This window comes from Gambusia affinis, linkage group LG01, assembly GCF_019740435.1.
Source record: "Gambusia affinis linkage group LG01, SWU_Gaff_1.0, whole genome shotgun sequence".
In the NCBI taxonomy this organism is placed as follows: Eukaryota; Metazoa; Chordata; class Actinopteri; order Cyprinodontiformes; family Poeciliidae; genus Gambusia; species Gambusia affinis.
In genome coordinates this window covers 9,343,336-9,563,293 of record NC_057868.1, presented here as the reverse complement: position 1 = coordinate 9,563,293, position 219,958 = coordinate 9,343,336, and the positions used below count along the sequence as shown (strand labels likewise).

Sequence of the window (219,958 nt, the reverse complement as noted above, 5' to 3'; positions counted from 1 at the left end):
ATATTCGAAAACCGCTTGAAGCATATGAGAGGGCTATTTGTCGTCTCACATAGTCCCGCCATTCATATCTCTACCTCACTCACAGTATTAACAGCGATGAGATAAAAAAAGTGTGTGCCAAGGTCTGAATTTTTCAGAAATACATGGAAGTGAATCAGTGAGATCTGTCTGCTACCCTGGCGCATGACTTGCTCTGAAGCACCTGGAGAGAAAACTGTAAGCCGCTTAGATAATTTTGAAAACATTTGACCGGAGCACGCCATCAATGTCATGACCAAGTTTGATACCAATCATGCAATATTTGTGAGCGTGAGGGCGAAGTTAAAAATGATTTGGGGTCAAAATGTCGCTTCTGACTCTCACTCTAGAGGAGCAGCACACTCTGATTTTTCCAAAAATCAAAAACTTTGGGTCGCTTAGAAAGAAGTTGTGGACAAACCATAATTCATATCGATGTGCTGTCTTCACTTTAAAAGAGATCACGGACGTATCTACAAAATGAAGTTTGAATGATGCTTTCTACATGAAGTTATGATTTACAGAAAATCCTCAAAAATAGGGTATTTTCAGGATTTACTGGTTGCCTCGCCCCTTGACGACGATTTCACCTGGTGAGCTCGTTAGTGATTTTGGGGTCGTTTTTTGCTTATTACGTCGCAATGGTAACACCAAAGCCCACCAAAAGTAATAGCACACCTCCCGTGATCGAGCCGCACGGTTTGATACCACTTTTGGGGGTGGGCTCGCAGCGGTCCGAGCCGCATTCCGGGTGACGGAAGAATAATAAATAATACTTAAAGAGACATTCTATTGGGTGTAGAACAATAGGTGCCTGCCATGCAATGCATAAGGAGAGCAGTGACTGACTTGCTTCGCAAGTCAGTCACTGCTCTCCTTATGCATTGCTATGGGCAGGCCCCAATAAAGAGACATTCTATTGGGTGTAGAACAATAGGTGCCTGCCATGCAATGCATGGAGGCACTGCTCTCCTTATGCATTGCTATGGGCAGGCCCCAAAAAGAATCAGAAATAAACACCTGAAAAGATATCAGTGGTGCAATGAATGGATTTTCTATAGCACATTTGATTAAGCAATGTTCCCAGACTCTGAATTTAGAATTAAAAAAAATAAATGCATTGCTTATGCATTGCTATGGGCAGGCCCCAACTAGAAAATTCCTGAAGAAATTTAACTGGGGCCTGCCAAAGTGTGCCCGTCGGTTTGGACCCAGCGTTCTGATGCTAAGAATTAGCATCGATGCTAAAGAAAGCTGCAATGTAATCAATAGCATGTGGAGAATCACAAGAATGTTAAGTAAGCTAAGTAATGTTAAGGGCTTTTATTTTGAAATTTTCAGTAAGCTTCATTTCAAAGGGCCAAACTCATCCCATGTGTAACAGTGACAGGGTTAAATAAGTTATATACAGCCCATAGCAGCAAGTTGTTCTAAAGGCCAGCTCAGTCCTCCTCTGTTTTAACTCGTTTTTTGCTTTTTACGTCGCCATGGTAACTCCAAATCCCACCAAAAGTAATAGCTCCAATGCCGGGTTCGAGCCGCACGTTTTGATACCACTTTTGTGGGTGGGCTCGCAGCGGTACGAGCCGCATTAACGGTCACGGAAGAAAAATAAATAATTATAATACTTAAAGAGACGTTCTATTGGGTGTAGAACAATAGGTGCCTGCCATGCAATGCATGGAGGCAGTGCCATGCAATGCATGCAATGCAATGCATGGATGGATTGCATGCCATGCAATGCATGGATGGATTGCATGCCATGCAATGCATGGATGGATTGCATGCCATGCAATGCATGGATGGATTGCATGCCATGCAATGCATGGATGGATTGCATGCCATGCAATGCATGGATGGATTGCATGCCATGCAATGCATGGATGGATTGCATGCCATGCAATGCATGGATGGATTGCATGCCATGCAATGCATGGATGGATTGCATGCCATGCAATGCATGGATGGATTGCATGCCATGCAATGCATGGATGGATTGCATGCAATGCATGGATGGATTGCATGCCATGCAATGCATGGATGGATTGCATGCCATGCAATGCATGGATGGATTGCATGCCATGCAATGCATGGATGGATTGCATGCCATGCAATGCATGGATGGAGTGACTGACTTGCTTCGCAAGTCAGTCACTGCTCTCCTTATGCATTGCTATGGGGCAGGCCCCAATACTTAAAGAGACATTCTATTGGGTGTAGAACAATAGGTGCCTGCCATGCAATGCATGGAGGCAGTGACTGACTTGCTTCGCAAGTCAGCCACTGCTCTCCTTATGCATTGCTATGGGCAGGCCCCAATAAAGAGACATTCTATTGGGTGTAGAACAATAGGTGCCTGCCATGCAATGCATGGAGGCAGTGACAGACTTGCGAAGCAAGTCTGTCACTGCTCTCCTTATGCATTGCTATGGGGCAGGCCCCAATAAAGAGGCATTCTATTGGGTGTAGAACAATAGGTGCCTGCCATGCAATGCATGGAGGCAGTGACTGACTTGCTTCGCAAGTCAGTCACTGCTCTCCTTATGCATTGCTATGGGCAGGCCCCAATAAATAAAGAGACATTCTATTGGGTGTAGAACAATAGGTGCCTGCCATGCAATGCATGGAGGCAGTGACTGACTTGCTTCGCAAGTCAGCCACTGCTCTCCTTATGCATTGCTATGGGCAGGCCCCAATAATACGTATTAAAGAAACATTCTATTGGGTGTAGAACAATAGGTGCCTGCCATGCAATGCATGGAGGCACTGCTCTCCTTATGCATTGCTATGGGCAGGCCCCAAAAAGAATCAGAAATAAACACCTGAAAAGATATCAGTGGTGCAATGAATGGATTTTCTATAGCACATTTGATTAAGCAATGTTCCCAGACTCTGAATTTAGAATTAAAAAAAATAAATAAATTAGCATTTAAAAAAAATAAAAATAATAATAATAATAATAATAATAATAATAATAATAATAATAACCAAGATTTTGATGAAAAGAATTCTTGGACTAAAGAAATTCATTCAAGAGCGAGAACAAAGCATCACAGGTGCAGACAGCCCTGCGCCACACCGACAGTCGTCTTGGCTAAGGTGACCTCGGCAGCAGACAAAGCAATACGTTTACATGACACCGCGTCTGGTGGAAGAATGATCAACATGGTAATTCATGCCTGCACGGTACTATGTCTCGTCTGTGTGTGTTTTTTTTTGCTCACAGTCTGAAGAATATGTCTTCAGCTTGTTCTAATTGGCTTTGCATCAGTGAGTGTAGGGCTTACAGGTGGACTTCTTCTTCTCTGAACATGCACACACACATCCATGTAATTTAGTCAAACAATACTACAGTAAAAGGTGTAATTCATTTTGGTTCAACCTACCTGTAAGCTTTTTAACTGAGGACTCCTTATCAAGTTTTCAACAGCCACAAGTATGTTAGATGCTCAAAAAGATGAATTTATATGTGTATATTAAATGTAATCTTTTATTTAATGGATCAATTAAAACCCTGAATTTACATGAAAACCAATTTGAAACAATTCAGATGCTTTAGTTACAAGTCCTCTGTCTGACCCAAAGCACACTATTTATGATTCTTCAGTATCATTTCTGTTTGTGTTCCTTCACTAGTGCGCCACAAGTCTTGCCATGCTAAGCTTATTTTATTGTTAATGAGATATTGTTGCATATTTGTATTTAGTTTCTTCAGTTATTCTTATGTTCTTTGCACAATTGATTTTGATCTTTTACTTTTGATTCATAACTTCCATGAGCCTATCTATGTTTTCCTATGGACCCTCAACCTGCCAGTTTGTTTCCTCTCAGCTGGTCCCAATCACCTGACTTCTACACCTGCATCCAATCTCATTCTCCACTCCCTTCTCTGTATATAAATAGTTTTCTGGTCTTGTTAGTTGTGTTTCCATCAAGTTTTTCTATGCACATTTTAAAGTGTCTCATTAGAAAAAGTTGAGGGATACTACAAATTAAACAAAAAAAGAAAAAAAATAACTTCCTGAGTTTGTCAAGAACTTTAATAATTGATTGAGGTGGTTTGTGGCTTTTCCAGCAAAAGAGTTAATCTACGAGAGTCAAGGTCTCTGCATGGTCGAGTCAAAGTGCTGAAATCAGTTTCTAGTTCTGCGTGATAAAAATCTTACAAATTACTTTGACCTCCAAGTTAGTATTGTTTAATTTAATTAATTTAAAGACACTAATCCATAAGAAATGTCATCCCAAATCATGTTACTAGGCAAAATTATTTTGTCTCATATTCAACCTTAACTTGTGCATAAATCTACAAGCAGGTGAAATTACATAAATCATGATTAAGATGCCAGCAGGTAAAAAGTTATCAAGACAGTTGGTTCCATCAACGTCTGGGACGAGGTAATATGGATTTAACTATGTGGACACACTGAGAGAACAATGTACAGCTAGTAAAGCGCTGTAGAAACATGTAAGATATTAGCTGCTTATAACCTTTGAACAGATGCTCAATTTGAACTTTTCCTTTAATGACTGGCCACCGAGATAGCAGCCATTTTTTTTTTTTTTTTTTTTACTATTTGGTAATGTGGAGGTGGGCATAAGTAACCTTTAAAGTGTTGGATACTTGCATGCAAATTTATTTATTAATTTCTTGTTAATCCTGTAACAAGAGGGATTGTATGGCATCAAAGCAGCTGTTATGATAACTATTTTATATTTGCATGTTTTTAGATGCTTTTCATTGGGATTAGAACAATGGGTTGGCAACCTTTCCCTGTTTGTCACCAAAGAAAAAGACCAAGTGAGAGACGGACAGACGGCCTCACAGTTGGCTGTTGCATCATCTTGCCAGGGTTAGGAAAGGTCAAAGAGACCACATGCTTCGTATGCAGAGTCATCTCACTGATCTGTCTCCAAAAATCTCCCAATGAGCCCTAAACTATAATAAGAAGGGCACTGCTTGTTGTTTTACTCTTGTGATAAAGGTTTTATTGCCACGTTACCTATGCTGTCAAATGTTGTGAAGAGAACTGAATACACAATAAAGGCAGGTTTCACAAGTTATAGCTAAAAAAAATCCAACCAAATCCAAAAAGTGTTTGTCTGAGATGTGCTGCATTAGAGCTTAATAGCAATTATTGAAATTTATGTCATACAAATTGAATCATATTAGCAAAAAAAAAAGCAAAAAAAAAAAAAAACTTTGATTATTATTTTTTTAAGAAATTGTTTCCAAGAACTGCTGAAAAATTCATGGAAAATTCTGTCCCTCTGAGACTTCTGTTTTATAAGATAACAATGAACTTTTAGAAAAACAAAAACTGGAGACTGTGTCAAAGAGTCAGTCTTAGTTGAATCCACTTTAAATTCGTAATATCACTTGATACAAGTACTTCTCATTCTGAGCTCTATTGTCACCCAATTTGTAATATAGAGACTAGAAACATCCCCTCATCATTCTCTTTGTATAAACATTTTTTTTATTTATGCTCCTCAGTCTCAATAATGCTGACAAGTACAATAAATTATTTTCCATCCAGTTGTTGTTATTGATACCTAGTGTCCCCACAATGTCACTCTTTGTTGCAGTGAAATTTGGTAATTTTATTTTTACCACCGCTACCATCCTGATCACCATAGGTGAGAGAAATTAGTTCTTTTCTACCTTTGTGGTCAGTGACTACAACAAATTGTTCTGTGTCACATTAAATGTATACTCGTGTACTCCAGGGAGCATAAAGTAATGGATTTCTAATAAATCACAAGCAACAAATGTATACATACACACACATGCACACGCACCCCCACCCACGCACACACACACACACATATATATATATATTAAGTTTTACACATTTATTTTACAGGACTTTTGAGACCACTGATTTTAATAATAAAAGAAATTGCGTTGTCCAAATTTGTCTATGCATTAACTGGCAAAATATATTCTACGAAAACTCTTCATAAAACCTTTACAGGAAAGTCTATATGTGTAGCACCATACATTTAATTTGAACATGAGGGAGTGGATGCTAAAAGGCAAAGCTCACAGACATGGGTAAACACTTATATCCCAGTTACCAGAAGAGCCCCCCTCCTGCCGTGGGCTAGAGAATCCAACTAAAGGTAGAGCACTCATTGAGGGGCGTTATAATAATATGTGTCAAAGCCAATGATTCTGCATGAGTTGATGACAAGAGTGGAATGAGTGTATTTGTATCCAACAGAGCAGAATAATGGCTGTTGGAGATGATGGTGTTGTTGGGTAGGGTGAGGGAAATGGGGGCGAGAGAGACAGAAATGTCTGGATAGGTTGCTGCCAGGAAGTTAGGCATATATAAAAGCTATGCACTGGGTATGGTCATTGCCCAAAATCTTGTTACTGTATGTTAACATCTGAGACTGACTTTTACGGTAGGTAATTACAGTGTCCCAGTCTACAACCTGTCCTGGGTGGGCCCCCTAGCTCTTGCCTGGTGATAGCTTGGATAGGTTCCAGCTTCCATCTACTGTTTATTGTCTTCTCCCTAAACAGAAAAAGGGAGGTTCCAGAAAAGGAATAAATGAGTAATTAAGCAGCTGTTGTTTAGAATCCTATAAAACACTAAAAACAAGGGAGATTAAGCTGTGTCTATAACTGGAGGTTGCTGATTTACTACTTGCTTTAAGAAATGCCTCATCGCTGCAGAAACTACATGGCGATGGATCAAGCTGCATTTTAAAGGAGCAAGTATTATTTTTCCCCCCAGTGCCGTCTCTGTTTGACCCTGTTCAGTCGAAACACAGATTTGTTGCGTTGGGCGATGGGTGGCCCTGAAGCACTGTTATGAGATAAAAGCGTTGACCTCTTTTAGACCACTAAAATCGTCTGAATTAAAGCATTTTTTTCTATTATGATATCTTGCTTTATGCGGTAGAAAGAGACTAAAGTGAAATTCAAGTGGCAAGGTGTAGTTTTGTATAGGCGTGACTATAGGCATCAGTTACTTTTCCTGCAGTAAATAACTTTTTTGTTTCATAAATCCAGACTTGATGGCTTCAGACACAGAAACTAAGGGCAAGTCAGAAAGCGACACAACTACTTTCTGACTCAAATGCCATCGCAGTTTATGACAAATTTACAGCCCTTTGATTAAGGAACCTTTAAAGCTTTGACACATTTCCATTGGGCAAATATTCACACAGAAGCTGATTAATATTTGCACAACAAGTGGAGGTAATTGGTAGTGTGTCGCCAATTATCTACCTGCGCTTCCTGCAAACTCTTTCCCTTAACAGCAATCTTTTAAGTGAATAATTAAACCAAAATTTATTAGCAAATAAAATGGGCGTATTATGTATTTTGCAGGCACACAGTGACATTTTATAGCACTAAGTGTTGCCTTCAGTTGTCGTAAAAATGCTCTATAGATCAGAAATAACTTCAAAGAAATTTGCACCACAGCCGTATCTGAGGCCTTGAAATTGGTCTGCAACCAACTTCAGAAACTAACTCTTTCAGACACTCCTTCTTCCGCACGTCGTCACAACAGTGCTTCTCCACCATGCCATTTACAACTCAGGAGTTCTTAGGAGTGTTGAACTGAGAAGGAGTTTGTATAATAAGCTGAGCTTGCACTCAGTCCCACCAGGTGAGGTGTTTGCTAATTGCTGCTGCTGCCAGTCTGGTGGAGCTGTGTGTGAGAGGTGGACACTGTGGGGCAGGAGCCTGGCCGAGCTGATAACCTAGAACTTTTAATCTTTAGTTTGTGATGACTGTAGCAGGCTGCAGCTAAATTTAACTGCAGACCTGCCCAGGTACACCAATACATCTGAAAGAGAGTGTAAAGGTTTAGGTGGAAGGTACAAAATTGACCCCTGCTCTTTACATCATGTGCCCTCATCAAACACACACCCTGAGAATCCTTGAATTTCCTTTTTACAACCATTTTGGGGGTTCAAAGCCTTCATTGTCACCATACAGACTAAAAGTATCTGGGTTTTTAGTAAATATTTAGAGACCAGGCAGAGTAGCAGATCACTGTATTTAACCCCTGCAGCAAGCTTGAAAATTTCACAGAAGAACTTGGCAGCTGATTTCATTTAAAAAATTTTTTTTTTTTTGTAATGGAGTACAACAAAACATACAATTGGGTGCTTGGTGGGCAGTTCTGGTGTGAAGAGGCAGCACCTGGCCACTTGAAATGGTCTGCTCAAAGGTAGTTGTGTTGAAAACTGAAGCGAGATCAAACAGCGAATGATTAAAAACATCAGAGAAGGTCACAGAGCCGTTCCTTCCCGGGGACAGAGGGCCGCATGAGGACCTGGCAAACGGCTGACGTGTGTGTCGGTCCTAGTGAGAGTGCACGTGTGTCTCAGCTCTTACTGTTGAGGAAGTTTATTATCACACTTCAGCAAGTCTGGAGATATAAGTGAGGTTCAGCTTAATTAGAGTCTACATATTTTTTGCTGTTACCAGTTTGGCCAGCGTTTCTTATGTAAAGCGCTCTTCATATGCAGCTGCACAATTCAGCTTAGCAACCAGTTAATTACCGTAGTTGTTTTTCTGCCTATAATACAAGCGAGATGATTCTAGGAATTCATATTGCTCTTTACCCAACATTTGTGTTTTTACTGTTAACCACAATTACACAAGGTGAAACGCTCTTGCTTAGGGTTGAGAATCTGGATGCAAATCAGAAAAATCAGAAGTACTTTAAATTGGGACTGAGTTGGATACAATACATTGAACTTTGCAATTTAATGACTGTTGTTTTGAAGAGTTCCAGGAAGTTTTCTCCTTATTTTACTCTGTAATAAAAATATGAAGTCAAATTAAAATATTTATAGCATTGTCAAAATGTTTTACCTTTTTTGATTCAAAGAATTTTGAGTTCAGCTCTGGCTCTCCTGCTTTGAGATTTTCAGGTTTTGCTATTTAACTCTCTCCCGTCTATTTCCCTGAGATTCCTTTGTATTCATGTACGCCCTCCGTACCTCAGGTCATGCTCCCATTCAACTGCAGCGCTTTCAGTTAATTAGACTAACCTGTTCATTGTTTCATCATCACTTCTCTCTGAATATAAGCTCTTGTTCATTCGCTCATTGATGAACCTCCTTGTCTTGTCTTGTGCTCTCAGCCCCTTTTGTGTTCTCTTTGTCTTTGTTCTCAGTTTAATACACTGTATTTCTGTTTATGTCCTACACCACTTAATTATATGTTTGCATGATAAAAAAGTAATGTAAAGGGACTAGAAATTAGCAATTTTCTGAATAAATGATTTATTTTTATTTGACCATCTGTATGTAGTGATACCTTCAGTAAATCTATGTGCAAGGCCTTAATAAAGTACAATTTTATTGCAGAAGCTTTGCAGAAACTTTTAATTAATTTTGTGGCCGCTTGCCCAAGCAGTTCACTGAGTGACGAGCCTTCTTTTATTATTTTGAACAGGATTGTCTTAATGTGATTTTATAGTGTGTTCATTGTTGTCTCTGTTTCACAAAGCATATAACTGAAAATAAGTCATTAATGCCAGTGTCTACAAGACAACGTATTATGTAGGTATAACACATAGCAAATTAAAAGAAAAAAAAAATCAACCAGATGTAAGTTTTATTCTATAATTTATTTCCCAAATCTGAAATTTTATAGTCTGTATCACACTATATAATAGTGGCATCAAGCATTTTAAAACAACACACATCATTCAAAGATATTTCAACAACACTACCTGGAGAAATGAACAGTTTCCATTAACCGTCTTGTAAAGATGAACAAACAAGTAAAGCTGCATATTGGCATGATCAGCTTTTCAGTCCGAAACTTATTCTTTGTTTCACTGTCTGAGCCCATCAAGGAGGACTCTCAGGGCGGCAAAAACACAATTAATTTGTAAAGTGATAATTGACAGCCTCAGAGTAGCCAAGACTGCCAATAAGAACCATTTGGAAATACTTAATTCATTTGAATGACGACTACTGCCAAGAATGTTAAACTTACTCAGCATTTTTATTTAAAAGGTCATAAAAATGATGAATGATATTTCACCTGATTTATTATTGAGGCAGTCATTTGGGGGAAAAAAGACTTATAGATATTAAATTTTATTTGTGTGATGGATTCCTCTTTACCAGCTAATGAGTCTTGATAAAGTAATAAAGAACTGCTAAAAAACCTAACTCGATTGAAAAAAAAGCATCATCAGGGGAGTCGGAAGCATTCTCACTGTATTCTGCAATTGTATGTCCATAACACTAAACTCATGTCATTTATAAAAAACATATGAACAACTAATTCAATTTAGTGGAAACAACAACAAAAAAACCCACTTGGTAATGTCAAGAATGTTAGCTTCTTACAGAAAGTTCTAAGAAAGCAGAATCTCTGTTAAAAGTCACTACAATTTATATGCCAATATCACCTCATCTCTGTGCTTTTGACCTGCTGCTTACCATCACTCACACAAATATATGTGTCAGAGGGGAAACTTCACATGGCCTTTACTGACTGAAGTAAAAGAATGCCAAGACTAACAAAAACATCAGTTTGAAATGACAGACTTTGCTTTTAGTTAATTTAAGCTACTTAGCTTGTGACAGTAAAAAAAAAAGATGTGTATCTTTAAATGAGTGCAAATTTCAACTCAGGAGTCAGGATGTATTACCGCTGCAATTTTATCCATAACCTTTTAAGTCCAGAGCTGTTTAGGACATTTAAGAATTCCTGCAAAACAGTAAAATAAAATGAGGGCAGGAAATAGTATTTATAGAGCTGGCAAGACAGTTTGGCTGCTTTCATCAACTTTGAGAGTGGTAATAACTATTGCTAGTCCAGTGGACGTGATAAGACAAAAACAAAGAAGAAGACTGCACCAAGCTATGCATTATACAAGCCCAGCTTTTATCTAGTGTTCTCAGATATTACTCTCAAACTGATAGAGAGACCCTTGTGATTATATGGGCAAGAGAAATATTTAATTTTTTGCTTTATGGAAAATGCTTTTTTTAGCAGTCACTGACTTTAAGTCCCTGGACTCTTAAAACACCAACCTCCACAGGGAGCTTGGAGGTTGCTGCCCTGCTGTTTTTAATATACTGAATAACTTGGATAACAGAATGCAAATTTCTATTCCTCTGTCACAGCTAGCCTACTACTCCGTAATACCGCATCTCGATTTTTACTCAGAAATGGAGTTAATGTGTTAACTTAAGTTCGGGTGCAGGGCCACGCCCAAACCACACCCTAATTTTCTAGGCGGACTATTTGCTCTCCACTCACCCACTCATCTAAGTCTGTTAGTCAACAGCCAGACCCTTTACTCTTGCTATGATTACAAGCCTACAAATTCAACTCACCACGGAATGTGACGGCGCTGACGTCACATTCGCACGAGCTAAATGCGGCTCTTGCTTCCGCTTTGAGTTACCATGACAGCTAGAAAAGACAAAGTAGTACTTTAGAAGCAAATAAAGCAATACTACGAACATTGTTGTCTTCCAAACATAACGGACTTTTAAGTTTTTATGGATTTCCAAGCGATCGTGAATTAAGAAGACAGTGGCTTGTAAATATTTATTGCTACAAGTTAAAGCTAACGCCGCACAGCAAAGTTTGGATCAGCTTCTTCAGCCTAAAACTATAGAGGGGAGATGAATGGTAAATAAAGGAGCCATCCCTGTGTTATTTTATGGAATCACTTCTGTATTCAGCCTGAAACAGCAAGTGTATGGTAACGAATGAGCAGACCAGAGCCAAATCGCCAAGCAACTGATCCGTCTGTACACACTGCTGTAAACACCATCTTATTTGAGCTCTTCACAAGAAGCATGCAAAAGTAATAAAACAAAATAACACGGAGACCTTAAGAAACATGGCCATATTTAAGTTTTAGGTCTCTTGTCATCCCAGGTGTACCGTTCATGCATCCGCAACAAGCTCAACGATTTATTACAAGCTCACTCTCTTCTCTGCTCAGTTTAAATCAGACTCTTTTGGGGATCCTATGCTGGCTCGGAAAAATAAGAGGAACCGTTTCCTGAAGACCAAATTCCCACGCAGAGTCTTCGCCTCCCAAGCCCTCCATTCATTTTTCCCAGATAACCAAATCAAGATCATTCATCCCTTCATCTCATCATCCCCTCATTCCTTCATCCCTCCATCCCTAATCTCTTCATCCATTCATCTATAAATTTTTAAACATATATTTCTGTGGCATGGTCCTTGCTAGTGAATGTTCAAATAAGTAAACAAATGTTTGTGGTCATCTTGTGACCACAAACATTTGTGCATTTTAATGTCAAAACAATCCCTAACTCATTTACATTCTTCTTATTATTTTATTTTAAATTAACAAAAAGACAAAAATGTGGCAAGACCATAAGTCAATTATTTTGTAAGATCAGTTTTAAATTTACTAACAGGACCTAGTATTTTACGCTACGTCTGTCACAGTGACACATTCGTCTTTACAAAATATCTTCACCATGGCTGAAGAGCATCAATGAACAACAAGCTCGAGGCCTATTTCATGTAGCATAAAAGGCTGTGGGGAGTGTAGTGGTGTGTGAGTTATTTTGTAGTTATTTTTGTTCAGAAGAAGAACAACCATCCATGCAAGGACAACAAGTTAATATAAGCAGAAATCTCCCGATCGCAGTGACCCTTGGAAAGAATTACCCCAGTTTCAATGAAACAATCTACTCAAGTCCTAAACACACATTCTAGGTTTTCCATTTCATGTCTTCACTTCTATTAGTAAAACATCAGACATGCAAATACAAAAAAAGCATCATTGTAAACTATTGTCCACTCACTAACTTCAGCAAGTTGCATGTATCCAACTTGCTGTAGCGTTTCCTCAGAGCTACTGCCATTAAAACCTTAAACCGAGTTCACACGAGACCACTTGGGTTAGATTGAGACAGTAATGGCAGTTTTGATTTCAAAGGGAGAACACTTTGACTTCTTGTAGGGCAAATTGCAGTCAGTGTGGGTGGGGAGGGGAGGAAAAAGTAGAAGAGTCTCCTGATGCATTCTTGAGTGGCAGTGAGTGGACCCGCATCTATTATTTATCTCCCCTACCCACCATTATGTTTGTAATGAGCTGGTTTAATTCACTGGGCAAACAGGCTTACAGCAGTCATGTATCAATAAATGCTAATTATCCTGGCTCCTGGTTGTGTCTCACAGTGCCTCAGCACTGCAGCACTGGCCCTGATTGCTCCAGCGTGCAATCCAATATGTTAGACGTCAATGCTGCCTCAACCCAGGAACGTGTCGTGTGTTGTTAAGACAATTAGGGCTGCCCTTTCTAGGTTTGGGTTTCACATTATGGAGTGCACCCTCTGCTGCTAGAACAATGCTGGGTCATCTGTACTGTCTGTAAATAAGAGAAATGGATCAGGATCAAACCGTTGATGCTGATCATTAGTAATTAATGCTCACATTACTAATGCAGGAAAAAATTACTGACTATAAATTGAGTTCTTAAGATTGGTTCTGTAATTAGTCATATATTTGAATGGACGTGTCCCTTTTCTACTTACTGTCCTTCATGATATTCTGCATGGTAAAATAAGATTTTCCTGTCCATCCATTATCTAATCCTGCTTATCCTAGCAGGGCCGCGAGGGGGCTGGCGCCTATCTCTGCAGTCATTGGAAAAGACACGACCTGGCTCCTGTGTGTGTAGGCGGAGTGTGTGCATGACATGCACACACTCCGATTTAGAGAGACTAGTTGGCTGAACAGTCATGCATTTGGACTGTTGGAGGAAGCCGGTGTGCTCAGAGAGAACATGCAAACTCCATGCAGAAACATCCCAGGCCGGGATTTGAATCCACCACCTTCTTGACATTGTTCTGTCAAAATATTGTTGAGATGCCTTTGCCCGCTTGGCTGCTTGTCTGATTAATGCTCACTTTTAGACCATGCAGGATTAAATTCAGGGTTACTGAAGTAAAAGGAGCTGATTACAAAACCCGTGCCACACTTTTCAGTTGTCCCTCCACTTTTATATACCATAAAATTAAAGGATGTGGTTGCAATAAAATAAAATGAAAAAAAAAAAAAAAAAATCTAAGGGCGTGAATAATTATTCAATGTTCTGCATATCTCAGTTGACAAAACTGTTAACTGTGATATGCCGTTTTTTAGTAGGAAACATTTCAGTATTTCCTACTAAAACATGAAAAACATCAGAATAATGTTATTTTGACTGACTTTTTCTGCTCAAGGATTTTTGTTTGTAAGATTCGTTTTCTTAAGCACTTTTGTAGAAGTGCAATGTAAAGAAAAGCACAGTAGTTAAGGCAAAACAACCAAAAACACTCAGCTTAAAGCAACAGAGACATAGTGATTATTTGAGCAAGAATTGGTGCTCTGCAAGGGGATGATGGCATAAATTCAGGATTACAATCAGAGAAAATTCCTTACTGTGAAAAGAGTCACAGTTGTATTCAGGAAAAATAGAAATTGAGTCCTATTGTTATTTTCCAGGCGACACCAAGCTGCGCAAAACATATACTTTTCTAGCACTGACACAGTATTTTGGGAAATAAAACATCTAAGGAGAAGAGCTGATGGAACAATAATTCCACCAAACAGTGTCTGTGTCTTACAGCCTTATGTTGTTGCTGCATTCTGATATTCTGTAAAAACATTATATTTTCCCCCTTATGGATCTGTGTACGGCTTCAGTTAGCAAACTTTGAGTCCACTATAAGAAATAAATTAGCATAATATTGTAAGCTAAGACTTTCTTCCACGCTGACAGATTTTATTTTCATCAGATTAACATTACTTAGCATTCATTTTAGATCAATCAATTCATCCATCCATCTCATTAATGTGACAAGATAGTTTTTCTTTAAAAAGAAATGGTCCCTGGAAGGATACTGGAAAAGATTTAGAAGACAAAACGTGAGTAGGTCTCATAAAGAGATTTTCTAGCAGTGCTTCTTAAGGCTCACTTCAGCATCAACATTAGCATAATCCTTTTAGGAATTTTTTTACCAAATTTGTTCCAAGAAAGGATACTTAAAAAAAAACAACATTCAGGTCCAAACATAATCTCAGCACTGGAGGAAAACCGAAAACAACCTTAAGAGGGTAGAAATTCTGCAAAAACAAACGTCTTATTCATTTTATTAACTTCTGCTTCTCCTCTGGTTAAGAGAATGATCTCTGCTGAAAACAACAAGAACTTTGATATGTCTTGTCTGTTTGTGTGAAACATGGTTACATTGCACAACAGTAAATAAGACTTTGAAATAAACAGTGGAAAATGTTTCTTCCTCTGACCCAAAAACCGAAGAGTGTGGCACTTCTGAAAACCTACAAGGACCTGCATGTCTCTAATCTGACAGTCTACAGCCAAGAGGCCCATAAATTCATTTATTGGCAAGAAGAGCTTTTAAAAAAAATAAAAATATATATAAAATTTTACCTCACGATAGTCTATCATGCAGAATCTCCATAACATACACTGAAGTTCATTGTAATGTAACTATATACAACAATGCTTCAGGGTACGGACAAATTTGCAAGGCACCATCTATTAGCTTTGGAGCATGTTTCTCCAAAATGGCAGATTTAATGAGAGCTTTCTCAATATCAAGCCACCCCAAACAACCGTTGGCATAGTGGCAGAAATGGGCTTGCAGGTAATTTAGCGCCTTCCTGTGTATGCTGCTTACTCTGCACACTTCAAATGGCACTGCTTTATCGTCCGTGCACTCATGTACGTGTGTGTTGTATTATAGAGAGAAAGACACAAGGGTGGACTAAATTTGCCCCTCTAGCCTTTGTAATTATCTGCCAATTTTCTGCCCGTCAGTTGCCTTTATCTTTCCTCTCAGATCTCACCTGGGGGTCGGGGACTGTCACACCGTGGCACATCCGTCTCTCAAAGCGTGCCGGATGAAATGTAGGAGTCCTCCCACTGACCTCTGCCTGCCAGCTCCCTCTTTCCTCTCCCTTTATTTGTTGCCTTGTAACCGGAGACATTTGGAGGTACAGATAATTATCAATCAGCGAACTTTGCAGCTATTTATGCAGCCTGTGTGGAGGAGGAAGTAGATGGGTGTTACTTTCTGGAGCTGACTCAAGGTGGTATGAAATGCAGCTTTTCTTTCTCTACAAATGTTCTCTCCCTCGCATTTTGTTTTGGTACACGATTGCGAAAATAGTGCCAAAAAGAAATAGGCAGAGACGGTTACTGTACTATAAGATTGTGTGTTGAAAATTTGCTGGTGTAATGTGCATGTCTTTGATGAGGCTTCTTCACACAGGTGGAAGTGCATTCCCTTTTCTGCCAAGTAGCTTGACATTTACAGGCTGACTGTTAAACTGTTGCAGTTGACCTTGACGTTCAGTGTGGAACATTCAAACAAACAAAAGTGGGATAAAACGCCATGCTTTAAGGAGACTTTCACAGCTTTCAATCTAAGTCAGGGTCACATATGAAATGATGAACCTTACGGTAAGCCTTAACGGCCTGGCATCACTCAATTTAAAATGTCACAACTTTATTGCTGTCAAAGTATCTCTGTCAGCCAAAGGGGACAGGCAATAATTAGAAAATATGTTCTGGCCAAAGAAAGCACGATAAACCTCTCATGGTATTTAGAAAGACGCTCGTGGGTAAGTGGTTGAAATAGCCTTTAGTCCATTTTCTTTGTTTGGTCTTTCTGTTGAACTCAAGGGGAACACAAGAGAAATATCTCAGCCTTTTAAGAGCTGTTTCGTACGTAGTGGCCAATAACGCACCAGTCCTGGGCCTCCTTCAGTTGTAGGTTAAGATTCTGGTGTCACAGTTGACCACCAACCCGGGCCATACTGCTTAATTCAAACTAAGCAAAAGGGACTTTGGATTGGATTTGAGTCAGTGGGTGGGCAAATGGACGGACAAGAGACAAGTCACGTGCAAACTAGGAATGGTGCAGACTGATTGGAGTAATAGCACACGTTCTGGATCTAGGGAGCATTTATCTACTACCTGAAGAAAGGGAATTCAGTTATTTTGGAAGGATTGGCTCAGCGCTGGAAAAATCATGACAGATTTACAGTGAGACCTTTTCTTTTTCTCATAGATTTATGTCAAAGAATGTTGCTTAACTCCCTCTACAACCTGTTATTGTACAGTGTCATTGGTGACCTTGTATGCTTTGTACCCCGAGTTTCATATCCTCAGTTGATAGGAGAGGTGCCTGGTGTGGTCTTCTATTGCTGCTTGGACATGTTGCATCTTCAGAGATTCTCTCCTAGAACTGTGAGGCATCATTACATGTATATTAAACAGAGCTAAAGTCAGCCAGTGTTGACATTCATTTTCATCACGACACTCTTATCAGAACCTTGTAACCTCTAGATTAATTGCTGCTGCAAGACATGCATCTGAATTTCAAAAGAATCTATTAAACATCAAAATTCATAAATTTGGAGCTCTCATACCTGGAAAGGATTTCAAAACTTATTTTATTTTAAAAATGTGAGCACATAGTGATGCTTGAAATTCTACGAATTATTTCGTAATGAGTTTATACTTGTACAAATAAAACATAAGGCAGAAAAAAAAAAAGTTGGAGCTTTTTAGCTTGTGTTCTGTAGGTTAATTTTCACAGCACAATTTAATTATTTGTGCGAACATAAAGTTCTGAAAGTTGCCCTGAAACATTTTTTTTTTTTTTTTTTTTTTTTTAAGAATTATAATTTTTTTTTTAATTATTTGATCAGAGTGGTAAGATTATTTGTCAGTAATCAATGGCATCCTGTTTTTCTGAGAGATACATGGCTGATGCAGAGGCCCATGTCATTTCTATGACATATGTAAAGAAGAAACACAAGAGAACGTATGATGATTCAAACATATGACTCCATCACCTGCAAAAAGGGATCAACTTAATTCAGACTTCCAAAATTTCTTGCCTCTTTTGTCTTTATGTTCAAAAGGATGTGTGACAGTTATTGAATTTCTTTTCTCCTGAAGCGTTTATGTTTTATTTTTGCTTTATTGCTTACCTCACTGTGATTTGTAGTGCTTGTGCAGTGCTTTCAAAAGCAGTTTGACAAAATACAAAGGAATGTCTTGAAAATAAAGTCTTCATCATTTATAAATATTGGTTCTCTCTTTTAGAGGGGTGTTTTGACATTCCAAATGGCCCTGTGTGAAAGTAAAAATTGTGAGACAAAATTGAATCAGAACTCAGTGGGGAAAGTTTGGGGGAAATAAAATGGGTACAATGATCCAAACTAAGTGCAAAAAGCAAATAAACTCAAATAAACTCAAATAAACTCTCAGTTCCCAAGTCATGTTGATTGTTACGGTCACTAAGCTCAAGCTTTTTGGAAGAGGATGAGAAATGGAGCTGGTAGACTTTGAAAAGCAAAAAACAATAATTTATACCAGCACTGGTTTCATGGTAGAATTTATGATTCCTTTAACCTGTCTTAGAAAAAAAGCACAGCTGTCTGAAGGTCAGACATTATAAAAACACTTTATAGTCTGCAAGACTCCACGGAGTCAGAATGGAGGTTTGGAGAAAACAGTTTCCAATTTCTGCTGCACCAGTTCTCACCTACTGCAAAAGCCAAAAATGCAATTTTGTAGCATTGTTTGTTATTGTGTATGATTATTGTATACCTTTTGTCTATTTAGCAGTAATTATATAAAAAGTGCATCCTGACAGTAGATAAGAACGAAAATGCATTCGAAGTAATTAGCTTGGTCCATACAGTGTTTTGATCGTTTTATGTGGAATGCCATGCAAGGCTGAAGAGTTTTGAGGTCTGCTTAAAGAGAAAGTAAAAATCACCATTTATCAGATTTTGTGAGGATTATTGTAAGTACCTTTTCAGTTCATCAACAGATACACTTTTGTGGACCAGAAAAGTATCAACTAAAAACCAAGTTAACAAACGTAAATAAGAAGAAACTGAAATTATTTGAACAACACAGTTGCTTTAACTTCAACATCTAAGCAGCCATTACACCTCTTGTCCACAGTGTAGTTAACAAAAACTTTGTCAATAATCCATAAATACAAGGAACGTCGGTACATCTTAAACGTGGAGTTTCTAACTATATCTATTAAAATCCTCCAACACCCAGACTGGACTGAGAATGTATATATGTGGGAAATGATAACTACGAAAGCAAAATAAGGCTAAAATTGAAACACTGATGCACAAAGAAAAGATTTTATCAGACGATATTAAAAAAAAAAACATAATCAAATAATCAATGTGACGAATGCATCGTTTTCATGCTACATTGAAAAGTTGCAAAACAAAATACTATTCCAGCCATCTTCAGTGTGTACAATTTATTTTTTTATTATTGGGGCACAACACACACTATAGGGCATAATAAGAATACATGAAAAATTAAATATGCCTACATAACACATAATAAGTGCGTATAGACATGATGTTAATGCATGACTCCTTTTTTGGAAGTTTTTATCATCTGTTAATCCATTCATATACCCACATATAAATGCAGGATGTTCTGAGAGAATGATGTCTTTCCTGAATACTCATTGGTGGAAATGTGAGATGCACACATTTCAGGTCGCCAGTCCATCTCAGAACTTCTAACACGTCAATGTAAACACACGCAACATGATACTTTCACATCCTCCTGATGGCATATTTGTTTTCACGGTTTTCCTCGTTACATTTCCTCAAGTTCACTATAATGTAATTCTGATTTGTTACCAAAGCCAACCGATCCATTCATTATCCAACACGGTTCTCAGCAGGGGGGCTGGTGCCTCTGTCTGCTGAGAGTCAACACCTTTCCATGGCAGCCAGAGCCACTGTATTGGATTTACGAAATCCAGTTCGTGTGTAGAGTTTCAGCATAACCCCTGTTGCAAGAGTATGACTTTCGACACCCTGATGCAGCACTTTATGAGTACTGTCATACAACCATAATCAATACAGCCACTTAGCCTCTGGAGTAGTTTGGAGGATCTTTGTCACTCAACACGATTTTGATCTACAGCAATGTACGTAACCCGAGACTGCATTATGCGAAGAGCAAGCCAAATCAACTCTGAGCAGTGATATCTGTTGGCTCTTCTTAGGTAAACAGAAATAGAGCAGAATTGTCTATGACCAGAAGGGTCAGATTTTCTGTTTACATTTGAAAAAAGTAGGCGCATTTAAATGTGCAGAGAAGAGGAATAAAACTGTCGACAATTTGGTTTTATCCTTCATACATGCAGTTTTCAAACTAAATTTTAAAGGGTAGTAGTTATATTATACAGTGTTTTCCAAAATGACTAATACCTCTTAAACCTATTCACATTTTATTACATTGCAACCAGAAACTGTATTGGATTTTGTAAGAATTTTACAAAATAGAATAACACAAAGTATAATTCATTGTAAAGTGGAGGAGAAAGATTGCATTGTTTTCCACATTTCACAAAATGAGGCCTCATAAAGATAGAAATTCAAAAGCTTCTGGTATTACTCTTCTTCTAAAGTGTGTGGGGAAGGCTGACAATCTCATAATAAGTAAGTACTTGAAGTATTGAGGAAAATTATTTAAAACTGATTAAAAGGTTTTTGCTGATAGCCCTTTTGAAGCAAGGTCGGTTTATTGGTCACGTTGGTCAGTTTATAGAGTTGGCGTTTCAGTGCTTTAAGTGTTGTTGGAGGGTAAACATCATCGTGCCAGATCTCTTGCTAGCTGTATGTAACTTAATGTCACTGTATGCTTCTCTGTTCCTTGAAGGCCGTAGAGGTTTGCTAGAGAACCTTAGCAGACAAGCAGCATCATGAATACCAAATACCACATCAGTATTCAAGCTTTGATCATTGCACTGAGCACTGCTCAATCCATCACATGAAAATGGAAAGAGTATGACACAAGTACAAACCTATAACAGAAGTAGGCAAGAGGCCAGCGAAACTCTGGAAGAGCTCCAGAGAGCCACAGCTAAGAGGCAAGACTCTACTAACAGCTATTTGTCATGCACTTGACAAATCTGGGCTTCATGGAAGAGCTGCAAGAAGAAAGTCTTCTCTGGGAGACACCCGTTAGACATTTTGTTTGCATTGTGAAACAGCAAACATGAAGGAAAAGAATATGCTGAGAAAAGATGATTTTTGGTATACATGTGGATGAAAACCAACACTGCTCATTCCCCTACCAGGAAATTTTGCGGTGGAGCGTCGTGCTTTGTGTTAGACTGTGAGGATTCTCTGCTTTAGCGGGAACAAGATGCTGGTTGGAGTTAACTGGAAGATAGATAGAGGTTTATACAACTAGACCCTCGAAGAAAACCGGATTCCACCAGAGGTTCGCCTGCCAGCAGGACGTTGGTCCTAAACCCATAGCTATGATTCTCCAAAATAACATGTTGAGCTCACTCTAAATCCAATCTGAGCTTGAGGTACTTTGCAAAGAAGAATGGAAGGAAATTTCAGTCTCCAGATGTTCAAAACTGTTCACTTCCTTGTCAAAAGACTTGCAAGTGTAACTGGAGTGATAAGTGGTTTTACAAAGCATTAAATGCCTCGGGGAAGGGGGCCAGGGGTTGTTATGGGTGCTGCACTTTTCAATTTGTTTTTGCTTTCAATAATATTTTCAACCTTGCATCCTTTTCTCCTTCAACTGCATGGTTATGTTCGACTTTGTGTTAGACTGATGCACACAATCTCAATAAAACACCTTGGAGTTGGAGGTTGCAGTGCGCAAAAATGTTAAACAGTTCAAAGTACATGAATAGGTTTAAAAGCCACTGGATCTTTTATGCTGCTAGGTGAGTCATTTTGATTATTTATGGCTTTTTAAATTAATTCCTCAATAATTCATTTTAAGTTGTTAATTTAAATTCCCTCTGTTTTGAAAGACTTCAACAAATTCACTTGCCCTGCCTTGCTGATAGCCTATCGCATAGATGAAAGTAAAACAGAAACAGCTGAAAGCAGTGGTGGGAGCAGCAGACAGTAGGAGGTGCCTCAAATTCCTCCATGGAAAAAACAATAATACTCATATTTCTAACTAACCGGTTACAGAAAACAATGCTGCTTCCATTCCTCAGGCATAAACTGTGCAGATCAATTGGCATAAGGGCATGAAATGCATGAAATTCAATTCATACAAAACTGTGGGTTCTTGTAGGGAAAAAAAATCAATATGCTTGTGGTGGATAGCTAAAAGGTTCCCATTGGTTTGTGAACCTATAGACTATAACTGACGTGTGTTGTTGGAGTGTTTTCCTCCACTGTCTTTACTAACTAACTGGTTACAGAAAACAATGCTGCTTCCATTCCTCAGGCATAAACTGTGCAGATCAATTGGCATAAGGGCATGAAATGCATGAAATTCAATTCATACAAAACTGTGGGTTCTTGTAGGAAAAAATCAATATGCTTGTGGTGGATAGCTAAAAGGTTCCCATTGGTTTGTGAACCTATAGACTATAACTGACGTGTGTTGTTGGAGTGTTTTTTCCACTGTCTTTTGTTGTTCTTTGTCTAAACAGCCACTCACCTCATGCTGCTTTTAATAAATTGGGTCTACAATACATTGCACTGAGAATATCCATCCATCCATCCATCCATTTTCTTTACACCCTTCTTCCCTAAATGGGGGGAGGGTTGCGGGTACACCCTGGACAGGTCGCCAGTCTGTCGTAGGGCAACACAGAGACAGACAAGACAAACAACACACTCACACCTAGGGAGAATTTAAAGAAACCAATTAACCTGACAGTCATGTTTTTGGACTGTGGGAGGAAGCCGGAGAACCCGGAGAGAACCCACCATGCACAGGGAGAACATGCAAACTCCATGCAGAAAGACCCCGGGCCGGGAATCGAACCCAGGACCTTCTTGCTGCAAGGCAACAGCTCTACCAACTGCTCCACTGTGCAGCCCGCACTGAGAATATTTTAGTTAAAAAAAGAAAAAAAAAAAGAAGGAACATCTCATATAGCAAAATGCTCACTGTTGTTAATGTGAATTCATCAGTTTGTAAAAACATTTAGTTATATGATTTTTTTTTCACACAGTTCTCTCACTACATTCCATATTTAGATGTAAACTAAGTTCTCAACTCATCTATTAATGTTTCATGATGAAGGATTTACAAGTAGCAAATTTCGCAGCTCTCTGTTGCAAAGATTGTGTTTCCAATAGAAGCTGGGTGGAAACACAATAGCCTCAGGGGAGAACAGCTCTTCTCTAGGGTGAACTGAAGTTAATTATTATTTGCAGTGTCTTAATTTTCAAAAGCTTTTTATTTTTTTGTTTGTCTTATGGTAAGTTTTCATTTTACACAATAATAAAGAAAAGAAAGAGAGAATTATATTTTTCCTCTACAAGGAAATTTGCGTTGAAAAAAATATCATACTTTTATTCACAGGAAATTTTATACAGTGCACAGAGTTACTATCTCCCCTAATAAAGACAAGAAAAAACCTTAAAACAATGAACAGCTGGCTAGAACAAAATAATAATTCTGGTGATTAAGATAACAGTTGATTTGGGATTTTTTGCTCTACTAATAAAATAACACATCAACTTTTGTTAGTTTTTCTTACTGACTCACCAGAGCCATATACTTGTCTGTACCACTTACAAGGTTTATACATTTTAGAAGTATTTCTTAAATTCATGAATTATGTTAAAGTAAATTGCTCACAATTTCTGGGGTCTCCTGACTAGTAAAGTCTACGTTTCTGTTTCTCTTGTGTTTAAATATGAAATTTTCACTAAGGAAAAGTTTTTTTAATTATCTCTGTAAAATGGAAAATACAACTGAAATGTGCCATAAAAATAAAAACATTTCTAAAAAAAAAATAAAAATAAAATAATGGAAATATAAATCAAAAGGCTTGATGAGGAACAAAGTTCAATTTACTGACGAGCATGAAATGCTACACATCGGAGTAACATTTAGCAAATGTTACTGATTTACGAAATTTTACTGAGTTAGAGACGTTTAGAAAAATAGCAAACCTGACAAACACAGAGACAAACAACGACACATGCACACACCAATACTCAAAGGACATTTGAAGAGGTCAATTGACCTAACAGCCATGTATCTGGACTGTGGGAGAAGTAGCCAGAGTACCCAGAGACAACCCAGGCACACAGAGGGAGAACATGCAGACTCCACACAGAAAAACCTCAGGCTGGTATTTAAATCAACTGTATTTTTTGTAAAGCTGAGTTCAGTTCAACTGGTCACGTTCAGATGATATAACTAGCTAACTTGTAAAATCGCCTTAACATAACTTGCCTGACAATGTGGTTGGATGATCTCAAGGATCTAGAAACGCAGCACTGCATGCCCCATAGAACAGATATGAAAAAAACAAAAAAAACAATGACATCTATCAATTTGGGAAATGATACACAGCCATTCTTAACTGTTTGAGACTCCAGTTAACAAAAGTGAGAGCTACAAGATTCAAATGAAAAAACCACGGAACATGAGCGTATCAACAACTCAGATGTTGCAAAAGAACTCAGAACGACATCTAAAGCAGTACAGGCGTCACGTTCCTCAGTTAAGGTCAGAGTACATGATTCAACCACAAGAAACAGACTGAATAAAACGGACATCCAAGAGTAAGTTCAAAGGCAAAAAGCACTGTTGATATAAAAAAAAAAAGGCTGGACTCACATTTTCCAAAAATAATTTGTGAACACAAATGAGACAGAACTGGAACTTTTTGAATGAAGTCTGTTCCATTTTTTTTTTTTAGGTGGACTAGAAAAACATCATTCCTGGGGGCGACAGTATGGGGCTGCGTTGTTACATGCCTTGATGAGTTCCCATAATTAAAGTAAATTTTTTAATTGTTAAAGGGAAGAACCTAAAGGAGAATATTAGACCATCAGCGTTTAGCCCAACTCCTTCGGGTTATGAAACAGGATAACGATCCAAAGAACACCAGAAAGTCTAAGTCTGAAGTGGTAAAAAAAAGGACATTTTGGAGTGGTCTAGTCAAAGTCTGAACTTGATGGCAGAGCCCTAATGTTACCAACAAAAATATCAACACAGTTATATAAAAAAGGTAAGTAAACACATAAATCTTAGCCTAAAGTCTCACAAAACTGCCCTGCATAGAAATCTAATCAGCAGGACCAGTAAATTAACAGAGAACAAAATTATTGAAACATGCTGTATGCGTGTACATGTGTGTTTCAAGAAAACCTTTTAAGGTAAAAACAGATTTTATTAGTACTGTTCAGTTTACATGATGATTTAATAAGGAGAAGAAAGGAAAGACTGCCTGACTTTGACACATTGATGTTGGATTTGTGAAATTAAAATAAAAACAGGCTGTGCAGAGTGGCACTTCTTCTCAAAGCTACCATTTCACTTCATGAATGTCAATGTGTTGGGAGGTTATTTATAGTCAAAGACTGAATGCGGGAGTCTTTCCCTCCATCTGATAATGCCCCTCTGTTTGCCTTGATGTGCCGATGGAGAGACGTTGACACGTCAGCCACAGAACTCCACCATTACGGCCAAAACCCCAGACAATGAAAGTATGAAGGGAAGGGAAGGAAGAGGAGAGAAAGCTACACACAACAGATGTGTTTACAGGGAACGCCTTTAGGATGGATTCACAAATCTATGAGGGAAACACTGTGTGTAGTAATTTGGAGAGTAGGCCCTGCCCCTTCAATGATGCCAGCTCAGTGGACACACAGCAGGCAGGAGTCATCACTGGCTGCCATGGGTAATTACCATAATGAATGTAAAACTCCCAATATGCAGACCCCAGTGTAAAAAAAATAAAATAGAGCCTGCTCCAATGTGCCACTTCGCATGACGGCTGACATCTGAAAATAAACATAAGGCAAGGCAATATCTGACATTGGGTGATCGCTTGGCTAGAACCCTGCCACATATTTTGTCATCTGATTTGAGCTGGCTCAAATTCGCTGATTTGTTTTTCTCAAGTGTTGAAATATTGCTCTCTTGCCACTATATGACATGCACAGCAGCTGCCCTCCGATTGCTTCAAAGTTTAAATAATCACCCTCGATGCTGTGAATAATGCATGCTTGAAGATGCAGTTGCTGTGTGATGGGCTGGCCGTGTTGATGTCGATGAGCGTTGTCTCTCCTCTGTGGGTCACAACCCAGAGGACCTTCTGTAAAAAAAATACTGGGTATCAAAGTGAAGACTTGAATAGGTTGCTCTGCTTGGTCAGCCTAAAAAAAAAAAAAAAAAAGTGAAAAAAACCCCAGCTTGTTATTGCACTGCAAGTAAAAGCTGCACACTCCAATAGCCCCACAGCTTCATAAGCAATCGTAAAACAATCTGGCCTACATGGACAATACTTTGCTCACTTATTTCCTGTTGCTGATCTTCTATGCAAATCCAGAAACCGCCACTATCCGTAAAAATGATCTGTCAGCTATGAATGATAGAAGATCATGCTTTTGTGAACTGGAACAAGAAAGACTGAAGTTTAAGTTGACCTTCAGGAAATTAAAAGAAAAAATAAAACAAGATAGGAAAATAAGGAGAACTAAGAGAGTACTAAGGTATTCATTGTTCCATCTACCACGACTGTGCAAGCAAGAGATATTGTAATTGATTTAGTGTCAGAGTTATTTATGGTCTGCACTGGCTGCAACCCTTATTTTTGCTTAAATAAACTGCTTTCTGGATTTATTAAATAAGTGACACTATGACAAGCACATTTTTCTTCAAGCCATATGTCTTGATTAGTAAATGTGTTCCCACCCCCAAAACTTTCTGCAAAAGAAAGGGTGACTGCGGACTAACTGTTAGTTTAACCAATCAAAGCTTTATCCAATAAGTAATTTAGTGCTTCGAATGTGTAACAATGGCTCTTTGTTTCAACCATTAAGGGGATTTTTTAAATATATATTAATATACTTCTACAGTTTTGGTCTCCTTTTCTACAGTTTTGGTCTCCTTTAACATCAACGTTTATGGGTGATGAACCATCCTTTTCTGGATATTTCATACCAGCAGTGTAACGTTTTGCAACATCCTTGCTGATATGCACCGGCTTTTAGAACAAATAATTTAAGGTGATTTAACAATTAACTGAAATTGAGTGGGTCAGCAGCAGGAGGTCACTTACTCCTCTTTTGTTGTGATCAAGTGCAGGTTAAGGCTGATAGAATAAAACATGCTGAGCGGATAGTATAATACATTTTTCATGACATTTGAGCATTTTTGGGGGTATTAACTAATTCATTCATTAACATAATATGCTAATCAGCATACGGATTATGTCATTGCCTGACATCTGTTTTATTCTTTCCTGTTGTCTGGCTTCACATTAATTTTGATTTATAATAGATGAAATCACAAAACGAAAACGCAACTAAAATTCATTTATCCTGCACATAATTTTGATCAACTCACATTGAGATTCTTCTTTTTTTTTTTTATCTTGCAAATTTTTCATCTCATTCACTTTGCAGAAGCATGTAAAGTAAATACACCTCTGTTGTTTTCTCAGTTATTTACAACATGAGTTCAAAATCAACAAAAGCTCAAAATTGCAGCTTCTCTGTGGGTCTTTTGCTTCATAAACAACAAAAAAACAAACAAAAAAAAAAAAAAAAGAGAGAGAGAAAATATCAGGCAACAAATAAACCAAAACCAAATAAAACTGTGCAAAACTGTGTAGCCCAACAGTTCTAAGGGTTGGAGTTTGAGCGATCCATTCATATTCTTATGCGTAAAGTGAAGTGGGAGGAGAGTGAGTCAAAGTTAAAGTGAGCGGAGACACGAAAGCCTAAATGAACAATATAGCACCTAAAAAAGCTGAACTGCTTCTCTACTGTCCACAAACACCCTGAGACACTCTGCATACACTCAGTGCACACTTTTGAAAGAAATGCTGCAGCTCTTCTTTGCGAAATATCCAAAGTTTTCTCAGAATTATCCAGTCCTGTAAGGAGAAGTTAAATTAACTAAATTCTCTGCACAAAAAATAGCGTTGCTCTGTTAAAGTACAATGTGAAGTCCTTTAATGAACATACAGTACAGACCAAAGGTTTGGACACACCTTCTCATTGAATTCAATTAGAAAGTGTGTCCAAACTTTTGGTCTGTACTGTATGCGCGCAAAATACTAGTTCTACGGCATGCTTTGAGGAAACTGCATTGTAATGAAGCCCACCATTTGTTGTTGAATTTCAATGAGAGGGATACCGAAGCAGAATGTATGACTGTTAACGGCTTTGAAAGAACAAAACCATTTTTCCCCTGACGCTGAAATGAACCATATACCATTTTTGACAAATTATACACAATAAATCAATATGAAACACCAAAAACTCAAAAAAGGTTCTGTGCAAATGCATATATTTTGGGGGGAAGCATTTGCTTAAATACCCATGAGGGGAAAAGACAAGGAAAAAATCATAACATATAACATCACTTTTTTTTTTCCCCATGTGATGGTGTTAAAAATAACTGAACTTTGCTCATAAGTTTAAACCTGTGGACCTTGTTTGCAATTTGCGATACTTTTCCCTCCACAAACAACTGCCAGTTAGCTTAATATGGAGCAGTTATGTTGAGCCGTGAACACAAGGCTACATGCTAATGATAAAATTGTCAATAAAAATGCGATAAAGAATTAAGATGTCTTGTGTGAAAACGGTTATTATTGATGTGCAAATCCACGCCTAAAATAAATGTGCTTTTTGTATTGATTTTACTAAAGTGCAAAGATGATCTTAAAGTGCTGTGCCAGTTCATAAAATATGCATTTCACCACCTCTTCTTCTTTTGCCTAACACCACGGGATTCAGTCCCACTTAATGAGCTAAATCCATTTTTGCTTTAATTTTTTAACGTGATCGTACCAACTTATTAAAAGTGAGACGTCGAGTGGAGCTCTATCAAAGTGTGTGAAAGACATCCCCCCACCTTATGAAGCAGATGGAAGAACAACATCACAAGATACACATGTATGTCGTTTTATGGTTTGCCTGTGTTATTTTCTGTGCACCGTGGATGCTTTCCAAAAACTACAGCTGAGCTACCTGCTGTGTTGGGGTGGGGGAAGGAGAAGGCGAGGTTGACATTGAGATTTACCATCTTCATTCATCTGCTTCATTACTGTCTTCAGCATACTGGGGGAAAGGCCGATCCACAATCCTCCAGATTCTACTTATGTAAGCAAGCTGGTAATTTATTACAATTAATAAGATGCTTCGCAGCAGTTGGGCTTCGTGGTTACTGCTGTTTGTGTTTTTAAGGAGTTATAAACTACTTCCTGTGAAGAAAAATCACAAAGAAAACCCAACGAAGAAGCTCCCTGAGAGGATGCTTTACAATAAAACCATATATATCTCATATATACATCTCACAGCATACTGTTCCTAAAAAAGCTGAAAATGTATATTAAAGGCTCTATGATGGGAAAGGACATTGAAAGGCTTTCTTGTAATCACGTTATTAAAGGCTCTAAGCAATATATTGCTGCTTCTTTAGTTACTTTTTAATATAAGAATAGAAACAGCATTACAGAAGTGTAAGCAGTGAAGAATGTGTTCATTGTCTGTGTGCAACACCACACTGATGTGTGAGCAGCATTAAACGAAGTAAGTGCTACTTCGGTTAATGGTTAAAACCTGCTGCCTCTATCAAGGAACCATCAGAAATTTATGATTAACCCGCCTCCTTTAATTGGAGTGAGACAGCTCTCAGCTTGGTGCCACTGATTTGCCATCTTTCCCCAAACACGATGACTGAGTCATTGACCATCTGAATGACTGACTGGAAAAAAAAAAAAAAAAAAAAAAAAAAGTAGGGTTCTCAAGCAAATATCCCACTACACACAAGTGAAAAAGACACATAGATTATAACAAATTTCACACTCTTTCTTCCATTGAGCTAAATTAGGCTCCATCACAGCTGAGTAAGTATGATGGGAAAGGACATTGAAAGGCTTTCTTGTAATCACGCGTGTCAGAAGAGATTTCTCTCGGGCAGAAAATATGGAATTAAGGCGAGGAGTGAAGAGCAGACAAGCGGGGTAGGCAGAACTTGATGGATTCCAGCAGGGGGATGCCTGACTGCTAATTGAGGGAAGGTACCTGCATTGAGGCTGATGGCATGTCTCTGAATAAAATAGAGGACAATTCAGGTTTCTTAAACCTGTGCAGAAGATCTTGTGATAGAGTGTAATGTAGGCAAACGGGATGAGGTGATTTAGGCTCAAAGATTCAGAGGACTCAGCTCCTTTGGGGAGCTTGTAGTCGCTGGAGTGTGAAAAGTTATATGAACTTGGGTATTATGAGCTCAGACAAGTCAAACTAAATGTATCTAATGTTCCATCATGGAAAGTAGAGACATCAAAGCCAACACTGGAGGTAAAGTTTGACAAGGAGTCCAGTTTCATCCTGTCAACATAAGGGGTAGTGCGCAATGAATATATCACTGGGTCCTTTTATGTGTGTGCCGTGGTTTGGTGTTATTGTGTGAAGGGTATAGATGATGCATGGATATTCATGATTTGACTGCATTCAAATTTTTTATGGTCCATATATATTTAGATCAGGGTTTCAGAATCTATACTTCTTTGGGATTTTTTGTCTCTTTCCTCACTATCAATAAAACACCTGCATTCGTAGGAATAACGTGGTAAAAATATGACTTTGAAAAATGAATGTGTAACTTTACACACAGCATCGAATAAGAAATAGAGAAATTCAGGTCTAATGGCAGCATCAGATTATAGGTTCACACATAAAGTTCTTAAAGTGCTAGAACAAAATTATTATTATTATTATTATTGGAACTAGGAATATCAAACTCACAATCCAAGGGAAGTGCAACTGAGTCTTATTAGTTTTTCAAGATCATACATAAAAACAGACTATTTACAATACAGTATATCTGTGCAGAAAAACAGATGTGCAATACAATTTTTACTCATGTTTAAAAATTAATAAGAACATAGCGCAACTGTACAGATGGCAGCAGATATTGAAACCTTTTCCTTTTTTTTAATTTTTACAATCTATCTGCTATTGGGACGATGCATCTATGTTAACGCTCCTTTGTGCGTTTGGGATGCAGCAGGCTGTCACAGAAAGAACTCTCCAGGTCAGCGACAGTTTTATGCTTGAGGTGGGAGACATTGTCAAAAAGTGATGTTATTTTAGCCGGAGTCCGTCTGTCTCCAACCACCTGCACTGGATCTGGAGGGGGGCATCTACGTAGAGCGCTGCTTCCATTAGCCTTCTGAGCTAATTGAACTGATTCCTCTCAGCTGTAGATGTGCTGCAGCTCCAACAAATTCTCACATGTCCATTAGATGCTTATATTGGTTCCTTTCCTATTATGCACATATTATTTTCATCATTTCTCTTGGAAAAGCAGCATTCAGCCTGCAATATTTGCTACTTTTACCCTTTAATGCGGCCTCATCACCCCTATTGAGGCCGCCAAAGTGAATAAAATATAAAGGATTCTGAGCCGTGTGGGTGTGATTAAATTGGTTTGCAACAGCGACAATTACAAGATGCATCTGAGCAGCTGAGCAAACCCTAGTTACTTCCATCAAATAAAACGTCTTGTAATGTCTTCACAAATCACAAATCCTTCGTCATATTTTATCAGTTTGTGGCACCAAAGGGAATGAAATTGACCCACTTACCACATTGCATGTAAATTTCACAGTTTTAAACCAAAGCTGACTAAGGTTTATAATCATTTTTTAAAAATTTCGAGCTTCCTATGTTCCACAGCTCCCCGGTGGTCCATATCTGTGTTAAATTATTTGACATGTACACCAGGATCAAAAGCCCTAATGTTTCCTATGCGGCCCTGTGTGTTATGCAAATTGAGGTGTTTTAATGAAGGTTGCATGAATAATTCAGGAACGATGTTTCACAGCAGACACACCGCAGGAAGACACTCAAAGAAAAAAGAAAAAAAAAAAACGAATTACTTTAGAAAAATAGGAACTGATGTTAAGAGTGTCTTTCTTTTCTCTTTGATATACAGAACTGCTCATCACTTGCTAATTAACAAACACCAGTAAAGAGAAAAAGTGTTTTTAATTAGCATGTGAAGCACAGGAAGTGCACTAGTTCTGTCCGCTCAGCTTGTCCTCTGCTGCTACCTATTATTTTAACTTTAAAAGGAAAGAAATATCAGAATATGTTTCTACCTGGGCTGCATGGTGTGTGCGTGTGTGGGTGCGTGTGCGCGTGTGTGCGTGTGCGTGTGCGTGTGTGTGCGTGTGTGTGTGTGTGTTGGGGGTGGCAATAATTAGCAATGCTGGCCTCCGGCAAAAAGTTACTGGTTTAAATCCCCTGCATGTTAGTTTAATTATCCACTCTCAATCAAACTTCCAACCCTTGAAAGACTCTGACCTTTCCTATCAATTGACCATAAAAACAATTTCACTACTGCTTTTTTTTTTTTTATCTCAATGACACGATTAACTACCCAGTATAATGTCTTTTTAAATAAATAAGCAACAATAGAAACAGTGAGATTTCTATTTGCACTAGTAGTTAATGTAAGCACTGCAAAATTACATAATAGCAGTAAAATGCCACTAAGATGAAGGGCATTTTCTGTTTTTCCCTCCCTGGTTTGAAATTTAAAAAAATCTTATATGTGTGAAGAAAGGAGCAATTTGTTGCTTTTTTTTGCCAACAGGATTATCTTAGATTAAGTGCACAATAAATAAACTTCCAAGTGTCAACCACTAATACAGGCCCCGGTTAGGAAGAAAACAGTTTTAAGCCTGTCGATTCTGGTTGAGATACTAATAAAATCAAATTTTGTGTGAACACAACCTAGTGAAATGTATACTTAAAAAAAAAACATGTTTGTAGAGCAAAGGAAAAGCAAAACAATCCTGATCAACTCAATAAGTAAAAAGAAAAAGTCCAAAGTTCTGCCAGGGTGCAGGTGGAGTATTTAAACAGTTTCTGCTTTAACTGTTCAAGTTAGGCGTGCCATTTGCTGCGCGGTGACGCGTTTGATCAAACACTTGTGTACAGATTGGGTTTGGTGCCACGAAGTTGCTTTGACAGCTCTGAGCTAAGTAACGAAGGTGAGAATAATTTTCCACCCACGCAGCACTTACAAGTCCCTTATCTCATTCTGCAGCAGTAGTCTCGATTAAATCTTTCGTTGGATCAAACCCAGAACGTGTTGACCTCAAACTAACACAAAAGCAGCACTCTTTAATGAAATGCACACACCAAATAGTCTCATATCATAATTTTTCAAGCTCTTTAGGGTTGCTCTAAGTATTATCATTAGCTTAACCAAAGCAACCCGCGATTCTTCTTTATCTGCACCTGCTGTCCACTCACCTACCGGCAGAGCATGCAGACTTGGACAGATATCTCGGCCAAAGGAGACCTCTGTTCAGTGGCACAGCCATGCTGACTTGGTAATCATATTACAGATGCACGTCTCATTAGTTTCTGTCACAGCTGAATGTCCCTGCTTCCTCCTGCCCTCGCACACACACACAAACGCACCCACCCGCACGCACACCCCCACAGAAAGCAGCACACATGCACACAAACATTTCACTCAGTCTCTGGCTGGCATTCGAGAGTGTCTGGGCTTGCATCTAAAACAGTTTACTGGGGGAAATAATAGCCCTCTAAAAGGATTCTCTGTATGCAGAATCATTCTATTCTATTTGAACTCTGGTGAGACAAATTAAATTTCAGCAGAGGGGTTGTGTTGCACCATGTCGAGATGAAAAGAGAATGAGCAGAAACGGGAAATGAGCACAAACTAAATGGGATGTTTTTTTCTTTTATTTCCAGGGGTGAGGACAACTTTTACTGGAGAAATTTTTCATTTTGCTTTTTATTTTTTATTTTAAAGATGGAATCAACATGTGTTGGGAAATTTTAATCTGACTATGTATTTGTGACAGTTTCAGGAAAAGGGCTTCGTTTTGGGTAAGGGACTGCAAAGCAGTACAATTATCTCCATTTTTAAAGCACAACATCCTGCCAGTGAAAGAAAGTTTTGTTTTCTCTCCCACCAGTGAAAAAAGAAAAGTTTTCTATCAATATTTCAATTAGCAGATAACGTGAAGATCCCACCTGCAGACGAGCTCCTTAAATATATTGAAACAAAATCTCATAGGACGAATCTTATGATATTTCTACCTTGAGGTGATCTATGTACCATATACTCCATACAAATATTGTCTGTAAACATTGTTGCGCACAATGTAGACAACAGACAGGCCAAAACCTTTAAGGATAAACATGTCACACAATATATTTGGTTAGAGTTCGTTTGTTTTTGCCTCAACAAATCGGTGTAGCATTATGTTAGACTTTATCATGTCATGTAATTAAGTTTCTTCCATTTTGCCTTTCAGCTGTAGTTTCCTGTCTATTTTATTATTTGTTTGGTCTTTCCTGGTTTGTGTTATCGCTACTTCCTGTTTTCTTTCCACCCTGTTTCTGACGTCCCCTGTTGAGCCTTTGTTTGAATTGAATCATGCTTTGTTTGTGTGCCGTTCTCTGGTTTCTGGTATCGGTGTGTTTCTGTTCTTTGATTTATTTTGTGAGTTTTTCCTCTGTCTCTGTTCCCTGGTCTCTTCACCCAGACGCTCCCACTTCAGTGGGAGGCAAATTAACCAGATTGGTTCTTCTCCTGTCCATGTATTTTTGGAATTTTCTCATGATTTGGACTTTCTTTTTCTGTTTTTCTTTCTATTTCTAGTGTTTGACATTGCACAGAGATTTGTTCTTCCTTAACCTAGGAAAATATGAATAAATAAGTGTGGACTCCTCCCTCAATGAAAGAGTAATACTTTATGTAACTGTGGGGAAATTGTATCAGGTAGAGAGTGTAGAAAATTATGTTAATAGTTAAAATTAGGTTGTTTGGTGGGTTCGCATTAAGGTATGTTTTTATCTAAAACATTTTTACTGTGTCCAATGGACTGGGTCAGTCTGACCTAGAAGTCAGGAAGGAATTCAGATTTGGAGAGATGAAGAATACCAATCACTAAAGAGAGGAAAAATGTTATTTTTAAGCTCTTGTGCAAGGAAGATCTGGCTAATTGTTTTTCTGATGGAGCAGATTTGATTCCAGGATGTCAACCCCTAATTCTGTGAACTTCCAAATACACATCCAGTGTAACACATCCCAATACGCAAAGTCGAGCTGAGACTCCATAAAAAACTGGTGTCTGAAGCAAAAGTCAAGAGATTTTGAATTTCTGTAACGATGCAAATGTGTGTTTTGGGTTTCTGCATTAAATCTCTTCCCGTTTCTGTCTATGAGCAGAAGCAATCTGAGTCCTGTGTATAATTTCTTTATTTATATATTCCATAAGTTTAGCCACCTTTAAATTCCTCCATAAGAGATGCTATTTGATTGGTGAAGAGATTTTTGTGGGAGTGTTTTAACCTTTTGCAACTACCCTTGGCATCAAAAGCACATTCTTTTTTGACAAGTTTGGACATATTTGACACCTGAAAATACTTTTCTGAAAATATATTTTGGTGTTTTGCAACAATAGCAACTTAAGTATAACTCACCGCCAATTTTTTTCTAAACCAAATTGCCCCAGAGAATAAGATAAATGCATATTCATTTCTACAGTATAAAATGGATTTTAAGAAAAGTAACTACTTGGATGTTAGCATCTTAAGATGCTTTTTACAGCTGCTGGAACATATTTTAACTTAAAACTTGCTTACGCACAGTTTAATTCTCAGCCCTCCCTTTTTCACCTGCTCCTCACCCCTTTTTACCAGCGAGACATTTGCAGACTGGTCAAACGCTGAAATATTTAAAGGGCTAAATAAGACAATGTTTGTTTATCTCGGGTTTGTCAGCAGAAAGCTGCTCAAAAGCAAGACTTTGAAACGGCGAAGGAGGAGAGGGATTTCCTGAAGAGCATACCTCCAGACACACCTGTCACAATTCCCCTCTCTGTGAACCCAAGGATGTTTAATATTGATGAGATCTTCATGGCCAGAGTTGTTACCATCCACCTCTCTGGGGTGTAAACGCAGTGTGTGGCACCCTGAGAAAACTCCAGACCTCCCCCGGTGTGCCTGCACAGCGTCCAGCCCTTGTAGCCTCAGTTTCTTTAAAAATTTATCCAGAGCTGACGCGAGCTCCCAGCGTGTGTGGGCATGTTATCGATTTCCTCCCACCAGGCAATTTCCAGGGCACTTGGCCTAAATATCAGCTCCAATCGCATCGAATGGAAGGGATTGATTGCGCTCAGATTTAAGCTGTGTTTTTGTTGCGCTGTCTGGCATGATGACATGAGCGGAGGAAACGCAGCAAGCAGGGCCGTTCTGCTGGATACGGCTAATGGCCTGGTGATTGTTCTGAGAGCTGACCTCCAAAATAGTCAACTTTATATGTCCTCCAAATAGATGTAATTGAGAGAAATAGAAGGAGAGCATGGGGAGGGACAGAAGGAAATTAATTATGTTGCTTAGAGGATTTAACACTGTGCAGAGAAAGCAACTTTAAACCGGATGAGGGCATAATCCCTGACAATACAGGGATCATCTCTTTAAATGACCATTATGTTGCCTCAAGGCCCTACGAGCTTTTAACGTCTCTATACCATGCTGAGGTTCAGGTGATGGTTGAGCTGAGCAGCTGTTTTAGAGGAAACTAGAGGAGGCTTTGAGGTGTTTTTAGAATACAAAACAGATTCAGGGGAAAGAAAAGCTGCAAAACTTCATTCAGACAACAAATAGCTGGAAACTAAGGAGCAAAATCTATCATTCTAGTTGTGCTTCTGTTTGTAAAGCCAATGAGAGTTTAGCCGCACATATGACCCCAAAAAAAAATGAATGCATTGTTTTGTACAAATATGGGCTTTTTTATCATAAACTGCACAACAAGCTTCTTAAAACGTAGTGTGAAAAGGTGTGTTCTGCATTCTGATGAGTTATTGTTTCTGTTACTGATACTGTGATGAATATAAAAATAATTTTGTCATACTAAAAGTAGTGTCGTAATAGATATGTAAATATCTTAGGCAGAAGTGGAAACAATTGTCAGTTTTTTATTTTAACCTCTGGTGTAAGAACCAAAAAACTATTGCATTTGTACTAAAGATTACTAAACAGAAAAACATTACATACTGCTCCCTTCTGAATGAATATGTTGTTGGTGATAAAAGAAAATATACTACCAAGATGTGCAACAACAAAGTACATAAACTCACTCATCTGCCATCACATATGTACTGGAGTGACATACCATGTTTAATCCACTGTAATAAATATTATGTAGGCAAACCCTGAAGCTACAACAGCTTTAATTCATTTGGACAGGATGTCTACAAGGTCTGGGAGTGTGTTGATAAGAATTTGTGGCCATTCTTTTACAAGTAGCTGTAGTTTGTAGTCTCTAATTGATCCTTCTCCCACACCAACCTCATCCATTCAGGATGGACTGTCAGACAGGCAGCACACAAACTTTCCTTCTCTAAGCAAAGGAAAGAAAAACATGTTCAGTTGGGTTTTAAATAAGCGGAGCCATGCATTGGATCTGGCGTGAAAAAAATAAAAGGACAGACTGACTGTAGTTCCAGAGTGAAAAACTTCTCTACCTAACTATCCTTGTTATTTTAGGTTTGAACTAAAGAGTTTCCCCATTTTGTCCTTTCTTGTATTAATCAGGGATTGCAAGGCTTCTGTCCAGTATTTAAATCCACTGCTTTCTGCTCTTTGAACTTTTATCTATCTTATCATGCTACAACCATAATCTTCTATCAGCTCTGCCCATCATACCACCGAGTCTGGACATATTCCCCTCTCAGCTGAAGAAAAGCCTTCCTTAAGCATGATGGTGCCACCACTGAGTTTCACACTGGGAGTTTGTCCAGTGTGATAATACACTCTTAGTTTTTTCCTCACATTCCTCACATTTTGCATGTTGGCCAAAGAGTTCAATTTTGATCTCATTTGCGTGATTTTTGCCTCACTGAATAAATGTACTGTTATTTCAGGATGGACTGTCAGACAGGCAGCACACAAACTGTCCTTCTCTTCGCAAAGGAAATAAAAACATGTTATCTTGTTAGATTAAGAAATGATCTGAATAATGAAATTATTCCAAGGCTTCTCAAACATCACTTCTTAGGGCGCTGATAAACCTGGAGGACACTGCAAATGCAATTTGCTTTTTAAGTATGTCTGGCATGTGCTTCTAAAAGCCAAGTAGCCTCTTTCTGAAATAACAAAATAATTTGGTGTGATTTACTTAAAAGCAGTCTTGTACTTCTAAATAGTCCTTGAAATTCAAAGAGTTATCTGGTGAATCCAGACGACACATAAATGAGCCTCTCACCAGTGAAGTGTTGCAGCTGGAACCCACTGGTGTCCTCTCATTGATTTCCTGTTTTGTGTGTTTAATTCAGTCTCACGAATGGCCTCAATATGGTTTGAATAAAACGCCACACCGTACCATCAAACATTAAACATCACCTCCATACAAGGCAGAGATGCGAGAAAAAATTTGTAACTGGATCATTATATTGTATAAGAGCAAATTGTTTTTGTCCATAATCTTACTTTATTTGTTTGACACAGATTGGTAGAGAAGGATATTTTTGTTCACAATATGTGAAAAGAGCTTTGAACATGAACCTGAGCGCTTTGAATATGCGAACAAGAGGCTATTTGAAAAGAAATCCGTTAAATAGCGAAGAGATAAAACACAGTATCTGATTCATCCTGCCACGCTCTGTACAATAAAGTCAGAAAAACAGAATCCTTCCCATCCAGACGGATTCTAAGTAGGATTCAGAAAAAGTGCTGCAAAATCATAGTTGGTATGGTAAAAAAAAAAGTCAAAGTCTTGTTCATCATTTAACCTTGACAAATTCCCTGAACATTTCCTTTAACCGCACTTGAATTCAGCCAGTTTTGGGAAGTACAACTTGAAGTATAGAGTAGATCAAAATCTGGAGGGAATGGCATTGAATTGACTTTGAAGGCAGTTGGTTCCAGACAGACCGGTCCGAGTGTTAAAATTTTTATGCGCAACCATGACTCTTCAGTGAGTGGCAGCTGTTTTGACAGAAATAGCTCCTATATGCCAGCCTAGTCGAACCAAAAAAAGTTATTTGAGCAAAAAGAAGTTGCTCAAATAGCCACTTATTGCAACCACCTAAGCTGTACAGTGTGTGAATGGTCAAGTGGAATTTCAAAGCAGGTGGTCAATGGCAGTAGAAAGCTACACAAACTAAAGTAAGTTCAATTTTACCAAACCTGGACAATAAGAGATTTATGAAACAATTTAATCTGTCAGTATGATCACCAAAGTTTTGAGGAACATTTCTGAAACTTTGTTGAATATAATTAAGTTCATCTTGAAGACAGATTTGGTACAAGCCGCAGCAAGAAATGTGTAGTCAGTAAAGTGGCTGCTATATCTATGTACATCCTCTTTTTCACAAGCTGGTATAATGAAATTCAAAAAATAGGCTTTGGCTTGGAGAAATAACTTTATTTTCTTCATATTTCTGTGTCCCCTTTGTTAAAAATGCAATATTTGGACTGTGGAAAATTGCACATCGTGCATATAAAAATTACATTTCAAATGTGCTGAAAAGGGATGAAAATGAAGGGAAAGAGGAGCATTTATGGCAATACAAGAACACATTCTGTGTAAAAATACAAAAATGTTAACATTTTTATTTATTTATTTTTTACTTTACTGAAAACCTTTTATGACCCTTTTTTTTCCAAGACTGTATAAAGTTGTAAAAAAAAAACAAACAAAAAAAACAGCGTAATATAGGCCGGTTGGTATAAAAGCAATATTGTCGATGTCAAACTTAAATCACTCTAATAAAATATAGCTCATTTTTTTCTATTACAGTATGTACATAGTCATATGTGACATCACACCTATGTTTACGCCAGAAATATCCATCCATCCATCCATCCATTTTCTGTTCACCCTTCTCCCTAATGGGGTCTGGAGGGTTGCTGGTGCCAATCTCCAGCTACGTTCCGGGCGAGAGGCGGTTCACCCTGGACAGGTCACCAGTCTGTCGCAGGGCAACACAGACATACAGGACACACAACCATGCACACACACACTCACACCTAGGGAGAATTTAGAGAGACCAATTAACCTGACAGTCATGTTTTTGTACTGTGGGAGGAAGCCGGAGAACCCAGAGAGAACCCAGAAATATCCACTTTCTTTAAAACAAAACATGGGCAAAAACTCTCCCAGCAGTAAAACAGTTAATACCTGAGAATAATTTATTCTACCATGTTTTGTCAATCAGACTAGGTTTAAAGTAGTACAATCAGAAATGAAAATGTTTTCGTCACAGGAACTGACGGAGACTGTTTGATGGTGGATACTGGCTTTACACAGTGGCAGTGCTGGGTCCACTGGCTCCGCTGGGCTCACTGATGGAATCCCGGTACCTGGGTCCGGCATATTCTCCAATGAATGAGCCGTCCTCGCTGAATTCTCCTTCTCCATCGGAGTAATCGACCAAGCTATCTCTGCTGATTTTGTCCTCACCCGTGTCGTCTGTGGAACCCAAGATGGGTTTCTTCAGTCGTTTTGTGTCACTGCCACTGTCATCGGTGACAAAAGAAGGCGGGTCGGGGTCAGTGTCGCATTGAAAAAGCCAGAACATCTCAAATCAAGCATACAATGACAAAAAAAATAAAATTAAATCTCATGTTTATGACATAATCTTAGACACTATTCTTATTTATTGGCACCTTTGCTAAAAACTTGAAAAACCAAAGTTATTAGAATAAATTAATCTTTTATGACAATAGTGTAATCTCTAATTGTACAATGTATTTAAATTTAAATGCATTTAAATAAAAATTGCACATTGGGAAAGAAATTTGCAAAGAATCCTGTTTAATAAGTGGCATAACTAACAACTCCAACAAAAGGAAAAAAGTAAACAAAAGGCTAACAAAGCACTGTCAGCAGTTGTGTCAATTTGTGTATCAATGATGATTTTGGTTAAAAACTTTTAAAGCGCTGAATAAATGTGCTCAAATTAAAGGTTGAATAAGAAAATGATTCAATGTGAGACTATGGCACAGCAAACTTATGTTAAGCCTTTTCACACATCTCTACCAGGGGTTTCATTAAATATGGAAACTAGACGGAGAAACCCAAGAAAACATTTTGCATTAGCAGCACCGAATGCGAAGCCACACCAGCCCACTAACGAACAACAAAATACAGTATATAACTACATGCAGAAGGCGGAGGAAGACGCACAGCAGGAAGGAAAGCATGTGGGGGGATGGGAGGGGCAGGGAGAGCTGTCTACAATCACTTCACTAATTGCTAATTGCCAAAGCTCCAAGACCAAAGGCAATTTCAAATCTCTTTAGAGTCAGCGATGGAAATTGCCAGACTGCAGTGAGAAAGATGCCAAGTGGAAGGTTTGTGTCTGTGGTGGAGGAGAAGACGACTGAGTTGGTGGAAGGCAGAAGGGGTGAGCTGGGGGGGGAGAAGTGGTGCGTATGCAATCCCAGACAAACAGCCTGTCATTCCTGGTATTCCCGGGGGCTCGTGCGCGACCCAAGGAGATTAGATGCCAATTTAACGCAGGGCGAGTGGCCAACTCACAGGTGTTTGTCTTTAAATCACAGGGTCACCTCAAAGCACTGACATTCTTCCTTCTTTGCCTAAACTATCAATTTTAGTAACACCTCTCTTCCACTTTGATTTTGTATTCACAACACAAAGCCCTGACGCTCACAAAATCTCCGGTGTTTCATACATGATAGTGCTTACTGAAGCATATTGTGGTTGACACCTGAGTCGAAGAGAAGCACAAAATTGCGAGCGGGGTTTCTAGCACAAGAGCCGAGCCGAAGACAAAGATTATATTTTGAGTCTCCTTCACAGTGACTTTTAATAACCAATCTTATCTCGGCCACTTTGCGAAGCCGTTTATGATGCAAGCCACATAAGGTCCACATTACAACCTTCTTTTTCCCAGGCTTTTCCTTATCAAACCTTCTTTCTCCGACGTCTCCAGAGCGCTGAAGATAAGTGGCTGTTATCTAAGAGCGGAGAAATGCCACTGCCGCAGCCGCCCGCCCACAGTGACTTTGAATACTGCGATAAAATGGGGCTGAGAGCAGTTGAGCCCCAGCTTACTCAAGAGCCTCTATTTGGTGTATCCTGCTCCTGTTTCAGTACAAAAGTTGTTTCACAAACAGCAAAAAAGGGAGGCTCCAGATTAACATCGCCAGACATAAAGTGATCCTTTATGTCTTGCCTGTGATAAATATCGATCCAATTTGGATTCATGGAGACACTCAGATGCATTTTCTTTGTCTTGCGTTTACATTTTTTTTTTATATTAAAGTTGTACATAGAAAGCATCAAGAAAAACATTTCCGCACATGTACTACTTTTTTTTTTCTCCCCCTAATTGCACATTAAGTAGAAAAATATTTATTCAAGGGTGAGGGTAAAAAAAACCAAAAACAATTATATGAGTCAAATAACCGGGCGCAACCATAACACCTGCTGTTCTTGCAGAGGACGGAGGGGCAAAAGGCATAGATGGCGGTCTCAAAAGAGAAAGCATCAGAAGCATAATTACCACTTGTCAGCTAGCCAGACACATGGGATACCAGTGGGTGGTCTATTGCCTTCAGAGATTCAAAGGGCATACGAGAGCCCTGAAACCAGCTCTGAAGGCAGCCAAACAACATCACAGAAAAGCTAAGGGCACTCTGGGGGGACGGGACAGCAAACAGCCTCATGAAACCAACCATGAGGAGCATTCTAAGCAGTTTGTTGGAGACAAAAATCTGCACACAGTCACTAACAAATGATGTGGCTTCTTTTGTGTGTTGAGCGTGTAGAGGCTTGTTTTCGTCCGGTATCACACTTCGAGAGACGCGTCTTCAAACCCAAAGTATTGACATGAAACCTTTTCACATTTTGTCACGTTGCCACCACAAATTTTGATTGATTTGGATTTCGTGTCAGAGGCCAACATAACATGAGATGAACAGTTTTAAAGATCAAATAAGACTCTGCACAGTGTGATGGACAGTTGCATTGAGTGATATTCACTGGAACAAATTGGAATCAAAAGTTATCTACTTGGTAAAAATGGTTCATGTGTGTGTAAGTAAAAAAAAAATTGCCCCTTGACTAAATCAAATGTACAAGCTCCTGCAATTGCTATTATTGTTTACATATTTAAAATAGCTTACTAATGCTAGTTTATTTACAGCATGAAAGTGTTCATCTTATTTCAATATATATTCATTTAGTAAGGCACTAAGCATTTTATGTATTTTATTGATTTTGAATCAGGTAAATTTTGTCATATTTATTCTCATGCAATTCTAAACAACTTCTCATGAATGTTATTGTGAACAACAAGAGTATGAGCTAAAAAAAAAAAAAAAAAACATCAGTCAAAATCATATTAGCGTCTCCTAACATCTGGGTTTTGAGCACAATGGAAAAGTGATTAAGAAGCCTGACTCATTTCAAATGATTCTCCATAAGTTCCTGGTATTAATTTGCTCTGGTTCCAATCAGGATTTGCAGGTGCATGCTAATTTGCACTCAGGGGTTCTGAGAGTTGAAAACTCGCTGTTATTAGAAACACATTTGCAGACCACAGAACTGAGAATGTATTGCTTCTAACCGAGAGCCAAAACTCATCTGCAGAATAAAAAAGTAGGCAGATTTTACCCATTAAATCAATAATTCTTGTCACATGATGGCGGATTAAATGTGGTACACAAAGAGTTTTGACCAACTGTGTTTTTTTCTTTCTGGAAGTGAGACAATTATTGCTCTGGGTAGTCAAGCTAAACTAACTCAGTGTCAGTTTGCCAGATACTGAGTTAGTATCAGACCAAATATTTAATAAGATTTATTTTAAAATATTTTCTCCTTATGCATGTACTGAACTCAGACAGACAGACTTTTCCATTTTTTTTGTCCTCTTTTGAGAAATGCATTTCTCATTTCAGAAGCAAACATTTAGGTAAAATAAAAATTTCACATCTATACACGCTAGTGGTATGAATGCCTTTGAGCTTGACTGCATCTTTACTTAATATATTATTATTATATAGTTATATATATTATATATTTATTCTGTGATTAGAAGTTAATACCATCCTGTGCAATAAACTATATTGAAATAGTATGAATAATAAAAAAAATAAAGACAGTTTTCATATTCTCTAATAGATATGTGGAGCTATTACCTTTTTGTGCATCTTTTCAAGATTATCGCAGTAATCTTTTCAACTACTAAAAAAATAAAATGTGTATTAAATGAGCTTCATCTATGTAAAAAAAATCAGTTTCTGTCAAATTACATAAATTTTTCAAATACCAGCAGCAGAATCAATTTGACTAATTGTTTAAGGACAGCTGCACATCTGTAAGCTCATTAAATTTTTTTTAAATATATCATCACATTGAGTCACTGGTACAAGGAGCTTTTAAGAATTAACTAATTGGAAAAACTAACTTACACTGAACAGGATGACAACAAGGGATTTATCAAGATATGGAAACCGATAGTGGACAGAATCGACCCCACATGCCCGAACTTTATGAACATTTGTTTTACGTCTGATCAATTTTGCTGTGTTTACCTGTTTGGTTGAAATTGTTCATGTTATGAGGGGAAAAAAGAAAAAAAGAAAAGTCTGTGTTTCTATATATATGCTGTACCTAAGAACCTCGAAAAAATGCCAAATACACACACACACACACAAACATTAAAATAGCCTACAAGCATAACACGGGTCACAAGGTCTGAAACGCATGAACACGCACACAACCCAAATCTAACTACTGAGTGAAAACACATAATTCCAGCTAAAAGGAAACAAAGCTTAAGCCGAGGGTCATCCACTACTCTTAAGCACACTTTGTGGTTACCTAGCCCATTAAATGATGAGTGCACTGGCTTTCAGGTTGATCCTGGTAAACGTCATGAGTGCGAGGTTTGCTTTTAGGACGGGAAGGGGAAAAGAGCATATCTGTAATTTGCGAGTACTTATTTATCATATTCACATTTGAGGTTATTTACAGCTGCCAACTGTTGCCAGAACATAAAGCAATGTCAATGAGGTTAATTAACTTCATGCAGCTCACCTGTATTCATAGGGCTCGTCGTTCATTGCGTGTGACTCAGCATCGGGAAAGAGATCTTCCTTCTCTTTTACTGAAAGAGGGAAGGAAAACAGACAGTTGCCGTTTCACTTTTATAATCAGAGTGAATGATGTTCATAATTAGTGCAACACACATACAAGATACTCTACAATGTATGCAGAGCATTGTGCATTTTTAACATTTTGCTAAGAGAAACAAAATAAATGTAGAACTTGGGTTACACTTGGAGTCAGACCAGACATGTTTTTAACTGTTCAAAGATCTATTGACACGTGTCCACATTACGTCAAGTCAACATGTAGAGCATCTCTTTAGCATGTGTGCACCAAGTGCTGTCTGCCCCTTGTGTAAACACCCTCTGAAAATAAAAGTTGCTTTTGAGGCAGACAAAAGAAGGGAGTTTTGTGAAAAGAGCTAGATGTACAAAGGGGCAATCAAACTAAGATGATGAAAAATTCAGTGATTCTTGTCAAACACCACTTCAGGCAAAGAAGCATAGTAGCCATAGTGGGGAAGAAGTAGGGAACGAAGGTTGGAATGTGAAAGAGACAGTTTACAGGGACAAAATGCTGGGAGATGGAAACTGGCTTTGATACAGAGCAGGACAAGGAAAGAGCCACAGAAGATTGCATAGGTGAGGGTTAGGAAACAGGGGAACAAAAACTGCTCATTCTCACTTCCCATGCCGGACAAAAAGTGCAATCATTTTTGTCAAGCAGAACTAACAAGTGTCGTGAAAACTTCCAGTGTTCAATTTACAAGTAAACTACAGCAGATGCATGTAGATGATCCTGGGCTTGGAACTGCTGGGACAAAGGGTGATGCACTAACAGTGCCTTGTAAAAGTATTAAAACCTTTTTCTTTTTTTTTCACCTAACAACTACAAACGTCTGTATATTTGTGTTATTTACTACTTCTCAATTATTGTTGAGTGGAGGAAAATGGCATGTGTTTTAAATGTTTTAATATAAAAATCAGAAAAATTTAATTTTTCTAACTCTTGCCACATGCGCTGAACTAGAGTAAGGCTATTATTTATTTTCTAACACCAATTTAAACTTCTTAATGACTTTACAGAACATATTGAGATTAAATTACAAACAGACTGACAAAAATCACTTCTTAAGGCAACTGGTTGCATTATGAACAAATAAAAGGAACTGAATACCGACCAATGTCACACCTTTGAAATGTTTTTTGAAAAGTATTTTGAAAACAATTTAATATATTTTTTTCTATTTCATAATTTTGGAAGTTTGTGGTAGTAAAGTGACAAAAGGTAAAATAAAAAATAAAACAACAACAACAAAAAAAACACCTTCAATGGAGTATTAAGACTTTTCCAAGGCACTGAATAGCAAGTATTTCCAAACAGAGCTGGAGAAGGACTGAACAACTCCCTAAAGCAGACTGAAATTTCTTTCTGCAGAATTTTTGATTTACTTTCCTGAACAAAATGATGAGGGGATCCTTTTCTGATCAAGGATAACGGACCTTGATCAGTTATTCTTGGCTGCATACCTGCATATTTGCCACCCTTGGTTTTCATCACAAAGCACACGATCACTGCCAGAAGGGTGAGTAATGCCGCCGCACACAGAGTCCCGATGAACCAGCGCTGAGTTGAAGTGCTGGCTTCCGTTCCGATTTTTTCTGCTAGCAAAAAAGAGCAAAGAGATACAGAGATCAACAATCTTTCGATCACATTAATTTGTTTGAATAATTCTATAAAACCTTCGTCTTTAAGCATAAGCGTGGCTCACTTGGGTTTGCGAGGATCCTTTCACACTGCATTAAACTCACATTCCCTTCATCTATATTAGGCTGTCACTTCTGATAGAGTATTAAACAGTAAAAAGGCAAAACAAAGACAAAATCAACCATTGCATTACATTCAAAGGAGTCAATGAGCCGCAGAGCTCATTGATTCCAGGCTTACGTCTGGCTTTATGTCTGGCGATGTTGTCATTTAAGTGCAGAAAGCATGAGAACAACTTTTTTTTAACTAAACAGTTCAGACAGCTGCAAAATACTCCTCTTTAATCTGCCTGTGATTATTTATGAATCTCCCACCAATCCACCGATACCCTATGGACATGTGAGCTGATGATAAATGAAGCAGCGATCACAGAACCACAGGAAATGTGGAGTGAAATGCAACTAGGGAAATGGTGACCACGAGGCATGAAATATACTAAATGTCAGATATCTTCCTTTCTATAGAAGAAAGAAAACTGAAGCATGTGACATGTAAAATTATGCCTCTACTATTATTTCTTTATAATTCTGTAGACCAAGCAGCCATCTGGAAGCTGAGCACCACTAACTATAACAGCCTAGTGACTTCTTATATGCAAATAACAAGAATTGATAAGTTTCAGATTACAGACTATTTCCTAGTGTGTTTTCACATTAAATGGAGAGTTTAGCTATTTTTTAAAATATATTTTGTTGAAACATGACAAGTGAATAATATCTAAGCTCTCTTAGAAGAAATACAGATGAATTGATCAGAGGATTAGGCTAACTGTTAGCAGTTCAAAGACCAAAGCAGACTTCCAGCAGCTTAAAACGATCAGTATTTCAGGATGATAATTTTATAAACGTTCGTCATGTTTGGAAGCAGGTGATCACCTCATTATTTGTGTCTCTAGTAGTCAAATCTCTTTCTGTTTTAACTTGTAGAAAGTATTTTGTGTAACGTAGACATGCTGAGAAAGAAACATGTACTCCTTTGATTTGCAGCTGAGTCTCGATTTGAAATGTTTTGTGAAAGAGGCTAATAATGCTTCTTTGTATTCCTCCCCTCACCTTTGTCACTTGTTTTTTTAATGCCTTCCTGGGAGGAAATCTTTGTCAACAATGACTCCGCCTTAATTTGAATATATCTAGAACACATTTGGAAATAGCTATGGAAAGGAGTAAAGTCAAAACATATACATATATTTAGTTGCTAAGTATACCTACATATGATATGCCATGAGCCTCCTATCAATGTTTACCAAAGGCTGGGACAGGAAAAGTAGCTTACAGTTATTCACATAAGCCAAATAAAGCCGAGAGTCATCCTGCTTTTCTCCAGCAGACCAGCTGATTTTGGCAAAGGTGTCACTCACATAAGAGCTTATGTTGAACAGCGGCAAAACTGATAAAGCAGAGAAGAAACAGGAGGAGGAATGGAAACGAGAGAGGCGCAGAGAAAAGGAGAGAGATGGCAGGAAAAGAGGATTAGTGGAGGAAAACAGGATCCCCCATAGCTTGAGACCAGCGCATCTCGCAGGATCCCTTCAAGAAGACAGTTCAAAAGCTAAGTCTAGCCCTCAAACGTAATTGAGAAAAGATGGATTTACACTCATGAAGAGCAGATTTACAGATCAGAAGAGAGCATCGCATCTGGTCTTCGCCCTGCATTAAGCAAAACAGACATTTCCTGACTCCGCTCACCAAGCACAGATATGAGGTCACGTTGAAATTACTCTGTGTCTAAGAAAAATGTGATCATATGAATATCGGTGGGAGATTGGAAGTTTTCTGACTTTCAGAAAACGAGTAAAATTGTTCACAGTAGATCACTGCAATGAAAATGAAGCCTCAAATTTCTACTGCAATACTCCAAGGCAGCACACTCAACAAGGGAGCACTATAAGCTGTATTAAGTCAGAGTTGTTAGAACAAGTGGGACACCTGTGTTAAGTCAAGCTTTTAGGCAGCAACTACAGCAAAGTCTGATCAGTAAATCAGGATCTCTTATATTAAGTCACAACAATTGCTGTTGGTCCCTAACCTTTTTGTTGCTTTTTTCTGAACAGTTAGAAACAGGAGTTCATCTTGGAGATTTTATTAGTACAGCCTTAAAGGACAAGCTGTTGCTCAGGCTATGACCGGCTCTACACTACAAGAACAGCACGCCTACAACCTGGTCTATCTCTATACCAGCATATGTCTATGTGGACTAGCTACATCAGCTGCAGGCGGTGGTACATACTGTTCAGAACAGGAACCACAGCTGGAGCAAAGGAAAAATCTTGAGGGGAAAGAAACGGAAAAAAAATTAAATACAGCAGAATACAGCAGAAAGCTGGCTTCAAGGTTTCCAGAGCAGGCTGGCTCAGCCACACAGTCTGACACAGATGTGGGAACAAAGCATTCTTACAAACACCAGCAGGAGCAATCTGTGTTTTAGTGACTTGTGGGAAGACAGACTTAAAGTAGAAATTAATAGACAACAGCAACTCAAATCATAAATAATATGGTAATGCTAATTATTAAAAATAGTTTCTTGAAAATTTCACCAGGCTTTCATTTTAACCTCTTAATAAAACTTTATTAAATTTATCTTTTCAATGATTCATGATATCTTTGATTCTTTTCAAGATTCTAGCTTTTATCCAAAAGTGCATCAACTGTGGAGGACCTTTCTTGTTTGGTTGACAAAATACTTTATCTTTCATAGAACATAATGGTTATTACAAGATCAAAGTCATCAGATAATTACAGATAGTTTCCCTAATAAAACATAAGCCTTAACATGCAAAGTTTGGCTTTAACTCTGCCATTTTTTATAAAGCCCTGTAACATCATGGTGCAACTTAAATTACTTTGCACTAGTATCTGTGTTTTATTTAGGTTTTTGTGTGTGTATGTGTGCAGCATTGCTTTCTGCCCATGGTTGCACAAACCATTTTGCAAAGAAGCAAAAGCACAAGTTTATTGATATTACTATTTACAGTTAGCCCAAAAAGCTATTAAAAATATTTTTCTTTGATCATGAAGTTTGTTCCTGAGCGAAAAAGAGCCTGGAATCTCTCAAAAGACTAAAAATATTTAAAGATCTTAAAGCAGTTGAACCGTTCTTACAATTGCTGGTCAGCCTTTTCATATTTCCCATGGTATTTTTGCTTAAGCATAAGATCTGCCTTATGTTTGGAGATGAGGTAGGCAGTTGGAAGGCTTCAAAGCCACTGGACCAGTCAAAGTTTTATCGTTTCCAGTCAAAGAAAACACTTTAATAACATATAATAAAAGTTTATTTTAAAACTTGATTTTAGGGAATATTTTTTTCTCTGTAGAAACAGGTATTATTTTCCAAACATCTTGGAGAGTTCAACAGGAAAAAAAGCTGACTCTGCTGCTAAGAAACCAAAACAAAACTATTATTTCAAATTGAATAAACAACAAGCCATATCTTTAAGATTCAGTATTTGCAGATTATTTCACTTTGAATATTTAAAATTTGTAACCAGAGGGTCAAATGTGACTTAAAGTACCATTTCATTTATTTCAGCGAATCATAAGCCGTGAATGAGAAACTTTAGAGTCATCAGCCACCTGCTGTGTACATTGCCAATTTCATACAACGTGTACACCACATGAGGCCTCCCATTTAAATGGTTCAACATGCAAGTAAGAGCTCATCCACGATGCCATTCAAGCCACAAACATTTTATATTACAGATATTGGTCAGGAAAAATAACTGGGACATCTGCGTCTTTAATGTAAATTTTTTTTAATTAACATTTTTTATGTCATTACTTGTCTTATGAATTGGACTGTCAAGCGTAAATATCTACTCAAGCTGATCTTCCATTTTAATAAAACACACTGCTGTTTTTCACACCGACGCATGAATCATGTGCTGATTAATGTGAAGGGGAAATCAGGCCCTGACTAACGAAGTTACAGCTTAACTTTTAGATTTAATGTCCTATATTTTTATTTGTGAAAACTGCTGTTTGAATACTCCACCAGGAAGCAAGTTATTTTATCTGTTGAGAAGTGGGTTATTTTTCTGTGACTTTCTAGGCATATGCTTCTCTGTGCTTTCTGTCTTCTGTATATTTTTTTTTATTTTGCAGCCTGCTGAATTTTTCTTGCTTTCTTATCTCGTGAGATTTTTGTCTTTGTTCCACGCCGGCTGTTAGAAATTCTCTCTCAGTTTTTTTTTTTTTTCTGGGTTTTTGTTTCCTAGGTGTTTGCAAATGTTTCTATACTTTCATCTCATATTTGTGACATTCCTTTTGTATCATAAGACCTCTGCTTGTAAAGAAAGATTTTTATATCCAGATTATTTTTCTGATAAGGCCAGAAACGCCCATTCAGGAGCTCCTCTCACTTAAAGAACACAGACGCAATTTTAAAAAGAAGATCCCTCATTCATATGCATTCATTTTGTAACTGTGTCACATGTTCCTCCCATTTATGTGCCCAGCCCCATCCTACTGGCATCCATAAATCTCTCCTCTGCATTGTGACTAACATACCCTGAGGACAACTCTTTCAAACAGAAGTATTTCATCTTCCCATCAAGCCTCTGCTCAACCACATTTACAAACAATGCATGTAATGGCTCTCAGCTGGACATCCACTAATGCAGGAAGGCGTCTCATCTACAGATATTTACAAAAATATAAAATACTTTTTTTCCTCTCCCTTATTTTTGTTTTACAGCTTACTAAGATTTTCTCATGCTCTCTTTTCCTCCTTATCCTTCCGCTCGCTCTGCAAGGTAATGGCTGGAAGACTCTGCACTGCTTTATTTATCAGCGACAATTACTCATTTCACAATTCAGTGAAAATCCATACAAATTACACCTCCTCTCGCCCACCACAGTCATTGGCTTGAGAGAATCCTTTCACCTGCAGGTCATGTGACTCACAATATTCAAGATAACTTCCTGTGGATTTATCTGTGCACAGTGAAGCAACATTTCATAGTTACCAAAAACATGGAAGCATGTCACAGTGGCATTCATTTAACCTGCCTTCATGCATTTGAATAAACTACAATGTCCTCAAAAAGTTAATTTATTTCAATAATTACATTTTACAATTTTACATGTAAACATATATATATGCTTCTTTTAATTTTGATTACTAGTGTCAGGAAATAAAAAGAAACACTAATTCAATAAAATGGTTTAATTATGGGAATGTTGCTGTATAGAAATGTTCGGTACTATGCTGTAATGACACAAATATTATTGGAAAATTGAGTGGAAGGAAAAATGTAGTGGACAATTTTGCCCAAACCAAGATAGTTAACTGCAACCTCGAGGATTGTGAAACAGAGTCTATTCAGAAGTTTGAAAGAGATTCACAAGACATGAACTCAGTGTAGAAAGAGGCACTGAGTGAAACAAATTGCCTTGTTGATGACAATCGTACATAGTTCTTATTAGTAAAATTGTTTCATCCATCTATGTGAACAATTCTTCTCTCCTTACATAAATAAATGAAGTACCCTTCACTTTGTGTGCAGATTATGTTTGCATCTAGCTGTAAAGCTCCAAATTCAACCAGTGTGATGACTGCAGCTACTTTCAAAGTCAGAAGCCTCTCTTTCTGTTTAGACCACCAAAGCACTCGCCTCCAGCCGGCAAAAACCCGATGCAACAGTGAAACCTTGCTTTTAGCTGCTGCAGGGAAAAAGCACCACTTACATCATTGCATGGAGGTTATGGTATATTAAATAAACCAAAGATTTGTGTTTGCCACATTAAAAAAAATAAAAGATTTATGTCAAGTTTGTGGATTCAAGAGGGGAAAAATGCTAATGTGGAGCTACAGATAAAGCTGCAGATAAAACAATTTCTTTTTCTCCCTCATTTTCCTGAAAGTCTTATCAAAGGGAAATTAAAGCCTTAGTTATTTGATGTGGGTAAAAAAAAAAAAAAGCACATTCTTTAACTTATTTTTCTGGTTTACTCAATGGCTGGTAGTGGAGTGTGTAGGTTGAGACAAAGAGAATGGTACAATCATTTTACACAACGATTGCTAAATTTCCTGAAACTTTCCTTGACCTCAAGGCCAAATCTCAATTTCTAGTTCTAAGGACTGAACTGTTTTGATACTGTGGGTGGAAAGGGAAGAAACAGTACCTGGAGAAAACCCAAGCGTGCATATGGAGAGGAAATCTGATAAACTGCAGACCTTTTTTCTAGGGGTCAGTAATACTAATCACCACATCACTTCACGCAGCATTTAACATGTTTGCTTCCACTATTGCCCTGTGCCTAGCCTCATCTCAATCCCCATAAACACTGACGAGTTTCACTGTCACTATTGGAGAAAAGCATCACTACATCACAAAAATGGTGATACCAATGTTAGTTTTCCACCACATTTTTGCACGTAGAACAAAAACGTCAGACTTTTCTCTTATCTGAGTAAAGCATCTTCTTCAACATGGTTGTTTTATTCCTTAAATGATTTGCAGTGGGACACACTGCAAATCATATGTTTTCCTTTCAAATGTTTGTTAGAGCAAGGTCTAGGGAGAGTCAGACTAAAAGTTATTCTCTTTTGCAAAATATCTAAAGTTGAGTGATTGTAAACAATATTTTCACATCTTGCCACAAATTTCCAACTGGTCTGAGCTTGGATTTGTCTCCGTTGAAGAAAAGTAGCAAAATGCTGCCATCACCAAGTTTAACATTGGGAAGAGTGTGTTCAGTGTTGTTTAGTGTTCCTTCTCTGATCAGATCATTAAGTCTTAGGAAAATATATATAATTACTACAAGTGAATAGTGTTTAGAAATCCATAAGCATGCCATACCTTTCAAATTTTTATTTCTCAAAGATTTTGACAAGATTTTCATTTCAAAAATTTATCTTTCTCCTCCCACTTTGTTCAAGGACGATGGATATGTTTGTGCACCTCTACTCCAAACCCCAAAAGGCAGAGTTTCCTTCCACCCAAACAAATGCAAACATTAATTCCAGTACATGCAGGGATTTCATCTACTCACCTGGAGGACTGTGATTTTCAGCCAGTTCTGCAGGCCCACAACCTGCTCGAGTGCACGCGCTGAGATAGAAGCGGAAGAGGTTGCCCCTATCCGATCTCGCAATCTGGTGTTGAGTGACGTCAGGCAAAGTGATGTTCAGCTCAAAGGAATCAATCACCTCCAGCGAAGTCTTATTTACTGAAGAGGAGGCAAGAAGGACGTCAGGTCAGTTTAGATCACACGGTACCCGAGATGGACCACTGCCAAAAAAACTATCATTGGTGAGTCATGTTGTAATGGAACATAGCTATAATGGGGGTCAATGTTTGAGGGAGAGGGAAGATGAAGAGATGTCACACTGGATCATACATAAAGCGAATAGGGGAGATACAAGTGGTGACAGGTAAGCCGAGGAGGAATACATTAAGACGAAAGGCAAGGAGATGAAAGGTGGAACTGGAGAGCTCAAGAGGACGGGGTTGTAAACAAGTGGCAATGAATAAAAAGATGAAGATGCAATGAAAAGGACGGAATGAAAGAAATGCAAAATATATATATATTTTTAAACATTTAAAGGTAAGGCAAAATATTTGAAAATGGTTTAAAAATGGAAAACGAGAACAGATAAAAGGCAACGAAACAAAGAGACAAGGGAAAGTGCGGAAAAGAAATTAGAAAGCCTGGCAATTACAAGTACAGTAGTGCAGCTCATCACTAAACATACATTATACATCAAAGTAAAGCGTGTGTGCAGACTGGTGAAAGCAGCACTCTAATATCCTCCTGAAAGCCCCCCCCAGTGATGTCACTACTGCGCAAATGTTGGAACGGCAGGTAAGAGCTTGGCATGCCAGATCTTTTTGCGACTCTTCAGTGGTGCACAACGCTGAATTATTATTATTTTTTTGTTTCTGGTGACAACAGATTACTCATTTATTGATCAAACAACTGCTTTTGTGAACCAGCTGGACACGCAGACAGCGCGTACACTGTTGCGCCACAAATCCTATTTTATTTAGCTCATTAGCAGCAAACTGGATTTTAAGCGTTCTTCAGTTAAAAGTTGAATCAATTCAGCTGAAAAGAAACATTCAGACGCCCACAGATTGCACAGTGTGGGTATATGTGTGTAAAGTCGGACATCTGATACTGAAAAAATAAGCAAAGAGGAGGGGAATTGGGGGGCAGAGTGTATTGAAGAGCTAGCCAGACTCTGTGGGTGCAGATGGAGGCGGCGGAGGGCTGTCTGTGCATTCACATTTTACACAAAAGACTTCAGAAATGTCAGCAAACGAGGGTGTAGGCTTTGAAAATAGAGATCATAATAAAAGCTCCCGACTCTCTCATTCGCCCTAGCTGTACTACAGCAGAAAGGCACTTTCTCACATGAAGAAGCGCTTGGATGAGGAGTGATAAATGTCAGTGGAATTTACACAAGAGGCACCACCAGCATTGGCTTAAACATTTCTACCAGGAAATGAAAAAAATGTAAAAAATAAATAATAAAAAAAAAAAGACTGGCGTCCAAGCAGAAATGTGATCAGGAACAACGAGGGAGCTGTTAAAACTGAGTCTTAGGGAGAATGTGGTGGAAGGTATGGAGTTAAACAGCGCCCCCAACTGTCTGACAAAATAATACACATGAAAAGAGGAAGGCTGGGAACCGGTGGAAATCAGGTTCTCAGACGGAAATTGTGGAAAATGTTTTCAGTGTAAGGGAAAACTGTAGGGTTAAAAACCAAAAGCCCACACATCTGTCCTTTCAAATTTCAAACTTTTATACACTTACATTTCAAAATAGTACTGATATATGCTAGAAATGTTATCACACAATCTTTTACACAGTTGGAATTTATCATCTCTGTTCCCTAAAAACCTAAACCATAAAAATTAAATTCTGAAATTAGGATTCAGGTTTATTTCACTGCTTTTTTGGCATCAGAGAACTATTTCACATGACTTGATTCTCCTCCTTTGAATTCAAATTCTTATATCAGCTATACATGAGTTTATTTTCTTTGCCAATATTCAACAAATAATTTTCGGCGCTTAACTTGTTTGACATCTAAACAGGACTCCACAGGCCTAGTTTAAAATCCAGATCCATAAAGGCAAATGTTTTTATTATAACTGCTTTAAGAGAGTGCATAGATTTAGTTGTTCTGACAAGGACCCTCAAACAAAACAATCCACTAGTTGGACTAACATGTACTAAAATGGCAAATGAAAGACAAAGGGCATCATCTAAATAAAATTGAATGAATAAAGGTCTTTATATTGTGGATTTTTAAACTTAGTTAATCAAATAAGGGGTGATCTCCAGAAACTTAAACACAGGTAACCTGTTGCCACATTTTGGAGTTAACTTTAACTTTTTTTGTATGCAGAGATAACATTTCTTCACATCATTGTTAATATTTAAATTAAACCCAAGTCAAAAAGTTGAAAGCTTGTACATCAATTATCAGGAAGTGTGTTTTATGTGTTTACATACAGAGGTGATACTTTAGAAAATAACCAGTGAGGATGCCATTAGTCACTGGCGGTGGTCTCCATTCCAGCAGAACAGTGTCATCATCCTGAATCCTGGGAATCAGCACAGGCACTTTCTCTGGAACTGTTATACAGAAAGCATGTAAATATGTAAATAAAATACATAAACTGAAGTTACCATTCAGGCCATTTAGGCAAATGACGATTCAGAATGATGTAAAAAAAATGAAGGGATTAAAAATAAATCAAAACTAATGCTTAACTTTTCTGGATTTCTCTGATAAATCCCTCAATTCTTGTTCATTTTAGTTTAACCCTAAACATGAGTCAGAGCAGAAGAACATGCGAAATTTTAAAACTGCAACCATATGGATCTTACTGTCAACAAGAGTGAATTCATGGACATACTTGCCTAGATTTGGTCTGGGCAGCCAGTAGCACTGACTGGGAACTTGTTTACGACTGGTGTTCTGTGTTTGAACTACTTCCCTTGTGTCGCATTGTTTGCACACATTCATATTCATGATACATTATTTATAAAGGTGTTGATTTATTCTCTTGCTGTGAGACTTCTGTGAAAGTTTGTTTTTCTTGTAAGATGTTATTTCAAGCATTATTTCTTTTTCTTGTGGCAGATATTTAAATTGTGAAAAAATAGCAAATGGGAAGAGTTTTGTACAACAAACCAAAAATGTTATTATTATTATTTTTTGGTTTGTTTCTCTTCAATTTAGTTCAGACCTGTTGTATCACTAATAACCACACAGATGCTGACAGAGGATGGCTGGTCTAACAACTAAATATTTGATTCTTCACCTACAAACTGTGACTGGAGATATTGGGGCTCTCTATCTTAGAAGACACAAGCACAACATGATGCTGCCATCACCGTACGTCGCTGTTCAGATGGTGTTTGCAAGCTTTATCCCTTACTCTTCTAAATCTAACAATGGTCTTTAAGGCCATACATATCACTGTTAGTTTTACTATAGCAGATCTCTCCAGAAATTAAGGTCTTTATCTCTGAGCAAATAAGCGTGCTGTAGCCTATAATATTGCTTTTGGAGTAGTGGCTTCTTCCTAACTGAGTGGCCTTTTGTTTCACTGACAGTTTCATCTTCGGGTAATTCAGCGTTGACTTTAATTTTGGGATTGATTTTAGGCCAAAGCATGTTCATCTCTGAAACACATAAACCGACTTCTTTCTCCACAGCATTATGGCTCAACATTTCCAAGGCGTACATACTTGAATTGTTCGAATAAATAAACAGAGTACCTCCAAAATGCTGGAAAATGTACCTAAGAATGAATCAGACTTGTTCAATTTTCTCCCCTTGATTTTGATTAATAGTTTCATCATGCCACTCAAGAATGCACCTGTGTCTTAAAATGCATCCACGGCAAAATCAAATTCCCCAAAATTTTTTAAATGATTGGAAATTGTAGCGTATATAAACTTTTTGGTTTGAGCAAGGTAGTAAAAAGAATCTAAAGGAAAATATCAGTCAAATATTATCTATGTGAATGCAAAAGGAGCTTGAATGACTTGTTGCATGGCTGTGCTAACTTACCGCCCTCTGGAGTATAAAAGTTGACTGGATCACTCTTTGGTCCTTTTCCCTTCTTGTTAAAAACGTTCACTGTGAGTCTGTACTCAGAGAACGGTTCAAATCCTGGCACAATGACATGGGTCCTGTTTCCAGGGAAAGACTTGGAGTTATACTCCTCTAAAATCTTGTCAGGATTTAGGAAGCTTTTCATTCTCTTCCAGTTGACCTGAGAGATGAAAGATGTAAAGAATAAGAAGTGCAGAGAAATAGTTTGGATAATGAAACAGTGTCTTTGAAAACAATCTTTTGTAACCCACCAATCTCTAGTCCTACACTACCAAGAGCATGTTTCTTAAGGGCTTGTGAATACAACGATAAAATAAATTCCTTCACTAAATAAAATGTACATCAACTGTTTATTATATGCTGTATATTTGAAACATTGTAAAGACGTCAGGTGCAAGAACCTCAAAATCTGAGCAAGAAAGAAAGTGTTACAAGAACACAGACTGAGAAAAAGTTGATAACCACAAGAAAAGGCAAATTCAAATCTTTATTTATCTTTAAAGTAAGGTGTAATATTGTCTCTTCCTCATTTGAATATACAATGAGGTGTATATACAATTACTGTTGTAATTGTATATACACCAAGCAGTTATTTACTCTTGTGTTAACATTTATTGTACTATAACCTACATTTAAAGTTTTTCTGAAAAGGTACAAAAAAATAACTTTTGCTACAACAGCCTTTTCTCAATAGTAATCATGACTGAAACTTAATTTCAGTTGCAAACTAAAAATAGGCAGAAGATAAATAAAACCGATAAACTTACATTGTAGCCTCCTAAATGACCTCGCACGGTGGCTGGGAGAACTGGGCTCCAGCTGACTCTGAGAACGGTGGTGTTGATCACCTCCACTGCTACATTGTGTGGTGCTGCAGTCGGAACTTAAAAGGAAGTAAAAAAAAAAAAAAGTTACAAATATATAGTGATTTTGACACTACAAGGTATCTAAAAATTTAATCTAACAAATTCAACATAAAACAAAATGAATTAAGATTAAGTAAATGATTTCAACATCAAATTTAAAATAACATCAAATGTGCATAGATGTCATGTAAGAAAATGTTAAAAGACTTTTGTTCTCACAGAGATGTTAGAAATAAGGATTTAAAAAAAAAATTGGGTTAACAGAAAACCCAATTAATTTGGGTAAATAATCATGCAGTTGGTAAACTAAATTATAATAAAATTAGTATTGTGGAAAAACATTTCAAAGGTCTTTTTTTTGGAGTGTGTAGTGTAGAGCTACTGTAACTCTGGTTAGAGTCACACATAAAAATGTGCATTCAATAAAACAACAATCAAAAAAATATATTCAACTTGATACCAACTAAAGTTGCATTCAAAGCTAAATAATTCTAAATCCTATTACTGCAGTTTCTAAAAAATTTAATAAAAGTAGTGCAGATGTTAGGGAATGGTTGAAAGCCCTCAACAGGCCATCGTGTTTTTTGATCTGTCAATTCTCCCAGAGTTTCTGAGTCAGAGGTGGAAATTTGACTTTCTTCTCTTATACAAAGGTTATCTGCCACCTGCTAGAAATAACAATAGTGTTTCTCTTGTATTTGTCAGAAAGGTCAGAGGGGAGGAGAAGTCACAACTGCACATGGTAAAAACCTTTGAGTAAAGGGGGAAAATAAGAAAAGAACTTAACCTGACACATTTTCCTGGAGACAGTGCCAAAAGACAACTGAGGAAGCAGATAGAAAAGATAGCACAGGAAGTTCAAAATGAAGAATGAGAACAACAATAGGCTGGTGTGAAAACTTAGGCTTCAGGGCTTATTAAGTTATCAAACATTAGAAATCACATCAATTGAGCTGACAAGATCATAGGACTCACTATCTTCTCCGGAGTAACCGGTTATGGGTCTTGGTTCTGGACCCCAGCCGAGGCTGTTCCTGCTCTGGATTTTGATCTCGTACGGTGCAAAGGTGGATGTGTTCCTGACGATAAAGGAGGGTCTTGTGATCAGGTGCTCCTGCCATTTATCTTCCACCTCCAGTTTTCTGTAGGAGATCTTATACTCAAGTCCTGGGCCATTGAACTCAATAGGTAACAGTGGCTACAAAATAAAAGGGGGAAAATGAAATAAAGATAGTTACCATACTCTGTGGTCAAGCCAATTTTCAGGCCAATCAGGAATATTGACACAATGCACCAAGCAGGTATTGTTGTATCCTGGCTCATTAACACTTATTAATAAAATCAAGCCCTAATTTAATGAAAAACTACATTTACTCCCATCTGAAAAGAAGACTTTAGACCACTGAACAAGAAGTCCAGTCCTTTCTCTCCTTTGCCAAGGTAAGACTTTTGATGTAGTCACTTGTTTAAGACTGGCTTAACACAAGGGGTGCGACAGCTGTAGACTTTGTCCTGGATATGAACTAAATGACGTTCTAGCTTTCCGAGAAACTGAATTTTGGCTTTTCATTATCTGCAAACAGCCGGCAACAAAAGAAACAGACAGAAACACTTTTAACAGATCACTGTCCATGTAACAAATCAAAATAAATGAGTTTCACTTTTATTATTTAAATGTTTCAATGACATTCTAATTTATTAAGAAGTGCTTGCATTTCTAGAATCTTAGAAATCTTAGAATCTTATTATTATTAAAATGAGACATTAACATAAAAAAACCCTCTTACGTCCCAGCTGATGTCCATTTCATGGGGAAGGTGGCCATGAATTCTGATGTTTTCCGGGTTTCTGTCAGGTGCTTCAAGGAGAGAAATAGGGTGAATAATCATGCTGTTGCAAAGAAGAGGATCAGTGGTTGACATCCTTATATATGTCTGCTGTAATTTATTGGAATTACACTAACCCGAAAGGCAAGAATTTATATTTAATGATGGAGATATTTTATCTTGCTCTAAATATTGCTTTCAGAGCTACAGTTACATGTGGCTTTTCTCTCCCCTGACTGGTACAAAGTCATATAGCTGCAGGCTGATTTTTAGGCTGATACCTTAGGAAAGAAAGGTTCAAAGTCGGACGCTTCCTGAAACCCACAGATAACCTCACAAAAACATGCTAATAAAATAGAGGAATCATACCAGCAGGGGGTGTTTTGAGTCTCTCTGTGGGCTCACTAGGTGGTCCAGGCCCAATGGCATTAACAGCATAAACTCTGAACTGATAGTTAAGGTCTCCGTGAAGAAAGAGCTCAGCCGTTGCCTGGTTACCGGCGACTTTCTGCAGCTCCTTCCACCTTCCAGGCTCCCAGTGGCTCTCCTCGTACTCCACCACAAATTCTGTACAACAGATGAGTGAGGATCAGACATATTTAATCAGTGCCTTACTACTGAAACAAAACAAATAATGGATGGTCTCAGTTAAAACTATAATTGTTATTAACAGAGAAACAGAGAGTGTTCGTTCCAGTCAGAAGCTCAAAAATAATCACTTAGAGCTGGGTGCCCTTTCTGTGCAGCTTATTAAGAACAGCATGATTAAAGACAGTCTGTCTGGGTCTATTTAATGTGCAACTATTTTTTTATGAACTCTACAGTGTTAATCTAATTTTCCAAACCAAAGAAATAGCACCTGTCATCATCTTCTTATGAGAAGATAATGATCTGGTTAATCCAAAACCACACACATATATACAAGTTCTAATTTTCATTGCTAAACAGGTGGCAGCAATGTGTTTAGAAATAAGTCGACATCAGAGATGGTTCTTGAATGAATGGTAAGCTGAGCAAACTAACAAGGCTTCTGCCCAATTCAAAACACAAAACACACACACACAACTTCAGTGTAGCTCTTTCTTCCAAAAGCCCAAAACATTGACATTGTGTATTGAGAAGACACTAAGCAAAAACATTAGAAAATAAAAGATTTTTGTGTTTTTGCAAAAGTTTTGCAATTTCTTGAAATATGTTAAACTGTCTTTAATGTGAAATTATTAATTTGAGGTCTGAGCAGTCTTAAAATCGTAAGATTTAAAATTAAAATTTGTGAAATAACCCTTTAATTTGGCCTCAAATCAGGACGCCGACAGAAATTTCTAATTGAAATCAAAATAAGGATGGGAAACATGAATCAGACAAGCAGAACACCTTATGCTGCTTGTTGAATATGACATAAATCAGAACCACTTTGGTCTCTCTTTACATTTAACACAAAACAGTCAAATGATATGAAATGCAAGGAAAGAGCTGGGGAAAAAAGGGCTTATATTATGCTATTAAAGAAAACAAAATGTTGAATAAGAAAAAAAATTACCTCAGGAGCAAGTTGAGAATTAGAAGAAAAGAAACAAACAATAAGATTTTATTCCTCTTAAGACAGCTGAGAATACTTTTTATCATCCATTAGGAAACATATCAGACCTACTAATTTTGAAAGTCTGCGAGAAAGATTTGCCCATTTAAATTCTTATTATACCTGTAATTTTCAAAACTAAATTAGCCCTTTCTGAAAGCATTAATGAGAAACAAGCTTTTCTGCTGGGTTTTATTTGTATAGCTGTTTCCAACCTTCACTTGTTAAAGATTTTTATTTAGACTCCATTGACAGTCAAAAGGCTTGAAATGTTCTGTCTTTTGAAAAGAATAAAAAAAGGAAGAAAACAGAAAACATTTAGAAACATTAACAAAAGCATTATTTTCCCACTACATATAAAAACCCCTCCAACAGTGGTTGACACATTTTACATAATAAGTCAGCTTGCTGTTAAACTATATATATTTTTTTTTTATCAAAATATACCACTCCAGTAACAAGCTCCCAATAAAAATCTGAAATTCTGTGAAAAGCTAAAAATAATGATTTCATATTCTGAGTCATTTTATCTGTCGGAGTTCTCTTAAGCTAAGTTGTTGTCAGTGGAGACTCTATTTAGAGTACAACGGTGTGGGAGAAACTTTTATTCTTTTTTTCCTTGCTTTATTTATTTGCTTTTTCAGTCAGTAGAGTGAGTATCACCCAGCGTCATATGGCTAAAAGGGTAAAGGTTGCTGTGTGATTGTCAATAGAGAATAAGGGCAAATTCTCAGTTTTGGTATTTATTTCTTACTGCCCGAGACAATTTTGAATTATAAAACAAATACAGGCATTATTATGTAAATACCATCAGTATTTTATTAAAATCTAAAGCAAAAGTCTGAGGAAAATTTGCATCAACATTCTGCAAGCGGTTAATGTTTTTAATAATTTGTTGGATAAAATGTTTTTTCTTTGCACAACGCACTTTAATCAGAGACCAAATGTGCAGCTGATTGTGTGACAAGCAGCAGAATGACATGTTTGCTTAATGAGACATTCATGCAAAAACTTGTTATGTGCTTGAAAGAAATATGCTGGCACAAAAATATCTTCATATTAACTTTCCATAAAGTGGGGAGCATGAAAACACTTTGTGGATTACTTCTGCCATTTACAGGAGCACTCAGATGACTCTGCAGTTGTCAGGTGTAACAGATGGACAAAAATCTGAGTACAGAGAGCTGGTGGACCGCTTTGTGGCAGGGCGTGGGAACAATTGTCTCCTTTACAATGTCAACAAAACAAAGGAGATGATTGCCAATTTCAGGAGAAACAGGATTAGATCAAACCCTATTTCTGTTTCTGTCATGAGAGAAGAAGTGGAGGTGGTTGAGGAATATAAATATCTCAGTGCTGAACACTGATTGGACTGGAGAAGCAATAGTGAAGCCGTCTATAAGAAGGGACAAAGCAGGAAGTACTTCTTAAGGAAGTTAAGATCTTTCAAGGTTTGCAGCAAGATGCTGCAGATCTTCCATAAATCTGTTGTAGAGAGCTTCAACTCTTCTGCTTCAACTCATCTGTTGGGGCAGCAGCATCAGAGCCAGGGACATTAAAAGGCCCAACAGCCTGATAAAGAAGGTTGGTTCTGTTCTGGGGTCAGACTGTGGAACCTCTGGAGATGAAGATGCAAAGAAGGATTCTTTATAAATTCAAGAATATTATGGACCAGCCTAACCATCCCCTCTAGAACAGAGTGCCTTCAGTCAGAGGCTTCTTCAAATTCACTGCAGCACAGACCCCAACAAGATATCTTTCCTGCCACCAGCCGTTACTCTCTGCAATAACTCTCTGAAGGATTTGAATTAATATAAGTTACAATAACATTTAACTTCCCTTAGGAGTTAGAGTATTTTTTGAATCTGAATTTTACAAGGACAATGTTGATAATATATTCAAAGTGTGGTTTTTAATATTTTACTGTATGCAACAGATGGGTTCCCAGTTAATGCGCTCAAGTGTGAAATATGCACATGTGCTACCATCTTCTGTTCTTCCTTTTGAAAGATCTAAAATGTGTTTTGCTCATTATATGTGTTTAAGAACATGTTTGTAGCAAGGAAAATGCTGATTTTGGATCTGTTCAAAATCATTTTAAGAGGACAGAATATTTATAAAAGCCTAATTGTCTCATAATTATTTATTGATGACATCACCATGTGACCTAAAATGTAATACCAAACAGAATTGGGAAAAGTAAGGCTACATGAGCAGCTGCTGATGATCTCTGGGTAAAATGTTGCTATGTATTAAATTATTCAGCAAAACTCCCACTCCTTCCCCTATACCCGACTTCAGATGCTCTGCTTCATTCCGTTTAAAGATTTACCTCTCACGGAGCTGCTGTGATCACTCCCTGGTATCCAGGACAGAGTTACATTCCTTGATTCCTGATCCGATATCTTTAAACTCATAGGAGCATCAGGAGTATCTGGGAATAAGCCGTAAAATCAGCACAGAAACCTAAAATTTTAATTCAATGTTAGAAATTTAAGGAATTTAAAATATGGTATCATACCCAGTACAGTCAGAAAGGCAGTTGCAGTATCCTCATCAAGACTTGTTCGAGCAATGCAGGTATACCTCCCCTGATCACTGATATTCACGTCCAAAATATGTAACTGGTCACCTGCCATAATGTACCTGGTAAAATAAATACATCTGCGATACCACAGAAGAATAGCTTAAAAGATATCAGAAGCACTGCAGTTACCAAAAAGCTTATTTTGCAGTAATAACCAAAACAGAAGAAAAGTGTAAATGAGTTGTAGTTTAGGCATATTTATTGGCACCCATGATTAAGATGTGTAAATCAGACTTGAGATTGACACATTTTTGTTTCAGGAACATAAACTCACATCTACCCTTTAATTTTAGTACAGTGACTTGTACATTTCTTCAATGAAAAATGTACCATCTTTAGAAATGATAGTTGTCACTGAAGTAATATAATAAAATTTTTTCAAGTTGGTTGGAACACTTACTAACATTAATTAGTAATCTACAACTTTAGGTATGGTGGACAATCTGTAGAGGGGTTCTTTCGATTCCTTGTTTGGCGTCCAGAACCACCTGAAATATCAGGCAATTTCAATAAGTCTGGTCTCCAGTAAACTGAAAATCAATCATCAGTCACAAAGAACAAAGGTCTTTCTCTGACTAAAAACATTTTTGGTGGACTAAACAAGATTTGCCGTGGTAAACACAGTTTACAATCAAAATGAAATATATTTTATTGCACAAATTTTAGGAAATTTTTGGAAAATTTAAGATTACGTATATGTTTGGTTTTCTAAAATGGATCCCTATTGAAAAGGTAAAAAAAAAATGTGGCAAATGACCATTGAAATGGAAATTAGAATTCATCTAGAGGTACTTAACACATTGTTTGGCCATTGTATTAGCACAGTAAAAATTTACATTTAGATCAATCATGTGTGGAGAGATGTGGAAAAATGTTCTCAGTGCATCTGGACAGAACAGATGTGGATTTCATCTTTCTGTTGCTGCACAGCACAAGTCTGCAGCAGAGCATTATTAGAGCTATTGCAGATGAGTTAAAAAAAAATGGCCATGGAGGTGTAAAAAATAAATGTTAAGCTTAATTTCACACATTTTACAAGACAACTTGGATATTCTCGGATGACAATAAGCTATACATTTGCGAGAAAAATTACCATGTTTCATGATTAAAAGCAGAAATTTACAATGTTAAAATTAGGATATTCAATGTAAAGTCAAAAAAAATGTAGATCTGTGTATTTCAGACATTTGCAACAAAAAGTGACAGATCATAACCTGTAATCGACAGTGGTGGAAGGTCCTTCAAAATTAGGTCCTTCAAAGCAGGTGCAGGGTGGTTATTTATTTATCTTGTTTGTCATTATTCTGCATCAGACAAGGGTTTCTGACAGGGCTGCACATCGATGCCCAAATGGCCCTTTGAGCAGTTGGCGCCTTATGCAACCATCTGACTAGCCTATATCAGCTCTTTCTCCCTCTCTTTATATTAACCAACCTCTTGAACTGCCACCTGGGGATAAGTGTGTGACTGGCAACATAATGACTGAAATATTGGTGAATCAATAATTGTGGCACTTGAGATTTTATTAGAAATAAATACTACTTAACATTAGATGTTTTAGAAAGTTAGCATTGCGTAAAAAATTATTTGTTTACTATCCATTTATGTCATTGCACTAAAAGATCAATGTCTTTTAAGGGTTAGTACACATAAAAAAAAAAATAAAAAAAAACAGTAAAAATGTTGCTGATTTTGTGTCCAGACCTCAGCTGAGAAAAGCAATCCCTTCACTAAAAAACAAGAGGATTAAAAGGTTTTGTGTGTGAGATGCCTTTGATGTGATGATTTCTGTTTTTCTATACTGTTGCACTAACATATCTCGAACAGGTCGAACAAAAGTACTCAGAAGCTCAGCAAAAAATGACCAACACAAACACATCCAAAGCAAAGGCAGTTACCTGACCCTATTCTCAGAAGAGCGAAAGACCTGCTTCCCATCCTTCCTCCAGATCACCTCAAAGGTGCCCTGCAGACTTCTGTCATACTCCGACCTGCACATCAATCGGGCCAACTTCCCACTGCTGATCTGCACGTCCTGAGGAGGATCCACAATTTTTGTTGGGTCTGAAGAAAAAGCATAATTTCAGGGAGAGACAAACAGAAAAATGTGATGACTTGAAGACAATGAAATAAACGTTTCTAACTCCAGCCAATAAGCTTCAAATTAATTGCGACAAATAATTTGGCCCGAATTATTTCAGAGCAAAAATGGGTCTGACTGTAACTGTTTCTGTGATTTGGATAATTAAGCTGTCAATGTTAATCATCTTGCATTGTAAAAATTGAGATTATGATTGTCTGATGATTGTGCTAATCTTTTTTTACCAGAACAAGCATTTTTATTTTTATTAAGGCCAGTAGAAGTAAGCTACCCTGTTCAAATATATTTAATAGAAACAAATAAATTTGACTTTTATTTTAAATAATAAACATGCAAGTTTTATACAGATGATCTGACTAACTCTGCATTTTCAGTTAACATAATCTTGAAGTACTTTACTAAATAGCTATGCACAAATACTGTAACTGTCTAAGATATGCACATCAAATATAACTCAAAATAAGAAATGCCTTTTGAAAAACTGTTTTTTGGTTCATTGACAAAAGATGAATGAAAAGATTTTGCTGACATACCTTTCACATCCAGCAGAGCTGTGAGATTTGACATGCCTTCACTGTTACTAGCCATGCAAGCATATGTCCCCGAGTCACCTTTTTCTGCGCGGATGATTTCCAAGAATTGCCCATTTTCTAAAACATGAAATCGTTCTCCTTCAACAACTGTCCCATTCTTGGTCCTAGATGGAAAGATTTTTGGAAATATCCATCAAAGAAACTGTACACGTTTGTTTTAAACTTTCTTTTTTTATTATTTCAAATTGATTTCAAACTCGAAAAATTTTGTGTTGGTATAAGGTTTGTGTCCTGTGCAGAACGTCAACTTTCTCATATAAAGCAATAAAGGCATCAAATAAGAACAGAAGACGTATTGAGATTATGTAATTATTTCTAGAGAAGCTAAATAAATGTTTTTAATTGCAAACAGGTCAATAAAGAAACAAAATTGATATGTAAATTTTATAAATTTTCTGCAACAGAATTCTTAATCTTATTTCATGTTTCGTTGTATTCTCCTGAACCCTTTTTAATTTCTTTCTAGTTATTGGAATGTCTTTCTTGTCTTTTCTTATACCTGCCACTGACTCTGCAGATGACAATTTTCTGGGTAAAAAGCCCAAGCTGATGATTTGTGTATTTGCTCTTTAAGCTCAATCTTTTCTCTATATGGTCCCAGATGAATAAACAAATAAAGGAAAATGAGATGGTAAGTTCATTCTAAAGATGCATTAAATTAAAAGCCTTTTCGCAAGCTAGACCTCTGCAGAAACTGCAAGTATTTCTAAGAAGACATCAACCTGAGTTGTTTGGTCCAAATATAGTTACCAGAATTTACTTAGATCAATTTCAATAGAAGCATTTTTTAAATACCAGACGTTTTTGCATCTGACATGTAAATATACTCAAATCAGAGTAAATTCTTTGCTGCTTGCTGTATTAGCTTAAATATAGTCTGTTTTAGATGTAAATAAAGGGGTTATGATAGAGGTTTTTATTATTTAAACACAAAAAAGATAGAAAACGAGCCTTGTGAGAAGTATGGCAGATTGTTCTCTACTTACCAAAAGATATTGGATGGAGGAGAGCTGAAAACACTGCAGTTCATGACAATGTTCCCTCCTTCTATCACTGCATACTCGTGGAAGTCCTTTGTCAGCATAAGAGGTGCCATAACTAAGAGGATGTTGAGGGAAGAGAGATTATAATGGCTTAAATATGAGGCTATAAATAGCAGAATACATAGACCCCCTCTTTAGAACCCCATCCTGATAACCTGATACTTGACTCTGTTTTGTGGAGCTGAACAATTTGAAACCAGAATTACAGGGAGACAGTTTTTCCCAAGGAGGCAACGTCAAAACTAGAGTTTTATGCAACCTTATATTATATCACAATGCATATTTATATAGAAGAAAACTGTTATCAAAGATCCTTATTTGCTGTCTCACACACTCTAGCAGTAAATCCCTCATTGTCAAAGGAAGAAACTGATTCCAGCCACCAGTAATAGGGGACTTTGAGAAGTACTGCAATCACTACAGTAAATATCTAAAAAAAATAGTTGCTGCATAACAACAAACAATAACCAGGTCATAAACAATCCTTCTACCTTTGAGGTAAAGGTTCTATGCTGTTTCGGAAAACTGCTTTTCTGACTTCCTCCAGCAGCTACCTGTGCAACAATGCTAACAGCTTAAACATACGCAAAAACAAATTGAAGTTCTGTGAACTGATGTGTGCATTGGTCATCTAACCAGTCATGCAAAAATGCCTTGAGTAGTTTATGGCACCACACACCTTTTGAAAAGTACAAAGTATTTTGTAACCTTGTACAATACCTATGGTATATAAACTTGTTCAGTATATTTTCATGAAATGTAAAGTCAAATGGTTTAATTTAATTGTGTGTTGCGTCCATTAACATTTCTGTTATTGGGCCCGTTGACTTTTATAACATGAAAGGTTCAGACTGAAACTCCTGATCAAACCAGAATAATTCTGTCCAGTCATGTCCTGGTATGTAACATTAATTAGAGCTATCTAACCACATTTCCTTTCCACAGAGTATGTTAAAAGGAATAGGCCTCTGTGTTTCTGTGTTTGCAGTTAGAGACCTGGCAGACTGCTCATAGTTGAAATCTTGCGATCTTACTCACTCATGACTAAGACATTAATGTTGGCAAGAACACTGCCATGCGGATTGGAGGCCTCGCACTGGTAGACGCCACTGTCCTCTGGCCCGGCCTTGTGAAGCATCAGAGTTTCATCAAGCACTCGTCTGTTGTTCTCTCTGTCATCTGATAACAACAGAATGTCAAAGCCATCAGGACCAAAGACACAATTAGTTTTTTTCAGTAGAAAATCTGAATGTGTTTTTCCCTTCAAATGGATTCTTTGTGCAAAAGCATTTTTTAATCACAAAAGAACAAATCTTTGATTGGAACATTTTCTGTAATTATCAAGAAAACAATTTTCCATGATTATTTTTGGGGTTTTGAAGTGATTTTCAGACTGACACTCCAACTGTAGTTTTCAACAAAAAGAAACATTTGATGACATATTTTGAGTTGCAGAATATGAAGTAATCAAATAAAGAATGCAGTCTGCAGACAAACTAATAATCTTAAAAATATTTTTGATATGATTTAACCATTTGTTAAGCCATTTGCTTTTCTTCAAAATGTATTCAATAATGATGCTTAACAGGCTTAGTTCATGGTTAGCTTTAGTAAAATAAGCTTACAAAAATCAACTCTTATTCGTTAATTCATAAAGCCCTTTAATCCAAAGGCAACCAAAGTGCTGTACAGGTCAATCATGAAATACAAAGTTGACAAATAAACAATAAAAATTACCAGTAAAAGATATAAAACATAAAGGAGTGACTTGATGCTCTCTGGAATTAAAAGCCAATTTGAAAATATTTTAATTAATTTAAAGCTCCAGTAGATCTCACAGCAGCCTCGGAGCTGTGGCTGAAAAGACTCTGTCTCCCGTGGCAACAAGCCGGGTTCTGGGCCAAGAGCTTGAGATCTTAAAGTTCTACTGGGGATGTGAGGAGGTAAAAGCTCAGAAAGATAAAGAGGTGGCAAACCATTTAGACATTCAAAAACTCAAAGCAACATCTTAAAATCAATTCTAAATGGAACAGGCAGCCAATAGAGGGAATGCCTACACATGTATTCCCCCAGTCATTAATTATACATATACTCTCTGTGGAGAAATTAAAACTGAGTACCCCTTAGCGAGATGCAATGAAGACAGTTCTCCAATTAAATTCAATAGTTTCACTATACATCTAAAATCTGTATGCTTTTGCAACAAAGTCTCTCTAATTAACCCTGTACAACACTTAAAGCAGTGAAATGACACAATGAACTCCAGGTTCTGTGGTTTAAATGTTGCTGGACATGCTTTATGTGTTCTCCTTAATGTAATGAGCAACAAAACTAAAACACCACAGCCACGATTATTGTTTCTGACCTTGGAGTATTTTCCCATTTTTTCTCCACGTTATCACTGGGGTTGGTTTTCCATCCACTGAGCACTTAATGAAAACGTCTGACCCGATCACAGACAGCTGGTTCTGGGGAGGCTTTGTACGCCATGCCGGTGGCTCTGGAAGATGCCAAGAAGAACTATGTTTGTCTCAGCAAAAAACAATGTGTCATTGGTTCTGTCAGTAAAGACTAACCTTCTACAATCACATCAAAGTAATGGTCTGCCTTTCCGGCTGAGTTTTCAGCCATACACATGTATTTCCCCTGATCCTTCTCATCCACAGCACTGATGGTCAACAGCTTCTTAAAGTTATCCAGTTTTATCCGATCAGTTAGAGTTTCTCCCATTTTCATCCATGTTATTTCAGGAGTGGGACTACAACATAAAAGAGCAAAACGTTAGAAAATACAAAACTGAACTAGACGTACTGGTGAATAAGCATGAGCCTGCTAGCAACATCAATGTGTACTAAGGTTTAAAATGTGGTTACTAGTTTAAAACTGCTAAGATGTTATTTCATACCATCTCAAAAAGTTTACTTCATCGTGTTCGTGTTTTTCTTTTTTTAAACTACTGTCGTCAAGCTAAGCAGCAGCTGACTGCAGCCTGTCAACCCAAACAAATTTCATCCATAATAAAGCCACCCTTGCTCCATCTTATTTTCACAAAGTCTCGGTAAAAATATTAGAAACCTTGGTGAAGAAAGTTATTTGCAGTGCATTTCCTCTTAAAGCTGTTGTCTGCAGTGAAGTAATTAGACAATTTTACTTTTTTTTGTTAAGAAAACACTATATGAGATACCATCATAATAAAGTTATGAAAATCAGACAATCTCGTACCACACCAGGCTTGCAAATGATAGTGATACAGTAAGATGAACATACTATCCTGCTGGTATACACTCAAGATGCAGATCCTGTCCTTTCAGCAACAGCTTCTCTGTTTGGACACCAGAGGGCAGCAGTAGGCTGGGTGCTCGAACTGGTAGCGCTATGGATGCATTTGACAAAAACAACAAGCTTCCTCATTTGTGGGCAAAATTAAATCAAGTACCGCAAAAACAAAACACAAACATGTTTATAATCAATTGGCTATCAGTATATTTTAGCAAAACACAAATCAACTTCCTGATTAGATAGTCACACACCAAGTCTTTCACTATCACTTACTGGCACTGACACTCTCAGAAGAGTTGTTCTCTGGTTCCACTGAAACGAAAAATCATGACATTAATACTGCTGGGACAGATGTGCATTGGTTTCCTAATATGCATTTGTCAGACTATAATTTCCGTTGGGCATAAACGTGACATAAAAACCCCTCCTGTTTAGAATTAAAAACATTGAAAATGAACACTTTTGTAATAGTGAATTTAAAGAGTGTCAGGGTTTTGCCTGCTGGTTAAACCTACATCTCTCCACCTTGACGGACAAGGGGGTTTTCTGGACAATAGTACGTATCCTTTTGAAGGCAGCGACGCAGCCATAATCCTTGCGACTGTCTTGTGGTAAGGCATAAGCAAAGTACAGGTTTCCATTGGTTCCCATGGAGACCCTCTCATCCTGCTTTATGTGCTGCAGACCTAGAAAAAAGCACATCTGAATCAATAAAGTCGTCAATATCGAAAATGTCTGTTTCCTGACATTTCTTTTTTGCATTTGAAAATCACTTATGAGGTTTAATAAAGTGGAATACACAGGAGTATAATATGTGATAAACAAAATGGAAACACCCGTAAGCGATTCCTCATCTAATCATGCTCCATAAAAGCAAATTTGTTTCAAATAGATTTACAGTTGAGTGAATTAACAACACAAGAGCTGAGTTTAACAGATATAGCCATCAGCCACTTGCAGCTTTATTAGTGTGAATAAAGAAACCTTATTTAAATTTACAAATGATCCATAAATAAACAAACAAAATTTCACTCAGATGCACATCATCATGGCAATGTTTTGAGATTATCTAAGAAAAAAGAAAAGAAAGTTATTCAACACACAACTGTTTTACCATGTTCAGGGCATACAGTCATTGTTGTCTCTGGACACATAGAACATGTGCTAAGTCAAAGCAACACTGTAGCTGAATTTGTCCCCAAATGTTTTCATTCAGTGCATCAGTAAGCATCTCCTCCTGAGCACTTGAAGAACTCTTGTAGTTTTTTTCTGACATTCGTCTGGTATGATGGCGACAGATGAGAACTTGTAAGAGGTTCAGCAGAAGCAGGATCCCCCTCCCATTGCAGGAGCACTTCAGACAAAGCCTGATGTTACTTTTTACACACTAAATCACTTTGTTCTTGAAGGTGGTGGGAAAAGACTCCTGGTTGGAGGTGAACTTCTGTGTCTCACGTGGGAAGCTTTAATGCCATTCAATTTAAATACATCCACTACTTCACAGCCTTTGGGTTTGTAGGGAGTCTTCCAAGACGGTGCAAGCATTTGAAATACCCTCGATGATGGATTTTGTAGAAAATAAAAACGTCAACAATGGCAGATCTCAGATAATTAAACATCCATTTAATACAGCCCAGTCTGTGTTCTTCGGGAGTAAATCACATCAAGCTTGTGAAATGATTATTCAGGTGTGAACAGAGGTGAAACATGCCCAGATTTGAATTCTAGTGTTCATTCCTTTCGTGCACCTGAATATCTGAGTGCAAGCAGCAAGAGACAGCAAAGACATACCAAGGATATCTCTATAATTGCAGGTGCTTTACGAGTCCTTTAAGTTTCTTGTTTTGCCATTTTGTAAGCTGTAAGTTAAATCATCGTTCCACACAGCATTCCTATGTGGTATCATGGAAAATCAAAACAACTCAGTCAAGATGTCAAGAAGAACATTGAGGTTGTCCATAGTTCTTTTCCATCCTAAAGTACCATTTACTGAATGGTACTTTAGCCAAGCCATTATGCCATTTAAATGTCTTTGTCCACACTAAAAGAAGAACAAGGCTGGAAGAAGCCATTACTCCAAAGGCAAAATTAAAAATCCAGGTTATAATTTACAAAGGCATTACAGGACAAATACCTTCTTTATTTTTGAGACATGTCTTGTTGTCTGATTACAAATAATGCAAAATTGCTTCCTTGTAAGATTGAGAAGGAGTGTGAGGTTACATGTCATTCAATTCAGTATGTATAAACTTGTGGTGTCAACTGTGTTTGTACACTGATGTGCAAAGTAATTCTGTGGAAATTTGCAAACCTTTACATGCTTGCTTGTTTACTTTAAAAAAGAAAAAAAATTCTGACAAAAGTAGCCTTTATTTTATAACAGTAAGACAGGAAAGTGTGTTGTGGCAAAGGTCATCAAGTTGGGATTCAAACTTGTGACGGCAAAAATAAGGCCAGAGGCCTCCATATATAAGTTGTGCGTTTTACCCCCGCACAACCACCACAACCATTTCATTTGATTTTAACATCAGATCTTTGGAGTGATTGGTGTGGGGATTTGTTTTTGTTACATAAAAAACTTATAAAATAAAAAGAGTATTTGTCTTATTGTGAATTTTTAACTAGACAGCTATTAAAGCCTAAAGGATTCATTGCAAAGGTTTATAACACTTGTCTAATGCCTGACCACAACATTTGTTTCTAAAGGACCACAGCTCCAGTAATTTTCATTCACTGCAAATTGCTGTCTCTACAACAATGTTCACAAATACTTTGAATAAAATTATAATATAATAATAATAATTTAATAAAATAAAATTAAATCCCTTCAAGATGTAGACAGGTTCACAGTGCATCAGGATTGAAAGGTAAAAAAACAAACAAACAACAACAAAAAAAAAAACATGTTTTGCATCTGTTTTGAAAGGCATATGCATGCAAATAATGTCTCTAGTCTGGAAGAATTACACACGTGCATCACTAATACAGCAGAGCAGCAAAAATCAATGACGACACAAGAGTCTCTCTCATTGAGTTTGACCCAGAATACAACACACTATAGAATATTTGCAGTTTAAAGTGTGGCACAGAACTGACTGCAGAAACTGAAAAATATGTTTGTCCACATTCATCAACTGATCACATCTGATTCAAAAGATAGAAGGTTTTAATAAGCTCCACATGACTCTCTTGTAAATAAGATGTTAGATTTCAATGATCCAACATCTGTATAAAGTCGAAAAGGCTAATCAGAATTTAAACATTTTTATTACTGCTAATTTTAGCTCCTCAGACTGCCTGACTTTGAATTTTATAATATCCCAAAACTGTGCATGCTCAGCATACTTCCAGCTATTTGCCACTCCAGGTTTAAACACTCCAGATTCGCAAAATTGGCTGAATAGCTTTTAATAAGATGAAGGATAAAGTTGAAAGAGTTAAGGTTTCATCACACAATTGTAACCGAAACAACTAATTTCATACAAACTAACTTCATTTTATTTGTTCTTTCCACACCTATATGCCTTAACCTTTGTTTTCTACAAATATAAAACTCGTGTACATGCACAAACTTGAATTTCTATATGCAGACTTTTTTTCACAGTGTGATTTACAACTCCAAACCTTGGAGTAAGTGGTGAATATGAATATACAAACTAAAACCCTTTTATACACATGGTATCTGAGTAAGCATCTTGTAATGCATGCATTTAGCAACACAGCCAAAAAGGAATTTGATTATGACCAAACACAAAAGAGTCAAATCCAAAGTCATAAACAGGATTAAGCTGAAAAAGCTTGATAAGACTTGAAAATTGCTGTTCATAGAAACTGTCCGTCCTGTCTTATTGGGTTTGAGCTAATTTACAAGTATTAAAAATGTTTGGTCTTTAAATGTGCAGAGCTGGTAGAAACATTTTTTTAAAAAATAAATAAAAATCACAGCTATAATTGCAGCAAAAAGTGGTTGAAAAAGTCTTGGCAAAGGGAACTGAATCCAATTTTATAACACACTGCTCAGATTTTCTTTTCACTTATACAGTATTTGCTCCCGGTCAACCATTTCAAATTGTGAAAAAAACATTGAGGTTTTTTGTCACCAACCTCAATGTTAAGTGAAATTACCTTCACTAAATGAGAAAAATAATTTCAGGGGTATATATGTTTTTGATGTCCAAGGCACACCAATATTGCATCAGAAGCAAAACAGAAATTGAAATAACTTGAATCTTAAAATAAAAATATTATTGTGAGTATTAATTCATTTTCAACATGAGGTAAAACAGGAGCATGAGGCTTACCGTGAGTCATCCAATAGATCTGACGTGGGGCCACACCTTCTGGGGGGTTACAGTGAAGAGTAATTGGATAGCCCTCCTTAACGACAATGGTATCAAATGTTTCCTTTGGGAACTTGGGTGAAGCTAAAAAATACAAACATTGAAAAAAAAAAGATGATTTTATGACGACCGTGTCAACTTGTAATTTTTCTGATGTTCGTATGTAACCTTTACTTACTGGAAAGTACGATTTCAATCTCCTCCGTCATGGCAGTTCCCAGCTTATTGGAAGCAAAACATCTGTATTTACCCCTGAACTGGGCAAAGTGCTTGTTGTGAAACATGAATGTCCCATTTCTGTTGTCTGTTTTGACTGTTGGGATGTTTGGAAGGTTTAGCTCCTGCCCATCTTTTGTCCATGTGTATCTGTTGGAGTAAAATATGTACCCAGATTCTATCAGTCTGTTCTAACCAAGGTTTCTCTGATTAAGCTAATCTGTGCAAACTGCTATTACTTACACTGGTGGTGGGTTACCCCTGGCTTCACATCTTATAGTCAGTGTATTGTCAAAAGGAAGTGCAATAATGGGACCTGCTGTATGGTTGGTTATAGTTGGAGGTTGCTCCACTTTAAAATAAAAACACAAAAGAGAAATGTTAAATCAAAGCAACGAGAATTAAATTGCAACTCACACATTTGTTTAGTCTGGCTGTTTTTGTTTGTTTTCAGCTGTTTCTTTCTGCTTCATGTGACGCTGAGAGAAAAACCCTGTGTAATCTGACCTAAAATAGCACAGCGATGCTTGATTGCCATGTACTTGTCACTTTAAAACAAGCCTTCAACTTTTGCCACATAAACAATTTACCTTAAGCTTTCCATTGCTTGCTAAGAGTTTTTAAAAGCAGTTAACATTCTTTCTCTGGAAAGGTAAACAAATGGGGAATGCCATTTTGTAGAAATCTTCCATTTCAATGAAGCGTTGACATAATAGGACTGCCAGCAAGTACTACGAAATATTATTTCAGTTAGCTTTGTGTCAGTCCTACCTTCGAAAGGAATATTAAGGCTTCTGGCTCTGGATGTAAAGGTCCAAAGCAGAACGAGTAGCAGGTCGCCTGGCCTCATGATTCTTAATGAAGAAACTCAGGAAACGTGTGGATCAGCTCCACATGTGTGGGAATTCGCAAGGCACAGTGGACCTGCAAAGGTAGAAATTTGGAAAGCAGAAATCCTGTGTTCAGCAATGTGATGTATCAGTGTATGTGTGCAAGACTTGTTTTCCTGGGATGTGATGAGATTGTAGGTTTCAACTTTAAAACACAAAACCATTTGTTATCAAAGTGAAATCTGTCACATGGAGCGTCAAGCTGTTGCTCTAAACATGAGGCTTTCTCATCTAAGCTGAAATAATGAACCCTGGATTTCAGGTGAGTGTTTTAAAGTTGAGACGTTACTCAATAGTGATAATAATCTCCATGTTTAAGGCTTACTTGAAGTCAGAGATGAAGTAGTTCTTGCATTACCCTGGTGTGTGAACATAGTCAAGAAATAAAAAATTAAGGACTCTGAATTTCATTAGTTGATTCCTTTTGGGTTTTTTTTCAGGGTTATAATTTTATTCCTTTATTTGTTTTGCCTCAGAGCTATTCTTGTTTTGATGTAGAATCCCCATGTTTCTCAGACCAGTCTATTCTTCATGATTTTGGTTAGATAACTTTTCTCACAAAACCATAAAAATAGAAGACTTTCTTTAACATAAATTTATAAAACCTTTCTTATATTGGTACAAGTCAAAAAGATAACACTTTTAGTGTTATGCATTTATTACAAATACATGTCTTTTTGCTTAACAGATATGCTAAAGTGATGGATCATTCCGCTACAATTTTTAAAATTGGCTGACATAACTTTTAGTCGTTTGCTGTGTACATTTTTCAACTGTGGAAATTAACATGTCTTGAATATTTTTTACACCTACTAGAATAAATATGTGATCAATTTCAATATAAAGTAAAACTGGTGTAATGGTACTTTAATAACCTGACCAAAAACAATGCCTGTTCAATTTTGATGAACATTTTTGTGAAGGTCAATTGATCTGAAACAAAATAACACGGGAGACAACTTGTCATGCGATAACCATTTATTTGGACTGTTAAGCCGACTGGTGGTGGCATCCCCATGACATGCTTACTGTAAACCCAAATGGCACAAAGGCTTAGCTGTCGTCTGCTACAATCACTAGATTCAAGATGGCAGTCTATAAATTGGACTAAGTCAGTCAGTGTTTCACAGCCTAGTTCTCAAAGTGCTGAGACTGTGGAGGCAGGGGTGACTGTGCCAAATGGGTTCACCCTGCTGCTAATCCCACTATCAGGAGAATAAAGGCAGGGACCTCCGGCAGTCATACGGTGTAATGCTGCAGAACGGCTGTGAACTACCCCAAGCTCTACAGACAGCACAATTGTTTTGGACTAGATTTGGGAGTAAGCTTCTTTAATTTAGTATCAATTAAACCAAATTAAGAGATTTGGCATTATTTGCGTTAGGGGGTTTGGGATTATCTATTGTGGTTTAGAATAAAAACTAATCCGGTCCAGTGTTTATTTCACAGCAATGTCATAATCTTCCCTTTTTCTTAACAATTAGGCGACCCAGACAAAATTGGTTAATGCGTGAAATATACAACTGTCTACTGAATTTCATAACAAACACACCTCTCTCTGCTTAGATAGGTATGGATTAGGTGATCACCTGAATCCAACAGAAATGTGAAAGACTTGGGAAAAGCATGAAAGCTGTCATCAAACATTATTGAACTTAGAAAGTGTTATTTGTGTTGGTCTGAAAACCCCACATTATTGTGAGGTTGATAATTTGTCATTTTCTGCAAACAGCTATATTTTATTGGTAGCTTGGTCAAAATCATTAGTCAAAACAAAAACTATATTTTTACTCAAACCCATACCTGTTAATCTGTGATGTCAAAATATTTTTGGACTTGTGCCAAAATCGTCAAGTTGAATGTACTTGCAGGTGAATTTTTTGGGGGGTTTTTTGGGGTGTTTTTGTATTGTAATCTGTTCCACAGCAAACTGAACATAAAAAAAAATTATGATCTGTAAATAATTGTACATTTGAAACAAAAGAATGATCTTGCATGCTTGTCATGTTAAAAATAAAATAACTTTGATTTTCTAAATTTTGGAGGCCCAGTACCTTTTTTAGTCTCAGTTTTCACATTCTCAGCATAAAGAAGATAAGACTCAGTCTTTTTTTGAAATTGCTTGCTCTGTTTAGAAATATATTTAATAAATGTGTTTGTCCAAGTCTGCCACTGATTAAATGTCACTGGATGTTTTTGTCCTATTTACTACAAAACTCAAATAAAGATAAAATACACATGGTAGTGAAAAGCTAATGCTACATAGAATTTTCCAATTTAACAACATTTTAATTTACAACAAATATAATCTGTGTCCTTAAAAAGTCTATATTTTGCATAAATCAGCTGTGATGGCAAGCCAAATGTGTTTCATCCTTGAATGACACATAAGGGTTGCACTTTAGGCACCTCAGCTAATGTAAAATTAGAAAAAAAAAAAATGTTGCTGTAGTATTTAAAAGATTTTGTGGAGTGTATATGCCTGGTGACCAAGAACGTTAAAAAATTGAAACTTTTTTGAGCACACGTAAGTGTGTCCATGTTGCAGTAAAATTTGGATCCTAAGAAGAGAGACATAATTCAAAATGAGCTATTCTTAGCATCGATGAAGTGAGTATATACAGTCAGAAAATGTACAGGAATATTAAAAAAAGTAAGTGTAAAGGAAAACTGCAACTTCTAAAATGTGTTGAAAAATATCTGTGGTTCATTCAGGCTACAAGAGAGCAAGAAAGATCTGAGCCTAGAGCTACCTGATCAGAGTGTAGGCAAGTTACTTTGTTTTATTTACTTTCGATTTTTCAACCTGCATGTTGGCAACATTCTAGAAATCCAGAAAGAGTTAAAGTCTACATTGCAGTGTACACTTGCAGTGCTACCATGCTAGTCTCTAATATTTTATCTTGGTCATAAGTAAAAGATTTTGGTTGGACATTGCCTCTGACAGTCTTTGAAGGTACTGCACAGGCATGAGAGAAATGATAGAAGCAGTGAGTTTCGATTTAGATCAAATCAAGTAGACAAGATCAGACCAGCAAATGTCTGCAAAGCCCTTGTGAGGTAGGAACCCCACAGCCCTTAAATGACATGAAAAGTGTTGTCTTCTGCTGATGTTCACAGCACAACAACAACCCAAGGCAGTTTTATTCACTGGCAGTAAATCTCCTAATTTACTGTTGCACACCCAAAGAACATTGTGAAGAAGGCAAATTACTAGACCTGCAAAGCAGCCTCTTCAAAGTTAAGCCATACAAACCCAACACCATTCATTTAAAAAGAAGAAATCCTTGGAGTGCAGAGCAGCGTGGGGTGCCTATGTAAACACATAAAGCATTTGTTTTTGGAGCTAAGGGATCTATTACCTGAACACATGGCAGATCACAGTCACAAATCCACAGGGATTGTATTACCTAAGCCATTAGTCGGCCAAAGGCATGAAGAGTGTCAGTACTACACGACTAATCCAGGCAAACACATGCTGTACACAGTGAACCCCACACCTCCTTTCTTCCCTCCGATAACAAGTCTCAGTTGAGGACAGACGCAACTTCAGCACACATTCCAAATTCAACCAGTCATAGTCTTACATGTTAATCTGCTCAAGTTCACAGGGAGGAAACATCTTTTCAACAGAAAAATCCAAGTTTTCCTAAAGTAACCAATACTCACAGTTCTTGAGTCATTTTACATCTTCCACCTTTGCCAGGGGCCCAAGGCAAATATGTTCATATAAGAGTAAAAAAACAACGAGTAGTTCACTCAAGCAACTCTTTCACTCTCTCTCTCTCTCTCTCTCTCTCTCTCTGTTTGAACAAACATCTCTGACTTGTCTTTCCTCTTTCACCTCACACTGCTCCTCTCCTGCTGCACAGACACGCCTCACTCCCCACCATTCTACTCAGGCTACTAAAGAAGCGACAGGAGACTCACTGAAGTGACATATGTCGCCAAAGCCTCTCACTTGGCAGAGAAGCTCTCAAATCCCGCGACAATGACCGGGACTAAGACTGCACAGCGGGGGGGATGCTTGGATGGCGTTTAAAAAAACGAGTGTAAAGGAAGTACAGGCATGCCTTATGCTCTCTGTGTCATTCTTTCTCTTGATTTCCTAGATCCCTCCGCAAATCATGAAAGGCCATTTTAACTCGGCTTATTCCCAGTGATTTAAATGCAATGAGTCTTACAGTCCCCTTGACAAGAGGGCAAAGTCATCTGGTTGTACTGAGCCCAACACTTTTTGTGCTTTAATTTCCATGCAACATTTTATGGATAGATGGAACATTGGGAAAAACTTTCAGACAGAGACTGAATGGTATGGGTACAAATCAAGTTTTTTGTTCCTCTTAATATTTTTTCTAAATGTTATTTACAATTACGTCTGGCTTTTTATCTCTATAAAAACAATTTTGTTTTAATCAGCATCTCTTTTCGAGCTTTTCAAACAATTTATATCTGTGGTTTTACGTAAAGGTCCCCCAAGAGACATAATATCAGACAATACAATATGAAGCATTCAAATTGGACAACCAGGTAGATCAGTTACTTTTACAACTGCAACTTGTACAACATAATTTGTTAAATCAAATGAAGACATTAGTAAATTAGGATTTTTTGTTCTTCTGCATTGCTCAAGTCATAAATCAATAGTTGAATCTCAATGGCAAATACAGATCTGTGCATTACATTTTCTATTTCCAAGTATGTTTCATTAATCACATGGCATACAAAAAAACCTTGTATCATCTTGTTGTAAATATTTATCTTGTAGGAAAAACTGCTGTCAAATTATATTTAAAAATTTGTGTATCAAGGCTGTAGCCCCTTGCTGGGCAATCTTAAACTGAACAAACAGGACAAACCAGTGTATAAATTGAGTATCCACCCACACACTGTGTATTTTCTCTAATAATAATAATTTAAGCTGTAATTGGTGATAACAGCTGGGTGTTATCCACTAACAGAGCCACTTTACCTTAAAATTTTGAAATAAAAGCCTAGGTAGGGCTGTCCAGAGTAGGGCTGCACAACATTTGAATTGCTCTTCTACTTTATAATAGCTTACAACTGTGACATGCTGCATTTTTAGTACATTTCATCTGTCCACAATGAGACTCCATCAATAGACTGACGCTGTTATTGGCATGCAAAGTGTTTATTCACGACAACTGGAAATAACTGAACTATTGCCTTCCAAACAATCGATTGCAACATTGGTAATGTGCACACTGCTATAGCAGTGGTACATTCTTTACTTAGAAGTATATACAGTTAAAAGCTCTCCATTCTGACTTAGTTTCTCTTTTGAAGGAGAGTCAACTTTTGTGCACACTCAAGGCTGTTATTGTCCCCTTCAAAATAAAGGCCTGATTTTCAAATTAAAGTGAACTCTTGTCTATACCTCACTGACAATGTGCTGGCAAAATTTCATTAGATGCCTTACACTGCCTAATATGCTGCGTCAGACAAGATAAATATGATTAATGTGTGAACTGTAAGATTAGTGAGGAAATTTAGAACAAAGGCATTTATAAATATAGAAATTCATATCTACACTTTCCCATGTAAGGTCTTACATTTTTCATGGTAAAAATGCAGCATCATTTGAAATGTTATAAATTTAGACCTGCAAATCCAGATGAAAACTATTTCCGGCCTTTTCTGCAACTCAGACTAAACTCCCTGTAACCGCTAAAGGAAAGTCTGGACATAATTACACACTTCATTTAAGACCTTTTTCAGCGCATCACACAGACCTAGTTCATGTCTAATGAAGCGCGGTTTGTATAAACTCTGCAAAAAGAACTTTAAAGCTTAGTTTCCAATCTAGATGCACATTGAAACTCATCAGGACATAAATTCTTATTTACTGAATATGAGTGCATATGAAATAAAACAGCATACCTGAATCGGTACACCACAAGTTTTTTTGTCCTTGAAAATATGTCTCGATTGTCTAAATGTAAATCTTTTGTAAACATCAATATAATGTTTCAGAAATTTAAAACACATCTAAGAGTCATTAAATGACACCACAGGAACTCAGGCCCTCTTAACAGCTGGTAATACCATGGCCTTGCTTATTCAGATGCAATAGGCATCTTTGAGTACAACTCTTCACACAAGGCATCAAAATAAATCTTGAGTCATTTCACCTGGGGTTCCTGCTCTACATGTACATAAAGGGATTTATCTTAACGGGCTGTTTAGCATTATTCACCTTATTTAAAGGGAAATTAAATTAGCTTAATTATATTACCTCAAAAACATTTTGAATGTTTTGATATTTTTGCATTTTCTCACTATGCATCACAAATTATTATGCATCTTGTGAAATGTAAGAAAAATGGTACATGGTTTTCAAAATTACTTTGAAATAGTACTAAAGAGTGTGGTGTGAATTTGTGATCCTCTTTATTCTCCCTCACTGAAAATAATGCAGAGCCTTTGGAAGCAACAACAACAGCATAACAACCCTGAACATGCAGCCAGAGCTATGAATCAAAGTTTAGTCATAGGTGGAATGGTCTAATTAAAGTCCAGATCTAGATACAGTTGAAAATCAAGACTTGAAAGTTGCTGTTCACAGACACTCTCCATCTAAGCTGAATGAACAAGAGCTGTTTCACAAAAATGGTTGGCAAAATTTTTTTGTCAAATGCACACAACCCTTTTTCAAACAGAATTTGCTTTGGAACAAATCGATAACATTTCAAGACACTGAATGTGAAAATGTTAATATATGTTTCAGTACAAATGACTCAGTGAACCGACAACATGGAAACTGTTACATAATGACACACAATAATGTCCAAACCAGTACATAAGGGCATGCTTGTAAAACAAATGAGTGGCATGTGTCTTTTGTGCATCCAAACTATGCAACAGAGCTGCCCCTCCTCCAAACCTTTGTCATGTGGTATTTCTGTCCCAGTTTCCTGGGCCTCAAATATTTCCTACAATAGAAACAAATAACAAAAGGGTATTTTTTTCTCTCTTAAATTAAAGCTTACTAAAGACAAGTAAAGTAATAATGACAAAAATTGGGAGAACAAAAAAAAAGGTGAGAAAAGCTTAACCTAAAACATCAACAAGTAAATGTATCTGAATATGTAAAAAACAGAGAAATTTATGGCTGGGACTTTGCAGGTGGCTAGCAGAATCCATTGTTCTATCAATCGTGGCATGTCATCTAATGCTGAACCAGTAGAGAAGTCCAAATCATCACACTACCTCCACCATGTCTGACTACATGTGATGGATTTTCTTTTTCTCAAATGCAGTGTTAGTTGTACATTAGATACATCTGGAACCACAAGTTCCAGGAAGTTCCAGTCTTGTCTCATTAGTCCATATAATTTATTTTCAAATGTCTTTGGGGTCATCAAAATGTTCTGTATGAAATCTTCTTGTTTCTTTTAGCCAGCATTCATTTTGGCCTTAGCACTCTCCAATGGATGCCAATTTTGTCCAATCTATTTCTCAATTGGTTTTTCTATTTTTTGGTTTTGATGTTTAAAATAAATAAGATTAAAATCTGTTTCTGATTATCTGATATTTTGAAACTTGATCTTAGATAATCAAGATAAAAAATTAGAAATTTCAATGTCTGGTCGATTGGCTGGTTTTCATATCTATGGAAGCTAACAACAAAGTTGGAGAGAAATTTGGTTTCAATGGAAAAATGTCTTGACAAATAAAAGCTGCTACGCAAGCATTAGAGACATGTCAAAAGGACTTTGCTGTTTAAAGCCAGACTTCACTTTAAACAACACTCCTTCCTTAGCCTCTTCCAAAACTGTCAGTGCTCCAACATGCAGCTTATTTGTATTTCAGATCTCTACGTTCTTAGAAAAAATGCTAACCGTGCATGCCTGGAATTTGCCCAAACAGCTCTCTGACAATTCAAACACAAGCTTAGCAAACCTGCGTTTCCAGTATAATAAAAAGAAACAGTGGCATAGCACATCTGCAGTGTTGACAGACCCGACAGGTTTGAAGTAAATGAACATAGTTCATATTCCAAAACATAAACACAGTTCAACAAAAACATATTAAAACTTACATCAGCATGTAAAGCATGACGTATAATTATTTTTAGGGTCTCCTTGTCCTCATTTTACTAAATGTTCATCATTTCTGAACTACTACTCCGATTCGTCCTCCTTAACCCTGATCATTCTCCCCTGGCAATCCAATTTAACAAGCACACAGATTTTTAAATGATTACTGCTTAGTTTTATGCAGAATCACTCCTTCATTGTTTGTAATGAATGGTTTTCTCAGTGTGCTTTAGGTGTGTATCGGTTTGTGTGTGTGGCTCATCAACGTTCACTCAGTCGGGGTTTAAATGCTTCCTGTGCTGGAACACTGTGATTAGTGGAGTGACATGTAGAGAGCTGCCTCCTGAAAAGGAGCTGGCCTTGCACGCACATACATAACACGCTATGACAACAGATTCCTCAGTCAAAGGTTTGGTATTTCACTCACGCACATTTCATTTAACCACTACTTCTTCTGTCTTTTGTAAATATTAAACTCATGTAAGGAAATGTAGAGCTTTTACAGTGACTATAGAGAAAATAGTTGTGGCAAATAATTTAAGACCTCTCATTAACATGGATTACAAAACAACACAGTCAATCACCATGGAAATATGTCCCTTGCAGTTGTGGAGTGACAAAGAGTGTTATTCAGGAGCTAAATCAGTTCCAGCACAGAAAAGATTCAAAGATAGGCTTCCTCCCATCGCACACTGGAGCTATGACAGGATCTCGTCACTCTTTCCAGAACCGACATACTGTTCTTCACTTTTGCAAAGAAGCAAACAAGAGAAACATTACAGTCTGGTCTGAGCTACGCTGGTAATTAGTTTATGGGATCATCTTGAAGACCTGAAGTGATATTTTAATAGAGTTTTTAAAATGGCCAGCATATTCTATCTGTTTTGTCTCAACATTGCAATTTGCATAGAAATAGTTCCTTTTATTAGCAAAGTTTGAAAAAGCCAAAGAAGAGAGGAGATATTTTTAACAAAATGGCATACAAAACTGTCCCTTTAATAAATCCTCCATGTACACTAGTTCAATTTGCTCTCATATAATTTGATCATTTTCCAATCCTGTGGTTTCTGCAGTGCATATTTTCTAAGAAGAAGGCATCCCCTAAGCCGCTTCCTGGATATTGTTACATACCTTCCTTTTTTAATAGTATCAAATACAACACACACCTTTGCAGTCTAAAAAGTAATGAGATAAAAATCCTTCACAAAGTTGAGAGGGAAGGTGAGGCTTTTCTCTGGGTAAAACATATTTTTGCACATTAACTGAAACTTTAAATTGAAAAAATAATTTATCCTCATGTTTTATCCAGTATTTGTAAAACTCTGTTTTCATTAGCCATAAGTTATCACAGGGACCTACTTTTTATGTAGTATTGTTTTCCTCAATACTTGGCACCTTTAAGTCAAATTCCTTGTTTTTGGGATCCAACAGGACTGGACTTGTGTGCACCCATCACTCTGACTTTTCTATTGAATATCTCTCACTATCCCTACCAAATGTTCAAACGCACACTTTCTCGATGTCTAAATGGAAATTTTTGTGTCATTTATCCAAGACAAAAGTTGGGTTTCACCTGCAGGCAGAATAAGCAAAGGATAAAAAGTAATCTTTCTGACTATGTTTGCCTGGATGAAAAGGGGAGAATTTAATTATTTTAAATTGTGTCAAGATAATGTTTTAATCTCCTGCACCAATAACCTTGTCTTTCAGTTTCTTCATCATTAAGTAGCAGTAAGATTTTTTCCAGACAGCAATGACATAAGTCTGATTAAAAAAGGACTATGGACATATTCAGTCCTAAATGATCTACACAGCACAGAAAGGAAACTCCAAGAGAACAATGCATGTAGTCAGAGAAAAAAATGTGTTAACTAACATGGTGGTGACCCCCTACTGCTAATGATTCAGGTTTCATAGAATAGCCATAATAAATCTGAAGTCTGAGTCCACAGCAAACAACCAGTACTTAATGTTGTGGCCATTTTCAAATAGACCCAAATACAAAGTGACTCTTTTATATTAACTGAATTTTAAACCTTTGATCAAGTGACATCATGGTTAAGAGCTCGTGGCCCATATGGAGACGTATTACTTAGGTAAGTACCCAAGTAACTCCTGAGACAACAAGGATAGAAGTTGAACCCTGCATCAGCTTGTGAGTGCAGCAGCATCACTGCTGTCTGACACAGGCTCCTGAAAGGGGGAACCCTGTGAAAGTGTCAGTGCATTTCTGCATTTGCATATTTGGAACACCATGAACTAAAGAGTTTGTTCCTGCCTGTGTGCCAAATTGAAAGGGTCCATTAAAGAGTGTTTTAGTGGCTTTACTGCATTCGGTTGGAAGTTCGGATGTTAGTGTACAAAAAGCAGATAAAATATTACTAGCTCGAATCGGTCCACATGCGAATGACTCACTCAACAACTCCTAACAAGTCAAGAGGTGTGCCTCATAAAAAAGTTACAAGTCCTAATAATTATGTCATCTTGTTTTGGCACAAGTACAAAAAAAGAAAATAGGTAGCAATGTGGTTGGTCTTACATTCAAAGCCAAGTATCAAGCTAAGCCTGTTTACTGTAAACCAGAGATGCAACCTGCCCTGGGGCAATTCCCAAGCAGAGTACCTCAATTTCTCACACTAAGGCACTGCTGGAGTCAGAATAAGTAAAACAGTCGATACTAACCCTGTTGTTATACTGTTCTGGGAGTTGCTTTTATGTTTTCTTTCCATTCCTAAAGATTTTTACCTCTTATCCAACAGTGAAAGGGAATGAAAACTGAAGCATTGTCAAAAAAAACTGAGAGAGGATTATCTTTTTTTTTTCAGTATACTGACAAAATATGCATTGAAACAGATACACACAATTGGCTTGTTATGCCAATTTAAATTTAAGACAGAATAGTGAATTTGATAGGACAAAATGTTTTGCTTGAGAGATCGTGTCCTTTAAGTTGCACATTTTCTAGATCCAAAGGCTGTTACACTATTCAAATCAGGCAACATACCTTCAATATCTGATTTAAGCTCTTTTACTCTTTTTAAAATAGTTTAGTAGAATAACGTTGTCAGGTCAAAATACTCTGGTCTATTTTTTCCCAGTCCAACCCTGGTATGAGGTAGAGTTTGATCAATGAGTAGTTTTACCACTGTCTTTACTTTGCATCCAATCCTGACCAGGCCAAAAATTGCCAATCATATGAGCATTTTTGTGATTATTTGAGTTGGTGGACTCCAACCATTTCTTCAACAGCTGATAAAAAAAATTTAAGATGATAGCTTTAAAAATGCTAAATCTGTATATAAATCAGACTTTCATATTATTTCTTTTATGGTATTCTCACTGTCATAGCCCTCTGATGGCATAGGCACAAAGGCTTCTTGTCCTTGAACCTGTCAAGATTGTTAAGTTCTACAGACAAAGCCTCTCACAAGGTTTCAACTCTCCTGACATTGAATGCAACAAGACAGTCGTTTCAAATAGTTTTAAAACGCTCCGAAGGTATTGCGAGAAATAATTCAAATGGTAGACTCTACTTTGCAGCGCACAACATTAGACGCTAAAAAGTGGAAGAAATCGTTATTCTTTGACATGAGGAAAAAAATGATGTGGATTTAATGGTGCTACTGGTAAGATCAGGAGATTATACTGAAGATGTGTTCTACATGGCCCAGTAGAGGATGTACCATCATGCTTTTCAGAGACTGTGTCCATCTAACATGTGCGAACTGCAAATTGCTCATTAACTGAATCTTCCTCGGTCAGTAACGTAATCCTACATAAGGACACAGACTTTTAACAGTGCTGTTCGGATCTTGTTGTTTCTACGGAACAATGAAGTTTCACTGGAGGAGTCAAATCAGAGTTGAATATGTAAAAGTGTTGTAGAGGGCATTCCTCTCGACTGAGGGCCCTCATCTGTACCGCAATAACTGGATCTTTTAAAAGACCACCACTAAAGTTCACAACAAGGATCTGATAAAGACCTTTTCCAGGTCAATGATGCCCTTCAAATTTTAATCTAAATAATAAAATTGTTTGGGAATGGGGGATTTAAGAAAATGTGGATCAGTTCCAAAACATTTATGGACTTTGGAAAACCATCTTCACCACAGTGAGCAACATTTCCACCAACCTATTAGAAACACTCACATCAAGCACAAGTAAGCTAAATTTGAAAGTGATTAATCTCAAACTATAGGGCAACTCACTATTCCCTTCTAAAATTAATTATCAGCTGATAAATATCCTGTTGAATTTTAAAATGTAATTTTCACTAAATTACCCTATTTGTCTTCCTTCTGGCTTGTTTCACCTCCTTTTGTATGCTGAGGATTAATTTACAACCCAATTATGATTGTGTAGCCTGAAATGCAAATGTATAAACCTTTTTCCACAGTTCTTAGATGTGTGATCAGGAGTGGACTTAAAGGTGGATGATCAGATTTTTAAATGCCATTTTAATCTTTGTTTCAGTGTTTCAAAGCATTTCATATTGAAACAAAACCAAGTAGAATTAATACAAGAATCAACAAAGGAATTTGAGATTGAGGCAATTCTGATGACATTCCACATAGCAATTCATGGATCAATATTCTCCCAAATAAAAGCCTGTTGTTAACAGCACTGCTGGAAATCAAGTTCAAAGAACTTCAAGCGCCAAAATGTTTTTATATTTGATTGCTGTTGCACCACTTTTAACTAAGACAATAACTGTGCCCCATTTCACATGTGCTTTCTAATAACTCCAATGAAACAAAAACATCCGCAACAGAGTAATTTCAAAGAATAGCCAGTGGGGTTAGCTTGTGATGGAAACTTCAGCTAAAATGATCCGAGCTTTTATATCCACGGGCCAAAATATCCAATGAGACTCGGTGTTGCAAGAAAGTTAATTCTGTCATGTTTACTCTGAATTAGCTGTTAACCAGAAGAAAAGATTAAATGCTCAAAGAATAAAACAGATTGGCCAGGACTATTTTGCTCTGCAGGCTTTATTTAGAGATGCACAAAACTTTCTTTCAGGAATAAAACAAAATCTACACACATTGTCCACAGCTCAATTACTTAACATAGTTCATGAGAGTAGTTCACTCTACTGGCACCCACTATCATAAGATCTCATTCCAGTAGAGTACCTTTCAGACGAGGTGGAACTGGAGAACCACAGTGTGAATGAACAGCTGACATACTAATAGGTGTGTCTAGGAAGTGTAGAAATAGGAGTTCAATATTGATTTCTAAATGAATATTGAAGCTTGCTTTCACTGAAATTTTTAAACTCATACACCACTCTTCAGCGCCATTGCTCTCAAAGTTTACGTAAATCTTGGAGAAACTGTTCTGGCAAAAACATGTTTATATTTAATAGTTTGCAACTGTATTCATCTACATATCTGCCTGTTCATATGACAACTATTTAAATCTAGTAATCATATCATTTTTCTTATGCCTACAGACAACGAGGAAGTCTGGTTCTATTAAGGAAATATTTTGCTTAATATTCATGTAGATCCAGGCAAAAAGCGAGATTCACTGCTGTGTTGAGTTAGACTGAGGACGCCACTAAAAAGTATTTCAAGTTGTCAAATTATTGAGTTCTAGCTTTAAAACAATACAAATCTGATACTCTCTGAGAAAAAAAACTATTTTGTATGATTATTACGTGATTAAGGAAAATGTCTTAATATGCAGCAGGCAGCAAAGGAAAGATATTTAACTTTTTTCTTATCTGGATTATGTCAACAACAAGCCAAGGAACAAGTCACCCAGATCATGTTTATCTCAAATAGTTATTGATCTACTCTCTTTATGTTCATTTAAATACATACATCAGATTTTAAAAAGATGCAAATCAACAATTTCTCAGAGGGCAACATTGCTACCTTGCTGTGGCAAACAAGGGCAGAGCTACTATAAAAAGAATAAAGGGTGAGAAAAATTAAAAGAGTCAAAAAGCTGAGGAGCAGACTTTGGGTGGGGGGGTGATATCTGTGGTGCAGGAGAGAGAAATCCATGGGAATGCAACTCATTAGCACATGAATCAAATTCCAGTAGACCTGATTTTAGAGCGCGTAGTCCGGAATACCAGCAGTAGAGGAGCAAAATTATGAGTGCTGGTGTCAACCCTAATCCCCTGAATAGTGTGCCAAAATTGTAATGCCCACAACTTTGTTTGGAAAAACATTACAAACATAAAACAAAAACTATCACAACACCTTCTGGATATATTGTATAACATTTTCATGTTAGACAAGATTTGTAGGGCTTGTTCACACAGTGAAAGCACTCATGATGATCTTCAGCTCCTTCAACAATTTCTTTCTTGTATAGCATTTACGTCCTGTAAAAGAGAAAAATATTGATGTCTGTTGAACCATTTCTGTTTTCATTGCCCACATTTTTTAGATCATATTTGGTTTCATTGGTGAGCCATTTACAGGTAAAATCCATCATGTATTTTTTTAAATCCTGTTTCATAGAAATTATTATTATTATTATGTGATCTAAGAACATCCCCAGGGACTTTTAAAGAGAACTAACACATACTCTCATTTCTAGCAAACCTCAGTGGCCTTCACATGACAGCTGAATACAAATGCAGTCAACAGCTTTCAAATTTTTATTTGAAAACCATATATCATTTTCTTTCCATTTAACAATTGTGCATTACTCTGACTCATCACATAAAGTCCAAATAAAATGCACTAATAGGTAGTTTTAAATTCACCAAGAGTAAATAACTTCTAGAGGTATGAATACTTTTGAAAGGTGCTGTATTTTGGATCATGTCAGGAGGGAAACTTTGGCGAGACAAAGAAGCCAGTTTTATCCCTTTATCAGTTGTGGGAACAGCAAGTGCAGTTATATTCCTAACAAGAAGGAGCGTGTAGGAACAAGACTGTGCATCATAGCAATGTCCTTATCTTCTCTTCGACAGTGAAACCTATCATAATCTTTCATCGAATGTCTAGAACTGCTATGTTCTGTTTTCATTGTTTGACACAGCAAAGTAAATGTTCACTGAGCCATTGACAAATTAACAGGAGGTGCCCACATATAGAGAGGATGTTTACTTCCAAATCTAGCAAAAGGGACATGCTGTCACAGTCAACAAGGGGATAGATCACAGATGTCACAACGTATTTCTGTATTTCTGACTCAGTATGAGTGTTTGTCCTGAGTCTCAACAGTGAGGACACTGTTCATAAGCAAGAGTCGAGATGAATGTTGGGGGAAGAGCGTTTTAGGAGCCAGCAAACTATGCTCCTCACTCACCAGGAGGAATGCAGTCTATTGACCGTCAAACCTGCTGAAACGTTCCAGTAAATTAAGCACATGTGGGGAGTAAAGAGGAGTTTGGACCAGCATAGGTGACCGCAGTTAAACTGGATCACCCAACTCAGACAGGATTCCATTATTTGTGTCTCCTGCGTGAGGCGCTGATTCCTCCAAACATTTGTCGGCTAGAGTGGTCACGACCTTTGCTCTTCGTAGTTAGGACGAACTGGGACGGAAAGAGCAAAAGCCAGGCTCCATGGTAACCAGAATCCTGGTATCTAAGCTGGCAGAGTTTACTGGAAAGTTTTTTCTCAGAGCAGAAGCCTTCATCCCCTCACTGAAGATAGCAAATACATCAAGTGTTTTAAAAGGCAGACGAGATTGAAGGCAATCAGCTTTTTAATTGAAATAGAGGGCATTTTAAAACACGGTGTTGAGTTCCTGTGTGTCAGTGACTGCAGTAAATATTTCCCTGGCATTCCAAATGTGGACTGACTGTCCTCAGAGTGCAGCAATAAATTCTCCAGACAAATACACACATTCGAGCTTTAGTTTCTCTTTCATGGTCATCTTCTCATGGCATCATTAGATGACCGAGTAAGATGCTGGATGTCTTTTTAAGGCAAGAATCCAAGCTGGGAGTTGCATGATAAAGAATTGTTTTACATTTCAGTCAACGTCTCATAAACAAATGAGAGAAGTGCCAGTAAGACTGGTTTCAGGTTTTCTTTGAGGTCTGAGCTGCCAATTTTGTTTTGTTTTGTTTTTCCTGAACAATACTTTACAAAACACAACTAAGTAAATAACTAAATAACTGAACAGAATATCATTAAAGGCCAACATACTCCATAAGATCAATAAATTGTGTTCCCTCTTCCAGAGATTTTGACATTCTTTGGTACAACACTGATTTTGATATCCACTGGTCATTTTGAGATGCGTTGAAAACTTATTTAAAAGTACCTCTGCAGTACATTTAGTTGATTCAACATGGTGGTAACATGATCTAACACAAAGGTGCATATTAGGGCAGAAACTTAGCAATGAAGTAAAATGATTTGTCTTTAGACATTCAAAGTTAGACTGTGCAAAGTGGTCTGTGTTATTTGGAAATGGAAGAAGTTCAGCACTGCTAGGACCCTTTCAGATAACCCCCTGCCCTCCTAAATAATAATCAGATGTTTCAGTGTTTGACCAATATAATTTCATTAGAACCTTATGGATAGAATAAAGCTGCATATGGAATCTAACATATAAAGATTAAACAAAATTAACCTACTAACTTCCATGATGACACCTACGTCCTCATGGTCCCATTGTCGGACCCATTTGGTGCTGACAGTTAAGGGGTTACTACAGGCAAAATTCAGTTGTAATGTTTCTGAAAGTTGTAGCATTCGCTCTCAAGACCAGATTGCAGAGTACAAAGAGTGTTAATTAATTCATGCATGTACTAGATTATCATGCTAAAGAGCATTTAAACAGCTAATCCACATGAAGGCTTTCTCTCCGACTACTCATGTGCAAAAGATGCGATTATTGTGCATCTCGGAGAAAACCAAACACTTACTCCTTCTTCTCTGCAGGGAGCAAGAGATAATTTGGAGCCCTCGCCATCCACTTAAAAGCTCCCCTGCATTCAGCTTAACAAGCACATCATTAATTGTGATTTGTCAGTGATTTTACATTTAAAACAGAGCGTATAATTCAAAATTTGCAAGGATTTAAACCTTTACATGGGATTAATTTAAGAATCTCTCAGCGATACAGTGATGAGCAATGTTCACACGAGGCAGCTAACCGTTTTCTCAGCTAATTTTTTTTTGTCTTTGTCTTTTTCTAATTAACAATGTTTCCAACTGCGTATGCCTCATAAACAAAGTTTTAACACTAAAATCAATTCCACGCAACAAACAACAAATTGCAGCCCATGAGAGCTCTGAAGAGCAAAGGTAATTCGCAATCAGCTTTCTTTGCCCACTAAATATGACTATTAGGTTATGCTCTGCTACTTCATGCAGTGGTTTCACGTTGATACCATAACTTTGTTGACTATAAGTGACTGTCATGGAGTTTTGTTCTTCCCAGCGTAGCACTGATTAAGTGGCTAAGAGACTCACCCCCTCTTACACCGCACGAGCTGATCTCAATGGATAACAATGAGCCGCTCAGATGCTGACAGCATCTAAATATACTTCACCCTGTCACAGCATATCTATTATATTTAACATTTTTGATCTGTCAAATGTGCTAAATAAAGAAAAGAACTTTTGTGTGCCTGTTTCCAAATCATAATGTATGGAATGTTCACTATGTAAAAGACTTGATGAGGTGTATTTGTTAGATCTCCACCCTGCAAATTTAGGGTTTAACAGAGCACTGCAGCAGCATGCACTAATTATACAATTAGAGAATTTGCTGAGGGGCAGTTATCACCAAATGTCTTTGACAGGGAAAGAGAGAAGTGAGCTGGAGACAACACGCCTAGCATGTTGCGACATATGCTGTGTCTCCCTATCCGTGGGTGTAGGATCACTGAAAAACTACGAATGATGATTTACTGAGGCAGCGTTGCATCTTCTGTCTGTGTCCCCCTGGGGATTGAGGGTTGGTGACTTTCCATGTTTTTATTGTTTGTTTTTTTCCTCTGAAATGTTGAAATACGTATAAAATACAGCTGTTGTAAATTATTATTTTAGTAATCGAGTAATCTATTGATTATTCTGACAATTAATTGAGTAATCAAATAAAAATGTGATGAAATAAAGTACTTCTAAATTCTGCCATAACAGCGGCACTAGTATCGGATTTCAACTTGGGCCCAAATTTTCATATCCCTGCATCCCCTATAATTACCTTTCTCTAGTTCAGATAATTAACTTGTAACAGCTTACTTTTAAAGCTAACTTGGAAAAAGATTATACAAAAATCTGAAACTATATTCAATCTAATAATAAACCATCAGGCTCACAAATACTAAAGTCTAGACTCCAGATTTTAGATTATGACTTCATCTTCAGTGAATTTAATTAATAGATAAACTCTCACCTTGCCCAGCCAATTATAGCTCACCGCTTATAGCTGTGTAAGCGGTGGGATTGTTGGTACCTACATCACACACAGAAACACATCTGCTATGTACTGCCACAATGCGCTCCGCCACCCAGTTGTTGTGGCCAGGATGGCGGCACGTTTATTTTCCTGTTTGTCCGTAAAGCTACACTTATGCTAAGCATCTGCAGCTGCCCACAGTGTTCTGTGTATCCCCTCCACCTGTATAAATATCCATCTATCCATCCATTGTCTATACACCCTTTGTCCCTAATGGGGTCGGGAGGGTTGCTGGTGCCTATCCCCAGCTAACATTCCGGGCGAGAGGCGGGGTTCACCCTGGACAGGTCGCCAGTCTGTCGCAGGGCAACACAGAAAACAGACAGGACAAACAACCATTCACACACACACTCACACCTAGGGAGAATTTAGAGAGACCAATTAACCTGACAGTCATGTTTTTGAACTGTGGGAGGAAGCCGGAGAACCCGGAGAGAACCCACGCATGCACAGGGAGAACATGCAAACTCCATGCAGAAAGACCCCGGGCCGGGAATCGAACCCAGGACCTTCTTGCTGGAAGGCAACAGCTCTACCAACTGCACCACTGTGTAGCCCTTCTAATAAAATATTTTCTCCTAAATAATATAATTCCTCAGAAGTATGATCAAAATTGCAATTTTTACACAGCCCTTGTTAATGATTCAACTAATATTGACCTTTTTGTTTCATTTATCGTATGTATTTTTTTTTAAAACAATTACAAAGTCTGCTAATATGACACAGTAGCCTGAAACTTTGACCAAATGGACTGTGTTGTGTCAGACGGAGTCTAGATCTCACTCACTCATTCTTTCGTTTCTAAGCAGATCAATTTCTAGGTACGTTTTTTTAGCAGTATTTTTACGCTTATATTTAGGTACATCAGACCTTTAATCTGTAAAAGAGGCTTACCATTGCAAACAACTTTTGTGTCCTCAAGTGTTTGAGATTTTATTACTACCTTCTATTTTGTCAGTAAATCTGTTTGCAACAACCCCTTGAGATGTGTAGGTTTCCCTGCTGACTCCTCAAGCTGTTGTGTTATTTCCTGCGTGAATTCACTGTCAGTTTGAATTCATTCTCCAACTTCAGAAAGGTGCACTCAGACAATTCACCCTGTGACATTTAAGAGTGTTCTCATCCTTTCTCTGCCTCCAATAAACCAGAAAATGCAGGTTCTAAAGGGTTCAGATCACTTTTTACTTATTATTGTTTACACAGGGAAACCTGGATATCTGGGTTTTTCCAAGAAATAAATGATTACTTCGACAAAACCACTCCAACTTGAGTAAGTCCCATGGATTTATGATCCAAGTAAAGCTGTAATATTTGGGAAACTACAAGCTTCTTCAGTGTGTTATCTGGTAATTGCCACTTTGACATTTTCATGTGGGTTTACATCTGTAATTTATTCAGTAAAAACGAAGCTCTCAAAAATCCTAGCAATATCCTCCTTTAAAGAGCAAATTGCTCATGGCTCCAGAAAGGTAATCTATGGGCAGTACTGGCAAATCAGAAATGTTTTTATTAGCTCAGCAGAATATAATCCAGTCTCTCAAGCTCTAATTAAACAATTTATGTTCCATAACTTTGAACCAAGTTACTGAAATGAAACAGAGCTAATAAATCACACCAGGCTCATTTTCCACAACCAGCTTTTTAGTTAAACATTTTGCAGCCACATAAACATGTAAGCTATAACCTTTGCGGTCTTGTTAATAACAGAGGTGCAGATTATTTGGAAATGTGCTGGTACAATACTATTGTTCACTTCTGTGGTGACGGTATCAACTCTGATTAACCTTCATTTTCCTCAGACTTCTTTTGCTTTTTCATGTCCCTGGAGCTTTAGCCTCTCAATCTAAAGTCAGTGTCAGATGTGGAAGGGCAGAGAGAGTCCATCCAGCCACCAAAAGATATTACAGACAGCTAGAGTACAAATGCATTGCAGGGAAATATAAAAACCTACTAAATACTGCATCTATTCTAAGGCTGTACAGTACATAAGTCACTAAGATATTGTCATCTAAGTATTAGCATGTGTGTTTTCACCCTGACTGCAGCATGCACCATGCACCATAGACTTTCATAAAAACAGTGATGTCATAAGCCTTAAAAGTGGAGCCCTCGCCTAAGCTACCTCTGGCCATTCAAAAATCTAATCTGCACTGAAGAACCATATATGGTGTGGAGATGAGTTTGGTTGATAAGTGTTACAGACAATCTGGGTGTTGGAAATCTACTATTTTAAAGTTTTAAACACTTTGTAGGTGTGTGATGTCTTTTTGGTTTATTTTCATAAATAGAAATTAACTTTGGCCAAGGTCAGATGATCTTTTCTTCTTGGTGCATTTCACAGCAAACTGTCCGATTTGTGTTTATGGCAAGAAATGAAGCACACAACATGACAGTGATCTCTGTTTTCAGCTGACACAAGGCAGTAACTAACTCACTTGGCCAGTTAGGATGTTTAACTTCAATCCTTGACTGGTCTCCTCTTGATAAATAAACTGACCACTACAAAGCAGGAACACACCACAAAAACTGCACATCTGCTCCCACAATTTGATCCTTGTTAGATCTGTTTGGATTTTTTTACATACATATTCTTGCTGCTTTTAATGCATCAACTTTGGAGGACAAAGTGTTCAGTTCCTGCTCTATTAATCCTACCTGCTATTCCTGTGTCTGGTCACAACGGTGTGTCTAATTGGTGAGCACTATGTTTTAATGGTTTAAAATATTATATAAAAATAAAACGTAGACCACTTTCTTTTTTTCATGCAGTGAAGTTAACGTCCATGATATTAAATGAATAATGCATCAGATTTTTAACTGATGGCATTTATTGAGTAAAGGCAGTAAGTTTAAGGTACACCATCCAACAGCTCAATCTTCTTATACTGTTAAAGGAATTATAAGCATAATTTTCTAAGTTATAATTTTTCTGCACATTTCTGTTTATTCTCTAATGTGAAAAAACAAGACCCTGTTTGTTGAATGTGAAGGGGATCTCACAACTATCCCAGCACAGGATGCGTTTCAAGATTTATCCTGATCTCATGTGACAGTCGGCTCTCGTGTCTATTAATCTGCTGAAAGCTCGAACTAAACATCACAGCAGGGAGCAAGATTCCCTGCAATTATCACATTTCAGTCAAGCTGGGTCACTCACAGAAAAACACTGGGCCATATTTTGCCCAAAGCTTCAGACAGCTGAACAGCCAGGCCAAATACTCATGTCACCTAAACCACCAGCACTTCCTTTCACTCACAACAGAAACAGTGGTAAAATGTAAGTTCTGCAAGTACTGCACTGCAAGTGAGGTAGTACGTCCTAAGCAGAATTTATTTTCAGGGCTCACCTTTTCACTTTTCAATATTTACTATCCACCATTTTCTGTACAGTTTTACTGAGCTCAGAACAAACAAAAAAAAAACAGTCCAGTGAAGTATTTGCCTCTTGGCAGATTTGCTCTACTTTTGCTTTTTTTTTTTTTTTTTTTGGTCATAATGAAATATATTTTAGAAGATCTAATGCATTTTAATTACCCGAGTCGTTTAGTGTGATATTAAAATCCTTACAGCAGGATTGTATTGTATTTAATATGAAAAAAGGGGGTTTGTGAAAGCAAACTGGCTTTATGTGAAACAGTAAGGCGTGAATTTTAGACTTATCCACAAAATAACCCAGAATTACATTTAAATCACAGAAGACCTCAGCTGAGGTCAGCATTTAGAATTTAATAAAAAGATAATAATCTTCAACAGAGACATCCAATGTGAAAATCATTGCTTACCTAAAAGATCACAAAAGCTCCTCTAAAATTATTTTCCTATTTGAAAAGAATATTCTGTGGACTAGAAAGAAAAATTAAAAGTTTTTTGTTTTTTTGTTTTTTTAAAGAAAATACACATCCCATCATATCTGAACAGCCATTCAAAAGAACAAAATCATACTGACAACCAAACTTTATGGAGGTAATCTATTTTTTTCGTTAAGGGCCCAGGTGATTTGTCTTTATGAATATAACCATGAATTCAGTTTCCTGACAGAAAGTCCTGAGTGTCCATCAGTTTCCAACCTTAAGCCCAAGCGCACAAAAAAGAAAAAAAAAAAAAAAAAAAAAAAAAAAAAAGGTTTTAGAGTTGCTCAATTCACATCTGGATTTAAACCTGATTCAATTGCTGTGGCATGACCCTATACAGATAATTCATGCTCAAAAATCTTCAAGTCTGGCTTTATAAAAATAATTCTCTGAAAACCAGGGCCACAATAACTCCCTATCAGTGCACATGTCTCAGTAGTTGTTATAAGAAATATTTGATAACAGTTGTTGATGCCAAGAGGAACACAACTGGTCATTAGTTTTAGAGAGAATAACTCGTAATCATACAGGGTCAGGGTTTGTATGTTTGTTTGATTTGAGACGTGAGACAGAAACAGAAAAACTTATAAGCCTTTAAACACTTTATCATGGTGCTGTGGGTGGCTTGACACATATATAAAATTATACTGGGCTTTTCAAATTGTGAATTCAAACAACTTTCAGGTCTTGATTTTTTATCTTTTTCAGCTCTTGGCACATTTTTGAGTAGTTTGGCAGTAGCCTCTAGTTAAATAAAAAAGTTCATACAAAAGTAAGAAGTAATTATAGCACAGACTGTAAAGCTATGGTAAGTAAATAATCAGCAGCAACAGCTGAAAAGAAATGCACTTTGTTATTTTTTATTAAAACAGCTAATTTCTTTGAGCCAGAACATAATCAGCCACAAACTCTGATAGTAACTTGGGCTGGTCCTGGATGCCCGTTTCAACTTTTTTAATATGTGATCAATTCAATAGCTACTCCCCTTTTTTTCATTGCGATGCAAACTTAACTCGGAATAGAGGTATGGAAATTTAAAACTCACCCACAAGCAGAGCAGCTTTAGAGCAGGACCTCTCTTGGCTTCCGATGAAATGTTTAGAGAAGAAAACGTCCACTCCGCAGTGGGAGAACTAACAAACGCCACTGCCGTGTAAACTTTACCGCAAGTTTTATAACCTCCGCTGTTGACCGCCTGAAAGTCTGCTGAGTGACGGGCAACACAGAAAGTTAACAATCGCCGCTCCGACCCACGTCTCCGCAAGGTTGTTCCTCTATTTTAGAAGCTTGTGGGGTCAAAGGACAAGGAGCGACTCTGCGTGCGCCGAGTGTCTCTTGTCATAGATCATGATAGGTACGGATGGGCCTGGAGTGAAAAGTGGGTAAATGTTTTTTGCTGCGCGCTCGTGCGTAACAGCAGCGTCATTCTTGTGCCCTCGAGCACATATATCACCTCTGACGTTACCTGCGTACAGGCTAATATGCAAAACAGCAGCCTACTACCGATCTCTGGAACATTATTAGTGACTTGAATGTGTGGCTGTTTATTCAGACACGTTTGCTGCCGAGATAACTTCCCTCACTCCTGTCTAAAATTCACCAAATCGACATATTATGATGATTATTTCACTGAGAATATTAAGCTGCTTTTACTGTATGTCGCATTAGGTGACTGTAAAGCGCAGGTGCATCTGTTTGCACTCTATTAGTCCACCGCACCCTCTGAGTTTACGCAAACACGTCACCTCCATTATGTAGTGAACCCATTCAAAAAAAAAAATGCTCTGTGTATCTTATCCACCAATAGCTAAAACATCCTGTCGCTGATGCTCTTTTGTCACTTCTTTTAGCAAAACGGAAATGTTTACATTCGTATCGATCATACTTTAAAGTAGACACAAGGAGACTTAAACCTGAAGGAGGGTGTGGTTATTATAGCACTAATGCGGGTTAAACTAACAGAGGCCAAGTGTCACCATTTAATAACCACGCCTTGAATCATAAACATGTCACACTATTTCCAGATGACTTAACCACGCTGTAAAATTGCCTTTGAAATTGCCTGTGATTCAGCAATGAGCCCCTTGACCTTTACCATTGTGTTTAAATCTCCTCAGTCAATATTTTACTGAAATACCTTTTGGCTTTTGGCTTATATCTCTGACATTTGCACATATATAGAGTGAAATGTCTGTCAATTATTCTTTGCAAATTGCTCAAACTTGGGCAGATTGGCTTGTCTCTGTAAACAAGTCCTGCAACATTTATGTTTGGATTCATGTCTGGACATGAACAAAGTCATTTTGACACACACACATGTTTTGATCTAAAAACTGTTCTATGTTTGATCTTAAGTGACATTATTCCTAGACGATTTGGAGTCTTTTACAGCTCCTAACATGTTTCTTTTCTGTTTAGAGAAACACTTACAGTGTGGAAAATAACACAAGATGTGTTTTCTCATTGGTAACAGAAAATGTGTTAAAACCATCACATTTTGTTTTAAAATGCTTTCAACTCCACCCATCTTCTCACCAGCTCTGATCTATCTTGAAATAATTATTGCCACAGCATGATTCTGCCATTACCGTGTTTCACCACAGAGATGATGTGTTCAGTGTGTGCTGGTTTTACATCAAACACAGAGTATACAGGGTACATTTTCTATTTCGCTTTTGTCTAAAAACAGCATCTTCATGCACACGTTTGTTGTGTTATCCACTTGACATGTGGAAAACTGATAACAGCACTTTATGGCTTTCTTCCTGCCAGGACAGACTTGTAAAATACACAGCTAATTGTCCTATGAATGGATTCTCCCACCTGGGCAGTGGATCTCTGCAGCTCCTCAGAAGAGATTGTTTTCCTCTTGTTTGCTTTTCTGAGGAATGCTCTCCTTCCGCAGCCCATCACTGTTGCCTAAAGGTCAAGGCTTGGTAAGCTGCAGTTGTGCCATTCTTTAATATCGTATGATTGTTTGAGCAATGCTCAGGTGTTCTTAGCTTTGGATATTATTTCATAAGCCTGAGCAATCTGCTGTGTTGGTCTTCAGAAGCTGTTTGTTCACTAATATTCTCTAAGTCCTCTTATTCCTCCACAAAATAGCTGGATTTATACTGAAGTTGAGTTGGACGCAGGTGGACTCTGTTTAAAAGCTGAGTGACTTCCAGGGGAAATTAGTTGCACTAGATTTTATGAAGAACGATCAGAGTAAAGAAAGCTGAATAAATGCATGCTTCCTTGAATTGTATTTGTGAAAAAAACAAAAAAGCTTTGAAACTATTCTTGTATTTCCACTTAGCAATTATTACAGTACCACTGTGTTCGTCATAAATTCCCAATCAGCTATGCTTGTGGCTATAATGTGAAATTTAAGCATTATCCTTACTTTTGCAAGGCACTGTGCACTAAATACAGCACATAATGAAAACTTAGCACTAATATATAAGGTATTGGATCATAACTATAATAAGAGAACACAAAAAATTAAAAACAATCTATAGAAAGAGTTTGAATGATTTCCTAATTATATAAAAGTTTGTAGACTGTCCATTTATAGTCTATGCCCACTTATCCTTGTGGGATCACTGGTGGGCTGGTGCCTATTTCCAAGTGATTATTGAGCAGGGGGCCTGTCCATTACAGGCCAACACAGAAATACACAAGACAGACAAATATGCACATATGCCCTCTCTCACCTGAGGACACTTTAGTGAGACCAATTAACCCAACAGCCATGTTATTGGACTGTGGGAGGAAGTCGAAATACACAGTGAACCCAGACGTGCACAGGGAGACAGAACCCAATGCGAAAAATCAAATCAGGATGCTCACCACTGTGCCACTGATGGTACATAATAGCTATTTTATCTATTTTATATTGTCCTCCATTTTTGTTTCTCTTTCCTCATTAGACATTTACCTAACATTTCACTCACTTTCTCCAAAATGAAAACTAAAGCATGTCATTATCTTTTGCATTGTACGTGCTCACATAAATCCAGATGTGACTGCAAGTCACTACAGTGAGGATTCAATCCAATTGTTGCAAACAGCAATGAATGCAGAAATCTGGAGATTGATGTAACCTTCTTATTGTAGGAGGAACAAATGACTGTAGGAGTTCACAGATTCTCAAGATAAGAGGCCCAAAATGAGGCAACCGCCTCATTATGGGCCTCTTATCTTGACCCTGAGTTTTGTTTTCTGTCTGGCTCGAGGCGTCTCACTGATTTTAGGTATGATTTGTCCAATTCTGACCACATATGCTCCTCTGCATAAGACCAATTACAGTAAAAAAACAAACAAACAAAAAAACATTTGGCCTAAAGTGAAACCTCTCAATTTATCTTTAGCAGTTTTACCCCTACTTTATATGAGCCAACTGTACAACAGAAAGAAAAGAAGAGGAGTGAATGCTGTTGCTATGGTAATGTATGTATATTTTATTGGCAGTCCTTCCTCCTGAGGTGTAACAATGCCACCTAGTGATATGTGAGATTATTGTGCACTCTAGGGATGCAGCTTCACAGAACAGATATCATTTCCACTAAATTACTTGAGGAGACACTGAAGACTAAAACACTGATGAGGGTTTATTTTTGATTTACAATCTGTAATGTAGCAACTCTATGTAGACATATTGTTTGTTCTAAGGTAATTCAAGTCTTCTGATTTTGATTCTGATTCTATCTATGTTCTCTAGTCAATGCTAAGCATCTAATGTATTTTTGTGTTTTCTCTGTTTGTTAACCTATTTGTGATTAACATTTTTTTTCCATATTAATAGATCCCAGAGTATATTTTACAGTCATCCACATATAGATATTTCATATAGTATTTACTCATATTGATTATCTAACAAAGTGTGATGCATAAAAAATAAGAACACTTGTTGTGACATTTTGTCACATTATAGCCAGAACCTTATGTGAAAGTTCAACTCAAGCTTCATAATTGTTAGTGTAACTAAAATAACCTATAATTTACATATAGCTAAAAATACATAAAAATCTAAAAAAAAAAAAAAAAAAAAAACTACTGAGATGCATTTGTATTCATTCCCTAAGTTGTCTATATATCGTAGAACCACCTTTCATTGCAATTACTTTCACAGATTAGGTGTGTGTTTGCCAGCTTTACACATCTGAAATCTAAAAATGCTTCTCACTTGGTTTAGGAGTCCACTTTGACAGGGCTATAACATGTGAGGATGAGTCGATCTAAACCTTTCTATCTGAATGCTCAGGAGAGTTGTCCTGCTGAAGGGTGAACCTTTGCCCCAGACTCAAGTTATTTGAAGCCTCTAATGGGTTTTCTTTCAGGATTGTTTTGTATTTACCTCAACCCGTCTTGTCATCATTTCTGATACGTAAGGTGTTGCTTCCCTTTAAGACAAGCAACCTCTCTGCATCATGCTGCCACCACCCTGTGTCACCATGGACTGGGTGTGATCAGGGTCTGATGCAGTGCAAACCTCCCCCTCACACATAGTTTTTTGTTTGAAGGCAGGTCAATTTTATCTTGCCTGACCTTCTGTTTGCACTATCACTCATGTGATTTGTAGCAAAAACAAGTAGAGGTTTCACTGGATTTCCTCTTATTGGACAAATTTGTGGCATGGAGATCCGTGTATTCAGGAGCTCTGTCGCTGCTCCAGATTTACTCTTTGCCTCTTTAGTGCTTCTTTGATTAATGCATACTTTTAGGTGGAATGTCATGTCTCGGCAGGTTTGCAGTTGTGCGACACTCTTTCCATTCTCAGATGATGGATTGAACATTGTTTTGTAACCTAACCCTACTTTAAACTTTTCTGCAAATTTATCACTGACCTATCTCCCATCTGCTACATTTTTTAGTATTGTCGTTTCCTTTGCTCTTTTAAAAAAATTTTTTTGAGGCCTTTGCACAACAGCTACATTCATGCAAAGATAGAATTATTCCCAGATGAATTATTTTCTAATTACAGGAGCTGAAATGTGAAGGTAATTGACTGCACTGACTCTTATTTAATGATATCACATAAAACAGCATTTTCTTTCCACTTCACAATTGCTGTATCTGCTGCTTCATTAGTACATTGAGGGGTTTGCAGCAGGGCTCTGAATGATACTTTGTTGTTTACTTGAATTTCTTTATACTAGCCAAGAGATTTCCAAGGTCTTTTTTTCTTATCAGTCCAATTCGGCTTGGTGAATCTCTCTGCCGTGTTTTCAGGTAAAGCATCTGATTCACTCAACTATTAAACTGTCATGCAGACTGACAAAAGCCAGCCACAGACAAAGTTATGGTGGATAAAAAAAAAAAAAGGAGATGATGCAGTTCAGGGCAACACTCCTTCTGAAGACAAAAGCTTTAGAGAATAAAGAACTTGTTCCAATAATAATAAAAAAAAAAATTACACTGCGTTCAATTACTTTCTTATTGACTGCATTGGGGCCATCAAGCTTCATGCAATATCTTCTTTTTTTTTTTGGTTGAGGGAACGGTTTATCTCGTGAAGTTTCAGCAAGATAATCCCTGTGCAATGTGTGCTAAATGGAGATGGACGGGGATTGAATGTGAACTGATAAGTGCAATCAAAGCCAGCTGCCTTCAGTTATTGACTCAAGACCCAGGGGTGTGTGAGAACGCGTGTAATATCAGTGTTGCAGGAGAATACTGGGAGTTACATCATCAACACTTAACACTACAACAAGCCCCTCACAAGATGATGGCAGCCACATGGGAAAACTGAAAGAGAAGTGCTAAATTACTTTAATATAAATGCACATTGGGAATATGTGATGAAGAGATGCTTTTGAGCTTCAAGTTGTTGATCTCTGCTCATTCTCACTGTGCTATTTTATTGACACCGAGCCACTTCTCTCTCCGTGTAGGCATGTTGGGTTGGTGTTGAGAAAGGTATCGAGATGAAGGAAAGATTTAGGCAAGTGTGATCATGTTAGGAAGGGGAAATAAAAGTAAGTATTGCTTCACCCTGAAACAAAGGAAAATAAATAAGTGCAAGTGTGCGTGTGTATGCTTGCTGTCTGTGGGTGGCTGGGTTTGATGTTGTGACAGACGGATCGATACGAGCAAACAAGGAGGGAAAATGTGTGTACAGTTTCAAATGGAGCTGGCCGACATCACGGCATGCTGCTCGGACAGCAACCTGACTGTCTGACACATATGCAAATCCAGATTTAATTAAAATAATTTACAAATCAGTGGAAGAAAAAAAAATTACTGTTGTCAATTAAGAGCTGCTGTCAACATCATTGCTGTCACTGCACAGAACTCTAAAATTTTTGTGCCGTTTTATATGAATAGTAATAGCACATCTTGGTTAATTATAATTCAAATATGCATTAACAGTATGAAGTAGACTAAATGTCATGTCCCTGTTTCCAGAAGTTTAAGAACAGAGTTCAAGATCAAAGAAAGTCAGCGCCATCTGTCAGTCCAGAAATGGTTACAAAGTCAATTTTTAAGTTTTGGGCCTGCAGCAAACCACAGTAAGAGCTGTTATCCATAAATGAAAAAAAAAAAAAACATTAGGGAAACTTTCCAGGAGTGACTGGTCTTCCTAAATTATTCAAAGAGAACGTTGATGACTCATCCAAAAGGTCACAAAAAAAACCCGGAACAACATCTGAAGCACTGAAGGTCTCTGTTGTGTTCGATGTTTGTAATTCAAAAATATGAGAAATAGAAACCGAGTAAAAATGCCATCCTTGGGAGAATTTGAAGGCCAAAACCACTGTTGACCCAAAAGGACACAAAGATCCATCTCACATTTCCCAAGCATGATGATCCCAAACCCTTTTAGGGAAAATATGACAAGACAGACAGTGGAGGGTTGTAAGAGATGTGCCTCCAGTTACATCAGGCACAAAGCCGACAGCATTTCAGAAACAGAACATCATACCAATCGTTAGACATGGTGATGGTGATTTGATGGAGGGTCCGCTGCTTCTGCTCCTTGTTGTAATTGATAGTATTATGACTTTTGATCTTCTGTAGAAAACTTAAAAGGAAGTATGTGGACATCATTTTTGTTGCTGTTTTGTTTTTAACCTTAACAAATTAAACCATTTATTAAATAAAAAGAAAAACAAAAATTGTATTTGATAAGCTCATCTCTGCTTCATATAAAAATGTGTTCTAGCATGTGGGACAATTAAATGTCGCAAAAACAAAAAATAAACAAAGAAGTCTGTTTTTGAGTAAATACCTTTTCACAGCCATACTGTATTATTTGTTACATATTCAAACCCTCATAGTTACAGTTGCATTTACTGACGTCTCTTCTTAAAACACAAATTTGGTTAATCTATTTGCAGGATACTTGTAAATACTCTGTAAAAAGACTATGTAGGACCTTCTCATTAAGCATTTTGGTTTGGAGCTTAAAATACACCTACCAATGTCTAAATATTCCTTGGCTAATATGCATTTTGACTCACAACTTGCAATAGTACTTTAATTTGATCTCATTAACTGTCAGAAACAAAATTGTAAATATTTGATAGGGGTAAAGGAAATATCTGGCTGATTTCTCTTTAAAATACTATTAGTGCATTCAGTAATTTGTTCATGAGACAAAATTAAAATAATAAACAAATAAGAATGTCAGAATCATAGTAATCAATTTAATATTGTTTTAGCAGTAGTTGGAATATGTATTGACTTTATGTTTTAAAAAAGGGATTTTACCATGATTTTTATTATGTATTTCATAAACATTGTGAAGCCATGCAAAACCAGACCAGATGTTAAAGTGACTCCGATCTCAAACTGTCACATCACTTCATGCAAACCCCTTTGAACATCTGTCATTTTTGGATTAGATTGTCATCTCCATTGAGTACTATGTTTTTTTACACTGGGATTCATGGTTGGCTGCAAACTGTAACAATGACCTTTCTCTGTGTTGCAAGTACAGCAAAACGGGACAGGCAAAGAATGTGCCTGCACAGCAACTATCGTTATGAAATGCTGCGCAAATGACAAAAATATTAAACAATTCAAGTGAACACCATTCTATTAATTTTTACTTTACCTTTCCTTTCCTTCAGATAGTCATTCAGTTTCAAAGTTACTGTTTCATTCAGGCGACTCTGAATAAAATGGACCAACCAAAGCGCTTCAGTGTAAATAAGTTTAGACTTCAACGACTAGAAAATGGTCTCTCTTACATTAAGGTAACTGGACGAACTCTAGACCTTTCTTGAAAAACAAAATGCACAGGAAAGAGATTGTTTGATTACATTTATATCCCAAATCCTTACTGTTATAAGTTTAAATCTGTTTTAAGAACTCTTTTTTTTTCTTCCGGAGATAGTTGGGTGGGTGTTTTATTTTTGTTTATTAAAACAGCTATGATATTTTTATAAAGTTCTGTAATTTCCTGGGATTTATGTTTTTGAATAACAGCTCTTTTCACTCAGATTAGCTATAATCTTAATCCACTGAAGGAAACAAATCTGTATATTAACAAAAGGAAAATAATTTGTTTACTCTGGGTGAAATGCTAACTACGTAAAACCTCTCCAACAAACCATGCTCTAAAAAATGGGCTCTAAAAGGGGACTCAGCAGAATTAATATGAAACTTTAGCAAAAAAAAAAAGAAAAGAGGAATACATATGTCCTATTCCAAAGAACTTGCATTTTTGGAGATGACCATATTTATCCTTATAAGTACATTCAATGGATCAATATGCATTTTTTATGTACATGTCAGCATGTTGACCATTAATTGATCCTGTATGTTAATCTTGTTTTCTGAATAATTCATAAGTCTGACATTGAAGGCATTTAGAAACAGATGTGTCCATCCTTAACCAGCTAATGACTCGCCATAAAAATCTCAGAGCTTAGTAGAAGTGATGTGTTTTTTGCGTTTATAGTGGTGACATTTTCCTTTTTTTTCCTGCATCGTTTGTCACCTAAAATTGCTCAAGTAAACACCCAGGAACTGCAGAGTAGTTGCTTGTTACCAGCTGTTTGAGGTTAATTGCATCCTTCCAATTTACTTGAACTTGCTGAAGAGATTTGTTTTTTAGCTTCGCTTTTATGTTAGAACTTAGAGATTGTGTCTAATTGGAACCAAACTACATCTTAAGAAAATAAAGATAATTTTTGCTTTACACTCCAGCTAGTAGGCTTGTTGCTTTGCAACGCATGTTAAATGCAGTTATTGACGAATGAAAGTGTTCATTATGAAAAGTGTATTGAAAATCTATGAACTGATTTGCACTGTGGACCAATACATACCTGAAACTCAATCACATGAGATGGATCTTTTTATTGAACTGGGAGCAGAGTGTGAAAACAGAAGCATTTGCACAGACATTGGCTCTACAGCCATGAACCTACTGCTAAAAGCCATGCTATTGGTATGCCTGTCAGGACATAACATCCCCCATTGTTTGCTCCATTACACTGCAGGATTCACTTCGTTTAAGCCTGCATTGCTCTCACAGTGAAAGCAAACACAACTTCCAGCTCCCTTTGTTTGTCATGAAGGAGGCAAAATAATCACTGGAGGTGACACAAAGTGAATTTATAAAGTTATTTCATTTTTCTTTCATATAATTAGATTATGATGCCATCCAGTTCATGAAGCATCCAACATCAAGTTCGGACTCGGCTGGCCTCAAGGAACTTAAGGCAAATTGTTGAACAATTACACAACAATAATATTACTTAATTTCACCCTAAACTATGCAGATACTTTACTTACCTCAGGATGCTGAATGCTTGAAGTGAACGTGAGGTGGATCCCAGTGTTTAATTTTTGATTTTATGTTCAGCTGGAAAGAAATTAAGAGACCACTTCACTGAGTTTGATTGAAAACCTTATGGTTATTTCACCAAATATTGAACTATTTCTGAGTTAAAATATTACTATTGTTGTTTCTAAATGAATATGAACTTCTTTTCTTTGTATTGTTTGAGGTCTGAAAGCATTGAATCTGTTTGTTATTTTGACCACTTCTCGATTTCAAATAAATTTCAAATAAATACTACATTTCTGCATTTTACATTTTACATTTTGGAGTTTAAGAGACATGTTGTCAGTAGTTCATAGAATAAATAAACTGATCATTTTAAGCGCTCTGTTAAATTTTTCCAGAGCTGCATATTCAACACCAAAGTGCATTAAAAGCAGTATGGATATAAATACACTTAATTGTTTGATGCTCCAAAAATTGTCTTTCATATCTATATGTTTAGAACCAAATAACACATGATTTTCAATGTAGTAGCATACATGTCAAAATAGGAAACACTGTACTAGCAGCTTTAGATCTGTAAAGTCCAAACAGGGAAGTTTCAGGCATAGTAGGAGATGTGGTCACTGGGGTGCAGTCAGAATCAGTAAGTCCGTTAATTTGAGGATCTCTCTTTTAGCCTTGAAACACCTTTGGATTCCCCCTGAATAAGCTGCAGAGTGTTATTTGATTGGATGAATGAATGTTATTAAACAATGCAGATTCAGTGACATTTTTGCAAAGGAAATAAACTCAAGTTGTATGGGTTTTTTATGAGAAGCAGGCTGACTCTATTGCTCTTTTGACTGATTACTTGAGAGAAGATACAGCTATGCAGATTAGAACGTAGTGTGAATGACATTCTGTTACATTTGGTTTTAGCAATACAGCATTATAAACAAACTTGTCTCAAGATGTTTTGCACTGAGCATGAATTCCCCCCTCTGAGAAGGCACTAAGGCAACACATAAGATGAGTCAATGGGAAAAGGCGAAATGAGAACTAAAATATTTATAGGTAATGAATATTCTGCTGAGAGTACTTTTGTACCCAGAGCCTCCTGCAACAGTTTCACTCTTTTAAATATTCATAACTGCTTAAACAAATGGAACTGCCACACAACATGTATAAAAAAGTATAAACATGCCACATTGTCCCCAAGGGTGTGAAGACTTTTTCCTGCTTAAATTTGTACAACTTATTCATGTGGTCAAACAAAAAGACGTCACCGAATAAGAACTGGACTAACCTCCTGTTGGAAAATGTAGCTTTATTTGATAATCTGCTCTTTCAACCCTTTAGTACACCTAGACTTATAAACTCACATTTCCTCAGAGGACTGAAAGAATTATTGCAATTTTGATTAATTTATCTGTTTATATGATGCCATTGGCAGATTTTATGTCCAAATCAACTGTGCAAGAAATGTCTGCTCCGATTTGGCAAGAGGATGTTGTCAGTAATACTTGTAGCCACATCCTACTTTTCCAATGTTCCCTGCCCTAAAGTGAAAAACTACCAGCTTTGGCTCTAATTCTTTCTGCACTGTGAGTTTAGGATTTAGGGACCTCTTCCCAGCATCATAAAGCCATCATAAGATGATGATGTCAAGAACTCAAGGGATGGCCCAGAGGCAGAAATAGCGACTACTAATAAGCCACTGTGAGGAATTAGAATGAAATAATCTGTTGAGTTGAAGTGTAAGGCATGAACTGCAAAGTGTCTGTTGTTACAGATCACAAAAACTACTAAAGGGCCCTTGAGTAATTCGCATGAAACCCCAAATTACTGCAGGGGCAATGTTCTGCTTAAGAGACCTCCTGTTCACTCTCAGTTACTTTATTTTACTTTGACTTTGTATCTTACTCTAAAATGTATATTTTTCAGAAATATACTGCTATACTTTGGCACAGAATAATGAAAGATCCAATGTTTTGCAAAATATTTCTTTTCCCAGAGGTGAACATATTTTATCTGGATTTTATATAATGGCTAGAGCAAAAAGAGTTGTGTAAGATTGAAAAGCAGATGAAAGAAGATGCATGGTTTTCTTTTTTAAAGAATAGAAACCTAAGCTACAAGTTCTCAGGAATATGTTTCCTCCAGCTTGCAGCGTATGGCATTACAACATGCCATTGCAAGTTGACTAAGCTTAATGAAGCTTACTCAGATTAGAGAGTCTATCAAGATCAATTACATGTAGTTGTGGATTTGACAAGGTCATTATAAGACATGAAGATGTTTTGGTCTAAAACCATTCCATTGCAGTTTTGACTGAAAGTTGTAAGTTTTTTTCCCCAACAGTACTTTAGTCCATTTTTTTCCCAGGATTCTCCTGTATTTATTTTTATTCATCTTCCTATTAATTCTGACTAATTTTTCAGTGCTTGTTAAGGATCTATGGTTATATCTTGGCTGGGTTTGTGAATGTGGAGTGCTCTTTTCATTATAAGTTGACTGATGCCTGAACAGTGCTGCATGAGATTTTCTGAAATTGGCATGTTGTTCCCTGACTTCAACATGCTTTAAAGTTTTCTATAACAACATCAAGATCAAATCTCACATTGATTGATTTTTATTTCTAAATTTTTTTCTAATTTGGTGACTTCTGCAGACAAGTTGTTGCACTAGATTTTTTTATAGGTATCCGAATGAAGGTGTTTGGATGCAAATGCATGTCTTTTTTTCTTTTTAAACCAAACTCTACTTTACTTATATAACAGAGCGGTGTTCGTTACAGGTCGTTTTGGGTTACATCAAGATCACAAATGTCCTCAAAGGATATTAATAAATGAGTTTAAAGAGTTGTGCAAACCTTGTGTGATTTCTGCTTCACAATCACATGTTGTTTTGTGTTAGTCTGTCACATAAGATGTCTATAAAATTAGTTTAGGTTTGTGGAACATAATTGACTGTAAAAAATCTAAAGAACTGCTATTACTGCAAGATACTATGACACCATTTAGTCTAGCAGTTTAAAGGATAATGGTTTGATACTTCTAAAGTGTGCAATTGTGTGAAGAAAACATAATGTTTGTGTACAAGTGAACATGGAACATAAATGTGGAATGAAAGCACCATTTACTGTAAAGTGCACTGTAATAATGCTTATATAAGTCCATTTGCCTTTCAGAAATGACTCACTTGTGTGAAACTACTTTTTTTGGTTTCACCTGTTCTCCTGATTACAATTAAATGTGCATTAATGATGCTGTAAAATTACACAACGCTCCACATGATGCATTTCCACAGATACCATTCACACATTGGAATAACACTAAACAGGTCACAAACAGAGCATCACTAATACTGAAAGAAAAACAACCACATTTTCTCTGAAATGCCACTGAGTTTACACAAACCCGGAGTACAGTTGACCGGTATGAGCTTAACAAAAGACGTCTTTCCATTTTTTATTTTTTATTGTAGGTCATTGGCAAATGCCTCCGAAAGAGGAACAAATACCCAATGCCCCTACACAAAACTTTCAAAAGTAAACTCCCGAATGCTAATAGAAGATAAGACACTAAATCTATAGACAAATTCAAAAAAATGTTTCAAATTCTAAAAAGGCTTACATCATCTTTCTTGGTCTCTGCTCTACAACCAGAAGGAATCAAATCTTAAAGAACTCAAACTTTAATCTTCGATCTGTTAGAAAAAATTGTTCAATAAAAAGAATCACCAAGACGGAAATCACAAGGGGGAGAGAGCCTCTGTTATATATTTAATTATACTTGCCAGTGAGGAGAAAATGCAATGTTACAGAACTCTCAAGAAACAAAAAGAAAATGCTGCTGATAATCACTTTCTATCAACACAAATGTGGGGTGACGGGGTGGGTGAAATCTCACAAAATCCCCCTTGAACAACAAGTTCCTTACCTTTGCAAACAGCCCTCTCTCAGGAAATGAAGTTATAAACATGGCTTCTTCACACACTATAAGTACCGTCGTGTACAAGCTCCACTTCTACCATCTATAAATGTCACATTTATTCTGAAGCCATTCTTGGTAGATAACATACAGTAATGATAGTGAACAAACAGCTTTTTCTGAGTCTTACTAAAACCAAGACAGAAATTTAAACATGTCATTCCAGAACAGCTCTAATTTGTTTTTTTAGTCCCACCAGGGCGTCTTTTGTGGGCTCTAGTGTCCCTTATTCGAAAGTAGGCTGACAGGAAAGGGGGGAAGACATGCGGCAAACGTCAGCCGGGTCTGGGAATCGAACCCACGACCGCTGCGTCAAGGACTGAAGGCCTCCAAATGTGGGTCGCATTATCCCCTACGCCACCACAGCACGCCCATAATTTGGTATTTATAAAATATTTCAAATCCGGCATCGATAGTAAAACATTGAAAACTGGATTCCAATTGCAAATGACATTGCTACTGTTTAGGAGTTTGTTCTCAAAGAAGTGAAATACTCCCATATGCATTTCAGTGCTCTACACAAACAGATTGATGGATTTCTCCTGTCTGAAAATATTGTATTTCACCCCAGGAGAAAATCTCACAAGGTGGTTTTATTTGTAAGCATCTTCTGCAGCCAAGCGAATTTCTTATTGACCAAAAACAGGATTTATATTAAAGTAGATATTTTACTTTTGCATCCCTAGCTCTGGCCTCGTAATCAGCAAAGGTGGAAGGTGCACTCTTGATGTCCCACACCCATGAAATTGCAGATTGCAATAAAATATATGCTGGAGAAATGTTAGTGAATCACATAGTTTCCTTTGAAAGAATACACAAAGAAAGCTTAAAGTGTTAGCTAATACTGAAGTGAAAAAGACATTTAACTCCCAGGAGAGCCTTGGTGATACATTTTAATTTAAGTGCAAGAAACAACAACAATGCAATAGCTGAGAATAGAAATTATAAACTCAGAAAATGAAGGTGAGGATGAAGATGATGTACTTTCTGTGTAGGGAGCATGGTTACCATGACACAAACAAATGCCATATTCTGCTTTCAGTTTATAAGTTATGTTTAATCTGTTCCTCTTTTTGTGTTTTCACTTAGAAGAACGTATCCTCAAACTCCTTCAACTGCAACCCTAAAGGATTTCTGTCAGGTGCACACTTAAGGTTTGAGCAACGGTCTCTGCAAAAAAAAAAAAAAAAAAAAACATACTATAATTAACATCTTAAATCCCAGCTGAAGAGTGCACGATTGAGATAGCCTCCTTTATGCTTGGGGGTGAGGGGGGAAGAAATAGCTGCGCTTCACTGCCTATTAACCAACCCACAGAGTGAGGGAGCAAATTAGGTGGGGATGTTTCCCTCCACAAAACTAGGTTAAACAAGGGGTCGTCAACAGTGAAGTGCACATCTTGCTCTTTTCTTTCTGCTTTCCGAATTAACCGAGGCAGGAATAAAACGAGGGAATTTAAAAGTGAGCAATCAGAAGGTTTGAGAAATAAGAACTAATGACTATTGCAGCTTAACAGAAGAATTAGAAGCACAATGTCTATTGCTGTCATACGCACTAACACCACAAGGGCACAAAAACGTACACAGAGTCACAATCACACACACAGTGCAGGAAGTAATACCTTCAGGGGTTTGCTATTAAGACGGGTAATCCATGGGCCTCGGGAGGTGCAGGATAATATATTCCTCAAAGAATCTTTTCACAACAAGGATCTAGGATGAAGAGCATGAATAAATTACAGGCATAATTAAAGGAAATGTCAAACTGCTGCTGCAAAGAACATTATTAACGATGTTGTGTCCATGTTGGGGAAACCTGGGCTTGAGTCACGGATGATGATCAATGAAAGTTTAATGTATTTTGTATTTGATAGAGGCAGTACTGCAGCTAATAAAGTTAAGCTTCACTGTGGATATTGACCCGTGTCTCTATATGTGTATTTGGTAGGAAGAACAGCATGAAGACAGATTCAGTGCTTGTGTTTGTGGGGGAAAACTAAGAGCTAAAAAAACAGGCTGGAAAAGAGAGACAGAGGGAGCGATAAGAGGATAGTTTATCTGAAAGAGCAAGAAAGTGGGACTTGAAAAGGTAGAAGAGAATTGCAAGTGAAAGCAAAAACTGTTGATGGTCTCCAAAAATATGTGGTTCTACTATGAACTGCAGCACTCAGTATGTGCTTATCAAATGTTTTGTGTGTGTGTGTTTGGGGGAGGGATCTGCTTTAAGCACTTCTTCACTTATGACTGCTCAATTTGTTTCATTTGGCTTTTGTCATGGTTTTCTCTCTGAAGTCTATGTAACTCGAAGCAGAGGTCACACTCAGAGGCGGTTTCTGATATGAGTGACATATTGTTTATAACTACCCATCTAAGAAGTCTTAGGTATCACAATAATAAGAAATGAAGGGACACGCAATAAACACACACACAAAAAAACTATCTTCAATATACAACAAAAGGAATTCTTGGAGTTAAAATATTTTCATTTCATTTTTTTTTTCACTTCAAGGAAATACAAATGTGTGTGGCTCTGGACCAGTTTTCCCTGGCAGTGCCTGGATATTTTCTCAGTGATCCCCCCCAAAACAAAAAAACATATTCTTGATGCTCACAAGGTTCACGTGTTACGCCTCAACGATCTCATATGCTGAGGTACGAAAGCATATTCCTCATATTACAATTTTACCAGTTGTATACAAGCTCATTTCCCTTGACATCAAGAATCTTTTTTTTTTCTTAGTGACTAGTACAGTGGAAAACAGGTTCTGTTGTGCACACACTCCAAACATACAAGCAAAAAAAAAAAAAAAAAAAAAAAAAACTTCACCCAAAATTGATGGAACAATCACGATTTTTGAGTGTATTTAACTCCCTACTTTGCAGCTCTATGTTTTGAACCTCTTGCAGATCATCCGCATTGTGTTTTTTGGCTGCATGTGTACTTAACGGGTAATGGCTCTCGTCAACCCCACATAGTGTTAATGGCAACCACTCTTGCCATTTACCAAAGCTTGCACATATCCATCCAGTTTTATGCTCCTGTACAGTGCAAAATCAAGCTGTTAGCAAATACATTACTGGTAGAAAAAAAAAGAAAATATTGAAAGGTGTATCCAGTAATAACAGGGTTTTAATAATACTTTATTTATTTTATTTTTTTTACTTTGACTAGAATATCTATGTAAGAATGTTGCAAAGAATAATAGTAACAAAGCAGAGAAAAAATAGCTGGAATCTTATCATATATATTTACCTATGAACTATTTACATTGTGGTAAGAAAGCAGCAGCTAATTTATCTTAAAGAGATTTCTTTCCCCTTTGAAATTTTTGATAAAATGATTCTTGAAGAGACCAGTCTCAGGTCTTGCACAAAGACTGACAAAGCGTGGAACGTCAAATGTGATGCTTAGATAAACTCCCACATTCTACCTGTGCTGTTTCTCAAAGGTTTTGCTCTGCATTTGCATTGAGATACATTAATCAGCGCTTCATATTAACACGTTCAATCAAGTGACAGAAGACGCACAGGTGGAACTAATAACATTACGGGGTGTTGGTGCAATAAATCACTGCAGTGAGCCATCATGCAAAATAACTCATTCAGCCAGTTTTATTCTTAACCACTCATGTGCTCTTCCAGAGATAATACGGCTAAATGTTTGGAAAGAAGCTGTTTTGTCTTGTCAGTAGATCTATTTTTATGTTTCATGGGAATGTTATCCGCATAACAGGATTTGTGCATATTTCTAACCGAGTTTGTGTTTCATTTTCTTTTCATTTATGGATTTGCGAGTCGTAAATGAAAAGATTTGTCAATTCTCAACATCAGAATCAGCACAGAATCATTTATAGAAAGTTTTTCATGTCTTCCTTCTATCTTTAAACAACTGCAAATCAATCTCAAGTGCAGTTTTCTTTCTTTAACTAATTTATAACTGCTCTTTTTTATTTTCATTTGTTTTCTTACTTCTCTTTCATTTCTGTTTTGGATATTTATTCCACTTATTTAACTTATTTTAAGTTTTTGTTTTGTTTTTGCAAAGTTTTTAAAGCATTTTAAGGTTTTTCTTTCATTTTCTTTTCGGCGTGAACACTATTATTGTGCAGTACTTCATTATAAAGTTTAGTTAACTTTGTTTTATTATCCTTACTCTATTCTTACTGCCAATGAAACGATCTGCAATATCACATGGAAAAATTCAGAATAGTTACCAATGTTCACGAGGATGGAAAATGTTGAAAACTTCAATTCAGTAAAGGAAAACAGAAATTTTCACGATACCATAAATCCTTGCACACATGATTTATTTTTGTGAATCTGGACCAGAACTACCTCTTTTTTGTGCTGAGAAAATACAAGCAATTTCTAAGCACAATCAAGAAATGTACGTTCTGTGTTCAGACAGGCATAAGCCCAGAGATAATCTCCAAGTAATGTTTAAGGACAAATAAATTTTAATATTTGGAAATAGTTGGGACCGTCTCCATAGAAATGTTCCTAAAGAAATTGCCAATGAAGACATGAACAACAATTCCTAGAAGCCGAATGCTTTTTGCAAATTTATACAGTGAAGTATCACATATGTTTTAGAAAAGAAAATGGAAAAATAAGGACAGCTGAAATAAAAAAAAAATTAAAAAAAAATCACAGTGTTTTACGAAAATACTGCCAGCAGGCTTTTGGCTTGGTTTAGCACAAAAACTCAACTGCCATCTTCAGAGCTCACTAATTAACACTTTCTTATCTCCTTGCTAAATCTGCACAAAAAGCAAAGTGTAAAAAGCTGTTCCTGCATGACTTACAGTGACAACAAGAATAGTGAGCTGCTGCATGTACCGAAGATTCGTGTCTAATTGGTGGGTACGCACTGGATCATCTATCTCCCAGCTCCAAAACAGTTTCTCAAAATGTTCTGCTTTTCTGCAAACTGTCATATTCTTAATTGTAACTGGCACAAGGCTTGAATGTCTCCTTCCAAATAAGACGTGCTTGTAAGCTGAGTGAAACCTTTGTTGCTGAAACAATATAACGAGCTGAAGCCTGTTAGGATTTTACACTTTCTTATAAAGTTTGGAGAAAAAAGAAAAAAAAAAGAAAAATGCTTTCCACATCTGATTAAAGTCAAATCCACAATGAACATCATTTACAATATTTTGCCAATCATTTTCTTATCATGCAATATGACAAATGATTAAATGATTTTTAGTCAGTTGTTGCTAATTTCACTCCATTACAGCTCTAGGCTGGTGTTCTTATTCTACAGGAAGGCGAATCTCTGTCCCAGTCTCATTCTTTACATTATCTAACAGGTTTTCTGAAAAGAAATTCCTATTTAACTCAAGTTCTTCCACATCTGTGTCCCCAATGGCTTGCAGCAATCTAAAGATGGAGCTTCTGGCATATTTTTAGTTGTTTTAACAGCTCTGTTGTTGCCATTAGTGCATTGTGAGTTTTGTTGACATGTTATTAGCTTCAAATGTCTTCAACTCCTCCACAGTTGCCATGAATCTCTTGACTGTTTCTCTAAACAATTCTCCTATATCCCAGCCTATCAATTTAAGAGGATGGTAGTGGCTATGGAGGTTTTTTTTGTGCCTGATTTCTGGATCAGGGATTGAAATTGAGCAGTGATCCATGAGACCTTCAAAGCTTTGGTTCTATAACACCTAACCTTTACTTACTGAACTTAATCTCTGACCTGTCTGCTGTGTTCCTTGGTTTTATGATGCTCTTTGATCACCAATATTCTCAAACCTCTCAGGCTTCTACAGAACAGTCTTATTTATTATTTATCAGATTATAAAGGACTGGATAAAAGGGTCTGTCCTACATTTACATTTTTTTCATCATCATTATTTATCACATGAAATCCCTACCAAAATACATTGTAATTTGTTGTTATAATGGGGGGAAAATGTTAAAACGTTGAAGGGGTATGATTTCTTCTGAATTGAAAATTGACTGAACGCTGCTTTTTCAATCTGCTGACCGTGTAAAGCGTTTTTATGGTAGAGCCTCTTTGACCCAGCTGCACAACCAATGCGCACAAATACAAACACTAATACAAAGGTCAGTAGGTAACTTTAGGGTGCTTTTCCGAGATGGGAGAGAGAGGAGGTTGGTAGCACACCCTCAACTTTCCAAATGGCAAGAAGAGCACTTTTCCTGCTGAGCCACAGTCACATAAGAAACGGAAGCTGGCGTCTGCTGACTGCCTTTTAAATTTGCTATTAAAAAAAAAAAATCAAATTAAGCCGCAAAGACAGAAATCTATGAAATCCAATGGTTCATAAAACCCCACTGTTCATCATAAGAGGCTGTTTGAGAAACAGGCTTACAGGGGCTGTTAAACAATTTGATGTTAACTAGCATAAAAATAGTAATTAGGCAATAATTCTTATTAATTGAACTTGAGAGCAAAAAAAATTATATTTTTCTGCTTCCAATTCTTTGCACCATGGGCTCCTGCTGCTGCTCTGACTCAAAATTAAAATGATTCCTGTAGATCTCATTAGCTTTCAAAGAGCCCCCAGTGACTGAAAGTCTTTTTAGAGCATTTGACCTCTTACGACTTCTGCAGGTCTATACGTTTTTACGTTTTAATCAAAGAATGAGATTATTATTATTTTTTTCTAATGCAAGTAAGAAATTTTGTGCTGAAGATATTTCCTCCTTTGAAGCCACTGAAGCACTGCTGATCCAAAAACAGGAGCCCTGGATTTATGAATTTTGCTCATGGTTGTCTTGAAGATAGCGCTTTGAAAAACTATTCACACCCCTGGACCTTTTCGTGCTTTGTCACAAACATCAATGTGTACATGATTACATGATTAGCTCAAAAGAAAATGATTTATACATCTCAAATTTAAAGAAAAATTTACAAGTAAACCAGGGCAAATTTTGTCATTTAACCTAATATGGATGTAAATCCAGCTGTTCTGTGAAAGATTCAGAGGTTTGTTGGAGAAAATTAGAGCACAAGTGGCAGCATAAAGACCAAGGAACACGGCAGGTGGATTAGGGTGCTTGAAGTTTTCTTGTGCAACTATGACAAAACTGGAATGATTAGGTTATAAAACAAAATTTTACAACTTTAAAATCTCACAGACCATTATCTGAAAATGGAAAAACTGCAAACCCACCAAGACACAACTGTGCACTTGAACTGTTTGAGAGAAGACAACATTAAGCTCTATGTGGTGAGACGACAGTAAAGCTTTAGCACACTGAAACATGGTGATGGGTTAGAATGGTCACTTCAAACACAAATATAAAGGCAATTGAAAATTTGTAGCAAGCACCGGCAGTTGTTATGGGGAAGATGTGCAGACATAGCTGTTTGAGGGCTTTAATGAAACTAAATCTAGACAGTAAATTAACCTGTGACAGCTGAGGAGCCACGTCAGGCAAGGGTCAACCAAAATGCATTTCTGTGGATGTTTGAAGCACAAAAACATGAAGAGAGAGGGGGAGAAAATGTTGCGCTAACAATGAACCGACCTAACAGATCTCTTGACAAATGAAGCGATTTGGTTTGGAAAAGGTTTTGTTAGGAAGGCCTTAGAAGATTCTGCTAGATTAGAATACCTTCAGTACAAAAACCCAAGCAGGTGCTCACCCAGGGAATCATCAAGTAACAATTTGCACGGCCTGCAAGCCTCGAACATTGCTCGTCACAGATGATGTGCGTCCAGTTCGATTACAGCAGATCTTATTTGCCTTTGGATGTGCAAAAGTCTAAGTGTAATCACAACAGAATGTGACTGAACAAAGTATTGACTGAGGGTGCTAAGAATAATTTTTCAGAATTTATTCATGAAGAAAAATTAAATCCTTGCTCAATTTCCCTTCTAGTTTATAGTTATGCACAATGTTGGTGAAAATAAATGAAAACTAAACGGCTTTTGCCCCACCTTTTTGTCTTTCCTTAAAATCTCCCTGGCTCACCCATAGTTCGCTTAAATATGGGAACAGCCTGCGGCACTGGCGAAAATAGTCCCTACCACGATCCGCGGCTGCCCACAGATGCGCAGCAGTAATGGTGGTCTGACGCAGAGGGGCGCACTTCTCCCACAAGGTGCGTCCGCCTCCCCATCCCCGCACCTTCCCACATCCCAATAGCAGCCGCCACCAACCCACCACCACCTTCACTCCTCCTCCTCCACCTCTTACTCCTCCCTCTTCTTCGCAGCGGAGAGCCGACTTGATGCGCATAATAAATCATCTCTGCAAGATCCCTCTGCGAGCCCGGCTTCAGAAAGACGCGTGTTGGATTTGGGAGCGTAAACAGAGGGGCGAGAGGCGAGCCTCGTAGCTACAGCAGGCGCGAGGATATGCTTTAAACGCTATTCAGTGCTGCGAACAACGTGGGTGTCGCGTGCGTGCGTGTGCGTGAGAATGCGTGAGTGAGCGAGTGAGTGCCTGTGAATTGTTCTTATTTATTTTTTTATTTATTTTTCGTATAGGAGTGGAGGAGAGGAGGCAGCGATATGAGCCGCATGTGTTTGAGCCTCCTCGCCACCGGCCAGCACAGACTCACTTTCACCTGTATGAACGACCTTGCAATTGTGACCGAAATTTTCCCTGACCACGTTATTTCCATGGAGGATCAATTTGTCGTTTTTTTCTGCGAGGGCTGAATTGAACTCCGCTGGTCTCGAGACACTTCTGAGCAGGAGGTAAGACAAAACAGCCTCAGTGCGTGCTTGCGTGTGTGTGTGTGTATGTGTGCAAATTAGTAAGAAATCATTGGTTATTTGGACATTTTAAATGTCGGCTCTGGACTGCATGTTTAAAACTGATTTATTAATGAAATGCCCCGAATTTGAGCAGAAATGTGTGTTAAGATTGGAACAGCGTCATGTTTCCTCCTAACCGCAGCCTTTTCCTGATCCGTGAAGGAAAAGCTTTTAGAAATAACATAAAAAACCCCCCAAAACATCTCTATTTGTTAGTAGCGAGCTGCATGTGTCTTAAACAAGCTTTTTCTTTGTCAGAGTGATGAAGGGATGCTAGGATTTCAGCCTCTCACCGCTCCTGGTGTGATGCCACACTGCAGCCAGGCTTCCACATCAAGTCTGAAACATATGAACCCACAGGACATTTCCAATTGATTGGATTGTAATAAAAGGGAGTTGAGCCTCAGGTTGAAATGAATACATGATGTCTGTATGTAGTGGGAGAAATCGATAGTGTTTTGTCAATGATGCTCCTTCTGATGTGTTTTGAAGCAAAAGCACTTTCAGTGAATCTTTGTGAAGTATGCATTACTAAACTAAAAAAAAAAAAAAAGGAGGCGCTGCTGACACACGCACGCAGTACACGCACGCAGGCAACAGTTCTACCTTTGCAAAATTCTCAAGTTAATTATATACTTGTGTGTCCCATTGCCTGCTTGGATACGGCTTTGATGAATGAAGCCCAGGCCTTCAAAAGAATAAAAAATGCACACCCACTCTTCCTGCTGGGCTATTTTCTTCAAGCAGATGTGGGGTTTGTGCATTACTGTGTCTGAATCAGTTAAACCCGGAGTTGGTTCCTTCTCATTGATCGAGAGTGAGAGGGATTCACCCCATGAGGCAAACTGCAACCATTAACATTATCCAGGAGTGAAAGCTGAAAGTGAGCATGCATGTGTGGGCGTGTGTGTGAGTGTGTGTGTGTGTGTATAAATAATATAAATGGTTGGACACCTGTGTGCTTGTTTCAGAATATGTTGAGCTTTGTACCCATCTGTGTGACAAATCGATAGTGACCATGGTAGAATTATCAAGGTTTTTAAACATTTTGAAACATGAAATTGCATGTACTGTTGGAGCCCATCAGTTTCGAAACAGGTTGACTTTCCCAAAGCAAATCTGCCCCAATGCAATAAGGCAACCAGACCCGCTACATCCATCACTGGACATGTAAATAAAATCCAAAAGAAATAATAGCCGCCTTGAGACTTGTCAACTTCAGTTTTAAAGCAGCGTTTATGTGAAGCTTTTGGAGTTCCACTAAACATTTATCTCTGCATCCGTGAACGCAAGCTTCTTGGAACTGATGGACAAGCACATTCCTGTATTCATATAGAAATATAGATACAGAAATGTGTGACAAAGATCTCTATTAAGATTAACCCACATTTTCCTCACTTTTTCCATTTCTTCAGGATTGTGTAATGTTTCCCTCAAACTCTTGAGCTTTTAACATCACAACTACTAGAATTGTGCATCAAATGTGGACATTCCCATTCTGCTGACTGCTTGGCTCTTCCCGCTGACCGGGAATAGTATGTTCGCTGTTGGGGTCTACCGTTAGTGCACTCACCACAATCGGGGAGGCTTGTGAACTTGGGCAGAGACTGCGCGCGGACCGGAGAGGGTAGATGCAGAGGATGAACTTTAGGTCACACAGGGTTAACTGTTGAGTGAAAATAGAAAGCAGCCAGCCGGGAAGTGTTTTTCCTCTTAGTGTAAGAAAAATGTAGCTCGTTAAATGGTAGTGTTCAGCAACAAGTGGGAGTGTGGCCATCAAGCGGGTGAAAACTGAAAACTCCAATCATTGTTGTGCTTTTCCCAACATCTTCTATGCTTAAAAGAAAAGACTGGACTGAGAATTGTTATACGTTTTAAATTGTAAGCTTTTCAAAACCTTGGTTTGTTATTGCACTGGTAACCGAGCCTGTGGTTTGTCATACTGTCAACATATTTTATATTATTTATTACACTGACCATAAGAGTTAGAAGAGAAGGCATGTAATATTGATTACCACCTTTTTGGCTACAAATCTATTCTGTGCGTTTCAGAGTCTCACAAAAACAAATACTGAGCTTATTCATTCTAAAACTACTACTCCACAGATGCTTTCTGTATTTCATCTCTACTTCAAACAGTGCTGTAGTGGCACAACCTTAACCTGCACACAGTTTACCGTTAACCTTTTAAATTGTCATAAAAATAAATCCAACAATGAATAATCTCGTATAACATGTATCTGCAAACAATTTTTCTTTGGACAACTCTAATGCTGAATCATTTATACTTAAGATATAATAAAACTGAAATGAATTATTCTTGGCAGATTAAAGATTCTTTGAACAAATTGTGGAGCAAAAAGACATTTTATGGTTTTCTTGACACATACAGTAGTTCACCTTAGATCAGGTAAAACAGGGAAGCTATATGAAACTGACACTGATTATTTCACACTTAACAGATAAATGGAATATTTTCACAAAGAAAATAAAAGGATTGCATAAGTACCAGATTAGGTTTGTTAGACAGTCCAGATTTGATTAAAATATGTACTTTAAGTTTTGGACCAGAGCTGAACAAAAGTGAAACAGAATCCCTAAAAGTGGTGCAATACCAGTTTAATCAAGCATTTAACTGGAATTGTCCACTTATTCACTACTGCTACTACTGTGTTAGCAAACATAACAGAAATATTATTTGCCTATTAACCATCCTTCATTATTTGTTATGGTGATACTTCTCAGCTTTGTTCTATTTTCAAGCGTCACTGCTTCAGGAAAAAACTATGAATGGCTGATGATGACTGTTAATCTGTTTTGTTTCTGCACACTTTTAGCACAGCATTTACACTCTATGCTGATCCATAAAAAAAAAAAAAAAAACAACTGAAAAATGGTATGCCCAAAATTACATCTTAACTCCCTGAAATCTAAGGCCTCTGCAAAATTAAATCAACTAAAACTGAGAGGGAAAGAAAAGACAAAATCTCCAAATCTTGCAAATGTCCTAATTTTAGTCCCATTAAAAAAAAAAAAGAAACATTGTTGATTTTTTTCTTCGTTTGCTTTATAGTTCTCTGTATCTACCTTCACCCTTTGAACGGGTATGTTATTGTATCTGTCAACTTGCACAGTCAGCATGGTCAGAATAATCCTGACTGCAGAAGGACATCTGTGGAGAGTCCTGGTGGACCCCAGTTGGTTGGTACAGATGACGAAATTGATGTCACACAGACTTTGTGGTGTGAATAAGCAGCACAGGACTTGTTCTTTTACAGTGGTACCACTATGAATGTGGGCGGCGGTGTCTGCAATCATCCTGCTGCTAGACTAATATTGACCGATCAGATGTGCTTTAAAAAGTGGCACCATCTGTTCCTGATAAAAAGCCCCTTTACAAATCCAAACCGTAAAATGCAAAGTTGACAGGAGGGCAATACCAACTGCATCCCCACCAATCCGTAGCGCAGGAGGCGCCAGCAGTTTGCACAGTGTGCACAGGCCTTTCACTGAGGTAAGGCATCCAGGACTCTTCTGAAGAGGAAGCGTACCAATCCAATTTTGCAGACTTTGGGGGAAGAAAAAAAAAAAAGCCTGAGCAAACATGAAAGGTAGAGAAGAAAATCCTGGCTGAGACCCCACATGTCTGATTTGACATCCGGGCAGCTGACAAACAATTAGGCCTTCCATAAGTAGTACTCTGAACCAGACTTGCCTCAGGATTAGGCCACAAATGAGCTGCACATCATGGATTATGTCTTCTAAATGGAAAGGGAGAAAGAGCAAGTGAGAGAGAGTGTGTATGTGTGTGTGTGTGTGTGTGTGTCGGGGGGCACTAGCTCCTATACTGTATGTGGTGCACATGGTTAGAAAGCAAGTTGAGTGTGTAGGTGTGTGTGGGCTGTGTGACATTCAGCAGATGGATGTTATTATCTGTCCCTGGCCTATCTTGAACACGTCTAGAGGAGACTCTGTGTGTATTCTTGTGCACAGATGAGCTTTATTCATGCACATGACTTCATGCAGGTGCAGACTAATGTACTCAAATCTCCATATACTCCGCACATGCTGCACCGCTCACTTAACTGCTGCGTTATTGCCTGTTCTCCATTGTGTGTACGCTTTGACATTTCATAATTGCATCATTACTTGCTCAGTGCATCGCATTTGCAACACGCGCTTCAAGCAGACAGACTCTTGCCCTTGATTATGGACCTGAGTGGAATGGGGTTCCTCATCAGGCTGTCTTGATTCGCCCCAGCATGTGGGGAGACACATGCTGCTGTGGGTGAATCTAATTGATTGGATGGCACCCAATTCCCAGGTCCAAGTCTCCTCAGGCAGCCAGCATGGATCCGTCCAAGTGAAGGATGAGCCGAGGCGTCGGTTTCCCCGCTAATAGATTGGCATGTTCTGCCTCCCATATGCCTCAAATGTCTCTGAGGGCAGCTTGGCCACAATGCAGGGCACAAAGTAGCATTGTCACTGATTAGAAAAGTGAGAATGCATTGAGGTTTGGAGCATTTGACACCAAACTTCAGCTTTCAGTTTGTCCCAGGTACGTCGTACAAACAGCAAAAAGACATGTCACGTTGAACACAGTCTCCGCTTTGTGTCAAAATTGTATTGGGGTTGCTAATTCGAAGAGGAATGATGCTTAAGATTACTGCACCTTTTGACAGTGCATGGCAATAATGTAATCTCACACCAACTTCCCACAAGCCTTGTGCAACTTAAACAAAATTAATAACTCTGACAAATGGAACATCAAACAGCCAGATTTTGGGGTACATAGTCAAAAATGGGTGATAAGGTTGAGTACTCTGAAATCAGAAAGTTTGTTTGCAGGGGAACTTGTCAGGTAGAAGTTGGCAAACTAGTCAGATGGGAAGATGGGGTAATCTTGAGGAATAACGCACATTCACAGTCAGTTTATTCACACATCTCTACAATGTTGCCTTTGTTGAGTTGCCTTGATAAAACAATTTCCAACTAAATCCTACTACTGTAGAGATACACGTTTACATTATTTAGTAAAGCTCAGAAAAACATGGAAGACAGCAGTATGTCATTATGGTTATTTTCTGAGTCATGTTAGTAATAGTGTAGTTCAGCCATTTAGGTAAAAAGATAACTTGGGAATGTTCCTTGATGGACTTATTTGTACAGTGAGTTGGAAATTATGAACAAGAATCTTGTCCATGTGAAATGCATTCAGCAGCATCCCTGTTATGTTCTTGAATTTCTGCTAATTTTGTGCCATATTTACATTGTGAACAGTGGACAGCTGGAGTCAGTGAGACTAGTTTTTGGTCCACTCTTGTTTGTTTCAGTCTGGGTCTTCAGAAAAATAAGGGTAAAATCATTTCCCATTGCATAGATAAAAGTCTACTTTAAATAAATCTGTGGCCTCACGAGGTTTTAAAACCTCATAACTTCTTAAAAAATATATTTTTCCAACATTGATATATGAGGTGAGTATGACATTTATTTTATGCACGTCAATTATAAAATTGATTGTATGAAAAGGTAACTGCTGCTATACTATTTCATATGTTAATCACATGTTAATGTGATGGAGCCTTAACTCTGCAGGTGGTTAATGTTTAAACAAAAATGTAAACATTTCCATCTGGCATGTTTGCTGTTGCTGCAGGAGCTTTACTGATGTTTTTAAATTCCTCAGACATCAGAGTGTCGACCTTTAAGATGGCTCTCCCAAATTTTTGTGCCACTTGACTTTTAACTGCTTGATGTAGCACAGCTTGCATTAAGTCTTATCAACGTCCTTCAGCTTCACCTGTTTGTCTGCCTGATAGGCAAAACACCTCAAAACAATGCTGTTCCTTTTACCTTGTTATCTGAAGAGGATGGCGAAGGTTGTTCTCCAGAAATACTTAAAGAAATTTACAGCACTTGTTCGCGGTTTTTGCCAGCCATCCCTGTTCATTTGAGCGACTGAAAGACTGAGCATCTGCGCCTGTGTAGCGACAGTATGCTTCACCTTTGGTAGATAAATATGACTCAGTTTATTTTGATTATGGTACAATTGTTTTTTCCTTTTTTAGTATTATTTAAATAGAAATATACTGTAAATGATTTTGAACTCCATATCCCTTGAGTGTGCATTTTGTGAGTTAGAGCTATATAAAGTCTGATGTCATTTTATTTCATCAGAGCAACTGAATCATAACTTCAGTAATCACCCCGTAATCTCAGGCATCACTTCAATAAGACAGCATTTTCATTTGAATTTTTATACAACAGATATTCAATTTGTGGCTAAATGTATTATTTTTAAAACAATCAGGATTTCTAAGCTAAAATAATTCTCGACCCTAATAAAACTCTTTACACAGTTTAATTTAATAGAAGTTTAACACATTCAGTCAAGGCTTCAGTTAAAGAAACTGGACAGTAATAACCTGGAAAGAGTGTAAAATAATTTCCCATTGCATAGATAAAAGTCTGCTATAAACAAATCTGTGGCCTCACGAGGTCATTTGAAGTGACCTGCAGAAGTAGGGCCCCGCAGACCACAGTTGACACACAGCGTGTCTGTTTGTGTGCTTTGGTTCAACCTGCTTGATCCTTTTTTTCTTTTTTTTTTTTTTGAGAAAGAGACTTATTATATAAAACAGCTGGCATTTAGAGGATTTTAACTCGAAAATGCTTGTTTCAACAGGTCACGCTCTTTTCTCTCTGAGAACGCAAGTGCCATTTTAAAGCTTATTGGATGAAAGTCTCATTTACCCCTGGCTGCCAAAGATGACGCTGCCATGGAAACTGCTTCTATTGCTATCAATCATCAACCGTCTGACAGGTAAAGCACCTTTTCATATGAATGATGATTTTTTTCTTTCTTTTCTGTCCTTTGGTCATTCACAGTTGTGGTATAGTGGGTGAAGAGATGTGAGATATGATAGGAGGCTCCGGTTTAAAGGAGTACTCATCAGTATTGACTTCCATTCACGCTGCAGACAGAATACTCTCAATCTTTTTCCTCGCACCGCTGAGATTATATCCCGATGGGGAGATATGATTCTTTTATTCTATAATCTTTTCGTGGGCAAAACACTGAGCACAAGTTTCCCCACCTCTGTCAGTGAAATGTATTGGTAATAAAAGTCACAATCATTCTTTTCACAAAGAATAAACGATAGAAATCACTCCTTTGAGTCCATCTCTCATACATGTTGCAGCACAGTTTGGTGATCAAATTTTAAAATAACCTTTTTTTCTATTTTATATATAGTAATAGCTTTATTTTGTTTATGCATATCAACACAATGTATGCTTTTTAAAGTAACACAAAGGAGACGCTGATTTAATAATGCACTCTGGTGTTGATTTTATTGAGTTTATCTGTTTAGAAATACACCATGATCAGAATCATATGAAACTCATGGATGTCATTTCCAATATTTTCAGTTTTTTTGTTGTTGTTTTTTTTTCAAACTGGTATGTATAATTTTGCTTCAGAATGCCTTAAAAACAATTAGAGCATCAGTTTTGTTGCAGTGGATATTCTTCTTCATGCTCAGGCAGTGTTGTGTTTCTCTGAAAGATTGTCTGGACAGCGCGTCATACCACGGTCCGCGGTGGAGGATGGAACCAGCCGACCTGTTCATCCCCGTCGACTCCATAGAAGAAGAAGCCACCCTGACTTGTGATGCTAAGGGCACGCCTTTTCCTCAGTACAGGTAAGAGCTCATTTACCTAATTGAAAATGTATTTCTTTTCAATATAATACCAATGGTGCCACTACTCTGCACTTAAGGATGCATTTATTACCATTTGTCACAGAAATAAGAGACTTCTACTTCATAATAAGCAATTCAAATGAATTGTCTGCCATTTATTTTATCACTTTCATTTGTGGAAATGTTACATTAGTACTTTGATCTTTTTTCTTTTTCTTTTTCTTTTTTTGATGTGCAATTGAAAGTTGCATTTAAAACAGGTTATTTAAAATTCAAACTTGCTAATATTATATCTGAGTTTCAAAGTGATGGTAGCATTTATATTTTTTTTATTGCTAAGTGTTATTATTGTCTCTTTTGAAAATGCATTGATGTTAATGAGCTCAGATGGTATATATCCTGTGGGAAAATGATTGATCCACTGTTTATGTTACAAATAGGCATGGGTCATTATGAGATAATCAAAGCATCAAGTCTTCTTATGATAAATCACAGTTTTGATTTAATGTCTTTGTCTGGAATAGGCAAGTGTTATTTTTATTGCTAATAAAAATCAACACCATATTGATTAACACCAGCAATGGCCCAATCTATATTTTTATAATGATCACTTTTGCAATACAGAATCTTGTTGAATGCTTCAATAAAGTTAATAAAATCAGTAACTCACATGCTTAAAAGTTCTGTGTTTTTGCAGTTCAGTAAAATAATACACTATGTTTCATCTGTATTCATTTTGTCACATTCAGTTTTGTTGTTGTGAACATGTCTTTTGGAGCGGGGGCTGAAAGGTCACGCATGATTTCATTGGTCTGTAACTCTTTCTTCCAGAAGGTTTGTAAAGATCTCACCCAAATCTAGATAAATCTTTCTTTGAAAGAAATTATTTCTGTTTTATCCAAGTTATTCCTGACAATGCTGCTGAAGGTTTGTTTATGTTAACTTCCAATATAATAGCTTCGAGAAAGTAGTTTGTTTGGTTTCTGTTGAGGAGTATTTTGTAAATAACATGTTAGCAATTAGTTATGTCTTATTTTTGGTGGTGTTTTTAACACCCAAGCACGTACAGGTGGCTTGTCAAAGCTCAGTCATGTGTGATTTGCTTGTTGTGTTATTTGTGGCTGCACTGTTGATCAGAAGAAGGTTAACACGTGGCTTCAGCTAGTGTTTGTCAATGATTGATTTTATTATTTTCTCCGATTGGTTACCAACAGATGAGAAAGTATAAAATTTAAGGTACCACCAAAATACCAGCAGTTGTGTATTTTCAATTTTAAACTGAAGCCCATGGATGACAAAAATCCTTATCCCACTGCCTGGGATAAGGATTTCCTTTTGGTTGCTTTTACCATTACCACAATAGTACCACAAAACATCATGATGAAACTCAAAGTTCACAATGTCCAATGTCTCTCTGCTCGGTCTACTTACTTATTTGCCATCATCTCTGTGAGAAGTTGCTGATGTGGAAACAGCGATGGGATAAAAGTTAGACTTTCATTCAGCTGATAACATTAACAGTCCTGCTGATCACGTTTGATTTCAGGTTTCAGAAATTACAAGTTTCTTAGCTTTTATATATTAGATTGCTAAACAAACTGTAAATTATAAATTTGTTAAACTTTCAAACTATGATAGTTTTCTTTGATTTGTCTGAAATTGGAACTTTTGCGAAAATGGTCTTTCTGAATTTAATTTATCCTGGGAGACCAAAAGCAACCCAGGGCATTAAGCAATAGTAAAATTTGCTTATACCTAGTGCCATCGTAAATCATCATGAACATTGCCAGTTTAGTTATGTTAAATAAATTTTTTTGTGATTGTACATTTAATAGATTTTGTATTCAGCTACAAAATGTACTGAACTGTAAATAATTACTTAAATGGACAATTTCTTTGAACATACTTGCTTTGCAAACAAATGTTGCCAAATATCTCAGGGGTCTTACTTCAAGTCATGCACAAGCACAAAATGCTATATTCAAATTAGTGGTGGGACTTGATAAAACATTTTCTTAATGGTATTAATGGCAGGGTCTGTAATTAATTCATCACAATTAATGGCATTTTAATCAAAACCATGTACCGACAAATTATTCAACATTTTCAATTACAAAAACTTTTTACTGCTAAATGATTAAATAAAAAGATATACGAGTTCAACGACAAAGACATTTATTGTTTTTAATGTTATTTCAGTTGTTCGTTCATCAGATTGGTGCAAAGTCCTATTATGCTCATTCAGCTTTCAAGTGTCCCTAATAACTCATGTTCTTTGAAAAAATACTTCTTTAAAATGTGGACTCTGGATACTGACATTAGTGTTGGACACATCTGTGCTGCTGCAACATGTATTGCATTGCAGTTTTATTTTAAGCTTGAAAAACCTCTGTAATGGGTTAAATACTTTTTGCACAACTTGCACACACCAATAGACATTTCCACTGTCGCTTTAGATTGTTTTTAGAAGCAAATATTGGCCCGTTGATGGGCCAAGAGAAGCATCTTTGTTGTCCATTGCTATGCTTTGCACCAAAAACACAATAAACAGGTTCTATCTTGTGACTTTTGCATGTAAAAGAAATGTTTTGATTAATTGCTTTACAATTTTTAATGAGTGAAAATCAATGTATTTAATTAATCTAAATTATTGTGTGAAAGTCCCGGCCCTAATTCAAATCAAATAATTAAAAAATAAATAAAAAAAGTCTAATTTTGCTGGTAGCTACCCATTCAGACTGAGTCAGCTGCAGTCATTTACTTGGTAAAAAAAAAATAAAGATTGTTAATTACTCAACTCTACTTTTTTTGTGGAAAAGATATGTGTTCTCCCTTCTACTCATTTTCTCCTAATTAGATTGAAATGCATATAGACACTCTAGGCGGTGCTGTCATTATGCCTCTACTAACTCATATTGACTAACACACCACCAATCTGCCTCTTTTTCTCACCACCAGAGATTAGAGAGATACACGCAGCATCCTGATGATCGTCTCCTTTATTAAAACACCACGAGAACAATGCAGATTGCTAATCGCCAGTTGGCACCGAGAGCCATTGATTACAATTGTCTTCTGTGTTTAGCGTTGCATTTACTGCAGTGGGAGCTGCTGGCCACCTGAGCTGCATTGGTAGTGCCGTGCAGTGTGTGCACTCATTATTTCAGGCTTTTCACATCCCGTTCGCCTAAGACCAGGTATTTCCATGTAATGATTAAAGGTGAGATGTTTAATGTGCTGTCTCGTCAGACTGGCTGTGCAAGTGTCTGCGTGCCCCCCTTTCTGGCTCAGCTCTTGAAGTGTAAATGGGCTCACATTGCTCCCTCAACCCCCTTTTTTCCATTTTTTTTTTTACCTTCTTTCTTTTCCTACTCTGTCACTACCAGAGATATAAGACTTTCATTCTATGCACACAGCAGCAGCATAATAACTCAAGGGAGAGAACCGGCTCGCCTCTTTAAAAAGAATAATCTTTCTACAGCATTCTGAAAATGTGCCTGAGCTTCTTACAATCTAAGTAGGAAGGAGGACTGTAACATTCACTTGACCCGCGTTTTGTACGCTTGGGCCCGCGCCGCGGGATCATTCGGAAGACTCGACTTTTTTCTGTACCTGGAAGGTCGGCATGTATTCACAAAACAAATTTATAGCAGATTTGTATTTTTTGTTTTTCTTTCCTGGTTGCCAGTCAATCCTGGTAACGCAGAGCTTCAGAGGCTCTTCAGAGAAGGTCAAAAAGAGGTGAAAATCATGGCTGAGGGTCAAAAAGCTGAATTCAAATAGTTGGACCAGACACCCACACTCATGCTACTAGTATTGCTAGTCGTATAAGGAAACGCTGGGGTGTTTATTGTGTTGCTTTTACAAGAGGAAGGTTTATAGTCATTTCATTCAGCAGTGTAAGGTTTCTAAAATGTAGCAGCAGTGCCTTCAGAAATTAATTTGAAAGTTAGATTTAAAATATTTTGGAAAGCCTGCCTTTATAGCTTTTATTTCTTTTATTTCTACTCCAGGAAAGCAGAATATATGAATATAGGTGATGGTAAGAAATGTGTCTTCTCTATGGTGAGAGAAAAATGATTGAACATCCATAGAAGGTGCCCTGTCTTTGAACCCATGTATGCTCTTTTTTTAAACCACAGTCAAAAGGAGATGCATAATGGCATTGTGGCTGGGAATGGAATAGAAGAATTTCTCTATTAAAATATAAAAAAATGATGTAACCTGGTGCTTGAGTTCTTTCAGGTGTCTCATTTATTTAATAGCTCAAACCTACTGTGCAAATATTTACATATCATGTTCCCATGCCGACATGTGAGGGAAGAATGCAGCAGAGAGAAGAAGTTAAAAAGGCAGGGATTTATATTGTTGCATCAGCTCACTGTTACCTCACACCAAATGCTAATGTTGAAAATGATAAGTCAGAGGCGGGATGGTGTCACTTTATGTTAATATGACGTGACAGAGAGGAGGTTATTACAGCTAAAGTGATGATAACCTCCAAAACCGTGATCTTTGACTACCCTTAAATAGCAGGGAATGGCTTTGTGTGTGAGATACTGGAAGATTAAAATTTAATGATCTCTATGGGATGTAGGGGACAGTGCAGCAAGTGGATTGAATATAGAAAACAACTGCAAGATTTTGTTTTAGTCATAACAATTCCAAAACCGCAGCGTATTTATCTATTAGTGATTTACAAATTTAGTTTTGCCCTTTTGTGTAAAATTAATTCACACCAAATGTCATGTCAAGGCACTTCACACGATCAGTACATATAGATACATATCAATAAATCAAAGTACCATTAAAAAGATTATGTACTCCAGTAATTAATTTCAAACATCAAACTCATCATACATAAATGTATTAGACAGATTAAAATATGTTTTTCAGTTGTTTTAACACAGCTAATTAAAACCCAATATTCAATTCTAATAAAATTTGATTATTACATGAGACCAAAAAAAGGAAAAGTGTGTCCATTTACTGAACTGGAACTCCTTGTGTTTATTACACAGAATGAGGGGTTAAGATGGACACACCAATTTTATGCCCCTGATGTACCCTCAGATGTAATATTGAACCTGTAACTAATCTGTCATAATAATTAGATTTTTTTTGCTAAAACAAAGTGACCTAACCAAGCCATAAAAATGCATTCATATCTTCAGGATTTGCTATTTGCTATTTACTGAACAATGTTTTTCAAACATTTTTATTAGATTATGGGTATTTGGAATAAGAACAAGGCGGCGTTGGAATTTAATCAGTAAGTTGGCCTTTTGAAACTTGCAATTTGCTTTCCAAGTTACGCGACTGACCCGGTCAGTTGCAAATCCATTTTTGGATTATTAAAAAGGGCAGAGGGCAACTTTATCGTCAGTGTAGTTCTGGGATGGACATGTAATCCGGCATGCAGACCAGTTTTCCAGTGGGACAAAGCGCTTTGAGGCCGATAATGAGTTTGCAAACACTTGTGGCCCATCAAACAAGAACCACGGCCAATTGCTTGGTATTATTCACTGTGTTCAATCCCAGTCCTTTGGGGTTCATGGGGATCTTAGCAGCCTAAAGCTTGACAGAGCTGAAGAGGTGCAGCAGAAAATGTTTGAGACGTTCTACCACTTCGAACTTGTTCCCTGATTAGTGATTAATATTTAAATATAGGCAAAGCCTGCTTACTCTTTTCAACTTTAGCAACATGTTATTAAGTTGTCTTAGGATCTGACCTTCTTACTTGATGATTTTAAAAAATACATTATATGAGAAACATCAGCAGAAGAGCAACTTTGTTTGAATTTTGACTGAATTGAAATTCTGTGTATGTGAGAACAGCAAACATGAGAGAAGCGAGCAGATGTGAAGGACTGGTGCAAGCTAGAATGCTAATGTTATGCAATGATGCTATGAAAATGCCAACTAGTATGCAACTTATGAGGTTATTTGGTGACTTTTAGCTTCATTCCTTTGCCAATGCTAAGTGTGAAAATCAATTTAAAAAAGGTGTGAAGGAAGAAGCAGGAAATGTGTGTGTTTTCGTGGGGTGGTAGGATGTGACAGGGTCGCACAGTAAGAAAGGAGTTGAACGGTTAAAAACAAGGTTTTAGATGCATTCCCTGACTTAAGATGTGTTAATGCGTTGGCAGGAAGTGATTAATGGTAAACATGATACCAATATAGCTTGATGTTCATTTAAAGATGCAGCCATTAACTCATTCAGTCAAGCCTATATTGCCATGAAAAAATACCTACACGTACTGAACATTTAGATTTGGATACAACTCTAGTTTTTCATGTCTTTAATTGGAATTGGAAGTGTTGAACCAAAAATGAGTATGATTTGCGATTAGTTTTACAAATAAAAAAAAACAGCTCACTTGACTGTGATCACACCTGAATGAAAGCCCAATAAGACAAATTACCTGCAGAAGTCACCCTGTTAGAGGTCATTTGTACCTCATTTATTCTCAGTGTAAAAATGGCTGTTTTATATAGGCCACAGAGGTTTGGTATACACATTAGTGGAGAAAACTACCTAAATAAGGAGGACCAAAGAGCACACCCGACTGGTCAGTCATGAAATTGTTGAGAATTTTGTTGAGTACAGGGTCTGGTGATGGTACAACTTTCCAAGCTTTTAAAATCTTGCAGACAACTGGTCAATCTATCATCTTGGCCTATCTGCTAACTTACCAAGATACTTTGTCCACCTAAATTCACTTACCAGACATGGAGAACAATAATCCGAGATTATGTGGGTGCTGCTCTGTGGTGACAATGGGTGTGGCATGAGAGTTTTTGTAGTCAAGTGGGAGATGGTATATTGCTCCCTGTGCAATCTTACCTGGCTTGTTGATGTTACTGACTGTTGTTATCTGGTATAGGACAGGTTTCTTGATGGGCTTGGAGCTTTCTCTGGTTCCCTGTAGGGTGGCCATCTTTGCTCCAGGATGCCTCTCAAATAGTTATGGTTGTTGCAGTGCTATTTGGCTGTGGTACCACTGGGATAGAATAAGGTTTGAGTTTAGGAGTGGGGTTGTTGACTTGGGTAGTGCTTACTTGGGGTATGTTAAGTTGGGGAGAGAGGCCAGTGGGACTTGAAGACTTGGTCCATGTGCCGGGAACTACTGGTTCTCTGGGGGTCCTTGGAACACCAAAGACTCTCTGCTGTTGTAGTGTAGTTACCGATAGAACGGGGCAGCGGTCTATTATGGAGCCCGCCTCTACTGGATTTAAGCTGATACCTATGCAACACCACAAAACAGTATAAGGTATAGATATAGACTTTGTTGGCATGGAAGGACACTACTACGGAGTGCTCCTCCTAGTGTTTTTTGAAGTTATTGACTGAAGCCATGCTAAATATAAATGCATGCTACACTTTTAAAATTTTGAATTGTACAAGTTGTCCTTCCACTTCACATGTGAAAGTTTGTTGGTCTTTTACAGGAAATCTCAATGAAATACATTCATGTTTGTATCTGTAAAATGACAAAGTTAAGAACAGTCCATAAAGTATGTATTCCTTTAGCAGGGTCTCTATGTCTGCCACATAGTGAATGTCTTCTTCCACCATTCTGAGTTGTGTTTTCCATTCACGCCTTGTAACACCACCTTGATTGCGAGAAAAAGATGGACCACGATTTTGCCGCCAACTGATGGTGTGTTTGCCCTCACAGATGGTCACTGAACGGGACTCTCATAAATCTGGGCCTGGATCATCGGCGGCGTCTGTCTGGGGGCAACCTCATTATAGGCAATCTGGACCGCTACCAGGATGTAGGGATGTATCAGTGTATGGCCTACAACACTGTAGGAGCTATACTGAGCAGGAGAGCAAGTCTACAGTTTGCCTGTAAGTTAATTAATATGTCTGGTACTTTTACTCAAAACTGCAGCAAAGCTGTACTTAGAAAAAGAAACATTTGGAATAAACCAGTGCAGCTGCAATGTTTCAGTGTTTAATCTCTCACAGACTCTGTTTCTGTGGTTTCACTTTTTCCATAAACCCGTCAATGCCTTTTCTCAGTTTTCATGTCATGCATTAGATAGCTATTCATTAGGCAAGTGAGCACTCCGACTTAATCATGCTTCCTGTGCACATTTTCATGACAAGGTGCAAATAACTGAAAATGTCATTAGAAGAAACAAACACAAAGTCAGCTATAACACTCTAATGCCATTGTATACGATTTTCACAGATGCAAATGCGAGGTGCTAAAAGATGTGGTAAAGGAAAACAAAGACAGAAAGCGATTCAGAGGTTACATCATTCATTTTGGGAGAAAAAGAAATACATATACATTGTAGTTGTTATGCAAATTACTGACTTTGTAAAATCAGTATTTAGTCTCATCTTTTGAGACCTGGTGGCAGCAGTGGATGTACTGACAATGTGGACACCAGATAAATATGTTAAAACAACAGATTTTCCTACCACATAAATTTTATGCAGACAAGCATTTCACCTTGCTCGAGTTATGTTGTAACAGTGGCATGAGCTCTGTCCTCTTTCTTCATTGTTCCTTCTGCTTAAGATAACATTCTAATTGTTTAATTACTCTGGGCCAAAAAGAATATTGAATAAAGATGCTATTTGTGGCTGGTGAGGAGAAATCTTATTCCTCACCTATTTACTCTAACAAAAGCCCTTCTACTTTTTCTGCACAGAAGATTTCAGTCTCAGAGGGAAAATAAGAGCACTTGCCGTTTTCTACTAACAATAAGCGGTCAAAAATCAACTTGACTCCTTCCAGTCAGATGTTTTGACAAAGAAAATAGAAAGAAAACGTCATACTATCAGTCATATAGATGTTACCTTTACTTAATTATATTTTGTGTTTATTTTTTTGTTTACAATAGAGGTAATAGAATTGTGATTTATTTGCAATGTATTTGCTCTTTAAAATTCAAAACCCATTAAACTGCAACATGTAAAAGGAAATTTTGGAAAAGTCTCCTCTGTTACTTCAGCTGCCTAATGTGTTCACATAATTATTCCCCAGAGAAAGGCAAAATTCACTTTCCTATTGTCAAACATTGAGGTTTGAGGCCTAATGACATTTCAGACTGTCTGAGTGCACAGTATTTGTTCAAAAATAATTTAATCCAGGTGAATACAATTTGCCTAATAATATCACACAGTGGAATTTAGATTAAGCAGCTTTTCTTTTCTCCGAAAAAAACAGTTCTCATTTTCCGTAGCAATGCATCAGTTTTTTAAAAATGTCTTGTTTCACACACTCCTGTGCTTTTCCCTCCTTGATAAGGAACAACTAGAATCTTGATGGTTGGTTGTTTCTTTTGTCTTTCCTCAGATTTAGATCATTTCAAAGTTCACACCAGAAGCGCTGTGTCAGTCCGAGAGGGACAAGGAGTGGTGTTACTGTGTGGGACACCCACTTCATCAGGAGGTAGATACTCACAGGCAACAATTTAAAAACACCATCATAACAAGAAGTCTCCGATTAGATGGTGCACTCAAAATTGAAAATCAGAATGCCTCCTCAGGTTGTGGCATGCAGTTTGTGTGTGTGTGTGTGTGTTTTCTTAAATAATCATAAAATGTAAAGCACTACTTTTCTGTAGATTTCATGTAAAAATTTTCAAATTGCAAATTGCCCCCATTTCCTGGACTTTATTAACGTGTTAGTGTCTGCATTGTATTTAGTGCAATCTGCTTTGTGAATCCAGTGCAGAAATTAAGAAAATACAACTGCAAAAACTTGGAGAAGTTTCTCAGGCTTTTATATAAATTGTAGTTCTTAATCATGTTTAAAAATAATAAACATGATTACATCAGTAATAAAGTAACATATTAAGTCATGTCTTAAGAGTGTTCATCAATTGCTTGCATGTCTGATTGTTTGTCTTTCAGACCTTACATATGCATGGGTCTTCAATGAGTATCCATACTTTGTTCAGCAAGACAATCGGCGATTTGTCTCCCAGCAGACGGGAAACCTTTACATAGCTAAGGTAGAGCCCTCTGATGTGGGGAACTACACATGCGTGGTGATGAACAGCATCACAAAAGGCAAGGTTCAGAGCTCGCCCACTTCTCTGATCCTCAGGACAGACGGTAAGATGCTGCAAACGTTCATGACATTCAACAATTTTTTCATTTATTTATTTTTCTTGATGTCTCTTTTGTCACCAGATTATCAAAGAACTCTTTTTGTTGTCCATCGCTGCATTTAAGTCCCTAAGTACCAGTAGCTTGTCATACATATTTGGTTTTCAACAAACAAATCCCCCAAACGTCCCCCTGTGCTGACTTAGCCTCCTCATAATTTGCGTTCCCCTTTAAAGACCTTCCTCCTGCTTTCACGTGAATTTTCAGGATTGTTCTGTTCCCTGATATGGTTTCATAGAAAGACTGAATAAAGATTGCCTCAGATGAATTAAACATGAGTCATACGTCACTGGACCATTACATTGAGTGTTCTGGTGGCTCAACCAGTTAGTTTCCACTCAGTGTACTGTACATGTAGCTGCATAAATTTAAATCCTATTGCATCACTGTCTGATCCCCGTCTTCTGCGCCTTTCCCTGAATAATGATATAAATAATAAAATTGCCCACTCAAGCTTTGAAATAATAGATAAGAAGCTGCTGACTGAAAAAAACAAGACATTAATTCCCCCCCTCTCTCGCTGTGTTTTGAGTTATTCCTCGCTGGCTCTGCACAACATCCAGTGACTGTACATTTAAGTGATGCGCTGCTAAAAGTATTCTCATTAGAGAATGTTTGTTCATTTTGTCTTTTATTTGTCCTTAGTGTCATTGCTTGAACCTCCGTGCCAGTATTATTGTAGGTAAGTCATAAATAATAGAAGACTGAGCAGGTTCTTGTGCTTGCTCCTTACAGGAGTGATGGGCGAATACGAGCCAAAAATAGAAGTTAATTTTCCAGATAATGTACCTTCTTCGAAAGGATCAACAGTTACTCTGGAGTGCTTCGCCCTTGGGAAGTAAGTCAAATTCCTCGAAGAGTGTTTTCAGGTTTCCTTTGCCCATCATTCCAGAAGACAAACCTTTAGGTTTAAAAAAATACATAAATAAAAACATCCTCTTGTAATTATATTTCTCAGTGTGTGGAATGGGGAAAAAAAAGTCATGATTGGTTTTAAAACTCATGCTGAAAAGCTTTTTTTTTTATTTTCATGGTTGGATTGGGCTTAATCTGAACCATTTATCCACAAAAATACACAAAGGACGCTTTTATAGTCCATCAAATGCTTCATTATCGCTCATTATTACGACCTGATCTAAATTTGCCTACTTTTTTTGATGCAGCCCCGTTCCAGAAATCACCTGGAGGAGGGCTAACGGAGTCCCATTTCCCAGCAAAGTCAAAATGAAGTATTCAAATGCAGTGCTGGAGATTCCGAGCTTCCAGCAGGACGATACAGGAGGGAATAGTGTGGCGGAGAACAAAATGGGAAGAAACACAGCTACTGGTCGGCTGGCTTTTTACGGTATGTGATTTTTATTTGGTTTTTTTTCAAGAAACACGTTTGTTACCATCAGTAAGGCTATTAAGAAATGTACATATTTGCACAAATATTTAATTCACGTATTCAAGCAGTTTTTGCGCGCAGAAGTCTGTATGTAACATAAACAGAATCTGAAGTTTCATAAGGAAACTTCAGATTCCTTATGAAACTTTTGCTGAAGTTTCATAAGGAAACTTCAGCAAAAGCCTCAAAAAGGACCTGAAAACGTAATTCTGAAGTTCAACTATGTAATCCCAGCTCCTCAGATAAAAAAATGCGTAAATATCAACAAAGAAATGCAAGATACTGGGCTAAAAAGAACCCAAAGTCTCAGCATAACCTTTGAAATATTCAGAAATTTTAAAGAGGTTTTATTCAAAACCCATTTTAAACTACAAAAAAAAGTCCTGCTCATTGAAAATATGTTTCACAAAGTTTAATTATTTTTGTTTAATTTATGGACAGCCTTGTAAAGCAACACACAGGAGGAATTAGATTATGAATAATTTTCATATTTAAACAAAATATTTGTTCTCCTACTGTATTGGTGACGTCTTTTGTTTAAATCATTTACCTCTACAGGAGAGGGTTTTTTTTCGCGCGTACATTTTTAAAGAGCTCACATAATAAATATTTACAGGTTTAGCGGTTAGCTGTGCTGCCTCGTAGTAAGATGGTCTTTCTGGTTCTAGTCTTGGATGTGTGGCTTTTCTGTTTAAGTTTGCATGCTTCCACTTATGAATGTATGAGATTTTTATTTTTTTTTCTAGAGTTGGAAAACAACTGAAAAAGTTTCAAAATGTTTACCCTTTTACACTTTCACCTTAAAATATAGTAGCGTGAGAAACATGGGAATTTCATTATTGTTAGAGTGTAATTGGAGATTTTTTTTTAAAAAAGACGTCTGCTTGGTTTTAATATTTTTATTATTTTATTGTTTTGCGATTGTTCTATTTAAAGTTTGCCCCCTTGGCTCATTCCGGCTGCTGCCTTTTTCTGTGAATTCATTACAGAAGCGAAAATGACACCTGTGACATTGAAACTGACAGCATGCTTGGCGCCTGCAAAGGAGCTGTGCTTATTATGAGCGCTGCATTCTTCCCATAAAAAAATAAAATAAAAAGTAAAAAAACAACAGAAAAAAAAAATCTGAAAAGTTGTGCATATGTAATGCTGGAAGTTATGTGCAGGGTTGATGGGGTTTTTTTACACACACTTAAGGTGACAGGTTGGGTTGGGTGGCGATGTCATGTGCACTCTACCAGTGGTGAGAAGGTTTCCGCTGTGTGGTTCAGTGTTTAATGGTAATCTTGTGTTGCCACAGGCTCGCGAAACATTTGAGTGATGAAATATTCAATCGTTTCTCTCTTCCCCCTTAAGGACAAGCCCATCCTGTTTGAGCTGCCAATCTGTGCTTCCTTTGAACTATTTGGGAAGTGGCATACTTAATGGCCCGGTGCCGCTTCCTTAAAAAGAGCCTTCCTCTGGGTTCTTGTGAGATATTTCATAAGAGAGGTATTTCTGTGTCCTCAGCCAAGCCTCAGTGGATCCAGACCATGAAGGACACGGGAATGGCCATAGAGGAGAGACTGCACTGGGAGTGCCGGGCCAACGGAAAGCCCAAACCCTCCTACGCTTGGCTGAAGAATGGCCAGCAGCTCCTCTCAGAGGTAAATCACCGCCGTCTAAAAGCGTTTCATTTTACATACTTAATCTGCACCCGCAGCTCAGCAATTTTATTCAGAGAAGTGCGGCGTGAGAGCTTGTTGTCGGTTTTTCCAGCGCGTTGGATAAGAGTGTAAACATCTCGCGAAGGTGTGCCAGTGATGAGACTTGGATTTCGCTGGGGCTGGTTCTGCTTCACCTTGGCAGATTACAGCTTCTTAGAGAGCGGATCAGTCGAGTTCCCAAGAGATTGCTCCATTTCATTTGAATGGAGTCGAGAGTTGTTTTTCATTATTCATGGTGCATGTTTAAGCTCCTTGAGATTTAGGGACAATGGGCTTAATCTACTGTGAAATATACTATATGGGACTGCACACCTCAGTCCAAACCACAAAAGACAAGCACGCACGTCTGGCATATTCTCAGCTCAGTTGCTTTAAACTTGGCTGATTTTAACTGGCTGCTGAAAAGTTTTTTTTTTTTTTGTCTTGTTTTTTTACCCTTAAAAAAGCTCACTGCTAGACACACTGAATTACACAGCAAATATAATGAGTTTTAAATCATTATTAAAGAGGCATTCTTAAATGTCACTCTATATTTTCTTGGCATCTTAATGTCTCAGAGGAAAAGAGAATCTGCAGCGCCTTGCAGAAAGAAGCATTTGTACCAATTTAACTTTTAATATTTTACAAGTATAAACTTCATTGTATTTTACTGGGATTTCACATGATTTACAAGCACAATGTCGTGCATGCTAATGGAAGGAAATGAAATGAAACTTTAGAATTGTGATGTGCATTTTCATTCAACCCCCCCTTACTTTCTAACCCCTTTGTATCCAATAAACTAAACGTTTTCACTCACCTGTATGGTGTATGGTCCATGAACCATTTGTTCTGTTGCTTTTTAGTTTATTTTGGTCATTTCATCTTCCTTTTATAAAAACGTATTAAAAAAAACATTAAATAAGTGGTTATTTGATTTTTGTTTTCAATAGTTTCTCCTTGTCAATGTCAAAAAGGATGAGCAAAATCTTAAAAAATATATTTTATAGTTTGGATAATAAAAATGAAAATGACTTTAAAACAGAAGTGTGACTTGATATTATAGAAATGAATGCATCTCATTTTTCCAGCGTAGTAATTTAGCCACATTGAAAACCATTGGGAATATCTTACTAGATACAGTAAATATCTAGTAAATATTTAAATCTAAATACTGAATTATGTTCTTTTTCTTTATTTTGCCTCATCATTATTTGACGTTGAAATTATTCTTTTCATCTGTATTTTAGTTATCAGATAACTGACTGAATGCCCACACACTTAGAAATTAAACCAATGCCATTTCACTAGCATGACGTGCTTCCTATATATTAGTAACTTTACTTTTTGGTCATTTGTATGTAAAATAAATACATTCAACTGCCTAAAAATAGTTTTATTTTTAGGTTTCACTCAATATTAAAACTGGCCTTGCAATATTGGAGCATTTTGTAGCCTTTTCAGCATCAGCGTCTTAGAAAAGCCATATTTCTGTGTGCATTGTTTTTGCCTAAGAAGAACAGAGGAACAATACTCTAACTCACATGTGTCAAACTCGAGGCCACCGTAACTTTTATGTGACCCTCTAGATTCCAAATTACATCAATATTTCCCTCCAGTTGTTCACAAATCTGCAAAACTTGGGCTAAATTCACACAAAATCAACTTTTTTTCAGATTTTACAGACCAATTTTGCTTAAGTGACTGCTACCTCAGCCTTACGTAATGTTAAGTTGTAGTCCGTGACTAATACAGCGATTGTTAAAAAGTCACATTTAACATCGTACAGAAGCTCAAATATCACAAAGATTACTTGGAAATATTTCTGAATTAGCACCACAAAATCTGTGATTTTGATTGCAGGAAAACACAAAATCAATCACAAAATCCTGGATAGACGTTCAATATTGTTTCATTTTAAGAAACACTTATTGAATGCTGAAACCAACAGCTATTTATTGATATGTTAACAGTTTAATGAGTCCTATCTATACATTTTGGCACAATTGGCCCTTTAAGAACATTTACATTTTTGATATGGCCCAAAAAAAAAGAAAATAAATTTGGCATCCCTGCTCTAACTTTTTATAAAAATACTAGTTTTGTTAGTCAATCATCTAAAAAAATCTAATAAAATATATTAGACTGCAACACTTGATGGCGGTAAATACTTTAGTCAGAAACTATGCATTCACATTCACAGCATGCGATACTGGGAAACACACAACATGTGTTTATCACTCTCACTCATAGTTGTTGGTTTACGGATCCATGGCAACAACAGCAGCCTTGAGATTTCCACGTAATTCCTACAAGCCCGGTACACCTTTCATTTGGAAGCGTTGTCCAGTGCTCTTGGCAGAAATACTTCAGCTGTACCAGATGGGATGGGGAGTTGTATTGCCGAGCCGTGTTCAGTTCTCTCCAGAGCTCTTGGTTCTGATCCATTTCTCACTGGGTGGTCCCAGAATAGTTCTAGATCTTTCCTGAAGCGGCGTTTTGTGTCATCTTACTCCAACTTCAGTGGGTTGACTTGTTCAAATGTAAACCACAGATCATAAGCACTCTGCCCTTTACCCTGACTTGTTTCCCACTTCCTCTTGCCGAGATATGTTCCCAGAAGATGCTGCTTTCTTTACTCTGGTTAGTGATGGTACTGATAAAATGATGCTCGGTGATTTCTTTTCCTGAAAGTATTGAAGAAAAAAAAACAAGCTTGGTCCAATCTTTGTAACATGAGTCAGAGGATTTGGCTTCACCTGGTCTGAGATTCTGTAGGCTGTCTTGTTTCTTTCAGTAAGTAATGGCTTCTGTTTGCCACGCTACGATAAAGACATTATTGACTGACTGTTGCTCTGATTGTTCTCTCATCTCTACAAAGAAACTGGTGTCATTCACACTGACCAAAGGATCGTTAGTTAGCCGTTGATCCAGACCCTTTATTCCTGTGTATTGCACCGCTCTGGCCCTCCAAAACAAAATTTTTTTTTCTTCCACAGATCTGTGACCAGAAACAATCATATTTCACCTTCTGAAACTTCTCTTCTGTCTCATATGTTCTAGCATTTATGAGACTCTATCCTATCCTTTTACGCTGGTTTTCAAAAGACATTAAAACATAGGATTTCATATAGTTCTGTCATCAGTGAACAATGAATTTTGTCCTTTTTTAATTCAATTTTATTATGTTGTAAAACTTAATAACATGGAAATGTATAATTGATTGTGGATTTGTTGTATTTTTTAAAAGGAATAAAGTAGTTTGAGCAAGCATAGCTGATGCTAGATACATAGATTATACATATTTTTGTAACTGTACAGAGTTTGTGCTGATTAGTTACTACAGGTAACTATGAGGTACATTTCTAGTTGCTGCTGAAAGTTGCCTTTCCCTGACATAAAGTTTTGAGTCTGTCCACATTTTTTCTCCACATCATACTATAATAGGTTGGGCTGTTTGCTCAGGTAGACAAACTGCTCTGTAGTTTTAAAACGGGGTTCACAGGATGACTGACTAGTGTAACAAAAACTGTACATGAATCAGTAAGTGTACTGTGGATTTTGATTTTTTTCTTTAACCCTCCTGAAATTTAGACAAGTTAAAGGTGGAATTTGTTCAACTTTTCTAGCATGTGATGATGCAACTGCAATAAAAGATAACATTAGCTTAATGCTTTTAAAAGATCTTTTTCAGGAGTCCTAATATATGTAAAGAGAGCAGTATGTCTCATGATTTGTATGCTGTACGCAGGACAAGTGATGAAATAGTAAGACTTGATCACTCCTTTTTTAAAATAAACTAAGCATGGTTTTATTAAGAACGACGTACACACAGAACCTAAAAGGAATAAAAACCGCACTATCTTGATTTAATCTGCAAACGCCGGCAATGTTTTTGAAAATCTTCTGTTTACCAACATTTATCAGATTGTGACATGCAAAAGCAAAAGCTACCCTTAACTCTCAAGCAATAATTGTTTCTTTCATCCCTGTCTTCACAGGACAGGATCCACGTGGAGGATGGGGTCCTTACGGTGTCGCCGCTCACGCTATCTGATGCTGGCATGTACCAGTGTGTGGCTGAGAACAAACACGGCGTCATATATTTTGCGGCCGAACTAATGGTTTTAGGTAGGATGGCATTTATCTCCTAAATCCCCAAATCATTGTTACCAAAAGAATCTAAAGGTTATCTTACTGTCTTTCTTAAAGGTTGTATGGCTTAGTGGATAGAGGGGTCAAGTGAGGATAATTTTGTGGTGTCAAACGCATTTATATTTATTCTTCTTTTTTTTCTTTCTACTGCCTTACAAAATTAATTTTTCACTCTAAAATTATTATTTTTTTCATATGTTGTCGCATTACAGCCTTTATGGGGATTTTATGTGCTAGACCAACACAAAGTAAAGCATTATCGTGAAGTGTTGTTGATGTAATACCTTCAGAAGTCACCGAAATAGTAAATAGAGTAGTGAGAAGTTGCTATGGTGATTCAGAAGGAGCTGTGGAGACTCATAGCTCAGGTGAAAACAAAAATCTGTTGACAGGACAACTATAATTCGTTGGCTTCTCAGTTCTGACCTCAATTGAAAAAACAAAACAAACGAAAAAAAAAACAAAAAGTTGATATTGTACTATGTCACACATTATTTGGGCTACAAAACTCTTATTTGTTGAAGAATTAGCTGTGAATGTCACCCTAAAATATGGCAGTGATAGCTTCATGCTGTGGAATACTTATGTTTATAACATAGATAGAAAACCTGCGTCCTGCCAATGGAAGAATAACCAGAACTAAACACAGTTATCCTCTATGAAAACATCTTAGAGGTTGTAAAAGACATTCACCAGAAGAACAACTCTTAACTCTTCCACGACTGAAGAGTTGCTATTTATGTATGCTCTCTGTAACGTTTGACTGTGATTAATGTGTCATGTAGACAAATTGACAAATTTTCAGCCTTAATTTGTTCAAATAGGTTAAAAGAAATTGAACAAATACCCTAAATACTTGATCAAATTGAATGGGTGCGAATACTTTAACGTATATTTATGTAAACGGGATAAAGAAAGTTAAATTTTTACACAGAATTGCTTTGTAATTTTGTATGCATTACTTTAACTGATGCCTTTATTCAATGCGACCCAAGCAAGAAAAAATAAAACTCACAGATTTGTTACTCTCCGTATCCATTCCATTCTCATTACAAATAATTAAAGCATCTGTCTCCATCTCTTCAACATTTATTGATTTTCACAGATTGAATTACAGAGTGCTTCAAATGCCTTGTGAGATCTCCTGCACTCTTGTGCTAAAAGACAGTTTGCTTTCACCCCCACCACCATCAGCTTCTGCTCCGGACTTCACGGGGAATGTCCTCAGAGCTTTGCTCAAAGCCAAAGCTGGAACAACGGTGACGTTGGACTGCAAGCCCCAGGCCTACCCGACAGCAAGCATTTTATGGAAGAAGGGGAACCTTCCTATCCACACCAACGACAGGTAATCACAGCAACTAGTTAGCAGTCGTCCATGGGAATGCAATTAGGACAGCACTGGCATTTATTCCCACGCTCTGCTCTCTTGATCTGATCAATAGTGACTCCAGATACAAACAGCGATTAATTATAAGATCCTGATGCAAGTGTGGAGCACAGAAAAAAATTAAATAAGTGTTTATGCGTTGATTAAATGTTGATTAAACAAGTTCCAGTTGGAGGAAGGCATTTACCTACAGTTTATAAAGACGCCTAACTTTCTCCTTTTCTTAGATCAGACTTTCTTCCCCACCAGAAGTTAAAGTTGCTTAACAGAAGCTTGACTTTGTATCATAACCATATTTAAAAATTTGCCTCCATCTCTTTAAGAACCTCCAGTACAATAATCCTTCTGCATCCATTGATGTTGTTTATAACCATTATTAGGAGCATTTTAGTTTTTATAATGAGCTCTGCAGATGCCTAGTTCCACCAGGTGTTTAAGTGCTGCTGCCGCTAGTCTGGAGGAGCTGAGTGGGGAGTGGTGCTCTGCGGGCGGGAGGGAAAAAGGAGAGAAAAGTAGCTGGATCATGTGTGGATGTTTCACTGCAAGAGTCACTAGAGTTTATTCCGAGCCATATAGCTTAATAAGAAGTGTTATTTTGTCATTTAAGCTTCCGCAGATCATTTAAAGGCAAAGTAAGCTTAGCGTATAGGTATTTATGTAAACTTCATCATTACAGGAAAATGATAAAACAGTTTTGACCTAAAACAAAAAAAAAGGTTTATTCAAATTGTATGTTTATACATCTAGTTTTCAGCTTTATGTTGTTGCTGTCTGTGTTTGCCTCCACCTGCACAGGATCACACTTTCTCCAGACGGAACTCTGAGGCTGGCCAATGTGAGCAAGTCGGACGCAGGCAGCTACACGTGCTTCGCCAGGAACAGATTTGGGATGTCGAGCACAACTGGAAGGCTCCTGGTTACAGGTGAGCTGCGCTGTTAAATTGCACCCCACTTAGTAAGCACAATTTACTGCTCGGTGTGCGTCATCACAAGAAGGAGCTGCTGCATTTAGGTCATTCACCAATTGCAACCTTTTACATTTTGCTCTCAGAATTGTGTTTAGCAGAAAGCATTTTTGCATACTTTGGCAAAAAGCTGAATTTTTTTTTTTTCTCCTTGCATAATCAAAACGTGCTCTGTGACTCGAAAAGGCTTGTCTTTCAGGGGTTTTGTGAGGCTGCAATAATCCACTCGGAACGTATTTGACAAAGTACTTGAACACTGTTTTCCTCAAAGCAGCTGAAACAACCAATTTACTGCAGCAAGTGAAAGTGCCTTGAGTGGAAGCAGTGAAAGCATTAGTGAGGTGGTGTCACGGATTCTGTTATTGTTGAACATGCATTTCTTTTTTTTTTCTTTTCGCCTCTGGAGTGACAGCTTAGTGTTCTCCGGGTTTCTTATTGGTTTTGTTAATGTGCTGAATGATATTGTCTGCCGCTATAATCACCAAGGCCAGTTATTTCTATAGATGACTTGAGTATTTATCATCGACACAAACCAGTCAGTGATGCTCGGCTCTGACCGTGACATTGACTCTTTACCAGCGACTTTTCTCCTTGACATTCAGCGTAAAGATGTAAGAGTACAAGTTCTCTTCCTTTGTGCTCCCCCTTCTTCCTCTGATTTCCTCACTTTCATTATCTTGCCTTTTTGAAGCTCAGAGGACTTCTCTAAATGATTGCTTTAGTGTACTTTAAAGCGGCGCTCCTCATTTCCCGTACTAGATCTACACCGGAGCCTGTTATGTGCGGTTTTATCTGATCAGCAGCGCATTGCAATTTCCATCAGGATTTCAGAAGATTATACAATCTGTGTCATCCTATTACCCATTTTAGAGGCAGCAGGCTGCATGTAATCACACAGTATTTGACTGGGACCTTTCTGTACAAAGACAACATGGCTAAGCCTGTGACTCACTGTTGTACAGAGCTTGTTTTCCAGAAAGTGTTGCATCTCTGCTTCTGTTTTCAGTGAAATCAACAAAAGGTCTGCTTTTCTGTTTGCAATGAGACACCTTGTTTATTGTTAAAGTCTGGCGGCTATCCTTCAGACTTTGTTTTTTTTTTTTTTTTGTGGCAGATCCAACCAGAATCATTCAGGGACCAGTGGACATGGAGATTATTGTAGGGGAGAGCATCGTGTTGCCCTGCCAGGTGGCCAGTGATCCTGTCCTGGATGTGTCCTTCTCCTGGGCATTTAATGGACAGCTCATCACCAAGGGAGACGGCCACTTCGAGCTTGTAGGCGGCGTGAGTGACCCTTACTCATACATAGAAGTGTACTAATCAGATATTTTGAGTTATTCTTTAGGAGCCCTAATGAACTAAATTTATTGTTTTTCACCGAATTTGCTTGAGTGTTAAAGTAGTTGTAAAATTTGACTTGCACCAGTTCTTTGTGTTGCCACTACCATAGGCAACGTCCTCAGCATGCAGTAGTGGTTTCTTAGCTTAGCTGAGCCAGAGAAATGAAGTGTTATTGAAAAGAGGAGGTGGGGTCATAAACCAACCAAATGTTAAGCATCGTATTTAAAACTTCTGGATTAGTTTCGTTTTTTGGATGGATAATTTTAGTCAAAAAAATAAATAGACAACATCTAACGAAACTGAAAACAACATTTCTTTTGTTTTCCTCCTGTTTATTCTTGACACATAAAAAAAAAAATGCCCCTAATACTTTCTAGGAAACAACACACACTGGTGGGGTCTTGTCAGAAGCAATTCTTTTCAATGTTTCTGAATTGAAAGCAAACACTGGTCTCATTACATTCCAGTTTCTCTAGCAGTTCTTTTTGCTCTACTCTGGTGGCTTTTCTTCTTTTGTTGTGTAGCAGCACCGGTTTTGGTTGGATAGTTGTTCAAAATGGATAAGAAAAGAAATGAAAAATCTGTATCTGACCCAAAATCACTGTAACAAAAATTGCCTACAAAACATATTGTCTGGCGGTCAATTTCTCGTGAGATTAGCTACTCTAGCCTGCATGAAAATATGCAGAAGGATTTATAGCTAATATTTTAAAGTTGTGTACTACAATTACATAGTGAACATTTTAGGGTAGCTTATGGTAAATGTGTTTTGATGTAGTAAGTTATTTACTACACTTTACCTGTTGACATGAATGAACAACTCTACTTGGCCAAAATCCAAAGATCCTTTTTGATGCTTTAGAGAACGGCATATCCAATGTGCTTTCCTCTGATTTCTCTAATCAAAATTTAGGTCATTCAGTAGCGTTCACAGCTGCTCTTTTACACTGAAACACCATTTGAAGTCAATTGTTAAACACCATCAGCGTCGTCAAATAGTGCTAAGAAAAGCTGTGTTAAACTGCTACCATCAATCAGAGACTAGCTAGTCAGAGACCAGCCAGTGCAATGATCAGCCACAGAGATTCAAATTAAAACAGATACAAATGCATGCTTTAATCCGGTCTGAAAATATTGACTGGGTGACAGATAGCTCCCATGTGACAGGAAGTACATTTAATCTAAGCTGAAAGCTGAGCATCAGACATGGTTAAGCACTGGAGCCAATTTTGTGGAAAAACACTTATTTCCTTTCTGACATAAGCGGTCAATTATACCTTCTGTTAGACTGATAAATTCCTGTATGAGAGGACTCTGCTGATTCTCCCCGCTTTTGTTCTGTGCTGAAAATTTATGAAGACTTTTGCATTTTTCTAGTTTTTTTTTTTTAAATGTGTGTTTTTGAAAATTGCTTTTCAAAGACAATAAAGTCCAGCTGAATTTAACTGATATTACATTAGTTTAGCAATCATAATTAGAAGGGTTAGCATCACAAACTCTAAACAGAATCTTTTATGTTTATGTCCTAAAAGGATAAACATTTTGAGTTTATATCCGTTTTTATGCTTAGGCTCCTGTTATCTGCTGATGCAAGTTCAAAGTCATTACACCTGTTTGCCATTTCAATGAAACCTTTCTCTCAATTGTTGCCACATTTTATTTAAGACAGTTTTAGAAGTTCCAATTTAAAACCTTTCCAAAGATTTAATAAAATCATTATGTTCTAAATTTAAGACTTAAATTACGTAGAATTAGTAAGTTAATCAGGTTATTCAATAAGTAATCAACTTATTTTGATGTTTTTGACTCTAGCAAATGACTTTATTGCTGTTGTGTTTAATTTGCCAAAAAACCTTCAACACAGTAGCAAGCATACATGCCCCTCATGAAGCTGGTGGTGGATCATGTATTAAGAATGTTTTCATTTCAGTTAATTAAATAAACCACAGTGCAGATTTCTTTCACAGATTTGCTGGAATGGCTAAATATCAGTGCATTACCACCTGCATTTGACCTGGCCATGTCAAAGCAGAATTCATTGGAAAAAAATATTTTTCTTTCTGGCCAGGCCAGAAAGAAATTAATTTGTATTTCAGAACATGAAATGAGGTCGAACTGAAGAGGCAACCAACACAAATCTTAGGTAACTCTGGTAATTAAAACCATGATTTCTTTAAAACCTCACATAACGGGCATGCTGTGGTGGCGTAGGGGATAGCGCGACCCACATTTCACGGGTTTGATTCCCGGACCCGGCCAACGTTTGTCTTCCCACCTCTTCTTCCCCCTTTCCTGTCAGCCTACTTTCGAATAAGGGACACTAAAGCCCACAAAAAGACCCCCTGGTGGGGAAAAAATAAATAAATAAATAAAAAAATTCACATAACACCTGTTCAAACACCCAGGTGAAACTCAACCAGTTCTGGAAAAGTTCTTGGGTCTCCCTTTTTTAATGTGCAAAATGTTTCCCTCCATCTCTACCATTAAGCTAAAAAACGACTAGTTAACGAGCCTACAATAAATTTCTTGGAAGTATTAACAGTGGCCAGTATTGCTGTGGCGAGTTTGATATCATTCATTTTGCAACTTTAAATGTCTCCACTGAAGCATAAAAAACCAGCGTGGTTAGGTGAAAATCTGTGGAAGGAAGTCCAAATAGATTATTGGAGTCCTATCTGCTTCCAATTGTATTTCTGTGAATAGAAACAAGTCGGTCCCTATGCTGAAATGCAGTTCCCATATAAAAGTCATTATGTAGGTAATGTGCCAGGTGTTCAGCCATTGTGACAGGTGGAAATCACTTTAAGTAGTCTTCTTCAACTCCAGCTCAGTCTCAGCTCAGCTCATCTGCTTTTTAATAAGCCCAGGTTCGCCTTGAATTCTGCTTTGACATGGCCTGCTGCACAGCCTTGCGTAAGCGGACGTGGATGCACATCATTAGACATGTCTTCAGAAGGAATCAAAGCGTGGCAAACACTCAAATGACAAAACATTTTCTGTACGTCTTCGCACCCTGGAGACCAGCCATTCTTTTCACTTGCGTCTCACTGACAGCGTTCTTATCCGAATAGCGCGTCCTTACCCAGAAATACCAGAATGTCTTCACTCCAAAGAGATTATCAACTAAACTTTGCTGCTTTGGGGAGTTTAATTTCCATAATTAAACCACGTTGGGTCTGCTGCCATATTTCCTTGTTTTGCTGCCAATGCCAGTAGAACAATTTCGCCGCTAATTTACCGTTCGCCGCTTTTGGGTCTTCTCTTAGATGAAAAGGTAGACGGTCTGTTTATCCTATGAGTGTGGAGGAACTGGCTGCATTGTTGCTTTTTTTTCCCAATACTTGTTTATTATTATTTTTTGCAACATATCTTCGAAGGGTAGATGATGACCTTTTGAAATCTTGTAAAAAAAAAAAAAAAAAAAAAAAGCTGCAACCTTGTCAGCAAAAGAAACACAAGTCTTTATAAACACATTTTGGGGAGTAGTTTTTGATCTCGCTTTTTATTTCAGCCACCTGTGATCTGCTCTGATCACACTTAGTTCAACATCACTCCCTCTCACAACTTGCAAGTATTCATGGCTTCGCTATTTACTGCAGCTTATACATACTTCAGTACTTCCTTTAATGAGCTGCCCCAGGGTCTGTTATCTCTCATGCTACATAAAGCCCTCTCTCCTTAGCAGAGAACAGCCGGAGATCTGATGATCAGAAACATTCAGCTTTACCACGCCGGCAAATATATCTGCGTTGTGGACACAGACGTGGAGAGCCTGTCAGCCGTAGCTGTATTGATTGTAAAAGGTAAGAAAACCTTCCCTCTGCTTGGCGCTCTCTAATTAAAACAGGGCTTGCAGCCAGGATTTTTAATTGGTTTATTTTTTTAAAATGGAAAAAAAAAAAATAAATTCCAGTCTTTATTGCAAAGTTGATGACTGATTTAACTTAAACAGAAATTATTTCTTTAGCTTGTAGCAGGTGCCAAAAGGTGAGTTTCCTTTTCAGGTACCTGTTCCACGAGCCAGGATATTTCTTATCCACTTGCAGAAATGTACCCCAGACAGCTATCCTGTAATGCTAGCACTGCTTTAGTTATCGCTCTGAGCTTTGTAAAGGGAAGATGCTAATCTATTTGAATTTGGAAAACATTTTTTCAGCAACCTTTAAAGTCGAATACCTGCTTTTGGGCATCTGTGGTAACAGGAGATAAATTCAATGGTCAATATTCAGGGGTTTAAAGAATTTATATTTTGCACCATGTGTTTTGCACTAATAGAAAATAACTGCAACTCTTCAGAAATGAGTGTCAGCAACAGATTTTACATTTAAATGACAAATGGTAATGCTGCACAAGTTCAATGTTTATTTGAGATATTTGAGACGGATTTAAGTAAAGGATCATCTGTAAATCAACTTAAGGTCATTCTTTAGAGTCGGACCACTGCTTAAAATAATCTGTAGGTTTTACAACATCAGGCTGTAAACCCAATCAACGTTCCCTTTAAATTCAGGATAGTTAAAGGTTTACATAGGTTTTAGATTAACTTTGCAAAAGGGTTAATTTTTCTTTGGACATTTGACATTCCTCAGCTAAGGTGAGGAGCACTGACTTTCAGCATCGGCCGAGATAACGTTCATAAAGTAGTAGTCGAAACACAGACTGCAAAAAGCCCAGGAGAAATTGAGAGTTCAATATTAAGGGTAATTAATGGTATTTTTAAATATAAATATGAAATATCAGAGTTCAAAGATGTTAAATAAATAATTGCATGCATATAGAACTCTGACTTTGAAATTGGTATTGTGGTCAATCTCGAGTTCAAATTCAGTTTGTTGTTAAAATATTGTAAAAGTTACATCAAGTTCCTTTTTAGCTGCACTTCAGATAAATTGTATCTTGTTAAAGCACAATGTGCCAGAAAGGACATTTATCATTTCAATGCAGAGAATAGAAACTCATATTATTTAGCCTGGTCACTGAGCACAACAAATAGCACATTTCACAGATTTTCCAAATTGAACTCAGCATAATATTATTCCCATACCTGAGTTATGACTTCTGAGACAAATGAAATGCAGCTTAAGTTTGGGGGATAAAAGTTCAGCATAGCATAATGGAAACTCTTCTAAAGTAATGGAAAGATTTAGGAGGTTTTCCAAACTGCAGACCTTCAGGGCATCTGGGTTTTTCAACTTAAATTGACTTGCATTGGTTTAGTGATTGCACGTGTTTCTTCAAAGTTATTCTGAAAATCATGGGAATACATAGTTTTCCTTGTCTGTTTTTATTTAATAACAAGTCGTTATTAAATATAAACTTTGTTTTCACTCTCATGTATTGGCAAAGCAGTTTAAATTTTTAAGAACAATAACAGTTAATATTTTACACTTCTTTGTTTCTCTGCCTCCTTCTAATGACTAATATCCAATATTGAGTGTAGCGAATTTACCCAACAGCAGAATGCGTTTGAAGAGGAGCTTGTTGTTGTTCATGTAGCATGCATTTCTCCAGAGAGACAGCTGTGGGAAGCCACACTTGGCAGAGCAAAATAACTTTTGCTAAGAGGAGTCACAGCTTCTGTTTTAAGGAGGGACCATGCTTTAATGCAGGTACGAGAAGAGATTGTTGTTTCCGGCTCGGATCAATAGCAGCCTTGCAAACTGACACAACGCAAATGTGCTAAATGTCAGATGAGGTGAGGGATGATCTCAGTGTCAGGATTTGAAAAGGTTGGATCCATAACTTTATCTTGTAAGCATACCTACCATTCATGCTATTCAGCCTGGCATGTTAAAGATGTTTTAAGGCAAATCGCAGTAATGAGCGGTGAGAAGTAAGGCAAAAAAAAAAAAATAAAAAATTCTTGCTTTTCAAGTCGAAGCAGGAACATGGCAGGGAGAATAGATTGGCCTAGAACTGACTGGAAACAAACTTGACTGTGACTCAGACTGTGCATTATTTACACTTCCTGCTCACGGCAGCTGTCACGGATGTCTCACGGTTTGGATTGAATAGCTTCAAAAAAGGCATGAAGCTAGAGTTAGAGAGCCAGCCATGGGAAGGAGGAAATGTCTTTATTTGATCACTGCAGACCTTTAACAAAATGGCAGAGGCTGCATGCATGTGTGCCGAATGCACGTGTTGGCCTGCTTCCATCACCTCTGTGAGCCACAAAGGAATAAAAGCGAAAGAAAAAAAACCCCCGGCATCAATTCATTAATAGTTTACACGTAGCTGCACGGGCTATTTTTTATATTTTTATCAGCTCTTTTGTAAGCTTATGCATACAAACATACAAACTCAAAATAAATGTGCGAGCGAAATGATTCACTCGGCAGAGTGGTTTGAGATGAGTCATGCATTTAATATGTTGATTCTTCTCAAAGTTGTGCTTTAGTTTATCTTCAAACACTAAAGCAATTGAATTGTAGAAGATCCCGAGTGCAGAGCCTTTTATAATCATATTATTATATAATAATAATGATAATAATAAACAAATCAACACTCCCAAAGATGATCACGGGGAAAACGGGGCATGAAGTGAAGAGTGACAACAGGCATCGCGACAGACGTAGTAATTGGGAAAGTAATGGGAGGAACAATGTGAAGTGATGAGATTATATATACTGAGGGAGAGGTGGAACTGACAAAGCAACCAGAAGAACTAATCAGAGGCAAATGGAAACGGCTCAGGGAGAGTGCAGACGTAGGGGGAATCAGGAGATAGATGACAGCTGTGAATGGGAGCAAACTGGCAGGCAGTGGGGAGGTTAAATAATAAACACAGACAGGCTGAACTGGGGTTCAAAGCAGCAACAAATCAATGGGGGAAAGAATCAGACACAGCACAATCTGAACTCTAAAAGAACAGAACGTGAGAATAAATACACTAAATATGAAGGAATGAGCAGATACAGAAATACCTTGAAAGCAATCCTGAGGAACTGAATAGAATTAGGCCTGTTGGCCAAAAATCAGAAACATAAATGAAACTCAAACACCAGCAAGTCCTAACATTACCTTTGTCCAAGCAGCTTATGATTGAACCATTTAGACAGCAGTGACCAATTCTGTCATCTTGACTCTGAATGCAATGATTTTTCTCATTCCAGTTTGCATAAATACCACTTTCATCTTATTATGATTTATTTTTAAGAATTATGTATAGGATAATGCAAGAACAACAAAGTATTTTTTCCTAGCCTTCCTGCTGTGAGCGTGTGTGAGAGTGCGGTCGCAGGAGAAGGTTTTTCCAATTGAACGCAAAAATAAAATGACTACAGATTAGCTTAATTAACTCAAAACACCTGCAAAGGTTTCCAGATCCTTTCAAATGTCTCTCACTATGGGACAGAAGGATACACAGTCATGGGGAAAACTGCTACAGCGAAGACAGTCATTGACGCCCTTCACTACAAGGGTGAACCACAAAAGGGTGTTATGGGCTCTAACTTCAATTGTCTATCAATTATTTGGGTAATTCCTTTAGCTGTGTCTGGTTTTGTCGTTTACATTGTGATTTTTAGGTAAACTTGTTTGGGTCTTCGCAAAACATTCCAATTCTTTTACCGCCTCAGAGCCTAGATTGCATTTTGTTTTCCATCTCTGTTGAATCATCCATTCTACTTTGCTCCACTTGACTGAATCAGAGCAAATAATATTTTGCTTCACAGCTCACAGTGCGTCTCGTGCTTTTGAGCACTTGACAAAGAGTACTCTAAAGAACTATAATTTCCTTACACCCTCTTAAAATTGGATTCTCGCACAGAGATTTCAAAGCCTGATGAGTCTTTTTTTCTTTTTTATCTCTCCTTTTGAATAATTTTACTCAGCTTGAGGGCTGCTAATGAATGTATGGCTATAGTATATGCTGATGCAGTAAACCACCTGGCAGACTACTTAATTACAAAAAAAGAAATGGAAAAAGGGTCATCTCACTGACCTTCACTTCTTTTGTTTACACGTTAGATGAAAAGATCCATTAAGAACCCCCTGAATGGTATTGATGAACATTGAAAAGAAAAATCTAATTGAGGTTATACCTACTCCTTCCTATTGAAATAAAAGACAATTACATTTGTTCAGTTTTTATTAGCTAGAGCAAGCCGCTGTGTTTAAGGCAGCATTTGCATTACAGATGCATGAACTTCAGATTAAGAGATGTTAATTAGCTTTGCAGTATCACTTGATTTGGGAGGTAGATGTTTGAATTATAGCTAGACATTTAGCAATAATTCGACATATATGTGAACGATAAATGTGAAATAAATTATATGCCACCTGTCTAGCCTTGTAAGCATCTGAAGATGTAGTTTACGTCAGCACTTACCGATTTGTGAAGTGCCAATTGCAATTCTTTTGTGTCAATGCTAATTTCAAGCCGGTGTGATGCTGTAACCATCTTATCTCTTGCAAACAGCTTTTAATAAAAGCAGTCTATGTTTTTAAAAAGATGGTTATTAATAATTTGACTGATACATATGTAGTAAGTAAAATTTAGACTTTTTTTATTCAAAACTGTGACATTACTGGGATTCTTATTTCTGGTACATTAGAAATCTGTGAATGATGAAATCCTCTTGGCTACTGTCGGAAGGTTTTGTGTGTAAGGCATGTTGCAGCTTAACTGTTTTATATTTTTCATCTTTTTTTGCAGACGCAAGACCACAAAAGTCAGAAATATGGCATGAGTTCTTTTGAATTTAAAATAAAGTGCAGGTCAGTCCAAGATAAGGCCTGATTTATAATTAGATGGGTTAAATTGTTAAATTATCCTTTCATTTTATGGTCACTATAGAGTTTAATTTAGGAAACCTTCCTGACTTAAACGGTCATTAATTATTCTTATTAGGAGCAGAGGTGCTGTTGGAGAAGAGTCACTGCGCTGGATGCAGCTCTACTCTAAGAAATCATTCTAGGCTATTAAAACATTGGAAAAATGATTACAGAGCAGCTGGTTTTTCAAACATTTTGGTTTGTGAGGCTAGCATGTCTAGTTCTAAAAAAAACAAAGTGCTTTCGCTAGCAGTGAATATTCATGGACCGGAAAGAAATCAGACTTTTTAACGTAACAATGAGACTGTGTTGTCATTACAAATAATACACACAATCATTTTTCACTGTCTAAAATGAAATCCAGCTAAAGTTTTGGGATTTGGGTCAATCAGTACTACCAAAATCATTGCTATTTGGTAAATGGTGACATAATGAGAGCAACAACTTTCTTTCTATTCAAAAGTTTACATCAGTTTCTATTCTGTTTTTCTTTTTATTTCCCCATGATGTTACAGAAGAAAGAAATGTATTTGATGTGTTTCCTTAAAAACATCTATAGGTTGGCTTTTAAACGACTCTATATAAGCTGTAAATTAATCAAAAGTTTAAAACTTTTAAAGAGAGTAGGAAAAACTTTCTATGACATCTTGTGATTGGAAGTAATTTTTGGTAATCCTGACCGTTCCAAGTTAAGCTTTAATGTCAGGTATCAAGAAAGAAAAGGTCGTAGAATCAAGGCGGTGCAGTTGAATTTAGGAAAAAAAATGTGAAATTATTCTCGAATTTAAGCCTTTCCGAATGCAATCAAAAACTACTGACTTTCTTGCCAAAGTGAGTGAAAGCTCATTCATTAACCCAGTGACAACAACTCATAGAGCTTATCAGTTGTAATCATTTTCTATTTTGATTATTACAGTCTGAGTAAAGAAATAAACAGCACGTTGCCCTTTGCAGTCACAGCAAATGCAATTACCAGTGTTATTTGCACATTTCTTTTTATAATTCTCTATTTTAGTCATGTTTCAGAGTGTGATTTTTAGTCTTGTTTTTGGTCCCCTCCCCTCGCCGCACTGAAGGTCACTGCTAATCGCTTCTGACACAAAAGGCTCCTGAGTGATCATCCGGGTGCTTGTTTTCCACAATAGCAGCAGTTAATGCTTCAGATGATGCCTCACAAACACTCCTCCGGATGAGGAGGACGGCGATGGAGAAGGTCGCTGTGTAAAGATAACATCATGGTCAATAACATTCAAACCATTTGGAGGACGCGCCTCGCTATAGTTTGACAGCTGCATCCCCATCATGGCCCTGAAAACAAAAATAAAAGAGGCACGTCAGTCACTCTATTCTGTTTACTGCTTGAGATTTATCATTGTTTCGTCACGCTGATATTCAGGACTGACAAGAGACAGTGTACATTTCACAAAGTTGGGTGAGATTCAAATCAAATCAGCATAATTTTGCCGTCTGCCTGCGCCGAGTGAGAAATAAAGACCTAGACTGACACTTGTCTCTCCATGTTAATGAGAGATCATTGAAACGCTCCAGGGAGACTCGCTGCATCCTGTTGCCTTCAGCCAACCAAATATAATTAAGAGGATAAGGAATTGATCTTTGATTGTCTGGCCTCATTAATATGTATTAATGAGGCCAGCATATTAAAGGTTTTTGTTGTTTTTTTTTTCGTTATTGGGGAGCCACTAATGAGTTTTAAAGTGATCAATATCTCTAAAGCCACAGCTCTAAGGGTAAATATTCGTGGGCTGTAGTATAAAGGGGTAAGCTGTAGATCAGCTGTTACTCGTTGAGGATTACTATTCTGGTTTTCTTTTACCCAGATTGTTTATGAAGATCAAGTCGATAATTAAAATGTTTAGCTTTAAATTAGAAGTCGTTTCTCTGAGCGGAGTTGATAGCGTGTTTTTTTTTATTATTATTCTCATTATTCAGCAGTCTGACTCACTGTTCTCCAGTGGTCCATTATTTCTGATGAGCCAACGCATCCAATAAAACATGGAGCTAAAGAAAAACATCACACCGCTTAATTGGTGGGATCATTCAAATAAATGATAAAACTTTGGCTCCTTGGGTCTGCCAGGGGCCCCGTCTTCATCTTTTAGCTTTTAATTTGACTCCCCGCTCATCCGCTGTTTCAATCGATCCATTACCGGGAGGACCATGGAAGGCAGGGATTACATGTTGGGGGGGGGGAGAAGAAGAGGATAAATCCTGAATTGACTTTTATTTTCTCGTGAAGGGCGCCGCTCTGGAGCCGCGGAGCATTACAGTTTGGGTTCGGATGTGTGTTTTCCGACGACTGTTTGCGGCTGCTCGCATTTTTTTCTTCTCAGAATGTGGAAGCACATTCTGGAGAGCCGTCGTCTGTGCATCTTCTGCAATGTGCGACTTCCTCACGGTGCCTGTTCCCTGTGTTCGAGCCAGGCCCTCCCAGCCCCCCGGAATCAGTGACGGTGGAGGAGGTGACAGACAGCACGGCCCAGCTGGCGTGGAGCCCCGGCAGAGACAACGGCAGCCCCATCACCAGCTACATCATCCAGACAAAAACTCCATTTACTGTGGGCTGGCAGCGGGTCAATACAGGTAGATATATTTGCATCTTAAAGCATATTAATTGATGCGCAGTAAAGCTCATTTTATGACGTTTCAAATTCTTTTCTAGCATGAAGCCGCATTTAATGTATGTGCACATAAATTCAATTGCCATTCCACCTGAGTCATCAATTTTTCGCTGGTATTTCCTTCTTATTTCTCAAATAAAGTGAATGTAATCAAGTGATTACATGAAAAAGAAGTAAATAAAAACAAGCGTTCTTTAGGACAAAATGAGCCATTCGTATGTGGGATGTTTAAAGTTTTGTGCACTCAGCGTCCTCTAACTCCTTTAGCATCTTCACCAACACTTAGTGAGAGTGGAGACCAAGAGCAGAGTAGATTTCTGCCAAGTTCACGCGCCTTTAATCTTAAAAAAGCATCTTTACGGTTATTTGCAAAGGCTCCCAAATTAACCTTCAAAGCATCATGATGTATACATTAAAATAAATCTGACAAAGAATTGGAAAGCTATTTACGCCACGCAAATAAATCAATGTACAATAAAAAATTTCAATAAATACAGACTACAAAAGTGAGAAAAAAGGAATAAAAATAAAATACATTGATTTAAGTAAATACAGAAAATTAAAAAAATGTCAAATTAAATAAGATTTTTTTGCATAATACATGCCGTATGAAGGGATTTATTTATTTCTATCTCTACACTCTGCATATATTATTAGAAATATTCCAACATTTTGCAGACCAATTTCCTACTTGAAGCTACAAAATGTTGAATACCATTAAAAGTCAATGTTCCTTATCCTCCCCACAAGCTGCAAACTGAATTGTTAATGCAGTGGCAAAAAGGTGTTTTACAGACATCAGTGCTAACTCCAAAGCCTTTTTAAAATTTTGATTTGGTTTGTCATTATCTTGAATTTTTATGCGAAGGAATTCAAATGAAAATGTTTTGTTGTTGACTCAAATGAATGTATTTATCTCTGTGGTGTTCATTTAGTTTCAAAAACCGAAAATCTAAGCGAGCACAAAAAACTGAAGTGTAGTTCTTCCAATAATAGTTTTCTACTGTAGTGAGATATTATGTGAAGTTATGTGACTTTCTAAACTTGCTTTTGACCTTCCTGGGTTTTTTAATTATTATTAAATGCTGTAATAAAGGCTCTTTATATTTCTGTATTACGTTAGTGACCTTATCTGTAATACGCAGCCAGTTTCTATCATGCTGTCTAATTTCTTCCAGTTCCAGAGGTAATTGATGGCAACATCCACACAGCTACCGTAGTTGATCTGAACGCCTGGGTCGAATACGAGTTCCGGGTATTGGCCAGAAACGGCGTCGGAGTCGGGGAACCCAGTCCCGTGTCGGTGAAGACGAGAACAGAGGATGCAGGTGCAGTGAATTTACTTAACATCGAGCTCCACCGCTTTGATTGGCATACATGTAGATGAGTTGGACAAGTTGTTGTGTTTTGCAGTTCCAGATGCAGCCCCAGGTGATGTGGGTGGAGGGGGAGGAAGCAGATATGAACTGGTCATCACATGGGAGGTAAGTCATCAGTCTTATGTTCTCCTGTATCTGTTACTGACTGTGTTTACAGTCGGTCTTTTTTATCCTTGCGAGAGGTCAGGGGAAGTCCGATGACGCATTTTGATTTTATTTATTTCTGCAGCATTAATGTAGAGCAGGGGTTTTCAAAGTATGAAAGGGTGAGCCCCCCTCCAAGGAGCACAATGCCTGCTGCGCCCCCCCCCCTTCCCCCCCCCTCCCCGTGGAGGGGGGCGGAGTTGTAAAAACTCCACCTTCAGCCCCACTCTGGCCAAAACCAGTGATGGCATAGTTACTTTGAAAAAGTAACATTAATCGGACTACTGATTACTCCTTGAAAAAGTAACTTAGTTAGATTACTGACTACTTGATTTGGAAAGTAACTAAGTTACACTAAAAATAACTTTTTAGTTACTTTCAGCAGCTGCTAACAACAATGCTCTGCCTCCTGTGAAAATAACATTGATCTTTGCTAATACTTAATTGTCATTTATTTTATAATGGTAACATCAACAATGTGTTTCCACTGATAAGGTTGAACTGAAGAGGAGATTGTACAAAAAATAAAAAACGTGAGTAATTTGTGTGGTCCACTGTTGTCTGGAAAACTCCAAGAAGGTGTTTAAAGCCCCCCTGCCCCCAGCCTCCAGATTCTGCGTTACGCCCCTGAGTTTGATGTCGCAGCACACAGAGCTCCTCCTGCAGCTCCACAGCTCAGATGGCTGCGACACTTACCGTAATATTAATAATTATAACGGTGCTAACTTGCCATTATAACTATTGCCAACTACGGACACGTTTATTCGTGGCTGTTTTCACGTTTATTGCGCTGTTTATATTGGTCTCGATGTTTGCAGTTTTCTGGAGCGCAACGCGAAGCTCAACGTCATTCAGAGGTAATATATTAACTTGACATTAACAAAGACACAGCGGGACGGATCATCCGGAAAGTGATGAACAGGAGAGACTGAGTAAAACTACCTTAATGACGGACAAATTCTGGGATTTATTATGAGTCTCTGCTTATTTCCAAGCCCAAATGAGCAACTTCACGTTCAAAAACGAGCCCAAAAAGGCGCAACCCGCCGCTCATTAAATCTGCAAGCGACTTTTAAAAAATGAAGCCCAAAGCCGTTTATAATAATCGGACTTGGCGACAGAAACTCAAAATAGTTCCAGTTTTTCCTCCAACAAAATGCGCATCTCCCTCCATTGTTTACATTTCTGTTGCATAGAGACGTCGGTCACTCAACAAGACGAGTAGAGGAAATACGATTAAATAACAAAAGAAGATGGTAACGCAAAAATGATTTTGATAAGTAACTGTAGTCTGACTACTGGATTTGAAATAGCAACGCGTTAGATTACTGGTTACTGGAAAAAGTGGTCCGACGTCAGTAACGTTACTGACATCACTGGCCAAAACATCCTCTAAGGGGGGAAACATTTCCACTGATCCCCGCTCCACACGCGCACCCCACAGTACCAACTTTTTCCTAAATCCACAGAGTCGATCGTGTGCGTAAAAGACGTTTCTCTCACATCAGTAGACAGCAAGCAGATAGCTTTTCCGGTTTACTTTGTCCCTCGCACCGCGCCTCCCCTAAAGTGCTCTGGCGCCCCCCAGGGGAGGCGCGCCTCACACTTTGAAAACCGCCGATGTAGAGGAAATGCTAATGTATGTTTCTAGTTTGTCAAAGTATTTATGTGCCTTAAAGCCTTCCATAATTTGTTACGTTTCATCCTCGGCATGTATTCTACTGAGATTTTATGTCACAAACTAACACATGATAGTTTAATCGTAAAGTGTAATCACAAAAATACAAATGGGGTTTGTACAAATTTAAATTTTGGAAAACGTGGCACACAGTTGTATACCAATACTTTGAAGAATCTGTCGTTTTGGGGTTATGTTGCTGCCAAAATTGTACACTGAAAGACACAAATGTTCACCTTCTCTTCTTTGTGAAACTGATTTAATATGACAGATGATTTTTGGATGAATTTTATCAATTTGCTACCCACAATTTCTCAAATGGATTTAGGTCTGGACATTGTTTTAACTGTTCTAACCTGCCGTTTAAAAGGCCGTTTCTAATATTAATATGCTTTAATTTTCTTTGTCTCATTGAGCTCTGGCTGTATGAGTTGAGTTATTGGCTTACTTTCAAGGAGAACCTCATCCGCAGTTCGGAGCCCTGTATTTTCTGTCGTGTATTTTTGCTGTTGATCCCTGCTTCTCCCCCATAGCGACCACAGGCCTCTTGGCTGCTTTTATTTTTTTTACTCAGGTTGTATTCCATTCTATCTTTCAATATTGGGAAAACTGATTAGGGAGTGTGAAGTGTTGAAAGCTTGGCATTAAAGTACTCTACAATTTTTATTCCTGGCCTGTGTATTGTGTTCATTGGTCTTTAAGAGGCTTCTAACGTCCTCAAACGAACCCTTGAGGTTTTCATAGAAGAGCTGCATTTAAGATTAGGTTAAATGCCAATCAAGTGGATTCTGTTTGCTTTACATGTCGAGCTGAAGATTTTCTTTCAGGATGTTGGATTAAGGAGGCATGAGAACAAATTCACACCATATTCTTTTGATTTTTTTTTTTTCTGAAAATCCTTCACTTTTTCTTCCTCTTAATTATGTATCGCTTTGTTGGTTTGTTGCATAAAATACATTCAACATATGTGTTGTACTGTGGAAAATTTTGGAAAAGTTCAATGGGTGTGAATACTTTTGTGAGATGCTGTGTATAGTTTTATGAAAATACGATCAGTTTCAAATTGCTGCAGCTCATTCAAGTCTACAGTGATTAAGTCTGCCACTGAAGTAAACTAGCTTGGTGGCTGTCAAGTAGGATTAAGCTCTGAGTTAGCGGCGTGTTGATTTCCTGTTTTATTAAATGCAGATCAGTTTTTATTTTAAAAACTCCCTGCATGGTCTGTAATGAGCACAGAGTGTTTAAAAAATCACAGCTTGCTTTTCATTTTAATGTATCAGGTAGCAGGTCACGGAAGCAATTTATGGGTCACTCACGCCTGAGTCTGTGCCGATTGCGCGCGGCCAGCGCCGGAATGAGTGTGACTGGTCTGTATATATTTTAATATCACTATAGTTTTGTGTTTCACTCTCAGCCCGTCCCTGAAGAACTGCAGAATGGCGAGAGCTTCGGCTACATCATTGCCTTCCGCGCCTTTGGAGAAGTCAGCTGGACTCATGTGGCCACCTCGGCCCCCGGCGCATCCCGCTATGTGTACCGTAATGACAGCCTCGCGCCCTTCTCTCCATTTCACGTGAAGGTGGGCACTTACAACAGCAAAGGGCAGGGCCCCTTCAGCCCCGTGGTCACCATCTACTCTGCAGAGACAGGTAAGGATGGACATAATGGGGCAGGACTTAGTAAAGCTTGAAAGCCATTTTTCTCTGAAAAGGACAAAGATCACAAAAGTGGTTTTTACTGCATCTGCTGCTTTTGGCTCTAAAGATCCCTTTTAAAGCAAGAGAAAGGCAGAAAATGTGAGGCACAATTGCAAGACATTTGTGTAGAACCTTTTTCTCCAAATATCACCACTCACTTGAATGGCTTTATCAAAAAAAAAAAAACAGTTGGCATTTAGATCTGTGCTCCCTCTCAGCACATGTAGAGGCAGTCAGTTTGTGCCTTAGTGTGTGTCTATTCACTACCTGGACCTTTGTGCGGTGACTCATCTGAGCCCTGATCAAGATTTGTAAATGTAAAAACATTCACAAACAAAAATGTTCTCCGCTTACCTCAGTGTTGCTTCGCCCTGACAGAAATGCTCAGTCTCGTGTCGTCTGCTTTTTCAGAGCCAAGCGGCATGCCAGCAGGGGTGTGGGCCCGAAGTGTCGCAGCCTCTGAGATTGAGGTGAATTGGCAAGCCCTCACTGTCACCCCTGAAAGGGTTCTGGGCTATGAGGTATCGTAATTTTCTTTTTTTTTTTACTCATATAAATGGAAACAGATACCAAAACGACACAATGGAAACCACCTGTCATCACCTCAGCTTGCACCTCAAATATGCCTCTTCCAAACTGCGTCGCCATGGAAATGGCATCCTCGCGTCCCATCCTCCACTCCCCCCTGACTGGAATTATACACTTCTTTGTATCAACATGACAGGAAAACATGTCAAACTTCTTTCAGGAGAAGAAAGGAAAATTACCCGTCCATGGGCTCGCTTTAGACTGACTGTCATTTATGCAAAATCATTATACACATGACCCCAAAGTGTCATGTGAGAAGACCAGTATTTCACACCCCAAATTATAGTAACTATAGCAATGTGCCATCTTTTGACTGTGATCTAAATACAAAATGAGATGGATCAATTTTGAACCTTAAAAAGCAGGTTGTTTTTGAGTTTACTGTCACAAACTGTGATCACCTGATTAACATGTAAACTAAAAAGTAAGCTGTGTTTCTTTTTATACCGTACAGAGAATATAGAAAGGAAAGTAAGAATGAGCTGGATGCTCATTAGCAACATCTATTGTTATTCTAATTACTACGAGTGATACAAATGATTTATTATTGTATATATCAATTTAAAATTTAATTAGTCAGACTTCAATTAGTGCAATTATTTAAATTTCATTCTTTATTTTGCAGTGCATGATGTATTGCAGAGTTAAATAACGGGCAATATATTCATGAGTTGACTGAAAAAATGTTAATTTGTTTAATTGTTTTTCATCATTTAGCTGGAGGGTAAACAGAACCTTAATTCACTGTTTTAACGTATTTTTTACTGTAGCCAAAATGTTGGGTTTTGATGCCATCGTCTTAGGCTGTGTTTTAAGGACTGATTTTACAAAAAGAATCCTTAAGGAAATAGATAAAAGGAAACGATCCATGATTTCTTGCCTAAATTATGTTGCCATTCTTTCTCTGATGTTTAGCATAACTGAGTTTTCTAGAAGTAAGTGGATTATCAAAGCTCACCTCTCTAAGATGCACCCAGCAGCAATATGTCAAAGTTAAGCTTTTGCTTGTATGAAACCAGTTTAAGCACATTTTACTCAGACCTAAAAATATATTTAAATAAAATATCTTAGAAAATTATTCATGCCCCTGAAACTTTTTTTCTTTTTTATATACATTTCTTGGCTTATCAACGCAGAGCATTTATATATTTTATTGGGGTTTTTTGTGTAATAGATCAACTCAAAGTAGACCCTGATTCTGTGCTGAAGGCAATTTTAAACATATTCCTTCTGAAAAAAACTAAGCATTTTTAGGTTGGTCAGATTGGATGGAAAGTGTCTGTGAACATCAATTCAAGTCAATTTTTGCCATAAATTTTGGTTTGCATTTAGGTCAGGACTTTCACAAGGCCATTATTACAGGTGAATATGCTTCAGTTGTACCTTGCTCGAGCTGTCAGTTTTAATAAACAACCCTAATTTTAGCCTTGTTGTCATGCTAGAAAGTAAACCTGCTTTCCAGCTTCAAGTGTTTTGCAGCCTTTTAGTCTAACTTTGGTTCCGAAAACTGACGTTGCCTTGAAAAAAATCCCTCACAGAACCATCGTATTGGATAGAATTGTACTCCAGCAGACTCTACTTAGTAATTTGGTGACTGCTGCAGGCAATTAGTTACCCTGGAAGCATCATAGTAATTGCAAGTAAATACAAATTTACACACAAAAAAATGTTGAAAATCATTTGTAATTTTTCTTCAACTTCCCAAATATATTTAGGTCTATCATATAAAATCTTACTAAAAGGCATTGAAACGTGTGACGTTAATGTGGCAAAATGCAAAAACAAAACTGTTCAAGAGGTAATAATCTTTTTCGTGAGGTAGTGTAACATTTGTGTTGCATCTGCTCTTTGTTTTATAAAGGTGGTTTACTGGGAGGATGACACCAAACCGGAAACGATGGGGAAGGTTAGAGTGCCTTGGAACCAAACCTCAGTCACAGTAAACAACTTGGCAGGAAACACGCAGTATTTTTTAACAGTTAGCGCCTTCAACACAGCGGGCACCGGCCCTTTCCTCCCTGCAATCAATGTCACCACAAAAAAGCCACGTAAGTTGCAGCGCTCAGTGATCATTTAGCAAAAGCCTGCGTTTGCCTTGAATCAGGCCTTTTCTTTGCAAACCGTATGAACAATATCCTTCGCTAATATTGATTTTAAAAACAGCCAGATATGGTAATGTGATGATCCCAGTATGCCAATAATACAGTCATTTGCTTCTGTGCCCACACTCTGAAATAAATCATTTTTATCTCATGCAGCGCCTGCCCAGCCACCGCTGAATGTAGAATGGACCCTAATTGGCTCTCAGCTGTCTCTTTACTGGGAGCCTGTGGTGGCAATGGAATCAGAGTCAGAAGTTACAGGATATCAAGTGAGTTTCTCCGCGCTTGATGATGGCGGGTTTATTAATGCCGCACAATAAGCTGTGAGAACAGAGTCGGCTCCGAGAATGCATATTTACGTTGTGTCTTTTCACTTGTTTACCCTCCCTTGCTCAGCTTTCGTTCTGGAGACAGAGACACAAAGAGGTAAACACATTCACAACGGTCAATTCGACAGCAGACTTGACCCTCCCTGAGAATGAAGACGACTACATCATTCGCATTCAGACGCTGAGTGAGGGAGGACTGGGTCCAGCCTCAGATCCCATACGGATCCATAGACTGAGTACGTTTTTTTTCTTTTTGTTCATATTTTATTGAGTTGAAAAGGTGAAAGAGGTGTGCTCCCAGTATACTTGCTTTTGTTATTTCATGGTACCTCTGTGTCTAGAACCTACATGCTAAATATTTCTATGGACTTTTATGAATGAAATCACTCGACACGTTTCAGTTCTGACAGGGACATTTTGTCCTCCGTTAACTCAACAGTACTAATGTCCCTTGCCACCCTAATTTGGCTCTACTGGACTCATGTTTTGCTGAAATATGCAGTGCCATCCATCTCTGTCTGCAGCCCTCTTTTTGCTAGGAGTCATTACTGTCTTGTGGAGCTCCAGGGGAGCTCGTTTTCCCCTCTAAATGCTACTTTACATTGTTGGAAGTTCTGTGCCGAATCCCTTAAAAACAACAGATCAGAGGGGAGTTTGAGTTTCATGGTGGCTTTTCTTTTAAATAAACACTTTTTCCCCCCCTTTTTCTTTTAGACACAAAGTGGAAGATGTGTGCAAAACACATAAACAGTGAAAAAAGTATTTTTTTTACAAAAAGTAAAATCTCTGAAAGTAATTCGAGCATCATTTATACTTTTTTTTTTCCTCTGGGGAAGATATTTTTGTAGATGTTATTTCATTATTAAAAAAAAGTCAGCACCACATGGCTGTTAATTTAGTCACAAAGGTCATGAAAATGTTGGGATTGCAATCAAACTTAATCAGGTTCCTGGTCCCTTTACACACAATTATAAGGCATGATTGAGTTTTATTGCATTTATAAGAGGCAGTTTGAATTCCAGTGAATTTTCATAAGGTGGTTGTAAGTAGCATCTCCTATATTGTTTATGTACAATGGTAACAATAAGTCATCCTATTTACTTGAATCAATTACATTTTTCTAACCTTCAAAATTGACAGCATGCTTTATTATCTTTAATTTCACTATTAATAGTGTGTTTGTTTTTCAAAATGTTATTAATTTCAATTATTATTTTGTAGTGTTTAGCTGGACCAGTCAAATGACTTAATGTATTTGGTGTATTAGAGAAGCATACTATTTGATTGCTGAGCAGCATCTGCTTTTATCGGAGGGAATGTAGGTATGGATTTATTGCCAAAAAGGACAAACTGAAAGAAGGGAACATTTGCCTTGCATACACAATGTGTGAGACAGAATAGCTGACTGGACTTTAGCCATGGGTATTTTCATCATTAGCACGTTTGACAATTATTGGTGGGCAGCGCTCCACGGAGCATTGGCCACCTTCCAGATGGTGTTGGATTAAAGATAACTTATAAGTATTTTTTAACATGTCTGACACCAACTCTTTGTTCACATTGTTTCGTAACAGGTGTGGACATGGAGAGAAGGGGTAAGACAGGCAGTCAAAAGGACCTACTTTAGGGAATTGAAAGTATGGTGAAGAAAAACTTCTCCAAAAAGTGGCCCAAGTAAATGCAGCAGAGTAAATCCAGCTCTGGTGTATTCCAGACAACATTGAAGATTTCCAACATTTCTGAATCCAGGAGCTTTGCTGTGCCCCATTCAGCCTTGCTGATATCTGATGGAGTTGGCCCCATGTCAATTTGGCTCTTTTACCAGTTTGACAAAACTTACCAAAGCTAGGTAGGAATGGCTGTACATGTAGAAGTCAGCAAGAAATGGCTTGAAGTGGAAAAAGTACAAAATGACAATAGATTGAAATGAGCAGCACCTGTTAAAGTCTTTCTCTCTGCTGTAGCAGCCTGAAAGTAAACATGACATGCCTCTGTAAAAAATTGTTTTCTTTTTAAACAGCTTTTCACAGCTTTTGTGCTTCCTCTGACTTACTTCTTGAAACACCTCACAGACACTAAAAATAGCTGTCCTTGTAAAAGCTTCAAACAGAGGCTGGACCCAAAAATGATACAAAACAAGGAGAAAGTTTAAAGCTTTAGGGTGTTTGTAAAGTACCTCAACTCTTTGCTCCTATGTTGGACATATCCAGACATTTGTATTGGAGCGGCAACACAATGTTGAGTTGTTGTAAATTTTGCTCACTTTAGGTCTAAGTCTACAGAAAATATGTTTGCAGACTTGAGCTGGACATTTATTTTGAAAACATAAACTTTTTCATATTATTGTCTTAGCTCATGTTCATCAATTTGAAAAAGAAAAAATGTCCAGACAGTAGTAGTCAGTTGGATCATTTTAGGTAGGCTGGGTAAATGTTGACTTTAGACTTATAACAGAGAAACTTAATCCACTTAAGGATTTGTAAGTGTTCAAATTGAAACCTAATACCAGTAGCTTTTGCTCATAGCTAGATAAAATAGGAAAAATTCATACAACAATCTTATTTTTTCCTTCCGTAGGTCAGTGACACGTCTACAGTAATTCTCAATAAATTAGAATATGGTTTCTGATGAGGCTTGTCTTTCAGATTAAAAGTATCTTTTGAAAATTATAACCTTTAAGCAGGTATTAAACATACTCTTCATCATGCGTACATTTTTCTAATTACATTTTTTATTTCCTGTTGGTCTGATGTAATATGGTCATCTTAAATATAGAGTTTTTCTTAGTTGTAAGTGGAAAGTCCTCATAATAAACAAGATTGAAAACACCGATGTTAAAACAATTGATGTTGAATGTAATTAATCTGTATATTGTGTTTCTTTTTCTAAGCTAACTCTCAGAAGTAAATCAAACTTCACAGTAATATTATAATGTATTGAATATGACTGTAATTAATCAGGCATAAACTGGTGGTCTGCTTCATGGACACCAAGTAGTTCTTTATAACAATGTGCGAAATGTTTGACAATTACGTTTGCTCTTTTATCTGTTAAATTCAAAGTGTTCTTTGAAAATTGCACTATTTTTCCCCAATAATTGCTTTCAATACTTACTTTCTCCGACAGTCCTGAATATGTCACTGTTGTTTCTCTTGTTTGTCTTCTTAAATGGCTCGAGGGCACTTTGTATGACATAATTGCAAACAACCTATTGCAGCTAATGAAAATTAATTATTAGAAGGGAGGAACAACACCTCATCAATCTTTACAGGGAAAAGCAAGCAGGTTAGAAAGAGTCTGGGAGTTTTACAAACATTCCCTAATACATGTAAAGATTACCAATGTCAGTCTGGTTGCTTGAGCCTCTTCCTGTCAAGTGGTGCTGCCAGAAATAGTGGTGAGAAAAGGCTCTGATTGTGTGCTGATAAACTTTTTGTTGAAGGGAGATAATGATGAGAGCAAAGTGAATGGAAAGTCCCAGGAACAGGAAAGAGGCAGAGTCCAAGCAGTTCAGATTTCATGAACACAATTCTAATTGACAACCAAGTCAGGCTCACTGTCCAATAAAATATACAAGAATCAAAAGAAGAAAATACCCAAGATAGGGTCAGGCGCAAAAGCCAAAAGAAAACCTAACTCACAGAGCAAATGGTGCATACCAGAAACAGAGTACAGACATACAGTACAGACCAAAGTTTGGACACACTTTCTAATTGAATTCATCAGAGCAGATGTGATGTACTGTATATAAATGACACAGGACCGGGATCAGAAGGCAAAACCACTAAGACCAGATGTGGCTTCAGATAATCTAGCAGGGCAGAGGTGAGACAAGTAATACTTAATCAGAGTTCCTGGAGCTGCATTTTGGTGAGAACAGACTAAAACCTTCACTATCTTTGACTCAAGCAGTAACAACTCCCTCACTGAAGAGTGTTGAGTTAAAGGTAGCACTACTGGGTGGCATAAATGTTACCCAGTGGTACGCATGATGCGTTCACTTGGAAAATATTTAGTTGTAAGTTTTCAAAGCTGATGATCGACCAGTTCTAGTCTCAAGTATGTTTCTCAGTGCTTCTCCGGTAGCTACTTTAAATACTTCTAGGCTACTGGTATTGCCAGTACCTTATGAGCTAAGACTTCCATCCCACTAGATTATTTTTAAAACTATATAAAGATAGCAAGCGTAAAGGATTTCAATAGCAAAGATGACTTGCATCTCTAAGGGGAGATAAAAAATGTATCTGTATGAGCCAGGATTGACTGAGTAATAATACATACTTGTTGGAGAGAAGATGGAGACAGAGCAGAGAAGTAAAGGACAATGGGGGAAAAACCAGTGTAGTGTGGTGAAGATGTGATGACTGCATTCTGCTGCTATGACATCTTGAATCTTATTGCCGTTTTAACTGCAACGTTACAATGACACAACTTCATGGTTTATCCGTGAGGTATACCACAGTTTCTGCATCACTCAATGTGCAGAATTCAAAGCTTTGCCAAAATCTGGTGCTTTGATTAGCTTTTCGTTACAATTTTGTTCAATACAAACATGTCTCAAGCCAAATGTTTTCTTAACTGATTTGGACATGTACCTGTCAAAGTCCTGAGGTCTTCTGAGAAATTATCTAAACCAGAATCAGTCGATTTTCAGTTCAAATGGCCGTGAGCGGTGATTTGCTCGTCTAAAACTCAAAATCTGAAAAGTGAACTGATCATATTTAAGTGTTTCCAAGTCACATTGACAGTAACACTCTTCAGCGGAGATGCAGTTACTGAGTGAAGGTGACTCAGAGTTGGACGTTTTCAGGAGCAGGGAAGTGGTTAAGAAAATAAGGCAGAAAAGGACACATTTAAATTGAAAAAAATATTTTCTACATGTTAAGACATGTTTGTAGTTCATTTTTCAGATAACTGGGAAGCTGGACTGAGAACTTCATAGGTTCTGTTTAATCATTGTAAGCTTTCAACTTTGGATGATTATGAAACTTGCTGGATTTGGGAATGTTAGCTGCTCTTGCTAATACAAGATCCAATTCAGTTTACATTGTCAACTCCTCAATTATTGTTGTCTTTCTTTCAAAGAGTAAAATGGCTAGAAATAATATTTTACTTACAAAATATTGTTTCCCTCTCATGTCAGCAGCTTACTTTGACAACACATTTGTATATTTCAGGTAAGCTATGGACAAAACCTCAATCAAAAATGAAATCTAAATTCTCCCTTTAATTTATTAAATAGTAAAACTTTACATCACATTCAGTGGTAGGTGTTGATATGGGCAGTCATCCAGGGCAGTTTAAGAAATGGGGCAGCAAAAGCAGCAGATTAGAAAAGGAAATTGGTCTTTTAGTTTCACCTTGTACAAGTCTTCTATTGCTTTCAAGCAAGTAAAGCCAGTGGAGAGTTAGCACCGCATCATTCTACTGAGAATAGAGAGAATGTTTTGCTTGGTTTCTGCAGGACTTTGCTGTATTTATCCAGCTACTGAACTGTCCAGCATACAACTGATGCAAGAATTGCTATTGGTTATTTGTAACATGTTTTCAACTCTGTCGGAATGTTTCAGCCTTCCAGTATTTTGAGTCTAAGAATTAAAATAGTGTATAAGTTGGATGTGAGCTTCAGTACTTTTAATTTTCACCATTTTTTTATTTTTTTTTTGTCTTTGCTGTAGGTATGAGCGCCCGTGGCTCCAACGCCCTGAGTGTGGACACATCCCCGCTCTCCTTGTTCTTCACCATTGCAATATCTACGTACAGGTCAATATTGTGACAAGACCTCTCTGCTTTGTTTTCCAACATTTTTCTATTGTTTCTAAAAGTAACCATGCTTTTTGTTCTCTTGACTCTCGTTTGGAGATGACAGTTTTATTGTGTTCTGTAGAAAATATGAGGCAGTGCAATATTGGAGTGTGCTATCAGACAGAATTAATTAACATTATTTGCTTGCCTTTATTATTATTATTTTTTTTTATGTGGGTCTGACATTTTGCCAGTCAGGAACAATACTCCAATTCAGCTCTTTACTTTGACTCTGAAATAACACAGATGCCTTACTTCCATTCATGTGCCAAAGTAATTTCAGCCTTCTTCTTGTTATTAAAAAGACAGCTCCATGCTTTTCTTAGCATTCAGTTTCATGCAGTTTACAGTCATTAAGCACTCAGTGCACCTTTTGAGGGCCTCTGTGTGAGATTTTAGTTTTCATCTCTTGAATTTTTTGTGTTCCTCTTCATGCCTCCATCAGATCATCTGAACATGTTCATTCACACATATGCTTGTGCCTTTGAAGATTCTCGCAATGGCCCCAATTACGGATACATCCAGCAGCCTGTTTTTATGAGTAGATGCTCCATTAAAAATGGATTGTGTTCCAGATTACGGTCATAAAACACCTCATAGTGTTATTTACGTTATCATTATCGCTTAACTTTGGAAAATTGAATGTTAAGGTTTTAATGCATGAAGAAAAATAACTTCAATCTGTACTTAACTTGGCATTAAGAAACATGTTCCCGCAAACAGCAGTAGGAGTAATGCTGCATAGTACAAGTGCCAATTTGTTCTTATTTTCAAGTTATTGGGTAACAACAACAGAAGTCATAAATTTTTACTTCCAAGTCGATTCTTTGAAGTGAAAATTTGTACAAAAGAATTTATTCTCTTTTACAACTAAACGCATGACACTTTCTGTATTCCACTTCCATGCTATAGGAAAGAATGAAACAAATGATGTATGAAACAGCCATGCTTTCAGAACGCTGCTCTTCAGCTTCAGGGGAAAACCCCTGAGCCAAAACCTCAAAGAAAATTCAGAGAAATTGGCATTTACTTCAATCTATACAGTTAAGAAGCTGATAAGTGAAAAGGTGTTAAAAAAAAAAAGGTTAATTGAAGAGTAAAAGCTTTTGAGAAGCCTGACTTTCAATGTCTTTGTTTTGGCTAAATTTTACAAGATATATGGACTGTAGTCAAAAGGACACTGCTGAACTTAAACACACACAAAACACACTGTTTGTGGATATCCAGGGTTTGGAGCGATAGCCATTCTTAATCATAACATAACAAGCTGTGGAGGGATGTTGAAATGGCATATAATGCCTAATTTCACATTTTCTAAATGAAGCATTTGCCTGTCTAACTTAAAAACTAAGTAAGATAAAGCTCTAATGATAACAGATAGGGGTAGATTGCCTTTATTTTGCTCAGATTTCACAAATATAGATTCAAAAATGTATTGTGCCAACTGTAGATCTCAGTAATAGAAGTCAACACTGACCACTTTATTAGGTAACCTGTTTGAGTGCTTGTTAACTCAAAACAAATTCCACTCATCTCATGGTAGTAATTCGATAGAGACCGGTGTCTAGACAAGATGAAGATGACTGGCTGGTTTCAAGCCACACACAAGAAATACAATTTTAGTGACTTTGAGTATAGCATGGTTCTTGGTGTACATAGAACTGGTCTGAGTATTTCATAAACTATTAATCTGCTGGTGTTACCACACATCACCATCCCTTGAGTTTACATAGAATGGTTTGGGGAGGGGCAGGGAGAGAGAAATGACCAGTGAGGAGCAGCTGTAGGGATGAAAATGCCCTTTTGGTGTCAAGAGAGTTGGACAGAATTTACACTCTGGCTTGAAATAATAGAAAGGCAACAGTGGCTCATGTAAACTCCTTTTACAAGGCATGCAGAATACCGTCTCCAACACGTCAAACCTTGAATCACATTGCGTGACTTCAGCTGCAACATTCAGAACCTGGTGTAAACAACATGAAAGCATGAATCCAGACTGACTTGTATCAATGATTCAGACTGCTGCTGCTGCATGTGTTGTGATGGTGCGGCACACTTGGACTCCCTTATTACCAATTGACTAACTAAGCAGTGTTGATGACCATATCCAGGTGACTAATGCAATTCTAAGAAGGTGTACCCAAAACGTGGCCAGTTTGTCTACAAAGAAATTGAGGAAAAATAAGTTTGTAGTGTCATATTAACACTTCTAGTTATAAATTCTTATCTTTAAGAATCCATGTACAAAATATAAAGTAGCAAGGGAGTGCATTTAAACTTTTGGCACCGATAAAGATGGATGTAGTCACAAGGGTTCTAAAGTCTTAATTTTGAGTGTACAACCGGTGTATTTCCATGTTTTTAATTGATCTCAAAGAGAAATAGGTTAGAGAGATGTGACAGAACTGATAAGATGACAGAACAGCACAGTCCAAGAACAGTTAGCATTTATATTATTAGATTTATAGTAATAAAAAGTACCCTTGTGGCATATAACTGCATAAAAAAACAACTGCCTAATTAACTGATCTGAACCTTTTTAACCTGTACATAAAGCATACGCCTTAGCTAACTCGCTGAAAGACTGAATTTTAAAACGCCTCAGGGCTTCGGTACTGTCTGACACCTAGGAGCAGCAGTGACAAAGAGCCCTCCTACTGTGTTTTTCTCACATCTCCAGCATTTGAGAAAATAATGGAAATAAGTGTCACCATGCAGATGACCCCGAACTGTCGGCTCCAGCAGCAAAATGACCTAACCCATAAATTATTCAATATTGCAGCTGTTTACACGTCTGTACAAGTCAGGTCATTATTAGTTCAGTTTTCAAGTGGCGTTTCATTCCTGACGCAAGAAATTTGGCACATGGGCGTTTGAAAAATTTCTTGTGGTTCATTGATCACCACGGCCACTATTCTATTATTTACTCTTTGATTCAAAGTTGGTTTTTTGCATCCCGATCGTTATCTGGGATATTGTGGCTGTATTACAGAAAGAAGTCAAACAGACTGAGAAGAAGAAGAAGAAGAAGAAGAAAAAAAAAACAACTTCAGAATTTGTGTGACTTTTCATACCCAGTGGCTACATCCATCTGTTGTACCATCTAGCATTTTCTGTCGCCAAAACCGATAATCCGCCGTTCACCTCACATCCACTTCACACCCTCTTCACACCGCCACCAGGCAAGTGGAGGTGAGAAAGGGAGATGGCTTTCAACTTCTTTCTCACTTGTTTTGGTAACAGATCCCTGCATTTACAACAGAGTTAAACACTGCAAGCACCATTTTTTAAAAAGGCTAAATCGCTGTTGCCATCTGTATGTTAGCAGTTTTTTACAGTTTCCTAATAACTGGCAGTTCAAAATACTTGGGAATAAAATGCATCATGGCAGCCTCTTTTTAAATGCATACCCCTTGTCAACCAATTTAAAACTCTTAATAACCCAAATCCTTCTTAATTAATTTGCTGTCTCACAAACTTTATGGTTTTCCTTATTTGAATGTGAGGCCTGTTTTTTGCACGCTTTTGTATTTCTTTAACAGTGGGACTCAAAGTTTTTAAAGATTTTAATTTTACTTGAGTTAATTGCTAAATTACATTTTAATTGAAAACTACATATGAAAAAATAAGGAAGATTTTCAATTTAAAAAAACAGTTTTGCTGCTAAATTATTAAAAAATGGATGTGTGAAATCAACAATAAGAAAATTCATAGGATTTTTCCTGTTTTTGCATAGGGAGCGTATTTTTGGCTTGAATAGTTCGATGACAGGCTAACTCCTTTTTGCACAACTTGCACACAACGATATTCTTTTCCAGCAGCCCACAAGATCTTTTTTTAAACAAAAATTAAAATGCAGTGGGCCAAGAGCAGAGTTATATGCTCTAAAACTAAAGTTTTGTACACAAAACGTATAACATCTTTAACTCATCTGCAACAACCTCTCATGCACCACCTGTTTCTCTAAACATATTATTAGTTTGGATTTCTTACAGAACCTTGTATAGAACCCAAAGCATTTAAAAAAAAAATAGAAGCCAAATCTGTGCAGTTTCTATCTATAGATTGTGATATGGAGTATTCTACATTTCTTACAAATGAATTGCCTGAAATGTTTCTGCACAATGAGGTTGTGAGCCTTTTTGAAGTTTTTTTTTTTTCTAGCTGGAAGGCTGCAGTGGGACATAAACATCTTACATTTTTTTCATTTAGTTGAAGTACATTGGAACCTCATTTAAGACATTGTTACTTGACATTAACTTGTTTATCGTGCTGTTCAAAGCAATTATTTCAATCCCATCACCACCAAGAAAAGTTTCAAGCTCCATTTTATTTATTTATTTATTTATTTATTTTTTACTTTAAGCCCTATGATCAGAAAACTTCTCCGTGAACGTTTCAACATAGCAACATGCATGTGAGAGTACAAATGACTAAAGGATTTACAGGAAACCTAGCAATTCATTAATTAATATCAAGAGAATATTCGAACAGAACTTTCAGTGTTTCTCTGCTGGGCACCCAGCCGAAGCCAGCCGATATGCATCATCATCATCAGCCATTAAAGTTGGGACGAGACGTTCGAAATGCTGCCAATTGTGCCAGTCTGAAAACTGAAATCTAGCCACCAGCTTCGACGTTATTTGGATAAATCTATGGTCAGCTGTGTTTTAATACTTTGTGAATCTGTCCTTTGTTGTCAGTTGTACTATTGGCCTTTTTTTTTTTTGTGTCGTTTGTGCCGTCACTGTTTGCTTATGTACTTCAGCGAAAAACCACAGCCACCACCACTCAGGTACCCAGACCTGCTTCACTCTATCATGTAAATGCTCCAAGGTGGCAGGAGCGAATAGATCAGAGAGGTATTAGCTCAGAACACAATGGGCTATTTAACAGTCTGACTTGAATGGAAAGCCTGACATGTGCCATGATTTAGCAGACATTAAAACATCTTAATAAATTAGAGCAGGCCTGAGGGGTTTTGTGGGGAAAGGGCATTCGACTAATGGCACTAATGACACCTGCACAAGACTAATATATCAGGATTTAGGGAGGACTAAATCAGGACGTTCTATCAAAATGACACCAGTAAAGGTGTGAGCATGAGACAAAAGACAAAGTGTGTGAGCGGGATTGTGTGTGTTATCACCTTAGCCTATGGAGTCAGAGACAAGTGATTTCAAGAGGACCGTTGTGGTGTTTAAATCTAAATTCTTCAACCTCTAACAATGCTTGTGGGCACAGAGTAAGTGAAGCATCACGGACATTCAAGTAGAATAATACAAGGTCAGTGTCGGGGGCGCGCAATGGATTTGACCCAGTCAGGAGCTGACAGGTCTGCTTTTCTATTAAATGATTGTAGATTACCAGAGCAAGGCGACTAGAGGGAAAATCCACAGAACGTTGGGTGAATTTTTCTGATTAAACCTTGTTTTTGTTTCCTGCAAATATGTGTAAATGACTCAAACTCCTTTGAAGTCTAAGTCTGGTTAGGTTTTTTTTTCAGTGGCTTTCTGTGTATGTCAACCTATGTATGTTTTTTTTGTTTTTTTTACCACTGTGTTTTTATGAAATGAACATACATGCTTACATGGGTAACAAATGCTTTTGGCCAATGTATTGATCAAACAAATTGAAAAAAAGACAACCTTTATGTCTTTGGTACATGGAAGCTTTGCCAGCCTCTTTGTTTTGTAATGTATTGGTAAAGTAGACATGATTTGATTTGATTTGGATGTTTTCTTTCTAAATGTTTGATATGGTTCCTAATTGTTCCTGTTTTCTTTTTGTTTCTTCCAAAATCTCTGCACAAAGGCCAAGTGTTGTTCAAAGGTTATGATTAAGAGCTGTTGTTTTCCAATATGACATCTAGTCTTTATTAACCACGTACAACATCCTCCACAATTATCAGTAGATGGGTAGAAAAAAAAGTCCAAAATAAGTTCATCTTTTATTGCACTCACATAATCTCATTAAAATTTACTTCTGTCCTCATCCAGCCTTGTTTGTCACAGACTGAGGTGTTTAAAACTGTTTGCTTCCTGGAAGCAAATGTGAGCCACTTGTTATTTTCTGCTAGCAGGAAGTCATAAATTGCTAATTAAAAGTTCTTAAAAGACTCTAGTCAACATAATAAAGAAAGTGTACATTACATTGTTTCTGCTGGGTTTTTAAAAAGTTAAATTTTTAATCATATGAATATTTTTGGCCTTAAAATGGCTTAAATGCAACTAATTTGCATTTAGTTACATCTTAAATTAGGAGAAAATTTAGCTTTTTTTGTTGTCTTTTTTCTTTTGGTTTCTTTCAGTTGACTTGCCTTTTTTTTAGGTTTTGATGCACGTACCGTTGTCGGATTACTATTTCTGTATCTTGTAGTTATAGCTATGAAGCTATAACTTAGCTCAAAGCTTAATTTCTTGATCAAAAGGAGGAATCGAAGAAATTAATCACCTGACATTCAACCATTCTCGCAATGCAGCAAAATATTTCTTATTTATGTTTGTTTAGAAAATTGAAATCAAAACCTTCTTGTCATGTAGTGGCACCTTGTTTAAGTTAATGTGTCTTTCATAATTAGAATAATTGTAAGTGCCAGAAAGTAGTTTTATTTGGGATGCAATAATTTTGGAAGGGACAGCAAACAAAGTTTTTACCTCCACCTACTTCTTTTCTAGTAGGATATTTGTTTAATTGCTAAAACATGTTTTCTCGTGTTGTTTATTCTTTTAACTTATGTTTGAAGTTCAAAGAAGTGTAAGATATTTTACAGTATCTTAAACTACCTTAAGATATTTGTTCTAATTCACAGATATCTTAAATAATAAAATACCTTACATTTATCCCACAGAAACTTGCAGAAAGACTGCATTAAAAAATATTTTGGTTACGTTTATATTACAGATATTCATAGAGGTGCCTGTAATAAAACAATAGATTTTTTTTTTTTTCTGAGAGAAAACATACTCAGATCAAAAGCTGAAGTCGTAATAAACATCTCATCTGGAAGAAAGGATTAATTTATTTAAGGCTTTTTTTTAATGTTTTTAGGACACCACAATGAGTTGATTTTGGTGTCCTATTTCAAATTGGTTTACTCACTCGAAGCTTGAATTTGAAAAATACATGACTTCCACCTTACACCAGCTGCTGTCTCTGTCCTTTGGTGCACTGTTCCAAAATGCTGCAAGGTGGTCAAACTGATGAAATAGACCACAAATATAAAACATTTTGTGTTTTTATAAAGTTTTTCCTTTTCTTTTTTTTCTGTTTTTTTGGGAATCAGTAAGCTTGATTGTAAAACATACATAGTATAGGATACTTTAAATTTGTAATTTGTAAAAGTGGTGAAACTAACGACGACGATTGGAGCTCTGGGTAACAACGCTTGGCCTTTTCTTATTTGTGACTCCTCAGTATTTTTATGTCCCGGTGATCTCTGTGAGATCCTTTGACTTTTTCACATTGAAAAGTGAACAGTTGATCTTGATATGCGGAAGATGTGCATGTGTGATATTGTTTGGTGCATTTGTGTTTTCTAAACGAGGGACTTAATAAAAGCCGTTCATTGAGGATTTTCTTTGTGGATTTTTCTGCTTTTCTATGATTATTCTGTGTGGGATGGGGTCATTTTCAGCATCAGCAGTTTTAATGTCTTTTACTGCAGGAGGAATTTGAGTAGAGCCTCAGGGTGTCATGGTACCTATAAAATGGATGATATTATGAAAAAGCTAGTAAATGGGGGTAGAAGGCTGCAGTAATATCCTCTTCACTGAATAAGAAAAACAGTCCATAAAAGTTTTTGCTTGAAACATTAACTGTATTGTTGCACATCATTATTAAGATCATTATCAAAGAAATTTGAATGTAATTTCACATCCACTATTTTCAAGAACACACCGTCTAAACCTTCAAGTGTCAAGCTTTATGCTTCGCACATCCCCGTCTCTTCCACTAGATCTGGTTTATTTGTGAATTTGTGAACTTCAGAGAGTTTCCACCAAAACAACAGAATGACACGGAAAGCTGCTGTGAGGTATTGATCGAACCAGTGTTGCAGAGATGCTTTTAAGATAATAAGAAAGAGAGGACCTTGTGAAGAGATCGATTCGAATGGGAAGTGAAGAAAAGAGAGGTTTCTCCCCACAGATCATTTATAATGAGCTGGTGTGTCAATACTTTGGCTCTTCACATGCTATCGACCGCTGGACCACTACACTGGGCTCTGCGTGGTTGATGTTAACACAAAGAGAGATGAAAGATTTACAGTGAGTATTTTCACGTCGTAGCGCAACACCGCGAAATGCTTTAAATTCAGATATGATCAGGACATATTTCATATAGAGATGCTTGTGAATGCATAATTGGCGCACATTGGTTCTCCCAGTGCAGCAACTGCTGCCCCGTGGCTACCACAGATTGAAAATGTCCACACTGCCCCCTCGTGGTGGTAGCGCGCTGGTGGATCCTTTTCTGCCACGGTGGAGAAGATGAGGCAATACAGAGAAGATGTTGCTGTGTCTGCAGTGTCGCTGCATTGGATGGATGCACTGCTGACGAGCGCCTGCTCCTGCAGGATTTGTAGCCAAAAGAGATTAAGATTCTGGACAGAATTTAGTCCACATTGCAAAAGGCATCAGAAGATCCTCTAAACGTCACATAATGATGGTTTCTTGTTTGGGTTATTTTAAAAAAATTGCACGAGTACCTCGGCAAATATTCATTGTGGCACACTTTCGGTTAAGCCCACCAGCCACCACTGCACCCCTGACTCACTTTTAAAAATGATCGTCCGTATTCCTTCTCAGGTTCTTTCTTTTTATTATTATTTATTTATTCCGTAATTTAGCCACCTTTAATTTTGTGTTCACTAGAAACTGTGGAAACATTCTGTTACTCACTTTATTAACAAACTGTGAACATGTGCATCAAAGGTTTTCCCATCTCAGATGCAAGCAGAAGAAATGATTAACTTAGCTGTGACTCCTGACCCTGTACCTTTCTGACTGTAACGTTTCCCTTATTATGTGAACTACTGGTGTGGTTGTTGCAGGACATTGTGTTAGTTTATTTTTAGCTTAAATTTAAATAAAAGCCAAGTACTTGTGACTAAGACTGTACAATGGTGTAGACTAACAAGTCAGATGTGAAAGGAAAATATATTCTGGCAAATATACAACATTAGGATACAACTGAGTGAATTAAAAAAATTTATAATCATAACTCGGTATCGAACAGGGTGATTTTGCATTTAGTTCCTCCACAGACAGGGGGCGCTGTAGTTCCTCTACCGGTCTTCAGCTCGTCTCCGAAGAAAACACTCACAACAGGGGCTGCTTCCTGTGGCACGCATGTACACAGCACTGTTTAGATGATGAAAGCCTCCAAGAAGAAGGAATCCACCAACAGTGGCTCCCTGGATGACAATCCAGCAGCCAACAGAGAAGAGGAAAGTGAGCTTTGTCCTGGCTTTAAAGACGTAGACGCCTTCGTTAAAGTGAGTCTGACCGAGAAATCTTTTCCCTGCGAAAGAGGACAACGTGGATGAGCCCCTGTTAGCTCAGCTATGTGCTGCTAGTCTACTCGCCTCCTAAGAAAATCTCTAACACATGACAAACCATCTAAATGTGACATTTAATGACATTTACCCAATGGTGCTTGACATGAGTTTAGAGTAGCTGATACTGCGTTAGTCAAACTTCTTGTTAAATATCTCTTTGCAGTGTGAGGTAACTTTGAAGTAAAAGGTTATACTAATTATAAACACCTATATATATTCTTTTAACTGGCCGTTTAAATGTTGAGGTTTGCTGAAGTTTGAAAATAAGAGTACTTGGTAAATAATTAAGGTATTTCTAGAAAAATATATCACTCTGATACATTATACTAATAGGTTTGTGTCATGATAGCTTTGAACTTTAGTTGCTTGATCTGCTTATATTTAATCTACATGTCATCTGCTACTTAATGTCTATAAATAGCTACGTAACAGGAAAAAATAACAATACTGCATATTTATCTTAGAACTTGTCCATCATTTTAAAACGCTGTGCCTTTCCTATTTCCCCCTCCCACCGCAGCAAGATTAACTTGGTGCAGATTAAAGTCTATCTTTAAGCTTCTTCAAGTTAAATCGCCTACTATAAAATAAAAAACTTTGCAGTAAACATGTGTAGCAGACTAGTAACAAGGTTTTGCTACAAACCTAAGTCAAAGCTGGTATTAAAATAACAGATATAAATAGTAGTTAACATCATAGTCCAGAAACTGCCATAAGCTAACATTTTCTTCCAGCTGTCTTTGGATAAAAATAAATAAATAAATCATTTTGGACATTTTCTTAATCGCCACTTTGATTATGTCACAAATGTTCTTTGAGATTAGTTTTTTCCTCTTTTCTTCTCTCCAGTATGGTTTGGGGGCCGTGTTATCAGCCACTAAAGCCTCAGCTGGCTTACCTCAAGCAGGAGATGAATATGATTTCTACCGGAGCTTTCCAGGCTTCCAGGAGTTCTGTGAAAGTCAAGGAGACAAGCTTCTCCACTGGTAAGTGTTTAATTAGATTCCTTCAAGCTCCTTTCTATAGGACGGCACCTTTTCTTTCATTTATTAAGCTACATGTAAGTTGCACATTTATGCTATTGTTATTCTATGATGACTTTTGCCAGAGCCTGTACACACTCTCCTTCATTGTTATTTTTTCCTAGCTTACTTTCATATTCTCCTCAACTTGCATGAACTCGTATGATTAGACCTGCTTTTGAAAGTTTATGTCAAATATACGCCTATCTGTATAAAAACCAGCCTGGATAACAAGAGCGGTTTATCGTTTTGTCTTTGTGTTTAGCATGAGTCAGATAATGCAGCATCATGGCTGCAGATCTCACATAAGAGACCGGAACAAGCTCACCGGACTGGAGGAGAGGTTCGACTTGGTTGTGGACTCAAATGATGTTATTCTTGAGAGAGCGGTAAGACTTTTATCTAGGGAACCGTTTTAATTTAAAGATAAAGACATTTTTGCAATCCAACCGAGCTCTGCTGCACAACTTCCAGGGGATTCTCCTCGACGAAGCCGACGGGGTAAACAGGAGCCAGAATCCCGTTATGCCTGCCGGGTTTCAGCCTCCGAAAATTGTTGTGTCCAGCTGGAATCGCAAGGTGATATAACTGACCCATCAGCCGTTTCAGTGGCGGTTTTGACCCAAATCTAGCATTGTGTGTCCTAATCCAAACATCTAATCCAGTGGAGTCAAACTAGAGTTCTCCATAAGAGGTGTCTTTTGACTCCTAGATATATTCCAAATCCAGTCAAATAGCTGAATTACCATAATGTTGACTTTGGTGCCTAACACCTTTTTTTGTTTTTTGTTGGGTTTTTTTTTTTCCAGGGTTCTAGCTCTGGCAGCCGATCGGAGACGTTCCGACTCCTTCAGGCCAAGAACGTTGCAAGGCCCCAACTGAAATTTAAGGAGAAAGTTGACAACAGCAATACGCCTTTCGTTCCCAAGATCTTCATCAAGCCGAATGCGCTGAAGCCACTTCCGTCATGTATGCCAGGCCTTTTACCCTCATAAGTGTCATTTTACCTTGCCGGCATTTCTGAGCGGATGACGTTTCTCGAACTGCAGATTTCTCAAACAAGCAAATACGCAAAGAGAGGCCAGAGGACCTCGACGTCCCAGCTGCCTTGGCTGACTTTATCCACCAGCAGAGAACTCAGGAGCATGTAGAAGACATGTAAGGCTCGTGCTGTTGTGTAACGTGAACATTGTTGTGCTTTGTCTCTTTGTTAATGTAACGGTTTGGCTTCATGTAGGTTTGCACATCCATACCAGTATGAACTGGACCATCTCACCATACCAGAAAGGTTACTGTCCAAGCCGGAGCCTCAGGTAACACGGTCAGATGAAGTCATCATGTAACGTAACCCCAGACCAAGCTGGAGCTTTTGTTGTGCAGCATATTAAGACCCATCTCTAAATTACTGCTGTTGATTAGAGAAGGTTGTGGTTGGGGAAAATTTTAGTCTGCTTTCTTTAGAGTTCAATTTTCTGAAACAGTTATTTTTAGTTACTCAGATGACATTCCTTTTTTTTTTTTTTGGGGGGGGGGGGGGGGTGTAATTTGTAGTGGTTGGCTTCACTTCTGTCAAACCAATACTTTTCTGTTGCTGCCGTAATTTACAGTCCTCTAAGTCCTCTAACATAATATGTGGGTTCTGCTTTTGTTGTTTCTGTCGTACTTGGTCCATTTTAAGCACCTTTGCTTAAAATTTACTTAATGGATTTTATAGGCTTAGACTCTGTAAAGTTATACGAGTGAAAATGTTCTGCTGTCCAATGAAGAAAAAAAAAAAGGAAATTGTTATGTGTTCCAGATAAGACTATGCTTTAGGCAATGGAAAGTTTTTGTCCTGAAAGCTTCTGCTGAAGCTTTGTCGACATTATTGGGGTAAACTTTGATATTGTTTTTCTACCTAGCTTAGGTTCTGTGGACTCTTGAGGGGTTTTTTTTAAAGCAGCTAATAACCCATCTTTTTAAAAATGTATTATTTAATCAATTGCAGCTACTGTTCTCTCATTATTTGGAATAGCTCAGTGACGTCTTGACTTAAAAGAGGATTTAGCTGCATATTTTGACTGAAGACTCTTATATTTTATCTACTTTTGTGTTGTAGATGTACAAGCCGATGGCCGAGACGAAGCTTTCCTTCATTGACTCACTGGAGGACCTGGTCGCTCTGAATGGGAAGCTGTGCCGATTATCTGAATTTGCAGTGGATCTCGAGGTATGCAGATGATTTTTAATTCAAATCAAAATAAAAGGAACAAAACTCAAACCATAGAGCGCTACGTTATTAGGTCTTATGTGATTAATGCTTTTAGAGTTTTTTTTTTTTTTTGTCTGTTTCGGGTTTTTTTAATCTTTTGAACATTTAATTGTTTTGTTCTCCACGGCAGCACCATTCCTACCGGAGCTTCCTCGGCATCACCTGCCTGATGCAGATCTCCACCAGAGAGGAGGACTTCATCATCGACACTCTGGAGCTCCGCAGCGAAATGCACATTCTGAACGAGGCGTTCACTGACCCGACTATCGTAAAAGTAAAGAAACGACTCCATGAATGAGTTCTGCTGGATGCTGAAAGGTGTCAAAAGGTGTCCCCTTTGGAAGTGTTAAAATGCGTAACAAAGTTGGTTTAGTTACAGCAGCTTCTTACTCTTTAAGGTTTTGTTTCTTGGTATAGTTTATAGAAAATCTTTCATAGAGGCTTGTATACTGCATCAGCATATTGTTGATAAATCGCACTGACCCCTGCTGGTCTGCCAGTTTGGAGCTCTGGGATTTCATATTTGATTTGAAAGAAGGATTAGCATAAAGCTTGAGCCCTTTTTTACGTTTTTAGCATATCTGTAAACCAAAAAAAAAAAAAGAACATTTGTGTTGGGTTAAGTCCAGGTGTAGTTTTCTGTTTTGTGTGTCTTATCGTTGTGTTTCTGAACCACATTGTCTTATTAAACGCTGATGCCTCTCTTGGAGGAACGCTTTTAAATATTTTTCCATGTTCTATGCCAGGCCAGCTCAACAATATGAGCAAACTGGCCTTTACCCAGTTTTGTTGCTGTGAGAAATCACTTTGACTAATAATAGTTGAAATATTAAAACCAAAGTGAAACCGACCATCTTTCTAATCTTCCCAAGCTGAGAGAGCAGTCAGATGTTGTAATTGACATTATTTTAAATCTAAAGCTCTGACTTTGTGTGATGCTCTCTGTGAGAGCAATCCTATTGAGACAAGTTTGATGAAGTTGGCAGGTGTCTTGTGATGTGTGGGAGCCAACATGATTCACACTCAGCGGGGGACACCTTTGCAAACAGTGTGCTGCGTGGGCTCATACTGCCAGCTGAATTGCCAAAAAAGATCCAAACGGAAAATTCATCATGTGGTCGTTTTTTGTTTTTTTTTAAAACCATTCAAAATGTACTTCCTCCTCACCCCAGGTTTTTCACGGTGCTGATTCTGACATCGAGTGGCTCCAGAGGGACTTTGGCTTGTACGTTGTCAACCTTTTTGACACCCATCAGGCGAGTCGAGCCCTGAACCTGGCCAGACATTCTCTGGACCATTTACTGAAAAACTTCTGCAACGTGAACTCGGACAAACGCTACCAGCTGGCTGACTGGAGGATTCGGTGCGTTGACAGCTGGAACCAATTATCTATTTAAAGTTTTGTTTGTTTGACTTTTTTTTTTTTTTACCTAAGACATTACATTTTGTTCTTTTTAACTTACAATTATTGTGTTCACTCCCCAAATTCTGCTGCTTACACCAGCAAACATCAGTGTAATTTATTGGTATTCCTCTATGATACATAAACAGAAGGTGATGATGATGTGAAGTTGTGAAAAGTGTGGCAGGCATTTGTGTTCCCCCCACCTTTTTCCTCTCCTACAGTGCAGATAATCATTAAGGGTTAGTTGTGCTCTCCAGGAAACTGATCTTTAATCAATAGTGACAGGAAATAATTTATTATCTGAAGAAAACCATTGGAAGTCCAGTTTTAAAATCTATGGAGGTTTAAAAAATGAGGCAACGCGCTTAAAATAAAAGTTCTACTTTACGCGCAACTCAGTGGGACTGAATATAAATTATTTCAGATTTCCACTTGGATAAAAACTCTAAAATCCTGCTAAGTCTGCGGCCGACACACGAACAAGTGTGAAGACCGTTGCAACGCTCTGCACTTCAAGTTGGGAGTTTTCACACTTTTCTTCTTTAACATTACTTGGAAAAACATGGAAAGAAGTTAAACGTACATTATGTTGCAGCCCCTTGCCAGAAGAGATGATCGAATATGCTCGAGCGGACACGCACTACCTCCTCTACATCTACGACTGCGTGCGGGCGCAGCTGTTGGAGTCGAACCACGGCCAGCCGGGCCTGTTGCAGTGCGTCTGGAACAAAAGCAAAGACGTTTCGCTGAAGGTTGGCTTCGTCTCTCGCCTCGGCTTAATCACTCGGATGCTTTCCTGTGATTCAAACTGGTGAATCACGCATGCGATGCGTGTCGAGTATATAATTATTTAATAACTGTTAACAGCAAGGATTAAGAGAAACAGTGCAGATGACTAATTAGTACTTTCATTAGCATTTTTAAATGTATATTACAAACGACTCTCTTCTTTTTATTTCTTCGTGCCGTAATGTTCTTCGTTGCCTCCTGCCACATTTCGCCGTACCGACCTCCTCTCCCTCTACCGACAGAAATACGTGAAGCCGATCTTCACCGAGGAGTCGTATTTAGAGCTGCAGAGGAAGCAGAAAAGGTCTTTTAACACCCAGCAGCTCACCACATTCAGGCTGCTGTACGCCTGGAGAGACAAGCTGGCCAGGCAGGAAGATGAAAGCACCGGGTAGGCTGTGTGAAATCACTGGACCCGCTGTTCTAGAAATGTCCCGGATCCATTTTTATATGTGAATCTACTTATTTGAGCCTCACTTGGTATGACTTTTTTTTTTTTGTCACGTTTTAATGGCCGCTTGTTTACTTTCAGATACGTCCTCCCCACTCATATGATGATCAAAATATCCGAAGAGCTGCCCAAGTAAGACCCATCCCTTTTATAAAGCATTTTAATGTGTCACGTGTTTCTCCTTTTGGTTTAGATGAGTTTCTTTTGTCATTTAAACTCCTCAGAGAGCCGCAGGGCATCATCGCCTGCTGTAACCCCGTCCCGCCCCTGGTGAGGCAGCAGGTCAACGAGCTCCACTTGTTGGTGCAGCAAGGCAGGGAAATGCCGCTCCTTAAGGTGAGGCGAGATTGACGGCGGCGGTTTGAGCTGCCACTCACCGCGCCGCCGGCGAGCCAGCGCCACTTCCACATTTAACTATGGAATGATTCCGCTTTATTCTCACAGGCTGAGATGGCAGCACAGAAGAAGAAAGGACTCACAACCATCAAAAAGGTTGGACGTTGGACGAACACGTTTTGGTTGACGGTAACCGGTTTGGCGTTGGTTGGGTTGATAAATGATTTTCTGTATCCAGGCAGACGTCCGGTTGTTTGGTCCACATGATACGTCCAGGGGGTCTGAGAGCAGCCACCCTCAGCTCATCGCTGATGGTAAACTTGATTGTTGCACTTTGGGGAAAAAAAATCATAAGGGGCTATTATTAATAATTTGTCAATTTTCAGAAGTCCCAGTGAAACAAGGAATCCTGTTCTCAGAGGAGGATTACAAAATGGATGTTGATGAGCAGAAAATAAGCTCCTTGTTAGCTCCAGCTAAAATCACCTTGTTTCAGGTAAATGCAACACCTTACAAAAGTGTAACATTTCTTTTACAAATAAAAAAAATATGGCATGTGCCTTCTGAACCAGAAAGTTGTAGAACTTAACATATTTTTATTTTTTTGTTAGTTTGTTTTGTTTTATTTGATCAAAGTGGCTGAAGCAATACTCTGTTAGACATAATCAAGATAAAGAGCATTACTGTCCATGGTGGTATTATGATCAAATCTGAAAGATTTCAGAGAATTAATAGTTTTAGAAGGGAGTTAATTAGTTTATTCAGCTGCTCTGTTTGTAAACTGCGTTACAGTTTTTATTAGAACTCTTCTTTCTTTCAAAGGAACTGGAAACTCCTGCTGGCCAAAAATCCCTCTCCGTAGCTCAGATGAAAGCAAGGAGTATCATCGAGTCTTTTGAAAATCCTTTCAGAATGGTAAAATAAAAGAAAGAAAACATCAGGCCTCTGACTTATTTCTGACTTTCATCACACTGTTTTTAATCCTTCTGGGGTTTTTTTCTTCGAAACCTCAGTATCTGCCCTCCACCGGCGCGCACGTCAACAAAAACGCCAAGTTCGACCCGTCTTCAAAAATATTCGAGGTAATCCGAGCCCCTCTGCTGCGGCTGCTGTGTTTTCTTTGTTATCAGGTTGTCATAGGTTTGCTTTGTTACCTGAACAGATCAGCAAGAGATGGAAACTGCAGAGTGCCGAGCAGCAGCAGAAAGAGATGGAGGTCAAGAAGAAATCAAAGGACGAAGCAAAACAAAAAGCAAAGAAACTGTCAGGTAAAACAGGATCTAATTATCTCTAAGGTAACTTCTTTTTTGCTGGATTTTTATTTTTATTTTTCTACAGAGGAAAGAACCAAGGCTAAACAGAGCTATCAGGAGTCTCTGCGGAACATCGCCCCTGTTCGCCAGCAAGCCACAGTAAGCCGTTCACTCTGCTGTCGTTTTCCGCTTTACCTGGTAAAAGTTTGATGAGAAAGTTGAGTTCCATGTTGCCAGCAAGTCTGGCGCCGCATATTAAGGCGAGCGCTTTAACAGTCAGTTTAACCCCGTGCGGTGGCCTTCATTTCACCCCCCCACACACACCTGGCTTTCCAGCACAGGGAACACTGTGACTGACAAGCAGGTGAACTACATCTGCCAGCCTGCAGCGGCAGCAGAGTTGTTACATTTTTTTTTTTATATTTGTGTCTGGCACATTACGTGCCTGGGGAAGAGTAAGCGCACAGTGTGGGATTTGCAGCACCGAAGACATTTATTTATTTATTTATTTTTTTTTTTCCCCTCATTGTGCATTTCTTCCCTACTGAGGAGAAACGGGAGCTTCTTTCTCCTCTGAAGCCGCCCTGCTGTTAGATCGCTCTCTCTCTCTGAGGGTATTACATGATACCTGCTGAGTTACTCATAAACAAGCTTTCCTTCCTGTTCTGTTTTATCTGCACTCTTCACTTCGTATATAAGGTGAGCTTGAATAAAAGGAGGTCACGCCCTTTGATTTCCGCATGTCTTCCTGCCAGCTTTACTGTTTCTCTCCTGCTGGAGGAAAAGCATGCAGGTGGGATACGGGCCAAAGTTACTCTGTCTGTAACGATGAGAGAGAGAGAGAGAGACAGAGAGAAAGCATCCCTGCATGCCGGCTTGTTAGCGCCATCTGGTGGCATGGATCATAGTCAGAGACATTGGCAGAAACTCTGCAAAAAGTAACAGTCGTCCACCTGCCAACTGCAGAGAAATATTGGCTGTGATGTTAGCAAATTGTCACTGTCAGATGGCCCCTTGGCAGCAAAGATTTCTTTTTTTTTTTTCCGTCTAATTAGGATTTTATGTCAAAAGAATTTCTACTTTTTTCTGAGTAGCATTGCATTAACATTGAGAGTTGATAATCGGGGTTCATCACCATTATTTGTTCTGTCTTCAAACAGGATTAAAAAGCGTGTAGCAGTCATCTATATAAACGCATATCCAGCAGCAATTTTACAACTACATAAAGATAATAGCTTTTCAAATATGAAAAAAAATTTGTTAAAATTTCTTCAATTTTGTGTTTAAAAAAATAAATGCATCAGTAGAGTTAAATCTGTAATGTTGTTTTTTTGTTGTTTTATATTTAAGAAGTTGGATTTATAGAAGAAGAAGATAAAGATTTGCTATTTATGTAAGGCTCTGATGTTAGCCTTTTGTTTACTATTTGATGACGCAAACATCCTTTTTTTTATTTTTTTTTATCTCAACTACATTTGATAGTCCTTTGTTTAGGTTGCCAATCCAACACTGTACATTTCTAGTTGCTATGTGCAACTATAAGTACTGTATATGATTATAAAGATTTTTTTTTTTAACTTAGCTCTGTCGGGTTTTTTTGGATCATGTTTATTATTTTTTTCAGAAATGCCTCCTATTTTTGGCCCTAAAATAATAATAATAAAAACATTTTTCACAGTTGAGTATTTTAGATTTGAAGAACCTAAAACTGTGGACTGAAGTTGCTACATTTCTAATTTTTAAACTCCTTTTTTCATCTTTGGAAAATGTTTCTTTTTTTTTTTTTTTCCATTATCCCTTGTTTGTTAAAGAAATCATCTGGCAAAATGATAATTGAAAATTAGAAAAATATCTGCTTACATGTCCAACAAAGTACCATAATTTACCATCAAGACAACGTTGATGTTTTTTTTTTTTTGGAAAACAAACTAAGTTCTTTGACTTTAATTTGTTTCTTACCAATGTTATTTCAGGATTCAAAAGATGGTGGAAGGAAAAAAGCCAAGAGTGGCAGCGAGGATGGAGAGATGACTCCCAAACCGAGTAAGAAGTTGAAATCAGGAGAGAAATCCCAGAAGACCGAACCTCCTTCTGAAGAAACCTTCAAACCCTTTGACTATACTCAGTCAGATCTTAAAGTTTTTGATGGTAGGCTTATTTGATCCTGTCTTTTTATTCCTTTGAAAATACCACATCCTAATTTTAATCCAAATTCTAGTGATGCTCGGTATGAACAGACAGTTTCCTGCTCTGCTTTACAGGCTCCAAAGCTAAGGACAACATGCAGTTTGATCCAAATCGACAAGCCCAGGATTTTAGGAAAAAGGTGCGTTTGTGGTTTGCTTAGTTATGCAAAGCCTATTTGCAAAACTATATAGTATTTTCTTTATGCCTAATGAATTTAACTCTTTTGCCAACAGAAACGTCCTCAAGGACAAAATAACAACTTCTCTGCAGGAAACAGAAGCATGTCGTACATGAAGGGCAAATCAGACAGGTAAACACTGAGAACAGCAAAGTTTCTTTGTTTCTGCATTTTCAGAAATCTCCCATGCTAAATATTCTGTTTTAATACCTACAGAGGGTTCCGACATGCCTGGCCAAAGAGATAGACTCTGCATTTTTCCTCATCTTTTTAAATCACCTGGATTACATGCATTTTCCCTTTTTTTTTCCCCTTACTGCAATTGAAACCCAGTTGTTCAGGACTGATCAATTTTTGAGTGTGTTTTTTCCTCCACCTCTGATACTGCCCTGTAAATATGTGGAAGCACATAACTCTTTATTAAAGTTGGTTTTAAAAGAAAACAGTCTGTGTTTCGAAGCTGCGTGTGAAATTGAATGTTGGTTGGTCATTTAAGAAATCTAAAGCCTGGATGTAAAATATGTATGGCTTATTCCTGTGGAAGTAAGTGGGAAATATTAAAGATGTCACATTTTCAATGCCTGAATAGTTTTATGATTGGAATTATTTTATTTAAAAAATATTTTATGACAAAGTTGTCTAAATTTTTAAACCTTACCATCCTCACTGTGGTTCGGAGGCGATGAACCATGACTGTTTTAAAATGGGAAAATCTTAAATTTTAAAAGAAATGATATTGTAATGCTTAATAGGTTTTTTTTTCTTATGTATACCATTCCAGCTAATTATTTTAATGTTGATTTAGACTTTTTTCCCCCATGCAAAAGCTGGAACCTTTAAAAAAGAAGCCAGAAATTGATCTTCAGACTGCAGGGTTTACTGGGTGATCCAGAAATTACATTGTGTGTTTCTATAAGTCGCTAGCCAGTTCTGGGTTCAACTAAACTGGAGATCAGGAAAAGGTATTTTTGGTGATATGTGGTTCTTTTCTCTCTCTTAGTTTATCTTGCCAATCTAAGCTCAGTTGTGTGTGTAAGATGTGGACTGTGGCTGAGCACATTGAGAATCTTATTTAATTATCTTGATAGCCATGTCCACAGAAGAGAGGTGGGACACAATAAGATAAACCATAATTTTTGCTTCACAAATGGATCATATCTGGGAAGTCGGAAACAGCTGACTCAAAAAGCAATTCAAATGTAGGAATTTTTGAAATGACGTGTTGGACAGGGATTTTGACGGTCAAAATTGATTCCAAGGTCGATTCCACCTGTGGCTTGTTGCTGGCTGGACGTAATTGCTGAACCTCCATTACCCTAAACAAATTTGGGTAATGGGAAAAAAAAAATGTTGGATAAAAATAATTATTGCATAAAATGTTCCTCTGATATGTCTGGGAATTAGTTTGTTTTTTTATTGGATTGTGTGGTTTGAATAACTGTTTTTATTCAGTTTTGTATTTGTATTTTAAACCTTCTGTTACATTATTTGTTCTTGTATACAGTACAGACCAAAAGTACAGACCTTCTAATTGAATTCAATTAGAAAGTGTGTCCAAACTTTTGGTCTGTACTGTATGTCCAACTAGAGACAGACATCATATATTGGCTATAAATGTTACAATGCTCTTACAAAAATTAACCAATTGAAACACTACATAATTTTGTATTAACAGTAAATTACAGTGTATATTAAACATAATGTTTGGTATTTCTCTTTTTTTGTACATTAGAAGTTTTTAAAATTGTCTATGCACGCATACTAACTGAATATTATCTGTTTATAGAAAATAGTTGCTAAAATGTTAATGTAAAAGAACTATCTTTTACTATCTTTGTCTGAGCCGAGCCAAATTAATCGGATCACAGAATACTGTCGGAAGTCCCGTCACTAGCGTGGAGCTCCTCATAGCAGACAGGGCGGCGACCACGGTGCCACGTCAAACAAACTACACACTACCCGGCTTTCACTATTGGTTCTCACAATTCCATGTGTTACGTCAATGCTATCTCATTGGTCAAAATGCAAAGCAGCATGTTAAGATGTCGGGAAACTGCTTTGTAGACGTAAATTGCTCACGTTGCGGCTCTTCGACTCGCGTTCGTGTTCCTACCTGTGGCTGTGGACATCTGTCATGGACCGCATTAAGGATGGGTGGTTCACAGAGACCTGCGCGATGTGGCCCGGGCAGGCGATGAGTCTGCAGGTGGAGGAGGTTCTCTACCACAAAAAGTCCAAATTTCAAGATGTTATGGTTTTCAAGAGGTGAGTGCTTTAGCTCTTACATCTGTGGCTAATAGCTGTTAGCTCCAGTCAACCAGCACTGATTGAGAAAACTATAGCTCGACCCACTTAGTCGTCAATATATGTTTGAGTTTTCCCAGAAATGTATACATATGAATGATTAAACATGCAGTCTACTATTGGGCAGCCAGCTTTCAAATGGGACTTTACTTTGTTGTAGATTACAGGTAATAAAGCCCCCTTGCCTTATTGCTGTTCTTTCCTTTTTCCAGTAAAACCTATGGAAATGTGTTGGTTCTGGACGGGGTGATCCAGTGCACGGAGAGGGACGAGTTCGCCTATCAAGAAATGATTGCCAACCTTCCTCTGTGCAGCCACCCGGGCCCCAAAAAGGTACCTCCTACTAGCTGCTGTCGTGCAATCCGGGGAACATGAACTCAGCATTCGTACAGGCTTTTCCAATCTGCCACGACAGAAACCGTCAACCAGCGTTTTCATGCTGCTTCTGTAGGTGCTGATCATCGGTGGTGGAGACGGTGGAGTGTTGAGGGAAGTGGTGAAGCACCCGCTGGTGGAGTTGGCAGTTCTCTGCGAGATAGATGAGGTGGGACCAACAGCACTGGCTTAAACGAGCACGACTGTTGAGAACCTTTTTTACGTTTTGTCATGTTCTTATCACAAACTGCAAAGCACCAACATTTAGTAGATCATAGCGGTAAAATGAAAGGGAAAAAATATAACTGGTTAATAGAGTGGACAAATATTTAATTATATCAGCAACTCTGTGAAAGTATGAGATTTGATGGAGAACATGAATTATTAGTCAGGCAAGTAGCTGAGATGGCCATTGTAACTAAAGGAGCTGCAAAGATCTACTGTTCAGGTGGGAAAATATGTCAACAAAACATTTGGAAAGAAGAAAGTCCTTTATTATTAGGAAATATTTTACCATCTCTATTACAATCATCCAAAAGTGATTTATGAATGGAGGACATAAAGGCAGTCGGTGTGAGAGAAAAAGTTGCATAAGATAGGGCTTAGATGGAGACGGGTGACTCGCTTTGGCTTCCCCTAAAGGGAAAAGAGTTACAATCATCCAAGAGTAAACAAACTCTGAGAAATCTTCTCATGGAAGCTGACCTTCTCCCCTGTGTAGGATGTCATAGAGGTATCAAAAAAGTACCTCCCAGGAATGGCTAAAGGGTTTTTCAGTCCCAAGATCACACTCCATATCGGCGATGGCTTCGAATTCATGAAGAAAAACCAGGATGCCTTTGACATCATTATAACCGACTCCTCAGATCCAGTTGGTGAGTGCTGATTTTCCTTCTTTTCTTCATTTTTTTTCTTCTTCTTCCACTTTCTAGGTTCTAGTCTAATTTCAAGTTCGGTGTTTTTGTGTCACAGGACCTGCAGAGAGTCTGTTCAAGGAGTCCTACTATCAGCTAATGAAAGCAGCTTTGAGAAGCGGTGGCATTCTTTGCTCCCAGGGTAAGTTTAAAATAATGACTGAAGCAAATTCTTATAATGCCTGACACTTTCAGGAAATATTCATACACCTTGTAATTTTCAGTATTTTTTAAAAATTCAAGGCATTGTCAGGAAATTTATAATATACCATATAAACTAGGATTGGAAGGTTAGGTTGAGTCAGGAGTTAGAAAATGGTTTTTATTGATTTTTTGTTGTTGTTGTTTTTCCTCTATACTCTATGACTATACATGAGCTACATTGAAAACTAGAATTTACATATATTCATCTCTCCATCTTCAAAGCTGGTGAAGGCCTACCCAAATTATTTAGAGATTTCTAAAATGATTTCAAAACAATGTATTGTTTTCCATCCACTTCTCAGTTAGTAGCTGCTTTTTGTTAGTCTGTAACATGCAGTCTTAATAAAATACACTGAAGCACATTGGGGAATAAAATAAAACTGGAGTACGAGTACTTTTTTATGGAGCTGCCTCTTTCTTTTTTATAGTTTTACTTATTTCTGATTTCTACTTGGCCTTCAGTGAGACAATAGCAGAGAGCATATTGTTATGAAGGAAGCTTTTTAGCTGATCACATTCCCTTTAATATTTACAGGAGAGTGTCAATGGCTCCATTTGGAGCTGATAAAGGAGATGCAAACCTTCTGCAAGACGCTTTTCCCCGTGGTGGACTACGCCTACAGCACGATCCCAACTTATCCAAGTGGCCAAATTGGATTTATGCTTTGCAGTAAAAATATTGTAAGCATCCCTCTCCGTTCTCGTTTGTCCCAACTTCCTGATGTTCTTTTTTTTTTTTTTGTAGATGGCTTGTCGTTAAACTATTTCTCAACACGTTTCGACCTGACTTTTAGGAGACAAACTTCCGGGAACCAGTGAAAGCTCTCACTAAAGAAGAAATGGAGAGTATGAACCTTAAATATTACAACCCTGATATTCACAAAGCATCCTTCATCCTCCCCGAGTTTGCCAGAAAGGTAAAGTTGCAATAACGACATTTTGTGAACATCACCATCTTCAATTTTTTATTACGATTTCTACAGCAAATCAACAGAAAGTAGGAAGATGATGATTAATTATCAAAAAGGATTTAAAAGTCAAAATCGGAATAATTTGACATCTTTTTTGTTTTGTCCCTTTGAAGCAACACCTTGGACGACTTTGTCCCCTTCAACAAAAATCTCAGTCTCTTTTTTTACATCTAGAGACTGACATTCTTCGTTTCTGTCAAAATAGCTCCAACTCACTTAGAAATGCGATGGGAATTGTTTGAACGCGAGCTTTCGTTGAACCTGTGGAACCAGTCTCAATGCGTTTTGATCTGATTCACTCCATTGCAATCCGGGCTGTAAGTTTTAATATCAAAGCTCTACCTCTGTCCCAGTTTCACGCTACTGCTTGGTCGATGCGTTCCAGTTGACTAGCTTTAGTGTTTTACATGTTGGCCAAAATGTTCAGTATTGAACTCATGTGACCAGAGCACATTTGTCCACTTGTTTGCTGTGCCGTGGCTTGTGGCAGACAAAACACAGGACTTTCTTTGGCAGATTTGACCAGATTTGTGCAGAGCATTACTAAAAATTCAGTTGTCAATAATTCCACCTGAGCTGTGAATCTCTGCAGCTCCTTTAGAGTTACAGTGGGCCTCTTTGCTGCTTCTTTAATTAATGGTTTCCTCCTTAAGTTTATTTAGGCCAACATGTCTTGGCAGGTTGGAGTTGTCCAACTGCCTTTTCATCCGTTATGGATCAAACAGCGTATGATGAATTATTAGGGTAATTGTATATGGGAAAAAATGGCTGCTGATGAGTACATTTTTACCAAAAACCTACACACATTTACAGAAAAGACTTGAATATTCTGTCAAAGTTGTACATTTGTGAGAAAAAACTAAAATTTCCCATGATTAAAGTAAAAAAAAATTATATTAAATCTCACACATTGACGTTGTAAAGTTAGATTTTTTTGTCCTCAAATGTTTGCTGATATAATATCAGACATTTACAAGAAAAAGTGACAAAACTCTGTTTATTAGTTGGATAACTTCCAAAAGTAACAGGATTGTATTGCATTTAGTTATTTAAAGAATGACAGGCCAGCAATTTAATTTCACTTTACAGTTATTTACTACTTAAAACTGGTCTGACAAAGTTACTAAAATACAATATAAGAAAAAATTCAATGTTTCTAGATAATTTTGCAAGGTATTGTATTTACCGATGCATGACTCGTGAGTTTTGTCATGTTGTTGCCAGGTTTAACTGTTTTGTTTTTTTTTCATCATTGTCAGGTACTCGGTGAAGCATAACCTGCAACAGAAGACGTGCTTCTCCTCTGCCCGACCCTCAGAACACATGAAAAAATAAAAAATAAAATCTCCTCATTCCATGACTTTGCCACCTCTTCATCATAGGTCACCGTCACCCAAGAGAAAAATCACTTGGTGGGAACCCACTGGATCACTACCCCACCAGTGTTCTTCTCCTTCAGTCTTAGGAACATGTGCTGGTTTTTCCTTTTCTTTCTTTCTTTTTAAACTCCAGTTAATGTCCGATAATTTTTGTAGATCTGTTTAATGGACTGGACTGACTGGAAGACCATTGTGATATAATCCTGACCTCATTCTCCAACCATGTACTGTCAGACTCTGGATGTTACAGATCATATAGATATGTAATCTGTGTATGTCGGATGCACATCGGTTATTTTTGTTTTTTATGTTTGTTCATTGAATAATATGCAGCATCCATATATCACGACTGGGCATTCAGGCCTCTCATCATTCAGTAACACAACAGACCTATAGTGCCTGATATTAGCACTGTGCTATGGAAGAAAAAAAAAAAAAAAACATTCTGTAGAGTCCTACACTTAAGTTGTCGGGCCAGTGTTTGACGAATTTTAGAGAAAAATTACGATTAACTGATGCATAGCTTTGAACGTCAGATATAAATAAAGCTTTCTATTATATTAGAAAGTCAGAAAATAAAAATGAAATAAAAAAAACTAAGAATCTAACAGAGGTCCGAAATGCAAGAAGTGGACACCCTTTAAGATTAAATTCATTATTCAATTTTGGCTTGCAGGATTAGGGATTTACCTTCTGATAGGATGGCTGCTTTTGTAGTGAATCTGTTCTCCTACTGCAAGATGCCGACGACCTCTCTCCATGTGGAAATCTTTAACTGTTGAGTCAACATGATCTTTGTTGAGCCGTGGAATTGTACATGAGTAATGAATTTGTTTTTATAAGAGTTATGAACTGTAATAAATTAGTAACACACACTGAAGTTTGAAAGTTTTGTTTCCTAAGGATTTGTTTTTCCCATGAAAAACAATATATATAGCAACCAGGCTGAATCCTGCCTACTTGCAGGTGTATCTCAGAAAGTAACACAATTGAGAAGTCAGTTCATTCAGTGAAACTTAGATTCATGACAGAGTTGCTGTTTATTAGTATATTAATGGAAGAAAACTGCCCAATTCTTTGATTTTTTTTTTTATAATAAATTATGTCAGAAGCACCAAATTGGTTTTAAAGTCTATTTTCAGATGAAAGGAGACTTTACTTTTTTTTTTAAATCAAGTCCCATAAATTCTGACTTTCTGGTGATCCTTTCCTTTTCATCACCATCTAGAATGAAGAAACTATGATAACTAGAGATAGGGTGTCTAATTTCATTTTGGCATTATTAAATAACTTTTTTATTGTCTTGTTTGCAAGACTTCCACATGTTATACAAGTTTCTCTTATAGAAATTAGACAAAAAGATTAACCTGAAAATAATATTCTCCTTTGTCAAGATGCAGCTGTGTTACTCTATATTGCTACTTGCGTCTAAACATGCACTGAATATTCAGCTGCCAGAAGGTGGCGTTCTTGAATCTGTTCTGGATAAATATGCTGCAGCTCCTGTTGTGGTTGGGGGGGAGAAAAAAAATAAAAATTTAATTTTATATAGAGTACCTTTAGGTTCCCGTCTTGATGTGATTTGATATCGTTTGAAAAGCCCCTGGGCAACATTAAATTGCTCTTTCTTTGTTTTTGTGGTGTCGGGTGTGAATATAACACAATTGCTGCTCAGTTACATCAACCTCTGTGACTGCAGTGTAAGACGGCAGCCTTCATTAGTTTTTCTATTAAAATGTGACCAAGCTGAAACAATAAATTAGTTCTGTGGTCGCTTGTAAGAGTGCTTCTCGGATGCGGTTGCTGGTGTGGTGACTCTCCACTCTCCACACAGCTCTCTCCCAACACGACTTCTGAACTAGTACTTTATTTGATGTTTTTTTTGTTTGTTTGTTTGGGTTTTTTTTTTAATAATAATATGTTGAAAAGAAAAAGTTGGATCACTCAAACAGTCTTGAATTCGATTCCCGGCCCGGGGTCTTTCTGCATGGAGTTTGCATGTTCTCCCTGTGCATGGTGGGTTCTCTCCAGGTTCTCCGGCTTGTGTGTGTGTGTGTGTGTGTGTGTGTGTGTGGGTGTGTGTGTGTGTGTGTGTGTGTGTGTGTGTGTGTGTGAATGGTTGTGTGTCCTGTCTGTCTCTGTGTTGCCCTGCGACCGACTGGAGACCTGTCCAGGGTGAACCCCGCCTCTCGCCTGGAACTTTAGCTGGAGATAAACACCAGCAACCCTCCCAACCCCATTAGGGACAAAGGTGTACAGAAAATGGATGGATGGATCACTCCAATATTTGTTTTATGTAACTATTCCCAGTGCATCTTGATGGAAGCTTGTGGATTCACCTGGATTAGAAAACAAGGATGAACTCTGCAACTCTCCTCTACAGACAGTTGTTGAGTAGATCTGTTCATGTCGCAAAAAAATAAGAGGCATCAATCCCATTACTGTTTTCTGGGAATACAGATATCAGTCATCTTAATGACTTCTTCTCACTGTTTGAAGACTCTTCTGAGCTTAAGCCGACATTTCCTAAAGGCAGTGAGCCGTTGTGGCTTCTTCAAACACACTGAATTGTCAATACTGCAACCGTTTCAATAAGTCAGCTAATCTTCGGTCAAGTGCTCTGGGCTGGGCTCAGATCAGAAGAAAATACCCCCTAAAAACTGTTGTGAAAGCATGACCAGCCCATCTGAACATTTCAAACAGAGAGTCCATGTTCCCTGCCAGGGGCAATCTGGCAATCCAGCAAACTTAATTGTTTTTTTTTTTTGGGTGGGGGTTTTTGTTGTTTTGTTGTTTTTTTTTTATAAGTTTTTCAGATACCAGCTTCAAAATTGCATAGAGTGTTGGCTTAATCTGCTCTACGCAAGCAGATCTTGTTGGTTTACTGCATTACAGTATATAACAAAACATATTTTGAAGTTAGATACTTGAAGGTATATGGCTGGGAGGATAATTACTCAGGAGGCATTATTACTACTGAGATGTGTAAAGAGATTTGAAGATTCATTACCTGAGGAAAATACTTTTAGACACTTGTGAGCAAATAGGAAATATTTATGATCCCTTAGAAGTCAAAATTATATGTTAAAGTTCAGGTCAAGATTTTAAATAAATTTACTGTGTGAGAAAACAAGTCTTGAAGACTTTAGTGGGTTGGGTTAGTGGTTCCCAGTAATCCACATCACTAAACTCTTAATATGAACAAATGCCACTTTGTTGTCAATACATTTTAAAATTGCACCAAAAAAAAAGTCCCACTGTTTCTCTTCATGATTTGTCACGAAAAAAGGTGTCTCTTTCTTCTTTAATTAATGTTTCTGAATATATTTCCATTAACATCTGAATGTTTTTTAATGGAGACATCTATATTAGCTTCTATTGCTATTAAACTGCTTTGTGTGCTTCAGATCAAAATGTGTTTGGTAGCAATGCATCTTGGCAACAAAACTCAAAGAATCGTTGGAAAGCCTGTTCACGTCCACTGAAATGGTAACACATTTGTCATGAATATTCATTTGCCATATCCTCTCTTCCGTTGTCTAACAGCTTGACTCGGAGGAAGTATAATGATGTGGGGCAACCTCTCCTTTCCCAGAAAACAAGTAATTGTAGGCAATTCAACGTAGGAATATATTAAGATGAGCCTGCAACCAGTAGCAATCCCATCCATATCTCAGTACAAGCCATATATGTCAATTTCTTCTTGTTGAGTTTCTTACTTAAGTTTGTGTTTTAGTAGTAGGTGCATTTTGGCTCAAATTCCATATGTTATGCTGTTTAGCCTTTGGTTTATGTATCCTTTTTATCTAATTCAGTTCTCTGTGTTTTCTCTGTGTTAATCACAACAGTGTCTTATCTCCCTGGTCTCCCCAGCTGTCTCTCATTTGCTAATTAACAGTAATCAAGCCCCACAGTCCAGCGTCCAGTCATGGGGTTCAACAAATAGCTACTTAGCAGTCATAGCTAATTTATTGTCAAGATAATATATATATATATATATATATATATATATATATATATATATATATATATATATATATATATATATATATATATATATATATATATATATATTTTTTATTCAGCTTGTAAAATCCTTACATAACAAAGAAATAAAATAAAAAAACCTTGCAAGCCTGTTTTTTATTTCCTTCTTCAAGAATTTCCCCGGGGTTTAATAAAAAGACTTTGCTGAGTCTCCTCTGCTTTTAAGTTATAACCTGAAAAATATGAGTGTAATAAAAAACTGATTTGGTAAAGCTTTCATTAGTTAATGCAGGAAAAGGATTCAGTTAGATCCCAGCACTTCTGGAGGTCTGTGGAAAAACCCTCCAATATAAGATATCATAAAATACATGTGAGGTCTATGTCAATAGCAGTGGTCAAACTTCCTTAAAAATAGCTGGAGATTAATGAAACTGGTTTGTATTTGTGAAACACAGGAAGCTCTGTGTAGCGGTGTGTGTAACCTGTGTGTGAAAAAAAGTAAAACTGAGAAAGAAGTGGTTGTTTTAAAGTGTTGCTCTATTAGAGCTGTGCTGCTTTCGAGTCATTGGGAGTGTCAGACAGTTCAATTGTAATATAAAAGTGTCAAATAGACACATGGAGAGAGGATGACAGGAATCAGACGTCGCCTGAAGTTAAATGTCAATCATCATGAAGAGTAAATCAGGTCATCCTTATTTCTTTAAAATAATCAATAGCTCCGGCTGGAAAACCATATTATTTAAAATCCATCCATCCATCCATTTTCTATTCACCCTTAGTCCCTAATGGTTGCTGGTTCCTATCCCCAGCTAACGTTCCGGGCGAGAGGCGGGTCATCCAGGACAGGTCGCCAGTCTGCCGCATATTATTTAAAATATTGAGCAATTAAAAAAAAGACTATGACTCAGAAAAACGTTCAAAACCAACATTAGCGCATCGTCACTCCCTTTAGTAGAAACAATGTAACAATAGTCTGGTGAGACGTTATAACTTGTTAATATCAGCCATCATAACACTGTATCTCACTGAGCATTTTGAGTTTGAGCTGTTTTAAATGACTAAAACCAGATAAAATGGAAGGAATATGTCACAAGCTACCACTCTGATAAAAGTGTGTTTACATTTCAAACAAGCTGAAGTGGCATTTTTTTTAGGGAACTATAGTCATAACATTTACAGAACCTTGCTTAAACAAGAAAAAAAGCAAACCTTATTAGCCCTTTCAACAAAAAGATGGAGATTCCCAAAATTGGGGTCCCTGGAAGAGTTCCAAGAATAGTTTGTCTTGAGCTGAAAGAGAAGACAAAGACCCATTTCTCAGTTTTCTAAAGACGATTGTAGCTTTGATGCTTGATCTGGACAGCTTGTAACTGCTAAGAACAGGTTGGGTTGGATAATTTACTTCTCCAAGTGCCATTTACTTTGGTTTCTTTTTTGCGAGAATAGCTCTTAATATGAAACATCTAAGTTGTTTTTTTAAATGTAGCAAACATTTTCATAACATGGTACCTTTCAAATCATTTTTATAAGTGTCTATTACCTAGTGAAGTTGTTTTCTCTCTGCAGATGTTCACATTACAGCAACAGTTTGTCAAAGGATGAACGTCCAAACGTTTCCATTTGTTGTATCCTGACCTCTTCATCTCCCCTTCTCTTTTTCATGCTCACGTACTGATACCCCCAACAGCACGCGCACACACACGGACACACCGTCCGTCACACACCCACCAGCCTCTACGTCAGTTGCAGACGAGGGTGGCAGGGGAGGAGATGTATAAAAGAGTGGGGGACTTTGGAGGTAGAGCAGAAGAAACATCTGAGTTTTCCAGGATCGGATGAGCAGCTGCCACCAACTGCAGCACTCTATCTTCACCACCACCGCTCTCCACCTGGACCTTCAATCGGTCTGAGTTGCTCAGACTATCTCTGACACACACACACACACTGTCATACACTCTGGTCTCCTGCTCCTGTTGCGCTTGTACTGCACTCCTGCCACAACATGCAGCTCCTGGTGGTGTTAGCAGCTCTCATGGGGGTTCTGTTCAGCGTAAGAGCAGCTGCCGTGCTTCCTCTGGAGGACAGGAGCCCCATCCATGCGAACAGGGTGAGGATATTTAACACATGGATGATATTCATTTCTGATGAATGTTTTAATTTCATTATCTAAAAAAAGTGCTGGATAATTTTAAAAAGTAGGTAACAGAATATTAATGAGCATTTTTTAAAATAAAATAAATGGATTAAAATTGTCCGTCTCATTGCACTTCTTATTTAATCCTGTTGGTTCTTAATAGATAAACACAAACTATTAATTTGTCTAATAATTTCTGTATTGCCTTTTTCTTTTTTCTTTTTTTGCCTTTTTTTTTTTTTTTTTTGCCCTCTCAGGAGCTGAGTAAAGAGCGTAAAGAGCTTATCCTGAAGCTGGTGTCCGGCTTGTTAGATGGGGCTCTGGACACCAACATGCTGCCCGGCGAAGCAGCTCCTGTGGACCTTGAGGAGCCGCTGGAGTCCCGCTTGGAGGAGAGGGCCGTCTACAACAGGCTATCACTGCCTCAGCGTGACCGCAAGGCGCCCTGTAAAAACTTCTTCTGGAAAACGTTCACCTCGTGTTAACAGAACCCAAAAACCGCCTGGCTCTGTACCTCCGTTTTTGTTTTTTTGTTTTGTTTTTTTGGTTTTTTTTTTCTGCCCCACTCCTCAGCTCAACATGAACTGCAGTAGATCTCAGCTGTACATATCATCTACACCTGTGCAGCATTGATGGACTTCACTGAGACAGTGTGTATGTCTGAATACTGACTATTTATGTACACAATGTATTTATTTATGTATTTATGTATCGTAACGTACCGGTTTATTTCAGGCTTAATAAAACGCATGGATTATAATGTTGGACATAACACCGGCAGTTAATTCTGCAATAAAAAATAATAAAAAAAAAATCAAACAGGAGGTCATATTTTTCACCTGCTTCTAAAGTTCAAATACAAAGTCAGATCAAATGCAAAAACAATGGCTGATGTTTTTTTTGTTTGTTTGTTTGTTTTGTTTTTAATTAAATTAAATTTTTTTAAATTTTTTTATTTCTCGCTTTGGAAAGTGACTAAGATTGTGGTAATATTCTGGTTAGTTCTAACTTTGGCTCAGTTTGCTCATGCCTGGTGGTCAGAATAGGCTTAGCCTTGAAAATAGAAAATCATTTTTGCGTTGAGGTTTTACGGATGTGACCTGTTTGATTAGTGCAAGCTGCTTGTTGGGGACAGCAAAGGCTTCTGCTGCATGCGGAGGTAATGAAGTCTTCTCAGCCTGACCCTGTTAACAGGCTTTGCCGTTCTTGAAGTAAACAAGACACCAACCGACTGCCTCATTATTTACACAGCAGCGGCAACACTCTTTCATAGCTCAGCATATCTCAAACAGCTCTTTAATTCAGGCTGTTTGAGATATGCTGAGAGGTATAATAAAACCCTGATTTCAGAACCTTTCCTCGGTGACTCAAGCGGTTTTCTACAAATGAACGATCTTGCTGACGCCGTTCAAACAAGCTGGGTTTTCCTTTAGTTGTCATGCAGCTAATAATCACACAAGTCCTTTATGAGATTCGTGAGATCGTTCCCTGGACATGCAAGTGCAAAATAATATTACTAATGCGTAACATGATTTAATTACTTCTAAAGCAGTGCTCATGGCTGTCTGAAAGAGGCAATTTCCTTCTGCATCCATTCAAATGTCCAACTTTCAGCTTGGAAAATTAACCGAAGGGTTTCCTGAAATCAGAATTTCAAAGTGGGAAACTAAGAGGCTGTTTCTGGTTTCTGGCTTCAGAATCCAATCTGGATTCTACGAATCTACACAACCTGACTGAGTGTTTGAAAAGACAAAAAAAAAAAAATGTTAAAAAGGCTTTAAAGCTGCAGTAGGTAACTTTTTAAAAATACATAGATTTTTACATATTTGCTGAAACTGACAATATGTCTTGACAGTGAAATATGAGAGATAATCTGTGAGTGGTCCTATTGCAACCGGGAGAAATACAAACGACCAATCAGAGCGATGAAGAGGGTCCTAGCAGCGTTAATCGTGCTTGTGCAAGTGCTGCTCACGTTGGTGGTTCAGGTGCTCTGCAGATGTGCCAATGGGGAAAAAAAACTAACCACCCAACATCATAGAAAAACTGTCAATTTCTTGAGACTTCTCCAGGATCCGCTGTGGGGGAGGAGTCATCTGCAAATGGGGCGACCTGCAAGGTGGAAGGTGTGCTTGTTCACATTTTCAGGCTGAGTTCACAACTTTCTCAGAATTTCCGGCAAATTTCACAGCATAAAAATGGTTTGATTAAAATATTTTTATGGTTGCTGAATGTAGCTTTTTAAACGTTGAAACCAGTGATGAGTAATAAGGCAGGGCATTCGTCGAGTCACAGTTTTCAATTAAAGTCATTGAATAAAAAAGCAGAGTCAGAATCAACCTCTGTTTGATCAAATACGTTCATACATAAAAGGAATTTGTCCCTGGTGTCCTTTTTTATATGTATTTAAAGCAATACATATAATTCATCAACATTTTAGCAAAAATACAGAACAACTCATTTATAAAAGACAAGTAGATATTTCTCACAGGCCAAAATAATGAACTTTTAAGACCCTATAAAAGTCCTAAAGTGCCAGAGTGAAAACAAACTCCTGTTGCAGCTCAGTTACAGTCTCATCAGCTCTCTGCCCAGAAGAATAGCAGCTAATGATTCATAATCATGATGATTTACCAGTCTCAGTTCGAATTTGATTACAGGTTTGGCAATAAAGGCCGTGTTCATGACATCCTTTCGTTTTACTTTTGTGCTTGTGTTTGGAACATGTGCAGAGAACACCGTGTCGTTGGTGGGGCCTGTCTTTTAGGGAAATCTTCTCTTGATGGTAAGTGATAATGCTTTGAATCTCAAAAGCTAAATAATTACACGGTGCTTACATCCACTTGGAGCCCTGCTCCTTTAATGACGCTGAGCAGACAAAGCCTCTTCTAGGCTTGACTAATTACTGTCCTTCACCGAGTATCATTTAGTCTTATTTATGTTTGGACGAAAACAGGAAAAAAAATGAAATAAATTCCACATTTTCAGACAGTGAGAGACAAACTTGAGGCATGTTAGAATAAAAAAACAAAACCTAGAATAAGAATAAAAATGGTCAATTCTTGCAAATCAGTTTTCAGACTTAAAAAAGAAAAATAAATAGTATCTGACACCAGTCTGCATCACCTCAACATTTTAAACATGGCACAATTTGACGTCCGTCCACTCCTGACTTTATGCCTCGGAGCTCAAATGAGCACGCAGAGGTGCAACATCAAAGCTGATGGCTGCAAGCAAAGCATTTTATTGGCTTTCCTTTTGATCTGAATGAGGAGGGAGGGAAAGAAGTACTCAGGCCTAACTGTGTAATTCAAATTTAAATGTGGCTTGATATGTGCAGGTGTTTAAAAATAACAAAGACTTCGCTGCTGATTCTCCACCTGAGAGAAGGGGGGAAAAAAAACAACTTCAAAGTGAGCACACCCGGACTACATGTGCAGGGGATAAACTTCACGGGATGTGAGTGTGATTTTAAATAACTCTGTGTTAAATCAGGATATCTGCTATATAGTCTTGACCACACTCATTATTTTCTTTCGTTATAAAAACCATTCCCTTTCTGAGAAACCAGAGGGAATGGTTTTCTTCTTTTTCTTCTTACTATTCTTACTTATGGTATTACATATGCAATTTAATCCATGATTTAAAGTTGATGAATTGTTTTCCTTTAGAAAACTACTTGACAGCATCGGTTGTGTTTTTACAAAGCATGTAGACTAGTTACCTATTTACAATCTAGAAACATTTTAGAAATAAAAATGTGTGCACGTTTCTCAAAGAGAGCATCATGAATAAATACTTTTTTCTTTTTTTAATTTTCTTTGAATTTAAAGGACAAAGAGTCACATGATGTTGAATCTCCAAAATGACAACCCCACAATATGCAAAATGTCGGAGTTATTTGTTCAGGTTTGATTTAATAAACCGGCAGAGACAAGGGGAAAGAATACCCACAACATAAACTAATAACGCTTTTTATTCCTCCCACGTACACTTGTATGTGCCAAAGTGATATCCTGACTGAACTGACATCCTTCACTCTTTTCTAGAGTCCACATGTGCAAATTCTAAAACAAATGAATGCTGATTCATTATGCAAAGTTCTTAAATTTCTTACTTTCGCAAAAAATCCTACCTACTAAAACACAGCTGCCTCATCCCCCTGAGCGCTCCAAGATTACTCTTCGGATTTAACAGGTGTGTCAGGACTAATTTTCATCCTGGCCGGGTGGGCATTTAGAAACGGTTAACATCAAATGGTCTGTTAACCTGGCCTCCGTCAGCCAAGACAGGCCAAATTAACACCCACTGCTCGGCTGAATGCTTCTGATCACAGGTGTGAGCCGGCAGGCCATGTGACAGTTTTCCACTGAAAGGCAGTCTGTGTCCTCCCTCGCCTCAAATAAACACCGCAAAGTTTTAATTCACATTGAAGAAAAACACTTTCATGTTGGTAAGTTTACGACAGACTGGCATTAGAATCGGTGTCAGCTGTGTGTCCTAACTCATTGTGTCGCATATCTGTATTGGATTACCCAGAGGATGTGTGTGTTTTACTTGCGAAACTTCCTCCAAGCCACACAGATGTGCAAGTTTACTTTATTAACTCTGTGCACCGTACTTCCAGCAGTCTAATTCATCCCTGTCAGCCAGGCTCATTTTGTTCAGCTGTGACATTTTTAGATTGTAGCCCGAGACTTAAACAAATGTAGCCTGGCTGACAATCTCAGGCACATGGAGGCAAAATAAATACGTAGCTTTTTCAAAGATTAGGATGGAGCTATGCCCAGTGTTACTATGTATATAACTTGTTTTGATCAGGTTCAGGGGTCATTAGAGTTGTTTTTGAGGGGAAAATATAATTTCACTGTCCTCCGCTGTTTAACAGACACTATTTTCTGTTTCTTTGAATAAATACCCTTAGACGTTTTCGGCGAACTCGATAAAGTAAAAAGCAAAATAAGCTTTTCAAGAGCATTACAAAGACTTGTGTCATCAGAGAAATCAGATATTGGAGTTAAGCATTCGAGGACACACAACACACAAACTTAAGTGTCTCTGATGTATTTGTCTCAGAGAGTTTCCCTGTTTGGAAGCACCAATGGAAATGAAGAGATTGTTTTCCCCAGCAGGGCCTAATGATGCCTGATGGCTTATTCAGCTGCTGAGTGCCAGCGCTAAAAGCTGATCATTACTGAGCCCCTCTGCTCTTTCGGTGCTAAAGCCGTGGCTCGGAAAATGAGCTGTCACCGGCTAGAGAAAGCAACGCCGCGTACCGTGGCGACTCCGTTCTTTGTGGTTGCTACCGCTTTGGAGGATGGAGAAGGCCTGTGTGGTGAAAGTAAAATACGTTTCTTAAAACTTTGATTTAAAAAAATGAAGTAAAAGTTCAGTAAATTAAAACGCGTGTTTGTGGTTGTTTTTAGCAGCTTGGGGTCTTTCCTGTGGCGTGAAAAGAGACATGAGGCAAGTCACTACGAAATGTCCTCACCAGACCTTTTAGGTTTTGACACAACAAATTTAACCCATGCAGACCTCCAAGGTATTAAGACCTCAACAATCCTTGTTGAGATATCAGAACACACTTACTGATATTTATTTAATACTTGGTACCAAAGTTTTGTTTGTCCTTTCTCTCTCCATTTGAGAACTTCCTTTGCTCTGTGTTTGGAATCGTTGTCTTGCTGAAACGTCCACCCTGTTTTCATCTTTATCATTCTGGTAGACGGCAGTATTTTCTTCTTTTTTCTTTTAATCAAGAATGTCTCAGTAATGTAAAGTTTTCCATTCATCCTCCTTTCAAATATCTTAAGTTTGCTTGTAACTTTTGGAGAAAAACAGCCCCACACCATGATGTTCCCACCTCCACACTTCACTGTCTGTGCTGTGTTTTTGGGGTTATGTGCATTTTGTAACATAGTGTGTTAATGCATCCAAATAGTTCAGCTCTCACCGGACTATACTTTGTTCACCCAGTATTTTATGGGTTTGTACAAATGTTGTGTTGCAAACTTTAAATGAGATTCATCATGCTTTTTCTTTAGCGATGGAGTCTTGTATGGTGAGCTTGCACATGGCCCATGGCCCTTAAGTGCAATGCTTAGTTTATTATTGTATTGCCTCAACTGTAATGGCTGGGGGCCTCCACATTATTACATAAAACAACAGTAATATGTCACAGTTCATTAGTTTGGCTCTTGAACTGGATGTCATGACCCAGAATCCTTCATAATGTTTGCATCATTAGAAGACAGGGTCTCCAAGCTGGGTAAACAGCACCACAAAAATCACGAGTGCTTTGTTTAAATACCGAAGCATGTTCTGTGTAGTGTTTGTGCCTACTCACCAGTGGGACAGTTTCCTAATTAGCCATAAAAACTGTTCATGCTGGCCTCGGCCCTTTGCAGCTAACAGATTTGTTGTTACTGCTGCAGCAGCTGAGGATCTCAAGTAATGCTATTTTCTCCCACTAGGCATTACAGGATTGGACTATTTTCAGGACAATTGGGCCCTTGTGGGACAGCAATACACCAGATTGGAGTTGCTTCAACCACATGAAATCCCCTCTATGTCGTATGGTCTGGATGTAACATGGAAAGGAGGAAGAAAAGGGACTCTGAGAAGCTAAATGTCTCTGCAGCAGCGTGGGTGACAGTGATGGTTGCCGGTTATTAATGGTATGTGAAGTCACGCTCACTTACAAGAGAGTCACACCATTACTCCTATTAGAAATCCATGTGTAATGTTGAGATCATTTTTCTCAAGCCTAACAGACCAGAAAATGTTTAATCAATTATACAAGAATTGCCCCCCATTAATATCATCATTTAACTCTTTGAATAATGTCCTGTTGGCACAATTTCAATTTCATACAGTGGCAGTTGCATTCGAAGGCTAATATTCACTGATCATCACTTTTGGGATTTTATTTGTTAATTTGTTTTTTGGAGTTTAAAGGAATGTTTCTCAATGTCTGAAGAGAGGTTATGTTAAAAACTTGTAAACAGTTAACTCACCTGCAGTAGGTGACCCTTTTTGGCGTATTCATATATTATTATTATGTTTTCAAAGAGTGGCTAGTAAGAAAACGAGTGAAGATTTGATTAGATTACTTGTAGTTAAATAAGGAAAATCTAGTATAAATAATTCCTGGACAAATTAGGCCATAAAATCCCTTGAAAAGGTCAAAGTGTTATTTATTTATATTTTTTTAATGAGACTGTGCTGACAGTTGAAAATAAAAACAAAATTTAAATCCCTGTGGAGTTGTTTAGATATTAAGACAATTCCGGTGCATTCAGATGTCCCTTTATGTACCTTTAAAGTTAGCAAAGTGAAATCCTGGAGCTGTGCAGCATTTTAGGTTGGTTGAATGCTGTTGGAGCAGCACCAGGATTTGGACTTTTCAGTAGTGTTTCTATTGTTGTTGTTTCATGTCAGTAATTAAGTTAAAATGCTGACAGATCTTTGGTTCCTTCATTGTTTTTTTCTTTGTCATCACTGTAGTTGAATAAGAAACCTCAACCTTTCTAAAACAACTGTCTTTATTGATAGTGGGGAGACCACACTGTCTTGTTTTGGTGTCGCATGTTTAAATCTGCATATAAACTTTTCTGTGCTCAGCTTTAAAACAACAATGTATCAATTCAGACTGAACACTGTACTGATCTGCATTGAAAAGACAATATTTGCATCATATATTTATGGACCAATAGTTATTCCCCTAATGCCTCCTTAGACATCTGTAATATTTTTGCTTTTCCTACTGCTTTACTTTATATCAGGCAGTTACTGCTGCTATTTAAAAATTTTTTTTTTACATATTGTGTTCGCAGTATGTGTTTCACTCGGGAAGATCACTGGTGCACAGCCTCCAATATTTGTTTCCCAAATATATCAACATTAACTTCTGTCAAAAGAACCACACGACATAAAACTGATAATGGTGATATTTGAGTTGTTTTAAGATAGTTGAAGCTAACTCTGGTATCATCCTCCTTGTACTAGCCATTAGTGTCTAGCTAATTAAATGCACACTAAATGAAGATAGAGATTTACTAGAGGTAAGAAAAAATCTGAAATTTTCCTTTGCTTTATTCATTTTGTTTTTTCTTTTTTTTTGTTTGTTTGAGAATCCTCGCCAAACAGTGAAAATGTGATGTAAAGTCGCTTTTTTAGTAAGACTAATAAATCCATGTAAAATGTTCCATCAGCACCTCGTTTTTAAAAACAGAATCCCTGTTCGGGTCGCAATGAGAGCAAAAGCACAACGCCGTTAATGGTCACACAGTGAAGCAAAGGATTCAGCAGACGAGAGGCGCACCTGTGTGCCATTTCTCATCAAAGTGTTTCTCACACCAACGTCACCGACTGCTTTACTGCCTTATGGCAGTTCGCTGCATTACTAAAGCGGCAGCCTGTCTGAATTAGCAAGGAAATGGCCGTATTTGTTATCTGTGAGAAAGAGGCACGCCAGGGTAAATTGAAAGAGTAATGGGCCTGACGTCAGGAATGAATTCCGGCACAAAAGACTCAGCATCGATTCATCAGGAAGATGTTGGTGTTGATTAGCATCTGGGGATGCAAGGGAGCACGAGGAGAACTAAATTACACACTCAGAACGTGTGGGTTTCAAATCTGGGACACTTTGCAGCAAATCACAGATAGAGACATGAGATTTTTTTTTTTAAAGATTATCCCTTCTTCATTTAGACATTTTATCCTAGTTAATTTTATCTCTACATGTATTAATTCAGATGTACTGGGACAACTTATCTCTAGTTACACAAATCTGATGCTTAAAGACTTAGCACAACTCCATTTAATATGTTTGGGAATACCAAGATCCCATTTTTGCTTTTGGCAGATGATGTGCTAATGTTGACGTCTTCAAGTCTTGACTATTGCCGTGTAATGAAGCAGAGAGCGTACTGGAGATTAATATAGTCAGATCCACATCCAGGATGTTTTCAAGACTTATGCTGCTAGCAGGAGATCCTGGAGCAGCTTGAGATTGTCTGGAGTGACTGTACACGGTTAAGTCCAGCATTAACAACATGTTTCCTCAAAATGAAAGAGTCCTGACTGGAATGATAGATAGTGAAGTCTTCTCCAAAGATAAAGTTTCAGAATACCAGAGGAAACATGCAAAATGTGTCAGCAATTATAAGAAGCCTTAAGCAGCTCTAACGACAAGGAACGCCTTTTAATTGATCATTGAGGAGGAGATAATTGATTTTCAACACGCCAATTTTTGCTGGAATATTAATTAAAAACAATAAACTTGGGCATTGTTTCATCATCTTCTAAGATATGAATGTCCTTTTCTAGCAGAAGCAAACTTTCTTGATGATGGTGACTTTTAATGCAAGTTTTAATGGAACTTTGCATTAAAAGTGTCATTATTTACCGACTAATGCAAAGTTTACACTTTTAATGAACTGTTATTGCCACTTTTAGAGCACCTTTGAATTAAATGTGTCATTATTTACCAAACAACACTTCAGGGCAACAGTCGTGATCATTCATGAAGAGTCATTCATGCTCATGACAGTCTCATGTCAGTCTTATGCACACCCCTTCAAATAAAGTCTTTCCAAATATGTATTTTTGAAACTGCTTAAAACAAAACTTCCTTCTGTGCTTTTATTTATTGCCGTCATTTGAACATTCATGCATATTCCAGGTCCTCTCTTTCCTACTGTGTGTCATTTTAAAAATCACCTTTAAAAAGAAAAAACCAAGTGGAAAAAAAAAATCCAACACAGCAACAGAAAATCGAACAGTCTTTTGCAAGAGATCGCTGTGAGGCATTTGCAGGAGTACCTTCAGTCTGTGCCATTTGCTTGCGTGCATGTTACAACAATAGCAGCAATAATGGAAACATTTAAACGAACCTTTTCGCAGAACAAAGGAAAATGTAAATAGTATTGATGACATTCAATGAAATCCCTGTTTTCTCGCCTGCTGAACATCAGGCCTCGAGGCTCAAGTCACGCCACGCTTTGGAAATAGAGCAGGAAACTCACTTCCTCACAAGCATTATTTGATCTCTTGTAGTAAAGACAAATAAGAGTCTATCTGACACTCGGGGATGTTCTGCTTTAAAGCTGCTTGTTTTATTGATCAGAAAGCGAGCTGCAGAAACATAAACTCCGCACAGCAGCGGCGGAGCAAATAACAGTGGATTAACTCAGTATTGTTCATTGGCATTCATCTTTGCTGACACATCCCCACTTCTTCAAGTCCTTAATTACAGTTTACAGCTGGTGGGTGGTTACAATTGCTGCGCTTGCAGCCGGCGGAACACAAAAGGGATAAAGATGGCAGAGTGAGGGTAAATATGCTCAGAAAGTGTAACAAATATTGGCACAAGAAGCCCTGAGAGGATGTGTAGCTCACAAAAGCTTCAAGTTTGGGTCATCTGGGGTCCCATGAGAAGTTTAAATTAAACAATGTTGAAAACAACGCGTCTTTCTATTCCTTCTTCCTCCGGCTTGTGATGTTGCATCTCTCTCGACATCACATTCAACTCTCTTTTGTTGACTCTCGGATGCTGACAGTCGCTACCCCCTTTTTGTCGGTTTCAGCAGAGCTAATGACTGGCTGACTGGCTTCCTATAAGGAAGCACTTCATTACCGCATGGCACAGCAAGCAGGTGGAGCAGAGCCGTGAGCGCAGCGTCTGTGCTGCGCACATGGAGGGGTAAGATTTGATCATGCTGAAATCAAAACAGCCGCAGCCTTGTGTTTGTTCCCGTCTTTTATTTTTATTTTTTATGCAAGCTCATTTATATGTCCACGGTACTTGTACAGACTGAATTTAGTCAAGGTCTTGCAAATTAACGTTTTGCTGACCCAGATGCGTATTATAATATATTTAGACTCAATCCTACCTCTTGATTTTTGAACATCTGATAAGCACACATTTTGCGTCTAAGTAATCCTTTGTTTCCTTTTGCAACACTCAGGTTTCTTGCTGTAAATGATTCACCTGTAAACCAAACAAACTCTGCATCCAGTGAAATCAAGATATTAAATAGACACATTAAAAACAGTTTTCCAGGTCAGTTGGCAATTCTTTTTAAAAATCATTTTAGACACACTTCCTGATGTGATCTATTTTATGAGGAGACGGGGCTTCAAACATCGCCATGGATGTTTGAAGCAAAACACCCAAGGAAAATGATGCCGCCACTCCTTTGCATCACAGTTGAGATGGTGTTTTCAAGATCAGAAGCTTTTTTTCCTCACATTTTTTTTCTCCCACATATAACAATGGAGGCTGCACAGTGGAGCAGTTGGTAGCACTGTTGCCTTGCAGCAAGAAGGTCCTGGGT

General features: G+C 37.7%; 5 protein-coding genes across 14 annotated transcripts; 4 read left to right on the top strand and 1 right to left on the bottom strand.

The window, feature by feature from the left end:
• Positions 1–39,455: 39,455 nt before the first annotated feature.
• Positions 39,456–101,039, bottom strand: LOC122834664 (neural cell adhesion molecule L1-like protein). 8 transcript variants are annotated; one of them, XM_044123325.1, is made up of 27 exons: positions 100,635–100,974; positions 77,171–77,323; positions 76,643–76,751; positions 76,362–76,549; positions 76,145–76,267; positions 72,359–72,529; positions 72,117–72,155; positions 71,832–71,937; positions 71,141–71,322; positions 70,930–71,064; positions 69,603–69,743; positions 68,508–68,619; positions 67,462–67,625; positions 66,726–66,891; positions 64,762–64,904; positions 64,573–64,674; positions 61,031–61,228; positions 60,623–60,693; positions 59,811–60,033; positions 59,623–59,658; positions 58,737–58,852; positions 57,925–58,129; positions 56,355–56,477; positions 53,882–54,058; positions 46,655–46,789; positions 45,114–45,183; positions 39,456–40,564 (listed from the first exon to the last, which is right to left on the bottom strand). In XM_044123325.1, the coding sequence occupies exons 2-27, from the start codon at positions 77,247–77,249 to the stop codon at positions 40,348–40,350; spliced, it is 3,531 nt and encodes a 1,176-aa protein (XP_043979260.1). In that variant the 5' UTR covers positions 77,250–77,323; positions 100,635–100,974; the 3' UTR covers positions 39,456–40,347. The 8 variants fall into 8 exon arrangements, with proteins under 8 accessions (XP_043979260.1, XP_043979277.1, XP_043979254.1 ...); XM_044123342.1 differs by lacking the exon at positions 100,635–100,974 and adding an exon at positions 80,959–81,181 and having other exon boundaries at positions 64,762–64,886; XM_044123319.1 differs by lacking the exon at positions 100,635–100,974 and adding an exon at positions 80,959–81,180.
• A 21,893-nt stretch (positions 101,040–122,932) lies between these two features.
• On the top strand, positions 122,933–184,484 carry LOC122834659 (contactin-3-like). Of its 3 annotated transcripts, XM_044123304.1 has the most exons (24): positions 122,933–122,963; positions 129,709–129,846; positions 130,591–130,726; positions 138,409–138,584; positions 140,047–140,142; positions 140,607–140,810; positions 141,600–141,702; positions 142,028–142,209; positions 143,761–143,897; positions 147,938–148,067; positions 149,286–149,436; positions 150,274–150,401; positions 151,558–151,727; positions 155,467–155,587; positions 163,002–163,160; positions 164,377–164,526; positions 164,612–164,682; positions 167,814–168,048; positions 168,508–168,617; positions 170,546–170,732; positions 170,943–171,055; positions 171,183–171,212; positions 171,294–171,351; positions 176,794–184,484. In XM_044123304.1, the coding sequence occupies exons 2-24, from the start codon at positions 129,792–129,794 to the stop codon at positions 176,889–176,891; spliced, it is 3,000 nt and encodes a 999-aa protein (XP_043979239.1). In that variant the 5' UTR covers positions 122,933–122,963; positions 129,709–129,791; the 3' UTR covers positions 176,892–184,484. The 3 variants fall into 3 exon arrangements, with proteins under 3 accessions (XP_043979239.1, XP_043979228.1, XP_043979216.1); XM_044123293.1 differs by having other exon boundaries at positions 155,470–155,587; positions 171,183–171,351; XM_044123281.1 differs by having other exon boundaries at positions 171,183–171,351.
• A 1,715-nt stretch (positions 184,485–186,199) lies between these two features.
• Positions 186,200–196,792, top strand: exosc10 (exosome component 10). The gene is made up of 25 exons (XM_044123268.1): positions 186,200–186,416; positions 187,329–187,465; positions 187,767–187,890; positions 187,976–188,080; positions 188,311–188,470; positions 188,551–188,659; positions 188,739–188,814; positions 189,600–189,710; positions 189,883–190,026; positions 190,925–191,115; positions 191,753–191,909; positions 192,189–192,337; positions 192,479–192,529; positions 192,622–192,733; positions 192,842–192,889; positions 192,972–193,047; positions 193,120–193,229; positions 193,556–193,648; positions 193,747–193,815; positions 193,896–194,001; positions 194,072–194,145; positions 195,960–196,134; positions 196,248–196,312; positions 196,407–196,483; positions 196,568–196,792. Exons 1-25 carry the CDS (start codon positions 186,291–186,293, stop codon positions 196,596–196,598), a joined length of 2,676 nt encoding a protein of 891 aa, XP_043979203.1. The 5' UTR covers positions 186,200–186,290; the 3' UTR covers positions 196,599–196,792.
• Positions 196,793–198,321: 1,529 nt separating this feature from the next.
• Positions 198,322–203,373, top strand: srm (spermidine synthase). Its single transcript, XM_044123254.1, has 8 exons — positions 198,322–198,616; positions 198,868–198,988; positions 199,107–199,199; positions 199,752–199,905; positions 200,003–200,086; positions 200,684–200,829; positions 200,943–201,065; positions 202,379–203,373. The coding sequence occupies exons 1-8, from the start codon at positions 198,486–198,488 to the stop codon at positions 202,394–202,396; spliced, it is 870 nt and encodes a 289-aa protein (XP_043979189.1). The 5' UTR covers positions 198,322–198,485; the 3' UTR covers positions 202,397–203,373.
• A 4,909-nt stretch (positions 203,374–208,282) lies between these two features.
• On the top strand, positions 208,283–210,006 carry sst7 (somatostatin family member 7). The gene is made up of 2 exons (XM_044123242.1): positions 208,283–208,592; positions 208,877–210,006. Exons 1-2 carry the CDS (start codon positions 208,488–208,490, stop codon positions 209,102–209,104), a joined length of 333 nt encoding a protein of 110 aa, XP_043979177.1. The 5' UTR covers positions 208,283–208,487; the 3' UTR covers positions 209,105–210,006.
• Positions 210,007–219,958: the final 9,952 nt, after the last annotated feature.

What these genes read in the sequence shown, in the direction of transcription:
- srm (XM_044123254.1), top strand. Translation starts at nt 198,486, where the DNA reads ATGGACCGCATTAAGGATGGGTGGTTCACAGAGACCTGCGCGATGTGG. An exon ending in TTCTCTGCGAGATAGATGAG is followed by an intron (nt 199,200 to 199,751) that starts GTGGGACCAACA and finishes TCCCCTGTGTAG; the next exon opens with GATGTCATAGAGGTATCAAA. An exon ending in TGGCATTCTTTGCTCCCAGG is followed by an intron (nt 200,087 to 200,683) that starts GTAAGTTTAAAA and finishes TAATATTTACAG; the next exon opens with GAGAGTGTCAATGGCTCCAT.
- sst7 (XM_044123242.1), top strand. Translation starts at nt 208,488, where the DNA reads ATGCAGCTCCTGGTGGTGTTAGCAGCTCTCATGGGGGTTCTGTTCAGC. An exon ending in GCCCCATCCATGCGAACAGG is followed by an intron (nt 208,593 to 208,876) that starts GTGAGGATATTT and finishes TTGCCCTCTCAG; the next exon opens with GAGCTGAGTAAAGAGCGTAA.
- LOC122834664 (XM_044123325.1), bottom strand. Translation starts at nt 77,249, where the DNA reads ATGAGGCCAGGCGACCTGCTACTCGTTCTGCTTTGGACCTTTACATCC. An exon ending in CCTTAATATTCCTTTCGAAG is followed by an intron (nt 76,752 to 77,170) that starts GTAGGACTGACA and finishes TTTATTTTAAAG; the next exon opens with TGGAGCAACCTCCAACTATA. An exon ending in CGGTTACTCCGGAGAAGATA is followed by an intron (nt 59,659 to 59,810) that starts GTGAGTCCTATG and finishes CTGCTTCCTCAG; the next exon opens with TTGTCTTTTGGCACTGTCTC.
- LOC122834659 (XM_044123281.1), top strand. Translation starts at nt 129,792, where the DNA reads ATGACGCTGCCATGGAAACTGCTTCTATTGCTATCAATCATCAACCGT. An exon ending in ACTTCGAGCTTGTAGGCGGC is followed by an intron (nt 151,728 to 155,466) that starts GTGAGTGACCCT and finishes CTCTCTCCTTAG; the next exon opens with CAGAGAACAGCCGGAGATCT. An exon ending in GACGAGAACAGAGGATGCAG is followed by an intron (nt 164,527 to 164,611) that starts GTGCAGTGAATT and finishes TGTGTTTTGCAG; the next exon opens with TTCCAGATGCAGCCCCAGGT.
- exosc10 (XM_044123268.1), top strand. Translation starts at nt 186,291, where the DNA reads ATGATGAAAGCCTCCAAGAAGAAGGAATCCACCAACAGTGGCTCCCTG. An exon ending in GACTCACAACCATCAAAAAG is followed by an intron (nt 192,890 to 192,971) that starts GTTGGACGTTGG and finishes TTCTGTATCCAG; the next exon opens with GCAGACGTCCGGTTGTTTGG. An exon ending in CCCTCAGCTCATCGCTGATG is followed by an intron (nt 193,048 to 193,119) that starts GTAAACTTGATT and finishes GTCAATTTTCAG; the next exon opens with AAGTCCCAGTGAAACAAGGA.